This window comes from Globicephala melas, chromosome 10 (assembly GCF_963455315.2).
Source record: "Globicephala melas chromosome 10, mGloMel1.2, whole genome shotgun sequence".
Taxonomy (NCBI): Eukaryota; Metazoa; Chordata; class Mammalia; order Artiodactyla; family Delphinidae; genus Globicephala; species Globicephala melas.
In genome coordinates this window covers 95,058,141-95,312,975 of record NC_083323.1, presented here as the reverse complement: position 1 = coordinate 95,312,975, position 254,835 = coordinate 95,058,141, and the positions used below count along the sequence as shown (strand labels likewise).

The 254,835-nt window shown below is 39.9% G+C and overlaps 4 protein-coding genes, 1 long non-coding RNA gene and 2 pseudogenes across 12 annotated transcripts; 3 read left to right on the top strand and 4 right to left on the bottom strand.

Annotated features, from left to right (window-relative positions):
* The first annotated feature begins 35,851 nt into the window (after positions 1-35,851).
* A2ML1 (alpha-2-macroglobulin like 1) lies at positions 35,852-77,103 on the top strand. Its single transcript, XM_060306279.1, has 33 exons — positions 35,852-35,999; positions 44,144-44,164; positions 44,885-45,044; positions 45,683-45,767; positions 46,261-46,387; positions 46,870-46,975; positions 47,303-47,412; positions 48,419-48,586; positions 50,131-50,358; positions 52,730-52,790; positions 53,019-53,164; positions 53,624-53,773; positions 54,358-54,549; positions 55,828-55,915; positions 56,547-56,655; positions 57,271-57,499; positions 57,667-57,793; positions 58,937-59,058; positions 59,627-59,678; positions 60,040-60,123; positions 61,746-61,922; positions 62,085-62,166; positions 62,548-62,704; positions 65,327-65,401; positions 65,579-65,735; positions 67,648-67,862; positions 70,453-70,668; positions 71,051-71,178; positions 71,335-71,425; positions 71,732-71,800; positions 75,871-75,973; positions 76,406-76,447; positions 76,969-77,103. Exons 1-32 carry the CDS (start codon positions 35,949-35,951, stop codon positions 76,444-76,446), a joined length of 3,927 nt encoding a protein of 1,308 aa, XP_060162262.1. The 5' UTR covers positions 35,852-35,948; the 3' UTR covers position 76,447; positions 76,969-77,103.
* A 35,427-nt stretch (positions 77,104-112,530) lies between these two features.
* Positions 112,531-134,736, top strand: PHC1 (polyhomeotic homolog 1). 6 transcript variants are annotated; one of them, XM_060306281.2, is made up of 16 exons: positions 112,815-112,833; positions 113,955-114,072; positions 115,617-115,774; positions 116,878-116,988; positions 117,795-117,875; positions 118,366-118,515; positions 119,250-119,405; positions 125,099-125,588; positions 126,981-127,762; positions 128,332-128,479; positions 128,715-128,926; positions 129,528-129,642; positions 130,483-130,591; positions 130,799-130,949; positions 131,413-131,644; positions 133,108-134,736. In XM_060306281.2, the coding sequence occupies exons 2-16, from the start codon at positions 114,069-114,071 to the stop codon at positions 133,260-133,262; spliced, it is 3,054 nt and encodes a 1,017-aa protein (XP_060162264.1). In that variant the 5' UTR covers positions 112,815-112,833; positions 113,955-114,068; the 3' UTR covers positions 133,263-134,736. The 6 variants fall into 6 exon arrangements, with proteins under 6 accessions (XP_030690353.2, XP_060162264.1, XP_069902657.1 ...); XM_070046556.1 differs by lacking the exon at positions 112,815-112,833 and having other exon boundaries at positions 112,850-114,072; positions 125,099-125,354; positions 125,436-125,588; XM_030834493.2 differs by lacking the exon at positions 113,955-114,072 and having other exon boundaries at positions 112,531-112,833.
* M6PR (mannose-6-phosphate receptor, cation dependent) lies at positions 134,179-145,130 on the bottom strand. Of its 2 annotated transcripts, XM_060306285.2 has the most exons (8): positions 144,734-145,130; positions 139,472-139,645; positions 138,520-138,686; positions 137,364-137,473; positions 136,957-137,087; positions 136,275-136,401; positions 135,697-135,815; positions 134,179-134,701 (listed from the first exon to the last, which is right to left on the bottom strand). In XM_060306285.2, exons 1-8 carry the CDS (start codon positions 144,907-144,909, stop codon positions 134,542-134,544), a joined length of 1,164 nt encoding a protein of 387 aa, XP_060162268.1. In that variant the 5' UTR covers positions 144,910-145,130; the 3' UTR covers positions 134,179-134,541. The 2 variants fall into 2 exon arrangements, with proteins under 2 accessions (XP_060162268.1, XP_060162269.1); XM_060306286.2 differs by lacking the exon at positions 134,179-134,701 and having other exon boundaries at positions 135,289-135,815; positions 144,734-145,127.
* LOC132597985 (small ribosomal subunit protein eS6-like) lies at positions 141,479-142,210 on the bottom strand (annotated as a pseudogene).
* A 60-nt stretch (positions 145,131-145,190) lies between the features above and the next one.
* On the top strand, positions 145,191-235,108 carry LOC115840984 (uncharacterized). Of its 2 annotated transcripts, none has more exons than XR_011377792.1 (5): positions 145,191-145,886; positions 147,713-147,780; positions 150,015-150,175; positions 182,635-182,790; positions 235,034-235,108. It is a non-coding gene; the product is annotated as an uncharacterized lncRNA (long non-coding RNA). The 2 variants fall into 2 exon arrangements; XR_009565481.1 differs by lacking the exon at positions 235,034-235,108 and adding an exon at positions 206,538-208,765.
* On the bottom strand, positions 185,829-226,664 carry LOC115840979 (alpha-2-macroglobulin). Its single transcript, XM_030834489.2, has 36 exons — positions 226,302-226,664; positions 223,905-224,088; positions 221,167-221,326; positions 220,953-221,005; positions 219,263-219,283; positions 218,840-219,008; positions 218,310-218,394; positions 216,859-216,979; positions 215,980-216,094; positions 215,724-215,833; positions 213,505-213,666; positions 211,898-212,125; positions 211,592-211,655; positions 210,324-210,466; positions 209,140-209,289; positions 207,072-207,239; positions 205,787-205,895; positions 204,099-204,219; positions 200,800-201,028; positions 199,941-200,067; positions 199,467-199,588; positions 199,020-199,071; positions 196,999-197,082; positions 196,551-196,727; positions 196,139-196,226; positions 195,011-195,167; positions 194,173-194,247; positions 193,546-193,726; positions 192,029-192,252; positions 190,190-190,408; positions 189,903-190,030; positions 188,920-189,010; positions 187,750-187,818; positions 186,779-186,881; positions 186,304-186,345; positions 185,829-185,963 (listed from the first exon to the last, which is right to left on the bottom strand). The coding sequence occupies exons 1-36, from the start codon at positions 226,391-226,393 to the stop codon at positions 185,947-185,949; spliced, it is 4,440 nt and encodes a 1,479-aa protein (XP_030690349.1). The 5' UTR covers positions 226,394-226,664; the 3' UTR covers positions 185,829-185,946.
* On the bottom strand, positions 222,624-223,452 carry LOC132597945 (non-histone chromosomal protein HMG-14 pseudogene; annotated as a pseudogene).
* Positions 235,109-254,835: the final 19,727 nt, after the last annotated feature.

Below are 254,835 nucleotides of genomic sequence, written 5' to 3'. Positions count from 1 at the left end.
ATGCATACCATGTGCCATAAGGAATAGTTTAGGATAGTATGACTTATTTTCCCAAAAATGATTTGAGGAGACTTAATATAAATGTATTAAAACAGAAGATTGGGCTGAAACCAAAATACAGAAAAAAATAAGGTGAAAAGAAGGGTTAAAATGCATATGCATGCTATCAGATCCTGTACATTTGCTCTGATAGAGGTGGACAGAATTGACAAAGAGTTGAATAAAGTTAGAAAATTCATGGTAACCTTAAGATAGAAGCAGATATATTGTACAGGAATAGCGATGTTTCCTGATCATGAGATGTCCCACAGTGCAAATTAATATGACACTAAAATTTAGTCCACTAAAGTCAGTCCAGTAAGAAGTCTTTTTGATGGTCTGAGCTGATCCTGTGATGAAATTTTCTCGAAGTGTCCTTAGAACCACCTATATCATGATCACATGGATTATTTGTTAGGTTCCAGGGTCCTAAACCTGAATTTTTGGGTTGCCAGGAGTCTGCTTTTTGACAAACTGCTCAAGTGACTTATTCATAATAATGTTTGAGAATCACTGCCCTAAATCTTTTGTCAGTGACGGTGACTTTAAGAAGCACTGCTCTTTGGAACCAGGGATTTTACTCTCTGAAAGGACAAATTGTAAGTATTTTAGGCTTTGCCGTCCACATACAGTCTCTTGCCTAAAAAAAAAATAACCCTTTAAAAATGTAAAACCATTCTTAGCTCAGTTTGTACAAAACAGGCTGATCCTTACTCTAGAGGAATGGGTGGATTGAATATACCTTAGGCAATGATTCGTGAATTTTACTTCTCTAAATTGAGGCTTTGTTAGCAGTAGAGTTTGAGGTTATTTGCTGTGATAGGAAAACAGATGTATTGAAATTCTTTGTAATGAACCAAGAATGGTGCTTTGGTAGTTACAAAAGGTGGAAACGTTGATATTCTCGTTAAAGTTAGCGTAAGTAGCAATATCAGAACAGAAGGGTGTACGTTTCTAAAAATGTTAAGACACTGAATCCTTCAAAGTTTTTCAGACTTAAAAGCTCAGTAAATAAGGACTTCAGTACTACAAACAGATGGCCTTAGTGGGTTGTTTAATTTTTTAGTTCTGTACTCAGCTACTAGTTACACAGGAAGAATCCTTTAAAGGTGAGGGCTTCGTGAAGCAGGCTTCTAGAGGTTGCCTGAGTACTCAGCTATTCCATGATCTCTAAAATGGTACATAGTATAAATTTGAGAGATTAAGCCATTGAAATCTATGTTACTGAACGTTGTGTAGAGTCAAGAGATGTGGACGGTTTGGGATAATCTCCCCCTCTTGTTTAATGATTGTTGTAATTTTAAAAGTTTATTGTTAGAGCTGGAGGCTGTTTGCTTCAGGTTTTCTTTTTTCCTAGCCTAATTGAGATATAATTGGCAAATCACATTGTATTAAAGTGTATAACAATGATTTGATGTGTGTAAGTATTGCAAGATATTTACCACAAGTTTAACATCCATCACCTCACATAGTTATAATTTTTTTTCTTGTAATAAGAACTTTTAACATCTACTCTCTCAGTAAATTTCAAATATACAATACAGTATTGTTAAGTATAGTCACCATGTTGTACGTTACATCCCCAGGACTTTTTCATCTTATAACTGGAGGTTTATACCTTTTGACCACTTTCACCCATTTCCCCCCTAACCCCCAGTCTCTGGCAACCACAAATCTGATCTCTTCCTATGAGGTGTTTTGTTTTTGTTTTTTTTCCTTGGAGATAGTCATTTTGTTTCCTTCAGGTGTATACCCAGAAGTGGAATTGCTGGATCATATGGCAGTTCTATTTTTTAACTTTTTGGGGAACCTCCATACCATTTTCCATAGTGGCTGCACCAGCTTACATTCCTACCAGCAGGCACAAAGCTTCCCTTTTCTCCACATCCTCACTAGCATTCATCTACCTGTTTTTTTTTGTTTTTTTTTTTATGAGCATAGCTGTTCTAACAAGTGTGAGATGACCTTCACTGGAGTTTTGATTTGCATTTTCCTGATGATTAGTGATGTTGAACACCTTTTCACATATCTGTTGGCCGCTTGTATGTCTTTGGAAGAATGTCTAATCAATTCCTCTGATCATTTTTTATGTTGGATTGTTTTTGCTATTGAGTTGTATTTATATTTTTTCAATATTAACCCCTTGTCAGATATTTGATTTGCACATACTCTGTTCAGTATGTTACCTTTTCATTTTGTTCATGGTTTCCTTTGCTCTGCAGAACCTTTTTAGTTGGATGTAGTCCCACTTGTTTATTTTTGCTTTTGGTGTCTAATCCGAAAAATTATTGCCAAGACCAATGGCAAGGAGCTTACTACCTATTAGTTAACACCTAGAAAACTCTTCTAGGAGTTTTATGTTTTCAACTCTTAAGTCTTTAATCCATTTTGAGTTAATATTTCTGTATGGTATATGTGTATAGTTTAAGGTAGGGGTTCAGTTTCAGTCTTTTTGCCTGTGGCTGTCTAGTTTTCCCAACACCATTTATTGAAGAGACTGTCCTTTTCCCATTGTCTGTTCTTGTATCCTGCATTGTAAATTAATTGACTATATATGTACGGGTTTGTTTCTAGGCTCTCTGTTCCATTGGTTTAAGTGTCTGTTGTTATGCCAACACCATACGGTTGTTTACTAAGCCTTTGTGACATGGTTAGAAATCAGGAGGTGTGCCTCCGGCTTTTTTTTTTTCACATCAGGTTTTCTTTTCTTTTTCTTTTTTTTTTTTTTTTGCGGTACGTGGGCCCCTCACTGTCATGGCCTCTCCTGTTGCAGAGCACAGGCTCCAGACGCACAGGCTCAGCGGCCATGGCTCACGGGCCCAGCCGCTCCACAGCATGTGGGATCTTCCCGGACCGGGGCACGAACCCGTGTCCCCTGCATCGGCAGGCGGACTCTCAACCACTGCGCCACCAGGGAAGCCCCCACATCAGGTTTTCTTGAAGAGATCTGAGTGGCACACCTGTGGCAACCACATTCCACCTCTAATATATGCTGCATAGGTCTCTTCGCACATGCGTTTGGGGAACAGCTCCTCCACAGTTCCATGAGCCTCTTTGACAAAAATGGCTGCATTGCATAATTTTCTACCAATGGTACCTAGAATACCATAAGGTCCACCAGATTATATGGCCCAACTTGCAGGGCTACTTGCATCACAGCCTGAATCTTCTACAGAGCCCTTTCTTGCTCCAGACCCTAGTCAAACTAAGTTACTTTTCACACCATCCAGTATATAGGCTGGGATAGTGTTTCTAGGCAAAATGTGTTGCCTCCATAATCTAGAGAGATCCACCAGGCATTGTGCGTGTTTCCATGTAGCAGGTGATGTAAATGTAACAAGTTGTGTTTTACTTTGTAGGGGATGTTCCAGATGCCTCTTAGTACAGGTCATCTAAAAACTATAGGAATGGCAGATCTCCAGATCTCTGTAGAGTTTATTTCCCACCCTCTGGAACACGTATCTCAGCAAGGCCTCTGGTATGCTAAGCTTCCTTTTGCTCATTTGTCTGCTAAGCATGATGTCATTGATGTAATGCATTTATGTGATGTTCTGTGGAATGTCCAGATGGCCTATAATTTAGATTATATCATATCCTTGGAGCAAAACTAAATGAATATTATCCATTCCATGTGGATGCAAACTATTTCTAGTCTTCTTTCCTGATGGAAATAGTGGGGGAAATTCACTTACCATACCAGTGGTTGTATATTATGTCCCTGAGCCCTAGTATCCCTGCTGTGTGCAGTCATTGGCTAGGAAGAGTTTGGCCTTGGAGCAGAATACGGAGGTGGATCTAAAAGAATGTCAGCTGGCGGCTGGCAAGCCAACTACATTTTTCACAGCGAGTTATAGGAGAGGTCTGATTGGCAAACTTGTATGACTGCCACAGTGCTCTTGATACATAAATAGTTCTCAAGAAGAGAATAAACTGAAAAGAAAAATCTACTGGCACCTCTCCCACTCCTCCTGACCTTATTCCCTAGAGGGAATCACTGTTAATATTTTCTTGCATATCCTCCCAGAATTTCTGAATTTATTTTATAAGTGTGTCTCTTTTTCTTAGCCCAATAGGATTATGATATAACCGTGTTCCATAACTTTACAATATATTACATTTAATACCTTGCCATACAAGTGTGTATACTACTACCTCAATTTTTTTAAACAGCTATATAAAATGCTATTATTTGCTCCTACCATAATTTAATTCCTTGGCTTAGTTACCTGAAATATCCCAGTATTCTTCCAATACATATTTGCTCTTTGTTTAAATTGTTACATGCAACCAAAGAGTTCTAATACAGGAAAGGAGACTGAGAACACGAAAATAAACTTTGACAAATTTCTCTTAGGATGACGTTGAAAATAATTTGAACACAAATTGAGTGTTGCTAGAACACCTAATCTTTGGGGGGGAAATATATGTATACTAATGGTAAAAAATAGTACCTGGGAAAACAACAGCGAAGTTTTCCATGGTTATATTCAAACTGAATCCCACAATTTGGTCATGTGCTTAATTACCAAAGGATGGGAAAAAAAGACGTGAGTTGATTTTTAAAAAGTAATGGCTTGGTTCCAGAAACCAGGCAGAGTCTTGGATTGGCCTGAGTGACACTAGATTTAATGGAGGACAGCTGGCCCGTAATAGGGATGTGGTAGGATTAAAGAATTGCCAAGTCTAATTAACATCCAGGGACTATAAAGTGCCGGCAAGAATAGTGAAGTCATTTGTACCAGTTCAATAAAATCAATTGAGTATTTAAACATACACTCGGGGAATGTTTTCAAAATCCATATTTGGCATAATTAGGGTATCATAATAAAAGCAGAAAAAAAGGCTGCCAACCAATTCAATATTTTGAAAACAGTTTTATAATTTTACTTCAGTATATACTCCACTCCATCTCCAGGAAAACACATTTGAGTGAAAACACATGCCAACATTAGTCAGAAACATTTAATATATTTGCTGACATAGGTAATAGATATTTTATAAGTTCAATTTATGTGTAAGATGAATTAGCATAATTCCAGACCACTTTATGTAAGGCATCTCTGCCAAAGAGCCTGAAATATACTGGGTCTAGTATACATTGGACCAGTCCTGACTTTGGATAACATGAATATATTATACTTGGAGTAGATCTATACAGATTGCCCAGTTCAAGGAATTTGCAATGAAGTAACTAATGAGACCAGTCAAGCCTATGATTTGTCCAATAGTCTAATAACGCTAGCCTAATCACTTGACAAGTATTGTCAAAGTCAAGTTAGAACTGAGTCTAAATTTCAGCTTTGCCACATGCTAGTTCTGTGATTGTGTGGAAGTTAAGTTCTCTTTGCACCAATTTTTCTATGGCAAAAATTATCAATGATAGGTTTTTTTTTTTTCTTTTTTTCTTTTTTTTTTTTTTTATGTATTTATTTTTGTCTGCGTTGGGTCTTTGTTTCTGTGCGAGGGCTTTCTCCAGTTGTGGCGAGCGGAGGCCACTCTTCATCATGGTGCGCGGGCCTCTCACTGTCACGGCCTCTCCCGTTATGGAGCACAGGCTCCAGACGCGCAGGCTCAGTAGTTGTGGCTCACGGGCTTAGTTGCTCCGCGGCATGTGGGATCTTCCCAGACCAGGGCTCGAACCCGTGTCCCCTGCATTGGCAGGCAGATTCTTAACCACTGCGCCACCAGGGAAGCCCAATGATAGGTTTTAATTTGATTTAAAAGTAAACGGAATAGCATTTGGAACATAATTGATGTTAAATAAATAGCTCACCTAGAATTTCTCCCCTTTGCACTGAAGGATAATGAAAGAACTATAAAAGATAATCTCTGTCTTCCACTAGCCTGTAATTCAGCAGGGAGATGGAGAGAAGAAAAAATACTTGTGAACAATTAAAAACAAATTTGCATAATATCAACAGTAAAACAGTAATCCATAGAATGGGGGAAAATATTTACAAACCTATGTCTGATAAGGGATTAATATCTAGAATTGAGAATTTCTAAATTGCAACAACAGAAAAATAACTTAATTCAAAAATGGACAAAGGACTTGAAAAGACATTCTTCGAAGAACATGGAGAAGTGGCCAGTAAACACATTGAAAGATGCTAGCTAACATCACTAATCATGAGGGAAGTGCAAAACAAAACTACACTGAGATATCACTTCACATCCATTAGGATGGCTGATAAGTTCTGGCGAGCTAGATCAGCCCCTCCTAATACATAATAGAGCGAGTTTTTCACAAGAATAAGAGGGAGGGGAGGGCAGTTTTCTTCCCTAAAAAGAAGAGACAATGAATGGAATGAAAATGGGGAGTATTAATATAGAGACTGTTATCTTGTTTTACTGGAGACAGTATTTGAAAGATTAAGACATAGCTTTAGAGGGTTTAAGTGACCTTCCAATGGTTACATAGTAGCGAAGCCAAAATGTTAAAAAAGGTACCCTTAGGTTAACTCTTAGTCTCTGTTCTCAGAGTGGGGATTTCAAGCACTTTGGTCTGTTTTATGGTGATCTGGTAAAGGGAAATTAATGGCAATAGCTCTGGATGCTCAGGAAGTGAGAAGAATGATATATCTTCTATTAAACCCCCGAGATTCCTATCCTCTGGTATACATGCTCTATATCCCTTTAAATGGGACCTCTGAGTATGATGAACTGTCATCTTGTGATTAGGTTATGTTATATGACAAAGGTACAGGGATTTTGCAACTCTTAAAACCTCTGATCAGTTGGCTTTAAATTAATCAAATGGGAGATTGTCCTTGGTGGGCTCAACCCAATCAGTTGGGCTGGTTAAAAGAAGCTCTAGATGACAGAGAGGAGAAATTGGATTTGAAACAGCAGAGACACCCCTGGTGGCCTTGAAACAAACTGCCATGTGGAGGGGAGAAGAGAGGGCGAGGAGCAGAGTCACAAGGAACTGAATTCTACCAAGAATTTGCAAGAGGAGCCTGAGACTCAGATGAGATTGCAGCCTCCTGACACCCTGAGAAGACCTGTGCCCAGACTCCCTACCCGTGACAATTGTGAGATAATAAATGTGAGTTGTTTTAAATTCCTAAATTTAAATCCCTAAAGTGAGTTATACAGCAATAGAAACCTAATACAAGTATCTTTATAGTAAAAATATGTATGTAAAATAAATACATACTTACTATAAGTATATATTTATATGTATTATATTTTTAATATAAATAATGTTTTAATCTAATGTATAAATATACTTTTCTATATAAATATTTATAGTATATAGGTGCTGTGGCAGATTTGTGCTGCCTTGTCTGATGGTGGGATAACATGTACTGGGCATAGCTTATAGCTTCACAGGCACAGGGGTCTAGTACATTGAATGATTTAGGGCAGTAGCATTGTGTAATGGAAAGAGCAGTGGATTGAGAGACAGGAAATAGTATTCCGTGCTGCCATGGACTAATTGAGTAACCCTAGATAAATCACTTACTTTTGAGACGCTTCAGTTTCCTCATCTGGAAAGGGAAGGAATTAGACTGGGTTAATTCTGATGTCCCTTCTAGCTCTAACTTATATTAAATGTGTCAGTTATATTGTATGTAGGATGTAGTTAAACCTGAAAGGGAGGATAAGCTTTCCAAAGTGGTGACACAAAAATGTTCAAGAACAAAAATGTCCTGTGTGCGTACAAAGACCAGGTCTGAAAAGAGAAGCAGCAGGGACAAATTTATGAGAATGATGAGGGATGAGGACGGGTAGATTTGGGGGTGGGGGGAGGGATGGAAAGGGAGAATCTATAGGAGGTGAGTGTGAAAATCGAGGAAGAAGTGAGTTTCTCCACGCAGCTGAGATGTGAGTTGTGAGAAATTGAACTTGCCAATTTATGGCCACTCAAAGGATGACAGGCAATAAATATTGTGTACCTTCTATAATTCTGTGGCCTAAATGGGAACACCAAGATAATTACTACCTTGGAAAGCAAAAAACATGTTTTAGCACTGCTATGGGTACTACGTGCTGCTCTATCTTGGGCAGACGGAGACCTCAGCCCACAAACTGCTTCCAGCTTCAAATGAGGTGGCCCACTGTGTAGAACTCCACCCTTGTCAAGGCCAGGAGAATTGGTATTGGCAGATATCACAGAATGAAAGAATGGAGGAACCGCCAAGCAGTCTTCCTAGTAAGGTGTATTTGAAAGAAAGATGAGATCTGACGTTATGAAAGGATTGAGTCTAGGACACATGTTTTTCTTCTTAGACAAAGAGACCTGTAAGTCTTTCTGCTTCAAAGACAGAACACAAGATGTGGTTGAATGTACACACAAGGAATTAGGAGGTCCTCTGGGCTTTATTCATGTTTTCTCCTGCTTTTACTTATACTGTATAACTAATCTCTTCAGGATATTGAAGGAAGAAGTTTCTTTTTAAGTCAACAATTATATAGGTGGATAAACACTTTTAGAAAAAAATTTTTGTTGCACTTTTTTTTTTGTTTTCATTTAAGAATGGTGGTATTGAGGGAGTTTCCTGGCACTCCACTGGTTAGGACTCAGTGCTTTCACTGCCGAGGGCCCGGGTTCAATTCCTGGTCAGGGAAACTAAGATCCCACTAGCCCGGTGATGCAGCCAAAAAATTTAAAAAAAAAAAATGGTTGTATTGAAACAGTTCTGGAGACGGATGGTGGTGATGGTTGCACAGCAACGTGAATGCACTTAATACCACTGAACCCTACCCTTTAAAATGGTTAGAAGGGTAAATTTTACGTTACATACAATTTACCACAATTTTTTAAAAATTGAAAAGTTTGCAACACAGTTCTACCGTTAGTTTCTAAGGTCCCATTTCACATCTTCATCAGCATTAAAAATCTTGACAAATCGGTTTTTAAAGAAGAATGATGGTCTTATATAACAAGTCTTCAAATAATTCTAGTAGGAATAATATTTTCCAAGTACACATCCAAGCTCCTCCTGAAGTCCTGCTATTAGACATTTTTGCCCTTTGAAATCATGTTTTTGAGGTATTTCAGACTGAACTTAATATCAGGTCCTGCTTCCCACAGTTTGCGTCACTGTATCCCCATCTCAGCCCAATCTCTAGGTTAAATTCTGCTCTTTGGTAAAACATTAAATATCTCTCATCCAACAATAACACTTTGCATCAAATGATCTTTGTTACTGGCAAGACTCTGATATTATACTCCATTTTTGATAACTGGATTTCTGTTTTGTCTCCTGTGGCTGAGTGCCTGTTTTGTAACTTTCCTACTACCCTAAATGCTCTATGATTGGTCTCAGAGTTTCATCCAACAAACATTTAAGGGATCTACTATGTGCCACACACTATTTTAGATGTTTGGGTTAAATCCTTGCCATCACTTGCTTTATGGTACAGTAGGGGAAACAGATAGTAAATAGTAAATGTTCTTAAGCTGGAAGTGTGCCTGGAATGTTTGAGGAACTGCAATGAGGTCAGTATGGATGGAGCACAGAGAGCAATAGTAGAAGAAAGGTATTTAAGGACCAGATTAAACGGGCCTTAAGATAACTGCAGAGACATTGTTTTATTTTGAGAGAAATTGAGAAGCATTGGACAGTTTTGAGCAGAGAAGTAATATGATCTAACTTACATATTTAAAGGATCATTGTAACTCCATTGTTGATAATAGACTCTGGACAGGTAGAAACAGGAAGACTACTGCAGTAATACTGGCAAGAGGACTTCAGCTTCTGGCCAAGGTGAAGTACCAGAGACTGAATTTACCCTGCCATCTGAAACAACTAAAAAATAGGACATAGTGTATATAACAATGGTTTTCAAGCACTGGACATCAGTTAGCCCATGGTAATGATCCCTTAGAGATGGAAAACTACTCAGGTGAGCCCTGTGATTGCTCCATCTTACTACATGGCGAGTTTTCAGGTCACAGTGCAGGGCAAGGCAATCTTAAAGGTTAGTGGTCCCACTGAGTTGAAGAAATGGAGTTGAGGGTTAGAGGGCCAGCCTGCTGGAATTCTCAGGGCAGAGTACCAGAGAGGAAAGATGACCACAGAGAGAGAATGTAGAGATTTGCAGAGGGTCTTGCTGAGTTTTTCAGATGAGTCTTACCAGCATATGCATGTGAAGAAACTACCCAAGGGCAGCAAAAGAACCACCTGAAATTATTAGTAGGAATGGTCCCTGGGGCTCACAAAAGGACTGGAATAGTTTGTATTCCCACCAGCCACAGTGGAAAACCCAAATATATCATGGGACAAAAAGTAGAGAACTCAGAAGGGTATTGCATCAGGAGTGGGAAAAAATTGCCACAGACTAAAAGCCATTCAGGAACTTCCCTGATGGTCCAGTGGGTAAGACTCCACGCTCCCAGTGCAAGGGGGCCTGGGTTCGATCCTTGGTTGGGGAACTAGATCCTGCATGCATGCTGCAACTAAGAAGTCTGCATGCTACAACTAAAAGATCCCGCATGCCACAACAAAGATCCCTTGTGCTGCAGCTAAGACTCAGCCAAATACATACATACATAAATAAACAAACAAAAGCCATTCAATCACACTTAACAAAGCTTAAAACCAAGCCTTACCAACAAGGACCTACTGTATAGCAAAGGGAACTCTACTCAATATTCTGTGATAACCTATATGAGAAAGGAATCTAAAAAAGAATGAATATATGTATATGTATAATTGAATCACTTTGCTGTACACCTGAAACTAACACAACATTGTAAATCAACTATACTTCAATAAAATTCAAATATTAAAAAGACAAAAAAAGCAAGCCTTGATCACAGCTGGGGCAAACAACAGACTAACCAAACAGCTTAAAAGGGAAAAGCTGAAGAATGAATTGACCATAGGGGCTTTGAAAGCTTCAACATACTCCTGGAATCTAGGAGGCCATGTGCATGAGTCAGGCTGGGCACATGCTCAGGAAAGACCATAAGGAAAAAAACAAAAGAAAAAAGAAAGGGAATCCCCTGGTGGTCCAGTGGTTAGGACTTGGCACTTTCACTGTTGTGGTCCTGGATTCAATCCCTGGTCAGGGAACTAAGATTTTGCAAGCCACACCCCATGACAAAAAAAAAAAAAAAAAAAAAGGAAAGACCTGAGAAGGCCCTAAGCTCTCACCTCTGACTGCCCTTGAGACTCTGCACAAGCAGGACGTGAAGACTAAGATACTGTTGCAAACTGCGTGGCTAAATCTGAAGATGTGCTCCAATATAACCACAGAGCTCCTCAGCAAGACTGAGAGATTTATTGGTTTAAGGACATTTTTTGCCTTAAAGAAATCTCTCTCCAGTTATTAGTTGACCACTAAGCTAACTGAGTAAGGACTTTGGTGGCTGCACACAAAAAAGAATATAGACTTTACAGAATCAGTACAGAAGAGTCACTAAACCATCAACAATTACAAGAAGAAGAAACAACAATGAACTGGGAATAGGAGAGACTCTGACTGCCAGAGTTGCTACATTATATTACTTGAAATGCCCAGTTTCTGACAAAATGTTAAGACACATTAAATCAGCTATTTAAAATACGTTCAAAGAACTAAATGAAAACTTCGTCTAAAGAACTAAAGTTTAAGAACAATATCTCATCAAATAGAGAATACCAATAAAGAAATAAAAATTATAAAAGGAGCCAAACAGGAACTCTGGAGTTGAAAAATATAACACCTGAAAGGAAACAAGCACTAAAGGAAATTTGAGCAGGAATAAGAATCAGCAAACTTGAAGATAGGTTAATTGAGATTATACAGCATAAACTTAGGAGGGAGTGGAGCTACATAAGAGCAAAGTTTTTGTAAACTGTTGAAATTTATATTAATCCAAGTTAGATTGCTACCATTTAAGGTGTTAATAGTAATCCACAGAGCAACCACTAAAGACATAATTTAAACATATACTGGGACGTAGTGAGAGAGTAGCATTGACATATATACACTACCAAATGTAAAATAGATAGCTAGTGGGAAGCAGCTGCATAGCACAGGGAGATCAGCTCGGTGCTCTGTGACCACCTAGAGGGGTGGGATAGGGAGGGTGGGAGGGAGACGCAAGAGGGAGGGGATATGGGGATATATGTATATGTATAGCTGATTCACTTTGTTATAAAGCAGAAACTAACACACCATTGTAAAGCAATTATACTCCAATAAAGAAAAAAGAAACATGTAGTAAAGAAACAAGGAAATTTAAGTGATATCTACAACAAAAAGGAATGCAGTAATGGAGGAACTGAGGAACAAAAAGATGTATAATAAGCAAATGGCAAAATGGCAGACATAAGTCCTAACATCCTTTTTTTTTCCTTTTAGCTTGTTTATCTTTTTCTTTTTTTGAATTTTATTTTATTTATTTTTTTATACAGCAGGTTATTAGTTATCCATTTTATACATATTTGTGTATATATGTCAATACCAATCTCCCAATGCATCACACAACACCCCTCCACCCCCCACGCCCGCTGCTTTCCCCCCTTGGTGTCCATATATTTGTTCTCTACATCTGTGTCTCAATTTCTGCCCTGCAAACTGGCTCATCTGTACCATTTTTCTAGGTTCCACATATATGTGTTAATATATGATATTTGTTTTCCTCTTTCTGACTTACTTCACTCTGTATGACAGTCTCTAGATTCATCCACGTCTCTACAAATGACCCAAATTCGTTGTTTTTATGGCTGAGTAATATTCCATTGTATGTATGTACCACATCTTCTTTATCCATTTGTCTGTCAATGGGCATTTAGGTTGCTTCCATGATATGGCTATTGTAAATAGTGCTGCAGTGAACATTGGGGTGCATGTGTCTTTCTGAATTATGGTTTTCTCTGGGTATATGCCCAGTAGTGGGATTGCTGAGGCAGATGGTAATTCTATTTTTAGTTTTTTTAAGGAACCTCCATACTGTTCTCCACAGTGGCTGTATCAATTTACATTCCCACCAACAGTGCAAGAAGGTTCCCTTTTCTCCACACCCTCTCCAGCATTTGTTGTTTGTAGATTTTCTGATGATGCCCATTCTAAATGGTGTGAGGTGATACCTCATTGTAGTTTTGATTTACATTTCTCTAATAATTAGTGATGTTGAGCAGCTTTTCATGTGCCTCTTGGCCATCTGTATGTCTTCTTTGGAGAAATGTCTATTTAGGTCTTCTGCCCATTTTTGGATTGGGTTGTTTGTTTTTTTAATATTGAGCTGCATGAGCTGTTTATATATTTTGGAGATTAATCCTTTGCCCGTTGATTCTTTTGCAAATATTTTCTCCCATTCTGAGAGTTGTCTTTTTGTCTTGTTTGTAGTTTCCTTTGCTTTGCAAAAGCTTTGAAGTTTCATTAGGTCCCATTGTTTATTTTTGTTTTTATTTCCATTACTCTAGGAGGTGGATCCAAAAAGATCTTGCTGTGATTTATGTCAAAGAGTGTTCTTCCTATGTTTTCCTCTAAAAGTTTTATACTGTCCAGTCTTACATTTAGGTCTCTAATCCATTTTGAGTTTATTTTTGTGTATGGTGTTAGGGAGTGTTCTAATTTCATTTTTACCTGTAGCTGTCCAGTTTTCCCAGCACCACTTATTGAAGAGACTGTCTTTTTCCCATTGTATATCCTTGCCTCCTTTGTCATAGATTAGTTGACCATAGGTGCATGGGTTTATCTCTGGGCTTTCTATGCTGTTCCATTGATCTATGTTTCTGTTTTTGTGCCAGAACCACATTGTCTTGATTATTGTAGCTTTGTAGTATAGTCTGAAGTGAGGGAGTCTGATTCCTCCAGCTCCATTTTTTTTCCCTTAAGACTGCTTTTGCTATTTGGGGTCTTTTGTGTCTCCATACAAATTTTAAGATTTTTTTTTTCTAGTTCTGTAAAAAATGCCATTGGTAATTTAATAGGGATTGCATTGAATCTGTATATCTCTCCATCTGTTTGTATCATCTTTAATTTCTTTCATCAGTGTCTTTGAGTTTCCAGCATACAGGTCTTTTGTCTCCCTACGTAGTTTTATTCCTAGGTATTTTATTCTTTTTGTTGCAATGGTAAATGAGAGTGTTTCCTTAATTTCTCTTTCAGATTTTTCATCCTTAGTGTATAGGAATGCAAGAGATTTCTGTGCATTAATTTTGCATCCTGCCACTTTACCAAATTCATTGATTGGCTCTAGTAGTTTTCTGGTGGCACCTTTAGGATTCTCTATGTATAGTATCATGTCACCTGCAAACAGTGACAGTTTTACTTCTTTTTTTCCGATTTGTATTTCTTTTTCTTCTCTGATTGCCATTGCTAGGACTTCCTAAACTATGTTGAATAATAGTGGTGAGAGTGGACATCCTTGTCTTGTTCCTGATCTTAGAGGAAATGCTTTCAGTTTTTCACCATTGAGAATGATGCTTGCTATGGGTTTGTCATATATGGCCTTTATTATGTTGAGCCAGGTTCCCTCTTTGCCCACTTTCTGGTGAGTTTTTATCATAAATGGGTGTTGAATTTTGTCAAAAGCTTTTTCTGCATCTGTTGAGTCGATCATGGTGTATGATCCTTTTAATGTGTTGTTGGATTCTGTTTGCTGGTACTTTGTTGAGGATTTTTGCATCTATATTCATCAATGATGTTAGTCTGTAATTTTCTTTTTTTGGTAGTATCTTTGTCTGGTTTTGGTATCAGGGTGATGGTGGCCTCATAGAATGAGTTTGGGAGTGTTCCTGCCTCTGCAATTTTTTGGAAGAGTTTGAGAAGGATGGGTGTAAGCTCTTTTCTAAATGTTTGATAGAATTCACCTGTGAAGCCATCAGGTCTTGGACTTTTGTTTGTTGAAAGATTTTTAATCACAGTTTCAATTTCATTACTTGTGATTGGTCTGTTCATATTTTCTATTTCTTCCTGGTTCAGTCTTGGAAGGTTATACCTTTCTAAGAATTTGTCCATTTCTTCCAGGTTGTCCATTTTATTGGCATAGAGTTGCTTGTAGTAGTCTCTTAGGATGCTTTGTATTTCTGTGGTGTCTGTTGTAACTTCTCCTTTTACATTTCTAATTTTATTGATTTGAGTCCTCTCTCTCTTTTTCTTGATGAGTCTGGCTAAAGATTTATCAATTTTGTTTATCTTCTCAAAAAACTAGCTTTTACTTTTATTGATCTTTGTTATTGTTTTCCTTGTTACTATTTCATTTATTTCTGCTCTGATCTTTATGATTTCTTTCCTTCTGCTAACTTTGGGTTTTGTTTATTCTTCTTTCTCTAGTTCCTTCAGGTGTAAGGTTAGATTGTTTATTTGAGATTTTTCTTGTTTCTGGAGGTAGGCTTGTATTGCTATAAACTTCCCTCTTAGAACTGCTTTTGCTGCATCCCATAGGTTTTGGATTGTTGTGTTTTCATTGTCATTTGTCTCTAGGTATTTTCTGATTTCCTCTTTGATTTCTTCAGTGATCTCGTGGTTATTTAGTAACATATTGTTTAGCCTCCATGTGGTTGTGTTTTTTATGTTTTTTTCCCTGTAATTGTTTTCCAATCTCATAGCGTTGTGGTCAGAAAAGATGCTTGATATGATTTCAATTTTCTTAAATTCACTGAGGCTTGATTTGTGACCCAAGATGTGATCTATCCTGGAGAACGTTTCTTTTTTTCTTTTTTTCTTTTTTTTTTTTTTTTTGCGGTATGCGGGCCTCTCACTGCTGTGGCCTCGCCCGCCGCGGAGCACAGGCTCTGGACACGCAGTCTTAGCGGCCATAGCTCACGGGCCCAGCCACTCCGCGGCATGTGGGATCCTCCCGCACCAGGGCATGAACCCGTGTCCTCCACATCGGCAGGTGGACTCCCAACCACTGTGCCACCAGGGAAGCCCCTGGAGAACGTTTCTTGAGAAGAAAGTGTAATCTGCTGTTTTTGGATGGAATGTCCTACAAATATCAATTAAATCTATCTGGCCTATTGTGTCATTTAAAGCTTATGTTTTCTTATTAATTTTCTGTCTGGATGATCTGTCCATTCGTGTAAGTGAGGTGTTAAAGTCCCCCACTATTATTGTGTTACTGTCGATTTCCTCTTTTATAGCTGTTAGCAGTTGCCTTATGTATTGAAGTGCTCCTGTGTTGGGTACATATATATTTATAATTGTTATACCTTCTTCTTGGATTGATCCCTTGATCATTATGTAGTGTCCTTCCTTGTCTCTTGTAACGTTCTTTATTTTAAAGTCTATTTTATCTGAAATGAGTATTGCTACTCCAGCTTTCTTTTGACTTCCATTTGCATGGAATATCTTTTTCCATCCCCTCACTTTCAGTCTGTATGTGTCCCTAGGTCTGAAGTGGGTCTCTTGTAGACAGCATATATATGGGCCTTGTTTTGGTATCCATTCAGCGAGCCTGTATCTTTTGGCTGGAGCATTTAATCCATTCATGTTTAAGGTAATTATTGATATGTATGTTCCTATTACCATGTTCTTAATTGTTTTGTGTTTGTTTTTGTTGGTCCTTTTCTTCTCTTGTGTTTCCCACTTAGAGAAGTTCCTTTAGCATTTGTTGTAGAGCTGGTTTGGTGGTGCTGAATTCTCTTAGCTTTTGCTTATCTGTAAAGCTTTTGATTTCTCCATCGAATCTGAATGAGATTCTTGCCGGGGTAGAGTAATCTTGGTTGTAGTTTCTTCCCTTTCATCACTTTAAATATGTCATGCCACTCCCTTCTGGCTTGTAGAGTTTCTGCTGAGGAATCAGCTGTTAACCTTATGGGAGTTCCCTTGTATGTTATTCGTCGTTTTTCCCTTGCTGCTTTCAATAATTTTTCTTTGTCTTTAATTTTTGCCAATTTGATTACTATGTGTCTTGGCGTGTTTCTCCTTGGGTTTATCCTGTATGAGACTCTCTGTGCTTCCTAGAGTTGGGTGGCTATTTCCTCTCCCATGTTAGGGAAGTTTTCAACTATAATCTATTCAAATATTTTCTCAAGTCCTTTCTCTCTCTCTTCTCCTTCTGGGACCCCTGTAATGTGAATGTTGTTGTGTTTAATGTTGTCCCAGAGGTCTCTTAGGCTGTCTTCATTTCTTTTCATTCTTTTTTCTTTGTTCTGTTCCACAGTAGTGAATTCCACCATTCTATCTTCCAGGTCACTTATCCCTTCTTCTGCCTCAGTTATTCTGCTATTGATTCCTTCTAGTGTAGTTTTCATTTCAGTTATTGTATTGTTCATCTCTGTTTGTTTGTTCTTTAATTCTTCTAGGTCTTTGTTAAACATTTCTTGCATCTTCTCAATCTTTGCCTCCATTCTTTTTCCGAGGTCCTGGATCATCTTCACTATCATTATTCTGAATTCTTTTTCTGGAAGGTTGCCTATCTCCACTTCATTTAGTTGTTTTTCTGGGGTTTTATCTTGTTCCTTCATCTGGTACATAGCCCTCTGCCTTTTCATTTTGTCTGTCTTTCTGTGAATGTGGTTTTTGTTCCACAGGTTGCAGGATTGTAGTTCTTCTTGCTTCTGCTGTCTGCCCTCTGGTGGATGAGGCTATCTAAGAGGCTTGTGGAAGTTTCCTGATGGGAGGAACTGGTGGTGTGTAGAGCGGGGTGTTGCCCTGGTGGGCAGAGCTCAGTAAAACTTTAATCCCCTTGTCTGCTGATGGGTGGGGCTGGGTTCCCTCCCTGTTGGTTGTTTGGTCTGAGGTGACCCAACACTGGGGCCTATCTGGGCTCTTTGTTGGGGCTAATGGTGGACTCTGGGAGGACTCACGCCAAGGAGCACTTCCCAAAACTTCTGCTGCCAGTGTCCTTGTCCTCATGGTGAGACACAGCCACCCCCCATCTCTGCAGGAGACCCTCCAACATTAGCAGGCACGTCTGGTTCAGTCTCCTATGGGGTCACTGCTCCTTCCCCTGGGTCCCGATGCGCACACTACTCTGTGTGTGCCCTGCAAGAGTGGAGTCTCTGTTTCCCCCAGACCTGTCGAAGTCCTGCAATCAAATCCCGCTAGCCTTCAAAGTCTGATTCTCTAGGAATTCCTCCTCCTGTTGCTGGACCCCCAGGTTGGGAAGCCTGACGTGGGGCTCAGAACCTTCACTCCAGTGGGTGGACTTCTGTGGTATAATTGTTCTCCACTTTGTGAGTCACCCACCCAGCAGTTATGGGATTTGATTTTATTGTGATTGCGCCCCTCCTACTGTCTCATTGTGGCTTCTCCTTTGTTTTTGGATTGGGGTATCTTTTTTGGTGAGTTCCAGTGTCTTCCTGTCCATGATTGTTCAGCAGTTAGTTGTGATTCTGGTGTTCTCACAACAGGGAGTGACCTAACTTATCCTTTAATACATTAAATGTAAGTAGATTAAATTATCAAAAGGCTGAAATTGGCATACAGCTATATAAAAGGAAAAAAGTGATCCAATGATACATTGTCATTTTTGATTCAAAGACACAAGTAGCCTCGAAGTGAAAGGCCAGAAAAAGATATGCCATGAAACAGTAACCAAAAGAGAGCTAGAGGGCTTCCCTGGTGGCACAGTGGTTGAGAGTCCACCTGCCGATACAGGGGACACGGGTTTGTGCCCCGGTCCGGGAAGATCCCATATGTCATGGAGCGACTAGGCCCATGAGCCATGGCCGCTGAGCCTGCGCGTCCGGAGCCTGTGCTCCACAACGGGAGAGGCCACAACAGTGAGAGGCCCGCATACCACAAAAAAAAAAAAGAAGTAAAAAGAGAGCTAGAATTACTATACTAATATGAGACAATACAGACTTTCAGACAAAAATTGTTACTAGAGACCAAAAAAAAGGACATAATGACAAAAGGTCAATCTATGAAGAAGAAATAACGATTATAAATATATGCACCTAATAACAGGTCTGAAAAACAAGCAAAAAACGCACAATATTGAAGGAAGAAATAGACAATTCAACAATAATAGCTGTGGAATTTAACATCCCACTTTCAATAATGGATAGAACAACCACAAGGAAAATCAACAAGGAAATAGACTTGAACAACAGTACATCTAACAGACATCCATGGAACACTTCAACACCCAACAGCAGCAAAATACATTTTCTCTAGTGCATATAAAACATTTTTCAGGGTAGAATATATGATTTTCAACTTCAGAATCTCTATTTAGGCCCTTTAAAAACTTTCTATCTCTTTATTGATATTCTCTATTTGATGAGACATCATTCCCACACATTCTTCAGCTCTTTAGACATGATTTCTGTTAGCTCTTTGATCGTATTTAAAATAATTGACCCAAAGTCTTTATCTAGTAAGTACAACATCTGGGCTTCTTCAGGGACTCCTTCCTTTCTTTCTTTCTTTCTTTCTTTCTTTCTTTCTTTCTTTCTTTCTTTCTTTCTTCCTTCCTTCCTTCCTTCCTTCCTTCCTTCCTTCCTTCCTTTATCTTTCTTTCTGGCTGTGTTGGGTCTTCGTTGCTGCATGCGGGCTTTCTCTAGTTGCAGTGAGCCAGGGGCTACTCTTTGTTGCAGTGAGTGGGCTTCTCATTTCTCATTGCGGTGGCTTCTCTTGTTGCGGAGCATGGGCTCTAGCCACACGGGCTTCAGTAGTTGTGGCACACGGGCTCAGTAGTTGTGGCTCGAGGGCTCTAGAGTGCAGGCTCAGTAGTTGTGGCACACGGGCTTAGTTGCTCCATGGCATGTGGGATCTTCCCGGACCAGGGCTCGAACCCATGTCCTCTGCACTGACAGATAGATTCTTAACCACTGCGCCACTAGGGAAATCCCAGAGACTATTTCTATTGATTGCTTTTTTTTTCCCCTGTGTATAGGTGATACTTTCTTGTTTCTCATAATTTTTTTTATTAAACATCTCAAATAATAATATGTGGCAGCTCGGGAAAGCAAATTCTCCTGCCTCCTCAGGGTTTATCATTTTGCAACTTCTTAGACTAGTTATTTGTTTGTTCAGTGACTTTTTCAAATAATTCCAAAGAATTTTTCAGTGTCAGAGTTTTTCAAAGTCCCTATAGATATCTCACGCCTCAGCTTTTCTTGTTAAGCTTTCTGGTTAGTCTACTGTGGGTGTCAGCATCTCAGGCAGCTGTGATGTTGAAACATTCCGGAAAAGCTCTTCCCTCCCTCCCTAAGGTGGTTAGTACCAGGCAAGTTCGTGTGAAGTTGAATAAAGAGCCTTTCCAGTGGTCTTACAGGGAACCCCTAGCAGATAGATCAAATAATGACATTTCTTTGGGAATGAGATCCTTTCTGTTCCCTGCCAGTATTAGAAGTGCAGACTGTTATTTTAAGGCTGCCATGGAACTGGGGGGATGGGACTAAGGTAAGTTAAAATGCCACAAAACTCATTGCTGTTACCAGGGTTCAGCTCTTTTTCTTAACTAAATGTTCCTTGGATTGCTGAATGCCTTAGGTTAATTTTGAATTCTAGAGCTGATTCTGACCATTCTTGCCAGGCTTTTTTGGTTGCTTTTATGGAGGGACAAACTTTTGGAGGTTCTTACTGTATGATTTTTGCTGAAATCACCTTAATTAGATTAGGCCTTTTTGCTCTCATTATTTCTTTCATTCATTCCTATTTATTAAATGCCTACCACAGCCAGACACTGTTCTAAGAGGCCTGAGGATACAGTGTGTTCTTCCCTGGGGCTCACATGTTATATAACCACAGTAATAAAATAGTGGCTGGTGGTATAATGTAATTTTATCCAGTATCTTGCTATGAAGAATTTGTGTCCTGTTGGTTAAGTAGTCAACAAAAACGTATTGAACGATTACTATGTGCCCAGCATTGCTGACTTTCCAGGAAAACTTTTGTTCTACTCTCACATAAATCCCTTATAGTCTACTTCTCCAGAAGGAAGATTATACTTCACAGGAAGCACTTACATCTGTTCTGCTACCTCTCCCCCTCCTCCCCCTCCCCCAAATAGTCCAGTCAGATTCAAAAAGAGTGGCTTAATATGGATAAGACAGTGCCTCATAGTCAAAATAATATGGTTAGGCCTGAGGAGGAAGGTCCTGACTTTCAAAAAAGAAGATTTTCTTTTGTTGAGGTGGGGAGGGGGGTGGGGGGGGCGGTAAAGGATTTAAAGTTAAAAAGTAAGAGCGATAAAGGCATAATGAAAACCTGTATGAAAGAGGTTCCCTGAAACTTCTCAATTACACACTGTACTCCTTTGAACTTTTCCTTATAACTCTAACCCAGCCCACAGTTCTGTCTTCTAAATGAGTAATACCTGTAGCCGTGCTTTAGGTACTAAATCATGCTATTCAAGGCATTTCTTTAGTATTTTTGTTATTAGACTTTTTGTGTGTATCTTATTTTATGAAATATTTTCTTTGAAGTCAAAGAAAAGGTCTTCAAATATTTCCCCTATTGTCTGACATGCTGAAGGTGTTTTATATATATAAATCAAATACACACACACACACACACACACACACACACACACACACCACACCATTTATAATTGGCTCTGCAGGGTCAGCTGGCAGACTGGACACTAGCTACAAACACAGTCACACTCTGAGGCACTGATTGAGGTTAGGGCTTCAACATATAAATTTTGAGGGGACAGAATCCATTCTATAACATTGATCAATAGATATTTGTTGAAAAAAAGTCCTTTTCCCAAGTATAATCTGAGCACGTGATCTCTCTGTTTCTCCTTTGCCTCTTTTATTAGGAACTTTCTGTTTTCTTTCACTTCTTGCTTAGGAAACTAACTGCTGGTTCAGGTACTGTCAAAGCTTGGGTGGGGTTGGGTGGCAACTGCATTTGCCCTGATGCATTCATATTTGAACGTTGACATATTGCATAGTTCACTTGATGAATGGGTTTAGAAAAGAAAGAATTGAGTCTATAATTAGTAGGGAAGGATGGAGGAGACCCAGAGGTAAGCAAGGAGTGGCCCCAGCTCCAGGCGTGTTTTCCCTTTCCTTTTCCTCAATAGTATGACTTGCTTTGGTTACTTCCTGCTCTCCAGAGGTGGAGTCAGTTAGGCTTCTACAGAAGAGCTGGTATTACTGGAGCTGGACGATTCTCCTTACACAGATCAGCAGACCTACAGTGGGACAGAAACAGGCCTTTCTCTGCTGGCTTCCTCTGGAATGAGGAGAGCAGAAAGCTGGCTTGCTGAGAATATCATAGTACTAATGTGTATCCTAGGAGACTACCAAGTAAAGAGAGCTACTCTCATTTTGGACAGCAAAGTATTCAAAGAAAATGTTAGCAGATGGAAGACCAAAGAATATGTGTGAAAAAGTGGAAATAATCTGGAAATGAGAAAATAACATCCTGGAGCAGAAGGGTGTGGGACAAAATATAAAATATATAGAAAAGGATCAGGAAAGCTGGGATGAAATAAAGAAAAAAAATTCCAAACACACCAGGACAAATTTTTTCCTTAGTTGTACTGAGTACTTATTACCACTATTTTTTTTTTTTTTTTGAGGATGAATAGGAAATTTTTATGAGTACCCCTTAGTTATGCCTAAGATAATACATAGAACACTATAATAAGCTATTAGGATAAGATAATAAGATAATCTATAATTATATGATATACTATTGATATAATTCTTACTCCAGAAATACTTTTACTGTTTACAGTAAAAGGTCCGTGGACAAGAACTCTTTCAGATAATATGTTATGACATCTATTTAGGCTAACACCCTCAAGTCAGGATTCTAATACCCAAACAAAACCAAGTGAGCTAACTCTTTACAAAATACCCTTTAACACAGCTGCTTTTTCTGTTTGTACCACATGACATGCCAACCATAAGACTTTATGCAGCCTAACTTTTGGAGATTTTTACACCCTCAATATTTTCCCCCGCCAAATTCCAGGCATATTATCAGGCTGTTAACTACATTTACATAGATTTTAAAATGGATCAGAAAAGAAAAAAATAATTGGTGGGCCAATTTGACTGACAAGAATGGTAAAGGAAAATAAACAACTTCCAATGGAAGATCAGTTAGGCTTCTACAGAGGAGTTGGTATTACTGGAGTTGGGCGATTCTTCTTACACAGAAAGCAGAGACAGAGTGATGGACAAAGGAGAGACAGAACTTGCCAAAATCAAGCTTCAATCATGTTCCTATCACATGCCAGTGTTACGGGCAAACCACATTTATGGGGACTTCAGGGAGTGTTTATGCTCTGGAGTTTATTCAAATTCAGCTGTAGTTTGATTGAAATTGAGAGCAGAAATGTAGAGGTTTCCTGATTTTAACTCAAAGTAGTGTATTTGGGCTGTATTAGTATTAATATAATACTTAACTAGTGAAGCATGTTTGAAATTTCTTTTTCTCCCCAACCTTACTGAGATATAATGGATAAATAACAATGTGTATGATGAAGGCATATAATGTGACGATTTGATAAATGTATATGTTGGTAAATGATTACCACAATAATTATCATTTTGTGTGTATACGGTGAGAATATTTAAGATCTGTTCTCTTTGCAAATTTCAAAATACTGTATTGCTAACTATAGTCATCATGCTGTACATTACATCCCCAGAACTTATTCTTCTTATAACTGAAAATTTGTACCCTTTGACCAACATCTCCCCATTTCTCCTACTCCCCAGCACCTGGCAACCACCATTTTACTGTGTCTATGAGTTTGAGTTTTTCAGATTCCACACATAATTGAGATAACACAGTATTTGTCTCTCTCCGTGTGACATTTCACTTAGCATAATGCCCTCAAGGTACATCCATGACATCTCAAATGGCAGGTTTTCCTTCTTTTTATGGCTGAAAGTATTCCACTGTGTGTGTGTGTGTGTGTGTGTGTGTGTGTGTGTGTGTGTGTGTATATATATATATATATATATATACACCACATTTTCTACATCCATTCATCCACTGATGGGCACTTAGGTTGCTTCCATGTCTTGGCTGTTGTGAGTAATGCTGTGCTGAGCATAGGGGTCCAGATGAACTTTAGCGATAATAATTTCATTTCCTTTTGATATATGTGATATATATAAGTGGGATTGCTGGATCATATGGTAGTTCTACTTTTAATTTTTTGAGGAACCTCCTTACTGTTTTCCATAGTGGCTGCACCAATTTACATTCCCATCAACAGTGAACAAGGGTTCCCATTTTTCCACATTTTTGCCAACACTTGTTATGTCTTTTTGATAATAGCCATCCTAACAGGTGTGAGACAATATCTCATTGCGGTTTTGATTTGCATTTCGCTGAAGATTTGTGATGTTGAACACCTTTTCATGTACCTGTTGGCCATTTCTATGTCTTTGGGAAAATGTCTATTCAGGTCCTTTGCCCATTTTTTTTTGGCTGTACTGCACAGCTTGTGGGATCTTAGTTCCCTGACCAGGGATCAAACCCGTGCCCCATGCAGTGGAAGCGTGGAGTCCTAACCACTGGACCACCAGGGAATTCCCTCTTTTGCCCATTTTTTAAATTGAATTGTTTTTGCTATTTTGCTAGTTGTATAAGTTCCTATATATAGTGGATATTCATTCCTTATCAGTTTGCAGATATTTTCTCCCATTCCATAGGTTGCCTTTTTATGTTGTTGATTATTTCTTTTGCTGTGAAGAAACTATTTCATTGGATGTATTGTTTATTTTTGCTTTTGTTACTTATGCTTTGGGTGTCATATCCAAAAAATTATTGCTAAGACCAAAGTCAATGAGATTTTCCCCTATGTTTTCTTATAGGAATCTATGGCTTCAGATCTTACATTTAAGTCTTTAATTAATTTTAATTTTTGTGAGTGTCGTAAGACAGTATTCCAATTTCATTCTTTTGCATGTGAATATCCAGTTTTCCCAACACCATTTGAAAAGACTATATCTTTCCCAGTGAGTATTCTTGGATCCCTTGCCAAATATTAGTTGACTGTATATGCATGGGCTTATTTCTGGGCTCTCAATTCAGTTTCATTGGTCTATGTGTCTGTTTTTATGTTAGTACTATACTGTTTTGTTTACTATAGCTTTGTAATGTAGTTTAAAAATCAGAAAGTGTGATGCCTCCAGCTTCATTCTTCTTTCTCAAGATTGCTTTGGCTATTTGGGGTCTTCTGTGGTTTCATATGAATTTTAGGAGTGTTTGTTTTATTGCTATAAAAGTGCCATTGGAACTTTGCTAAAGATCACATTGAATCTACAGATTGCTTTGGATAGTGTGGGCATTTTGATAATATTAATAATTCTGATTCATGTATTGAGCTATCTTTCCCTTTATTTGTGTCTTCTTCAATTTCTTTCATTAATGTCTTATAGTTTTCAGTGTACAGATCTTTCACCTCCTTAGTTAAATTTATTGCTATGTATTTTATTGTTTTAGATGCTGTTATAAATGGGATTGTTTCATTTTTTTTTTAGATAATTTGTTTTTTGAAATTTATAAAGTCACGACTGGCCCTATCAGCAGTTAAAAAGCTATCTGATACAACCCTTCATGGTCACCTCAGGGACGGGTAGATAGAAAAGGAAAGGGTTGGTTTAGGATAGAAGCATATACTTAAAAGGAAGTAGTTATTAATAATAGAAAGAAGATGAAATATAGTTCAGGATATCTCAGAATTCTGATTTCATGTTTCTCTAAATTGGTATTCATTTTCATATAAACTTTCTGTAGACTATGATTGTATTTGTAATAAAACTGATTATTTACTTAAGAACTTATTGAATGTAGAATAAAACGTAAATTGGATGTACTGGTTTCCCCTTCTGTCCACATCAGTCAGGGCCTGCAAGAAGCAACCACAAAATGTTCCATACCTAACAAAAAGCTTCGGTATGTGCATGTGTGTGTGTGCCTATTGTGTGTATTTGTCCTAGGATCCCACAAGCCACGCAGTGGCACGGCCCAGGGAAAAAAAGCAAAAAACAAAAACCAGCAACAAATACAAAATTGCAACTGAGAAAAGTGTTACAAAAAACTTGTAAGAGATTTTATTAAAGGAATTTGCACAAGTAAATGGATGTCAGAGGAGGTCTTTGTGAGCAGAACTTCCCTCAGACCCTGGGAAGTGGGCTCCTGCCCAGGTTCTGTGCCTCACTGGACCCAAATTTTGGAATGCTTTCCTCAAAAATTTACAAGTCCCATTCTGATGCCTGGGACAAGCTGAGGCTGTAGGAATGAGGGGAACATGGACGGATTATTTTAAACTGTAGATAGGAGTTCCCTAGTGCATTCCTAACAAGGATCTGATGGGATATTTATGGACGATCCAATCATGATCTCATCAATAACCACCAGTATTGACTGATTAACTGAAGGTTCCTAGGTGCCAGGTACTATATTAAATGTGGGAGTTACAATAATTAGCAAAACAGAGTCCCTGCCCTCACAGCTTATATAGTCTGACTGTGCATACTGGAGAGGTTTCCAAATGAATTTAGATGTGACTCTTACATTCTGGGCCTTCAAATGCTAACTACTCCAGGGTGTAGGTTTAAGTTAATGTTCATTGTTTTCCTTATGCATCATTGCTTATATGGATAGATCTTAAAGAAAATTGTAGACAATAAAGCACAGAGGCAGCCCTTCGTATTTTTCTGCGCAATTCTCCTTTCCCATCAAGGGAGAATTCATTTGGATTCATTTCACAAAGACCTCATTAATGTTGGCATCTTATTTCTTCTCTCCCATATGGTTACTATTTTCCTTTTATTCCAGGTAGCAGAGTACCAAACTAAAGAAGTCCTGGGAGGACCAAACTACAAGACAGAGGATGAAGAGAGAAGGAAGACAGTTTCATGGCGTCTTTCTTTTTTAAAAAAAATTTTATTTTTTAATTTTTTATTGAGGTATAGTTGATTTGCAATGTCGAGTTCATTTATGCTGTACAGCAAAGTGATTCAGATATCTATCTATCTATCTATCTATATATTTATACTTTTAAAAAATATTCTTTTCCGTTATGGTTTATCATAGGATATTGAATATGGTTGTCTGTGCTATACAGTAAGACCTTGTTTATCCATTCTATATATAATAGCTTACATCTGCTAATCTCAGCCTCCCACTCCATCCCTCCATCCCTCCCCCAACCCCCTCCCTCTGGAGTCTCTTGGCCTCTTTCTATTGGGCTTTGGTAGGAGCAATGCAGAAGAGAGGTTGACATTCTGTGCCTTTATTATCAGAGCCTTGCTCTAAACTCCAGGAAGCCCTTCTGACTAAAATACTCTTAGAGCCAACATTACAGCGCAGTTCTCAAAGTGTGGTCCCTGGCCCAGCAGCATCAGCATCACCTGAGAACTTGTTCAAAATGCAAATTCTCAAGCCCAGCTACAGACCAATGAATCAAAAACTCTGGGACTGGGGCCCAGCAAGATGTATTTCAACAAACATTTTTCTGTGTCTCCCTTATTAATAAATCAATTAAGACAAAAGATGGGCTCTTCTCCCTATAGTATGTGAAGTATGTGAAGTTACCTATAAGAAAGAATAATTAGTTAATAATGCCACAAATCATAAAGTCATACCAGATAAGAGCCCCAAAGAGGGAAGGACCATTGAAAGGGTTTGGGAGATCAGGAGCCAAGTGAATTATTTTGAAGGTAATGAAGAGATGGATAGGATGAGGGATAACTTTTGCCCTTTACTCCTCATTTATATGTTTATACTGAGTACCCAGGCTAGGAGAAGGAAGACAGATAAGCTTTAATTCTCACTCAAAAGAGTTTGACAGTATAGGTGGGGAAAAGAGGCATGTAAGTAAGTGACAAGACAAGGTAGATAGTGCTGTGGTCAATTCACTAGGTACTGAAGTTTGGGGCAGAGAAGAAAGGAATTAGTTCTATCTGGAGCAGTGGAGTATATGAGGTGGATTAGAAATGCCTTCATAGAGGTATTAGTTGAATCTGGAAGGACAATGAGAAATTCTCCCTGTAGAGAAGAAAAGGCAATTCAGGCAAAGGGAATGGCATGGACAAAAGCATATGTATGAAGAAGCAGTCTTTCAGGTTTTTTCCATCTGCTTTGCTGTGTCACTCTGTGCCTTCTGCTGATCATGTGGAACTCTCAATGCCCCAAACAGAAGTAAACATCTTTCTACAAATCTTTTTCTTTTTAATGAAAGTTGCAAGTTTTTTTTTTTTTAAATGAGACTTTTTTTTTAACAAGTTTATTTTCTTTTTCTTTTTTTTTTATATTTTATTTATTTATTTTTGGCTGTGTTGGGTCTTCATTTCTGTGCAAGGGCTTTCTCTAGTTGCAGCGAGCAGGGGCCACTCTTCATTGTGGTGCGCGGGCCTCTCACTGTCGCGGCCTGTCTTGTTGTGGAGCACAAGCTCCAGACGCGCAGGCTCAGTAGTGTGGCTCAAGGGCCTAGCCGCTCCGTGGCATGTGGGACCTTCCCAGACCAGGGCTCGAACCCGTGTCCTCTGCGTTGGCAGGCAGATTCTCAACCACTGCGCCACCAGGGAAGCCCGCAAGTTTTTTAATTTAAGAAATACTAGAACTAATTTAATTTGTCCTATTTTTTCCAACCTCCAGATCTTTATTGATTATCAATTATTATATTTTAATTTTTAATTGCATTAAAACACATAATATAAAATGTACCCTTGGGCTTCCCTGGTGGCGCAGTGGTTGAGAGTCCGCCTGCCGATGCAGGGGATGCGAGTTCGTGCCCCAGTCCAGGAAGATCCCACATGCCACAGAGCGACTGGGCCCGTGAGCCATGGCCGCTGAGCCTGCGCGTCCGAAGCCTGTGCTCCGCAACGGGAGACGCCACAACGGGTGAGAGGCCCGCGTACCGCAAAAAAAAAAAAAAAAGTATCCTCTTCACCATTTCTAAGTGTACAGAGTTCGGTGTATTCACATTGTTATGTCACAAGTCCACAGATCTTGCCTTATTTTACCCTTCAAAATGTTAATTGCTTGAAAGTTGCTAACCCTACAAAAGGGTGCTCCATCATAATTTTTAATAATACTAAAGCAAAATTTGCAGAAAGCTTACTGTGTGCCAGACACTGTGCTAGGCACTTCCCATTCAGCAAGTCATTTGATTTTTATACCAACTCTATAATATAGGTGCTATTATTGTTCTCATTTTATAGATGAATAAACAAAAGCACAGAGAGGTTAACAACTTGTCATGGGTCACACAACTAATAAATGGCATCCTCTGTACAGATTCTTTGTACAATTATCTTTCTTCTGCAAGATTGGTGTCTTATGGTTGCTGGAGCAGTAAATAGATGTTTTAAATCTCCCTTAGCAGTGAAGTTAACTTCCTAGGTATCCAAGTTAAATACATGTCATGTAAATAAGCACTCCTCCCTAACTTAGGTATTACTATTTTTTCATTGCATAGCTAATATATTATTGGACGTGCATAGCTGGAACCATACTTGTCTCCATTCTCACTTCTCTTTTAGATCCACATGGTTGGAAAATGTTCAGCAGAATCCCAAAGTTAAAAAATCTTATAAACTAAAATCAAAGGGCCAGGGTAAAAGAAGATTCTTGGCTGAAGAGAATGAAGGTGTATTTCTGTGATTTTAGAAAAGCTGTGAGAAGTAGACATGTGTAGTGGTGGGCCCTGAACATGTTACAAAGGGAAGAAGAGAGGAAAAATTTAGAATCAGAAAATTCAAAGTAGGAGGAGAGAAGGAAAAGGTGCCAAAGGAAGTATGCTAAGCAGGTTCTACAAACTTTCTTTCTTCATTTTTCAGTTCCTTTGTTTTGACATGTAAAACACTACCTCTACATTGCAGCTCAGAATGAATTATATTTTTGCTTTAGGCAGTCATTTATCTTTTAGAGTGATTGAAAATTGATTTAAATGCCTTTTATATTTTATTTGATATAATTTCCAGAGATCTTCATTTATTTGTGCAGTTTCTTTATGGTGTGTTATTCCAGGGGTCGGCATTTACTTTTTTCTGTAGATAATCAGATAGTAAATAATGCAGGCTTTGCATACCACATAGTTTCTAATAATCCTGCAAATCTACTATAGCACAAAATAGACACTGATAATATGTAAACAAATGAATATTACCGTGCTCCAATAAAACTTTATTTACAAAACCCGTGAAAGGCTGGATATGACCAACAGGCCATAGTTTGTCAACCCCTGTTTTATCTTCTAACTTAATTAAGAACTACCTTTAATATTGCTTGTAGCATAGATCTGCTGGCAATAAATTCTCTCAGCTTTTGTTTGTCTGAAAAACTCTTTATCCCTTTCATTATTGAAAGATATTTTTGCTGGGTACAGAATGCTGATTTCCATTTTTTTCCCCCTCCTTTTAGTACTTTAAAGATGTCAATCTACTGTCTTCTGGATAATATTGTTTTTCATGAGGAGTTTACTGTAATTCTTTTTTATATATATATATATATAAAATGTGTCTTTTATTCTCTGGCCACCTCCAAGACTCCCTATTTATCTCTGGTTTAGAGAAGTTTGAACATGATGGATTAGGTGTGTTTTATTTTAGCATTTATCCTGCTTGGACTTCTCTATGATTCCTGGATCTATTGTTTGATGTTTTGCATTACTTTTGGAAAACTCTCATGTGTTATCTCTTCAGACATTTCTTCTGCTTGTTCTTTCTCTCTTCTAGGATTCTAATAACTTGTACATTAAACCATTTGATATTGTCCCACAGCTCTTGGATACTCTGTTCTATTTCTTTCTCCTCTTTTCTCTTGATGTTTCAGTTTGGGTAATCCTAATGACCTATCTTCAAGGTAGATATTGGTTTATTATTTCCTTAGCTGTGTCAGGTTTAGTAATGCGCCTTTAGGAGGAGCTGCTCATCTCTGATACCATAGTTTTTATTTTCAGCATTTTTTTTTTTTTTTTTTTTGCGATACGTGGACCTCTCACTGTTGTGGCCTCTCCCGTTGCGGAGCACAGTCTCCAGATGCGCAGGCCCAGCAGCCGTGGCTCACGGGCCCAGCTGCTCCGTGGCATGTGGGATCTTCCCGGACCAGGGCACGAACCCGTGTCCCCTGCATCGGCAGGCGGACTCTCAACCACTGTGCCACCAGGGAAGCCCTATTTTCAGCATTTTTATCTGACTTTATCACTTATGTCTTTATTCTCAAATTCCCTATCTGTTCATGGTTGTTGTCCACTTTTTTCATTAGATCTTTTATAAGATTGCTCCCAGCCATTTTAAAGTCCTTCTTTGATACTACTAACATGTAGATCATCTCTGAACCTGGTTCTGTTAATTGCTTTGTACTTTGAAGACAGGTGGTTGTCTTCTTTGTTATTTTTCTTTTGGTAGATTATATAATTTTTGATTGAATGCCAGACATCTTGTGTAGAATAGGAGGGATTTAGGTAAACACTATTTGTGCCTCTTCTCAGGCAGTTTAGCATGGTGGATAGAGTCAATCTAGTTAAAAGGTGAGGTGGAGTTAGGTTTTGCTATTGCCAAGATTACTTCCAGTGCACCATAAGCTGCAAATTCGGTATCTTAGGCTTAGGGTGGGGTCTGGAATGCTGGAAAGATCTCTCAGTGTTTGTTCTCCACCCTCAACTCTCAACCTTCTTTATATACCTTGTAGGAGTATACAGAGGTAGTTTCTCTCCAAGTTCTTGCTCCTCTGCCAGTGGCAGACTGCTACTACTAGTTACTTGGTGTTTGCTAGGGTAGTGCTGAGGGGTAGGGTGGTTCTCTATGGTCCTCTTCCTTTTCAGCCTTAGGTAGTTTGTATATACCTGGACATTGGAGAATGAGATTTCTCAGGATTCCTGCCTCTACTCCCTGCCTGCCTCTGCTGTGTATCTGTGGCAGGTCTTGTGTGGGAAAGATTTTCCTGCCCCTCCTTCAGTTTCAGGAGACCTCTGAAAATACTGGCCTAGAACTCTTGACTGAGGACTGTTTCTTTTCCCTCCCCCAGGGTAGAATTTTTTTCCTTCTTTTCTTGGCAACAATGGGTTTTTACCTGTGCAACAATGGGGGCAACAGTATTTGCTGCTCCCCCCCAGAAGCTTAAGACTTTTGAGAGAAGAGTATGGGCATCTGGGCCCTTTCCTGCAGTGATAGAGAATATTGTCCACTCTGCCTGTAATACTAGGAGAGGCTTAATTTAGTCTGTCATCCTCTCCTAGTCTTTCTTGTGAGCACCTGGTCAAGGTCTTGGAAAAGAACCCGTGAGTAACAACAAACTTCCCTTGCTTCTGTGGCATACAGAGGTTTTGTTGGTAGTTGCTCAAGCCCACACAGGCCTTTAGTAGTTCATTAAAACTTTAGCTGTATTCTTCTTATTTGCTTCTATGATGGCCCAAATACTTCCCATGTTCTGGCACAGATGAGACAGTCCACACATCCAGTCTCTGCTCTGGAGGAACTGTGTCTCCTTAGATTTCAGGCTACTTAGTTGAGCTGCAGCCTTGACTCAGCTCTCAGATTCAACTTTTTGGTTCAAGAAAAGTTGTGATTTTGCAGTTTATCTGGCTTTTCCTCACTGCCAGGGAGAGAGCAATGCTCTCTCCAGTTTTTTACATCTATAAAGGAAGTGGAAATTCCTAAAAATTGTTTTGTATCATATTTCCTCCCCCCACCCCTTCAGTTAGTATTGCAAACAATTCCTTTTGTCCTGAAAACATTACTTTAAATGCCTGAATAGAATTGCTTTGTATTAATACGGCAGTTTATTCAACCAAGCTCATATTATGGGGCATTGTAATAGACTTAATGTTTTATTTTCCCAGCATCTTTACCCCAACTCACTTCTTTCTTCCTTTATTTATTTATTTTTTAAATTTTTTATTGTTTAATTCAACTTTTATTCACATAATCAACCCTTGGCTCTGACTCTCATTAGCTCTTATTAAACATCTCTGAGCCTTAGTTTCTTTTTTTTTTTTTTTTTTTTTTTTTTTTGCGGTACGCGAGCCTCTCACTGCCGTGGCCTCTCCCGTTGCGGAGCACAGGCTCCGGACGCGCAGGCTCAGCGGCCATGGCTCACGGGCCCAGCCGCTCCGCGGCATGTGGGATCCTCCCGGACCGGGGCACGAACCCCTGTCCCCTGCATCGGCAGGCGGACTCTCAACCACTGCGCCACCAGGGAAGCCCCGCTTCCTTTTTTTCAAACTGTGATTTTCTTCCTTCCTCCCTTCCTTTCTCCCTCCCTCCCTCCCTGCCTCTCTCTCTCCTTCCTTCCTTCCTTCCGGCTGCACCGGGTCTTAGTTGTGGTACACAGGATCTTTTAGTTGAAGCATTCGAACTCTTAGTTGTGGCATGCATGTGGGATCTAGTTCCCCGACCAGGGATTGAACCCGGGCCCTCTGCAATGGGAGCGTGGAGTCTTACCCACCAGACCACCAGGGAAGTCCACAACACTTCTTTCTTTTGAGAATTTTTCCTCCCCAATTCCATGTGGCTCTATGGGGCTATCAATCACAGTAGCCTATCACTAAGGCCTCAGAATGACCCAGGAACTCCCAGTCATAGTAGCCTGGCTACAATGATTGATTCAGAAGTGAGCATGTGAAAGGAGGAACAAAATCTTCAGAAATTTCTATAACTTAGATGAAAACTTTTATCTACTGGGATCCTAGAGCTGGAGATTCTGGATTGAGGACTCACAGCTGCCATCTTTCCCACCACTTGAAGGAAATCCTATGTGCGGCAGGAGATGAACAAATAAGACAGAAAGATTGGGGGGGAAAATGAGTCCTGGCAGGATCAAGTCTCTTAATTCCAGGTCATAAAGTTTTCAGAGTTTCTCTGGTTCAGTTCTTTCTTTATGTCTGATCCTCTCCAGTTATTCAAAACTCTTTTTTGTTTAAGTTGGCTTGATTTGGGTTGGTCATTGGTCCTAGAAAGTATCCTCACTAATTTGTACTTTAGGTGGCTTTCAGGAATTGCCATTATAAAGAACAATGGGAAGAAACTCAGAGTGGACACGTTTTCTGTGTACGTGCCTGCTGTCATTCCCCATAAAAATACATTCCCAGAATAGGAGTCAGAGAATATGCAAATCTGAAAGGCTTTTGATGTGTATTGTGAAACTGCCCTTAAAGATTGTCCACTTTGTATTTCTTCTATGAGTTTATATGTTCCTATTTCCATACAGTCACAATAATACTTATTATTAATTTTAAAAATTCCCAGTTAGATAAATGTATACTTTTGTATTGATACTGCTCCCATTCCTGTGCTCCCAAATATGTCTTTTTTTTTTTTTAAGTGAGTGAGTTTTTTGTTTTTTTTAAAAATTTATTTGTTTTTGGCTGTGTTGGGTCTTCGTTTCTGTGCGAGGGCTTTCTCTAGTTGCGGCGAGCGGGGGCCACTCTTCATCGCGGTGCGTGGGCCTCTCACTGTCGCGGCCTCTCGTTGCGGAGCACAGGCTCCAGACGCGCAGGCTCAGTAGTTGTGGCTCACGGGCCCAGTTGCTCCGTGGCATGTGGGATCGTCCCAGACCAGGGCTCGAACCCGTGTCCCCCGCATTGGCAGGCGGACTCCTAATCACTGTACCACCAGCGAAGTCCCCCAAATAAATCTTAATAGAATAATAAAAAGAGAAAAAAAGATCCAATGGGGATGGGAATTTGGAATAAAGCCAGAAAAAAGGGAAGGATCTAAAACTTGTTCTTAGAGTTTTCCCGCTATGAATACTCAGCATGTTTTTTTTCCCCCCAAACAGGTTTTATAGACTGGCTGAGCCAGTGTGAATGTTTCAGGGAGAAATAAATTTGAGGAAGTGAATAGAAGCCCTACCCTGGTATACCACCTCTGCCTGAGGCCCCAAAAGGTGATTGGCTGCGGCATCAGCCATAGCTCCATATATATGCCACAGTGGGTGAGCAGACCTCTGGTTCCTGGTCCTGGGGAATCTGTCCCACCCGCAAAGATGTGGGCTCAACTCCTTTTAGGAATATTGGCCTTATTGCCAGCCATGGCAGAAAGACGCCCCCTGTAAGTGGCTGGTGTCAGCGTTGATTTAGGGCAGGCGGCTTCTTTGTCTATCCTTCTCAAATATAACTATGGGGAACAGGAGATAACCTCTGGTTTATTTTAATTTCCTTCTCATCTTTTCCTTTCTTTGGTTTCACTTTTCCTTTACCCAGAGAGAAAAGGTAAGATGACAGGAAGAAACTTAAAAAAAAAATGATATTAAAATATAGTAGCCTCCTAGTACCCTGTTCTCTGTAAGAGAACTAATTTCCTCCGTGGTACCCTAGGTCCAGGTTCTCAATGATGGTCTACTGGTGGGAGGTTTAAGGCTGTAAACTGAGTTATTTGTTACTTTTCTGCTTCTCCCTTATAGAAAATAAGGCTCATAAAGACAGGGGCTTGGTCTGTTTAATTCATTGCTATATGCTGAGTGCTCAGGAGAGGGATTAATTTTATATTAAATAGATATATCATTACTGCCCTGAAATCCTTTTGCTTCTTCAACAGAAACTACCTGGTGACATTACCAGCTCTTCTTAAGTTCCCTTCTACTCAGAAGGTTTGTTTGGATCTGAGCCCTGGGTACGATGATGTAAAATTTACTATCAGTCTGGAGACCAAGGGCAAGACCCACACATTGCTAACACATTCTGGATCGGAGACGAAGCTCTTGCATTGCAAGTCCTTTTCAGTAAGTACAGGCTTAGCCCAACTGTAGTCCTCAACTTTCCTATTCTCCTTCCTGGGTATTCACTATAATTTCTCTTTAAGTATGTTTTCTGTAATTTTACTCTTGCCATGGGCTTTAAACCTATCTCTCCTAAACTTCAATTCCTGGACATAACTTCTGATATTATCCTCTGGCAACTTTTTAATGGCTCTACCCTTGCTACCCCTATCTAACTCATTTCTTTCCTTTGATTCTCCCTCTTGGGTTGAGACGGGTTGATTCTGTTCCCCCAGTCTCCTACTCCTTCCCAGAGCTCCCTTGTCTTGGCCAGGTACCACTTCCTTCTGGTGGCACAGAAGAAGTAGCCACGGTCCGGGTGAGAGGAACTGGAAATAAAATCAACTTTGAGGAGAAGAAAAGGGTTCTAATTCAGAGGCAGCAGAATGGCATCTTTATACAAACGGACAAACCTGTCTATAACCCAGGGCAGCAAGGTAAGAGGCACACAGATGGGATGAGACAAAAGCCTGGGAACAGCTGCACCCATCGGTAGAGGGGCTTTGTGGGTTGGTGGCAGGCCGGTGGACCAAGGAAGGGAGGGGGGTCTGGAGGGATGAAGGGTTATGGGTGTTGAATACATGCAGTACTACAAACGCAAAAGACTAGTTGGTGGAGTTGCTACTGTGTGTGTGTATCTAAAACAAAATACAGGGAAGTCCCCCGGTGGTCCAGTGATTAGGACCCGGTGCTTTCACTGCTGTGGGCCTGGGTTTGATCTCTGGTCGGGGGACTAAGATTCCACAAGCCGAGTGGTGCAGCCAAAACCACAAATAAGTCAATAAATAAAATAAAACAAAATACACATTTCTCTTGGAATGGAATTTGGCAGGTGTAACTGGATCCTTGGTTCTCACAGCAAGCTGCTTGTGTACAAATCAGAGAGCATCATCAAGGGCATTTGGCCGGAGCCCTGTGATTCGTATTTGTTCCTTCTGCCTTAGAAGGGGATTCCATTCTGAGGTTTCACAGTCAGGAGCCAGGAAGAAAAACCGTTTGGGGTGTGAGCTCTCTGTCAGACTAGGTTTTATTACAAAAGTAAAACCTGATGGGATTTTGCTGACTAAGAAGTATGTGTGAGGAAGCAGAAAGGGTAGAAGAAAGAAAGATTCTGAGAGGGGAAAAAAATCTCCTTTGCTAATGATGCCTGTTTCCTTCTAGTGCATTTTCGCATCGTCACCCTCACCAGCAACTTTGTTCCAGTGAATGACCGGGTGAGAAATTAGTTGGGAAGAGGGACAGGGAAAGGGAAAGGGGTAGGGCTGACTGAGAGAGAAGAGAGAAGAGAAGAGATTCTTTCCGGGGTGGGGAGGCCCTCTAGGTGCAGAATGCTTGTGGGAACTGGAGTTCTAGACTCTGGGCACACATCCAAATCGTCCCCGCCCTTGTCTGCCTGAAAACATGCAGAGGCATCTAGCTGACATGTTTGATAGCTGAGAACATCAATTAGGTTAACATTCCTGAGAGATGGTTCCATTTGCTGCTGTTTTTAAAAGAGTTTCTTGCAAACTTCAAGACTTTCCTTCCAGGAGTGACACCTAGTGGCTTTGCAGTTCAAATACTAAGAAATAATTCAGGAGTGTATTTAACAGAAGGAAGAAATAAGAATATCCACCCCCACCATCTTTTTTTTTTTTTTTTTTTTTTTTTTTGCTATGAGGCAAGGTAATTTATAGAGCAGACAATTCTTTTAAGGTAAAGTTCTGTTGCCAAAGGTAAAAATGTGGTAACATTTGGTGAATACTTAAATTTTCCTTGAACTACCTGATCGCTAGAATCATTAGCCTTATGATAGGTTTGCTCTCAATTTTTTTTTTCTTGTGTCATTTCTAAGTGCTTTTGAAAGACCTCTCAGACACTCCTGGCTGTCTTCTTTTTCCTTCAGTTACAGCCCATGTATTCAAATGAAAATTTAAAAGATAATTTTGGAGAAAGCATTACTTATATTTCCATCTCCATGTTTTCAGAACTGCTGTTTCCTTTCCCAGTGCACAGGGAAGCTATAAGCTTATTATTAATTGGTAGCCTCCTCCAACCACTACTTTCTTTCCCGATTTAGAATTCTTTTCAGTTTCTTCTTCGTATCAGCTGTATTCTTTATCAGTTGGGTGTAATATTAAGTACTTACGTCTTAAACAGAGTGTTGATTCCAGAGCTGAAAAGAGGGTATGCAAGGGTTAAAGTGTAGCCACAGCCAGTTATTTTAGACTCTACTGCCCCCTGGAGGTTGATCTCATTAGCTACCCCTCTTACATTATCTTTCCTATGCTCAAATTGAGCCGAATTGCTGAGGGGTGCTCTGATTTCCATAGCTATGCTCTATTTCTGTTGTCAAATTACTCCTTCCTCCTCACACCATTTCTTTAGTCAGCCCCTGCTCCAAGTTCCAACTTGAAATACTGAAAATTTGAAACACTGAATTTGAAACTCCAAATGAAACACTGAAATTAACTAAACATTTTTTTACTCGGTAACAGAGTGACAAAAATTGTGAGTTTACAAAGTTCAGGATTTTATCCTCAAGCAACTGAAGCATACATGATACTAACTGATTCTATCTAACTTGGTTGCTACACCCATTAATTCAGAAACCTCAGGCAGCTTCCAGTGCAAATGCTATCTTCCTAGTTGAACACTTGTTTCCTTCCAGAGACTGCTTCTGCCTGACTGGTGTCCAAATCTGCTTCTTGACTCCCTGTGTGAGAAAAGTACTTTGCTATCTGAGGAACTGGTTTCTTTTGTTTGTTGTGTTTTTTTGTAGAATTTATAGCAGTCCACAGTAATCTCAGTGATACTTGCCTCCTTATTGTATAAAGAGCCCGGTTTGTACATGTCCTATTCTTCCCTTAAGGAAGGAGGGCAGAATATTCTCCCCACCCCTTAACTGCCACCCTAAATGTGCCACTTTGGCATGTGGATTATTTTGAGCTGAAGGCAATCAAGGTCCCAGAGAGTCAGGAGAAACTTTTACTTCTTTCTTAAATGCCTAAAAGAATGTAAATGGGGGTGGGGGGGGTGTGTATGTGTGGGATTGGGCCAGAAAGAGAGCTATTACCTGAGATAACTGTTTTTTACTTTCCAGTTTTATTGAGATATAATTGGCATACAGTACTGTATGATACAGTACTGTATCACAATAAGGTTAGTGAACATCTATCATCTCATATAGATACAAAATTAAGGAAGTAGAAAAAAATTTTCCTTGTGATGAGAACTCTTAGGATTTAATCTCTTAGCAACTTCTATATATAACATGCAGCAGTGTGAATTATATTTATCAGGTTATATATTATACCCCTAGTACTTATGTCTCCTGTAACTGGAAGTTTGTACCTTTTTTTTTTTTTGTGGTACGCGGGCCTCTCACTGTTGTGGCCTCTCCCGTTGCGGGGCACAGGCTCCAGACGTGCAGGCTCAGCGGCCATGGCTCACAGGCCCAGCCGCTCCGCGGCATGTGGGATAGTCCTGGACCGGGACACGAACCCGTGTCCCCTGCATCGGCAGGCGGACTCTCAACCACTGCGCCACCAGGGAAGCCCGGGAGTTTGTACCTTTTGACCGTCTTCATCCAATTCCCCATCCCCCCATCCCCTGACTTGGTAGCAAAAAATCTGATCTTTTTCTTTGCCAGGCCGCATGGCTTGCAGGATCTTAGTTCCCTGACCAAGGATTGAACCTGGGCCTTCGGCAGTGAAAGCGCCAAGTCCTAATCATGTACCGCAGGGAATTCCCAAATCTGATCTTTTTCTATGAGTTTGTTTGTTTTTTAAGTATAATTGACCTACAACACTATGTTAGTACCTGTTACATCACATAATGATTTGATATTGCTAAACATTTCAAACTGATCTCCATAAGTCCAGTTGTCATCTGTCACCCTACAAAAATATTACATAGATTTGGACTATACTCCCCACACTGTGCATTTCATACCCATGACTCATTTATTTTGCAGCTGGAAATTTGCACCTCTTAATCACCTTCAACTATTTCTTTCCTTTCTGCACCCCACACCCCTCTGACAACCACCAGTTTGTTCTCTGTATCTATGACTCTGTTTCTGTTTTGTTATGCTTGTTCATTTGTTTTGTTTTTTAGATTTCACATATATGTGAAATCATACAGTATTTGTCTTTCTCTGTCTGGCTTATTTCACTTAGTATAATGCCCTCTAGGTCCATCCATGTTGTTGCAAATGGCAAGATTTCATTTTTTTTATGGCTGAGTAATATTCCATTATATATATATATATATATATAACATCTTCTTTTTAAAATTTTTTGGTTGCATTGGGTCTTCATTGCTGCGTGGGCTTTCTCTAGTTGTGGCGAACGGGCTACTCTTTGTTGCACTGCATGGGCTTCTCATTGCGGTGGCTTCTCTTGTTGTGGAGCACGGGCTCTAGGCATGCAGGCTTCAGTAGTTGCAGTGCGTGGACTCAGTAGTTGTGGCTCGCGGGCTCTAGGGCACAGGTTCAGTAGTTGTGGCACATGGGCTTAGTTGATCTGTGGCATGTTGGATCTTCCCAGACCAGGGCTTGAATCCGTGTCCCCTGCATTGGCAGGTGGATTCTTAACCACTGCGCCACCAGGGAAGTCCTGCCCTTTTTTTTTTTTTATTAGGTTGCTTTTTTTGATGTTGAGTTGTATGAAATCTTTGTATATTTTGGATATTATCCCTTTATCAGATATATCATTTGTAAATATCTTCTCCCATTCAGTAGGCAGCCTTTTCATTTTGTTGATAGTTTCCTTCACTGTGAAAAAGCTTTTTAGTTTGATGTAGTGCCATTAAACATTTTTTGCTTTTTCTTCCCCTACCTGAGGAGACATATCCAAAAAATAATTACTAAGACCAATGTCAAAGAGTTTACTGCCTATGTTTTCTTCTAAAATTTTTATGGTTTCAGGTTTAACATTTAAGTCTTTAATCCATTTTGAATTTATTTTTGTGTATGGTGTGAGAGAGTAGACCACTTTGATTCTTTTGCATGTAGCTGTCCAGCTTTCCCAGCGCCATTTCTTGAAGAGGATGTCTTTTCCCCATTATATATTCTTACCTCCTTTGTTGTAGATTAATTGCCCATATATGTGTGGGCTCATTTCTGGGCTCTCTATTCTATTCCATTGATCTATGTATCTGGTTTTGTGCCAGTACCATACCATTTTGATTACTATAGGTTTGTAGTATAGTTTGAAATCAGGGAGCATGATGACTGCAGCTTTGTTCTTCTTTCTCAAGATTGTTTTGGCTATTTGGCCTCTATTGTGTTTCCATACAAAGTTTAGAATTATTTATTCTAGTTCTGTGAAAAATGCCATTGGTATTTTGATAGGGATTGCATTGAGTCTGTAGATTGCCTTGGGTAGTATGGTCATTTTAACAATATTAATTCTTCCAATCCATGAACATGTTATATCTTTCCATTGTTTGTATCATCTTCAATTTCTTTCATCAGTGTCTTATAGTTTTCTGAGTACTGGTCTTTTACTTCCTCAGATTTACTCCTAGGTATTTTATTCTTTTTGATGTGATTGTAATTGGGATCATTTTCTTAATTTCTCTTTCTGATAGTGTGTAGAAATGAAACAGATTTCTGTATATTAATTTTGTATCTGTAACCTCACCAAATTTATTGGTGAGTTTTAGTTATTTTTTTGGTGGCATCTTTAGGATTTTCTATGTATAGTATCAGGCTGTCTATAAACAATGACAGTTTTACTTCTTTGGGAATCAATGTCTTGCTCCTGATCTTAGAGGAAGTGCTTTCAGCTTTTCACTGTTGAGTATGATGTTAGCTGTGGGCTCGTCATATATGGCCTTTATTATGTTGAGGTATGTTCCCTGTATACCCACTTTGTTGAGAGTTTTTTTTTTAAATTATAAATGGATGTTTAATCTTGTCAAAAGCTTTTTATGTATCTGTTGAGATGGTCACATGATTTTTATTCTTCAATTTGTTTGGTGTTTCACATTGATTGATTTGTGGGTATTGAACCACCCTTGCATCCTTAAGATAAATTCCACTTGATCATGTTGTATGATCCTTTTAATGCACTGTTGGATTTGGTTTGCTAACATTTTATTGAAGCTTTTTGCATCCATGTTCATCAGTGATATTGGCCTTTAATTTTCTTTTTTTGTGATATCTTTGTCTGGTTTTGCTATCAGGGTGATGCTGACCTCATAGAATAAGTTGTAAAGCATTCCTTCCTCTGCAATTTTTTGGAATAGTTTGAGAACTCTTCTCTAAACGTTTGATAGAAGTCATCTATGAAGCCATCTGGTCCTGAACTTCTGTGTGTTGGGAGTTTTTAAAAAATTACTGATTCAATTTTATTAATGATAATTGGTCTGTTCATATTTTCTGTTTCTTCCAGTTTAGTCTTGGGAGATTGTACATTTCTAGAAATTTGTCCATTTCTTCTAGGTTGTCCATTTTATTGATGGGTGATTATTCATGGTAATCTCTTACAAACCTTTGTATTTCTGAGGTGTTGATTGTCACTTCTCCTTTTTCATTTTTGGTTTTATTAATTTGGGCCCTCTCTTTTTTTTCTTGATGAGTCTGGCTAAAGGCTTATCAATTTGTTTATCTTTTTTGAGGAATCGGCTCTTAGTTTCATTGATCTTTTCTTTTTTTTTTGCCTCTATTTCATTTATTTCTGCTCTGATCTTTATAATTTCCTTCCACTAACTTTGGGTTCTGTTTGTTCTTCTTTTCTAGTTCCTTTAGATATAAGATTAGGTTGTGGGGGTTTTTTGAGATTTTTCTTATTTCCTGAGGTAGGCTTGTATTACTATAAACTTCCCTCTTAGAATTGCTTTTGCTGCATCCCATAGATTTTGTATCATTGTGTTTTTGTTTTTGTTGTCTCCAAGTATTTTATTTTTTGATTTTTTTCAGTGATCCATTGGTTGTCTAATAACATGTTGGTTAACCTCCAGGGGTTTATGTTTTTTGCTGTTTTTATCTTGTAGTTGATTTTTAGTCTCATAGTGTCATGGTTGAAAAAGATACTTGATATGATTTCAGTTTTCTTAAATTTATTGAGATTCTTTTTGTGGCCTGTCATGTGTCTATCATGCTATAATGTTCAATGTACACTTGAAAAGAATGTGCATTTGGCTGCTTTTGGATAGAATGTTCTATATTATATTATATATATATAAATATATCTCTCTATATGTTCATATACATATGAACATATATATGTTCATTTGGTCTAATAAGTCATTTAAAGCAACTGTTTCCCTACTGAGTTTCTTTCCGGATGACCTGTCCATTGATGTACATGGGGTGTTAAAGTCCCCTACTATTATTGTGTTACTGTCAATTCCTCCCTTTATATCTGTTAATATTTGCTTTATTTATTTAGGTGCCTGCATCTTTTAAAAGTGTATCTTAAATAATCGTCGTATTATTATAACACCTTAGAAAATTAACAATAATTATTAATATCATTTAATGTTCAGTTCTAATTTTTCCAAATAACTGAGTTTTTTTTTCCAAACTATGATCTGATCAAATTCATGCATTACATTTGATTGTTACATTTCAAAAATTTCTCTTAATCTAAACAAATCCCCCTTATTTTCTTATTAGATTGATTTTTTTTTTTTTTTTGAGAGAGAGAGGGTGAGAGAGAGATCAGGCTAGATGACTTATAGAATGTCCGCATTCTGGAATATGATATTGACTTTTGAGGAAGCCTAGTTGTCTTATGGAATATTTGATATTCTTGATTTGCCTGATTATTTCCTTACTGTGTAATATAACTTGTTCCTTTATCTTCTGGAAGTAGCTCTGAAGTCTTAATTAGGTTTAAGCTAAACTTTCGGTAAAAAATATTTGGTGAAAGAAAAATAGGTAATGCTGTGAACCTCAAATACATCTCTGGAGGCACATAATGTCAGGTTGTCCCATTATTAGTGATGGTGAGTTTGATTACTTAGTTAAGGTGATGACAGCCTAATTTCTCCAACGATAAGGTGTGTCCTTTTTTTGAAATTAGCAAGTAATTTTGGTGTGACACTTTGACAACTAGCACAATGACTCATTCTCCAATTAAACTTAGTGGTTTTAATATCCATTTGCTTGAGGAAATGGTACATGACCCTTTGATGGAGCTCTTTTAAACATTTTTTTTTTTTTTAAGAAGTTATTTTGCAATGCTTGAAAGGTTCCTGCCCACTGGCATTCAGAAAGTGGAGGAGGAGGCCAGGAGAACGTCAGCTACCAAGAAGAGGTTTAAACACGGTGGAGCCCCCAGATACTAATATTTTCTCTTAGGGCAAAGAGCTCAGTCACAGAGCACTGATGGATGCTGAGGGTCTGAAGTTCCATTTCTTCAAATTTTTTGGAGACTGGCAATCCCTTTAGGAAAGCTCTTCTCTCTCCTCCGGCAGCCAGTAAGCCTTTGCCCCACTGTTACTCTTACCAGGGCACAAAAGAGACATTTAGAAAGGAAGGAGTGGGCAACAGAGGAAGAGAGAGGCCTTCGTGAACTTTTTGCTTTCAGCAAGGCTACCCTTATTGATGGTTCTTCTTTAACCCATATTATCTGGTTTTCCTTTTCAGTACTCCATTGTGGAACTGCAAGTAAGTAGAAGTTTCTTTTTCTTTTCTGTCAGTTGTGGAGAAGGTGGTTGGTGCTAAAGCTTGAAGTCAGCAACGACTCTGGGATCTTGGCCCAGAGCCTGAGACTCTGCACCAGCACAAAGTACCTGCAATCCCGCCTAAGCTGTGCCTGTTCTCTTGCCTCTGCCCACCCTGCCCCTCTCAGTGTTAAACCTCTGTAAATAAGGACACCAACCTCTATAGTGATGAACCTTCCTACTCTGATGCCTGTACCTTCTCTGTACTGTATCAATCCAACGAGGGTTTGTTCTGTACTCTTAGTCTTTGGGTTGGCTATTATCACAGACACTCAACCATTGAACATGACAAGAATACCTGTGAGAAGTATTAAGAAGGCGAAATTCCTCACAGCTTCTCCTCCATTTTTCTGTCAAATTACCTATCATTCAGGTATCTTACAATCAGTCCCCTCAGCATTGCCCCACTTAAGGGACCAAGAATAATCACTCTTTGTAAAGGGCATCCTAAAGCCCACTTTCTGAAACATGATAACATTTTAAAGGACTCAGTCTGATTGTTTGTATCCACAAGGGCCCTTTTCTTCCTGGACACAGACCATGGGGGTCACGAGCGATGGGTGGGATTCTTTAGGTTCTTTTTGCTTCTTTACCTGCTTTCTGCAGTGCAGGGTGGGAATCAAAGAGGCAGGCACGTCATGGGATTTCTTTTTAATGGACACAGGATCCAAACGACAATAGGATTGCACAGTGGCTGAACGTGGTGCCCAGGGAAGGCATTGTAGACCTGTCCTTCCAACTGGCACCAGAGGCGACGCTGGGCACCTACAGTGTGGCTGTGGCAGAGGGCAAGACCTTTGGCACCTTCAGTGTGGAAGAATATGGTAGGTGGGAGAATTAGTAGGTCAAAGTGTTGGACATAATCTTGTGTCAAAATCAGCAAAGGTCAAGTAAAATCTATTAGGAACCAGGTCCAAGATGGTGGAAGATTTGACTTCCAGTGGACCTTGAGCCTCATTATACGCTCATTGTAACACATTAGCATAAGCTAAGTGGCACACCCACCAGAGCCATGACAGTTCCCAGGCCGACCATCAAAGATCAAAACGTGGACAGTGGCCCAATTACTGGAAATCTCTGCCCCGTCCCCAAAATAGTTGGAATAATCCTCCCACCTATTAGCCTTTGAAATTACCCAGCCCATAAAAACTAACTGCCCCATATTCTTGGGCCTCTCGCCTTCTGAAATGGCCCACACTCTATCTGTGGAGTGTGTTTCTCTCTAAATAAATCCACTTCTTATCTAAAAACAACAACAAAAAAACCCCCAGAGGGATTATTTATTCCTTTTAGTGCTAAACCGGCTGATAACTTCAGGAGCATTTTACCTTAATAATGCCCTGTTAATTTAATTAGCTACTTAATTATCACTGCTTTATACCCCTCTACTTTAAACTACCTCTTTTTGACCACTACCTGTATGGTAAAACCTTCTTCCTCTTCGTTTTCCATCTCTCTCCAGTGCTGCCTAAGTTTAAGTTGGAAGTGGTGGAACCCAAACAGTTATCAATGGTCGACGATTCTTTCTTGGTGAAAATTTGCTGTAGGTAAGAATAAAGCTCTGGATCCAGTGAGGATTAAAGCTATATTGAGAGATGTTGTGAGGGAGTGTTATGGAAAGAGGGATTGTGGAGGTAGCAGCTAAACCTTGGGATGCTTTATGTAGTCCAGAGTCAAGAGTTCTGCAAGAACACATGTTCTAATTGTGCTTCTGTCCTTACTTTCCACTGCTGTCTCAGCCAGCATTATTGATTTAGTGTCTCCTTTGTACAGAGCACAATATTGAATCCCATGGGGAAATAGGAGTAAGGAAAAAGAAAGACACTGTTGTTGTCCTTTGGATGGTATTTATTGTGAAATGGCAATACTCTAAGGCTTTGAGCAAAGCAGGGATGTGAATGAGAGCTGGAGAAGGCTAGGACTGTCAGAGTACTTCCAGAGGTGGGAATGTGAGAGAGAAGGAAAAGTGGTGTTTGGAGGAGGAGGGTTGGATCGTAAGTAGAATTGCCCAACTCTGACTCTCATGCTTTTCTGGGTTAGGTACACCTATGGAAAGCCCGTGCCTGGGATAGTGCATGTATCAGTGTGTCAAAAGGCATATATTTACTGGTCTCCAAGGTCAGAAGGGGAATTCCCGTCTGACAGATGCAAGAATATCTCTGGAAAGGTGAGTAAATGGGATGTGGAAAAGGAACCTTAGTTCCTATGTCCTAAAGAGTAAGTAAGCACCAATATAGAAAAGTGGTTAAAAACAAACAAACAAACAAAAACCCAAAGTAGAAAGCATTTCACATGGTTATTATCCCAGTTCCAAAGAACAAGGCAGTCTTTTTTATCCCCACGAAAGATAAAGCCTTTTAGAATCTGCCTTGGAATCAAGAAATTAACCTAAACCCTTGGGAGATAAAATTTTCCTGTCCTGAAGTGGGTTCTTTTCTCCTCATATCTTGGAACTTCCAAGTTGCTTTATAATTATATATGTGTGGGTATATACTTCATGTTATGGGATGGGGTTTCTATCTTAAAATTGGAGAAATGAAAGTATAGAGATGAGAACTTATTTTCTTCTACAGGACATCATGAAATGGAAGTAAAGATTAGGTTATTCATCCTCTCTCTCCCTCTCTGTCTCTCTGATTGTGTCATTAGACTGACAAAGCAGGATGCCTCTCAGCTTCTGTGGCCTTCAACTTCACTGATCATTCTTACAGATGGGACATCAGTATCGTGGCTACTATGGTGGAAGAAGGGACAGGTAAGTGAGATGCTCCTTGGTTCATTAAGAAAAGAGAAGGGAAAAGAGCTGTCCCAGAGCCAGACCTACTCAGAGGAGTCAAGACCCACCCTCATCGCTGTTTGGAAGGGACTCTGTTCCTAGTTCACAGTCAAAGGGAAATGCCAGATTCCCTCTGCCATCCACTCCCTGAAAAGTTTGAGGAGGAGGAGTTGGTTTGGATCTTTGGCCAGAAATATATTCAGCTTCCTACTTCCAGTGGCACCATCCTTTCAGGGATTTTATGTTAAACATGAAGGTGAGGATATCAGGTTTTTAGATCATCATACATCTGGTTTCCCTCTGCAGGAGTGGAGGCCAATACCACTCGGTATATCGACGTTTCTTCACGAAGGGGCTCAATGACCTTTGAAGACACCAATTATTATTATTACCCTAATTTCCCCTTCAGTGGAAAGGTATGTTAAAACTTGTCTCTGCACAGACAAAAAAATGCTTAACCATCCACTGTCACCTCCTTCCGGTACACATATGATAATAGCTAACTTAGCATTGTTCGAAGTACTTTATGTGTATTCACTTGTTTAATCTTTACAACAATCCTGAGTTAGGCACTGTTATTGGCCCCACTTTACAAATAAGGAGGCTGAGGCACAGAGAGGTTAAATGATTTTCCCAAGGTCATAAGCTCGTAAGTGTTAACTATGATCAAAGCCAGGCAGCCTGCCTCAGAGTATGTGCTTAACTCCTTGCACTGTGTGTCCTTAATCTCGTATGACACGTGCCTTGAATATTAATGTGACTTCAGTGCCCTTCCTCATGCCAGGGGTTCACATTCTCATGTTTAAATCTTTGAATTTTAGAGCTGCGAGTTATCTGGAGAGATCATCTAGTCTGAGCTTCTGCATCTAGGCAAGGTTAATATCAAGCTTCCTGTGACAGAGAGCCATTCATAGCTCCTGAAGCATTGTTTTTAGAGATTTAAAAATTGGTAGTGTTTTCTTGCTGATTCCTAGCAATCTACCCCTCTCTCCAGCTTAGCTTTCTTCACTTCCCAAACAACTGCTGAACACAAGAATGTTGTACATATTTAGATCCATTTATTCCTTAGTCATCTTTTCTCTAGACCAAGAGTAGATCCAGACTTTCTTAAAGCCTAAGGATTATACAATTTAGGAGTGGAAGGGGTCTCTCTGTAGGAAAATGAAAGCAAAAAAAATGTACAGAGGCTTGGCAGGGGTGTATGCAAAGGAAGGACCCTGACGCTTCATAACCCATGTGGCAAATCTACTTCTGCTCCCTGCCAAGCTACTTCTGTGTGTTTTTCAATTCCTCATAGATCCTACTTTCCAACCCCTACTTTCCACATTTACCTTTCTCTGGACTCTTTCCTGAAATGTATTCTTACAGTTTCAAACTTACACTAAACCTGACTCTAATGCCCTAATGACCTTCACCCCTCAGATAAGAGTTAGGGGCCATGATGACTCCCCCCTCAAGCGTCATACAGTGTTTCTGATGATTCGTGGCGAAAAAGGAACCATGAAGCAGACCCTAACGACTGACGATGAAGGTCTTGCTGCCTTCGAGCTGGACACGGCTAATTGGGACGGGAAAGGCATTTCTCTGGAGGTAAGCACTGGGAGGTCCAGCTTTCCAGGAAGGAAGGCCTCCCTGAAGGAAAACATCAAAATTTTCCTTTTCCCCCTACTACACCACCACTCACCACCCCTGGGGAATTCCATCTCCCCTATTCATCGGTCCTGCCCTTCAGCTGACAAAAAGTTTTTCTTAGATCCCATTTTTAATAACAATCAAATAAATGACCTTCAGATAAAAATTGCTATTTCTACTAATTCATTTTATAACTTAACTCCATCTCTATCTGATCCTTTATTTGAAATCAGATTAGGGAGGAAAAAGTGGTTCAGAGTCATCTTCTTCCTCCTATTCCCCTTTTCCCTCTTTCTGTTGCTCATTAAAATAACAAAGAAGAGAATTCTAGGTTTTGCATAACTTATAGGGAAGGTTACTTGTATCAGTTATCAGTTGCCACACACTACTGCTTAGCAGACAACTACAGAACTTTAGTGTACACAACAGGAAGTGTTTATTGCTCCTGTAGCTGGTTAGACAGAAGGGCAGCTCTACCGATCTTGGTGGACTTCCTTGTCTGTGGGTCAGCTGACTGTAGGCTGGCGCTCCACACGTCTCACAATCCACCGAGCTAGCCCAGGTATATTCCCATGGCAGTGAAGCGATGCAAGAGCGAAAGCAGACATGCAAGAGCAAAGCAGACGTTCAGGGGCTTTTCTAAGGCTCTACTTATCTTGCGTATGCTAACACCCATTCCCAAGAACAAGTCACATGGTAGGTCCACAGTTAGACTAAAAGGGCACACTTGGTAAAGTGGACTTCCCTGGTGGTGCAGCGGTTCAGACTCTGCGCTCCCAATGCAGGGAGCCTGGGTTCGATCCCTGGTCGTGGAACTAGATCCCACATGCATGCTTCAACTAAGAGTTCGAATGCCACAACTAAGGAGCCCGCCGGCCGCAACTAAGGAGAACGTGTGCTTCAACTAAAGGATCCGGCAAGCCACAACTAAGGAGCCTGCTTGCCCCAGCTAAGACCTGGTGCAACCAAATAAAATAAATAAAATTAAGAAAAAAAAAACTATAAAAAAGGATGTTGCTATGGGGAGGGATGAAGAATTGAAGCCTTTAATGCAATCATCCAGCTACACTACTCAAGCAAATACATATTATTTCTGCTCTGGCTAATTTATGTATTTCTGTACTCTAGGCATCATTCAATCACTCCACTTAGAAATGATTATTATCCTCTATAACTAGTTTTCTTACCTCTGAGATATATCCTTTAATTTCTTAGTCACAGTTATCTCTTCCCTGCTTCAGTCTCTGAAGGTATATCATCCACAATTTCCTGCTTCCTGACAACTATAATTCAGCCCTTATTTTACTCCCCTTTGTACCAACATGCTGCTGCATATAACCACTATTATGGACTCCTCAAATATTCTTGGTTGAACCTCTAGTGAAATACCTACATGCCATTCTTAGGCAGTACAGATTTGAGAATCATAACAAGTCCATGGGGTCAATACGGTTGGGGTACATGAATTTTAAGGCCTTTTTTTCTCTCTCTCTCTTTCTCAGGGCATGTTCGAATTGGAAGAAACGGCATATGATTCAGAAGAAATGCCTCCTTACTACCACAATGCCTACCTGGACTTGGACCCCTTCTACAGCACAACTCGCAGCTTCCTTGCCCTCCACCGGCCAAATGGCATCTTGGAATGTGGCCGGCCCCAGGAAGTGCTGGTGGAGTATTACATCGATCCAGCTGATGCAGAACCTGACCAGGAAGTCATCTTCTCCTACTATGTGAGACTGGGAAATGGGGATGGGTGAGAGTGTGTTGGGAAGGAAAGGGAATAAAGACAGTGAGCTAGACGGGGTGAACAGACAGTCTGGATAGAGATATAATGCAAGCCACGTAGATAATTTCTAAATTTTTAGAAGCCACATTAAAAAAATTAAAAGAACAGAGGAAACTAACTTTTAAAATATATTTTGTCTAACCTAGTATATCCAACATATGATCATTTCCACATGAAGTCAAAATAAAAAATTATTAATAGATATTTTACATTCTGTGTTTCAGCTGCATTGCAAATCTTTGAAACTCAAAGTATGTATTTTATACTTAAAGGAGTTTGGACTAGTTACATTTCATGGGCTCCAGTAGTCACATGTGGCCAGTGGCCACTGTGTTTATATAGGTATAAAAGATGGGGGGAAATGGGGAATAAAGAGATTTTGAACAGGAGTCCAGGGAAATTGTGTGGGGAAATAAAACTAGGAATAAATGAGACAATGTTGCTGACCAGGGCTGAAAGGGAGCCCGGTGGATGGGGTAAGAGGGAGGTTGAGGAGGGGATGGCAACTCAGAATAAATTTCATTCTGTGTTTCATTGGTCAGTATTTTTAAATAGATGACATAGGGTTAAAAATTAACATCGAGGGCTTCCCTGGTGGTGCAGTGGTTGAGAGTCCGCCTGCTGATGCAGGGAACGCGGGTTCGTGCCCCGGTCCTGGAAGATCCCACATGCCGCGGAGCGGCTGGGCCCGTGAGCCATGGCCGCTGAGCCTGCGCGTCCAGAGCCTGTGCTCCGTAACGGGAGAGGCCACAACAATGTGAGGCCCGCGTACCGCAAAAAAAAAATTAACATTGATAGCAGCTCTGCTGGGGAAATAAAGTCACAACTTGTAGACTGAAAGAAATATAAAGGCAAGCAGTTTTACTGGTCATCTTGATGATCGTGAGGAACTTAGACTCATGTGAACCTTGGGTTTGATGGTCCAGAGTCTCTTTATTCCCATATCATCTCCTTAAAGTCTCTGAGAGAATTTCTCCCCCTGAATCATTCCAGTGTCTTCATCAAGTTAAAACAATCATCCTAAATAACAGAATGAGGAGAGGTAGGTGGGAAATAATAAGGCAGAGTGGTAATACATGTACTGTCTTCGGGACAGAAGTGTGGCGAGGCCTATAGGAGAAAAGTGGAGTTGGGGCTGCTCGGTATGGAAGATAGTCTGAGAAACTGGCCAGAGAGCCCTTGACTGGAGCCCGAGATGCCTGCCTGCTTAGAAGGCGTCTCAGTGAATTCAGTTTCAAGGGAGAGTGAAGAGGAAGGGAGAGTTAAAAAGAGATTTCTCCTCCAGAGAGTCAAATGTCAGAAGGACTCAAGACAATTTCAAGGTATACTCATTTCCACTGAATTTTTTTAAAAAATTTTTTATTGATGTATAGTTGATTTACAGTGTTGTGTTAGTTTCAGGTGTACAGCAACATGATTCAGTTATTTATATATATATATATGTATATAATTTGTATATATATAAATTCTGTTTCAGATTCTTTTCCCTTATAGGTTATTACAAAATATTTATAGTTCTCAGTGCTATGCAATATGTCCTTGTTGGTTATTTATTTTATATATAGTAGTGTGTATATGTTAGTCCCAAACTCCTAATTTATCCCCAACCCCTTTACCCTCCACCGAATTTTCAATTGAGTGATAAGTTTTAAAAGGTTGTAAGAAACAGAAACAGACTCACAGACATAGAGATCAGACTTGTGGTTGCCAAGGGGAGGGGGGAGGGAGAGGGATGGACTGGGAGTTTGGGGTTGGTAGATGCAAACTATTACATTTAGAATGGATAAACAATAAGGTCCTACTGTAGAGCACAGGGAACTATGCGATGAACCATAATGGAAAAGAATATAAAAAAAGAATGTCTGTATGTGTACAACTGAGTCACTTTGCTGCACAGCAGAGATTGGCACGACATAGTAAATCCACTACACTTCAATAAAAAAAATTTGTTTTAAATAAAAGGTTGTAAGGATGGATTTTAGTAGACTTTATGTTACAAGGATTATAAAAGAATAAAGCTTAGAGATCTTCAAGAAATGGTGTCAGCTATGTATTCTCTCTGGCTCCGTGGCAGTGGTGGCCTTTGTCTCCTCCCACCCACCCCGTGGTTGTCACAGACCTCCAACTGGAGGAAGAGTCATCAGGGCTCTTGGTACCATCCAACATTTGACAAGCTGAAGTATGCTCCATGAAGTACTGACCTGGGGTCCAGAACTACGAAAGGAGCCTCTCCTTATGGAGAGATGCAGGGATTGGGCCAAGGCTAAGCTCCTCTAACTTCTGTGTTGTTGATGACTTCTTTTTCTCTTCCTTAGTTAATAGGGAAAGGGAATTTGGAGATGGAGGGGCAGAAACGCCTGAAGTCTGAGAGGAAAGGTGAGTGTTCATGCACCTCTTGGAATACTTAAACTTTAAATTTCCAAGAAATAGTTCTTATACTAGAAGCAAGAGTAAGAGCAATGAGAACAGACCATAACAGTAACCACAGAAGACCTGCACCATGAGGCCTGCAGCTGGCTCAGGAAGAAATGCAAACACAGGGTTGGAGGTCATTGGTAGGTGAGTGTGTACTCCCATTCCTGAATATCCCCTCTTCCCTTTCAGGACTGAAAAGCTCCTTCTCTCTCTCATTGACCTTCAACTCCAGACTAGCCCCTGATCCTTCCCTGGTGATGTATGCCATTTTTCCCGGAGGAGGTGTTATAGCAGACAAAATTCAGTTCTCAGTGGAGATGTGCTTTGACAATCAGGTAAAATGGCGTTGAAGAGGGTGAAGGAAATGTCTGGACATAGAGAGAGAGCCTGTGTATGCTGGGGTTGGAGATAAGGCAGGGGTGGGGAAAGAAGGAGTTAATATTGAAGCTGGATATCATGTTCTCTATCTTTCGCATGGTCTGTTGAACTCTCCCGCTCTCCCGCTTCTTTTAAAAGGTCATGCTGGGAAGTCACGTGTTCTGTATAGCTATTCCACAAATTCTCTTTCTTTCTACTTTCTGTCTTTGAAACTTTCTACATTATTCTACCGTGCTGCTTAGTTTTTCCAATTGTTTTACAAGACACTGTTTCTAAAGGGCAATACTTTACAAAGAAAAATCAGTATAAAAATGAGGGAGTGAGCTGGGGACCATACTTAGGGCATATGGGTGATGACTGTTTCTCCTCCTCTCCAGGCTGACCTGATCCCCACATTATCCTTTTCTCTTCCCCAGGTTTCCCTTGGCTTCTCACCTTCCCAGCAGCTTCCAGGAGCAGATGTGGACCTGCAGCTGCAGGCAGCTCCCCAGTCCCTGTGTGCGATCCGGGCCGTGGACGAGAGTGTCTTGCTCCTTAGACCAGAGAGTGAGCTGAGCAACAGCTCTGTGAGTGGCCTGCTGACGTGGTGGCAAGAGGGAGTCAACAGAGAAGACAGACTGACAGTATCAGAATTAAGAGATGGATTCCAGGCAGTGGGAAAGAGAGTCTCAGGGAAATATTGCATCTCCACAAGGTGGTAGCAAAGCTGGTGTGGAAATGAATGTAGAAATGATGATATGGGGACTTCCCTGGCAGTCCAGTGGTTAGGACTCTGTGCTTTCACTGCCGTGGGCCCAGGTTCAATCCCTGGTCAGGGAACTAAGATCCCACAAGCCATGCGTCACGGCCAAAGGAAAAAAAAAAAGAGAAAGAAATGATGATATGAGACGGACACGGTTAATACGGTCACAGCGATCAGTATCAGGAAAGATGAAATAGGAGATGAGGGTGACAGATTATGAAAAAAGATGAACTAGAGGAAGGGGTTATGATGGAAGAAATTCTGGAATAATGAAGAGAAATAATACAAGAGCAGTAAACTGTGCCACCAGAATGAGAATCTGAGAGAAGTTTCTCAACTGATTTCACTATGTCAATATTTTATTTTCTTAAGAAAAAAAAATTTATTTCCTTTTCTGTCTTTTCTCAGGTCTATCATATGTTCCCATTCTGGTATGGTCACTACCCCTATCAGGTGGCTGAATATGACTGTCCAGGGTTTGACCCATGGGAGTTTTCCCAGCCCCGCATTGGTGTACTGCCCGAGGAGCGTTGGGGCAGGCGTACTTATCTATGGAGGCCTTCGTTCCCTCAAAGCATAGCTCTTTTCCAGTTTTTCCAGGTAAATATTCTTACCCATTTTGTTCTCATAGAAACAACTGTGGTGGGAGGGGGAAAGGAAAGCCCACATCTAATAAAGCAGGCAGAGTCATATGGGCACTGGCAGGGGCAAAATCTTGAAAGAAACTCCTGACGGGTAAGGCAGCCTCACTTGGTCCTCATGCTTGTAGAAGTCACCTACTGTCTGAGGCTATACACTAGTCCTCTCTCTGGGGTCTCCAAACATTGACTTCCATGGGATCAGCCAAGAAGGAAAATGAAGAGAGGTAGACCAGAAGTCTCTCTTATGAAAGCTACTGCACCTATTTTATCCACAGAAGTTTGGGATGCTTTAGCCCACATCTGATCAGGAGGTCTCCGAGGTCAGGAAGTGGGTCTTGTTCATCTTTGTATTCTCTATAATGCCTGACCCTTCATAATGCTCAATATATTTTTGTTGAATTGATTGAGCTGATATGGTCTCTGCCCTTAGAAAATTCAGTCCAAGTCAAATAATAAGGATACATTTACTAACGTTTGGAAGAAGTATTAAACATATTGAACGATGAAATAAATGGAATACTACTATTCAGCCAGAAACAGAATGAAATCTTGCCATTTGCAACAACCTGGATGGACCTTGAGGGCATTATGCTAAGTGAAATAAGTCAGACAGAGAAAGACAAATATCGTATGATCTCACTTATATGTGGGATCTAACAACAACAACAACAGCAACGAAACAAGCTCATAGATACAGAGAATAGATTGGTAGTTGCTAGAGGTGGGAGGTGGAGGGGGGTAAAATGGGTGAAGGTAGTCAAAAGGTACAAACTTCCAGTTATAAAATGCATAAGTCTTGGGAATGTAACGTACAGCATAGTGACTATAGTTAGTGATACTGTATAGCATATTTGAAAGTTGCTAGAGAATAGATCTTAAAAGTCCTCATCACAAGAAAAAAATTTTTTGTAATTATATATGGTAATGGATGTTAACTAGACTTGTTGTGGTGATCATTTTGCAAAAACGTATGTATATGTGTGTACATACATATGCATGATACATCTATCTCTCTCTATATATATAAACACAATGAAATAAGTTTAATTGAAAAGCTTTCACACTAGCTGGACTAGAAGTGAACCAATCTTGGTGGCTGAGTATTGGTCTTACAATTAATAGGCAAAGAATGTGTTAGTTTAACCCTTTGAGGGTGAAATTTCAAGGCAGTAGCCCTTGTAGTAAGGGAGAGGACCCCCTTAACTCTTCATTCTCTGGTGCCTTTGGTGCCTCTCAGGATGTGGGCCTGAAAATACTGTCCAACGCCAAAATCAAGAAGACAGACTGCAGTTACCGAATTTCAGAATACAGGGATCCAGGGAGAGGTAAGCTGCCTCTGTGGCTTGCAGATTCACTGAGATATTTAGCATCATGGAACTCTGAAAACTCCCTCTTTGCCTCCTATTCTTGCACTGAGCCAGTAGCCAGAATGATAATGGATTGTGGGTTATAGATGAAGGCAGTTTCCCTAGGATCTCACTCTCTCTCTGTCTCTGGGGAGGGCTTTTGAAGCCTGAAGCCCTTATCTACTCATTCCCTGGCCAGACGTCCATGTCTGTCATTTCCCGATAGCCTCACGACCAGTCAGTTCCTCAGTGGTCCTTCCTCCTCCTCTCTCTCTTTTTTTTTAAAACTAATTAATTTATTTATCTTTTTATTTTTGGCTGTGTTGGGTCTTCATTGCTGCTCATGGGCTTTCTCTATTTGCGGCGAGCGGGGGCTACTCTTCGTTGAGGTGGCTTCTCTTGTTGCGGAGCATGGGCTCTAGGCGTGCGGGCTCCATTAGTTGTGGCACGAGGGCTCAGTAGTCGTGGCTCTCGGGCTCTAGAGCGCAGGCTCACTAGCTGTCCTTATCTCAGACTGTGTTCTCTGCTTCCCTCTGAATTTCTTGCTGGTTTTCTCTCCACCTCAGTTTATCACATGACATAAGTCTTCTGCTTTTTCCCTTGTTCTTAGTCTCCTCAGAACTCTATTCAACTTCCAGGAGACTACCAATTCAGCCAGAGGATTCTCAGGTTCGTCAGTACTTCCCGGAGACTTGGCTCTGGGATCTGTTTCCTGTTGGGTAAGTGATGCCTAAAAGGTATAACAAAATTATACATACAGTGTAGATTCAGCAGAGAACTGACTCAGATAATTTCTAATGAACCTAAGTCTCAAGCCAAGAAGGTTTAATGGGGATATGAGAACGTGTTTCTTTCCCTGGATTCTTAAACAGGTACATACAATCACTCAAAACAAATTCACACATCTTCACATTTGCACAGTGCAGACAGTGCATTCTCACTGCAGGGCCACACAAACGGAAAGGCACATCTTGATATTAGTTTGGTTCTTGCCCACTGCTTACCACCTCATTTTGACAAACCCTAAGAAGGCATATTCTCACCAATTCAGAGGGCACTGGGTTCTCTTACAGGTATGTTTGCACACAGATGCCCACCCACACAGGCTCCCCTCCTCACATCCTCAGACACCCCCCCTTCTCCCATACTTGTACATCCTCACTCGAAGATTCACACTCTGAGATTCATGTGGGCCACCATTGCGGTTGCCTTTTTGCTTTTTCCCCCACGCACAACAGCAACGAAATATTCACTTCTGCAGACAAATTTGTAGCTTAATTCCCAAATGCCTTTCTCCTGCTGTCTGCTTCACCTGGGTTCTTGTATTCTCACAGTAACTCAGGGAAGAAGTCTGTCCGCGTCACAGTTCCTGATACCATCACCACATGGAAGGCCATGACTTTTTGCACTTCCCAGTCCAGAGGCTTTGGTCTTTCACCCACTGTTGGACTGACTGCCTTCAAGCCATTCTTTGTTGATCTGACTCTCCCTTACTCGGTAGTTCGTGGAGAATCCTTTCGTCTGACTGCCACCATATTCAATTATCTGAAGGAGTGCATCTGGGTAAGAGCTGGGGATGCAAGAAGCAGGTGTCAGTCCCTAAACTGGAAGTGTACCAATTTTCCCTGAGAAAGAAATGAGATGTCGGTGTCTCTGCGCCCATATTTTCCTAAACCTCTGTGTATTGTCTCCTTTACTCCGACCCTTTGTCACTCAAATATCCCCTTCAGGTTCAGACTAACCTGGCTAAATCAGAGGAGTACCAGGTGGAACCAGGGACAGACTCTCAGGCCTCCAGCTGTCTCTGTGCTGATGAATCAGAATCCTATCACTGGAATATCACAGCTGTCAAACTGGGTAAGAGAAGGAAGTGGCAGATGGGCAAGGAAAGCACAGAGACTGAGAACTCTACCCTTTCCTCTACTGTATTTGCTTTGTTTTCTCTTTCCTCTTCTTTGTGTTTGCCTCTGTTTTTCTCCCTCCTAAGTCTATGTTATAAAAAAATAAGCGAATATTCTTTGGTAGATGACCAAAACATTATCCACACTGGACTATTTTGAGAGTGAAAGAGGGAGATTTTAATATTTACGCCAGGACAAGAGATATGTTACTAGTCAAATACTTACTATGGGCCAGGCACTGTCCTAAGTGTTTTACATGAATTAACTCATTTAATCATCACAATAATCCTATGAGATGTCATTTGCTCTTGGATTAAGTCCTTGCAACTCAAAGTACCGTCTTTGGGTGTATTAGTTATCTACTGCTGCTTAACAAATTACCCTAAAATTTAGCAGCTTAAAAGAACAAACATTTATTATCACACAGTTTCTGTGGGTCAGTAATTTGTGCAGTTTAGCTGGGTGCCTCTTGCCCAAGGTCTCTCATGAAGTTCAGCCAGGGCTGTATTCTCATCCAAAGACTTGCCCAGGAGAGAACCCACGTCCAAGCTCATTCCGAAGCCTTTGATCCTCATGGACTGTTAGACTGAAGGCTGCAGTTCTTGGCCTCAGGTGTTGGCTAGTGGCCTCCTTCAGTTTCCCATCACATGAATCTCCCCACTGGGCTGCCTCATGACATGACAGCTGGCTTCCTCCAGAGTTCGTGGCTTGAGAGGAAGAGTGCACCTGAGACAGAAGCTGCAGTCTTTTTTATAACCTAAGCTCAGCGTGACATCTCATTGCTTCTGCCCTATCCTCTCCATTAGAAGCGAATCACTAAATCCAGCCCACAGGCAAGGAGAGGGGATTACAAAACAGTGTAAATATCAGGAGGCAGGGATCACTGGGGTCCCTTAGAGGCCACCTACCGCAGAATGTGGGCCCCACCCCGGATATACTGAAATAGAGTTTGTATTGTAACAGACGAGAGCCGCAGGTGATTTGTATGCCGTTAAGTTTTGCCGTTAAGTTTAAGAAGCACTAGTCTAGAGGGGAAGAGACCTCATTGGTACCTCTGCCAATAGGGCTGATGTCTTCCTTTTGCCCTCTTTCTTCTCAGGTCATGTAAACTTCACCATCAGCACTAATATTCTGGACTTAAATGAACTCTGTGGGGACCAGAAGGGGTTTGTTCCAGAAAAGGGCCAGAGTGACACACTCATCAAACCAGTTCTGGTCAAGGTGAGTTTTCTGCAGGCCTAACTTCAGAGGTAGAGGCAGCAACCAAGCCAGGGATGTTCAGTGTGTGTCTAACCATGTCAGTTAGTCTCTTGCAGCAGTCTTACTCCACCTCCAATCAGGTAGCTCATCTTTATCCTTCCCTGACCCCCTTCTGCCCTTAACTACTTGCTTAACCCATACTGATGGTCTATGGAAGTACCTAATACAGTACCTGTTACTTTGTAGACACTCAATGAATGTTAGTTTCTCCTAAGAAAATCCCTAATGTCATCATTCGCTGCTTCCTGTCATCATGAACCCCATTGTCAATCCTGTCTCTTAGAAGTTTCCTAAACTTATCCTTAGCTCTAGCCCAGAAAGAATTTTACTGAGAGACCCCTCCCTGGGTTGAAATGGAGTCCTTCTGAATGTCAAAGAGAAGCTCTGTTCTCTCCAGTTCTGAGTGAAGCCCTGGAGCGCAGGCAGGGCCTCTTCTCCCCGTTTCCCTTCCCCTTCCTATTCCTTCAGTGCCACCTGCCCTGATACTCATCTATGTTTTTTCACCCATCCTTGTCTCTCTCCATGTCAGCCAGAAGGAGTCCTTGTGGAGAAGACACACAGCTCACTGTTGTGCCCCAAAGGTGAGTGAACACAGAGAGGGGTTGGTGTGAGAATTCCCTTAGCAACAGGAGATGTTCTTAGGCAAAAGGAGAAATATACAGGACAAGAAGAAATAGGAGAGTCTAGGGGTGCCATTCCCAATGGGGCCAAGTAGCTGAAAGGCAGGATGAAGAAGAGAAAATGTACAGCACAGTTATATCTCTCGCTGGAATGTATTTTCAGCAAAGACCACTGTGAATAGGGAAAAAAATCTACCTCCAACCCACGGAAAGCACTGGGTATAGAAAACCCTGGATTACGGCAATTTTTTCTGTGGTTTGGGTGTGAGAACCCCCACTATTTCCACCTTTTATTGTTTTACCTTTTCTCTGCCCCTCATAGGAAAAGTGGCTTCAGAATCCATCTCCCTGGAGGTCCCTGTGGATGTTGTTCCTGATTCAGCCAAGGCTTATGTTTCTGTTCACGGTAAGCAACCAGAGATTCTCGGCTCAAAAAGGAAAAATGGGGCCAGAGGCTGCCAAGGTGTGGCATGGGTTGAGGTCTATGGCCCTACCTGGAGGAAGGTATGGTAGATTAGAAGTGGTGAAGGAAGAAGAGCTTATTTTACAAAGTGGGCAAATACAGCCTGTGCAGTGCAGGTGGGATTAGATAGACGTATACTCTGGTTAAAAACAGCAAAGAGTCTGGGCAGGAGGAAGTTAAAGGTCGTTGAAGCTTGATATGTATTTAGGTTTAGGTCTATAAATTGGGTGGAGGGGAGACGAAATGTTTGCAGGAACCATTTAAAAATGAGGACTTCATATATTTGAGTACAGTTTTGGGAAGATTCAACCATATTTACATAGGACATGACACTTCTTTAGGCAAGGAGAGGGAACAAATAGAAAAACATGAGCCTGAAAGTTGTATCAAACTGGCTTAGGATCCCCGTTCTGCCGTTTAATAGCCATGTGAACTTGGATAAGTTAATGAACAATTTCGGGGCTTCCCTGGTGGCGCAGTTGCTGAGAGTCCGTCTGCCGATGCAGGGGACACGGGTTCGTGCCCCGGTCCGGGAAGATCCCACATGCCGCGGAGCGGCTGGGCCCGTGAGCCATGGCCGCTGAGCCTGCGCGTCTGGAGCCTGTGCTCTGCGACGGGAGAGGCCACGACAGTGAGAGGCCCGCGTACCGCAAAAAAAAAAACCCCCCCCAAAATTTCGATCCTTCTTTTCCCTTCTGTAAGACAGTGATAATAACCTACCTTTCAGGATTGGTGTAAAGATTAAATATAATAAATTTCCCAGCACAATATCTTGCACATAGTAGAAGGCCTATACATGTTAGGTTCTTTCTGTACTCTAACCCCCTACCCACATCCCTTCCAGGTTAAAATGTCTCTGTTTTGGCTGTATTTGATTCATACCTCTGGTACAGCACTCACCTCACTGTGTTATAGCTCACTGTCTGTCTTTCTTCCACACTGCATTGAGGGATCCTTGAGGACAAGGGCCATGTCTTTTTCATGTTTGTTTTTAGTACATTTCCTGCAGTTGACTTTCAGTACATATTTGCACATTTGAATTGAACTCAATGACTGAAGTGCAGATGCTCATGAGTCACTTATGTCAGGCTTACTGGCTTGTGAAGTAAATGGAGGGGTCAAGAGACATAACGTGGAAAAGCGTATCAGGAGTGTGTGTGTGTTTGGGAGAGACTTGGTGATTTGGAGGGTGATGTATTTACATGCAGTGGAGGCACTTAGAGATTGAGACTAAGCATTGCAGGTTTTGTTACAAACCTCATCAGCTTCTTAAAAGCCATGAACGCCCTCAGGTGGCCTACATACCTCTCTGTGAACTCCAGCACCTTGTACATACCCGATATTATATATGTTATACTTGCTTATAATAAATTAGCATTGCAGTGTATTGTAATTGTTTGCCCCCCCGACTATGGGCTCTTCGAGGTGGAGACTGTTGCCCCCAAGGTCACAGAGTAGGGACTCACTAAATGATAGTGAATACGTGTTTGTTAAATGTATGATAATAACTCTTAAGGGTTCCTTCTTCTGCCACCACCTTCCTTCCCTCTCCTTTTGGATCCCAGGGGACATCATGGGCACAGCCCTGAAGAACCTAGACAGTCTGGTGCAGATGCCAAAGGGCTGTGGGGAGCAGAACATGCTCTTGTTCGCTCCCATCATTTACGTCTTGCAGTACCTGCAGAAGACAGGGATGCTGACTGAGGAAATCAAGTCTCGAGCAGTGGATTTCCTGAGGCTAGGTGAGTTGGTTCACTCTTTCTTCTTGGACACCTTGTCTAGCGCCTATGATCGGTGATAAGACTCAGGGAAGTTCAGCCCCTGAAGTGCCCCTCATCCTTGAAAGCCATGGGGGTGTTTTTTGAAGTTATCACGGTCATCTAAAACCACATCTGGCTTCCCAGGGTACCAGAGGGAGCTGATGTACAAACACAGGAACGGATCCTACAGTGCCTTTGGGGAGGAGGATGAAAATGGAAACACATGGTAATGTTGCCCACTTCCCCATGAGTTCTGTACCCCAGAGCATAATTCCTGAACCCTCTGGAATTATTCCTGAACCCTCTGGAATTATTCCTCTACCTCTCCCCTTAACCCCATTCCTTCTTGCTTTCTATCCTCTACAACTTTAATACTGTTTATTTCAGCTTCATGTATGGTCAAGCCCCTTACTCTTCTCTCTGACCTTGTACCTCCCAGTTCTTGTCCCCATGAATGCCAATTAATGCCTCCCTTTTCCAAGCTTCCTATGGCATTATGTTTCCTCAACTCCCCTTCTGGAACCATTCAACAGAATAAACTGTGGAACTATTGCACCCTCCCCTGGAAATCCACCCTCATGCCACATTTCCCTCTTCACCCATACAGGCTGACAGCCTTTGTCACCAAATGCTTTGACCAGGCTCAGAGATTCATCTTCATTGATGACAGGAACGTCCAGGATGCTCTCAGGTGGATGGCGGGAAACCAACTCTCCAATGGCTGCTATGCCAATGTGGGAGAGCTCATTCACACAACTATGAAGGTGCGGACCTGCCCAGGGGCCCACAGCCCACTACTGTGTCTGGGAGGAACTTGTACCTCTGAGTAAGAAGAATCAAGAGAGCACTGGCCTGAGAGTCGGTTCTTCAGGTCTCAGGCCTGGCTCTGGGTGACCTTGGTCATTATTCTTAACCAGTCTGAGCATTCAGCTTCCACATCTGTAAAATGAGAATATGTACTAGAATATGGTTCTCAAAGTATGGTCCCCAGATCGGCAGCATTGGCACCACCTGAGAACTTGTTTGAAATGCAAATTCCAGGGACTTCCCTGGTGGTCCAAGTGTTTAAGCCTTTGCCTTCCAATGCAGCGGGTATGGGTTCTAACCCTGGTCCGGGACCTAAGATCCCACATGCCTTGTGGCTAAAAAAACAAAACATAAAACAGAAGCAATATTGTAACAAATTCAATAAAGACTTTAAAAATCTTTAAAAAAAAATCAAAAAAATCTTTAAAAAAAAGAAAAGAAAAGAAATACAAATTCCAGCTCTCACCCCAGACCTACTCTGAGGAACTCTGGGAGTAAGGGCAGCAATTGTGTTTTAACAAGCCCTCTGGGTGACCCTGATACTTGCTAAAGTTTGAGAACCACTGGACTAGAAGATCTCTGAGCCTTTTACTGTTTCCCTAAGTCTGAAGCAAAGCCATTTCTTCTGGTGGGGACTCCTAGACAGCCCAGTGTCTTTTGTAAGGGGTTTACTCTCTGGCAGGTACTAAGTACTCTATCGGATATTCATATTTAATGTTTACAACAAATCAACATGCTAAGCACTGGCATATCATTATAAATTCCATTTTACAGATGAAGAAACTAGGTGCAGGGGTTAAGTAAACTGCCTGAGGTGAATGCTAGTGGGCGGCAGGACTGTAATTTGAACCACAGCACTTGGATTCCAGGGGCACTGTTCCTGCCCATTCACTGCACTGCCTGACCTTTCCCAACACAGCAAGGTGTCCGGGTGCGGGCAGCTTGTTCAATTCAGAGCAGACCGAGTGAGAAAAAGACTGTACCAACTTTCCTAGAGGAATCATTATTGCTATTCCAGGACCTGGATTAAAAATCTTGAGCACTGGGACTTCCCTGGAAGTCCAGTGGTTAGGACTCTGCACTTCCACTGCAGGGGCATGGGTTCAATCCCTGGTCTGGGAACTAAGATCCTGCATGTTGTGCGTTGCAGCCGAAAAAAAAAATTCAATTAAAAGAAAATCTTGAGCATTGAAAACTAAATCTCTATATGATTCATTAGTGTTCCTTATGCAGGATCTTCCCAGTGTCCCCCATATGGGGGAGTAGTACAAGCTAGGACGTGACTAGAACAAGATCCTAGAGGTTTTTCTTCCTCCTATCTTACCAGAGCCAGCCAGTCTCTCAAGAAACCCATCATTTATGTTGTCAAGCTTGGTGGTTCGGTCCTTATGGGGAGCTCCAGAGTTAAACCCACTGGGTTCAAATCCCAGTCCTTCAACTTATTAGTTGTGTATTTTTTTTAATATAAATTTATTTATTTTATTTTATTTCGTTGGCTGCGTTGGGTCTTTGTTGCTGTGCGCAGGCTTTTCTCTAGTTGTGGCGAGCGGGGGCTACTCTTCGTTGTGGTGCACGGGCTTCTCACTGTGGTGGCTTCTCTTGTTGTGGAGCATGGGCTCTAGGCGCGCGGGCTTCAGTAGCTGTGGCTCGCGGGCTCTAGAGTGCAGGCTCAGTAGTTGTGGTACACGGGCTTAGTTGCTCTGCGACATGTGGGATCTTCCCGGACCAGGGCTCGAACCCTTGTCCCCTGCATTGGCAGGCAGATTCTTAACCACTGTGCCACCAGGGAAGCCCACAGTGTGTATTCTTGAACAAACTATTTAACCATTTTAAGTGTTGGTACTCTTATCTATAGAACAAAGATAGTAATTTAGATTACATATATTTTTTAAAAAATTGCTAATATCCTTCTGTGAAAGGCATTAATCAAGGAAGGGGTTACCTATTCTCCCCTGGAGAAGAAGCTGGGCTTTATGCCACTCGAGGGGACCGTCCATTTGGGGGAATCTCAGATTCAGTAAAAAATCTGAGAATAAGAGATTTTCTCCTTATCCCACCTCCTCACCCCCCTTTTTTTAAACCTGTTATCCTTCCTAACACTTTATCTTGGGTTTCCTAAATACCCACTCAGAGCTGAAGACCTCATGTTACTTCTTGCAGGTTACCGTATAAGGCTGTGCAGTTATTGAAGTCCAGCCAGTTCTCCCCTCCACTGTGTGTCCTGGAGGCCTGGGGCTGTGGTCAGCCTGTGGAAAGGAGCGCTTTAAAAAAAAAAAAAAATTATTTATTTATTTGCCTGTGCCAGGTCTTAGTTACAGCACTCAGGATCTTTGTTGCTGCGTGCGGCATCTTTAGTTGAGGCATGAGGGATCCAGTTCCCTGATCAGGGATGGAACGTGGGTCCCCTGCGTTGGGAGCTCGGAGTCTTAACCACTGGACAACCAGGGAAGCCCCAGGAGTGCTTTTTTAAAAAAAGAAAAAATAATTCATCTGTTCAGAGGGGACACCTTTTTGCAATGTGCGTGCAATTCTTCATGTGCTGGCTGCTGCCCTGACTTCCTATCTCCGTTTCCATCCAGGGTGGAGTTGATGACAAGGTCTCCTTGACTGCCTACATCACGGCTGCGTTGCTGGAGATGGGAAAGACCACAGATGTGAGTTCCTCTAGCTCCTCCCCTTGACACTCTCCTGATCATGCCTGTTTCTAGAGAAAGTCACCTATTTTTGTCCCTAGCCAGCCTTTTAAACTCAAAAGAGGATATGATTTCCTTATCATTGCCCGTTTTAAAAGGAATGCCTTATAAATTCAGTTCTTCATCTTCACTTTTTAGGACACGATGGTGAGTCAGGGTCTGCAGTGTCTCAAGGGTTCTGTCTTCACCACCCCCTACACACAGGCCCTACTAGCTTATACTTTCACTCTGGCTGGGGATATGAAGAGCAGAAAGATTCTTCTTGAAAAGCTAGATCAACAGGCTATCATCTCAGGTATGTTGGCCATGTTAGGAATTTTTTGCTTTCTTGTTTTTATTTTATTTTATTTATTTATTTTTGGCCATGCTATGTGGCTTGCGGGATTGAACCTGGGCCCACCGCAGTGAAAACGCTGAGTGCTAACCACTGGACCGCCAGGGAAATCCCAGGAGTGTTTTGAAATTGTGAAAATATGTGAAAAATTTCCCTAGTCTCCGTAGTCCCACATATATTCAATTCTAGGATTCCTTTTAATAAAAGTTAAGTCATAAAATCATTGTTAACAGTTTTGCGGGAAAGCCCCTGAAAGTCCTCAAAGGCATGTTATATTTTTAACGTGAAGAGAAAATAGATGGTAGAAGTTAGTCAGAAAATGTATTGGCATTGGAGAGCCACCCTTCTGCAGATATTTAACAATTCTTTGGTGTAAAATCATGGACTTTGGGCTTCCCTGGTGGCGCAGTGGTTGAGAGTCTGCCTGCCGATGCAGGGGATATGGGTTCGTGCCCCAGTCCGGGAACATCCCATATGCCGCGGAGCGGCTGGGCCCGTGAGCCATGGCCGCTGAGCCTGCGCGTCTGGAGCCTGTGCTCCGCAATGGGAGAGGCCACAACAGTGAGAGGCCCACGTACCGCAAAAAAAAAAAAATCATGGAGTTTGATGGGGTATGACTTGAACTTGGAGATTTCTCAAGGTCCTTTTCAAACTTTTGGATGTATTTAGAATAATATTTGATATTCTGGGAATTCCCTGGCGGTCCAGGGGTTAGGACTCGGCGCTTTCATTGCTGAGGGCAGAGGTTCAATCTCCAGCCGGAGAACTAAGATCCCGCAAGTGACGTGGTGTGGCCAAAAAAAAAAAAAAAAAAAAAAAAAAGTATTCAATATTCTAACAGATCTAGTAAATACATTATTAATGAATTTTATTTACCTAGCTGTTTATTTAAAATTATACTTCCAGGCAGAAATTTAATCTCAGCTTTCATTTATACGGATGTCATTGCCGAGTTGTCCTCTCATATGGGCTCTGGGTAGTTTTTTGGCCTGTGTATAAGCAACTCTAGTCGTGGAATGGGGATCTCAGACAGTGGGTGGAGTTATATCTGCTCAGGTGTATATTAGTTTAATGTGATTAACTCTTCTCCATTACCTTGCATTGCAGGCTCACATGTTTTCTTTTGTTCTTCCACTTAGATGGCCTCCTGTGGGCCATGTATTTATTATCTCTAACCTTATATTTAGTTAGACTTCTAGCTTCCACTCTTCTCATTTCTACTTGCTGTGCTTTGTCTTCAAGTTACCTGCCATTGTGGCTGTCATAGAGTCGGGATTTGGTCTCATATTTTATTTGCTCGCCCTCATTATCATTTCTTCTATGGTTTCTCAGAGTTCTTACGCATGTTCTGCCATTTTTATTCTTCTTAAAATGTTAGACCTTGGATTAAGGAAAATAAATGCTGAAAATTAATAAAATTTTGGATTAAGGAAAATAAATGCTGAAAATTAATAAAATTAAATAAATTTATTAAAATTAATAAAATTTTGTAATTTTTTGGCTTAATTTTGTAAGCCAAAAAAAAAAAAAAAGACCCCAAACACATAAATTCTTAAAAGAAGTTTCTACTTACCTATCTCCATTAACATAAGAATTTATAAATTAACAAGGGAGGTTTTGATATTATTGCTGGATGCATTTATTGATGGTCCCAGCTTTACCCTGGGGAATTATGTGTGGGTGTACACACACACACACATCCTTGCATATACATTGTGGCCAATAAATCGGAAGATTTGAGACATATTTTTTTCTAACTCACGATTAATTTTTGGTTGGTACTTTCTCTGATTTAAGGTGTAGCATTTACAAAGTGAATATAGGAAAGTCATTTCCTTCTAAGAGTTTCCTAATTATGTGTTTTCCTGCATAGGAAAGTCCTTTCACTGGAGCCACAAACCTCCTCCATCATCAGATGCCGGCCCTTGGTCTGAGCCTGAGGCTGTAGATGTGGAACTTACGGCATATGTATTGTTGGCCTGGCTTAGCAAAGCCAACGTGACTCAAGAGGAGATAAACAAGGCCGCTGGCATAGTGGCTTGGTTGATCAAGCAGCAAAATGCATATGGAGGGTTCTCTTCCACTCAGGTAAGTAGCCTGCTCTCCTGCCACTTACCAGGTAGGATTAGATCCCATGTGGAGAGAGAGGAAAAACTATCGCCCTTGCCCTCTAGGTCCAGAGACTAATCATTCTATAGAAAGGGAGAAAATCATGTGAAAAATATATAGAAGGGTTCATAAAATTAGGTCATTTGAGCACATAAATAGTACTATATGCATTTAAGTCTCTTTCTTTGTAGAATATGAAACATCATGAGATCTATGTTCTACATGAAAAGAGGACATGTATTACATAGTCACAAATTAGAAAGCCAATTATGGGGTCTGTAAGCATAAAAGCAAGATTTTACGGGTATACCTCCTATTTCAGGTATTGGAAATCTGGTAAGATATAGTCTTTAAAAAGTTTACAATCTAGAAAGAAAGCTAGGAAAAGTTGTATATATTACATAGCAGGATCTGGTTACAGAACAAAGATACAAAAGGTACAAAATATTGAATTTCAAGAGGGAGAGAGACCTCATATCAGCTTGAGGGATAAGAAAAGTCTTCACAGGGGAATGGCATTTGAGGGAGATCTAAAGGGACATGTAAAAATTTTAGGCAACTATTGAAAGGAAGGGGGAAGAGTCTGAGTAGAGACACCCATTTGCAAAACCGTAGAATGGCTGTTGGGAAAACTGGTTTAGCTGAAGCATAAAGGGACTTAGTTGAAAAGGTAGGGTAGCTGCATATTATGAAGGACCTTGCATGTTAGACTCAGTTTCTGCCTAATTCTGAGGAGCCATTAATTTTTTTAAACTTTGTTTCAGAAAGATTAATTTGTCCCTTGGATATGGGATGATTTAGAGGAGAGAGACACTGGATTTGAAGAGATCAGGAGACTATTTCATTTGTCTAGGTTAGGGGTAAAGAGAAATCGAATTGGTGGGGTGGCAGTAGGGAAAAAAGGAGGTGGAATTGTATGATAAATTCAAATAATGTCATAAAAGTCATCTTTGATGATCACAAAGAGAATAGCCATTAATTCATTTGTTCTGTAAATAGTATTAAATCCCTACTCTTTCCACGTCACTGATGATACAGAGGTAAACAAGAAAACACGTTTTTTGTTCTCATAGCAATCATAGTATCACTTGTTGAAATTAGGGCCAGTTTCACTGAGGATGTAACATGTAAAGTAGACCTGGAAGAATGAACAGATTTTAATAGATGGAGTGTCTGGTGTAGATGTTAATAGATGATGTTAAGACCTTGCATATGGTAATGACTTAATTGGAATTTTAAAAAGTTATATGGTACTATGTTTCCTTATTTCAGGGAAATTCTTGGCCAAAGATCAGGAAGGATTTCCTTCTTCTTGCTGAGCCCTAAATAATTATATAATTTTAGAAAGCAGAGGATGGAATGTTTAGAATTCTCAGTGACAGATACATGCCAGAGTTGCTTTTCAATAAAATCCTTGGCTATTACAAGAAGTCACATATCACCCACTTTGGTTTTTAGGTGATGGTGAGGTCCCATTCCTTGAATTGTCTCCACATGTCCAAGGAATAAAGCCCTCCTGGGCTCCAGGTCACAGAGCATAGACAAAAAGTTGTTTGTAGAGGGCCAAGCTGCACAGATATAACTTGTTCACAGCTTCCCCTGGGGTGATACCTGTCTTCCTATCTTTATATGACAGTGTGATGTCTAAATATGACTGTTCCTTTTTGTTTGGGATAGGGAGAAGTGGGGTTCCTTTATTCTGCAGTAGATATTTGACAAAGTTTCGAGCATACAGAAATTCTCATAACACAGAGTGAGATATGACAGTTTTGCAGAATATCTCATTCTTTTTTTCTTTCCTCCAGTTGTAATTTATATAAATCATGTTTTCAGAAAGGAAAGGCTCACACTTTTTACGTGATGCCATGCTCTCTTAGAAACAGTTTATCTATCTTATTCCCAGATGAAGAAAAGATTGTCACATGTCATAATGGCTAAGAAGCTTTGTCCTTCAAGGAGGGGTTTTCCAAGGATCCCCTGATACCCTGTGCCACAGAAGATCATTATGCAATTAAATAACTTTGAAGAGCATGCAATTTTTAGGGTTATCAAGTTACTGCTGTTTCTTCCCCAAATAAGGAAATTGCAAAATATATATTGAACAGTGATCCACTCACTTCTTTTTTTTTTTTTAGTTTTTTTTTTACCAATTAAAAAACAATTGGAGTATAGTTGCTTTACAATGTTGCATTAGTTTCTGCTGTACAGCAAAGTGAATCAGTTATACATATAGATATGTATACTCTTTTTTGGATTTCCTTCGATCCACTTCTAACAATAGCCAGTTCTGAAGCTAGGTTTCATTGCTGAATATAAATATATGAAATTAGCCTAACGACCCATGAATGTTCAAGAATGACTTGATGGTGATTTTCTATGCAGGTAAGATATTATGATTTCTATGTCAGCTTCCCCAGCATTGGTGAATGTGGTTCTTAGATACTTAGAGGAGGTATCATCCAAGCTAGCGAACAACAATCAGGTGTGTAGGTTACAGGGTTGTTGGAGGTTAGTTCCAATGGCCCACAAAACAGTAAGCATATGCCTGATGCCTGATTGTTTTCCTTAGGATACTGTAGTTGCTCTCCAAGCTCTTGCCAAGTATGCCACTATTGTCTATGCGCCATCTGAGGAAGTCAACCTGGCTGTAAAATCCGCTCAGAATTTCCAGCACACTTTCAACGTTCAAGCTGCCAACCGGTTGGTGTTTCAGCAGGAGACTCTGCCCGATATCCCTGGGGTGTACACCTTGGAGGCCTCAGGCCGGGGCTGTGTCTTTGTGCAGGTAAGCAGGGCTCCAGGAGGACTAGTGTGCGTTGGGAAGGAGAGTCTGAGGGCATCTCTGCCTCTAGTAGAACCTTCTCTCATCTACCTTACTTGCAAGGAAAGTCGTTCGAACCGTACCCTCTTTTTATTTTTTATTTCTTTTTTATTGGAGTAAAGTTGCTTTACAATGTTGTGTTACTTTCTGCTGTACAGCAAAGTGAATCAGCCACATGTATACATCTATCCCCTCTTCTTTGGATTTCCATCCCATTTAGGTCATCACAGTGCACTGAGTAGTGTTTTCTGTGCTGTATAGTCGGTTCTCATTAGTTATCTATCAAACAGAACAAGCTTTAAAATCCTTCCCAACTCTGATCTGGTTATCTGTTTCCTCCAACTAGACGGTGCTGAGATATAATATTCTCCCTACTAAAAGTGTGGAGGCTTTTAGTCTTAGTGTGGACATAGGGAAAGCTCGGTGTGAGCAACATACTTCACCTCGATCCTTGGCTCTGGACATCCATACCAGGTGAGGACAGCGGAGGTGCGGTGGGGGGCACCTAGCCCATGGAAGCTGAGCTGGAGAGAGAGAGAGAGAGAGTGTGTGTGTGTGGGGGGGCAGATGCACAGTGTGCCGAGAGGGAAGATAATGGACTCACACAGGTTTGCTTCTTTCTGCCCTCAGTTATGTGGGGAATCGCAGCTCTTCCAATATGGTTATTGTGGAAGTAAAGATGCTTTCCGGGTTCAGTCCAATGGAAGGCACCCATCAGTTAGTAAGTTGCTTCTGTTTTCTATCTCTGAGGGGGGGCTTATTATTATAGCTTTTAATTATCATTAAAAAGCTGGTGAAATGGGCATCATGGTTTATACATAGAACTCATGATTTTATTATCTAAATGGGCTACAAAGGTGCACCGGATATATGATATGGAACCTGTTACAGTCTTGGTTCCTTTTTCTTACCTTTTCCACAGTATATGTTGTTTCTGCAACCATGGCAGAGCTTTGGAAGATTACTCTAGGGGATAGGGAAGGCTCTGGCTCTCAGTCTCCTTTTTTTTTTCTCCTTTCTTATTCAGCTTCTCCAGCAACCACTGGTGAAGAAGGTTGAATCTGGAGCTGATACACTCAACATCTACTTGGAACAGGTAGGGATTAGGAACTGAACCAAAGAACTTGATCGCTTACGTGTCTTTTCAACTTCCCTTCTAATGTACATGTACTAGTGTCACATACACGAAGACGAGGAACCTGGGAGAGGGAGTTCACAACCACAAGATGTACCATAAAATACCCCCTTGCATCTCCAGGACAGTACTATCTAACAGATACAAAGTGGGAGCCATCTGTGTTATTTAAAAATTTCTAGCAGCCACATTAAAAGAATTAAAGAGAAACAGATAACATTAATTTAATTATATATTTTATTCAATTTTATATACTCAAAATGTTTTTGTATTTCACCATGTAATTAATATACAAAAGTGTGAATGAGGTATCTACCTTTCTTCTTTTTTCTTACTACATCTTTGAAATCCAGTACGTGTTTTACACCGACAGCACATCTCACTTCTGACTGGCCACCTTTCAAGGGCTTAATACCCACATGCAACATGACAGCTCTGGAGAATAACAGAGTGGTTAATAGCTGAGGCTCTGATGCCAGAGTGCTTGGGTTAAAATCCTGCTTCTAACATTGGCTGCAATGGTTGAATGATTGTTTCCTCATCTGTAGAATGAGGGTGGGTAGTGGTAAAAATAGTTACCTATCTCACAGAGTGGTTGAAAGAATTAAGTGATTTAAGACATGAAAAAATATTTGGAATTGTACCTGGTATGGAGTAAACCCTCAATAAACATTAGCAATTATTATTATTATTTTATAATGTAATGTTAATGTTAATTAATTTTCATTAGACATTGTATGTAACTTTTCATTTCAACCAAATAAGGAGTTCTCAAGGACTAGTAGTATTCTAAAAACTGTTACGATGCTTATTTCATCATACTCTATTTAGCAAGGAAGAAAGGTAGCATTATTATATAACTGACAGACAAGACTATCTCCAATTAAAATTTACTGTTGTTAGTAATGTTTTCTGCTCCCACACCAACTAATTCATCTAACTGTGGTTTTCTTATCTGCCAGGGGGTGGTTCTTCAGGGTAAGTCCTGTATAGTTTCTTTTGAGACAACTCTGGTTAGTGTATCAGGAAAACCCCTGAAATCACGATATTGTAGTTGTTTAAACATTTTGCAAAGTTTATGATGCTTTCATACACACCTTCTTTGAGTCTCACACGGCACCCCTCCTTCTATGTAAGGAGGCTGAGGCTGAATTGATAGAGTGAGTATGCTTGTCAAGTCATCCTGTTTGTCAGTGTCCAAGCTGGGAGTAGCATCTGGGGATTCTAATTTCCATGGCATCATTCCTGAGGCTGCAATGGCAGGCCGGTCAGTGTATCCAGCCAGCTTTGTCAGCTTCTAATCTGAGACATCAAGTCTAATGATCTAAAAGCCAATCGTCATGATTATATCTGTGATTATTTCCTTTTTCTATGTATCTTCTCCCCTTTTCTCTTGATCAGCATCACCAGAGGACAATCTGATTCACATTTAACAAGTTATTCTTGGTTTTATTCCTCTTCTCTATTGTTTTTTGTTATTTGCTTGCTTGGTTTGGGGGGTCTGTTTCCTTAATTTCTTCATTATTTCTTTTCTTTATTTTGGGCTGAAGGGAAGGGGAAAGGACATTTTTTGCTATTCTTTGTCTAACTTCTTAAGTTGAATGCCGATTTGTTTATTTTTAGTCTTTCTTATTTTCTGATGAATATGAACTATAAATTTCCCTCTAAGTATACTCTGTCTTTGTCCCACAATTTTTGACAAGCATTGTTTTTATTACCATTTAGTTCTATATCTTAATTTTGGGGGAAATCCATGGGATCTTTAAAGCCATCTTTTTGTTACTAATTTCTAATTGTATTGCATTATGGTCTGAGATCATGATAGTGAGCCTCTGAAATGCATAGAAGTTTCTTTTGTGACCTAATATATGGTCCTTTTTGGAAATGTTCATTGTGTGCTCCAGAAGAATGTCCACTCCCTTTCTCTTGATCTAGATCTAGATCTGAAAGTCCAAGACGATTACTTCTGTTGTTCATGTCTTTGTTATCTCTGCTTATTTTCCTGCTCAATCTATCAGTTTTGGAAAAGGGCTTGTTAAAATTTATAATTACAATTATTGATTTGTCCTTTACCCATTTATCTATGCAATTCTGTCAGTTGTTTCTTGATATATTTTTCAACTATATAATTAGGTATGTATATGTTATGAACATATCTTTTTCAGTTTTCCTTTTATTAGTATACACTGTGCTTCTTTTACACTAATTATATATGTGTGTGTGTGTGTGTATATATATATATATATATATATTTAGATTTCTACGTACACAGGCACTTTTTTTTTTTTTTTGCCTTAGATTCTATCTGGTCAGATATTAAGGCTGCTATCCCAGCTTTCTTTTGGTTTATATTAGTCATTTACTTTAAATCTTTATGGTAACTAAATGACCAACGAGAACAGTGGTTCCAAAGATTTTATTCCAGGACCCCTCTCTACTCTTAAATGACCTCAAAGAGCTTGTGGTGATGTGGGTTACATCTATTGACATTTAACTTATTAGAAATTAAAACTGAGAAAAATATTAAAATATTTATTGTCACTTAAAAACAACAAAAATAAACTCACTGCATTTTAATATAACATTTTGTGAAAAATGTATTTCCCAAAACAAACAAAATGAGAATAGCAGATTGTTTTATGTTTTTGCTTTAATATTTAGCTTAATCAAAGAGAGTAAAATTTTCCCACCTGCTTCTGCAGTCAATCTGTTGCAATATCACACATCAGGTAGCCCCCTTATACTAGTACAGTGAAAGAGAATGAGAATGAAAAAGGCAAATAATGTCTTAGTATTATTCCAAAAAGAATTCTGATCTCACAGGCTGCCAGATACAGTCTTAAGGATCCCTGAGAGTTCCTGGACCATGCTTTTAGAAGCACTATACCTAAAGAAATCTCTTTGGAAATATCTTCCAATTAGGTGTTTCTAACTTCCTATCTAAATTTACAACATAGGGACTTCCCTGGCGGTCCAGTGGTTAGGACTCCACTGCTCCACTGCAGGGGTCACAGGTTTGATCCCTGGTTGGGAAACTAAGATCCTGCAAGCCACACTGTGCAGCAAAAATAAAATAAAAGTAAATAAATACATAAATTTACAGCATAAATCTTATTTTCTTTTTATATTAGATTAATCTATGCAGTTATTTTGAACTCTCCATTTATTCATTTATTCAACAAATATTTATTGAGCCACCAATATATGCCAGATACTCTTCGACATGATAGAGATGCAGCAGTAAAAACAGTAGACATGACCCCTGCCCTCATGGATTTGATATTCTAATGGAGAGACAAGCAATATGCAAATTTTAAAAGTACATATATATGTGCACACACACACACATATTCAGGAATAATTTTAGTAGTAATCAGTACTACGCAGGAGTGTGGTGGGGGTAGGCCAGGATGTGATTGTTTTAAAGTAACAATCAGGGGACTTCCCTGGCGGCCCAGTGGTTAAGACTCTGCCTTCCAATGCAGGGGGTGCGGGTTCCATCCCTGGTCGGGGGAGCTAAGATCCAACATGCCGCGGCCAAAAAACCAAAACAGAAATAAACCCAGAAGCAATATTGTAACAAATTCAATAAAGACTTTAAAACTGGTCCACATCAAAAAAATCTTAAAAACATAAATAGATAAAGTAAGGTGGTCAGGAAAGGCCTCTCTGAGGAGACGTCATTTGATCAGAGACCTGAATGAAGAGAGAAAGGCGATCGGGAGCATACAGGTGTTGGAGTGAAGTGGAAGCCTCCGTTCCTTTGGCCACTTCATTTAATTCAGTGGAGGAGCCACGGGTTAGAGTAGACCAAGAACAGACCCATTTTGCAGAAGGACCAGGAAGCGGTAAGATGCTAAGAAGAAAAAGCCAGGAAGCCAGCAGGAGGCAATATTAGGAGTGGCATAGAGCAGAGGTAGAAGGGCTTCAGAAAATCTGTGTGATGACAGCAAGAGCCTTTTAACCTCCACCTGACAGAGATGTTATTTTCACTTTTGTTTTAATGTGATGTTTGTCTGTCTTCCCCACAGCTTAGTAAGAAGTCTCAGACTTATACCTTCTCCATCAGCCAAAGCCTGTTGGTCACCAACCTCAAACCAGCAACTATCAAAGTCTATGACTACTACCTACCAGGTGATGGCCAAGATTTATCTGCATCTTGCAACATACTGCTACTTCATTCTTCATGATATCTTCCCTAATTTTACAGATACTCCTTTCCAAGCCAAGTGCACATAATTACATTATCTGATCTCCTAAAGCATTTTAATTCAATTATATGCCACTTAAAAAAGTCTTCTGCACTAGACATATTTTATACAACGTGGTCCATAGACTGAAAGAACGATGTTCTCTAAAGACTAACTATTCTTAAATTTTTGCTGCAATGACTAATTTACTACAAGTGTGCAAATATTAGTCATTGGAAACTTGCTGTAATTCTGAATGTGCTCATAACCTGTAGAAATCTTTTGAAGAGGGTTAAAGCAGTAACTTTTATGTAGTATTTTCTCTCTGAATGTATTAGGCCTGCAATATAATAATATATGTCATTTAATTTTACAGATGAACAGGCAACAATTCAATATTCTGATCCCTGTGAATGAGGTAAGCCCAGAAGAAAGAAGGCTGGGCTTTTGGGGTAGGGTGGCAGTATTCAGAAGTTAAGGAGACGTTCTTCTGAGTTAAGGATATTATCTTTTGGAAGCGTATTTTTGATAAAGTGGACTTTCCTTTTTTGTCCTGAACTCTTTTATTAAAAAAAAACTGAGGTATAGTTGTTGTACAATATGTCCTAAACTCTTGAAGAGAGAATAATCATCTCCATAGTTCACATCAGAAAAAGTTAATAGTGGCATTTGTGTGAGGGGTTCTATGTGATTTTTAAAAACAGTATTTTCTTTTTTTAGCTGCAAATTTTCCTAATTATTACATTATATATCTTTTTATATAAAAATACTAAGACAAAAGTAAAGATTACCTGATTCTACTTCCCTTAGATAACACTCAAATAATCCCATCGTGTGTTTTGTGAGATTTTTTTTTTTCTAGTCAGGAAAAAACTCCTCTATAATTGTGAAGACTTTCTGTGTATCATGATGTCTTCTGTCTTTGTTTTTTCCCTCCAGGTTAGAAGATGGAAAGAGACTAAACGAATTCTCCACGACATTACTGGACAGCATTCTTCCGTCTCTTAAAGCAGAACCCGTTCAATCAAACAATTTGGTTTCTCTTGTTAAAAAACAAAATGCAGGACTTCCCCGGCAGTCCAGTGGGTAAGAGTCCGTGCTTCCACTGCAGGGTGTGTGTGTTCAATCCCTGGTCAGGGAACTAAGATCCCACATGCTACGTGGTATGGCCAAAAAATTAAAAAAAAAAAAAGCAACCAAATAAAATTGAAGATTGAATGGGCTCTATTAGGTGATTTATGAATTAAGCAGCATTTCATCTAGCAACCAGAAGGGTGCTCCAAGGGGTTGTACAAAATTGAAGGTTTTTATATAAAGAAGGGTAGGGTAAAGGAGCTATTAGCAAAAGAAAAGAAAGAATTTTTTTTAGGCCACAACATCTTTTCTGGGGGAATGAGCGGGAGGGAATGGCAAGGATTTTATGGCATAGATTGCCTCTTCTTCCTCTGGGGGATGGAGAAGGCCCACGTGGCAGATGACCTTGTTGGTGCTGACTGGAAAACTCCAGACTAGTTGATTAAGATTACATTCCTGGGGAAGGTGGAAATGGCAGTCAGGTCAGGTATTAAATCTAGGTTTGGTATCAGGGGCTTTAGCACAAGTGACACCATTTTGGGCCTGTGGTTTTTCTCTTTAACACTCTGATTGACTAGTGAGTGGGTAACAGATGGGTAGGCCTGAACCTCAGCTACTTTCTACGACTTCACAGATGCACAGGTGCCAGAATACAGGGCTGAGGAGGATGGGCTAGGAATCATCACACAAAGGAGGAATTATATGGGAAAGCTCCTTGGGGTAGGGGTCATTGATATAACCATTCTGTTGGGCCATTTAGGAGACTCTCCAGAGAGGAGATGGTGGTAGAGGGTGCTCCAGGGAAGATAAAAATGTCTTCCTGGAGGTTAAATCTAAGGGAAGATGTAATTTAGGTCTTTGGGAATAGACTAAAAAGATTTTTTTCTTTTCTTTGAAAAGAAAATCTGTGTGCTCGACTCTGTGCATATTTCTGTGGTTACCAAAGGTTCTGTTTAAAGATATGGTTATTCTTTAACAAAAACTCACAATTTGGCTTCTTCCTTAAACCTTTTGACCCAGACTTCGCAAAGAATCTGAGTCAAGTATTCAGAGAGAGGTCCAAAGAGAATCCTAATTAAGGGACTGTGTTCAGCCAGTCTGTCACTTTGGGGCAAGCAGTGATTGATAACAAGAAAAGTGGCTGGCCACAATTCCCTATCATCTCTGCTTTTCTCCGGCCTGATTCCCCCCAGCCTTTTCCCACTTGGGATACTTATCATGGTGTAAACTCTTCCTTGGGGCAATGTTTTCGTTTTGGAAACAAGTTTGGAGGCAATGGGAGGGGGGTTGGGGAGCGAATAGTGATATTTAAACAGAGCCGATTCTCTAGGTAATTACACCCTTTTACCTTGGAAGTCCACACACTGATCAGAAACTCTGACCAAAAGGGTCAGGGAAAAGTAAGTCCATGATGTAGGTATTTCCCTAAACCCAAGGCCACGCTTGCATAAACTATTTGTTCCTTACCTCCTCCACCCTAGACTTTGCCCTGCTCCTCTTAGGAGTTCCCAAAGTGAGAGAAGATGGGGAACATACCCAAAGGAGGTCATCCCTAAGCCTGCCTTACCCTTCGGTATGATGGGAAGAGAACAGAGAACTCTAGAGAAAAGAGAGCAGTCATGAATGCTCCTCCCACACAGTGAAAGCCCCACCCCTCTGTTCTTTTGGGTCTGTAGCTCCTGCCAAAACTTCCCATTTTTTTGCAATGGAAGGAGGTGGTGGTCCTCAAGATTTAAGAAGTTATATCTGGCCAAAAAAACATATCAGATGATTACAAAAACTATTCTTGTGTCTCTGGGGTTGAAGGAATATCTTATGATTTAATATTATCAACTACACTGAAAAAAGGAATGTTCATGAGAAAATTTACATTCTTCAACTTACTGAAATATAAACGTTTGTGCATATTTGAGAAGCAAGGTGATTTTAAGGTTTAAGTAGTGTTTAGCATTAAAACGCCTAAAGCCCGTGCTCCGCAGCAAGAGAAGCCACCGCAGTGAGAAGCCTGCGCACCACAACGAAGAGTAGCCCCCGCTCGCCGCAACTAGAGAAAGCCCGCGCACAGCAACGAAGACCCAATGCAGCCAAAAATAAATAAATAAATTTATTTTAAAAAAAGAGTAAGGTTTCTATCTTCAAGGAGCTCACAGACTATTGGAGTGAGAAAAAGAAAACAAATCGACAGTCATGTTGTAGTGAGACAAAAAATAATGATAGAAAAAAGTACATAAAGCTATGGGAGTACATAGCAGAGGCACCTTCCCAGACTGAGGCGACGGGGTGATCAGGAAAGGCTTCTCCATGTTGGTCCCTGAGCTGGATGAGCGGCAACCAGAAAACAAGGGAGCAAGTTTGGGCAGAGTGAGCTACGTGCGAAAGGCAAGCAGTGGAAGAAGGCTGGTATTTCCCCAGAGTAGTTCAATGTACTCCTGGATGATGTGTGTGTGTGTGTGTGTGCGTCTCTGTGTGTGTGTGTGTGTGTGTGTGTCTGTGAGTAAGTAGAGAGAAGTTAGGTCACGAATTGCTTTTTAGAAAGATTATTCTAGGGACTTCCCTGGTGGTCCCATGGTTAAGACTCTGCACTCCCAATGCGGGGGGCCCAGGCTCGATCCCTGGTCACGGAACTAGATTCCGCATGCTGCAATTAAATGATCCCGTGTGCCGCAACTAAGACCCTGCACAGCCAGATAAATAAATAAATAAATATATTTAAAAAAAAAGAAAAAGAAAGAAAGATCATTCTAGCAACAGAGTGAAGAATGGGGTAGAGAAGAGTAAAGCTGAAGTCCTGAAGTGCAGGAGGCACTGCAACAGTCTAAGTAAGAGCTGGTGGACCGGCAGTGGGGGCGAAGAGGAGGGGGCATGTTCAGAATTACTCACTGAGGAGATAGCCTCAGGAAGACACAGTGATATCAAAGACAAAATGCACCAGATAATTAAGCAGATGGTTTTATTCAGGCTGTTGCAATAGAGAACATGTTCATTAATGAAGAGCGTCTCATGGAAAGGAAAAGGGATCTGAGGTTTTACAGAGGTTGGAAAACTTAAGGAGTCATGACTGGATCTTACTGGAGTCATGAGCAAGGGCGGACATGAGTCTTTTCATGGAATATGCAAGAGCAGTGCGATCCTTTACAGTTAGCTGTTTTCCCTGCCACAAAAGGTATGGGGCTTTGGAAAACAAAAGGATGGAGGGACTTCCTAACCAGCCTATTTTCCAGGAGCACAGGGCTCAGATAAAGCTCACTCCTGTCAATGACTGATTGGATGTAAAACAAGAGAGTCAGGGAAGAGTCTGGGAAACTGTCAGGATTCTAAACTGTGGGCTGTAGACTGTAAGAGAGGAAAATCTTTTCCTCTACCTACTTAGATTCAGTGACTGGGGCCTGAGAGTTAAGTTGGCAAAAGACATTAACAGGAGAAAAGGCTTATTTCCTGTGCACATCACTGCTTCACAGGAAAAAAGGGAAAACCCAAAGAAGAAGTCAAGCCTAATTTGAGAGAGTGGCAAAACAAAGGAGGAGGGGTTTGGGCTTCTAGGGGTTGTCAGTTGTGGGAAGGTAAATATATGGGCAAAAGGAATAGGAGATGAAGGTTATTTTAAGATTTGTTTAGGCAGATACAAGTCATTGCCACTTTCTATCTCCTGTGATATGCTGTTCTCCTCCTGGTGTGGGAGAGGGGAGGAGAGGCAGCTCTGAAAGGGAAATTTATGCCCTGCTTTTAGGCAGAATGAGGGAGGGCAGAGAGTTCCTCCTGAATCTGCAGCTTCTTAATTGCCTTCAGCTCAAAACAATCCTTATGCCAAAGTGGCTTATTTTGGGGTGGCATGTTCTGCATCTCGTCAACTATGTGGGTGGTTCCATCCATTCAGGCAGAGATATAGAAGGACGGAAAATTGTGTGTTCAGTGTCATACATTGAGTTCGAGGATTTGTGAGGCCCGTGGGATATAAAGGCTCAAGTCAGTAACTGAAGAAAAAGACTGGATTAGCCAGGGAACTGAAAAGAGAAGGGGAGAGAAGGAAAGGGAGTGTCAACATTTAACTGACAGAGGAAGAGAAAAGAATTCAGAACCCAGGATTCGCCAACATTTCTTCTCTTAACAATAATTGAGGGGACTTCCCTGGGGGCACAGTCGTTAAGAATCTGCCTGCCAATGCAGGGGACATGGGTTCGAGCCCTGGTCCGGGAAGATCCCACATGCTGCGGAGCAACTAAGCCCGTGCGCCACAACTACTGAGCCTGCACTCTAGAGCCCACACGTCTAGAGTCCGTGCTCCACAACAAGAGAAGCCACCGCAATGAGAAGCCCACGCATCGCAACGAAGAGTAGCCCCCACTCGGCACAACTAGAGAAAGCCCGCACGCAGCAACAAAGACCCAACACAGCCAAAAATAAATTTATTTAAAAAAACAAAAAACAATAGTTAGTTGAGGGTCTTCCCTGGTGGTGCAGTGGTTAAGAATCCCCCTGCCAATGCAGGGGACACGGGTTTGAGCCCTGGTCCAGGAAGATCCCACATGTTACAGAGCAACTAAGCCCGTGCGCCACAACTACTGAGCCTGAGCTCTAGACCCTGTGAGCCACAACTACTGAAGCCCACGTGCCTAGAGCCTGTGTTGCTCAACGAGAGAAACCACTTCTCAATGAGAAATGAGAAGCCCACACACCGCAAGGAAGAGTAGCCCCGGCTCGCTGCAACTAGAGAAAGCCTGCGTGCAGCAACGAAGACCGAACACAGCCAAAAATAAATATAAATTTTAAAAATTAAAAAAAAAAGTTAATTGAGACGGCTTTCCCTTCTCCCTTAAGTCCCATTCTTCATCATGGATTTAGTGGGAAACAGGATTGAGGAAGGGAAGCAGTATCAGGAAAGAGCCCTACCTAATAAACAAAATATACAAGAGGCGAATTTAGAGTACATAGAACTTTTCATTCCTCCTCCTGAAGCCCTGACTCAAATTTGTATCATATCATCCAGACTGTTGGAAAAATCCTGCTCCCCATCTCGAAACATTCCTCCACCACTAAGTGTATTATTACATATTGTATATTCTCTATACACATGGCTGTCCCTGTTCATTCAACTAACACGTCTGAGTGTCTAATTGTTTCAGGTGATGTGCTTCCAGAAATATCTATTTAAAATCCTAATCTGACTATGTCTCTCCCTCACTTAAAATCCTTCAGGGACTCCTAGCGATAAAGTTCTACTTCATTTTTGTGGCACAGGAGACTTTCCCTTTCTGTCCCTCTAGCTCCAATTTTGGCCGTCCAGCTTAATACTTCCTTCTTCAGGAATACCGGACAACTTTTAGTTCCCTAACTATGCTCTCTGATAATTTTGATATGTGCTTTTTTTTTGCGGTACGCGGGCCTCTCACTGTTGTGGCCTCTCTCATTGCGGAGCACAGGCTCCGGATGCCCAGGCTCAGTGGCCATGGCTCACGGGCCCAGCTGCTCCGCGGCATGTGGGCTCCTCCTGGACCGGGACACGAACCCGCGTCCCCTGCATTGGCAGGTGGACTCTCAACCACTGCGCCACCAGGGAAGCCCTGATATGTGCTTTTTATCATGCTGTTGGAAAGCCTTCCTATCTCTTCTGCCTGGAGAACTTCCACTAGTCCTAAAGGTTGTGGCCTTCAAGTTGTGTTTTCTATTCTAATCAGTAAATCGCCCCCAAGGAATCTCTGTTCCTATAGCGCTTGTACCTTCCCCATCTTCTTTATTCATTCATCTATCGATGGACACTTAGGTTGCTTCCATATCTTGGTTATTTTAAATAATGCTGCAATGAACATAGGGGTGCATATATCTTTTCTAGTTAACCATTATTCTACTTTCTGTCTCCATAGATTTTCTTATTCTGAACTTTCATATGGATATAATCACATAATATGTGGACTTTTGTGACTGGCTTTTTTCACTTAGCATAATGTTTTCAAGGTTCATCCAAGTCACAACATCTGTACTGTACCAGGCATCAAGAAGTGGAAATAGTATTTACAAGCGCAGTGGAATTGGATGGCTTTTGATAAGGAGCAAAGATGTTTTGGAGAGAGATAATTACATGTTAAGAGTGATTAATAAGCAATTAAATGCCAAGTATGAAGTCAGAAGGCCTCTTGGCAAGATATAAAAATTTTCAGCCCAAGGGCAGGAAAATCTGAATATTAACTTTGTCATAAGAGGAAGGTTGAATAGCTCCACAGATGGTTGAACTCTCAGCCATTGCAGGTCTGGTATGCCAAGGTCAAAGCACTGTTTGGGAAGGACTGGGACCCTGAGACATTGGGATGGGGATATCACAATTGATGCCCTCAAAAATTTTCAATTTCTAGATGCCCCTGAATTCTCAGGGCCTGAAAATTTCCATCTCCTCTCTGTTAAATGCTATCATTTCTCCCTTGCTTAAAGAGGAGACAGAGGCTTCTACCTTATGAGACAGCATGTGGTCCTCTCAGCCTATGTCCCTTATTTCTCTCCTGCCCAATACCTAGGGTTAAGTCACATAACAGTCTGACTGGGGAAGTGCTGGGCCTGCTAATGGAAGAAAAAGATTATACCCAGAAGAAGCTGTAGGATCTTAAACCAGCAGAAGCCAGGAGAGTGCACATGAGATAAATTCTGAGGTGCTGAATCAAGGGATCTAGAACATAGGTCGAATAAGGGAGAGTCTATCAATATGGGGGGACTTTCTGAGGAAACAGCATTTTATACCCAGGTAAGGATATCAGGAGATGGTACAAAAAATACCACCAGGATGGCTTTTAGGAAACTTGAGGAAAGTGATGCCCACACTAAGAGAAGCAGAAATGACAGAACTGCCATGGTAGATAGTTGAAGAAGGGATCAACTAGTTCAGAGAAGTGGTCCATGGGAAGATACAGAGCACCTTTTGTTTTCCAAAGTAATAGGAATGCTTTGTTGAGTGAGGCACCAGAATCATGGAGAAGCTAAGTGATGGCTGCAGTTGCAGGCGTGGGCTGAAGATTGGAGGTGCTAAAAAAACCTGGATCCTCTGACAGCACTGAGAAAGATAGGTTCCTGAAATGATAGAAGCCAGGTGTTGGCACGTCACACTCAGAAGCAAGGTGAGTACATTTGTCATAAAGAACAGCCAATCAGGGACTTCCCTGGTGGTCCAGTGGGTAAGACTCCACTCTCCCAATGCAGGGGGCCTGGGTTCAATCCCTGGTCAGGGCACTTGATCCTGCATACATGCAACTACATGCCACAACTAAGGAGTCCAAATGCTGCAACTAAAATCCTGCATGCTGCAGCTAAGACCTGGCACAGCCTAAATAAATAAATATAAAAAAAACAAAAAACAAAAAAAGAACAACCAGTCAGCATGGATTCTACTGGAGACTAACCTACAGAGAGATACGGAAAGGATTAATAGGTACAATATCCCTAGGGCCCGATAGATGGTGTGATGGTTTAAAAGATGTCCAAACATTCTTGAGCTCTCCTTTTAAAAAGTGCTCCTTAATTTCCTTCCTCATGAATGTCAGCTGTCTTAGTGACTCACTTCTAATGAATAGATGAAGGCAGAAGTGATGATGTACGACCTCTGAGATCAGGAAATAATCGATAGTATGGTTTCTTGCCATGTTATGAAGACACTCAAACCACCAAATGGAGAGGCCCTCATAGTGAAAAACTGAGGCCTCCATCCCATAAGGAACTCTTACCAACAGTCATCTAGTAAACTCTAAGAGGATAACCCAACTCCAGTCAAGCCTTCAAATGACTGTACCAGCTGACGTGGTTTTTTTTTTTTTTTTGGCTGTGCCGTGTGGCTTGTGGAATCTTAGTTCCCTATCCAGGGATTGAATCGGTCATGGCAGTGAAAGCTCCAAATCCTAACCACTGGACCACCAGGGAATTCCCCCCGCTGACACCTTGATGGTAACTTCATGAGAGACCTTGAGCTAGAGTCAACATCGAAGCTGCTCCTCAATTCCTGATCCACAGAAAACTTGTGAAAAAACAAACATATTTTTTAGTCACTAAGTTTTGCAGGTTATTTGTTATGCAGCAATAGATAATACGAGGAAGTTTTTCCCAATTCCCCTTCAAGATTACATGTGCTATGGGTCCCATAAAATGCTATACTCACCTGTGTCAGAGGGCCAATTATAGTGTGTTGTAAATGTCTCTGTACTTATCTGATCTCATCTTGTGGTAGGTATAATGGCCCCCAAAGATGTTCATTTCCTAATCCCTACTGAATACGGTACCTTAATGGCAAAAGGGATTAGGCAGGTATGATTAAGCTTGCACACCTTAAAAAAAGTAGATTATCCTGGATTACCTGGGTGGTCTCAATCTAATCACATGAACCCTAAAAACAGAACTTTCTGTAGCTGGAGGCAGCAATGATGCAGCAGAAGAGAGACAGAGAGATCCACTGTGAGAGCAGGACGTGATCAGCTATTGCTGGCTTTGAAGAGGGAGGGGGCAAAATGATGATGAAGCAGCAAGGAACCAGGGACCTCCATCTATGGCTACAAGGCACGTAATCTGCCAACAAGCTGAATGAGTTTAGAAGCAGATTGTCCTCCAGAGCTGGCCCATACCTTGATTTTAGTCCTGTGTGATCTGCAACAGTGTCACTAGATGAGCCCAGCTCAGACTTCTGACTTTTACAACTGTGAGAAAATAAATGGGTACTGTTTTAAGCTGACAAATTGGTGATAATCTGTTACAGCAGCAATAGAAAACCAATGTGCATCTATACTGTAAACAGATTGAAATGATGTTGTGTAAACATCATTTCATTCCCAGCCTTTTCCACATTGTCAGACTTGAAATAAATGTCTTCTAAATATTTGTTGAGGGACTTCCCTGGTGGCACAGTGGTTAAGACTCCGTGCTCCCCATGCAGGGGGCTGGGGTTTCATCCCTGGTCAGGGAGCTAGATCCTGCATGCTGCACCTAACAGTTCACATGCCGCAACTAAGGAGCCCACCTGCCACAACTAAGACCTGGCACAACCAAATAAATAAATATTAAAAAAAGTAAATAGATAAATATTTGTTGAATAAACTCAACTGAGACAATCAAGGTCATTCAGCGGTGGAGGTCACCCAACTTTCCTCCACTGCATCTTAAAATTTTGTCTATTGCCTTCTTTTTCCCAAAACCCAACTGAGGAGCCACCTCCTCTGGGGAATCCTTGAGCTTTAGCACTACAAGTATTCCCTTGGGCTACCCTAGCACTTCAGCCACACCTTTGGCATTGCTCATGTCTCTCGTACTTTTGTGTTTGTCTTCATGATGCTTCCTACTAGACTGTAAACCCTTCAGGACAGGAACCATGCCAGATTTATTTATCTTTGACCCCTCAGTGCCTGACAAGTTTCCACCACATAGTACGTGCTCAAGAATATTTACTTAATAAATGAAACGTGTACCACATATTAACCAAGGTTAAATATGAACAACCAGTGCTGGGAACTGTTGTGTTTTTTTAGATGAGAGGTACCAAAATATATGTTCTACAGTAACTATGATATAAATAATAGGAAATGGCCATTAAACACCAACCTAATCTCTCTGGATTTTATCCACTTTTCTGCTCTACCCCTTCACACTTAAATCTGAAGTGGTTATTTGAGGTGTCCATTCAGATAGTCATGATTTAAGAAGACTTTCCATTAAGGAGAAAGTGAATAGAAGGGAAAATAAGTTGAGGTGGGAGGGAAATGAGAAAATAGGGAAGGAAAATGAAGGCCCCCCGCCAGCCACCCCCCAAGAAGCTATGGGACTATTCTAATGTGTATTCAAGGTAGAAGCATGTGACTTAGACTATAAGAGCCTTAGGCAGCTAGTGCAATAAGTCATGGATAAGAATAACGTCAGTCTATGTGTGGAACAGTACTGCCTTCTATCAAAAAACAGCCATGGTTGGTCTATCTTCATATATTCTGCTACTTTGATACTTCTTTGTCTTCTCTTAAGTTCCCTGATGGAATAGGTGAGAAAGGAAAAGTAGGTGGGATAAAGGAAATACAAGAAAAAAGAGAAGTACAAAAAAAAAGAAAAAAGAGGGATGAAAAGCATAAAGGATAAATAAGGAAATACATTAAAGAGTGGAAAAAAAGACATTAGGGAGAGGAGAATTTTCATCAAGATGCTCTCTTTCCTTCTCTACCCCAGACCCCTTTCTTGGTAATGTTGAAGGATTCCTCGATTTCATGAACTTCCTCTCCTCGATAATACTGAAGAGCTCCTTCTCAGTTCCAATGAACTACCACCGTGTAAGCCCATACTTTTCTTTTTTTTTTTTTTTTTTTTGCGGTACACGGGCCTCTCACTGTTGTGGCCTCTCCCATTGCGGAGCACAGGCTCCGGACGCGCAGGCTCAGCGGCCATGGCTCACAGGCCCAGCCGCTCCGTGGCATGTGGGATCTTCCCGGACCAGGGCACGAACCCGTGTCCCCTGCATCGGCAGGCGGACTCTCATCCACTGCGCCACCAGGGAAGCCCAAGACAATACTTTTCTAAGCAGATCCTCAAACTGAGTTTTGAGGCATAAAATTCACGATAACTATAAAAGGAATTTGGGTTTTGCAAATAGTGTTAGGAAAAAGTAACATGAAGTTATATGCAAATTTATCTCTGTGTATCTGTTTATTAGTTTTGGGGCAAGAACCGTGTCACATTTTGTAAATGGAAAAAAAATGCATTCTCATTTTCCTTTAACAGAGAGGTTAAAGCTGTGGGTAGAGAACGAATTGTGGTGATTCTGCTGTCCCTTTGAAATAGAGTTGATGACGCTCAAATCAGGAGATTAAAATCATGAGGTCAAAATATGACTTTGACAGAGATGTTTGCTAATTCAGAACTCTATCCTGTAGTTTGATATTAAAAATAGCTTCTGTGGTCATAAATAATGGGGCTCTCTCTCAGGGCTGTGGTCTCTACCATATACTCTATACTTGAAGCATCCTATATTAGTTTGCTAGGACTGCCATAACAAAATACTACAGAGTGGGTGGACTAAACAACAGAAATTTATTTCTCGTGGTTCTGGAGGGTAGACATCCAGGATCAAGGTCTTGCAGGTTTGGTTTCTTCTGAGGAGTCTCCTCTTGTTTTGCAGTGGGCTGTCTCACTGTGTCCTCACACAGTCTTGCCTTGTCTGGGTGCCTCCCTGGCATCTCTTCCTCCTCTTATAAGGACAACAGTCATACTGAATTAGGGCCCCACCATTATGACCCTATTTAACCTTAATTACCTCTGCAAAGGCTACAACTCCAGATACAATCACACTGGGGGTTAGAGCTTCAACAGATGAATTTTGGAGGAACAGAATACAGTCCATAACACATTGCCAGAGAGATTTCGGATCAACCAATCAGGACCACTAATTTTGTTTTCCATGAAGAAAATTTGGAAGGAAACATAAACTTCAAATATTTCTCATTGCATATGTCCTAAAAGAAATTTTTAAAAGCACATACTCCTTTGAATATATTCAGTCAACATCTAGAATTTTCATCTTAAATTTAAATACTTGAAAAGATATGATTTCTGGATATTATAATATTGGCCAGGATAAAACTTTTGAGGGGGAGGGATAAATTAGGAGTTTGGGATTAACACATACACACTACTATATATATAATAGATAACCAACAAGGACCTACTGTACAGCACAGGGAACTATACTCAATATTTTGTAATAACCTGTAAGGGAAAACAATCTGAAAAAGAATATATATATTTATATATGTATATAACTGATTCACTGTGCTGTACACCTGAAACTAATATAACATTGTAAATCTACTATATTTCAATAAATTTTTTTAAAAGAATAAAACTGTTGCATCACTTAAGAAATATGTGATGTAATCTATACTTCATACCAACTATCCATTAAAAATTTACACAAATAAGTTCAACAGTCAGAATTTTTACATTGTTCCTTTTCCCTCTTTATTAATACTTAATTAATACTTCCATCCACCTTCCTCATAAACTTTTTCCTAATATATTTTTATGCTTAAAAGTTTTATTGATTGTGTTATCAAATTTTCTACCCCCAAAATACATATATAACTTGAAATATCAAAGGGTTTTTATTTTATAAAGTGCAAAGATATTCAAGAATTCTTGTGGATTGAGTTAACATTACAACTATGAATAGATGCAACAGATCAGCATAACTTGAAACAATAAAAAGTTAACCGTATACTAGATATTTTGGGAAATAAATATTAAACATAAAATGTAAAATAATGTTGGAAAAGCAATTCCTAATGGAATAGATATAGTTTGGGATTTTTTTCAATTAGTGTATATACCTGTAGATGATTATTACTTATTTCTAGAATGAGATAGAAATTAGGATTAATTTTACTTCTGTTTTAAATTTCTATAGATGCATTCTTTGAGAAATCTCACTTATATAAACAAGTAACTAGGAATGGAAGGCATTTAACTTTTGCAATGTCACTGAATTTTCTGAACTCTTTCAAGTTATATGCCAAAAACTGTATAACACTCTTTCATCAAAAATGATTCTTAATGATCTATCCGAGCTCAGCTTGATTAGGTACTCCTTAAATTTGGTTGAGTTATAAATCTTGACTTGAAAAATAATTTTGCAGTAATGTAATTTACCTACACAAAGTGACGATATTTCAAAGTGTTTTTGGTGGCCAGGAGTTGTGTTTTTTTTGTTTTTGTTTTTTAACCCCCAGAACAATGCAGCACGGAATGAATGAGTCTTATACCTCTTGTAAAGTGAAAAGGAGAGAAGACAGAGGAGTGATCCCGAAGCTTCCACTAACATCGCCCATTCTCAGTGAAGCGTTCAGATGGAGAACCCATGTGGAAGTTGAAGATCTGGTAATTTCAGCCCTCGTACCTTTTGGAAAGTTTCCATACACTCCCAAAGATACAAATACTACAGCTTGAAAATTACTGGTTTAATGTATATTTGGTGTCGAATCTGCCTGTGTTTATTTTTTGTGTCTCTTTTTTTTTCGCTTTTTCCTTGTGTGTGTTTTTTTTAATTTTATTTTTCATACAGCAGGTTCTTATTTAGTTATCTATTTTATACAAATTAGTGTATACATGTCAATCCCAATCTCCCAGTTTATCTCTCCCCCCACTGCATTGCTTTCCCTGCTTGGTGTTCATATTTGTTCTCTACATCTGTGTCTCTATTTCTGCCTTGCAAACTGGTTCATCTTCACCATTTTTCTAGATTCCACATATATGTGTTAATATACGATATTTGTTTTTCTCTTTCTGACTTACTTCACTCTGTGTGACAGTCTCTAGGTCCATCCACGTCTCTATAAATGACTCAGTTTTGTTCCTTTTTATGGCTGAGTAATATTCCATTGTATATATGTACCACATCTTCTTTATCCATTCGTCTGTTGATGGGCATTTAGTTTGCTTCCATGATCTGGCTATTGTAAATAGTGCTGCAGTGAACATTGGGGTGAATATGTCTTTTTGAATTATGGTTTTCTCTGGGTATATGCCCAGTAGTGGGACTGCTGGGGCAGATGGTAATTCTATTTTTAGTTTTTTAAGGAACCTCCATACTGTTCTCCACAGTGGCTGTATCAATATACACTTCCACCAACAGTGCAAGAGGGCCCCCTTTTCTCCATACCTTCTCCAGCATTTGTTTTTTGTAGATTTTCTGATGATGCCCATTCTAACCAGTGTGAGGTGATACCTCATTGTAGTTTTGATTTGCATTTCTCTAATAATTAGTGATGTTGAGCAGCTTTTCATGTGCCTCTTGGCCATTTGTATGTCTTTTTTGGAGAAATGTCTATATAGGTCTTCTACCCATTTTTGGATTGGGATGTTTGTTTTCTTAAAATTGAGCTGCATGAGCTGTTTATATATTTTTGAGATTAATCCTTTGCCATTGATTTGTTTGCAAATATTTCCTCCCATTCTGAGGGTTGTCTTTTCATTTTGTTTATAGTTTCCTTTGCTGTGCAAAAGCTTTTAAATTTCATTAGGTCCCATTTGTTTATTTTTGTTTTATTTCCATTACTCTAGGAGGTGGGTCAAAAAAGATCTTGCTGTGACTTATGTCAAGGAGTATTCTTCCTATGTTTTCCTCTAAGAGTTTTATACTGTCCAGTCTTACATTTAGTCTTTAATCCATTTTGAGTTTATTTTTGTGTATAGTGTTAGGGAGTGTTCTAATTTCATTCTTTTACATGTAGCTGTCCAGTCTTCCCAGCATCACTTATTAAAGGGACTGTCTTTTCTCCATTGAATATCCTCGCCTTCTTTGTCATAGATTAGTTGACCATAGGTACATGGGTTTATCTCTGGGCTTTCTATCCTGTTCCATTGATCTATATTTCTGTTTTTGTGCCAGTACCATATTGTCTTGATTACTGTAGCTTTGTAGTATAGTCTGAAGTCAGGGATCCTGATTCCTCCAGCTCTGTTTTTTTCCCTCAAGATTGTTTTGGCTATTCGGAGTCTTGTGTCTCCATACAAATTTTTAAGATTTTTTGGTCTACTTCTGTAAAAAATGCCATTGGTAATTTGATAGGGATTGCATTGAATCTGTAGATTGCTTTAGGTAGTATAATCATTTTCACAATATTGATTCTTCCAATCCAAGAACATGGTATATTTCTCTATCTGTTTGTGTCATCTTTGATTTCTTTCATCAGTGTCATATAGTTTTCTGAGTATAGGTCATTTACCTCCTTAGGTAGGTTTATTCCTAGGTATTTTATTCTTTTTGTTGCAATGGTGAATGAGATTGTTGCCTTAATTTCTCTTTCTGATCTTTCTTTGTTAGTGTATAGGAATGTAAGAGATTTCTGTGCATGTATTTTGTATGCTGCAAATTTACCAAATTCATTGATTAGCTCTAGTAGTTTTCTGGTGGTATGTTTAGGATTCTCTATGTATAGTATCATGTCATCTGCAAACAGTGACAGTTTTACTTCTTTTTTTCCAATTTGTATTCCTTTTATTTCTTTTTTCTCTGATTGCCATGGCTAGGACTTCCAAAACTATGTTGAATAATAGTGGTGAGAGTGCCCCCAATGTTCATTGCAGCACTATTTACAATAGCCAGGTCATGGAAGTAACCTAAATGCCCATCAACAGATGAATGGATAAAGAAGATGTGGTACATATATACAATAGAATATTACTCAGCCATAAAAAGGAACGAAATTGGGTCATTTGTTAAGACATGGATGGATCTAGAGACTGTCATACAGAGTGAAGTAAGTCAGAAAGAGAAAAACAAATATCGTATATTAACGCATATATGTGGAACCTAGAAAAATGGTACAGATGAAGCGGCTTGCAGGTCAGAAATTGAGACACAGATGTAGAGAACAAACGTATGGACACCAAGGGGGGAAAGCAGTGGGGGTGTGTGTGTGTGATGAATTGGGCGATTGGGATTGACATGTATACACTGATATGTATGAAATTGATGACTAATAAGAACCTGCTATATAAAAAAATAAATAAAATAAACTTCAAAAAAAAAATAGTGGTGAGAGTGGACATCCTTGTCTTGTTCCTGATCTTAGAGGAAATACTTCCAGTTCTTCACCATTGAGAATGATGCTTGCTGTGAGTTTCTCGTATATGGCTTTTATTATGTTGAGGTAGGTTCCCTCTATGCCCACTTTCTGGAGAGTTTTTATCATAAATGGGTGTTGAATTTTGTCAGAAGCTTTTTCTGCATCTATTGAAATGATCATATGGTTTTTATTCTTCAGTTTGTTAATATGGTGTATCACATTGATTGATTTGCGTATATTGAAGAATCCTTACATTCCTGGGATAAATCCCACTTGATCATGGTGTATGATCCTTTTAATGTGCTGTTGGATGCTGTTTGCTAGTATTTTGTTGAGGATTTTTGCATCTATATTCATCAATGATATTGGTCTGTAATTTTCCTTTTTTGTTGTATCTTTGTCTGGTTTTGGTATTAGGATGATGGTGGCCTCGTAGAATGAGTTTGGGAGTATTCCTTCCTCTGCAATTTTTTGGAAGAGTTTGAGAAGGGTGGGCGTTACCTCTTCTCTAAATGTTTGACAGAATTCACCTGTGAAGCCATCTGGTCCTGGGCTTTTGTTTGTTGGAAGATTTTTAATCACAGTTTCAAGTTCATCACTTGTGATTGGTCTGCTCATATTTTCTATTTCTTCCTGGTTTAGTCTTGGAAGGTTACACCATTCTAAGAATTTGTCCATTTCTTCCAGGTTGTCCATTTTATTGGCATAGGGTTGCTTGTAGTAGTCTCTTCTGATGTTTTGTATTTTTTTTTTTTACATCTTTATTGGAGTATAATTGCTTTACAATGGTGTGTTAGTTTCTGCTTTATAACAAAGTGAATCAGTTATACATATACATATGTTCCCATATCTCCTCCCTCTTGCGTCTCCCTCCCTCCCACTCTCCCTGATGCTTTGTATTTCTGTGGTGTCCATTGTAACTTCTCCTTTTTCATTTCTAATTTTATTGATTTGAGCCCTCTCCCTCTTTTTCTTGATGAGTCTGGCTAAAGGTTTATCAATTTTGTTTATCTTCTCAAAGAACCAGCTTTTACTTTTATTGATGTTTAGTTTTATTGACTTTTCTATTTCATTTATTTCTGCTCTGATCTTTATGATTTCTTTCCTTCTGCTAACTTTGGGTTTTGTTTGTCCTTCTTTCTCTAGTTCCTTTAGGTGTAAGGTTAGATTGTTTATTTGAGATTTTTCTTGTTTCTTGAGGTAGGATTGTATTGCTATAAACTTCTTGGAACTGCTTTTGCTGCATCCCATAGGTTTTGGATTGTCGTGTTTTCACTGTCATTTGTCTCTAGGTATTTTTTGATTTCCTCTTTGATTTCTTCAGTGATCTCTTGGTTATTTAGTAACGTATTGTTTAGCCCCCATGGGTATGTGTTTTTTACTTTTTTTTCCTGTAATTGATTTCTAATCTCATAGTGTTGTGGTCAGAAAAGATGCTTGATATGATTTCAGTTTTCTTAAATTTACTGAGGCTTGATTTGTGACCCAAGATGTGATTTATCCTGGAGAATGTTCCATGGGCACTTGAGAAAAAAGTGTATTCTGCTGTTTTCAGATGGAATGTCCTATAAATATCAATTAAATCTATCTGGTCTACCGTGCCATTTAAAGCTTGTGTTTTCTTATTAATTTTCTGTCTGGATGATCTGTCCATTTGTGTAAGTGAGGTGTTAAAGCCCCCCACTATTATTGTGTTACTGTCGATTTCCTCTTTTATAGCTGTTAGCATTTGCCTTATGTATTGAAGTGCTCCTGTGTTGGGTGCATATATATTTATAATTGTTATATCTTCTTCTTGGATTGATCCCTTTATCATCCTGTAGTGTCCTTCCTTGTCTCTTGTAACATTCTTTATTTTAAAGTCTATTTTATCTGATATGAGTATTGCTACTCCAGCTTTCTTTTGATTTACACTTACATGGAAAACCTTTTTCCATCCCCTCACTTTCAGTCTGTATGTGTCCCTAGGTCTGAAGTGGGTCTCTTGTAGACAGCATATATATGGGTGTTGTTTTCATATCCATTCAGTGAGCCTGTGTCTTTTGGTTGGAGCATTTAATCCATTCACATTTAAGGTAATTATTGATATGTATGTTCCTTTTACCATTTTCTTAATTGTTTTTGGCTTGTTTTTGTCAGTCCCTTTCTTCTCTTGTGTTTCCTACTTAGAGAAGTTCCTTTAGCATTTGTTGTAGAGCTGGTTTGGTGGTGCTGAATTCTCTTAGCTTTTGCTTGTCTGTAAAGCTTTTGATTTCTCCATTGACTCTGAATGAGATCCCTGCTAGGTAATCTTGGTTGTAGGTTCTTCCCTTTCATCACTTTAAATATATCATGCCACTCCCTTCTGGCTTGTAGAGTTTCTGCTGAGAAATCAGCTTAACTTTATGGGAGTTCCCTTGTATGTTATTTGTTGTTTTTCCCTTGTTGCTTTTAATAATTTTTCTTTGCCTTTAATTTTTGTCAATTTGATTACTGTGTCTTAGCATGTTTCTCCTTGGGCTTATCCTGCCTAGGACTCTCTGCACTTCCTGGAGTTGGGTGGCTATTTCCTTTCCCATGTTAGGGAAGTTTTTGACTATAATCTCTTCAAATATTTTCTCAGGTCCTTTCTGTCTCTATTCTCCTTCTGGGACTCCTATAATGCGAATGTTGGTGCATTTAATGTTGTCCCAGAGGTCTCTTTGGCTGTCTTCATTTCTTTTCATTCTTTTTCTTTATTCTGTTCTGTGGCAATGAATTCCACCATTCTGTCTTCCAGGTCACTTATCAGTTCTTCTGCCTCAATTATTCTGCTATTGATTCCTTCTAATGTATTTTTCATTTCAGTTATTGTATTGTTCATCTCTGTTTGTTTGTTCTTTAATTCTTCTAGGTGTTTGTTCTTTAATTCTTCTAGGTCTTTGTTAAACATTTCTTGCATCTTCTTGATCTTTACCTCCATTCTTTTTCCAAGGTCCTGGACCATCTTTACTGCCATTACTCTGAATTCTTTTTCTGGAAGCTTGCCTATCTCCACTTCATTTAGTTGTTTTTCTGGGGTTTTATCTTGTTCCTTCATCTGGTACATAGTCCTCTGCCTTTTCATTTTGTCTGTCTTTCTGTGAATGTGGTTTTTGTTCCACAGGCTGCAGGATTGTAGTTCTTCTTGTTTCTGCTGTCTGCCCTCTGGTGGATAAGGCTATCTAAGAGGCTTGTGCAAGCTTCCTGATGGTAGGGACTGGTGGTGAGTAGAGCTCTTTCCTGTGTTTAAATAACAGCTTGTTAGCTGACTGACACCCGGCAAGTAATTTATCTACAGCTCAGTTTCCTCCTCTGTAAAATGGGAGTAATAGCACATACCTCAGAGTACTTAAAAACTTATCTAGAGGAATGAATTACAAATTAGCATGAGGAAAAGCTTTGGAGGTGATGAATATGTTCAAGATCTTGATTGTGCTGATAGTTCATGGTTGCATAAATCTGTCAAAATTCATCAGATTGCACACTTGAAACGTGTGTAGTTAATTATACACAAGTTTTACCTTAAGAAAACTGTGTTTAAAATACTATTTGGCATTTAGAAAATATTCAATAAATATTAGCTATTACTGTGAGTAGACATCCTGGAACCTTCTTTCCAGGTTTCTAAAATTCCAGTCACATTTGGGGCCTCTGCCATGTACCTGGGCTCTTCTGTCATCCCTTGGCCCACCCCTGAGTAAGGGTGGAGCCTGCACTGACCTAGGCAAGGAAGTGTCACCTTCTGGTCAGAGAGGAGAGTATACAATGGTGTCTTCTGCATTTTCTAAGTGTTTAAATTTTCTGTTTTGTTTCTTTCTTTTTTAAAGAAATCATTTACTTTGGAATAGATAAGACATTCTGATGTAGAAACTTAAGGGCACAAAAAGACACCTTCCACATCTCTTCTCTCAGTTCCCTCCTCAGGAGTAACTGCTATTAGTTTTGTCTAACGCCAGCTCCCTGAAAATATCGCCCAAACACTGACTGATAAGGCAAAGCTGGGTTAATTCAAACTGTGGTAAGAGAACATGTTGCCTTGAAGGCATCTTAGTAGCGTCTGGGAGGGGAGGGCTAAGTCAGGAGATTGATGAGGCTCTGGGGTCTGGGTTAAGGCGGGGGGGGGGGGGTGCGGTCTATCAGTGTAGTGTTTGATTAAGATTGGGTAAAGATCTTGTTTTAGGATTGTGGACACAGCAAGGTGAGGGTTTCAAAAAGTCTTCAAGAATAAAAAATCATTTGATAATTGACTATGGAAAAGCTGATCAGTTTAAAATGGTTTTTCTGGATGTTTCTGAAATGAATAATATGATTATTTGCAACTTTTATTTTCTGGGCAAGAGGTTCCTGGAATACTGAAGTCATGTTAATGAAAATAGTGGAATGGTAAAGTCAAGTTTTATGGACAGCAAATTTTGTGGGTGTAAATGGTTCTCAGTTTCTTTCTTTTGGTTTGTGTTTATTTTTGTTTTGTTTTTTGTTTGTTTGTTTTGGCCACAGAGCATGGCATGCGGGATCTTAGTTCCCTGACCAGGGATCGAACCTGTGCCCCCTGCAGTGGAAGTGTGGCGTCTTAACCATCGGACCGCCAGGGAAGTCTGGTTCTCAGTTTCTTGGATATCTTTTCAGAAATATTCTGTGCATATTCAAACCATACATGTACAAATTAAAGAAATGTCATCTTTTACCCTCTAACAGGTGTTTCAGAAATCCAGAGACTGGGTATGAGATATTCCTTACATAATAGCTATCCAATATCATTTACTTTGTAGTTATACGTGATGTACTTTTTTTCAGAGTGTGAATTTTTTTTTTTTTTTTTTTTTGCGGTGCGCGGGCCTCTCACTGTTGTGGCCTCTCCCGTTGCGGAGCACAGGCTCCGGATGCGCAGGCTCAGCGGCCATGGCTCACGGGCCTAGCTGCTCCGCGGCATGTGGGATCTTCCCGGACCGGGGCACGAACCCGTGTCCCCTGCATCGGCAGGCGGACTCTCAACCACTGCGCCACCAGGGAAGCCCCAGAGTGTGAATATTTTAATCAAAATATGACTGAATGGAATTACCGTTTGAAGTATGTCTTTGAGTAGTTTTTCCCCCTTCAGCAATTTATCTAACAGACAATGGTTTTGGCAAAACCAGTGGGGCACATTTTCTCTCATTCTTGGTTTCCTCTTTTCCATCACATAGCACATTACAGGACTGTGTGGCAGGGGAGAGAAATACTTACTCCATAGCACTGAAATATGAATGCGATTGGAGAGGCCTTCACCTAGAGCCTAGTGAGGGAAGTAAACACTGAACATATAGTTATGAGTGAAATAAATATAACAAAAGATGGGAATTATGGGAGCTCAACCTAATCTTGGGTCCAAAGTAAGATTCCCAGAAGTGATTCTTGTGCTACAAACTGAAGGATAAGCAGGAAAGATATAGCTAAAGGGGTGACAAGTGGGAGGGATGTTCCAGACAGAGGAAGTAGCTTATGCCTTCTCTGGAAACGGAGGTTATTTTTCCCCATTTTCTTGTTTTCTGTGTCCAGCCATTTGTTCTATGCATCTTGTGATCTCCTTTCTAAACACTTTGAATAGGAATGTACACAAAGAATTTTCCAGTTCAAAGTCATCATCCTGAATACATAAGACTCTATCCTGTGATGAGGTCCCTCATCAGCACAGGCCTCTCATGTTAGTGGTCCTAGGGAGAGACAGCTCTGTACTAGTTTTTAGTTTTTAGGAGATACAATGAAGATTATTTTCTGAATCTTGGATAAAGTTCAAAAACTGCCCACAATTGGCAGAAGATAGACATAACTTTTTAGAATGGAAAGTGTCTTTAGAAATCACCTAGTATGATCTCTTCAACTGAAAAATGAGGAAACAGACTCAAAGTACGGAATTCTTTGTGATATCCGAGACGAGCAGCACGGGAGACCTGAGGGCTGTGGAAACCAAACAGGTTGTGATCTCACAGAAAATCTGATGTGCTGATGTGTCTCCCCAACAATTAGACTTCTGCAGTGTGTGGGAGGTGGAGATGATTTCAAATAAAGGCTAAGATAACTAGGATCCTTTTTTTTTTTTAAACCAGAAAAATTGGTTTTCTGGAGAAATTCCAGACAAATGTTCAGAGGGTCTCTTACCCTAGGGATAAGGAATTTCCTTAATTAGGTCTCAATGCTGTTCCCCGGGAAGGACTCAGCAGTTCATGTTCTCTGTGGCTATGGTTCCACCCTCTGGGAGCTCTTTCTTTGCTAATTTCCTCCTTGCCCTCATCTGAAGAGGGCATTGGACCACTGAGCAGGTTTTACATCACCTGAAGAAGTCTGAGTCCAGGAGTAATTATTCAGTCTCAAATATTCACAGATTTTTCTTTTTTTAAATTTAATTTTAATTTTTTATTGGGGTATAGTAGATTTACTCACAGATTTCTTAATCCAGGGTCATGGTTTCAAAATTTAGTCAGCCTCTTATCTTTTTATTCTTGTCAGCAGCCACATCTGTATTTCTTTCTTTCAAGACTTACCTCTTGAGACTTCTCTGGTGGTCCAGTGGTTAAGACTCCATGCTACCAATGCAGGGGGCACAGGTTCGATCCCTGGTCAGGGAACTAAGATCGTGTATGCCACGCAGTGTGGCCAAAAAAAAAAAAAAAAAAAAAGACTTACCTCTTAATTTAATTGTGGGTACTGTAGGCCTGAGGTTTTGGCAACTAATGGGACTACCATAAGGTCTAATTGGCCTTCATTATTCAAAAGCTTTTCCACACAGCTGTCTCTCCCAATCCCATAAGACTCCATTTTTCTGCACTCTTTCCCCTTTCACTCCTGATTGAAAAATGGCCAGTTCTTTGCTATGGCCATTTCTTGCAGTACCTATTCAAATGCTGTCAAATGCAATAACCAATACACACTACTGATATTCTATTTTCCAACTTCTTCTGGAGTTATAATATCATCAAACTCGTTATCTGACTTTATGTTATTATAGACAAAATAATATCATATTTTCCCAGACTTTCAGTCTCCAGCAATTTTCCTCATCACTTGCAGACTTGTCCTTAAGCCACAGTTACATACTTTAGGAATTTAATGAGAAAGCACCTTACTCCTAGAACTAATGAGCCAGCATTGGTTAGGTTAAGTTGTAAAGTAACCTCAAAGATGAGTGATTAAAGTAAAAGCTTCATTCCTCATTCTACATGTCCATGGAAGGGTGGACAGGGCTTCCGCTCCATGCTGTCTTTATTCTAGGACCCAAGGTGACTGAACAGCTGCTGTATTGAATTATTGCTATATGCTGTAGCACAGGAAAGGAGAGAATAAGGTTAGTTGTGTGCACTGGCTCTTGAGGCTTCTGCCCAGAAGGGATGCATATCATATCCACCCACATTTCACTGACCAGAGCAAGTCACACGGCCATACCTAACTTCCAGGGGGTGGGGAAGTACAATCCTATCATTTGCCTAAAAGGAGAATGATCTGGAACATTTGTGACAAATTTTAAGGCTGCCTCAATATGGTAAAAACATAAGAGATTTAGAATTCGACATGAGAGCCTTAGTCCCTCTTCTCGCTAATGTTTATGTTACCACGAACAAGTCATTTAGCATATCAGTTTTGGTAACCTCGTCTATAAAAATGGAGAAAACAGTCATTAATTCAATGAATGCTTGAGAGGAGCCACTAAGACATCACATGTGAAATCACTTAGCCCAATATCAGTTTCCTTCTTTTCCTCCATTCACTGCCCAGCGATAATGTATCATACGGTTTCAGTTACATTCAGTAAAGAAAAATTTGTATGTGTTGGTTGGCTGCTGCAATGTACATGAGTAATTTTCTTCTACCCTACCATACTACAAGCTTTTTGAGAATAGGGACAATGTTTTATAGTTCTTCTGTATCTCTTACATTGCCCAGTACAGTGTTGAAAACATGATTTGGGTCACATACATATTGATTATTTTCTCCTGAAAAGTGTCCTACTTCTAGGGAACTGGGTTAACTTTCAAATGAAGCTTCCAATAAATTTCAGTTTCCTCTCCTAGCACTTGTAGCTTTTGTTTTACAGCCTTTTCCAACTGATTATTTTATTTTATACTTAAAATATCATGGGGACACAAAGGAGATATTATATTCATTTACAGTTAAAGAGTAGAAATTAAGGGAGATTTCATGAGTTCACCCTACAGTTCACCTTTTGACACAAGCAACCTTAGAGGTTTATAATCCAAGAAACCACTGACATGATTTGGGCCGTGGTTGCTGAGGGAGAAGGAGACCAGAAAAATGGATAATGTGCTACTTATTTGCAGTGGTTTTTCTGGATCTGGCTCTCTCTAAGGACTTCCAGGAAGCCAGACCAGGGACAGAGTTTGAGTGCAGGCTCATTAATAACCCCCAGATCTAGACAAGACACTGTTGACCTGAAACAAATAGACTCTCAGATATTTCTCCACCAAAGATGGATATATTCTGGATCAGCCCAGAACTGCAATTCGGGGTCTGCAACCATGGCGAGTCAAGTGCAAGTCCCTGCACAGCAAAGGAAGGAGAACACCTTTATAGAGAGGAAAAGAAAGTTGGGAGGGCTATAGTAAACAGAGTCCATGGGTTTTCATCGGCCAAGTCCTTGCCAGGAACAAAGAGGAGTCTTTCTTCTTCCTGTTGGGCTCTGCTATGGCTGTGGGGTGTGAGATCTCCCCCTCTGGTCTCCCAACTCTATTCATTTGTGGTTTCTGATGATTAATTTTTTTTATAACCCTGTAATGATGATCTCTCAGGATCAATGTGAAGATTAAAGGGATAAAAAGTAAAAATCATCTGGCATAGTTGGTTAATATAAATGACTGTTGAGGTTGTCATTTGGCCAGTTTGATCAAGAGAGAAGATTCTTAAAGATGTTCCCTCTGATTCCTTCATATTCTGACCAAACACTACTCCAAATATTATTTTTCTCTTTTTTGTAGGAAGGGCAACTTCTTTGGAGACCAGATGCGACCTTTGTATCTTTGAGTATGTATAATCTTTTTACACAGTCCTAATCACAATCTGCCTTACACTCCAGTTGATAATTAATAATAAAAATAATAACAGTCAATATTTTTTAATACTTACCAAGGACAATCAATGGGCTAAATGCATTCTATGTATTACTCACTTAATTTTCACAACATGCCTGACAGGTAGGTAGATCCCTCATTTTACAGATAAGGAAAATGAGACTTACAGAGGTTGTATTACAGGCCCAGGACCATGTAAATGGCAGAATTAGTAAGCAGCAGAGTCAGGATCCAAACCCAGGTCTCAAAGTTCATGCTCTTTTTTTTTTTTTTTAAGTTTTTATTGGAATATAGTTGCTTTACAATGTTGTGTTGGTTTCTACTGTACAGCAAAGTGAATCAGCTATACATATACATATATCCCCTCTTTTTTGGATTTCCTTCTCATTTAGGTCACCACAGAGCACTGAGTTCCCTGTGCTATACAGTAGGTTCTCATTAGTTATCTATTTTATACATAGTAGTGTATACATGTCAATTCCAATCTCCCAATTCATGCCCTTAACCACAGACTTAATATATATACCTGACTTTGTTTCCTAATTATTAATTTGCTTGAAATGAATGAATATTCTTGCTCATCTTAGTACATCCATAATGCCTAGCAAAATACCTTGAACAGAGTAAAATAATTAAATCACAGGAAATATTTACTAATTCTCTAAAGGGTGTTATATTTGTGCAAAGAATTATAGATTCAGGTATATGGATTCAGGTTTTATAAGGGATGCATCTGAAAGTTATTAACATATGCCACTACAGGGAATTCCCTGGTGGTTCAGTGGTTAGGACTCAGTGTTTTCACCGTTGTGGTCCAGGTTCAATCCCTGGTCAGGGAACTAAGATCCCGCAAGCCGCATGGCACGGCCAAAAAAAAAAAAAGAATATGTCACTACGAAATATGCCACTTTGATATAAGGATTGTTTTCAGCTGAAGGCAATTGAGAAACCACAGATGTAAGAAAAGCTCTCCACACTCTCCTTATATCTAAAATCAGGGCATAAATGTCCCTTTGTGAAGGCATCCCACTTCCTCTCCCATACCAGGAAGAACAGAAAAACTCTCAATCACTAGAGACAATAAGAGAAAGATGGCATCAAGATGGGTCTACACAAACAAATCTTACTAAAGTAACCCTTATTGGGAATTCCCTGGTGGTCCAGTAGTTAGGACTCTGCACTTTCACTGCAGAGGGACCGGGTTCAATCCCTGGTTGGAGAACTAAGATCTCACAAATTTATTGGCGGCAGGGCCAAACCAATAAATAAATAAAGTAACCCTTATTTTCCATTGGTTTCCTCAATATATATACCTTCTTACAATTTACCGCCCCTAGAAGCCCAAATCTTTTTTTCTTTGTCTTATTTCTCTACAAATCTATTGTCCTTTGTTAAAATGGTATATAAGCTACCAGACCTAACTGCTTTTTGGGATTTTTCACTTCTTTTCTGTGAGCCCTTCCTGTCATGTGCATATGAAATAAACATTTTCTCCTGTTAATCTGTCTTTGTCAGCCTAATTTACAGGTTCCAGTTACAGAACTTAAGAGGGTAGAGAGAAGTTTTTTCTCCCCTACATATTCAAAACTAAGAAATCAGACTACCTATATGACACTCAGACAGTAAAATAATCACCTTTAGCAGGACCACCAAGCCATTAGGCTACAGAAGCCATACCCTGCCTAGGATCAATGTTGTTGCTTTCTCTACTTGGGTCATCGTTACATACTGTTCTCGGTACAAAGATGAGACATACTGACCATTCATGTGATATTACAGTTAGTGCCTTCAAAAATCTAAACTTCTCTTCATCTATATGTCAACTTTGAACTTATTGGGCAAATGGTTGAATCTGTTGTAAAGTATTTATTTTTATGTAGTATTTAGGATTACTAAAGCTGAGCATACCTAGATAGCTCCTGGAAGCAATACTCTCAAATTTCCCGCTAATACTGTTGATGCCAGAATCCATGTGGGCTTGCCTTTTCATTTAGCAGTTTTGATTTATGTGCAGGTTTATGGGCAGAAAACTCACTCATGGTCAAATAATATACTTCTAACCCTAACCAGTATCTTGTAAATGTATCATGTTGGTTCAAGAAAAACAAAAGGCTCAGCATAAATTTATTACTATAAACAAAACTATCAAGGAGGGACTTCTCTGGCGGTCCAGTGGCTAAGACTCCGCGCTCCTAATGCAGGGGGCCCAGCTTCGATCCCTGGTCAGGGAACTAGATGCCACATGCCACAACGGAGATCGGGAGCAGCCAAATAAACAAATAAATATTGGGGGAAAAAAAAAACTATCAAGGAATTCCCCAGCGGTCCAGTGGTTAGGACTCCGTGCTTCCACGGCCAGGGGCCCAGGTTTGATCCCTGGTCGGGGAGCTAAGATCTCATAAGCTGTGTGATGTGGCCAAAAAAGAAAAAAAAAAAAAAAAAACTACCAAAAGTATGTACTCTAAAAAGAAAAAGAAAAGTGTGTATTCTATTGATAACACATCATCCTTTTGTGGGAGGTATAGCTTAACTTTAGTTAACAAGTGTCTACAGGAGACATGTTTTCTGTGTGTGTGTGGAGGTAAGTGGATTGGTGGGAGTGCGCATGGAGGGTTAGAAAGGCAGAGAGAAAGAGAAAAAAGTTAAAAAGATAGAAAAAGACAACTATAAAATTACAAGGCTTAGATAAGAAGTCATCTAAAACTGAGGTTTTTAAATCGTTTTTCTACTATACCATGAATGAGATGACATTTCCACATGCCATCCTTGCCCTGACTCATCTCTATAAGGAGACCCAGGATTATCTCTAATTCTGGCTTCCAGCATTAATTTACCCACTTAAAATATAAGAGTACAACCTCTATGGACAGCAATTTTGCAATAGTTACTGAAATATAAAACATGCACATATTTTGACCTAACAATTACACTTTAAGGAATTCATTTTACAGTTATGCTTGCATCTATGTGTATTGATACATGTTTAAGAATATTGTGGCTGTAAAATATTACAAATAACAAAAATGTTTACCAATGTATCTATATTATATAACAAAGATGCCCATTCAACATAGTTACACAAGGGAATACTACGCAATTGTTAAAGAAGAATATGGCAGCTCTATGCAGCCTCTTATAGAATAACCTCTAAGGTCTATTCTTAGGCAGCAATCCTTGGAGGTACCTTTGTTTTCTTTCTTTTTCTCACCTCCCACATCCATTACGTCAGTAAATCCTATTGGCCCTAGCTTCAAAATATATCCAGTACCTGACCACTTCTCACCTCTTTCACTGTTATCACTCCACTCTACTGCAGATGCTTCCTGACTGGTCGCCATCCCTGTCTCTCATGCCTGTTCTTATCACGGCAGCCAGAGCGATCCTGTTAAAAAATGTAAATCAGATCATATTACTCCTCTACTCAAATCCTCCCAACATTTCTCAGCCGGAGTAAAAGCTGATGTCAGGTTTTACAATCATGATTTGCTTCCTCCCTCCCTCCTCCAGTCCTCCCCTGGCACTCCCACACTTTACACCTCTGACCTCATCTCCCTCTCCTCTCTTCCTGTCTCACTCTGGTCCAGACACACTGCGCTTGCTCTTCCTGTAGGGGAGGGAAAAGTTTCCTTGATCCTTTTGAGATTCCTGGCTGGGTCTGAAATTTAAACTGACAGATTAACAGAAGAAAAGCATACACGTTTATTTAATATAATTTTGATGTGACTAGGGAGCCTTCATACGGAAATGAAAACCTGTAGAAACGGTTAGCCCCACATTTTTTTTTTTTTTTGCGGTACGCGGGCCTCTCACTGTTGTGGCCTCTCGCGCTGCGGAGCACAGGCTCCGGACGCGCAGGCTCAGCGGCCATGGCTCACGGGCCCAGCCACTGCGCGGCATGTGGGATCTTCCCGGACCGGGGCTCGAACCCGCGTCCCCTGCGTCGGCAGGCGCATTCTCAACCACTGAGCCACCAGGGAAGCCAAAACCCACACACTTTTATGCTAGGTTTGATGAAGAGTGGACAGTCTAGGAGAAATCCGACAGGTCAAAGGGTATGAGGGAAATGTCGAAAACTGGGAGGAACTCAGGAAGACCTGTTTGTTCGGCCCCTTCTTGGCATCCCTGGCTTCAGAGGTAAGGATGTTCCTTTCCTCCAGGTACAGTATAGGGAGAGCGCTTCTCAAATGAGGGTTTATAACCTGTTTCAAGGGAGAAGGGCAGGGAGAAGTTCACTCTGACCTTCTTGTTTCTGCTGTTTTCTTCTTGTTTTCTGCTGACCTTCTCGTTTCCGCCTTCAGCTTAAAATATTTAATATGCCAAGATGTCGTATTTTGGAGTATCGTTCCCTGAACCGCATGGTTCCTCTAACGCACTGGCACATGATCCCTCTTCCTGGAGCAAATATACACATGGCTGCCTCTCTTCCCTTCATCTCTCTTCTTAAGTACCGTCTTCTCTGTGAGGTCTTCCCTGACAACCGTATTTAAATTCTAGCCCTATACCCAAATTCCCCCAACCCTTTTCCATTTAAAAATTTTCCTCTATTGCACTTGCCATCATTAACATTCCATAGATTTTAGATTTTATTTGTTTACTGTTCTTCTCCCCCACTAGAATGCAAGCTCCATGAAGGTAAGAATTCTTGCCTGTTCTGTCGACTGATGGACATGCATGAGAGAAAAAAGTGACTGTGTTGTAGTAGGTCCTCAAATTATTTTTTGTTGAATACTTGATATATGGAGGACTTAGATGTAGGGTATAAACTACAGAAAAGAGTTAAGGATGATTCCAACACGTCTTCGTCTTGACATCTGGGATTGCCATTTTCTAAGCTGAGGAAGTCTGAGGGAAGAACAGGTTTGCTGCAATTGTTGGTGGTCTGCCATCTATGTCTCGAGAATGCAGTCAGGAAGGAAAACTCAGGCAGGGAGCTTGGATGGGGAGATCTGTTCTCCCTGACTTTGCCAACTCTGACAGTTTCTTTACTCGGATTTATAGTTGTCAGAAAGATGATTCGAAAATTAGAAATAGAGGGAAGAGGTTCCTAGGTGTTCTTTCAGTTTAGTGCTGGGCTTGGGCCTTGCATTGATTTCCTATTGACTGAGTTATTTTACAACCCTGAAGAGGCAGAGGTTAACTCAAACCTGCAAATAGTTCCTGTCCAGTAGTGGAAAAGATATCCTTATTAAGGTTATGGTTCATGGTCGAATATGACATTAACCAATTTTCTATTCAACTCAGCAATCTTCTCTAACATACCTTTATTAAATTGCCTCTAAACATCCAGCTTCTCGAATGCACTTTTAACTGATTTTAGTACCTCACCGGTTCTTTCATTAATTAACAAGTTACATGAAATCTTTGACACATGTTCATTTTATTTTTGTATGAGAGTTATGATTCTACCTTTTTGAAAATTACACTTGAATGGTGTTTTCACAGAACTGAAAAGCTGCCACTCAAAATGATTCCTGAGCACTTTCTCCTTGATTAGCCCAAGCATGTGATACAATAACTTCTCCAGTTGTTAGCAAACAAAGGAGTAAAGAAGTTGGCAGCTGGCTGGACTTTCGGCAGCAGAAAAGGTGTAAGATTAGTTTCTGTTTTTTGAAATACCGGTTAGCTTCTGTGTTCACTTTCTATTGCTGCTGTAACAATGTGCCACAAGCTTAGTGGTTGAAAACAACACAAATTTATTATCTTACAGTTCTGTAGATCAGAAGTCTGACGTGCATCTCACTGGGTGAAAACCAAGGTGCTATCAGGAGGCTTTTGCGGATGCGCTAGTGAAGAATCCATTTCCTTGTTTGTTCGTTTGTTTCCAGCTTCTAGAGGCTTCCTGCATTGCTCAGCATATGGTCCCCTTTCACCTTCAAAGCCAGCAATGGCAGGATGCGTCCTTCTCCCATCACATCTCTCAACCTGTCTTCTGCCTCTCCATTAACACTTTAAAGGGCTCTTATAATTACATTGGGCTCATCCAGATAATCTTGGATAATCTTCCTATGTTAAGGTCAGGTGATTAGCAACTGTCAACCAATAAAATAATGTAGGAGGCTGCAAATAAAAGTTTATTTGGGATCTTAAGAATTGCAATTCAGGAGACACAGGTTATTCTGGTAGTCCCGAAAGGATGTTCCAAGGAAGAGAAAGAGTCAGGGTTTTTTAAAGACAAAAAGTCATGAGATTGTTAAAAGTTGCCTGGTGAGAATTGTGATTGGCTCTGATGCAAGTCAGAAAATCACTGTCCTTTAGGAATCATGAGTTGTTTTAGGGTGAGGGTCCCATAAGTATCTTGAGTTTCTAGCAGGTGTTTTGGATGACCTCATCAGGTCAAAAGGTCAAATTCCATCCAGGAGGAGATGTGCATAAGTCACACTTCTTTAATGACCTCCCAGTTCCATTTTAGAGAGCTCTCTTAGCAATAGCAACCCCATTTTGATTTTCCTTTCACACAGCATTATACCATCTGCAGCTTTAATTCCCCTTTGTCATACCATAACACAGTCGTAGGCTTCATGGACGAGGACATCTTTGGGGGCCATTACCTGCTTATCATAGTTTATAAGCCGATAAAGGAGAAAACAGAGACTTTAGGAAAGTGATGTATACGTCTCTCTTCTTTATTTTTTGCTTCGACATCTCCCCAGTATCTATGTAGGCTGATCGCCAGTTATTTCCCTTGTTACCAAAGGCAGGTGGGCCTTCCATTAAGGGTATTTATGATGGCAAATGCCAAACATCTTTGTTCCAATGTTTATGTGTGTGCTAAGCATTTTAAATAGATCTTTTGCACTATTCTATTTTTCACACTGAAAGACGTGATGTAGTTGAGCTTTGGAGTCAGACAGACCTGAATTTAAATTCTGACTCAATTGCTTACAACTCCCATGAACTTTGAGCAATTTACCTGAACTTCCTAGCTTCAAATTAAGGATAAACTGTAAATTAAGGATTAACAATAGCTACCAGAAAAGGTTATGGAGAGGGCAGGAGTAGTTCCATCTTGGGCCTAGAAATTTATTTCAAAAGATTTATTTAGTATAATTCTGATGTGAAACGGGAGACTTCATAAAGAGATGAAGACTCAAAGAAACAGACCGGTATATTTTTAGGCCGGGTTTGATGAAGCTGCGACAGGCATGGAGGGATAACTAGGTTAAAGAGTACGAGGTGATTGTAGCGACTGGGCGAAATTTAGCAAGGCCTGTCTGTGAGGATTCTTCTTTGTGTCCTTTTGTCTTCAGAGATAAGGATTCTCCTTCCCTCCCAGGGCACCTCTCACATGAGGGTTTTATGATCTGTTTTAAGGAAGAAGAGAGAGGAAAGAAGGAGATCAGACTGACTTTCCTGCTTCTGTCATTTTCTCAAATTCCTTCAGCTTAAGATACTCAGTATGCCAAGATGCTATATTTTGGGGGTAGTGTGTCCTGAACACCACTATGGGTATTAGTGATGAGAAGTGAGAGGAATTCTTTTTCTTTTCTGCTTAACAACAAACGTTTATTTCTCAAGGTTCTGAAGGCTGGAAGTCCAAGATCAAGATGCCGACATACTCAGTGTCTGGTAAGACCCATCTTCCTGGTTCCTAAGACAGTGTCTTCTCACTGTGTGAGAGGTATTCTTATATCTTTTAATTCCACATATTTTTTTTCAGTTCAGAGAAGGGCAAGCACCTAGAAAATTAATTCAGTTAATCAGTATTTATTGGATATCTTCTATTTGCCAGGGATTATGAAATGCCCCTCTTCTATATTCATCTTTTAGCCTTCAATTTTTTCCACTTAAAATTGAGGGGCTTGCATAATTTTAAAGGTTTTTTTTGCTTTAAAAATATTAGCATCTGTGAATTTTCTTAATCTTCATTTTCTCCCAACTAGACCTAGAAGTGGCATACAGAATTGTGGTGGGATAGGGGTGGGATGTGTATGGAGGTTCACATCCACAATTGGTTAAAGTAAAGTTTGATTTTTTTCCCCTACTTCCTCCCATCCACATTTGCATAAAAATGAGATCACACATGCTTACTTACTTGGTTATTTGTAAATACATGACAGTAACACCTCTCTTCCTTCACAATTCATTGCACATTGCTGGGCTTAGAAGAGAAGCTTGAAGAATGCTTATTCAATGTTCAGTTGATGTGCAAAATTATATTACTTTCTATTTGTTTTATTTGCTGCCAAACAGTTGATTTCCTTCAAGTCCTGATCTTTCTTTATTCAGAAAAGTTTGCAGGGGGAGGGCTTCCATTTCTACACACCAGATAGAATGCATTTCCTTTTCACCTATTTAGGCTAATGGCTTTGCAGTGTTATGCAGAGTAAAGAAATTATTTGGCTTCTATTCAGAAGACAATTTGGTTTGAAAAAGAAAAGGCTAATTCCAGCATAATCATTAAATGAAAATGAGAAAGGTTAGCACAAATAAAAAAAAAAAAAAAAAAGAAAGAAAGAAAGGTCAGTTGAAGATTTTCTAGGAATCACAAATTGTTCTGCTCTATTTAGGTTTAGATAAGGTTTTCAGTATTTCCCAAGCTGATAGAGTCTTTGACAAGGATTTCCTTCTGGGTGGAGGTTTTCCTAATACTTCACTTTGCTGTTAATAAATTTCTTTTTTAAGCTGAATTTGTCTTTGGAAAATTGGTTAGACTTATGACCCTGGAAGTCTGGTCTGCCTTGGAGGGAGAAATGAACTTGAAAAGAATTACTGTGAAGTGAGGGATACAAGCCTTTAACATAGAAAATTAAAATAATGGCCCATAATCAATACAGCATGCTTTGTGACAGAGTATTTGTAGACTAGATTTATATCAGAAATTCAACAAAATTACACATCATCACTACCTTATCCCCTAACATCATCTAAATGTATAACTTTTAGTAGATGTAGGGGTCCATGACCCAGGGGGGAAAAAAAATCTTTAGAGACGGAATGAAATTATATGCAATAGTAGTGATTCTGTTCCACTTCTAATGGGGGCTGAAATGGCCATGTACCCTCCAGGTACGAAATCCCATAGGCTATTGGAAAGATGAGTGCATACCCTCTGGCATCTGGATTCCTTCTCCTTGGGATATGTTTACACACTTCTTTAAATACTTCACAGTGATAATTCTCCCATAGAAACATGAATAATGTTCCTTGACCTGAATGTCATATAATCTAAAAATTGTCTATAGATAGAACTTTTTCACTGGTGCCAGGAAGTCAGCTTAGGCTCACTATATCCATTCTAAGCTTACGAAAGAGAGCTTTAAACTTCTTTGGCATGCCAAAAATCTAGGTTTGAATTAAATGACTAATGCTTTACCTAGTTTTTACCATGACTTCTCTCTGCCAGAATCTTTTCAATTCATCCTCAGCCAAAGCTGTCATCCATCCTGGCAACGTACCTTTTCACCTCCCCACACCTCATGTCTTTGCTTTTCCAGTCCTTTGGCTGCCCTCCTGTTTCTTCCTTCACATACCTGTCTGACTGGTTCCTAGAAGCTTGGCTGAGATTTTTCTCTGCCATAAATCTGGCTACCACAAATTAAGGGCCCGGTGCCCAAACACACCTCTCTCAATGAAAATCTAAATAGATCTAATATATAAACAAAGAGAATACTTCTATTTTCTTTCTAAAAATAAATCATGCCTTGGCTTTTAAAGGAGAGAATGAAGAGCAGGTTGACAGAGAAAATAACTGGTTAGAACAGAAGTTAGGAAAAGACTTGAGGTAAGAATAGTTACTCAACCACGATAATATCAGAAAAAGCAACAACCTTATTTATCCACAAGGCAGTCCCTCGCCCCATCCGTAAAGGCTAATGAGGGCAGTTATCTTTTTTCTGTGCACTGATGTAATCTAAGCCTTCAGAACCGAGGCTGCACATAGTAGGTGCTCTAGAAATATTTGCCGAATGTTCAAAGACTAAGAGAATTAAAAACTGATAAAAAATGACAAAGGCCACAGCTTCACCAAATGTTTAGCCTTCCCAAACACAGCCCCATTGTTCTATTCTCTTTATACCCCTAGCCTTCTCGCTTGTTTCTGTCGTTCTCTTTTACATACATATTTAAATCTAAGAACACACACACACACACACACACACCCAAATCCCTGAAATAACAGACTGAAATGTGTTATTCAAAGCAAGTTATATTGGGCTGTTGCTTTTAAAGGAATGTCAACTCCTAACGGGTTTACTGTTTCTGTACAGCTTTCCCGCCTTCTCCGAGTGGAGGTGAGGGATGAGGAATGAAACAATCAACATTCTCTCTCCTTTTCCTCAATCTTTTTCTGTCCTTTTCTCTCCTTTCCTCGGCTTTATTTCCTTTTCCCGTCTGCTGTTTCTCTAGGGTTGTTGCTTGGTTTTCTCCCGCTCAGCCTGTTGGTCTCTTTGATCCTTTCTTTCTATCCCTTATTCCCAGAAGCTCCAGAAAAATACCTTCTTTTTTCCCCTTTTCCACGTCACTTCCCTCCCTTCTCCCATCTCCCTCTCCCTCTCTGTGAGAGGTGAGTTCCCCGCTAGAGGCCAGCACTTTCTCCGTTTCGTCCCTCCCACCGGCGAGCAGAACTCGGAGAGAAAGAAGGGGAAAAAAGAGGAGAAAGAGCGAGAGAGGGGAAAAAACACACAAAAAACCCCGGGGCCTAAGCGCGGAGGCCTGGCAGCAGCGTCGTCATGGCAACGGGCGCCGGCAGGAAACGAGGGACTCGCGGGAGGGAGGGGGGAGGGCGCCGAGGGGAGGGGGAGGGACGGGGGAGGGGTCCGGCTGCCCCGGAAGCACCTCCCCGCCAGCCCCCTCCTCCAGCCCGGCCCGCAGCCCCCGGCCTGCAGCCCCCACCCTCTCGGCCCGGCAGGAAGTGACAGGCCCCGAGCGAGCCCCGAAGGCCTGGCGGAGCCGCGGCCGGCCCGCACCCGGAGCGGCGGGAGGGGCGGGGAGCCGCTGCCGCGCCGGGCGCCTCCCACCCCGCTCTCGGCGCCCCCGCCCCTCCAGGAAGGGGAGGAGGCGAGGGGAGCCCGCCGCGGAGGCCGAGCGAGCCCCCCGCCCAGCCCGGCGCCGGGGGTCCCCGGCACGTGAGGTGGACGCCCCCCCGAGAGCGCTCGGGTGCAGAGCCAGGCGCGGAGGTAAGCGGGCGGCCGCGGGCCGGGCAGGGGCAGGACCTCCGGGGGCTTGGCTGCGCGGGGATGTTTCTTCCGCCACCTCGGGCTGTGGAACGCCCCAGGTACCTCCCCCGGCGTCTTTCCCTGCCTACCTCTGGCGCTCGCTCTGCGGTCCTTCCCTCTGCCTGTCCAGCCTCCCGCTCTTCTGTTCATTTCGCTGTGCTCACTGCTGTCCGTCCGTCACCCTAGTTGCTTCTGACCGCTCATTCTCTCATTCATTTTCCCGTCTCTGACTTTGGCTTTCCCACCCGAGCATGCTGTCTAGTTATCTCCCTGCTTTTTCTGGTCCGCTGGGTTCCTCAGCTTCCAGTTCCTCGACTTCTGTCTCTCTCCCCGCTCTCAGTAAGCACATTTCTCCGCTCACTTGGGTCGGTTCACTGCTGGCACCGCTCAGTCGACCCCCGTCCCGCGGTGTGATTGATCCCTCTTGCGAACGTCGTTCTCATCCAGGTTCTAGGTACAACAAGGACCCCTGGGGCGTCTCCTCTCCCTCTTCTTCACATGGCTTCCATTTCTTTGGCACAGCTTTCCCCGAACCACCCCCCTCCTCCCGCCCCCCTTGCTATGCCCCATCCTTCCTACGAGACAGTTTCGTGCTTGGGGAAATTGATTTCCTCCAACTCTTGGCTCGGTAGGCCGAGTACCAGGTCCACTTCAATATCCTCTTCCAGCTCCTTGCCAAAGGTCTGCTCCAACCCAACCACACACGCCCAAATGCTGTCTTTCAGGATGACCGTGGTTTAGTTACTTTGGGGACCTCTATGGGTCAGCTTCTCTTCCAGTTAAATTCTGAAAATTTAAATTCACTGTGCTTCCCAAACTTTTTGTTATCTTCACTTTGTGTATTTAATTTTACAGTCCCAACACTGATCATTAATGAATAGATTTATGTGCCTGGGATCCAGGAATCCTGGTTTTGATGACAGTTTCTCCTGATTTTATTAAAAACTTTAAGCTGGTCCCTTTCCACCTCTTTTCTGTTTCTCACTCTGAAAAATTAATAAGACTTCCATTTTGGGGGGAGATGAGGGATCGTACGTTTTATTAGCATTTTCACCCATGAAGGGAATTAATGTCCCCTCCAGGGTCTCCTCCTGTCTCTGAGTCCAGTGAACTAAGTCCGGTGATCTATACAGCTGTGCCGTGCTGCCTCTAACCCTTACCCACTTTTTTTCTTCACATGCTGATAATGAGGATTCATGGGTCTGTATCTGTTTAGTGCTTTAATATTTTGGCAAAAGATGTGGGGAGAAGATAGACTAGACTTGAAGCCAGTATGATTTCTTCTGTGTACTTGGGTTATATCCGTGTTTGCAGTAACATTTGCTATTCCTGTGCAACTGAATTCTTGGGGAATAAAGATGCAATCAGATGATACTGGGAATGGAATCATAAAAAATCTCCCCAACTTTATTTCCAAGCCCAAGCGTTTTGATTTTGTTTACTTTGTTTGTTTTGAATGCAGTCATTAAAATAGATCCACCCTAATAAAACTGTCGACACCCCTTAGCAGAAATTCTGGTTTGATGTTTACATTCCAAAACCAAATTGTGCTGTGCTGATCCGATATTTATAGCGGCTCCACGCCTCAAAAGTAGACAATATAGTATTTAGGTTTAACAGAAAAGGGGAAAAAAAAGAATGAACAAAAAAACCTTATTGTCATTTAGTGCTGCTTCAAAGGCATGTTTCTTCCTACTTCTCATCTGTCTCTTTGCTTGGTTCTTAGCAATGTTTTCATGTCTTTTTGCAAATTTTAGTGTAGACCCCAGAGGGTAAATTCTGACTACTTTAGTGGACTCAAAAGTTGAATCTTATTTTCTTGAAGATTTTCATTGTTGTCTTTACTGTGTTTAATACCTGTAAGTCATTTGTTAAAATGATGTATTATACTTATTTGTGAAGCCTTCCTTGCAAACAGGGAAACTGAGGTTATAAGAAGGGAAAGTGACATGTCCAAGGTGTTACAAGTAGCCTGAGTGGGAACCAGGCAGCTCTTCGGGCGATATGGGCTGTAGGCTAGTTCTTCTGTCTCCTAGTTTTATGCCTTTCTATGATGCATTCAATGTATTGATATCTGTATCTTAAGCCCCTCCTCCATAAAATGATGACAGTGAATACTCAAAGTGAGTGACACTGCCTTAATCATAGATTGTTTTTGGTTTGAAGAAGCATGTCCTAGTGTAAAGATTTGATACTTAACTAGGACAACTTTAACTTCAGAAAACCTCATTTCCACAATTGTAAAGTGGGGATAATTATATTTACTGTAAAGCACTGAGAGATAATGGAGCTGAAGAGCCTAGCCCAGTGAGAGGAGGCACCTAGTGGCTTCTCAGTAAATGGTGACCATTGTTAATAAGATAATGCTGATAATGGTGTTGCACATGCAGAGAGAGATGAGATAACAGTAAATTTCAAATGGGACGATTTTAAACTATTTAAAAGTGTTATGGGGATATAAGGTGGCCTTACTATTAGGAGGAACCGCCTTACATTCTGGCCATTTTATATTTAAGGGCATGAGGGAATAGGTAAAAGTTGTTTATTTTGAGACACTGCTTAGCTTTAAAAGGTGGTGTGGGGAAGTTATGGTTATAAGAGTATATTGAAGATCTGGTAGTTATTAAACTGGAGAAATCATGGTTTATGGAAGAAGAGGAAGGTTCTTAGATAACTTGAATAATGACATGAAATAGTAGTTTGAGATCGGGTGTAAATTTGGATCCTTTGCTGCTTCCATCTAGGTCTCGAGTCGGAGCGCCAGCCTCGGGCTCCCTGGACCTCCATCATGGAGACTGAGAGTGAGCAGAGCTCCAACTCCACCAATGGGAGCTCCGGCTCTGGGGGCAGCTCTCGGCCCCAGATAGCTCAGATGTCACTGTACGAACGGCAAGCAGTGCAGGTGAGGCTTAGCTCTGAGGGGCTGTGATCTGTGAGCATTGGCTTGGGGTGGGCAAGGATGCAGGAAGATAATTGCCCTTGGTTCCTTTCCAGCAAACGCGGGGAGTTGGATTAGGTGACAACTAAGGTCCCTTCCAGTTCTGAGAATCTTAGGAGTTCACACCAGTTTGAGCAAGGAGGCAGAATGAGATTCAGTCTTTAAGGTTTTTATGCCATTCAGTTCATGTTGCTAGATTCTAACTAACCATTTCTCTTTATGGATTGTCAGGTTTTTAATTTTTGGTCTTTCTTGAAAATCATCCTGAGTAATGGAAGTTAAGAACTTTTACTTAAAATATTTTAGCTACTAGAATAACTATGCACATCCTAAGACTGGTCCTAATTATTAAAAAGAATACAGTAGTATCCTGAAGTTAATGTTAAAACTGAATTACCAGTATCATCTTGATAAACACCCATTAGTATTATGCTGTAGGTGTTTGAAAATGCCAGTTACTTGAAAATTTTACCTGATACAGTCTTTCATAAGTGACCGTTTACTCTATTTTTCATTGTATCCAACCCCTTAGGATTCTGTCACCTTTATTGTATCCCTAGAATATGGTCTTTTATTTTCTTCTTCTCTTTACATTAATCAACATCCCATTTATTTTCAAACCAGTTTAGTCCTAATTCTTTGTTATATCGTATATTAACAGATTCCTTTTGGGAAATAAGAGTTCATGTGAGTTACACTGCTTTACTTTTCAAGAATAGAGCACAGCAGAATTAACTGCTTGTCTACTTTTTAAGGACTTACTGGTTCTGATATAAAAATGGACAAATCAGATGTTGACAGTTTAACCAGATACCCATCTTCCTTTGTTTCCCTCCTTCCCACATGTCCCTTTCAGAGGATCACAGTGATTTCCATAGAATAGGAGTTAGGAGTGATTCTTCTTTTTTTCCTGGCCACGCCATGCGGCTTGCGGGATGTTAGTTCCCCGACGAGGGATCGAACCCGTGCCCCTGCATTGGGAGCAAGGAATCTTAACCACTGGACCGCCAGGCAAGTCCCAGGAGTGATTCATTCTAAGTGGATTGATCCCTGCTCTTTCTTCCTAGGCTCTGCAGGCACTGCAGCGTCAGCCCAACGCGGCTCAGTATTTCCACCAGTTCATGCTCCAGCAGCAGCTCAGCAATGCCCAGCTGCACAGCCTGGCTGCCGTCCAGCAGGTGAGAGGTCAGCAGCTAGCTGGCCCAGGAGGGAGGGAACAGGCACTACAGGTGGGTCGGGGCACGCTACCTTCTCCGCTGAGCCAGGCTGGAAACAGTCTCCTCTGCCTCCTGTCCTCCTGCAGGAGGCTGAAGGGACCTTAGTGTCTGGGCTCTCAGTAAGAACTGTGGGGAAACTACCTTTTAGAGGTAGCATGGCTTTGTGCTAGACCTGTACCGTCCAGTATGGTAGCCATTAGCCACAGGTAGCTATTGAGCACTTAAAATACAGCTAGTGCAAACGGAGGTGTGCGAAAAGATTTTGGATTTCAGAGACTTAGTGTGAAAAAAAAATTTCAGTAGTTTGTTTATGTTGGTTACATGTTGAAATGAGATAGATCAGCTTGAATAAAGTAAATTATTAAAGTTTACTTCTCCTGTTTCTCTTCACTTTTCGAGAAATGTTCATACTAGATTATATATGTGGCTCGTATTATATTTGTATTGATTGGGCAGCACTGGGTTGGACTTAGCAGTGACTCATGATGTCACCTGACCAAAGTTTCTTGCAGCTAAAAGAAAGTGGGAGGAAGAGAGTGGGTTGCCTGCCTGCCCCGGCTGGGTATGTGGGAGTTATTGGGTTAGCATATGTGACAACATGAGGGTAATTGGGATTGTGAAGACACTGGTCCTTGCTCCATAGTAGAGGCTCTCAGTTCTTACCTGAGATCTCTATTATATTTTGTGCCTGTGATCTATTACTGGCAGATTCAGAGCCTTTTCCTTCATTGTCTCTGCTCTTTCTTGTCTTCTTTCCCCTCTAACAGGCCACGATTGCTGCCAGTCGGCAGGCCAGCTCCCCAAACACCAGCCCTGCCCAGCAGCAGACCACCACCACCCAGGCCTCCGTGAGTACTGCCCCTCCCCTCCGAGGGGCTTTCCTCTCTGGGTCTTTGTCTCTGGGTTAAACTACTTTGTGCTGCTGGTCTGAGAGTGTTTATTGAGCCGTCAATGGTATTTACTGCCCTTACGTAGAGAATATTAGTAAAATGGAAAGTAACCAGCTTGGATCTGTATAGGAGTCTTAACGAGGAGATCTAAGAAAGGAGGAGGAAAATCCTGCGTAGGCGGTAGCAAAGCCTTGAATGAGAAGTAAGGTCGGTTCCGTTTCGTTCCTTTGCCTTCTCAACTGTTACGCTGGTGGTTAGGGACTGGTTTGGTGATACCCTCCAGTAGCCGGATGACAGTAATGGATAGCAAGGTATTATTCATTTCCTCCTGACTCTGTGAAAGTGAGATACTCTGTTCTTGACCGCATCACTCTGAATTTGTCAGTCGTGTATATTTCCTTTTACCTCTCCCCAATCCTGAGTCCTGGTTCCTTTCTGTACCACACAGATCAATCTGGCCACCACGTCGGCCGCCCAGCTCATCAGCCGATCCCAGAGTGTGAGCTCTCCCAGTGCTACCACTTTGACCCAATCTGTGCTACTGGGGAACACCACCTCCCCACCCCTCAACCAGTCCCAGGCCCAGATGTATCTACGGGTAAGCCAAAGCCACAGTCGCTGTTGCCCCAGGGGCATAAATGTCCTGTGTCTTATTGAGTGAAAGCTATTTTTTATTTTTTTGGCCATACCACGCAGCTTATGGGATCTTAGCTCCTCGACTAGGGATTGAACCCGGGCCCGCAGTAGTAAAAGCGCCGGGTCCTAACCACTGACCACCAGGGAATGCCCAGAGTGAAAGCTGTTTTATTTAATCATGGTTACCCAGATGTTTTAAGACAAGCTGATCTGCTTCTTCTGCTTCTTCTGCCTTACTTAACCTCTAGAAGTGATGCTTAGTGTTTACAGGTAGCCTGCAGATTATTGAGATCCTAAGTTAGAAGATGTTCACCTTAGTATTTGAGAAATTTGCGTCAGATAATAGTCTAATCTTTAAACCTATGACTCAAGTACACGAATCCTAAGTGTTATGTCTTGGCCTGTCTGCTTACTACATATAGACACTTGCTCCACAATCCTCATTGTCTCAACTTCTTTGACGTTTGATTCTTTGTTATCAGTGTATAGTTTTATACACGTTCTAGGTTTTCTTCGGATGCTTCATCGCACGTGGAAAATAAGGGTCTCCTGGGTTGGTGTGGAAAGGGGCAGGGCTTAGCTGTTTCGTATCTTCTGTTTATTTTGTCTTGTGGTCCCTCCCTTCCGTCTCTTCTGTCTCTCTTCTTTTCCTCTTGCTCTCTTCCCTCTGCTCGTCCTCTTCCTCCTCCTTGCCAGCCACAGCTGGGAAACCTGTTGCAGGTAAACCGGACCCTGGGCCGGAATGTGCCTCTAGCCTCCCAGCTCATCCTGATGCCCAACGGGGCGGTGGCCGCGGTCCAGCAGGAGGCGCCATCTGCTCAGCCTCCGGGAGTTCACGCAGATGCCGATCAGGTCAGTGGCGACCACTTGACCTGTGGACTGACGCTGGGGAGGGTGAAGGGAATGGCCTCGGACCAGGGCCCACCCTTCCACCCCATTACCACTTTTCAGAATCCTTTTTAAAAAAAATTTCTGTAGAACTTGAATACCTTACACCTTTTTAGTTCTTTGAGTTAGGAAGGGAAGTAGACTTGACTGAAAACAGCCCTGTGGATGTGGGAAGCCTTATTCTTAATACAGCACATATGTCCTTACCCTTCTTTTAGCCCTCCATGGCTCAGTTTCATTCAGGAAGTCTTAGTTCTCTCTTCTTGCAGTACTGTCTCTGTAAGATAAGGGATGGTTGAGGGAATTCTAGTTAGACACACGTGAAGCTGACCTGGCTGAGTTACTGGCAAAACACTTGATTCCTTGTCTTTATGAGTCACTGTAGCTCTCAACCTTCAGCAGTCTGTTTCCGCTCACTGTGTTCGCAGTAAGGTCTTTCTCACCACTGCTTCCCATGCCTTATCTCCAGTGTGTGTGTGTGTGTGTGTGTGGTGTGTGTGTGTGTGTGTGTGGTGTGTGTGTGTGTGTGTGTGTGTGTGTGTGTGTGTGTACATATATAGAGAGCCTGAATGTTTTAGCTTCTTACGGGTGGGATACAAACTGGGATCTCATAGTACTCGTTTCATTCTTTTAGTTTATCAGTCAGCAAGTAAATATTGCGCTCTCTCTTTTGATGTGCTCAGGTATATACTAGAAACTGGGGGATTGAAAAATGAGTCAAGTCTTCAAAGAGCTTAGAGAAGAAAGAAGTGCAAAAGTAAACAGTACCAACTTTGAGTGATGCAGCAGTTTAGGGAAGAGTTGCCTGCATTTCTTTTCAGTGACTTTTAGGAACATGAACAGATTCTTAAAGGACGGGTAGGATTTGATTTGGGGTAAGAAGAACACTGGAGAGAGAACAGTATGTGTAAAGGCCTATCTCACGTACGTGAAGATGATTTGGGGATGAGTGAATAAAGTGGAGACAGCAGGCCTGTGGCTGGAAAGGTCGTTGTTAGGGAGAAGTCTGAAAGCCAGGTAACTTCACAGGTAGCAGTGGCACTGCTGGCTTGAAAGGCAGATTGATAGGGTCAGGAAAATCCTTGAGAAAGAATCATTTAGGAACACGTGCCTGGAGAAGAAAGAGAAATGAGGGGACCTGCTAAGAAACTGCTGAGGTCATTTAGTTACAAGGTAAGGCCTTTGGTTTAGACTACAGTGATAACTGTGGAATCAGAGGATGAGGTGGAGCCTGCTTCCATAGCAATTCTTCCATTTATCCATCTATTTATTCATCAGATATTTGTGTGTCAGTGTGTGGACGGACAGAGCAGTGGTTGAAAGTGGGAATCTGATGTTTGGGTCAGATTCCAACTCCATGACTTAGTGTGACCCCTGCAAATGGCCTAACATTTTTAGCCACAATTTCTTCATCTATTAAATAGCTGTTATAAAATACTTACCTCAGAGTGTGTTGTGAGGCCCAAGGGAGTTGATGTGTGTAAGCGTTTGAAGAGTGCCTGGACACAGCATAGTGAGTGTTTTTAAGAGTTTAGCCCTCATTACGATCAGATATCAGACGTTCCTTGGCCTTGAATGTCCAAGGTCATGATCACTGGACTGATGGAGATGACACATCATCAAAGCACATTGAACAGATAATCACCTGAATAGTTTAGTGATTGCTTCATTAGAAAGTACAGTGTGCTGGGACTTCCCTGGTGGTGCAGTGGTTAAGAATCCGCCTGCCAATGCAGGGGACACAGGTTCGAGCCCTGGTCCAGGAAGATCCCACATGCCGCGGAGCAACTAAGCCCGTGCGCCACAACTACTGAGCCTGCTCTCTAGAGCCCACGAGCCACGACTACTGAGCCCATGTGCTGCAACTACTGAAGCCCGCCTGCCTAGAGCCCGTGCTCCACAGCAAGAGAAGCCACCGCAACGAGAAGCCCTCGTACCGCAACGAAGAGTAGCCCCCTGTCACCGCAGCTAGAGAAAGCCTGCACGCAGCAACGAAGACCCAATGCAGCCAAAAATAAATAAATAAATTTATATTAAAAAAAAAAGTACAGAGTGCTCTGAAAACATAGAAAGGGACTTAATTTAGCCTTGGGATGGGGGTAGAAGTCAAGAAGGCGTTCCCGAGGAGATGGCAGTTAAATGGGGGCCTGTAGAAGTTAGTCAGGGGAAGACATGGAATGAGAGTGAAGGCAGGGCCCCCCCCATGTCCAGAGACCTGAGGAGGGAAGGGACTTTGTATATTTGAGTCACTAAAAGAAGACCCGTGTTCCTGGAGCCTGGCGCTGGGGGATGGAGATGGCACTGGGGAGGTGGGGGAAACTAATCTTGCAGGGCCTTGGGGACTGTGTGTAGGATTGGGGGCTCTGTGTGAAGGCCAGTGGGAAATGGCAGTGACTTGGAGACTTGAGGGTTTAAAAAATTTTTTTTTTAGTTTAAGGACTATGTTGGCTCCTCTGGAGGATAAACGGAAATGGTGTGAGTGTGAATATAGGGAGGAAAACAGTGTTGTAAGAGTTTAGGGGGAAGACGTTTGGATTAGGTGGTAGCAATGTAGATGGACAGAAATGAGTAGATTGGAGAAAAACTTCGAAGATCATTGGAAAGGGAGGCCTGACCCAGTGGATGGGGGAGTGGGGGGAGGTGCCAGAGCTGGGATCTGACATGGCCTGAGGGGCCAGGAGCGCTGTGAATGCGGTGAAGAATGCCGGGAAGTGGACGCAGGGTGAAGTTCACTTGAGGATGTGCCGACCTAGCAGTGCTTGTGAGCCGCCCACGAGGAGGTCTCGGGTCAGCAGTCTGATGTACACAGTGCTCAGCTCGGAGAAGTCTGACTGAGTTGGAGATGAACAGACAGGAGTAGTGTGCGTGGAGATAATAAGAGAAGTCAAGCACCGGAAACCGCTTGGGGAGCTGGTACGGATCGAGAAGAGAAAATCCTTCAAGCTGGAGCCCCGAGGTTTAGAATGAGCCCTTAGAAAATAGAGCAGCCCCAGGTGGAGTAGAGGGTGGTGGGCTGGCAGAGGGGAGGAGGCAAGAGTGACAGACAAGATCTGGATTGTGCAGGGTCACGAAGACAAGGGAGCCGAATGTTATGAAAGTGGAGGGGGTCCTCTGTCCAGTTCAGTGGAGAGGGCGGGAGAGCTGGACTTAGGTCTGTGGGTGGAGAGCCCTTCCGGGGGAGTCGGGGGCTGAAGCCAGAGGAGTGGTGTGACTTGAGGAATGACTGGGTGGTGGGAGTCGGTGCGGTGGTTGTAAACAATTATTAAGAGATTAGCAAGAACAGGAGAGGAGGGTGAAGCTGGGCTTGGGAATGGGGTTCCGCTTGGTGATGGCAGGGAGCCAGTAGAGGAGAGGTTGAAGCAGGAGGAGGGGATGGGACCCTCAGCCTGGAGAAGGACGGCCCTTGGCGAGGAGGAAGGAGAGGGAGAGGGGGTGGTAAGTGACGGGGGCAGGTGCAGGGGCAGGTTTGGTGGAACTGCTGAAGCATCGCGCACATCTAGTGGTTTTATTGTCTCTGCTGGAGTGAACAGTGACAGGGGAAAGAGGAAGTGGTTCTGAGGTACAAGGAGAGGAGGAAAGTTTTAAATAGCCATTATGGAAAGGAAGCCGGTTAGAAAAGGTAAGAAGTATATAAGCGCCCCAGCACCCAATCCTGATGATTCTTGTAAATCTCTCTCAGAAGCTATTGCCTCTTCTTCTTTATTACTGTTGTCTGAATTCGGGTTCTTTTTGTTTTTCGCCTGAATTACTGTACTAGTTTCCTAATTGGTCTCTTGACTTCAGCCATATCTACTTCTAATCCTCTCCCACATTACTAACAGAATAAGTTTTTTAATAAGGAGATATATGTTGTTACTAACATTATTTTTAATTGTACCTCTGGTGTACAGAATTTGATAAATCATAATCCTTGGCTCATGGCCTCCTCTCATCAATGGTCTACTTTTTAAAAATATTTACTCAGTAAGTTTTAATCATGTAATAAGCCATCCCCAGTTCCATCCACTGCCTCCCCTTACCCATGATTCCTAGGTTCATCCTTCCCTGTGTCCCTTTTTATATAGTTTTATTGCCTTTACGTATATTTCTAAAATGTACTTTTATTATGGAACATTTCAGACATAAACAAAAATATAAAGAAATATGAATCTCCATGTACTTAACCATCCAGCGTCAGCATTTATAAACATGTGGCCAATCTCTCCAGACCCCCTTCCCTTCACCTGTGGATTATTCAGAAGCAAATTCCAGATACCATATCATTCATATATATATATATATATATATATATATACACACACACACACATATATGTCTAATTTATATTTAAATTTATAAGGTACTTGTGTGTAGTCTTTTTGGGAATGATTTCTTAATAGCTTATTGTCAAAATCCGTCTGTATTGTTGTATGTCATTGTACTTTATTCATTTTGATTTCTATGTAATATTCCATCGTGTAAATATACTACACATCTTAATTCATCTTCTCTTCTGATTATGGCCATTCAGTTGGTTTCCAGGCTTTTATTATCATGACTAGTGCTGCTGTGACCATTCTTAACACAAGCCACCCATTGTATACGGCGAGCATTTCTCTTATGGGATTCCTGGGTTATTAGAGTGTGTGTGAATAGTCACCTTTAGGATATGATGCCAAACTGTTTTCCAAAGTGGTTGTACTGATTTATACTTTCATCAGCAGTGTTTAAAAGAATAGTTTCGACTATAGATTTGATCACGATCATTCTGATGCATATTCTTCAGTGGCTTCCTGTAATCCATTAAGTGCTCATCATTCCTTCTCTCTGTTCATACCTTGGAGCACTTACTATCTGTCAGGCACTGTGCTAGGTGCTGGGAATATAACAACAAAGAAGATGGAGAAACTTTGTCTCCAAAGTAAAGTTCAGGCTCTCTTTATTTTAACACACCAGGCCCTTCGAGATCTGTCCTCTTTCTAGCCTCAACCTACCTTCCTAGCTTCATTTCTTGCCATTTCCTCTAGTTCACCCCAAACATAATGAAGTATTTATAATTTCCAAAAATGCTGTGCTCTTTCTTGGCTCAGTGGTCTTGCAGTGTTGTCACCTATGTCTTCAAACCCCTGCCTTCACTATTACCTGTTGGTTCTCAGCTCAGACATCACCTGTTTTAGGACGTCTTCGCTAATCTCCCTAGTCTGAGTTAATCTCCTCTCTGTGCTCGTGTAGCACTGTGTGCCTATCTGTGCATAGTGTAATTTGGTTTTCTTGTCTTTTTTAGTAGAAAGTACTCATTAAAAGCAGGGGCTCGTGTCTTTCATCTCTGCATTCCCAGTATCCAGTGTGGTACCTGAAGCATAGTAGATGTTTTGTAGATGTTGAATGAATGAATGGAGAGGAAAGGGAAAATCGGAGACATTTTGAAGGAATAAAATAACCAAACTAGATGATGGATTTGATAGTGAGTGAAGGAGCCTGAAAAATCAAATATGACTTGAGTCCCTCCCTGGGAAGGCCTTCACTGTGTACGTTTGTATAGGACGGGGTACGAGTTGAGGGGGGCTGTGGAATATCTGTAGCTGTCGTCACTGCTTCGGAATCAGTCACAGAAATCTTTACCCTGAGTGCCCCCTGTTCCCCTTTTCTCAGTCTGTCTTTTGCTTCTTATCTTTCAGGTGCAGAACTTGGCAGTCAGGAACCAACAGGCCTCAGCCCAAGGACCCCAAATGCAAGGCTCTGCTCAGAAGGCCATTCCTCCTGGAGCCTCCCCTGTCTCCAGCCTCTCCCAGGCCTCTAGCCAGGCCCTCGCTGTGGCTCAGGCTTCCTCTGGGGCCTCAGGCCAGTCCCTCAACCTTAGTCAAGCTGGTGGAGGCAGTGGGAACAGCATCCCAGGGTCCATGGGTCCAGGTGGCCAGACACCTGGGGGCTTGGGTCAGTTGCCTTCCTCAGGAATGGGTGGTGGTGGGAGCTGTCCCAGGAAGGGCACAGGAGTGGTGCAGCCCTTGCCTGCAGCCCAGGCAGTGACTGTGAGTCAGGGCAGCCAGACAGAAGCAGAAAGTGCAGCGGCCAAGAAGGCAGAAGCAGATGGGACTGGTCAGCAGAGCGTGGGCATGAACCTGACACGGACAGCCACACCTGCTCCCAGCCAGACCCTTATTAGCTCAGGTAAGCTGTCACCTCTCATAATGTCATTGTTCTCTCGGGACTTGTTTGAAATCGTCAGAGTACATATCTTTGCCATTTTTCCTGCTTGTCTTGGTCCCGGACTAGTGGAAGGAAAGAGAATCTCATCAACCTTGATCATATTAGTCCAGGGAGACAGGACGACAGGTAACAGAGATGGATCTTGTCTGTTTCCACCAGGCAGCAGTCAGTTTACAAGTTGCCTTGTCCTCTCTTTCTTAGGTCCTGAGTTATTCAGTTTACTCACTCGAACCCTTCATTCACTTGGTTCTTTTTGAATTGCCTACTATGTTCTAGGAGGTGCTGGGACACACCTTTGAAAAACAGACTCCTCTGCTCACGGAGCTTACAGTTTAGCATAAGGGATGTGTTTAATGTTGGTTAGTTGGCCCAGTGTAGAGCAGAGGCTGTATAGGTGCCTTAGAGCACTTAGGATGAGCAAATAGAGCCATGGTTTAATACAGTCAACTTGTGATCATCTGTATCAATGATAAGGATAAAAAAGAATAAATAATAACGCCAAATAGTTCTTGATTTCAGACTGTGTATAGAGTTAGATGTGTGCACCTTACTTGGCAATGTTTATTTTTGCCTTCCTTGTTTCTAGTTCTTTAGTTGTTGCTATATTTGAATAATGTATTCACAAAATGTAACAGTTAATTATCAGTTTAATACCTAGTATTTACACACTGTAGCACTTCTGTTACCGAAGTGCTTTCATTTCACATATATCCTCTGGACGCTCTGGTAGAATATGGAGCGGGGAGATCCCAACTCTAGTTTACAGTGGAGGAAACTGGGTAAAGTCCGAGCTCGCAGCTGCTGACTCGTAAGACATCTTCTCATAGGCGGTGACCCAAACTGATAAATGTTGGAGACCGAGGCATTCACGGGAAGATGTTGGTATCTTTACCTCTGTGGACGTTTATTATTTCAGTGACTGCTAAGTGTTTCTCATGTGTCAGGCCCTGGGCTGGGTTCTAGGGATGTAAAAATGAATGAAACATGGCCTCAGTGCTTGAGGAGCTGAGTCTAATCGTGGAGAGGATGGGCCCGCCGTTGTCCTTGCTGAGTGCAAAGTAACAGAATTTAAGTAGAGCAAAAAAGTAAAAGTCAGATAAACGCAAGAAGTTACCGAGGACTCTTAACTGCTCGAGCAAGAGTGGTCTCTCCTGGAAACCTTTAAGACTGGGGTAGTTGGTAACGTCAGACTAGGAAGGAGTGTGAGCCAAGCAGCCGCCCGGGCCCCTCCAGGCTCGCCTTCCATTCGCCGTCTGGGTCCGCCTCGGAAGGGTGCTCTGGCTTCCCATTCCTGGGGCTACTGCTGATTTTCTGCCCCCCTCCCTCTTTGTCGCTTCGGGGCTGTCCCCGCAGCCACCTACACGCAGATCCAGCCCCACTCCCTGATCCAGCAGCAGCAGCAGATCCACCTGCAGCAGAAGCAGGTGGTGATCCAGCAGCAGATCGCCATCCACCACCAGCAGCAGTTCCCGCACCGCCAGGCGCAGCTGCTGCACACGGCCACCCACCTCCAGCTGGCCCAGCAGCAGCAGCAGCAGCAGCAGCAGCAGCAGCAGCAGCAGCAGGCCGCGCCCCTCCCTGCCCCCCCGCCCCCGCAGGGCCCCCCTGCCCAGCAGGCCCCGCCTTCGCAGTCCCAGCAGCCAGCCCAGACTCTGGTTGTCCAGCCCATGCTGCAGTCTTCGCCTTTGTCGCTCCCTCCTGACCCAGCCCCCAAGCCCCCCGTCCCCATCCAGTCCAAGCCACCTGTGGCCCCTGTCAAGCCTCCTCAGCTGGGGGCTGCCAAGATGTCAGCCACCCAGCAACCTCCGCCCCACATCCCCGTGCAAGTCGTAGGCACCCGGCAGCCAGGTACAGCCCAGGCCCAGGCTTTGGGGCTGGCCCAGCTGGCAGCCGCCGTGCCTGCTTCCCGGGGGATGACAGGCACAGTGCAGCCTGGCCAGGCCCACGTGGCCTCTTCGCCACCTTCATCCCAGGCCCCTGGTGCGCTGCAGGAGGGCCCGCCCGTGTTGGCTTCGGGGATGACCCTGGCTCCTGTGCAGGGAACGGCACATGTGGTGAAGGGGGCGGCTACCGCCTCCTCGCCTGTTGTGGCCCAGGTCCCTGCCGCCTTCTACATGCAGTCTGTGCACCTGCCGGTGAGTGATGCCTGATGGCTTTGAGGGCACTATCATCCTTGAGAGGACCTGAGTTTAATTTAGGAGGGGAATAAGGAGTTAGGAAGGTTAAGATACTGGTATTGATCACTGCTTCTTTTGTAAGAGAGAGACATGTTCATGGAAGGTTAAGATCCTGGCACGCACTTCTTCCTTTTGTAAGAGGGAGACATTAGTGTAGATAATACCTGAAGTTCATACTCCTAAATTTGCCACTGAAATTCTGTGTTTTTGGACCTGTACTAAGTTATATCAAGATATAGCCTTAACCACCAAAATTGATTTTTAGAAAAACAACAGTTAGTGGTTGGGCTGTTGATGAACCCAGGGTCTCCAGGTCTACGTGAGGACCTGGAGAAAATGTTGTATTTTTTGTCTTGATGTAGAAGTTACACTTCTTGGGAATGACCAGAAATTTTACTGTACTGTGGGAAGTATACAAATTGGGGAATCTAGAACTAAGAAAATTTTCTCTGACAGTATGGGAATAATTGTGTTTTCTTGTTACCCTTCACTCATAAATCTTTTCTTTCCTGTTCTTCACTTTATAGGGCAAACCCCAGACATTGCCTGTCAAACGCAAGGCTGAGTCAGAGGAGGAGAGAGACGATATCTCCACGTTGAGTTCAATGCTTCCTGCGAAGGCGTCTCCGGTAGTAGAGAGCCCGAAGGCCATGGAGGAGAAGGGCGGTCTTGGAGGTGAGTAACTGGCTTCTGCAGTGCTGCTGGAGTACATAGAAATTAGAGGAAAGTTCTGAGTGAGCTGAAAGATCACTCTGCCTCAGTAGGCTTGGTGGAGTAGATCCAAACACGGGGAATCCAGGGTGATCAAAAGGGAACATGTATTACTGTGGAAGATCAGGCTGACCTGGCTCATAGATGGATCAGCTAGGTCATCCCCTACCTGTCCCTGAATCTTGTGTTTATTTTCCAGACAAAGCTGAACCAGTGACCAGTGTGAATGCTGGTACCCCGAGCAGTGATGTAGTAGCCTTGGCTCCTGCCCCGTCAGCACCGCCTCCCACGCTGGCCATGGTGTCCAGACAGATGGGTGACTCCAAGCCCCCACAGGCCATTGTGAAGCCCCAGATTCTCACCCACATCATCGAAGGCTTCGTTATCCAGGAAGGAGCAGAACCTTTTCCGGTGAGGGCAGGGCCAGAAGGTGGGGCTTGGTCTGATTGTTGTCTTTTCAAACTCCACGAAATCAAAAGGCTCAGAACTATTTAATTATTAGCGAATGGTTCAATTCTGTTGTTTGTATGGTTAGTTGTAAAGAAGGAAGTGAAGAGAAGAAAGAATATGTAGACTAGAAAGTGAAAATGTTGGGAAGAGGAGAAGAAAAGGAAGAAAGTGACCTCTAAAGCTGTCGTGTTTAGTTAGACAAATTAGGTTGTTTTATAGTGAAGAAAATTGTGGTAGAGAAGTTAAGAGAGTTTTCTGGATACCATGAGTTGCAGAACCAGGACTTAGAACACAGGTATCTTGACTCCTAGTATGTTCCCTACAATTTAGGAAGGAAAAGGACAAAATAGGGAGCCCAGGTAGGAACCTGTTCTCCAGTGGCTTATCTGAAAAAAGCCAGTTAGAGGCTTTTGATTGCTATATTGAAAATGGTTTTCTCTGCATCGGACTTGGTCATTAACTCAGAACTCTGGGCAGAGACATGGTGGTGAAAAATGGTGGGGAAAGCTATAGGGAAGCAGAAAGGAATTAGGCTAACTTAACTAACCTTTTTCTGGGACAGGTGGGTTGTTCTCAGTTACTGAAAGAGTCTGAGAAGCCACTGCAGACTGGCCTCGTGACAGGGCTGAATGAGAATCAGTCGGGTGGCCCCTTAGGTGGGGACAGCCCATCTGCTGGTAAGTATTTATTTAGAGACCCATCTGGGGAAGGAGGCTGATGGAGATGTGTTTGAGGACTTAGTGTAAAATAGGAATTATCTATTTAAAGTGGGAATTACGTGAAGTCCATCCACGCTGAGAAACCAGAAGCCACATCATATAACAGAATACGTAGACTCACACAAAAGTTGTTCCATAGGATAGAATTAAGGGGAATTTTATCAAGCTAGTAATCTGTTGAATTATTTACTATGAGGATATATTTTTCAAAAGACGATCTAAAATAGGCTATTTCTGGGAATTCCCTGGCCGTTCAGTGGTTAGGACGCCACGCTTCCACTGCAGGGGGCACGGGTTTGATCCCTGGTTGGGGAACTAAGATCCTGCATGTTGCAGGGTGTGGCCAAAAAAAAAAAAAAAACAGGCTATATCTTAATTTCCAGTTCTCCTTATTCTAGATTCTGTACTACATGTTAAGGAGTCCTGTTCACATTTCCCCCCCTGCTTTTGGAAACTTCTGTGGGAGAGAGGTCTTATGTCTTTCCAGGCATTAAGTAATCCTTTCCTCTCTCCTGTTCAGAAATGCAGTCTTGTCTGAAATCTGAGATTATGAGTCAGGATAATATTAGTCATTTAAAGTGGAAATCGTCTGGCTTAAGGTTAGGAAGACTGTGATGTTCTTGAGGGACAGTTCTTTACGGTTCTGGATCTTGAACTTTGTTTTAGGGAGATTCTCAGTTAGGTTGAGTAGGTCTTTGGGGGGAACCCTGAGAGTAATTAGAGTCCAGCGCTGGGCCTGATGGGGGCCTGAGTGGCAGCAGAAACCGATGCAGCCCTCCCGCGCTGCCTTGTTTTCAGAGCTCGATAAGAAGGCGAACCTCCTGAAGTGCGAGTACTGTGGGAAGTACGCCCCTGCAGAGCAGTTTCGCGGCTCCAAGAGATTCTGCTCCATGACTTGCGCAAAGAGGTACTGTAGGCACCCCGCCTCACCCCCCTCCATCTAACCTTACACCCCTTCCCTAGGATCTGCTCAAGGCTCATAGTTAACGTCTCCTCGGCTTTCATTCCCTTCCCCAAATCGGCCCTTAAAATCCCAGTTCACATTTAGTGCAGGGGAGCAAGGCGGTCCTCTCTGGTAGCACTCATGACCTCCTGTACGTGCCCCGACCTGTAGGTATAATGTGAGCTGTAGCCACCAATTCCGGCTGAAGAGGAAAAAAATGAAAGAGTTTCAAGAAGCCAACTATGCCCGCGTTCGTCGGCGCGGACCCCGCCGCAGCTCCTCCGACATCGCCCGTGCCAAGATCCAGGGCAAGCGTCACCGGGTGAGCTGCCGGTGCGGGGCGCACTACCTCAGAAATGGGCCTTTTTCCTTCCTCTTCCGCACGGGGCAGTTCCTTTGCCCAGCTAAAATGAGTATGAGACCAGAACTCCGGTTTTGCGTTGATTGCCTTACTCCAAATTCCAAGAGATCCTGACCTGTGTCTCTTCTCACCTTACTGGTTGCCTGTCTGTTAATCCTTATGCCGTGTTTGAGGAGGGAAAATCTAGGGCAGTCGTTGGTAGAAGGTGAGAACCGAGAGAGGGATACAGTTCATACTTGAAAGGCACTCGAGAGCGGACTGGTGACTTCGGGCATTTGCACGTGAAGTACAGCTTATTTCACTTGTGCTAAGATTAGTTTTTCCTCTGTGCCCGATAGTAATCCAAACCCAGGGTGGCTGGGGAAAGGAGAGGGAAACCTCATGACACTGTTACTTGTGACCTGTTTTGCGTTTTTTTCTGTAGGGTCAAGAGGACTCTAGCCGGGGTTCAGATAATTCCAGTTACGATGAAGCACTCTCTCCAACATCTCCTGGGCCTTTATCCGTGCGAGCAGGGCATGGAGAACGTGACCTGGGGAACCCCAATACAGCTCCGCCTACACCAGAATTACATGGCATCAACCCTGTGTTCCTGTCCAGTAATCCTAGCCGTTGGAGCGTAGAGGAGGTGTATGAGTTTATTGCTTCTCTACAAGGTATTGCAGGCCTGTCCACCAGGACCCAGGTCACCTATATTGCTTCATTTTCCTACAGTTTTCTTTAGGTCATCCCACAGGGGCTTTTGTAACTGGAAATGTAACGGACTTAAGCAGTAGAGGCTTAAGTATGGTATGACGAAGGCTCTACTCTTGGTATTTATTCCGGTTTTGTCCACAGCCTGGTTTCCCAGTTTTCCTGGGTTGACTGTCCTCTGCTATGTCAGTAATTTTGCAACAGTTGATTTTCATCTATGATTCTTAACCAATAATTTTTAAAGTATTTTTTTATGTGTGATTAATTGGGATACCCACCATGGATAAAAGACTTTTCTCAGCGGAGAAGGGGATTAGGAAATAATGGGCCATTGTTGCCCTGCTCTCTTCAAGGCAGGATTATTTATAAGCTATTCTTTTTTTTAAAAAAATAAATTTATTTATTTAATTTATAATTTTTGGCTGTGTTGGGTCTTCGTTGCTGTGTGCGGGCTTTCTCTAGTTGCGGCGAGCGAGGGCCGCTCCTCACTGTGGTGCACGGGCTTCTCATTGCAGTGGCTTCTCTTGTTGCGGAGCATGGGCTGCTCTAGGTGCGCGGGCTGAGTAGTTGTGGCACACGGGCTCTAGAGCGCAGGCTCAGTAGTTGTGGCGCACAGGCTTAGTTGCTCCGTGACATGTGGGATCTTCCCGGACCAGGGCTCGAACCCGTGTCCCCTGCATTGGCAGATAAGCTATTCTTGACAAAGGGATGGCTTTCTCCAGCAGGAAAACCATCCTACCCTTCTTGGTATTTTGTTTGAATTCTGGGCCCTTAAAGATGTCAAGACGGCTCTTAACTTTGATTTTCTTGCCAGTGTCAAAGAAAACATATATATATTGCTCCCTCCCTTTGCCCCCCTCAGGTTATCTGAATGAAGGTATCTCTCTGGTTGAACAACTTAGGTGTTTTATCTTGGCTCTTTTTTTAAAAAAAAAATAGTTAATACTTCGGCTGCGTTGGGTCTTCATTGCTGCGCGTGGGCTTTCTCTAGTTGTGGCAAGCAGGGGCCGCTCCTCGCTACGGTGCATGGGCTTCTCGTTGTGGTGGCTTCTCGTTGTGGAGCACGGGCTCTAGGTGCGTGGGCCTCAGCGGTTGCAGCATGTGGGCTCAGCGGTTGTGGCTTGCGGGCTCTAGAGCGCAGGCTCAGTAGTTGTGGCACACGGGCTTAGTTGCTTTGCGGCATGTGGGATCTTCCCGGACCAGGGATCGGACCCACGTCCCCTGCATTGGCAGGCGGATTCTTAACCACTGTGCCACCAGGGAAGTCCATGTCTTGGCTCTTTTTGTTTTTATAAATAGCCAGTTGCTCTGATTTCATTTTGCTTCCAAAGCTTGCCATGTCAGGTCACTGTATTACTGAATTTAGGACAAGTACTTTGGTGCTACCGTGTAGTTTCTCATACATATTCCCATCATTTCCTTCTAGGCTGCCAAGAGATTGCAGAGGAGTTTCGTTCCCAGGAGATTGATGGACAGGCCCTTTTATTACTTAAAGAGGAACATCTTATGAGTGCCATGAACATCAAGCTGGGCCCTGCCCTCAAGATCTGCGCCAAGATAAACGTCCTCAAGGAGACCTAAGGTGGCCCTCTTGCACAAACCAGCCTAAGGCAGACACTCCCCACTGTCCAGGTTATAACCTGGTGCCAGCAGAGACTTCACAGGGAAGACAGAGCTGTTCCAATTCTGTATGTCTTCTGTAGAGGGGATTACTGAGACAGGGAAGACAAGTGCAAGAATTGGTCGCTGGTGCTACATGGTGGCAGCTTTGACATTTCTCTGGGTTCTACTTTATTTTTTAAATCTTTACGATTCTCACCTACCCTAATCCAATCTTTATAAAAGAGGCAGTCTAGAGAACTAGGACTGCTTGGCCTTATCCCGGAGCGGAGTGTCTAGCCAGGGTCAGAATTCTCCTAGAGGAGGAATGTACAGTATGGTGAGGCAAGGAAATGGGTGGAATGTAGGTGTGCCTCAGCAGTGGGGGAGCTAGGGTTTTCTAGCTTGTGTGACACAAGTAGCAAAATCTGGCACTCCCTCTTCCCTCTGGATCGTGTGACTGTAGCCGTGGCCCAGAGTTTTGTTGTCACTCCCTTAGTATTGGATATTTTCTCCTGCATCCACGGCAGGGTCACCAGCCAGGGTAGAGACTGGGTTGGCATCATTCTGATTTGCTGCAGGGACTAAAAGTTTTGGGCACACATGTGGCTGTTGTCTTTCTTTCCGCATCCCCCTGCTCCTTTCCAGTTTATCTGTTGTCTCCTACCCCACCTTTCTTTTCCATTCCAACTCTGCTCTGTCCTATAGCTTTATAAAGCAGGAGCGCGTGGGACTGAGGTCAGGAATAGAAGTACCTGCCTTAGGCGCTATACCTTATACAACAAAAATATTAAATATTTTTTTTCCTCCTCAGTAAAAGGATGAAAATTGGTCTCAGTTGTCTGTTACTCCATCATTCCAGTGTATCTACCCTCTTCTTTCACACAGATGACTAGGCCAACGTGTTTTTCTTTTTAATCTTTTAAGTGTTTTTGTACAAAAAAATGTATACATATATTTTTTGCATTTTTAAAACACCAGAGTGTGGGGGAGGGATGCAAACAAATAACAAAAAAGATGCTTTTATAACATTATTTTCCCTGTTTAGAAAGAAGAAAAAAAATCATTCCAATAGTATTTAAAAGTCCAAAGATGAAATCATTTCATTTCCTTCTCTAAAGGCTAAAAGAGGCCCCTGCCTATTGATTCCATCCTCCTGTGTCCAGTGGAGCCATGTTACTCTTCAGTGGCCCAGGCTCACTATCACACAAAGATCAGGCCAGGTTTCTGGGCACACGGCCTGAACAGAAAGGTGGAAGCATCAGAAGATTAAGACCGTCTCCCCACAGAAGTAATGTCGTGGGCAAGAAGACACGTCCCTGAGCCAGAAAAAGGGACAAGTGCTGCAGCCGCCGCAGCCAGGGCGGAAGGTGGCAGAGCCCTGGATGTCCCACTTCTGCCTCCATTCCCTTTCCAGAAGACTGGGGGCAAAAAAAAAAAAAAAAAAAAGTCAAAATGACATGCCTATGAAGGAAAGTGCAACATGTTTAGAAATACTGATACAGGGAACGTTTTAGGAGTAAGAAAAGTTTCGCCAGCTTTGACTGCAAGTGGGAGAAGAAAGTCATCAAGGAGATCCCACTACCAAGGTAAACAGACTTCCCTTTTCTGGAACCCCGGCAGCACAGGAGGTCAATTTCAATGTCCCTTTCCAATGGAGTGGACTTCTGGATTAGGCATTTTGGCTGCAGATGGACCAATAACTTTAGACTACAATCCAGGTCCTAGCTCCAGCTATAAAGTCACTCCAATGCCAGCAAATGATGTATGGTACCTTGTAATCCTCTAATTGGGAAATTTCAAATTTTCCCATCCTAATTCCAGAGGTGGGAGAATTAAGTCTACGACATCACCAGGCTCAAACCAAATGGCAGTACTTGGACTACAACCAAGTAATCACTGCAAAATAGTTTCAAGCAGCAAGAAATTACATCCAGATTCTCATGGAGACTATACTGTAGGGTACAGAGCAACAGCATGAAAGCAATCAAACCTTGTATAAATAATGTTTCTTTGCTTTTTTTTTTTTTAAAATTAAAGAAATCCAGTGTCTCAAAAACTTGTGAAAATGTGTTTAAAAAAGGAAGGGTCAGGGAGCCTGCCATACCCTTTTGCTCATGATAACTCCCCTACTTGTACTTTCTGATACCAAAAGACAGTGCAACAGCCTCTGCTGTCATTGGCCCTATTATATTATCTCTGTCCTACAACTGTACCTCTCAGGAGGGAAGACAAATAGGGAACAAAGGGAAGGCATTTCTACTACTGACAAGTGGATGCAAACCAAAAGCAAACCGGAAAGCAAGAGCAATATTAAGGGTGAGATGAGAGACTGGAGCGGAGGCTGCTTAAGAAACCTGGCTGAGGATGCTTTGGTTTGGGGGCTGAAGAAGCCGGACATTTAAAGTGCAATCACATCGGTAATAAATGATCATCCCTTTCTTCCGACTCCTCCCCCAGCTGGTCATCCCCCACACCACGATACGCAGCAGGCACGTTTCGGGGTTTAGATCGGCACACAAAGTCACAACCATCCTGTAGGGGGAAAGGAAAGGAAGGAAACAATCATTTGAAATCAGCAGCTTTCAGGTGTTATGGTCCAAGAATGTGGCAGGAACTGGTTTTCTCCAGGGATAATGAAGAGAAAACCCCAAAGCTCCAAGGATCAGCTTAAATTGAATGTGGGGAAGAACAGACAGGTTCTAACTTGGCCTCACCCTTTCCTCACCTAGGCCCCTTAAGAGCTGTATCAGGCTCCCAAATCTCAGGAAAAGGACTGCTCTTCCAGCCAAGCCTTAACAAGGCCAGACACTAAGATGCTATGTTGCTTATCTGTACTAGGGCAACCAACTGTCTTGGTTTGCTGGGACTTTTGTGGTTTTAGCACCCAATGTCCGGTGTCTCAGGAAACCCCTCAGTCTGGGCAAACTAGGATGGCTGGTCATTCAACCTTGTCTGTAGGCCACGGACTCAGCCAGCTGCCCTGTTACTTACTGCTACCAGGTTGCCAAGATCCTGCCAGAAGGCCAAGTGGGGAAACTGCTCCATTCCTTTGGCTCCCATCACCAGTCGCTGGTACAGGAACCCCCCGATGATATAGACGGCGATCAGCGATGCAAACCTATTGAGAGAGAAAGACATCTATACTCAAAAACCAAGAAATAGTAAGACTCAGAAACTAAAGATAATCTCTATATTCATTGTTACCTATTTCCTAAGCTGGGTTCCATAAAAATGAAAGGAAAAAAAAAGGGTAGTCAGTTGAATGAACAAGGGGGTTGGTAGGTCCTTAGAAAACCAATTAGAGTGTCAGTCTGAGAAAACCAAAATGATCAGAATAAAATAAGACAGAGTTTGTGACTCTGACTTAGGGCTGAGAACAGTCACCATTAGATACACAACTCCATTTCTTTAAAAGTTCGAATAATCTAATGGCAGCATATTAAAAACTGTCCAGCCCTCCAGTAGGGAAAAAACCCTACATCCAAATGCAAATATTTATTGGGGCCAAAACATTAAGTCATTTTTTAAAACTTGCGCAGAGTTTAAAGAGGATTTTTACAAATTACAGTATAACATATACATGCACACACACTATTTGTACCTATAGACCTCCAAGTAATTGTGGAGTTAAAAAAAAAAAAAGGTTTGGACTGATAAAGGAAAACGTACTCACGTGACAAGTAAGATAGAACCCACGCTGAGGTGGGAGATCTCTGGGGAACAGGCCAGGCTGCTGTCTATCTCAAAGAGGTAGAAACAGTCTTGGACTTTGCCTCGCTCCTCAAACACAGGGTTAAAATTGTCCTGATGACAAGAGGACAGAACACAACATTTATGTTGTGTCTGACACCTGTCTGAAAAAAGCACAAACCCCCAAAACCCCCAAAACATTTGCTTTCTCCTGGTCCAAAACCTCCTCTTCCATGTATCATGGAACACGGGTGCCTATGACTCAGGGAAAAGCTGAACTTCTCGTTTTATCTCCTCGGTCCCAATTATCTTGTTCCCTCTGGACAGTCTCTCCCACCTCAGGCCAGTCCTTTCATTTCCTCTAGGCTCCTAGGCCCCAGGGTGCCTCACCGCTAGGGTGTGTCGATTGCAGGAGATCATCACCACTGCCCGACGCTGCTCCTTGCCACAGTGACTGTCATATTCATCACCCCCTTTATAGATCAGCATGATCCAATTACCTGAGGAGGAACAAGGAAAACGGAGCTTTGGGGTGCGGGAAAAGCAGAGGCAGACCTGGGCACTGTGGTAGAGTGGAAGTGAGTTCAATGAAATTGGCTGTAATTAAAATAACCCTTTCAGGATGAGCTCTGTATACCAGAAACAGCAGCTAAACCTTGCTCCTTTATAACAGCTATGTGTTCCCTTATTAAGACGACTAAGAATCAGACAGTCATACAAGAATAACCTTAATTTTCCACAAAAATTAAGGCAATTGACAGTGCAAATACAATTACGATCCATACCTTAACCATGACTCATTTTCCGAATACCTGCTAACATCAAAAGGAGAGGTTCCATCCAATTACTTGGTGGCAAGGGAAAGCCTAAGATCGTAAAGTCACCACAGATAAATTCAAAGTGGATGATTTTGAAGACTGAGGGGCATTTTTCCTTCTTTAGTATTTACTGTGTTCAAATTTCTTTTGCAAAGTATCATTTGATCAATAATCACATGAGGTGAATCAGGTAAGGACTGTGCTTCCAATTTTGCATATGAGAAAACAAAATCAAAAAGGTGAAATGATTTTTCAAAGTCACAGGACAAATAAATATGAGCTGGATCAAAAATCCAGTCTTCTGACCTCTAGCCCCAAACTCTTGATGTTGTTTTTTATTATGTTATTTATAGGAGCAACAATGTGCAGTGAATAATTTATTTATCTGCTTAAGGGAGGAAAATAGACCACAGTTGCTCACATAGTCCTTTCCAGCAATATGATTTTATGATTTTTGAGAAATATTATCAACATAACTCAAGATGGTGGGGAAATTTTTGTAGACTGACTGGTTTGCAAAAAAGCTTGATCCCACTTTAAAACAAACACATAAATGTCCTGAGCCTTGGCTGTGGAGGAGCTGTGGAACTAGGTATCCTGTGGTTTGGGGGTATCTCAGATGAGCTGAACCACACATACCATATGGTACACTGAAGAGCCTGGGAAGGGCTGAGACATACAGGATTATCAGAGGGATTCAATTAACTGATCAACAGGGAGAATCTTACTTCCATTGAAGATCTGAGTGCTGTTGAGTCTCCCTACTACTGTCTCCTTCCCATTACTTTTGTTGATCTGCACCAGGCCTGCCCCAGAGGTTTGGTTGCCAGCTTCTCGGCACACCCGGAACATGTAGATATACATGTCTGGGCCCTGGCCCACGGTGCTCTCAAAGCTGTGAGGAGAAGTGAGGAGAAGGAAGAGGACAGTTACAGCTGTCAGCCTTAGGAAGAGCAGTTTCCTTTGTAACAACAACAACAATGGTGCACTCAACTTATTTATCTGATGTCACGGCTAAACGTCCTAGTGAATAATATCTGTTGCATCATGAGATATCCATGACCCAGACAGAACACCCTATCTGTTGATGACGACTGATTAAAATACAGCATCCAAGACAGCTAGTATTCTAGATATTTCTAGAATAATTGCTCTAGACTATGCTAAAACATTACTACTTCCCCTTGAGTAAGGGTCTGTGTTCATGAGATACACCCTCCTTCCTTAAAGATTATCTTCAGATTTATATACCAGAAGATTCCTGACACTTATGATGACGCAGCAGGCCTAAATATGTTATTCTGATACTTGTAAATATCGAGGCATCAAATAATGCTTTTTAGTTCCTATGAGCTGGTTTCTTGGATCCAGTCTTGGAAACCGCTACTCTTCTGCATAAGGTACCTGCACATGGCTGCTGAACACTGGGCTGAGCATGTGCTCTATATCATGAAGGAAAGCAAGATAGCACGGCCAAATAAGACTAATATTGCTAAAGTTCACATTAGAACTGTCTCTCAGAGGAGGTTATGATACATGTATCCCCCCTATGTTTGGGGGGGGAAATAAAATCAGTACTAAATACTACTAAATAAAATACTAAAATAAAATCAGTAAGAGGAGGAAGAGATTCTTTAATAAAGTTAGCTCCTCAAGCCCTTTAAGATTCTTCTCATTTACCTTTTGTTAAACAGCGGCGTCAGCCTCTTCAGTAGAGCCAACTCTTTCTCTGACTCTTTATCCTTTTCTCCTACCAGGTCGCATGTTTTTTCTTCGGTCTGCCAGGATTCTCTTACTGCCACGGCCAGCAGCAGCAGCAGGCCAGTCATCCAGGAGCTGTAGAGGGGGAACATCCTTTTGGGAGAGGAAGTGCGTGTGTTAGGGAAAGAGGGAGAGGATCGGGAGAGAAGGGAAAGAAAGAAAGCATATGAATGTGTCATAAATGAATGGTATTTTTTTAACCTTTTAATCTTCCACCCACCACCTATTATTTTACACTAGCCAGTTTTCTTCATTATTATGATGTTGGGCTTTATTTTCTTGTCTCCATTTCAAGTTCTGTTTTCTCCATTATTTAATATTCAGAATTGGAACCTTAAATCTCCAGGTTTCTCTTTTTCTTTTTAAAACTTATTTCAAAAGCTTCTTCCTAGCTGACTCCCTTGCTTGACACCACTGGTCACCTCCTTCTCGTGCCCCTTTCATGTACATTCAACAAAGAGGACAGCATTGGCCTTGGTGAAGAGTTAGTGTCTATAGATTGTTGTTGAGATTTCTGCAAGGTGCGCACAAAAAAAGAATATCTAGACTTCTAAGCTGTATTGGGAGAAAAACACATTTTTGGTCCTAGAAACTGTCAGAAGAACCAATCAACGGCCTAGAGAATACTTAAGTGTGACCAATGAACAGTATTTTGATTATGCAGAAACTATAAGATTCTTTGGCATATGCAACAAATATTACCTTTTAATATCTCTGTGCCAAGAGCACCTGTGTTAGGAAACCCATATACAGATATACATATATATATATACACACACATGCACATATGTATCTATCACCTGTGTCGGGAAACTCTCTCTATATATCAATCACTTTCAGTCTAATTCATAGATAAGTCCTTCAGAACAAACTATGGGGCTGAGAAGAGGGAAAGGAAAGAACAAAAAGAATTAAATTATGACAGCCTGGTGGAGACATCCTTGCCTCTTTACCATTTGGCAAGAAATTAGATTAAGATGTCTCATAATTTAGAGTTCAATACTGGTTCATAAATACTGCTTAAACCAGTGGCCCTCCATAAGATAATTCTCGAATTACAACTGACACTTGATAAGGGCTAGTTGGAAGTTATTAAGAAAGATGTAAAATAGAGAAAAAGACTTGAATACTTTGGGACCTAAGTCCTCATTTTAATATTCAGGAGCATCTAACAGTCTTTGTTCATATTCACCATAAGAATGATAAACAGAGAGAAACACTGCCACAGCACCTAAAACTCGACATCTACCTGTTCTGATGTCTCACCTCTGAAAAATCATTCAATCATTTAAATGATAGGAAGAACAAAATTCACTAGGTCCAAATGAGTGGTTTGAATAAGTATTCCAAAACCCACCTCAGGCTCTACAGTCATGAACCTCAAGAGTTTCTAGCTTCCAATTGCTGATAACTCTAGGAATTCATCACGTCACTTTACAATTTAGCAAATCCAATTCATCTGATGCTTGTACTGCTTTAGGAATGGCAGTGTGCGGCTGTTTCCCAAACTCATTTTCTTTTCTCTAATTCCATCTTTATACCCAGGATACACTGATTTACCCTTTCAAAAGAAATCACTTTGGTATCCATTAATGATCCCTTAGGCCATCACTACTTGTTAATTTTATAACAGTATCACCAATTTTTCTGATACAAAGATTCAATTCTTCCAAATTTTTCTCACTTATGATAAAATGCTTCCATACTACAAGTCTGGACTTTGGTTTGAATACTCTTTTAAAGTCCTCTAATTCTTTGTCATGCTGGTCCACTGACTCCACTGCATTTTTAGCATATAAAACTTAAAACAGGCAGAATTTAATGGGTACTAATAGGTACCTGAATAAATTTTCTCCACTCTCCTAAACAAACTTACATTTTTTTTTTGGATGTCTGATCTCATTTATTTGTTACTCTTAGAACATCTCATTTTTGACTGGACTCAGACTTAGAGGTAGAAGCTCTCAGAGGACAGCCTCCGTCTCTTGGCAATCTGTTCCTGTTGTTTTTCTTTGGCCTCCTTCATTCTCTTGGCCAAGAGTTTAGCATATCCTGCAGCCTCTTCCTTATTTTCTTAGTATGCTGTTTCTTCAGAGCAATATGCTGACGTTTGTGTTGCAGAACACGTGGAGTAACAAGACGCTGAGTCTTGTGTGCTTTGGTCCTAGGTTTCCTACCCTCTTTGTTTAGGGGTTTTCTCTCACAATATACTGGCGGACATAGAGAGAGACTGAAAAGTTTGTGGATTCTGCTAGCTCTTTTGGGCCCCAGCTGACGAGGCGAAGTTGTGAGTCCAGGAATATGCTTCTCCCCTTTTTCCACTATGACCAAATTGAGAACACTCAGATTGGCATCCACAATGCAACCCCGTACAGATCTGTGCTTTCTTTCTCCAGTCCTCCTTGGTCTGTAACAGGAATGCCCCTTATTCAGTAGCGGGTAGACTCTACCATGGGTCCAGACACCTGCTTCATGGGGAAAACCTTGTTTGTTGTTCCCACCGATTCAGACCACATAACCCTTCCATTCTTCACCCAGAGCATTAGCAGCAACTTCTGTGGCCATATGCTTCTTACAAAAGGTATGAAGTTTTTGTTCATCGTCCACTTCAATGAGTTTCTGGCAGCCATTGGCTGGGAAAGAGATGTTCAACTTCATCCTGAAGTGGCCAACTGCCTCTGAGGCACCATGATAAAAAGCTAAATGAACTTACATTTGACATTCTTTTTTAAAAATTTATTTTATTTATTTATTTTTGGCTGTGTTGGGTCTTCGTTACTGAGCGCGGGCTTTCTCTAGTTGTGGTGAGCGGGGGCTACTCTTTGTTGCAGTGCGCGGGCTTCTCATTGTGGTGGCTTCTCTTGTTGTGGAGCACGGGCTCTAGGCGCGTGGACTTCAGTAGTTGTGGTGCACGGGCTTAGTTGCTCTGCGGCATGTGGGATCTTCCCGGACCAGGGATCAAACACGTGTCCCCTGCATTGGCAGGTGGACTCTTAACCACTGCGCCACCTGGGAAGTCCCACATTTGACATTCCGTTTCCCACATTCCACTAGGGCAACCAATACTTGGGAAGTCATCTCCCCGACTTGGTGTACTCCAAACATCAATTCATTGTAGTAATATTAATAAGGTGTTTCCATAGAATAAGTATAGCCAGCCACAAAGTCTGAGGCTCCCATAAACACATACAAAGCATCAACAGGAAACACTTAATAGAGTGCTTGCCTTTTGCTAGGCATTTAATATACATTAACCAGTTAAGCCTTACAAAAACCCTATGCAGTAAATACGACTGTCCTTATTTTACAGAGGAGAAAACTAGACACAGCTAGTGGCGTGAACCAGATAGTGCAGCTCTGAGCTCATGGTCTACACTTAACCATTCCTTTCACATTAAGTTTTCTGGAGATCAGAGTAGGCAGTCAAAGTTTTGCTTTCATTTTGACAAAGCAAGAAGGGGAAGTGACTCCTCACATGGTTCACTAAACAGGAGGCAGAATAAAGAACCCAGACCTCAAACTCCTACCTTCTCTAAATTCACTCACTGATCCACACAACTTGACCAGCTGACTAAAATAAGAGGCTCCTTTTAGTAGATTGATTAAGCATGACATTTCCTTTATATTCTTGCAGGACCCAATTTGAAATTTCAACTTTCTGTGCTTTCAATATTCTTTTATCCAGGACCATTTTCTGGAGGGATGCTCACACACAAGACTGTGTTCTTTGGCTTCAAAGTTAGTTCCTTATCTGTTAACAGTTGATGATTTCTTTTCCCAAATTAGAACAAAGACTCTCACAAAACTGCAAAAGGATGAAGGGCTGAACACCCTGCAGCCAGCATTAGTTGAGTCGAACTAGCTTTCATTTAATTATTGGTTCAAAAAGATAGGAGATAAAAAGAGATATATTCTTCTCTTTCCTGCTTAAGAGTTGGCTACGTTTGAGCTGCTTCTCTTTGATTCAGTGGCATATGCTCTAAGTGCTTTATCTAGATTATGTTCATCAATCTTCACAACCCAGAAAAGTAGATATAATTTCTCCCATTTTACAGATGAGGAAACTGATTCCTACAGAGCTTAAGTTACTTGCCTTAGGTTATACAAGTATTAAACGTGTATGAAGTTATTAGTAAGGCAACTTGAATGAGTCATGGTATAAAGCTATTTTCTGATAAATAAAGGAGTGCAAAAATGTATTCGTAAGAGTATGAAATCCAAGGGCTGGGTAGTCCCCTTTTACATCTAATTGTGCTACAATTAGATTCTCAAGATGCAAGAGTTTGTCCTAGATACTTTGGAAACAAGCGGCAGGACTTAAAGATTTTGAAAAATCCCTTTCAATTTTCTTGTTCTACAACGATAGATCCATACAGGTAAGGCTAAAAAATTCTCCTCCAATGGAATGACCAATGACTAAGTCAGGAATTGGGAAACACTTTACATCACTAGGCCTCTGTACCACTCACTTCCCCCAGACTAGCCATGACCATTTTCTGTTTTTCGGTGGAATTTCTACTTTCTTCTCTCTGGCTCATTTCTGATGGCGACGGCCCTTATCTCCTGTCTCCAGCAGCCCACACTTTCAGAAGAGCAGCCCTAACTAGCTGAACCGCCCAAGGTTGAAAAGACTTAAGAAAGCAGCTCTAGCCCAAGGGCGGAAGCTCTCTCCAAAAAGGAACGCAAATCCCTCTATTGGCGACTCTTCGTACCATACACTCATCTCCCTCAAACTTCTTCCAGGCTTCCAGACATTCGCGTCCCGTCTAGTCTCCCGACTTTGCAAATGCTTAGGGCCATACCTTCTACAAATGATGCCACCTGACCTCCCTCTACGATGCGGGCCAAAATCCCGTCTACGGGTATCCAGTAACACCTCGAACAGACTCCAGACTTAGCGACCTTCCTTTCCCTGCCTTCCAAACTCTGGTCTTGGAGATCCTTTCTCCCTCACTCCCTTGGCGACTCTGTAACTCCCCAACCTTACGCCTCCGCCTTTCTACCCTCGGGCTCCTTAGCTGGATTTTTGGGCTAGAACCCGGGCCAAGGGAGACTCAGCAATCCCGGCCCCCGTCACAGCCACGAGGGGTGAGCGCTCTCCAGCCCACTCCTCCACGCCCCTCATATTCACGTGTCACAGGCAAAGGGAGCAGCCACAGCTCAGAATCCCCGGCCGAGTACCTGCTCGCGGCTGGGAGACAGCACCAGTGAGGGGCCGGCCGCAGACCCCGGTTCCAGAGCTCGCGGCAGAGCCAGCGACCCCACGAGCGCCTCGCTGGGCTCCACTCCGGGAACCGGAAACAGGAAGTGCCGGGCGGCCGCTGGGCAACTGCTCCTCCCACTAGACCCCGCGGCATGTCACGGTAGAACCGTTTCGCTGCTTTCCCCTTCCCGGCCTCTCAGATCATCCCGGACGCTGATTGGCCAGGACCGTGGGCCTTAGGCTCCGCCCCCGCGGCATCAACTCCAATCCCTATCGAGATTTGCAAGTTTAGTTCCACCTTTGCGGGTCGCCTTTCTCCTGACTGGGGTCCCAGACTCCCACCTCCTGGCCTCTCGGCTCGGGCCCCTGTCACGCGGGGTCACGCGGGGGTCACGCGCGGTCAGGCGCCAGGCTCGCTCCCTGGTAGGTCGGACTGGAGGGCGACGGAAGTGGAAATGCGGGGCGGGACCAGATCCCCAGGCCGCGGCGGGAGCTGTAGTTCTCGTGCTGGTTGCTGCTTCAGATCTCTGCCGCCTGAGGGGGACGCCGGTTCGCTGTGTGCTGGCCCCGAGTCGCGTTGTCCCTGGAGGATAGTGGAGAGCGACTGGGTCGTGGTCCTCCTGGCTTTCTTACCGTCACTTTTGTTCTTTACGTCCTGTCTCCGGTTTAGCACCGTGAGGTGCGGCAGGGGTTACTATTACAGTTAGCCTTATCATCCCTCCGGCATTTTGTGTGATAAACACTCTGCAGCCACTTCTGCTGACCGAGACAAGTCAATTTTTGGTCTTTGCGCCTTTGCTAAGATCCTTTGCGGTGTCTCTCACGTGTGGCGTCTTAGCCGTGTGTGGAAGTCCTACCCGTTCATAGAACTCGGTTCAGAGGCTCCTGTGACTCCTGGACTCAACCTTTTCAGCTGGAACCGTTCCGTCCTCCCAGTGCCCGCTGGCTGCTCGCACCTGGCTTTAGTCTGGTTTGTTTCTGCTTTGATTCCTCGTTGCATTTGCGTGTGCCTCCCAACGTCTCCTCGGATGGCGACTGGATTTTGATTCCTCTTTGTGTTCACCAGAGCTAGAACAGCGTTTTGAATCGAATAATAATAGAAGCTGACACTGTGAGAAACCCGGCACTGTTGTACGTGTTTTAAACGAGTATCAGTTCACTTCACCTTCACAACCAGCTTACTGAGGAAGTATCTTATCCCCATTTTACAGATGAGTAAATTAAAGGCGACAGAGGCTAAGTGACTTTTTTTTTTTTTTTACTTACCCTGGGCCCCACAGCTACTAAGTTATGGAGTCAGTATTCTGGCTCCATCATTTAGGGATAAGTTAGTTATATAGGTTGTGTATACAGTCCAGAGTTCATGCTGTCGACACTGCGTTATACTGACTATAAGAAACTGTATTTGTTTATTAACTGGTACATTCAATTCAGGCTAGGTGGTATATCTGGGTTGGGTTTGGATGTGTCTTAAGTAAAAAATACGAAAATTGAAAGATGAGTTGCTTTCTAATAATAAAAGTAATTTGTCTATTGACACATACACACTACTATATATAGATTAGATAACTAATAAGAATCTGCTGAATGGCACGGGGAACTCTATTCAATACTCTGTAATGACCTATATGGGAAAAGAATCTAAAAAAAGAGCGGATATACGTGTGTCTATAACTGACTCAGTTTGCTGTACAGCAGAAGCTAACACATTGTAAATCAACTATACTCCAATAAAAATATTAAGAAAGCGCTTCTAGGAGGTTCCTAAAATCAAATGTTGAGGCTGCCTCCTCTTTAGTATGTGCAGAAAAGGGAAGGGTGCGTGAAAGCGCTAGGTATTCTGATGCTTGCTTCAACTCATGGCTTTGAAAATTGTCCCAGGCCTGCTCTTTTGTCGGCTCTCAGGTGGGAGCTCTGTTGGGAATACCTTTTTTAACCTCTCAAGAGCTTTGTCCTGTGTGAGTTTTTTTTTACAGGTTTTGCTGTGGTTTCACTGTCAAATACACTCTACCTGCTCACGTTTTCTGATCTGCTTAGCAATCTTTTGATATTTGTTTGGTAGTTTCTCAGACCCATTATGCATGTATTCTATTTGCCATCTTGAACCAGATTTCAATTTTGAACTTTTATTGATGCCCTCCTTTAAAAAATGATCATATTTAACATATTTCAAAGGCTAAATATATTTTTGTTTTTGGTAATTTTCAATTTTAATATATCAGTAAATTAAACATTTTAGAAAAATGCAAGAAGAGTACAAAGAACTCTTGCATACACTCTACCTAGATTTGCCAAGTATTTACATGTTGCCCCATTTGCTTTATTGGTCTCTCCCCCCCACATCCTCCCTACACACACACACACACACACACACACACACACTTTTATTCTGAACAATCTGAGGGTAAGTTCCCCGTTACCACTAAGTACATCATTGTGTATTTCCTAATAATAAAGACATTCTTACATTACCACAGTATAATTATCAAAATTAGGAACTATAGCACTTTTTTACCCTTTCCCAACCACAGAAGCAAAGCCAGAGTCACACACTGCAATTAGTTGTCATTTTTCTTTATCTTATTTGACCTTGAAATTTGGAAAAGTACAGGTCACTTATTTTGTAGAATGTCTCTCATTTTGGTTTGGTCTGATGTTGCCTCCTGATTTAGGTATGCATTTCTTGATAGGACTAAGAGGGAAATAATGATCCTGTATCACTCAGCATCCAATCAGAAGACAGATACCACATGAGTCATTTTAAGGAAAAATTTAGTATAAAGAGTCATTTTTTAGTAAAAAATAATTACTAAAAGGGGTAAGAGAGGACTGTAAGTTACACACAAATCTTACAGAAGTAGGAACTACAAAATGCAGCTACTACCTTGAGGGCTGAAGATGGGTTAACAAGGAAGCAACTTAGAAACTTAAACGAAGTGCTACTTTTCCACCCACAGGGGAGAGGTTCAGACCTCTGAAGAAAGGATGTGGTTCCTGCCACAGGAACATGCAGCCCACTGATGAGGTGAGAGGAAAATTGCTGGAGGCTGTGGGTCACTGGGTCACTGTTGAACTGTCAGTGGGAGCCTCTTTATGGTGGCTTCTTTGTCCTTTGGACTTGTCCCCATCATTTTTTGAGCAGTCCTTTACTTTTGGGCACATAGATGTTCCATGTGGATCTTGAACTTTTCTTACCCTAGAATCAATCATATCTCGAAGGCGGCCTGGTTCCTCTTAGTGGAGAAGGGTATTGAGAAACCAAGATCTGATTACAGTGTGTGTTTATTGCTACTTGTGTGTCCTTGCTTTGGTCCTTCTCAGCAGACAGTTAGGAAATCTATATATCTTTCCAAGAGTGGGAAATTAGCTCCCATTATATTCAGCATATTTATATGTTTGTTCACACGTGAGAAAACACAGGAAGTAACTTTATAACTGGTAAACCAAGCCTACTAATTAGAGTTCAATGTTTGTTTAAAGTTTTTTTTTTTGTTATTGAGGTAAAATGTATAAATCATGAAATTCACAACCCTTTTTAAAAATTATTTATTTATTTATGACTGTGTTGGGTCTTCGTTGCTGCACGCAGGCCTTCTCTAGTTGTGGCGAATGGGGGCTACTCTTCCCTGCGGTGCGCGAGTTTCTTATTGCCGTGGCTTCTCTTGTTGTGGAGCACGGGCTCCAGGCACACAGGCCTCAGTAGTTGTGGCACATGGGCTCAGTATTTGTGGCTCGTGGGCTCTAGAGTACAGGCTCAGTAGTTGTGGTGCACAGGCTTAGTTGCCCTGTGGCATGTGGGATCTTCCTGGACCAGGGCTCGAACCCGTGTCCCCTGCATTGGCAGGCAGATTCTTGACCACTGCACCACCAGGGAAGTCCCACAACTTTTAAGTATAGAATTCAGTGAATCTTGACAAATGCATCATAACTGTAACCCCCCTCTAATCAAGACTTAGCAGATTTTCATCACCCAAGAAAATTTCCTCATGCCCTTTTCCAGTCATTCTCCTAGGCCTAGAGGCAACTATTGCTCTGAAATTTTTACCATAGATTAATTTTGTATTTTCCAGAATTTCATATAAAATTGAATCATTAGAAAAAAATGAATCATATACTATGTTTGGTTTCTTTCACTCAATAAAATGTCTGTGAGGTTCTGTTGTTACATATATCAGTAGCAGGGTTTTTCTCTTTTTTTGGCTAGATAGTACTATATTGTATGAATATTTCACAACTTGTTGATCTATTCTCTTGATGGGTATTTAGGTTGTATCTATGTTTTCTTCCAAGAAGCTTTATAGTTTTAGCTTTTATGTTTGTATCTGTAATCAGTTTTTTAAAGTTTTTTAAAAATATTTATTATGTTTATTTATTTGGTTGCGCTGGGTCTTAGTCGTAGCAGCTGGGCTCCTTAGTTGTGGCTCGCGGGCTCCTTAGTTGTGGCATGCGAACTGTTAGTTGCAGCATGGATGTGGGATCTAGTTCCCTGACCAGGGATCAAACCTGGGCCCCCTGCATTGGGAGCACAGAGTCTTAACCTCTGCGCCACCAGGGAAGTCCCTGTGATCAATTTTGAATTAATTTTTTTGTATTGTTGAGGTAGGGTCGAGGTCAGCTTTTTTCCCACATGGATGTATAGGTCTTCCAGTAATGTTTATTCACTTTTCTTTCTCCCTTAAGTTGCTTTGGAACTTTGTTGAAAATCAGTTGACTATATACATGTGATTCTGTTTCTGGACTTAATTTGTTCCATTGATCTCTTTGTTCATTATTTTGCCAACAACACACTGTCTTGATTCTTCTAGCTTTATAAGTCTTGAAGTAAGTTAGTGTAAATCTTCCTGTTTTTTCAAGATTGTTTTGGCATTTCCATAAATATGTTTAGAATCAACCTGTCAATTTCTGTTTAAAAAATCTTGCTGGAATTATAATTGGGATTAATGTGAATCTAAAGGTAAATTTGAGGAAAATTGACATTTTAACAATGTTGAATTTTACAGTCCATGGATAGGATACACTCTCTATTTATTTAGGTCTTATCTAATTTCTTTCAGCTATGTTTTATTGTTTTCAGTGTAGAGGTCTTACATGTCATTTGTTACATTTATTCCCAAGTACTCACATTTTGATGCTTTTATAACTGAAAATATTGTGAAAGTTTTTTTTTACGAATGTTTGCTAGTAGTGTATAAAAATACAGTTGAGTTTTGTATTTTGACCTATATCCTGTAACCTTGCTAAATTTACTTATTTTGGCAGTTGCTTCTTTCTTTTGAACTTCTGGCCATCATGGTGTAACTGGGACTGGATTTATTTTCTCATCTGAAACAACTGGAAAACGAAAATATATGAAACAGCGGTTTTCAGATACTGGACAACAGGCAGTACAGGACAGTGATTCCTGAGAGAAGGAAAATAAGGTGAGCCCCTGCTTATCCCTGCTTACAGTTGCCTCTGCTTACTAATTCTTGTCAAAAAGCAAGCCTCAAAAGGATCAAACTGGTACCAAGTAACTGTGTCCAATAACAAAAGCCAACAATTTTGAAAAGAGCTCAAGACAATTTGGCACCAACAGCATAAAATTCACAGTGTCTGGAATCCAGCAAAAGATTATCAGGCATGCAAAGGAGGCAAATATAACCCATAACCAGGAGAAAAATCAGTCATTAGAAACTGAACCAGAAATGACAAAGATGAAAGAATTTGCAGAAAGGATGTTAGAATAGCTATTATAAATACACTTCATATGTTCAGTAGATAAGACGAACATTGAACATTATAAAGAGAAAAAGGCAAGATATTTTAAAAACAAACCAAATTATGCTTCCACAGATGAGAAATACAATATCTGAAATGATGCAATGAAAATATACTGAATGGAATCAACAGTAGACTAGAAACTACAGAAGGAAAGGTTAAATTTTTTAAAAAAATTATTTATTTATTTTTGCTGCATCGGGTCTTAGTTGCGGCATGCAGGATCTTCTCTGGGTCTTACGGAATCTTTCGTTGCGGCACACGGGCTTCTCTTTAGTTGTGGCGAGTGGGCTCCAGAGTGCGTGGACTCTGTAGTTGCAGCGTGCGGGCTCTCAAGTTTTGGCACATGGGCTTAGTTGCCCCGTGACATGTGGGGTCTTAGTTCCCCGATGAGGGATTGAACCCGTGTCCCCTGCATTGAAAGGCAGATTCTTAACCACTGGACCACCAGGGAAGTCCCAGGAAAGTTAATTAACTTGAAGACATATCATTAGAAAATATCCAAAATAAACACATGAGGAAAAAAGACCCTCCCCCTCCAAAAAAACCCCCCAAAACCCAGAACTTCAGTTACTTATGGTACAATATCAAGCAATCAAATATATTTAAAATTAAAGCTTCAGAAAGAGGACAGAAAATATATTGGCCAAAATTTTTCAGAATTTGCTGAAAACTATAAATTTACAAATCAGAGATATTCAATGAATATCAAGCAGAAGAAACATGAAGACACATTATTATCAAGCTGTTGAAAAGCAGTGATAAATAGAACATACTAAAAGCAGCCAGAGGGGAAAAAACACAGTGGCATAGTTCACATCAGAAACTATGCAAGTCAGACAAAATTAGACACCTGTAAGTACTTTTGTGGGGGAGGAGAACCCTGTCAACATACAAAAATACCTTTAAAAAAATGAAGGCAGGGGCTTCGCTGATGGCACAGTGGTTAAGAATCTGCCTGCCAATGCAGGGGACACAGGTTCAAGCCTTGGTCCGGGAAGATCCCACATGCCGCGGAGCAACTAGGCCTGTGCTCCACAACTACTGAGCCTGTGCTCTAGAGCCCGTGAGCCACAACTACTGAGCCCGTGTGCCACAACTACTGAAGCCTGCGTGCCTAGAGCCAATGCTCTGTAACAAGAGAAGCCACCATAGTGAGAAGCCCATGCACTGCAATGAAGAGTAGCCCCTGCTCACTGCAACTAGAGAAAGCCCACGTGCAGCAATGAAGACCCAATGCAGCCAAAAATAAAAATAAATAAATTAAAAATAAAAATGCAGGCAAATTAAAATTTTTTTCAGATGAACAAAAGATGAGGAATTCATTGCAAACAGACCACTAAAATACATATTAAAGGAAGTTCTTCTTCCAGAAGGAAAATTATACCACATGGGAATTTAGAATTATGTAAGGAAATGAAGAAGTTTAGCAATGATAAATATGAGTATAACTATAAAACACTTTTGTTCTAATTTTAAAAGATACCTTTAAAAGATTAATGCCTGATTAAAAGAAAAATATTAACAATCTATTGTGGAATTTATAACATAGGTAGAAGTAAAATGTTTGACAATGGCCAGGGAGAGGGAGAGAAAATATACTATTGTAAGGTGCATTTGATATACATGAAGTGGTATAATATTATTTGGAGGAAGAATGTGCTTAAAGATATAATGGAGACTCTAGAGCATCCTAAAAAAGAAAAAGAAAAAAGAAAAAAAAGAAAAGGGAGTTCCCTGGTGACCTAGTGGTTAGGATTCTGGGCTTTCACTGCCATGGCCCAAGTTCAGTCCCTGGTCAGGGAACTGAGATCCCGCAAGCCACGTGGAGCAGCCAAAAAAATTAAAAAAGGAAAGAAGGAATGAAGGAAGAAGGAAAAGAGGAAACAAGGAAAGAGAAAGGTATAACTGATATACCAATAAGGGAGATAAAATGGAATCATAAAAGACATTCAATTTTATAAAAAAGATCAGGAAAATAGGGAAAAAATGAACAAAGAATAAATCAAACACATAAATAGCAAGATAGTAGATATAAGGCTACCTATAATGATAATCACATGATCTAAAATGGCCTAAATACTCCAATTAAAAGGCAGAGATTATCAGATTAGATAAAAGAAAAAAGTAAGACCGAAGTATATGCTCTCTGGGAAAATAAACAAACAAAAAATAAAAGGATGGAAATAATTATACCATGCAAACACTAATCCAAAAAAAGCTAGAATGCCTATATTAATTAGACAAAGTAGATTTTAGAGTAAGGAATATTACCATGGATAAAGAGGGACATTTCATAAGGATAAAAGAATTAGATCATCAAGAGGACACGTGTTTGTAGCTAATAACAGCTTTAAAATACGTGAAGCAAAATCTGAGAGAATTTGAGAGAAAAAGACAAATTGACAATTATAGTTGGAGATTTCAATATCCTCTTCTCATAATTAACATAGTCAGAAAATCTGCAGTGATATAGAGGACTTGAACAACACCATCAACTAACCTGACTAATTGACATTAATTCACTTGCCACCTCTTTTGTGAATAAAGTTTTACTGGAACACAGACACACATACTTGTTTATATTTATCTGTGTCTGCTTTTGTACTATAATGGCTGAGTTGAGTAGTTGTGAGAAGACCATATTGCCAGGAAAGCCTGAGATATTTACTGTGTGGCCTTTTACAGAAAGTGTTTGCTCACCCCTGACTTAGATGAAAAGAACAGATTTATTGAAAGACACAAACTACTGAGGTTAACTCAAGAAAAAATACATAACTTGAATATCTCACTATCCATTAAAGAAATTGAATTTATAGTTAAAAGCTTCCCATAAAGAAAACTTTAGGCCCAGATGGCTTCACTGGTAAATTCTACTATCTTTTGATCTTTTATTTATTATTCTTGTCTAGTTCTTTCTCTACAGTGTTGAATAGAAATGGTAAAAATAGACATTCTTGCTTTGTTCTTGGAATAAACCACACTTTGTCATGATGAATTACCTCTTTTATGTTCTTCTGGATTTGATTTGCTGATAGTTTTTTTTTTTTTTTTTAAAGATTTTGATGTCTATATTTATGAGGGTTGGGGTCTGTAATTTACATACTTGTAATTTTTTCTCAGGGTCATCATGGCCTCCTAAAATAAGTTGGAGGGTGTACTTTCATTTTCTGTTTTCTGAAGGGATTGTGTTATTTATTCCTTAAAGTTTGATGTAATATGCTGTTTGAAGTCATCTGAACATGAAGCTTTCTTTTTCTTTCTTTTTGTTTTAATTGAAGTATAGTTGATTTACAATGTTGTGCCAGTCTCTGCTGTACAGCAAAGTGACTACAAAACAGAAGCTTTCTTTTTTTAAAATTAAATTTTTATATTATTTTTTAATTAATTTTTTTTATTGGAGTAGAGTTGATTTACACTGTTAGTTTTTGTTGTACAGCAGAGTGGGTCAGTTATACATATATCCACTCTTTTTTTTAGATTCTGTTCCCATATAGGTCATTACAGAGTATTGAATAGAGTTCCCTGTGCTATACAGTAGGTTCTTTTTAGTTATCTATTTTATATATAGTAGTGTGTATATGTCAATCTCAATATCCCAATTTATACCCCCCCTTCCCCCTTGGTAAACAGAAGCTTTTTTTTTTTTTTTTTTTTTTTTTTGTGGTACGCGGGCCTCTCTCTGCTGTGGCCTCTCCCATTGCGGAGCACAGGCTCCAGACGCGCAGGCCCATGGCCCACGGTCCCAGCCGCTCCGCGGCATGTGGGATCTTCCTGGACCGGGGCACGAACCCGTGTCCCCAGCATCGGCAGGCGGGCTCTCAACCACTGCGCCACCAGGGAAGCCCCAGAAGCTTTCTTAATGGGAAGGTGTGTACTAACAAATTCAATTTTTTGAATGAAAAGAGAGTTATTCAAAAATTTCTTCTTGTGTCAGTTTGGTAAATTCTGTTTTCCAAGGAATTTTTCCATTTTATCTACATTGTTAAATTTATTGGTATATAGACATAATATTCCTTTATTATCCTTTTAATGTCTTTAAAATCTATAGAGTTATACTCTCTTTAGTCTTGATATTCATAATTTGAGCCCTCTCTGTTTCTTGATCAGTCTTGTTAAAAGTTTATCAATCAGTAATCTTATCAAAGAACCAAATTTTGGCTTTGTTAATTTTTCTATTGCTTGGTTTTTAAAAATTTTATTGATTTCAGATTTTAAAATTCTGATCTGCTTACTTTGGTTTTAATTTGCTCTTCTTTTTCTATCTTCTTAAACTTGATTGTTTATTTAAAATCTTTCTACTTTTGTATTCATTTAAAGCTATAACATTCCCTCCAAGCCTCTGTTTTAGCTGTGTTCTACAAATTTTTCTGTTGTGTTTTTATAATAATTTAGTTTGATATATTTTCTAATTTTTACCCATGTATTATTTAGAAATGTGTGTATTTTTTTTAGATGTACAAAAAGTCATCTTAATTCTTCTAAGAGAACTTAATTTTCTTTGGTTTTTTCCCCCTTTTAAATTATTTTTATTATTATATCAATGGAAAAGTCTCAGGTTAAAAATAGTGGATTTTTAACACTTCTCTCTAACATTTTAATATTTTATATTTATTTTTTGAGATATAATTGACATATACCAATTGTATTAGGTTTGGGTGCACAGTATATAATTTGATACATATATACAATTTGAAATGATCACCACAATAAGTTTACTTAACATTCATTACCACACAGTTACAATTTTTTTTTCTTGTAATGAGAACTTTTACAATTTACTCTCTTAACAACTTGTAAGTATATAATACAATATTGTTAACTATAGTCACCATGCTGTATATTACATCTGCAGGACTTCCTTGTAACTGGTAGACTGTACCTTTTGACTACCTTCACTCATTTCCCCCATCTCTACTCCCCACCTCTGGCAATCACCAACCTGTTCTCTATACCTATGAGTTCGGGTTTCTTTTTTCTTTAGATACCACATGTAAGTGAGATCATACAGTATTTGTCTTTCTTTGTCTGACTTGTTTTACTTAGCATAATGCTCTCAAGTTTCATCCATGTTGTCACAAATGGCAGGTTTCCTTTTTTAATGGCTGAATGATATTCCATTATATATATAAAATCACATTTTCTTTATCCATTCATATATCAGTGGACACTTAGGTTGTTTCCATGTGTTGGCTATTATGAATAAAGCTGCAATGAACAGGGGGGTATAGATATTTTTTTCAAGATAGTGATTTTGTCTTTTTCGGATAAATATCTAGAAGTGGAATTGCTGGATCACATGGTAGTTCAATTTTTAATTTTTGAGGTGCCTCCATACTGTTTTCCATAGAGGTTGCTCCAATTTTTGTTCCCACCGACAGTGCACAAGAGTTCCTTTTCTCCACATTCTCTCCAACGCTTCTCATTTCTTGTCTTTTTGATATTGGCCCTTCTAACACATGTGAGGTGATATATCATTGTAGCTTTGATATGTACATCCCTGAAGATTATAATTTCCGAATACTTAGGGATGTTTTAATTTCTAAATATTTAAGAATTTTCTAGACTTTTTGTAATTGATTCCACTGTGGTCATAGAACATATCTGTAGTATTTCAATATATTGAAATTTATCAAAACATTATTACTCAATATATAATTTACTTGATGAACATTCCATTTACACTTGAAAGTCATGGGTATTTTGTAGTTGTTTGATATTATTTTGTTGGGTAAATTTCAATTAGGTCAAGGTGGTTGATAGTATTGTTTAGATCTTTTATATTTTTAACTGATATTTTTTTGTCTAATTATTTTATCAGTTACTGAGAAAGGGATGTTTATATCTACAAATGTGATTATGGATTTGTTTATTTCTCCCTTTAATTCAGTCAGTTTTGCTTCCTATGTTTGGAAGTTTTATTCAGTATTATTAGGTGCATGCATGCTCATTTATAGTTGTGTATGCTTAATGCTGTGATTCATATAATTATGAAATGTACTTCTTCATACTTGTCAGTTTTGTCTTGTAATATAAACAATTGTGGTAGGCTGAATAATGTCCCCCTCTCCCATCCCCCAAAAGATGTCCACGTCTTAATCCCTACAGTCTGTGAATATGTTACCCTATATGGCAAAAGAAACTTTGTAGATATTAAATTAATAATCTTGCAAGAGAGATTATGTTGGATTATCCAGATGGGTCCAGTGTAATCACAGTGATACTTATAAGAGGGAGGTAGTAGTGTTAAAATCAGAAAACGGAGATGAAGCAGTGGAAACAGAGATTGGGATAATGCCCTTTGAAGATGGAGAAAAGGGCCATAAGCTAAGGAATTTGGGCAGCCTCTAGAAGCAGGAAAAATCAAGGAAATGGATTCATTTTACACTTCTGACACACAGAACTGTGAGAGAATAAATATACATCATTTTAAGCCGCAGTATTTGTGGTAATTTATTACAGCAACAATAAGAAACTAATATATCACTCCAGGTTTCTTGTTTACTGTTGCATGGTATATCTTTTCCAATATATTCCGTAAACCTCTTTGTGTCATTATATTTAAACTGTGTGTGTTATATAGAACATATAGTTGGTTCTTGCTATTTCATTCAGTGTTACAGTCTCATTGTCATTTATTTGATGCATTTAGTCTATTTATTCATTTATTTAAAAGAGTAGTTCACTATGCACTTTGTTTGTTTTAATATTTATTTATTTACTTATTTATTTGGTTGCACTGGGTCTTAGTTGTGGCACGTGGGATCTTCGTTGCTGCCTGCAGGATCTTTGTTGCAGCATGTGGGATCTTTGTTGCAGCATGTGGAATCTTTTAGTTGTGGCATGCAGAATCTTTTAGTTGCGGCATGCGGAATCTTTAGTTGTGGCACACGGGGTCTAGTTCCCTGACTAGGGATTGAACGTGGGCCCCCTGCATTGGGAGTGTGGAGTCTTAACCATTGGACCACCAGGGAAGTCCCACTATGCACTTTGTTTATTTATTTACTTTTATTATTATTATTTTTTGGCTGGGCCCTGCGGCTTGCAGGATCCTTGTTCCCTGACCAGGGATCAAACCTGGCGCCCCGGCAGTGAGAGCGCTGAGTTCTAACCACTGGACTGCCAGGGAATTCTCTGTTTAGTCTATTTATGATGAATTCAATTATTGATATGGCAGGCTTTAGGTCTTTCCCTTTGCTATTTGTGTATAATTTATCTTATCTATTTTGCTTTTTTTTTTCTTTCTTTTAAAGAAATTAAGGGGAGGAAACAAACCGCCATCTTTTATATGTATGTAAATATTTACCATTCTTCTTGTCTTCAGTCTTGTAGATTTAAATTTTCATCTTGTGACATTTTCAGTATGAAGAAGTTTCTTTAGTATTTCTAGTAGTGCCGGACTGCTCATGACAAATTATCTGTTTTCTTTACTATGAAAATGTTTTTTTTTTCCTCTTCATTTTGCTGGATGTTTTTACTGGATGTAGAGTTCTGGACTGGGAGTATTATTCTCCTCCTGACCCCTACTCCAGCTTTATTGAGATACAGTTGGCGTATAACATTGTGTAAATTTAAGGTGTACAACCTGATTATTTGATACATGTATATATTGTGAAATGATTACTACAGTAAGGTTAGTTACCACAGCCATCAGCTCACATACTTACCTTTTTTTTGTAGTGATAACATTTAAGATTTACTCTCAGCAAATTTCAAGTATACAATACAGTATTGTTAGGTATAGCCACTATGCTGTACATTAAATTTCTAGAATTTATTCATCTTATAACTGGAAGTTTGTACCGTTTGACCAGCGTCTTTCCATTTCCTCCGTGCCCTGGTCCCCGGCAACCACCGTTCTACTTTCTGTTTCTATGAGTTCAGGGTCTACCAGTGTTGTCACAAATGGCAGAATTTGCTTCTCTTTTATGGCTGAAATATATATATATATTTATCTGTCTCACATTTACTGTATCCATTCATTAATCAGTGGACACTTAGGCTATTTCCATGTCTTGGCTATTGTAAATAATGCTGCAATAAACATGGAGGCACAGATACCTCTTTGAGATTGTGACTTTATTTCCTTCAGATACATGCCCAGAAGTGGAATTGCTGGATAGTATGGTAGTTATATTTTTATTTATTTATTCATTTATTTTAAAGTCTTCTCTATTTTTAAAAATTAATTAACTAATTAATTTTTGGCTGCGTTGGGTCTTTGTTGCCGTGCATGGGCTTTCTCTAGTTGCAGCGAGCGGGGGCTACTCTTTATTGTGGTGCACGGGCTTCTCATTGCGGTGGCTTCTGTTGTTGTGGAGCATGGGCTCTAGGTGCGCAGGCTTCAGTAGTTGCAGCTCCTGGGTTCTAGAGTGCAGGCTCAGTAGTTGTGACACCCGAGCTTAGTTGTTCTGTGGCATGTGGGATCTTCCCGGACCAGGGCTCGATCCCGTGTCCCCTGCATTAACAGGCAGACTCTTAACCACTGAGCCACCAGGGAAGCCCGGTAGTTGTATTTTTAATTCTTTGAGGAACCTCCATACTGTTTCCTATGGTGGCTGCACCAACAGTGTTATTCTTTTACCTTTCTAAAAATGGCATTCCATTGTCTTTCTCCTTTTAGGTTTCTGATGAGAATTCAGCTATCATTCATGTCATTGTTCCCCTCTGTTAATGTGTTATTTTTCTTTGGCTGCTTGCAGTATTTTCTCTTTATCTTTGGTTTTCAGTAGTTTTGCCATGATGTTCTTTAGGTGTGATATTCCTTATATTTATCCTGATTGGGGTTCATTTTCTCATAGCTGCAAGTTTTACACTAAATTTGGGAATTATTTGACCATTAATTCTTCAAATTCTTTTGCTGCTGTATTATATTTCTCCTGTATTTCTGGGACTTCATAAATGTAGCACTTATATTATACTACTTCATATTGTCCTACAGGTCACTGAAGCTCTGTTCACTTTTTCTTCTCTTCTTCATATTAGATAATTCCCAGCAATATATCTTCACATTCTCTGACTTCTTCTTCTGTTCTTTCCAATTTGCTGTTAGTCACATTCTTTAAAAATTTTTTTAAATTAAAAATTATGGATTTATTTTCTGTTTTAGAATATTCACTTTGTTCTTTTTTATAGTTTCTACTTCTCTGCTGAGACTCTTCAAAGTTCAAAGATAGTACAAGGCATTCCTTTATACCCTTCACCCCACTCCCCCTAATGTCAACATCTTATTTATTTTTTAAAATTTATTTAATTTTTTGGATGCGGTGGGTCTTAGTTGCTGTGCATGGGCTTCCTCTAGTTGCAGTGAGAGGGGCCTACTCTTTGTTGCAGTGCGTGGGCTTCTCATTGCAGTGGCTTCCCTTGTTGCAGAGCACAGGCTCTAGGCGTGTAGCCTTCAGTAGTTGTGGCACGTGGGCTCAGTAGTTGTGGCTCACGGGCTCTAGAGCACAGGCTCAGTAGTTGTGGCACATGGGCTTAGCTGCTCCGCGGCATGTGGGATCGTCCCGGACCAGGGCTCGAACCCGTGTCCCCTGCACTGGCAGGCGGATTCTTAACCACTGTGCCACCAGGGAAGTCCCTAATGTCAACATCTTATATAATCACGGTACATTTGTCAAAGCCAAGAAATAAACACTGCTACATTATTATTAAATAACTCCAGGTTTTCTTGAATTTCACCAGTTTTCCATTAATTTTCTTTTTCCTGTTCCAGGATGTAACCCAGGATACCACCGTGCATTTAGTTTTCAAATTTTCTTGGTCTTCTCTGGTCTGTAATAGTTCCTCAGTATTTTCTTACTTTTTATGACCTTGATGAATTTGAAGGTACTGGTCAGATATTTACAGGTCTCAACTTGGAGTTATCTGATTATTTTTCATGTTTAGACTGAGGTTATGGGTTTTGGTGAAATATACTTTAGTGATTAGGTGCCTTTCTCATTGCATCGTGTTGGGGGTGCATGATATCAACAAGACTTATCACTGGTTGTTCACACACTTAACCCTGTTCATGGGTGAGGTTGTGTTTGCCAGGTTTCTCCACTGTAAAATTATTGTTTTCCCCATCAATACATTATTCTTTAGAAGTGAGTTGCTAAGTATTGCCAACACTCAAGGGGAGGAGGATTAAATTGCAAACATGAGGCAGGAGTATCTCCATATATTGTCTGGAATCTGTGTAAGGAAAATTTTAACTTCTCCCCCATTTATTTATTCAGTCATTTATTTATAAATCAGTACAGATTCAGAGGAGTGACATCAATGATGGCAGAGTAGGAGACTCCAGCCTCTGATCCCACAAAGAACAACAATTAGACAGCTATCTACTAACAAAAATAGCTCTGGGAGACCACGGGAGCAAAAGTGGTCTCCAAGCCTCTAGCTGTGAAGTTGCTTTACCGTGGGTCTGTAAGAAGGTCGAACATTGATGAATGGTCAGTCTGTCATGTGGCTCCCTAAAAAGAGGGAGCTGGTCTCTGGGTGTCAGGTTAGTCATGGGTACATATTTAGTGAGTGCTACCCTTCTAGGCTATACATTAGATGTGAGATTAATCCTGCCTCCCTGGGATTGATGGTTTCTTGCTGGACTTTCTGAGAGTATTTAGATATTAACCACTTAAAGACTGGATGTAGGCAAATTTGTGAAATAGATGAGGTGTGCTTTTAGTATTTCGCACTCTAGTGACTAAGATTGCCTCCTTCAACCCCATCATCTCTGTCAAAAATGTACTTTTTCTACGCTATATGTGAGCTCGGCTGATGAAATCTGTGCGAATATGTACTATTGCCAATGTACTAGAGGGTTTGTATGTGTGCCAGTGGGTTGACATGCTACTCCTCGCTGATAATATATTTTTATCCTAACAGTGGTCCTTTGCAGGTAAAGCTTTATTCTAAAGAATGATGCTAATGGTGAGAAAATAAGTTGTGGAAGGTGAATGAGAGCAGGGTGGTGCTTTGATTCTCAGCTCTTCACACTTCCTTAAAGAGCTGGCCTTGACTGAATTTAGTTTTTCTGAGAACGCATAGGTGTGGTTGAATAAACCAATGTGTGACTGTCTTTCCCATGTTTTGAATGCGATTTGCACATGAATTTCACAACAGTGGTCAATCTGGTAAGGCATTTTTACAGAGGAAAATGTACAGAAGCAGTTTATGAGGTTGATCCCCCAATTATTTTTGGCACAAATGCCTCAAAAATGAGAAAAACTTTATTATTTCTCCTTAGTAAGGTTGGGAATAGATAAGGAGGCAAGGTGTTGTTTAAAGATATAGGAGGGAGTGATGAAGGAAACCATAATTCTGTACTGTTGATGACACTGGATTGTGATGTTTACTTGTCTTTCCCTTTTGTAGTATTTTTAGGACATGGACTGTATCTTATCCACCCTTGTATCCCAAACACCTAAAATAGTGTTTGCTTGTATCAGTGAATATTCAATACTTGAATGGATAAATAAAAAAATAAGAATTTAAAAATTCTTATTCTAGTTGTTTCTATTAGCCCACGAGTTAATTAGGGGAAACTGAGCAAAAAACACGGTGTATCTGAATCCTCCCTTAACCCTACTCATGTGAGCATTCAACAGCTGGCTCTAAGAAGGCAGAGGACCAGTTGAATCTAGATATAGTCAACACTATATACATATATGTGTGGGAACAACACCCTTTATTCGGCACTAGAGACACACTGTGTACAGCACTAGTCCTGGAACCCATGCCATGAGGATACGGAGGGACAACTGTGTAATGTTCATAGAAGGAAGTAGTGGAAACAAATTTCTATCTCCTTATAATCTCTTACCTTTGGTTCTGGGGCCGAGGGGTATCTCTTAGTTATGGATATAACGGTAGTGACTCCCACTTGGTTAAGGATGTCATGATTCCGATTCCATTTGGGCCTTGGCTTGGCAACTACCGGGTGCACAGTGCATTTACTTACTCAAAGAGAAGCACAGGAGTACAGCATTCACATAAATTCTCCCCTGAACAGATGGGATGTGGACAGCTTTCCTCTGTGTCTAGGGTTCAGTTCTCTTGTAAGGCTTTTTGCCACCTGTCATCAGAGCTGGGGCTAGTTCCTCACTGTTTGTCCCCCTTAAGGATGTTACATTAGAAATAGCTTGTTTCCTAGTCAACCTGGACTCTTGTCCATTTTGGTTTTTTGCTATATTATTGTACTTTATTAAATAATTTTTGGACCTTAGGTACAGGGATTAGAATTCATCAAACCATCCCTATCAGTTCATATATGCCCCTCCAAGTTCTGTTCACCTTCTCCTTCTTCCTGTATCCCTGCTTCCATTCCTCTTTCCTCCACAGGAATATACTTTGATGTTTGATACATTCCTTGAGCTTATTTGTATCCTTAAAAAATATGTAGTTTTAGTCTTCGTTTCATATTTAATTAAATGTTTTTTCTGTATATCACTGCTTTACTTTTTCCACCAGCATTATGTTTTTGAGATCTATCCACGTTGCACTATGTACTCGTAATTCATCCTTTTAGCTGTTGTACAGTCTCCATTTTATGTACCCATTCCCTTAATACAGACACCTAGTTTGTCCCCTTACTGTCACAAACAAAGGGGATGAATGTCCTCTTACATGTCCCTATTCCCGAGTCTTCCCCATCTCAGGAAACGGCCCTACCATCCATTCAGTTGTTCAGATTGCAAACTGCGGAGCTTTCTGATACCTTTCTCTTTCCATTTACTAGTGCCTCAACACATTTTCTTATCTCTACCACCAAAGTGTATTCTAAATCTCATCACTTCTCTCCATCTCCACTTTTAACACTAGTCCAAGCCACAGTGGTTGTTCACCTAGCTTACTATGACAGCTTCTTTTGTTACTGCCCACCCCCCGAAAAAAACCCCACAGTTTTATGGAGGTACAGTTGACACACAATAAACTGAATTTATTTAAAGAGTAAAATTTGTTAAATTTTGACATAATGGATATGCCCATAAAACTGTCACCACAATCAAGATAGTGAATATATCACTATATAATCCTCATGCTTTTTGTAATTCCTCCCTCTCTTTCCTTCCTGTCCCCCACCCCAGGAAAACCCTGACCTACTTTCTGTCATTAGAGATTAGATTGTATTCTAGAGTTTTACAGGACATAGAGTTTTACAGAGTCATTAAGTATGTACTCTTTTTTTTTTTTCTGGCTTCTTTCACTCAGCATAATTATTTTGAGATTTATCCACGTTGTCATGTGTATCAATAGTTACTCCTATTTATTGCTGATATTCTATTATATGGATGTGACACATTTATTTATCCATTCGCATGTTGATGGATATTTCCAGTGTTTGGCTACTAAAAATAAAGCTGTTGTGCACATTTAGATACAAATCTTTGTATGGAGATAGGTTTTCTTTTCTCTTGAGTAAAAATACTTAGAGGTGGAATGGCTGGATCATCTGGTAGATATATGTTTAACTTTTTAAGAAACTGCCAAGCTCTTTTCCAAAATGGTTGTACCGTTTTCTATTCCAACAGGTATGAGAGTTCCATTTCCTTCACATTCTCAACCATACTTGGTATAGTCAGTCGGTTTTTTTTGGCATTTTGGCAGGTATTTATTTTTCCAGGGTGAACGTGCTTTCAGAAATTGACAGTAGTTGCTAGTCAGACTTCTACAAACACAAAGGATATTACCCAAGCGTCCACCAGGCTGGTTTCTCAATTTAAGCTTTGTGATCCTAGCTCAAAATGTTGTAAATTCTATTACTGTTTGAATTTGGAATACAGAATTTTGCCAGCGATAGCACTGGCATTTGAGTCAGTAGTGAAGTGAGTTTTCTCCCCAGGAGGCCAGGTGACTGACTTGAAGCAAGGGCATGCTGTCCAAGATTGTGGGCAGATCATTTGAACCTCCTCAAAGGTGACGAGAAACGATGTAAAGAAAACAACTTCATCTTGCCAGGAACAGTTGCCTTTTCCTTTGGTTCTCTCCTTTCTGATGACTGGATTTTCCTACTGTCCTTTTGTATCTTTCTCTTTCTTCTGGCAAAGGAACAAAATGTTCACACACTCAGGTACACTCAGTCCTTTACTTAAGTAGCTTTTCTAGATGAATTTGGAGCAGTGCCAGTGAAACTGAAGAAATACATGTTTTTCTGGACTAGTGATTAGATTTACAAAGCTTTTAAAAAATAATTGTTGAAAACATAGGTCTGTTCATTTACTTATTTTTGTTTTGTTTTGCACTGACTCTCTGGGCCAAGAACGGTACTGTGCTACAGTCTTTTTAATTTTAGCTAGTCTAATAGGTACTTAGTAGTATCTCATTGTGGTTTTAATTACCATTACCTTAAATATTAATTATGTTGAACATTTTTCATGTGCTTATTTATCATCCATACATTTTTCTTTGGTAAAGTATCTCTTCAAATATTTTGCCAATTTATTTGTTTTCTTGTTATTGAGTTGTCAGAGTTCTTTATATATTCTGAATACAAGTTCTTATCAGATATATACTTTGCAAATATTTTTTTTCTCAGTCTGTGGCTTGCCTTTTCATTATCTTAACAGTGTTTTTCAAAGAACAGAAGTTGAAAATTTTTATGAAGTCAAGTTTATCAGTGTTTGTATTCTAATTTGTATTTTTTGTGTGTTGTCTAAGAACTCTTTGCCTAGTCCAAGGTCACAAAGATTGCCTTTATGTTTTTTTCTAGAAATTGTGTAGTTTTAGGTTTTGCATTTAGGTGTGTGATCTATTTTGATCTTACCTTTATGTATGGTATAAGGTATGAGTTGAGGTCATTTTTTTTTATTATTCTTAAAGATGTCTAATTATTCTAGCACCATTTATTAACATAACTACCCCTTTTTTCATTGAATTCCCTTGATACCTTTGTTGAAAATCAATTATCACATACATGTAGGTCAATTTCTGCATTTTCTCTTCAGTGCCATTTATTTATTTGTTTCACTTCTACTCTAATGTAGCTTTATACTAAGTCTTGAAATGGGGTCATATAGTTGCCCAATTTCATTTTTCTTTTTCAAAATTCTTTTAGCTTTTCTAGGTCCTATGGTTTTTCCTGTAGATTTTAGATAAATATCCTGTTCATATGTTATTTTGTACATGTATGAATATATCAGAGGGAATTACTGGGTCAATGGGTACTTTCAAATGGGACCACCAGTTTAAAGTCCCCAGCAATGTATGAATTAAAGGGCCTATTTCTCTATACCCTCATCAAGCAAAGGTGAAGTGAACCACAGGATCCTCAAGATCATGATGACTTTTCACTCCCAGCTGTATCCTGGAAAGGTGATGAGTTTTTACTTAGGAGAAGGTCTTTCATCTTCTTCACGTTAGAACATCTATAAGACAGATCTTTTCCTTGCTAGTAATGGTCTTCTCTCATAGCAAAACTTCGATGATAATAAGGTCTTTATTTCACTATTAGTACTGAGATGGGGAAGGAAATGAAGGGGAGGGGAGAAAACTCCTGTGCTGGCATACAGGAAAGAGTGTGAAAGAAATGTGATAAAAGCTAAGGAAGGAGTGATTTTCAAGGTGGAGGGAGCATTCAAAGTATAAAATGGTAAAGAGATGTAAGGTAACATAATGAGAGGAGACTAGTCAATGAAATTGACAGTGTGGAGGTCATTGTTCACATCCTTCATTGGTGTGCTGGTGAAAGATGTGAAATTTCAGTGAACTGACTAATAAGTAGAAGGTAAGGAAGTGGAAACAATGAGTTTAGAAGTCTATTTTAAGAAGTTTTGTGATGGCAGGAAGGAAGGCGATGTTATCTAAAGAAAGGGTTATATGTAAGGCCAATATATTTTTACATATCGATAGGAGAGAGTAGCGCACGTTTACAGCTTGACGTGAAAATTTCAGTTGAATGGGAGAGACTAAAAACACATGCAAGACAAATCCTTGAGGCAGTCGATGAATATGAGACCCAACGCACAACTGGAAGAAATGACCGTGGGTGGAAAGGGTGCCCCCTTTTCTCAGGGAAGTGGGGAGGATGGGTGAGGATGTTGACAGGGTTTGTGTAAGGGGTAGGGAAGAAAATGTAGACTGTTCTTGTCTGGTGAATTCCATCTTCTCAGTGAGATAAAAGACAAGGTCCTAAAGCTAAGAATGAGGGAGGTAGTGAGAAGTCTGGGATCTGTGGAAGGCTGCATTTTAGAATAATCACAAAGGGAAAAGACAGACATCCGCTTAGAGACACAGCATTTGCCGGTCTGCACCAAGCACTCAGGTGAAGCAAGAGGCCACACATTTTCAGGGATTTCAGTCTGCATTATTACATGATTATTGGCAACAGCCCATGTCAGACTAGTTGTGATAACAGAGAAGTCAAATGGTAGGAATGATGAAGGGTGGGGATTTTACAGGGTGGTTTCAGGGGAGAAAAAATGTGTCAGAAAATAGAAGTCGCCAGAAGTAGACAAGAAACTTAAAGAATAGGGACCCCAAAGTAAGGAACATACGGATAGGAAAAGATTTGGGAGTAATAGTATAGAAGAAGAAATAAATAGTACTGTGAACATTTTTGTACATATATCCTATTTCTCTACAATAGATTCATAAAGGTGACATGAATCATGGGCCAAAATGTATAGCAAGTTTAAATTTTTATAGATATTACCAGATTACAAAAAGACTGAAGCAATTTTACTCCCATTAGCAATGGATGAGTTACTGGTCCTCCACCCTTCTCAGCTCCACATATTCTCAATGTCTTAAATTTTGGCTCGTTATTATCATTAGTGTGAATGTGTGGGCTGGGGGAGTGGTGTAGGAATGGTATATCCCTGTTTTAGTTTGTGTTTTCCTAACTGCTAGTGTCTTTGGGAATCTTCTTATATTAATCTGTTATTTGTATTTCCTCTGAATTACCTGTTTATATCCCTTGGCCATTTATGCTATCATTCTTTTTTTTTTGTCTTTTTCTTATCAATCTGTAGGCACTCTTTGTATATTAGGGATAACCTTTTGTCAGTCATATGTCTTGCGATTATTTTCCTTCTATTTGTTATTTGTGTTTTTAAACATTATGGAGATCTTTTTCTTTCTATTGATGCATTTTAAGTTTTAATAAAGTCAAGCCTCTTATTTTTCCCTCATTGTGGATTCTGGTTTTCCATCCAGAATCTCCTACCTGGGATTATACATACATTTTTCCAAAATTTTTTCTAATACATTTATATAATTATTATTATTGTTATTTTGTTTTACATTTTAATCATGAATACATTTTTTTTGTTGTTCTGAGTAGAGGTCTAACTTGGAACTGAGAGGATGACTGAGTTCTGGGCCTAAGTCCTGGATCATTGTGAGGGAGAGAACAGGTTTGAGAACGCTGGTGACAAGGAGTTGAGTATGAGGTGGGCATATGGCATGTGCCTTAAAGGAGCCATTTTAAAAAACTGTAGTAGGGACTTCCCTGGTGGGCCAATGATTAAGAATCCGCCTTCCAGTGCAGGGGACGTGGGTTTTGATCCCTGGTTGCAGAACGAAGATTCCACCTGCCGTGGGGCAACTAAGCCCACGCACTGCACCGAAAGATCCCATGTGCCACAACTAAGACCTGACGCAGCCAAATAAAATAAATAAATAAATAAATAAAATATTAAAAAAATAAAAAATTGTGGTAAAATATGTAAAACATAAAATTTACCATTTTAACTATTTTTAGCTGTACAATTCAGTGGCACTAATTATGTTCACGATGTTGTGCAACCATCTGCCACTATCTATTCAAGGAGGCATTTTTATATGATTAAGAAATAATGGTCTGGAATCAGCAAAGGGAACAATCACACAACAACAGCAAAATGCAGACTTTCCTCTTCTCGCCACTTGTACTCCCCTTCCAACTCTGTGGGAAATTTAGCAGACTCATCATGAGAGGACATGATTTTTTTAAAAAAACAGTTTAAACAGGGTTGCAGTTAAGTCAAAGAAGCGTGGGAATATTCTGCATAAAGGATCATAATACAGGGTAATCTGTTTTCGATGTCCAAGGGTTATAGTGAGCACACCAGATAGGGTTTACGGACAGGGGCAGTGAGAGGATGGTCAAACTGTGTGGAACCCAGATCAGGATGGGGACAAGGGCGTGGGCAAGTACCAAGGACAGGCATGAGCCTTTCCCATAGACTCAGACTAGACACTAATGGTATCTCATACCACGTTACTCTTCCTGCTTTTGGCCTGGTCAGCGTGTAGACGTGTTACACTGCTAACAATAGATTCTAAAAAATTGTTTGTACAAATGCACAAAGATTTATGTACAAAGAAACAATTCAAATATCTATCAATATCAAAATGATTAAATAAATAACCTCCTTTTGCTTTCTTTTTTCTTCTGGAGAACAAACCTTTTAAAATGAGAATGTTTTTATCTTTCAACTGTGCAACTAGAAAACAGTAGTAATCAAGACAAAACGAAACCAGTCTGCACCCTCTAACCCCGCTGTCAAGCTCTTATGTTGGTGAGGTAGCTTGGCCTTGACAATGTGTTAGGCTGTTCTCTGGGGCTTCTCTGAGCTCATCCCAGGCGGAGGACTAGTTTGGTTCTGTTGCTCTGGGGATGGAGGCTTAGACTGTAATTGTGCTCCTCCATTTGTGCTTTGGATTACTGCTTAACGCACCTTCTCCTTTCTCTCCCGCTTTTAAATCTATTCGCAAAAGTTGCATTTTCTTTCTTTGTCCCCTCAGAACAGGTCCTGCCTGTCTTGAAAAGGGCCACATCCTTGGTTACATGGACATAGGGTCAGTGACCTCACTGCACACATTCCAAGTTTTGTCATGGATGCTGGGACTGCTCTTAGGTTTTGGCTTGTCTTAGCTACAGTCATGTCCCAAACTGTTATATATGTGATGTCTCTCCACATATTGGCTAGAATGTGCTCTGTAGATCCCCAGTAAAGAGCTAGCGGGTTTCTTCCCCTTAGTTCTTCCTATTTTTTGCTTAAGTAATGTTCATGACTTGCAAGGTCCTGGCATGACTTGTAACCAACTATTTGCATCTAAATGCTCCTGGCTGTGACAGGTATAGAATGCTCAAATGCTTTCCTGAAAATTGTTAGTTACACTGGTTCTTTGGCCATATATTTTTCCTTAGAAAATGCCTGTCCCCTCTTGAGAGCAGTGGGAACATAGTAGGAAGATCACTGATGCTGGAGTCAATAAGACCAACTTTTACTCAAATCCTTTTTCTAATAATTGCTGTGTGACTTTAGGCAAAATGCTTAATTTCTCTGAGACTACATTGAGCCATACTGTATGATTGTTCTATCCAAAATAGCCTATCTCCTAACTCTCTGCAACATCCACTTGTTTAGTTTCTTCAAAGCTCTTGTCACAGTTTGTGATTCTCTTCTTTATGTGTTACTTCTTTCAAATTATTATTTATCATGTTTTGAAGATGTGCATGCTCACAGTATAAAATTCAAAAGTTACAAGGGATATATAGCCATGAAAAAAGAGTCTCTGTTCCACCTCTGATTACCAGCTCACCAGTTCCTTTCCCTGGAGAAAAATACTGTCGACTTCTTATGTTCTTTACCAGATATAACCTATTCATAAGCATTTATGTACACGAGTGTGCATACACACACACACAAATACACACAAGTTGTAGCATAGTATTCACACTGTTCTGAACTTAACTCCCCATCCCCAATTAACAGTATATCTTGACTCTTTCTATGTTAATACTCATTAGTACTGTCTTATTCTGAATTCTATTTTATGGATTTAGCAATTTATTTAGCTAGTCTCCTATTAATGGAAGTTTAGATCATTTCCTCTCTTTTGCCTTTACAAACAATGCTACAATGACTATATTTCTACAGATGTAGTTTTGTGCTTTTTGAGTGTTTGTAGACAGGCCAAATTGCTCTACATAAATCTGCAGATTTACACTCCCACCAGCAATGATAGTTTCATTTTCCTCTACATCTTCACCAATGCAGTTTTTCATGAAATGTTTTGATATTTGCTAATAATTAAAGAGATGAAAAACGGTTTCTCATTGTGTTTTTAAAAATTAATTAATTTTTGGCTGTGTAGGGTCTTTGTTGCTGCGTGAGGGCTTCTCATTTCTCATTGCGGTGGCTCCTCTTGTTGCGGAGCAAGGCTCTAGCCGTGCAGGCTTCAGTTGTTGTGGCTCGTGGGCTAAGAGTGCAGGCTCAGTAGTTGTGGCACATGGGCTTAGTTGCTCCCCGGCATGTGGAATCTTCCTGGACCAGGGATCAAACCCATGTCCCCTGTGCCGGCAGGCAGATTCTTAACCACTGTGCCACCAGGGAAGTCCCACTTAGTGTGGTTTTAATTTGTATTCCTCTTATTAAGAATTATAGTGAGCATCTTTTCACATGCTTATTAGCCATTTGTATTTCCTTTTCTGTGAACTGACAGTTTATAGCCTTTATCCTTTTTTATAAAGAAATTGGGTGATAGATCTTTTCCTAAATAATTAGTGAGGAAAAAGTTTTTTATATACTAAATAAATGAGCCATCTATGTGTGATACAGGCTGAAAATATTTTGTCCTAGTTTGTAATTTTTCTCTTTATATCATTTGAAATCCTTCATTCTCTGTTCTAAGATTAAATTAGTTAAGGGAAAGTATAAGACAACTGACCTCTAGTGAAGAGCATAATTATAGAAGCACCAGGAACTGACTGGAATTAGCATTGTTGTGTCAAAAAGGATAGAAAATTGGTGCATTTGCTAGTGAAACACTGAAATGAGCACAGTGATTACATTTATGAAGGCTCATCCAGGAGACTTTAAGAGTCTGTAGTGTATAGCATTCACTGACAGACTCGGGGACTCATCAAATATCCCTAGACTCAGAACCGAGCTACTAGTGGAAAATGTTGTTGAGAGACTAGAGCAGCCTGGGAGTATTCTTTAAAGATATAAAATTCCGGATAGGAGCTCACCTATGAATAATCAATTTTTGTGAGAGTGCAAAAACTTCCCCCGTGATGAGAGAGACTTCTTTTCTGTGGTCTCAAAATTTTGGTTGAAATCTAAACCTATGTTCCAAAGAGAGTCTTTAGACACACCCCATAGGACTTTCCAAACTCATCTGGGGACAGTTACCAACAGCCCACATAATGAAAAGTTCAAGACTAATTACAGAGGCAAATTCTTTGAAGGAATTTGTAGATGATGAGATTGCTGGCCTGTTTCCCCTCCTTCTGCCCAGGCCAAGTGGGGGAGGAACTGGAGGGCCCCTGTTTGCTGCAGGTGGACACAGTCTTACTCCCCAGTCTGTGTTGCTCAGCTATGGAAACTTGTAGATCCGGGGCTGACTGGAGAACAAGAGTGCTTGGAAGAATTTGACCTAAGTACCCTGTTGTGGACGGCAGAGAAACTTCTGTCTGAATGTTGCTTGGAGAGGTCTGGTGGTGGGAAGCTAGCTGAAATTGCCCCTAATGTCAGGGTAAGGAGGGGTAGATGCAGTGGATGCACATCGCAATTTCACCATTTGTTCAGTGGGTATAGGAGGAAGCAGAAGAAGGTAATGGGGTTTGAGTTGTCTACAAAGGGCTTTATTCTCAAGGGGACCCCAGAAGAAAGAGGTCCTGTGGAATGTTTCACCGTAAGTTGAGAGTTAAGGTAAAGTTAAGAGGCCTTCCAGAGAGCATATCACCTGTATCAGGAAATGGTGCAGTGCAGAAATTCCTCAAGGGTGTATTTATCTGGGTGGGATCTCCTAAAACCCACAGAAGTGCCCCACAAGAGATAACTAGTATCTGGGTATCGTATCAGTCTGGGTTCAACAAAAGAAGCAGAACCAGTAGGGGATATATTTTTAAAAATTTATTGCATGGAATTGGTTCATGCCACTGTGGAGCCAACTAGGCAAGTCCAAAGCTCAAAGGGCAAGCTGTCAGGAAGGGCAGACTAGAGCTCTCCAGCAGGGGCTGGCACTGCTGTCCACAGGTGGAATTTCTTCTTTGTCAGGGAAGCTTCACCTCTGCTCTTAAGGCCTTTCAACGGATTGAACCCATCCCACCCAGATTATGATAATCTCCCTTGTTTACAGTCAACTTGTTATAGACTTTACTTACATCTAAAAAATACCTTCACAGCAACATTTAGACTAGTGTTTGATTGAATGACTAGGGACTGTTGCCTGGCTGAGATGACACATCAAACGACCATCACAGGTATCCTTCACACAAAGCGAAGCCAGATAACAGAGTACCAGAAAGAGAGACTTTGCCTCTTTCTTCCAATCCCCATCTCCTGAGGCTAGAGGGATGCCTCACTTCCCCACTGTTGGTCTGTGGAAACAAGAATCAGACCTGAGACGGGGGACTTCCCTCATGGTCCAGTGGGTAAGACTCCACACTCCCAATGCAGGGGGCCCGGGTTCCATCCCTGGTAGGGCAACAAGATCCCACATGCATGCTGCAACTAAGAATCCTGCATGCCACAACTAAACATGCTGCAACGAAGATCCTGCACAACCGGGTCTCACAACTAAGACCCGGTGCAGCCAAAATTAATAAATAAATAAATATTAAGAACTGAGAGGAACATAGGCAGAAATTTTGAATTGGTTATAAGATCGACATTTTGTTTTAGACTGTATTAAAGTTTTCAGGTATCAATTTGTATACACAGAAGTTGAGGATTGACAGAATGGTCTTATTTGGTTTTTGCACATGTATAAATTTAGGGTTTTTTTAAAAATTCAAAATTCATTTTCTCCTATCACAGTACCTTGTCCTTCGTTCCTTTTCTTTCCCCAAGTCATCCACTTTAAAAACATGCGTGATAATCTCTTATGATTTTAATTGCCCTCTTGTGGTCAAAGTTGATGATTGCAGTGATCTAAGAGTTGCTAAAGCATTCAGTTCAAGGCCATTTCAGAGGGTACTGAGTTAAAGACCATTATTCCAGGTTTTTGTTTGTTTGTTTGTTTTGTTTTTAAATGGCCAATCATGGGTAGAATCTGTTATATCCAATCACTAGAGGAAGGAACATTTTCTTATTACCTTGATTCTAGAAAAATTCTTGCCTTGACTTCACTCAGATACGAAGAGTTCATTTGTGGCAAATCATTCCCTTTGTCACTGTACATTTTCAAAATAGAAGTCTAGGATCATTTGATTAACAGGATTGCTTGTACACTGTGTTCAGGTCACTGCCAGTTAGAGACACTAGTCCTAGAATGACAGTGAGTGAATAAGAACAAAAAAACATGATTACATTAAGTAGCAAGGAAAGTGGAAGTATCAGTAAAAAGTATCAGTAGTGAAGAAAAGAACAGAAGAGGATAAAACAAAAACACATCATATTTTTAATAAAAAGATGACATTTGATTATAGAAAATGAAGCTTTCTGAAAAGTAGGAGAGAAAGGAGAAGTAGGGTAGAATTAAGTGCTAATCTTGTTATCATTTTGGAATAGTTCATAGTCACATATACATAATTCCAGTATATGGCACAGAATCATCAGAGCCACAGACACAGTGCTAGGTCCCCAGTCCTTTTCTGTCCTTAAGGAATAAAATGTAATTTAACCCCCTACCCCATTTTGAAAGACAAAAGCCATGCTATCCATTTTTCTGTTTGTTTAAGTGCCTTTTGTGTTGGGTTATCCAAATCAGGAAATCTTTCTTTAGTGTTCTGTAGAAAACACTTGGCTGGAAATCAGGAGCTCTTTCACTATTTGGTTGATACATAGCAATGACATATTTGCAATGTCAGCTACCTTTTCTGTTCTGTGCCTCCCTCCCATACCTACATCTGGCATTCAGTGTTCCTAAAACTTATTTTCATTTAGAGTGCATTTCTTCTGAATCACTTTTTTTTTTTTTTTAAATATTGAGTAGAGTTCCCTGTGCTGTACAGTAGGTCCTTGTTGCTTATCTATTTTTATTTTTTTATTTTATTTATTTATTTATTTATTTATTTTTGGCTGTGTTGGGTCTTCGTTTCTGTGCGAGGGCTATCTCTAGTTGCGGTGAGCAGGGGCCACTCTTCATCACAGTGCGCGGGCCTCTCACTGTTGTGGCCTCTCCCGTTGCAGAGCACAGGCTCCAGACGCGCAAGCTCAGTGTCCATGGCTCACGGGCCCAGATGCTCCGCGGCATGTGGGATCTTCCCAGACCAGGACTCGAACCCGTGTCCCCTGCATTGGCAGGCAGATTCTCAACCACTGCGCCACCAGGGAAGCCCCCTGAATCACTTTTATACTCCATGTTCTTATATACAATATTGTGTTCTGTGTCATCATGCGCTGCTGGTAATGCAGCATTTCCTCAAAGAGGACCTCACTATTGTCTCTGAGATTGTTTGCCAAGCTGACAACCATTCAGTAGGTCTTCATGCTAACACTGTTTTGACCTTACTAGAAGATGTCAAGGGAGCGTTTCAAACAACAATCAGAATTCCAGTTCCTTTTTCAAATGACTCATTAACTAAACCATTGAGAGATTAAAGTCATTTAATGGAAAGGTCAATGGGAAAACAACCAAGTTCATACATGAACAAGGAATGACGACCGCCTGACAGCTACTGTGTAAAATACTGTGGCAGACTGTTTCCAAAGGTGGCTGCATGTCTTCCATCAAACATGCTCTTTAAAAACAAAGAAACAAATGCCTTTATTGGGGTATAAATGATGTACCATAAACTACACATATTTGAAGGGTACAAAATAGTGAGCCACAAGCTCTTCTGCACTGTGTCCTTGCCACATCAAGAAGCAGAGCACATTTTCCCTACTCTTCATTCTAGATTGAATATTTGTTGCACTTATCCTTTCTTTGTCTCACTATCATTTACTGAGTTTTCGTGTAGGGCAGATATCTTGTAAGTTCAGATTTCTTCAGGAACTAGGGAATTCCCTGGCCGTCCAGTGGTTAGGACTCCGGTGCTTTCACTGCCAGGGCCCAGGTTTGATCCCTAGTTGGGGAACTAAGATCCCACAAGTCGTGTGGTGAGGCCAAAACAACACAAAAAAACAGATTTCTTCAGGAACTATACTTGAGGAGTACTACCTAAGGAACTTCACCCCCAAACCCCATTCACACCTGATTTAGATGGTGAGATCCTAGAGCATCCATAATCGGATGAGATTTTCTGGGGAGAGGCTAAGTGTATTTTGTATGTGGGGGAGAGATGTGATTTTGTTTTTTTGTTTGTTTGTTTGTTTGTTTTTTTGCGGTATGTGGGCCTGTCACTGTTGTGGCCTCTCCCGTTGCGGAGCTCAGGCTCCGGACACGCAGGCCCAGCGGCCATGGCTCATGGGCCTAGCCGCTCCGTGGCATGTGGGATCTTCCCGGACCGGGGCACGAACCCGTGTCCCGTGCATCGGCAGGCGGACTCTCAACCACTGCGCCACCAGGGAAGCCCTGTTGTTTTTTAACTTATTGAATTTTGGGGTGGTTTGTTATGCAGCAACAGATAAATAAAATAGATGTTATCAACTGTCGGATGTATCCCAGTTTCAGGGAGGTTAAGGTGTGAAGAATATGCAATTTAGAATTGATGAAATACAAAAATAGAAACATATGCAAATTACATGAATAAGTACTTTGGAGAAGAAGAAATGTTAATGGCTCATATGAAGAGATGCTCCACCTCTCTAGTAATCAGAGAAGTAAAAATTAAAGCAATCAAGAAATAAGACTTTTTATTTAAAAATAGTGCAAAAGTTAGAAAGTTGGTTAAATGTTGGCAAGAATATAATGGAAATGGGAATCCTTTATGTACTATTGGAGGGAGTATAGATTGGTTGCAGCCATTTTAGAATACTTTCTTGCTGAATTCTGAAATTAAGTTTGTATATATCATTTCACCCAACAATTTCAATCCTAGCTGTATATTTGAGAGAAATTATCAAACAGCTCAATAAACTGGCATGTATCAGGATATTCAAAACATTTGTCAAGAGAATTGAAAATTTCCCAAACTGAAGGTCAAAGAAAAAAAGATTAAAAAAAATAGAACAGTAAATCAACTGTACTTCAAAAAAAAGAAAATAGAACAGAATATCTGAGAACTGTGGGACAGTTACAAAAGGTGTAACATACAGGTAATGGGAATACCAGAAGGAGAAGAAAAAGAGAAAGGAATAATTGATCTGCTAAGAGATGAGGGAAAATGGAGTCATAAAAAATGCTCACTTGAAATCGGAGAAGGCAAAAAAAGAGTGGATGATAAAAGATAAATAACAAGGGCAATAAATAGAAAAGAGTTTAAATATTTTAGAGATTAACTATATGAAAAATCAACTTAAATGTGAATGGTCTAAATACATAAACTAAAAGACAGATGCTACTACAGAGGATAAAAAAAAACAAGACCCAACTATATGTTGTCTACAGCAAACCCACTTTAAGTATGAAGACACAGATAGATTAAAAGGAAAGATATGCCACGCTAACGTTAATTTTGTAAAAGCCTGAAGCAGCTATATTAATTTCAGATAAAGTACATTTCAGAGCAAGGAAAACAGTCAAGGATAAAGAGGGGCATTCCATAATGCCAAAGGGGCCAGTTCTCCCAGAAGATTGATAATTTGAATAGGTCTATATCTATTAAATAACTTGAATCAATAATTAACAACCTTTTGAAACAGAAACACCAGGCCCAAATGGTTTCACTGGTGAATTCTACCAAACATTTAAAGAAGAAATAATACCAATTCTCTACAATCTCTTCCAGAAAATAGAGGTAGAGGGAAGACTTCCTAACACCCTAACCAGGGCAAGACATTACAGGGAAGGAAAACTACAGACTCTCTCATGAACAAAAATGCAAAAGTCCTCAACAAAATATTAGAAAATTGTATCCAACAGTGTGTAAAGATAATTCTCTACATCATGAAAAGTGAAATTTATTCTAGGTATGCAAGGCTAGTTCAACATTTGAAAATCGCTGAATGTAATCCACCACATTAACAGGCTAAAGAAGAAAAATCATATGCTCATAACAATACATACAGAAAAAGCGTTTGACAAAACCCAACACCCATTTATGATAAAAATTCTCACCAAACTACAAATACAGGGGAACTTCCCCAATTTGATAAAATAAAATCACCCAAACCCCACATCTAATTATATTAATGCTGAGAGACTAGATGCTTTCCCCTAAAATTTGGAACAAGAGAGAGATGTCCCCTCTAACCACTTCTCTTCAACATTGTCCCAAAAGTTCTAGCTAATGCAACAAGAGAAGAAAAGGAAATAAAAGCTATACAGATTAGTAAGGAAGAAATAAAAGTGTCTTTGTTCACAGATTATGTGATTGTCTATGTAGAAAATTTGAAAGAATTGAACCTCAAGGGAGGTTTGGGGCAGGGTTTCCTGTCTTTTGATTTTAAAAGAATAAACAGGGGAATAACAATTTAAGAAGGAAGAAAGCCAATTAAGAGACTAAGGTTTCTAACTAGAATGACTAAATGCTTAAAACATTTCCCCAGACCAAAACAATTCTTCCAGGCTGGGCAGAGAGGTCAGTAATTTCCTTGGGGGAATTAACAGAGAAGGTTTGCATGGAGCACCTGGAAGGCTGGATCCCAGGCCCAGCCACTTGTTCTTTGTCAAATATTCCTATCCCTTTGAACAACAGGGAGGCCACAGGGTGGTGGATCTAAAACAGTCATGTAAACTAAAGACAGATGACTGCCGTGGGGTGGGATGCAATACCTTGACCCTGTATTAGATCACCAGGTAGGAAGAACCCCAGAATATTTGAGATAAATTTCCTGTAGTCTAATGGGGCTGGGGTTTAGAGTCACATTTCATTCACAGAAGACAAAGAAATGTAATATTTCATGTAGAATATACTGATTCTAAGAAAACCAACCAACCTCCCTCCCCGCCTCTCCGCCATACACACATACACACACACACACACACAAACAAAATCACTATTCCCAGAATGCAATTCTGTGGACCAGTAAGGACAATTTGTGTGCTAGTTACCTTATTTTGTTGTCTTCTCACTATAAGTTTCCATGATTATTTTATTCCTTTCCTTCTCTCTTCTCTTTGCCTTTTTTTACAAAGTTTTTTTACAGTTAATAAAGCAGCAGTACTCATATTTTTTAACCTTTGCTGCCACCCTGTGGCTATCTTTCATTACTGTACATGAAAAGAGGGCATCTAAGAACTTCTGCTAAGGTATCAGATTAGGGACAAGCATAAGGGAAGCACATTAAAAAAGAAAAAAAAAATTGGCAGAACATCCGAGATGGTCTTTCACTATAATGCTCAGAATCTGAGGCATGAATCTAGTATATGCTGTATGTGTCTCTTATGTATCAGTATTTGTCCTTTAAAATCCTTTTAGTTTATGTCTAACCTTATCTTAGTAGTCCCCCATTCCTCCTCTTAGTTCAAACTAAGATGCATAATTAATCACATTAATTGTTGATCCTAACTTGCCATTAGTGTCAATTATGGCTTTTAATGGACTCGAAAAAACACTGCATAGGAATCTGAACCTATTTATAGTAGGCCCATATATTAAAATTTCTTTGTAGACTTTCATTTTGGTCTAGAACTTGTTATATTAATGCGAAGCATTCTGGCTTTCTCTAAGTGTTAAAAATGAAAGAATCAGTTTTAAGAAGTAGAACATATTCACAGCCCATTTTCCACACACATTTTCCTGAGAAATAAGGGCTACTGTAATTGTCTCCTTACCACCTGTCCCTACCACTCTAGCCCCTTTCTGCTTCTTGTTACCATCTTAAATCAAATATGATCATGCCACTATCCTGTTTTTAAAAGATTCCATTGGCTTCCTATTACTTACAGGATAAAACATAGACTTCTTTGAACACCCTTGATAAATCAGTCTCAACTGATCTGTCAAGCCTCATTTTTAATCGCTCCGATAAACACTGCGTTTTCTTTTCTTTTCTTTTTTTTTTTTTTTTTTGCGGTACGCAGGCCTCTCACTGTTGTGGCCTCTCCCGTTGCTGAGCACAGGCTTCGGACGCGCAGGCTCAGCGGCCATGGCTCACGGGCCCAGCCGCTCCACGGCATGTGGGATCTTCCCGGACCGGGGCATGAACCCGTGTCCCCTGCATCGGCAGGCAGACTCTCAACCACTGCGCCATAAGGGAAGCCCTTACTAGTTTTAAATTAGAAACTAATCAGAATACACAAAGTGAAAAACATAATAAACACTTTTTAAACTATTGTTATCCATAAAATTATAATTCATTAATTTTTTTAGCTGAACTTGGTAATTAAGGTAATTTCATTCATTTCTAAAAATGACATGAAAAATAAAGTACATCGGTAAGAGTGTCAACTTCTGGAAATTAAAATCTTGTATCTTTAATGTTATACCAAAAAGGACTCAAGCTCATTGTCCAGTGAAAATAATGGCTCATTTATTCCCCTGCTAAAGTTCTTTCTCTGCCACACTGCATTTTTTTTAAGGATACATGAAGGACATCTTTTAATACAGTTAACATTGTAGAGGGATTAAAGAAAACAGAAAAACAAAAAAACTGGAATTCAAATCCAGGCTTTACTATTTTTTTTAAATTGTTTCTTCTGAGTTTTAAGGTAAATTAAGCAAATTTACTCATTGAACATTTCAAGTGAAAATCAATTTTTTTTTTTTTTTTTTTTGCCTAAGGGATTATATAAACTTTCCATTGATTTTGCTGTGATTCTCTCCTTCCTTGATCCATCTGGGTAAAAATTGCCATTTATGTGTAAAGGATTAAGAATTTTATCTAATGGAAGAAGAGTTTCTGAATGTTCTAACTCAGAGCCAGTTCATTCATTTTATCTGCTCTGTAGTATTACAGGGCACAATACTACATTTTATTTAGCCATTTTAATACTCCAACTGTGGTTTCTAGTTTTTCTTAGTAACAGTACTGTAATGAACATTCTTGTGTAGTCTCCTTATTTACATATGGAATATTTCTTTATGGCAGATGCTCAGAAGTGGAATTGTTACCAGTGTATGCATATTTTAGAATACTAACAAATTGCTCTTCGATGTATATAATCCCTTTCTGCAACCTTGCCAAATTTTAAAAAAAAGTATTTATTTATTTATTCTTTATTTTGGCTGTGCTGAGTCTTATTTGCGACACACGGGATCTTCGTTGCGGCATATGGACTCTTAGTTGTGACATGCAGCCTTCTTAGCTGCAGTATTCGGACTTCTTAGTTGGGGCATGCGGACTCTTAGTTGCAGCATGTGGGATCTATTTCCCCAACCAGGGATCGAACCTGGGCCCCCTGCATTGGGAGCGTGGAGTCTTACCCACCAGGTCACCAGGGAAGTCCCAACCTTGCCAAATTTAATATTACCAAGCTTTAAAATTTTTCCTGATGTGATGTGTATAATGTTTTAATTTGCATGTTTCTGATTACTAATGAGGCTAGGTAACTCCTGTGTTTACCAACCACTTATATTTCCTTTAGTTGTGAACTGCTGTTTCATGTCCTTTGTCCATTTTTCTATTGATTTGTCTTATTCATGATGATTTATAGCCTTTAAAAGATATAGTGTAGACAGTAATACTTTTTTTGTTGAGGTATAGTTGATTTACAATGTTGTAAAAAGCAAAGTGATTCAGTTATATATATGTACATTCTTTTTTAGTATTCTTTTCCATTATGGTTTATCATATATTGAATATAGTTCCGTGTGCTATACAGTAGGACCTTGTTGGTTATTCATTCTATATATAATAGCTTACATCTGCTAACCCCAAACTCCCATGCCATCCCTTCCCCGACCCCCTCCCCCTAAACAAGTCTGTTCTCTGTTAGACACTAATACTTTATTGTTTATTTGAATTAAAAATATCTTCTCCCAGTCTGTCTTTTGTTCATCTAAAAAATTTTTTTTGACCCTTGTTTGTAAGTGATGATTTATCTGGGTATATATTTTTAGATTTGCAGTTATTTTCTCTCAATCTTTTGAGTATATTATTTCGCTATCTTCTGGCTTCAATTATTGCTTTTGAGTGGTCTGTTCATTCTAATATATGTTCTCTGTCTTTGTTTTCGAAATTTTCACTCTGATATGCCTAGCACTGGATTTTTTATTTTTGCGTTTTTATTATGGTGAAATATATAGAATAGAAAAGTTGCCATTTCAACCATCATTTAAATACACAGTTCAGTGGCTTTAATCATATATGCAATGTTGTATAACCATCACCACTATTTATCTCCAAAACTTTTCTGTTACTCTTAAGAGCAGCTTTGTACCTGCTAAACAATAGCTCCCCAATCTTCCACCTGCCCCCAGTCTCTGGTCTCCTCTAATCTACTTTCTGTTTCTATGAATTTTTCTATTCTAGATATTTCATGTAAGTGGAATCATACAATATTTGTCCTTTTGTTTCTGGCTTATTTCACTTAGTATAATGTTTTCAAATTTCATCTATGTTGTAGAAATGTCAGAACTTTATCTTTTTTCATAGCTGAATAATTTTCCACTGTAGGTATATACCACATTTTAGTTATCCATTCACCTGTTGATGGACATTTGATTACCACCTTATTGTGACTAATGCTGCAATGAACAATGGTGTACCAGCAACTGGTTGAGTTCCCTTTTCCAATTATTTGGAGGTGTGTCCTTAGGACCAGAATTGTTGAATCATATGATAATTTTATGTTTAACTTTTTGAGGTACCACCAAACTTTTTCACAGTGGCTGCACCATTTTACATTCCCACCAGCTGTGGGAACAAGGGTTACAATTTTCTACATCCTAGGCAACACTCGTTAATTTTTAAAACAATTATGGCCATTTTTTAGGTATGAAGTGGTATCTCATTATGGGTTTGATTTGTGTTTCCCTAATGACTAATAGCATTGAGCATCTTTCATGTACTTATATGCCATTTGTATAACTTCTTTGGAGAAATATCTATTCAAGTGCTTTGACATGTTTTAACAAGTCTTCTAGGTAATTCTGATGCACACTAAACTTTGAAAACCAAATGACTAGAAACTAATGAACTACTACCACAAATAACCTAATAAGATAATTGGAACTGACTGGAGTAAAGGTGTTAGGTTTTTATTGTAAGACTATTTGATGGATCAGGGTGAACGTGTGCTGTTCAATTTTAAAGAACTTGTTTCTTGTCTTCTTAAGTAGACAAAGGCTGAGAAGAAATGGATAAACATTTGGGGAAAGGATGAGGAGAAATCAAATACAAGGAGGAAAAAGGGAAGCAAGAGCAAGAAAATACTTTTCACAAAACAAGATACGAAGAGTATTTGGGATTTAAGACCAAATGAAGATTATGAGGTAAGATATCTTTAATTGTACTTTATAGAGTAAGTATTCTTTCTCGTTGTATAGATTGGCAGGTACTGAATTCAATATTTCTTCTTAGACTTAAGCTTCTTATTCACTGGATTTTAGTTTACTTTTCAGAATAGTAAATATGTTCAAACAGTTCAGTAGTCAAATAATTTTAAATGGTATTCTCTAAGTGGTCTCCTTCCCATCCTTGAAAACTTCCACTTACTTTATACTGTTTCTGTAGGAAGATAAATACTTTTTTAGTAGCTTTTTTTTTTTTTCTGGTGGGTATCATTCTAGTCTTAGTTTATTTAAGTGCAAAAAAAAAAAAAAAAGGACATGTTATTTCCTCTCCCACCCTTTTATTATAATATGAGTCCATAATATGTACCCTGTTCTTAGCTCTACTGTTTTCTCCTAACAGTATAATCCTGGGGATATTTCTTTAATGATACATAGGGTGCTTCCTCATTCTGCTTCCAGCCACATATTTTGCCATCATTTAGATGTTTCCTAACATATTCTGAATTCTTGTGACCTCTTTCATACAGTAAACTGTCATACTCTAATCTTCCAGGATTAACTTTTGATTTATCAGTGGGGTTTAAATAAACATAAAAGTCATTTATTCTTGCAAGGTGGATCAAGTATTCTATTTCTTTCTCTTTGAATTCCTGCCATAACCACCCAATTTCCCTGAGGCACAGGGTTGCCTCTGACCAAGTCACTCAAGGTGGGGAAGGATGAGTTTGGTGATGAGGCAAATGTGAGAAAATGCAAGCATATAGGGCTTCCCTGGTGGTGCAGTGGTTGAGAGTCCGCCTGCTGATGCAGGGGACACGGGTTCGTGCCCCGGTCCGGGAAGATCTTTTTTTTTTTTTTTTTTTTTTTGCGGTACGCGGGCCTCTCACTGTTGTGGCCTCTCTCGTTGCGGAGCACAGGCTCCAGACGCGCAGGCTCAGCGGCCATGGCTCACGGGCGCAGCCGCTCCGCGGCATGTGGGATCTTCCCGGACCGGGGCACGAACCCGTGTCCCCTGCATCGGCAGGCGGACTCTCAACCACTGCTCCACCAGGGAAGACCGGACCTTATTATTTTTAAAAATAAAATATAAAACTCTATATAAACTGACCCCTGAACATCTCTATCTCACTTACTGTCATGTCTCCACATCCTTTTACAGAAAGAGTAAATCTCAATTCACAAAATTCGATGTAGTCAAGATATGTCACTCTTTAAAATTCTACCTATATCAGTAGGCTGGTGGCAAATCCATTTTCAATTATAATTAGACCTTTCCCCAGGGTAAAGAACACAATGTGAAAATTCATGGCTCAAGAGGATGCACGGGTCCAGGTTTTCCTGATCACAAAAATAGTGTCCAAAATCTTACAATACAAATGAAAGAAAAATGAAGCAAATTATAAATGAATTCATAGAGAGTGCTTGATAATTGCAAGAATATCAGACCTTGGATGTGGTACGTCAAAACTTGAGAAGGTCACTGTGCCTGGAGTCCATCTTGGTAATAAATAGTTTGCAGTTCTTATCATGTAGTATTATAATAAGCCAAATATGTATCCTTTTCGTTTACTCTGCAGTATAATTTCTCTAAGGAAGGAATCCCATTTTATTGAATTCTGTATCATAGCATGGAATATAGTGCCTGACACACAGGAAGTAATCAGGAAGTGTTTCTGAAATGAATCTTTTTGGTCCAAGGAGACACAATGATTGATTTGCAACAAGTGTACTCTTCAAGTACATTTGCAGTCATGATTTGCAATGAACAAAGAAAAAAGGACTAGAACTAACAGGTAGAATTTATTTTAATCCTGTTAATTTATTTTCTTTTGTCATACTCCTAATTTTTTAAATATTTCATGCCCTGGATGGATGCTTAATTGATACTAATTATAACATTTATTCAGCTCTGAAATATGTTTTTTTCTTGGCTTTCTTGTCTGAAGTGGGCTGGAGAGACAGCATGGTTTGAGGTTATGAGTGTGGACTTGGAAACCAGACTTCTTGGTATTGAATTCTGGTTCAGCCCTTTACTAGCTGAGTAGCTTAGGGCAAGTTACACCTCTCTTTGCCTCACTCTCCTCATTTGTTATAAGAATACCTATTTCATAGAGTTGATATATTAATACCTCTGAGGTGCTTAGAGTAGAATCTAGCACAAAGGTGATAACATTTATCTTTCAATTTTGCCTAGCCTGGAGACAGAGCTAAGGGTGCTTGAACTTCAAGTCCTTTAGAGTTCTTAGTTTATAGCATCCAGGCTTCTGTCAGACTCAACCAGATGAAGACTAGGACTCTAGGACTTTTCAGGGACCTTCTCTTCAAACTCCAGAAGCTTCTGCCCCTCCATCCATATAATGGATGATTTTAATACTTAATGCCTCTGAATACCTTCTTGAGTTTGTATCCATCCTTTGGTTCTGGCTCAAAGTTGCAGAAAAAACATGTAACAGTCCTATTTGGGCTTTGAATCCTATATATTCTTTCTTCTAGGAAAACTCACTTCTACTTGAATCACCTCTTCAGCATTTTCAATCTGTCATCCTTTCTTGAATCTGAAACCCAAGGTTAACTGACTGATCACTTGTATTGGTCAATGGCAGATTTGGTTCTGAGGTCACGTAACTTCCAATTCAAATCAAGTCCCAATTAATTATGCTGCCTCCCAATGTTGGACATATTCAACTTTCTATTTCATATTTCCCTTTGATGTAGAAAGTCTTTCTTTGTCAAGTCAGCCTTTTATTCTCTCATAAATCCACTCTTCAGCTTTTTATTAGGGTAATCCTATAACCAAACTCACTTTACATGCTCCTAGTACATAATCCAATACTTTCTTCTTTTCCCTGCAACCTCTAAATGAAGCCTACTGTGACCACCACCTCTGTAATGTTTTTCATTTTTTGAAATCCTTTAGCCCTTGATTGCTGTGAATTTTTATCTCAGGAGTCTATTGGGAATCACATGGAAGTGTAATAAGTGTTTATTGAATAAATGAGTAAACAGTAATATGGGCTGGCCAGAGAAAAAGGTTTATTCAACAAGCCTTCAGAGATATAAAAACTCTTTTCTTCCATGGAGATCTGAGTCTGTGGAACAGGGACTCCAGCAAAGCAGTTTTCATTGATGTGGTCTTTAAGCATTTCCAGTGTCTGTGATAGTGGAAAGAATAGAAAATTAAGATGGACTTGGGTTTCCAGAACAGTGAATATTCCTTCCTTTAGATCTGGGTAGCATGGTTCCTGAGGAAATCCAATTAGTATAGTGGGAAATGAGATCCGTTACTTAAAATTATCTAATATGCAATTCTGTGAACTGTCTGAGGTATGACTATCAGGGGCCCTTTCCCAATAAATGTATTTTTCTATAATAAGTTGCACTGTGAACAGTATGATGTCTATGAGAAATATTGAGCTAGAATTTTATGGAGGAGATTTGAGGGACAAGCCAAAGGGGTTCTGACTCCATCTGGAAGGAGTATGAATTGCTTACCTTTGCTGCAAGGAGCACTGTACTCAGCAACGGCAAACTCATCTGAATAAAAACAAAAATAGGAGAAGTGAGAGGGAAAGTGAACATCTATGTTACAGGTCAGTGAAAGAATCTTTATTGTGGGAAGAATTGCATCAGAAACCTCAGCAGAATTCATTTGATGTGCTGCTTTCTGTCTTATATTTTCAAATACTTTATGTTATGCTTTCCTTTACCCTAAACTCCTGAAGGGTAAGAGTACAGATTACACTTATTTAAATTTCATATTGTCCTACAGTTGATTTTATCTGAAGAAAAGGGAACTAAATATCTTACAGGTGCTTTGTATTAGTAATAATATATTTGTATCAGACTTGATAGAGACAAAATGAAGTGATGAGAGTGATTAGTGCAATGAATTGCCCCAACACATCTCTCAAATCTAAATTTCTGTGATCAGGTATTTAATTTCTGTGTGAACTTTGCTTTCACTCACCTGTCTCATAATAATCATAGACTTTCACTATGGCTGGTTTCAGATCCCTTACTGGAATGTCTTGAAGAACCGTGAAGGACAAGCTCAGGGTCTGATTTGTCACCTATAAAGCAAAAGGGAATTAAATGACTCTCCAGGGAGCTTTCCTCTCTCTTCTTTGAGTGAATTTAAGTATTCATCTATTTTGGGGAAAAACTTTTTATCAACTAACAGGGTACTTAACTTGGGCCAAAAGCTCTCAGAGTAGGTGAAAACTTCCCCAAATTGTTTCTTAAATAACTAAAACTATTCATATACTCCCGTCAATGTGAGTGCATAGCTCTGTTCATAGGGGTGAATGGTGCAGGCTTTTTATTGTTTGAATAGCTGTGTTTATTTTTAAGTATCAGAGATTCAGTACAGCTTCACTACTCTATCTTGTAGAAATACTTGTGTCGACTCAAAACGGAATATAAAAGGTGGATCACTGCAGCCTATGTTTCATAAAATTCGTAAACTATAATATCCGTCAATGTAGGAATGAATAAACTATGCAACAACATACAACTGTAAAATCAGATTGGTTTATTGGTGCACTGGTCTTGTTGTTTTATGGTCTAAGTCCTTGCTGAGATTGATAGCATATCGCCCTTTTGTCTTTTTGATGTGCTGTTGATACAATAGTTGACTAATAATGGTTACTTCCTTATATGTGTCTTCAAAATAACTTGTGCACATAATGAGCACCTTTTGTGGAGAATTTCTTGCTTATGGGGTCCTAGAAATATTCATATCCCAATATTATAACAAGTCATTTCTTCCCATAGTCCCAGATGAAATATAAATAGAGAAGGAGAGGAGAATATTCACTGGACCTAGTGTTAGAATTCTCAAATTTTTAGCATGGAGGTGATGTCTCCAAAATGCCTTCATTCACTTCCCAGGTAGCTCATTATCCATATTTTTTTTGGATAGGATGGCAGGGCTCTCACCTTATCCAGGTAAATCAAAACATGGTTGTTGCTGACTTCTGTTCGGCTCACGTGGTTAGATGTTTCAAGCTGAAGAAAATTAAGACATCACAAATGTTAATAAACAGAAGAAAACCCTGGGGAACCAGAGAAAAGAAGAATGTTTATTACCAAATTAAGCCTGAGGGTAAAATTTCTTCAAATACTTTTTGTAAGCAAAGGCAATAATGTGGCAGAATTAAAAATGAAAGATAATTGGGATGCACGGTTTAACTTTAATACGACACAGGACCTATGTGTAAATTGATTTATTTGAAGAAAAGGGAACTAAATGTCCTAAACTTGGAAATTACCTATATTTCAAGGTTCTATTCACATTCCATTCCTTCATGAAGGAGGTTTTTGTTTTTTTACTTTTTTTGCTTATTATAACTTGTAGCAATCTCAGTTTCCTCTGTACTTCTGTAATAGTTCTAGTTTATGTCAATCAATCTTTCTCATATTTTTTTCACTAGTTCATGTGTGTATGCTTTATCTTCTGAAGATTCTAAGCTCCATTAAAGCAGTAGCCTGCTGACAATTTTTTCCTAGTAGATGTGGCTCCTAGCAAAGTGCTGTTCATGACAAGAGATAGACCGTTGCTGTGGGTGTCCCTAAAGCGGTGGACAGGAAGGCTGCTGGAGCTGGCAAGGTCACCAGGTCTGCCCAGATAGTTCAGAAGGCTAAATGAGTATGATCCCTAATACCTGCCACCCCAGTTTGATCAATGGTGGAAGCCCAGTCTCAAAACCGTCTGAGTTGACCATTGAACTTAGTAGTGAAAGACTGGTTAATGATAACAATGTATCGTAAAACTAGAAGAAAAGGAGAATGTTTTATGGATCATTTGTTTTTCTGTGGGCGGCAGTTTTGAGTTATTAGTTTTTAAAATTAGTATTTTTATTAATACCTTAATGGAAACTTGACCAAAAATCCATCATAAAATTTTGAGACCCATTTAAACAAAGTTAAATGAGAAAACAAACAAACAAACCCCCATATAAATGTGCTAAATTATATTTCTCCTTTTGCAGACAGTAATGTCTTTGATAGAAGTTAATTTAATAGTATTTTTATATTAATGTTTTCTTAGTCTAGAGATACATAAAATATTAAATAAAATAGGGTCTCCTGGGCTTATAGTAAACCTACCATTTTCACTGTTGGTTTCAAGGGAATGAAGCCAGATACCATTTTCACGTCAGCAATCACCATGTTGGAGGCTGGACGTCTTCCAGTGTAACTAAAGATCCAGGGAAGAAAGGAATTAGGATTTTCTGTGTTATTAAATATTTTTTTCTATGTCCACAGTAAGCACTCAACAGCCCTGAAAAGTACCAGAAGTCTTCCTAAATTTCCTACCAAGTAGCTCAAAAAACTGGCTGTGCATTAGAATCTTCAGGGGAGCCTGTTAAAGCCACAGAGACCAGGCCTATACTCTAGACCTGATGAATCAGAATTTCATGGGTGTGAACTCTGAGGATCTGCATTTTAAGGAAGCTCTGTAAGTGATGCTTAGCTGGGCATGAGACTGCTAGTCTGTCGCAGTTATTTGTTACATATACTTTGTCTTTTTTCCTGAATAGTATCCCCAACCAGGTTATAATATTCTTGAGGACAGACACAAATAGCCCTGTAGGTATTTGAATATGGCTGCTTATGTATGTATTTTCCCCAAAATTGATTATTTTATATATAATCTGAGATTTAATTATTACCAGTAGGAATTCTAACTAGAGAGTCACTACTTCCTTCTATTCGCGCTTTTCAAGAAGTCTCCACTTCTGTCCCAGATAAAGCAAGAATAATATAGGATTTCATTACAATAGAATGAAATCAGGATGAATAATTACATTAGAATAAAGTCAGGAATTCAGGTTAGAGGTTCTTTATTTATTATTGAGGGGACTTAATAAGCTGTAAATAATGAGACTAGACACTAATAGATCCTGGAGTTGGGGGATGTACAATGTAAGCCCCATCACTGAGAGATTCTGTGTCAACACGAGAACACGTTGCTTTTTCAATAAAGGTAGAACAAACATTCACTGTCACCCTGCTCTGCTTAATGCGGAGTTCCAGTAAGAAGATTGGTTGTTATACCCAGAACTGCGTGATGCAGTCAGAGATCTTACCTGACTCTCAGTGAGATTTGGAAGCTGGTGTGAGCTCTGGATCCATCACAAGTTTGGGGCAGCGTCTGCACCTCCAAAGCAAATGGGAACTCTTCCTTTCTCGGGAGAATATTGTATTTCAAAGATGTCTGTGGAACAGACAAAAATCTGTGATTTTTCCCTTGCCCAGGATTCCTCCCAACTTCCTCAACTCTTTCTTTGATTTGCCCCATCATTTGCTGTGTTAGGCCTTCTCAGTGACAATGTTACTCTGGACCTTTTGTCCCCACCTGCCCCTGGAATCTCACCTGGAGGTAAACACATCCTTCTCCTGTCGTTGTCATACTGTACTCTCCGGGCACCTCTGGCAATGAAACCTGCTGTAGTAACAGGAGGTTGCTGTTGTCCACTTGGAATTTTGTGGAAAATGTCCCTGAAGATTGGATGGTCACCTGTGTAGCCTTCCCAGTTCTGGTGAAAGTGGCTGCTCCATATTTGGACAAAGCATGGAGAGCCACCACGGTGTCCTGGAAGAGACAGGTGAGGGAACCCACTTAGGCATGACAACCCTTTGAAGACCCAAAGGCCCATGTTAGCTGCCACAAAAGGGGCTTTGATTTCCTATTTCCTGTTTCCCTCACTGCTTAAATATTGAGGTTCTCATTTCAAGATTGATTGTAATCCTTAGATAGATGACAGAACCATAACCTTCACATATCTGCCTTGTACTATATGCTTTAGAAATTTATTTCTCAGAAAATCGATTCTTTTCTCTCTATAAATATATGTGAGGTATACAATGTGGAGAATATATATGAATGGGAATTATTTATTAGCATTAGCTGTTTGCCTAAGATGTCTTTCTTGATAACTGTGGTCATATCTGTCACCACCCAACCAAAGTTTAGTTTGGCTCTCACCCCAAGCTACACTCTGCTCTGCTGCTGAGGTCAGTGCCCTGAGAAAACCCAGGGTCCTTTGCAGCCATGATCAGGGTCATGCTTCGGTTTCTCCAGAGGAAATAAAAAATGAATAATTATAATTATATTCTGGATTTGTTGACATTTTTATTTGGTTCTCTCTTTTTCATCAGAAGTTTGGATCCCCCTCCAGCGGGCAGGTCATATTCTCAATTCTCATCCACATTGAACCTGGCATCCTTCAAATAATAATTTTCTAAGAAATGAATGATAACTTTTAACAAAATTATTTTCTCCATTTATATGGAAAAATAAGAGATTAAATACAGTGGAAAAAGGATGGAATGTCTTTCTGTCACATTCTGCTTCTCTTTTAGGGTGCATACGCTAACCTCTGAATTCTCTGGAGATGAAACTCCCTGCTCTGTCTATATTGATGAATTTTTTACATATAAGGTTATATAGTTAGGCTCAGGAGGTTGGATGAATAAAGATAGTTCTTTATGCTCCCAATGAACAAATGTTTGTATATTAAGAGGTGGATAGAGGAAGCATGAAATGTGTCAGCCTTAAAAGAAGCCAGTCAAAGTGGACCTAGAAATGGAGAGCTTTGCAAGGAGAGGTGATTGGTTTCTGAATAGTGTTTCTGGGAACAACTTGAAAGGACTCTTAGAACTTCCAGAAGAATGGTGGATTTTTAAATTCGTTCTGCTGTGGCCATTGTGTGTAGGGTCCTGGTGCCCCACTATTGCTTTAGGGATGTAGAGTTGTTACTGGAAATAGGAGCCTGTGATAAAAATATGGGATGGGGGTGGGGCAGAATTGGCATTTTCTTTTCAGCCCTCTTTTTTTTTTTTTTGCGGTACGCGGGCCTCTCACTGTTGTGGCCTCTCCTGTTGCGGAGCACAGGCTCCAGACACGCAGGCTCAATGGCCATGGCTCACGGGCCCAGCCGCTCCACGGCGTGTGGGACCTTCCCGGACCGGGGCACGAACCCATGTCCCCTGCATCAGCAGGTGGACTCAACCACTGCTCCCCCAGGGAAGCCCCCTCAGCCCTCTTTGACTCTCATTTTTTCTTATTTCTCACCATCCTTGAATACTAATAACATTCTTCTCATTTCAAGTTATTCTTATCTTCATTTCTTTTCTTCTTATATGTGTTTGCATCTTGTTCAAACATTTTTCTACCTGAAGGTAAAGTAAAAGGCTCTCGCTAACCACAGACCTGGGTGGAGGAGAAGCCCCCCTGGGAGTTCTGCTGCCTTGAGATCCACTTCACGATGAGCGTGGCAGGGGTTAGGTCCTCCGAGGTCAGGGCAGGCTGGGCAGTGAGGTAAGCGAGGAGCACATAGGCTGTCATCTCCACTTCAGCAGAGGGAGCCCGGGGTTGGTACAACTGCTCCACTCGTGCCTTGGGTTTCTGAGGTCGTGTCCAGTGGACAGAATTATCTGGAGATGAGAAAAAGATTTGCAAGTGACCACATGTTCATATTTAACTTCAGGTAAAAGGACAAGGGCCAGTGCTGAAGTGCGGGTTGCCTTCCAGTGATAATCTCTTAAATCTTATCTGGCGACTTCCTGCCTACAGACAGCTGAACGAGGCTTGTCTCATCTGGGCTAAGGAGTCAGAAGCTGTGCCACTAGGTTTTCAAATGGTTGCGGTGGTTGCCTTGGTGGAAGAGAGAAATGGCAGAGCAAGTTCTCTTGTTCAACTTGCTCTCTTGCAGAGCAAGTTGTGGTAATTTCCAACATCTGAGGTTATCCAGACCCTGTCTAGGGCTTGTTCAACTTTCTGTAAAGCCTGTCCTCAGAGGTTTCTTATGAGGATCACAGATCACATGAGATAATGGAGTGTACACTCATTAGATTAAAAAAAAAATAGAGTAATCCTCAAAATAGCAAAGGCTGACAGGGTGTGAAATAACGGGAACGGATTTACACTGCTGTGGGAAGAAAACAGCTCTTTGGAGAGTAATCTGATGATATCCAGCAAAGGGAAAGATGTGTTTAGCCCGCTAATCAGCAGTTACGCTTTCTAAGTACAAGTTAGAGAAACTCACACACACCCTCAAGGAGATGGGTATATGAGTATTCATTGCAGCATGGTTTGCAATAGAAGTAAATAAGAAACAAGAAAAGATCCATGAGGAGAGACTCTCTAAATAAATTATGGCCTTTTTAATATATTGTAATGTATCATGCAGCAGTGAAAATGAACATACCCATACAGGAGACTCCTATCAGCCTGCCTAATGTTGAACTTAAAAAGCAAAAGGCAGACAGACAGACAAGGATCAAGCAGAAATACTCAGAAGGATGATACTTCTTATCTAAAGAGGAAAAATGTAAACATTCTGAATATTATTTAGGGATACATATGCAGTAAAAAGATAAAGAAATCCATGGAGTTTGGAATGACAAATTCAGGATAACAATTACTTTTGCAGGTAGGAATGGTACACAAGGGATTTTTCCAGCATTGGTAATATTTTGTTTCTTAAGCTGGAAGGGAAGTATTAAAGGTGTTTGCTTATTATTCTTTATGCCTTTTTGTATATATACAGTACATTGCCTCTTATCTTTGGATGTGTGACTTGAGTAAGAAATCCTTGAGTCCATAATGACATAGACAAAAGAAGAGAGGGGAAAGGGGTCCTGAGAGGTAGTCATGGGGTATTTTTGATATGGAATCCTTGATCCAGAGACTGTGGGATGGGAGAAAGATCCCGGGTGTGCTCTCACCTTCCTTTACGGCTTCCTCATCAAGTGACTTGAGGACTTCTCTCCTCTTTTCCTGGTTACCTGCCAGGGCAAAGGCATAGGCCAGCAGTGCCTTGGTGTAGACGTGGCTGCCTCGGGATCCTTCCTTGGCTGACTTCCAGGCTGACTCCAGGCAGAACAGGGCATTGCGGACGACAGGGTGCTGGGAAGGCAGAGCGAGAAGGGAGCGAGCTGTGTGAATAGGGGGGCTAGTGCTCCCGGATAAACACAGACCACAGCACAGAGGTCAGGAAGTTGTTGGAAAGCACTTGTCTTTCTAGCCTCATTCTTACGGATAGAGAGAATAGTATTTTTTTTTAATCTGTTAGTCTCACATTCATAAGGCAGGAATATAGACCATATCTTTAGAATTCATTCTGCATGTGTGGTGATGGTGGTAGTAGGGTTGCTAGGGGAAAAATAGACTAGGGTCGTCACTGGGGAAGTGTAAATCTTTCTTAATGGACTAACTAAATTCTCTATTGATCTGGGAAGCATTGACATTGCATAGAAGGAATGCTGACAACTGGTTTTTAGTGGGGTGTTGTTTCAGACATCAGGTCAGCAGTTTCATTGCATCTAGAACGAGGCTTCAGCAAGGGCACCTACAGTGACAGGGAGAGGAATCTCCAGAAGGGCAATGGTGATATAGGCAGAGAGGGTCACTTCATCGTCCACTCCACCCTGTAAATATGAGAGAGAGACAGATTTGAATAATTTGAGGGACATTTATAGCGATACAAGCTTACCTCGGGAAACCAGAAAAATCTAAAATAAACAACCTAACCTTATGCCTAAAGCATAAGGTTTAGGAAGGAAAGAAATCATAAAGATCAGAGAAGAAATAAATAAAATAGAAACTTAAAAAAATAGAAAAGATCAGTGAAACTAAAAGCTGGTTCTTTGAAAAGATAAACAAAATTGATAAACCTTTAGCCAGACTCATCAAGAAAAAAAAGGGAGAGGGCTCAAATCAATAAAATCAGAAATGAAAAAAGAAGTTACAACTGACACCACAGAAATACAAAGGGTCATAAGAGACTACTACCAGCAACTATAGGCCAATAAAATGGACAATCTAGAAATGGACAAATTCTTAGAAAGGTATAATCTCCCAAGACTGAACCAGGAAGAAATAGAAAATATGAACAGATCAATTACCGGTACTGAAAATGAATCAGTAATTTAAAAACTCCCAGTAACTTTTGAGAATGCTCTTAATCAGCTCCTTGTATTCTGCTGTCATGGAATTTGTCCTTACCCATATACATCCCCATGAAGCAAAGTATCACAGTCACTCTAAGTTCCATCCCCTCTTTCTTGGTGCTACCCAGGTTTTATTTTCTTCTGATACCTTCCTTAAGGAATTCTTATGTTATCACTTCCTCTCCTCATCCTTGAGAACAGTGTAATGGACAAATCAACACTAGCTCCGAGAACACTTCACCTTAATGGCATTGTTGAGCAGTGACCCAGAACTCCTGAAACAGCCACTGTCCCTCTGCTTTTGGGCAAGCCAGGTGAGAGCTTCGGTAATATGTGCTTCATCAATGAAGATATAGGTTCGAGCCTGGGCAAAACTCTTCAGTACAAAGGCTGTGAGCCTGAAGGGGAGGAAGTGATGATCACATTTACGTTGTTACAGTGGTTTTATAACCACATCACAGCAACAGGCTTCATAGGACACTTCTCACACTGACGTGAGTCATCTAACAGGAATTCTTTACTTAGAGCTCCCATTGCCTTTACTTGATGACTCTGCTAGCTCTCGTACAGCTGACCCTTGAACGACATGGTTTGAACTGCATGGGTTCACTTACACATGGATTTCTTTTTTACTAAATATGTACTACAATACTACATGATCCCCAGTTGGTTGAATCCGTGGATGCACAACTGGGGATACCGAGGGCCGACTGTAAAATGATATGTGAATTTGCTACTGCTGAAGGTCAGTGCCCCTAACCCCCATGTGTTTCAAGGGTCAACTGTACTAATGTTACTTATTTTTTTATTTTATTTGAGTAAGGCTTTAAATCTTTTCTTTAGCGATTTTCTTTGTAGATGGCAGAATCTTCTCATACACAGCTCTTACATGCAGTAACTTCTGACATTGCTTTGCCTTAGGGATTTTAAAATGGTGTTTCATATCACTGGCTCCATCTCATTTCTTTCCTCCTATTATTGAATTTATTAGTGATTAAGATGAATATGATCTAAAAACATAAACTGAAGTGAGCATGGTTTATCTAGAAGTTATATGATATGTTTGCTGGCTATCTCATTAAAAAAATCATGGTTATGGGGGCTATTTTAGAAAAAAAAATAGCTATTTCAGAAAGAATACCTTGGTGTATTATGAACAGGATGAATTCTGGGGACAAATCTAACATACGTGTGTTTGAATCTCAGCTTTTTTGCTTGTTACCTTGCTAGTTTTGGTATATTTATCTAGTATAACCAACTATAGGCTTAATAATACATATCTGATAGGGTTCCTGGGAATATAATTTTGATAATATATGTAAAAGACCTGACACAAAAACAGGAGCTCAAAAAACTGTCTTTCCCTTACCAGGTGTTACCCTCATTGTTGCCATGTTGCTCCCCAAAGGTGCTGTAAGAGCCGTCATAGTGCCTGTAGAGCAGCTGTCTCTGGTAACCTGGAATGGAAGGTTAATGAAGCAACATGACGGGTTGTACATTCTGTAGCCAGAGAAATAAACAAAATGCCTTGGCATCTTGTGATAGTTCCTAAATTTTGCTGCAATGTGTTAGATGGTTCTGAGTCCTAAACATTTTATTGGAGGTTGGACACTGGCTAGGTACCATGAAGTCAACTGTCATAGTATTCTTATTATTGTAACTATCATAGTATGATAAATTTACATATCATAGAATTGATAAGTAACTCAAGCCTATTGGGGATTCCAACCTATTGTTAAAATTGCACTGTGAAATTTTCACTCCCTTATTCAGTGACTCACCAGTGTTGAGGTAGCGAATGGCCTTGGACTTGATCTCTGCAGTCAGCTGCTGTATTTTATTTAGATAATCCAGAACGTAGATGTTAGGAGCAAAGAGGACCATATTTTGTTCTCCACAGCCATAGGGCATTTGGAGGAGATTTTGTGTATTTTGCATGACAGAGCCTAATATGTCTCCTAGGAAATGGGAGAGATGGGAAGTCATAAAGCTTATAGATTATAATCTATCAGAATCATTAAGAAGAAATGAATAATTAGCTAAGGTAAAGAAATGAGGAATTTTAGGAAGGGTGTCTTCAAGGAACAGAAGTATGATTGGAAGCAATAAATAAGTCCAAAGAAGAAAGAAGTTAAAAGTATAGCTGTTATTTTGAGAAAGTATTTATGGAAAAAATATAGTAGACATTGTCTAATATAGTACAGTAGTCCCCTAGGGCTGGAGACTCACCCAAAACTGAGAAGGAGGCTCGGGCAGACTCTTCTACCACATTTGGTGGCAGCTTCAGAGATAATTTTTCAGACACCTCGGCACCTAGAGAAAGAAACAAATCAGCCACAATGAAGATGATTTCTGCTGTATATCTTCCTGAAGAGTTCCAAGACCCAGAAGCCAGAACTATGCCTTGTACCTAAACTTCTTCTGAAAAGTTGTCCCTCTTTTAATATTCCAGTTTTAAAAAATACCTTCAACATATATGAATGGGATTCTGAGATTTCTAGAACTTTCCTTCCCCAACCTCCTTGTATGTGGAGTTGCATTCCAAAAGAAGGCTACAAACTGACAAGTACCTGTGATGTTGTGATTCTGTTGTAATCATCCTATGGCTAACACAAGATTGTTATCACAAGGTGATATATTTCATGTCCATCCCCAGCCTCCTTACACAACAGTTGTATGCAAAAAACCCACTATGTATATATAAGCAAAGGAAAAATCTTCAAAAAGTTCCTGAATTCTACCATAATGCTCCGTCTTTACTTCCATCAAATTTCACCAGATATGAAGACAGTATTTTTAATGGAACTGCTAGACATGGGGCTAGGGGTGAAGATGAACAGTATTTGACTCAGTGAAAATAAATTAACTGCTGCTGATAAGCATACATTTGCTGGCATTTTAATATTAGTGAATTACATGAAGATGAAAAAAGAAAAATGTATTTATCATTATACTGCATCCTGTCTTCATAAGATTAATAATAAAACTTTTGTCAAAGGGTACAAACTATCAGTTATGCAAGATGAATAAATTCAAGAGGTCTATTGTAAAGCATAGTGCCTACAGTTAACAATACTGTATTGTAAACCTAAACATTTGCTAATAGGATAGATCTTATATTATAAAAATATAATAATAAGAGAGTGGGAGGAAACTTTTGGAAGTGATGGATAGGCTTATGGTATAGATCGTGGTGACAGTTTCACAGGTGTATACTTATCTCCAAACTCATTAAGTTGTATACATTAATTATGTGTGTATTATCAATTATATTAATTACTGATAGTTATATAATTAAGTTTAATCATGTAGTTAAATACATAATATAATTATGTGTTAAATACATACATAGTTATATTAATTATGTACGTATTATTTGTATGTCAAAAACTTCTCTTCAAAAAAAGCTTTGTAAGAAAACATGACATATATGGATTTGGTAGTAAGGACTAAATTCACTTAAATGTAGAAATAAGGCTAAATAATAAGGCAATTATGTTTTTAGAATACGTTTTATATATTTTAAGTATTGACATGACAAAAAAGGTAATAAACAGAAATTAGTAGGTACAGAAAGGTAAGGAACACATGATGTTGATTAGACATTGGTTTGAGATGAGAACACATTGTGTTGATAAATTTCGTGTACTAAATTTCTATAAATGTTTCTGTTTAGGAAATTCTCCACAAAGATAAAACTGTATCTTTTACTGTAAGCTTCTTTAGTCCCTTCCCAATGACTGATAGGATACTAGGTATAGGATTGGCACCAAACAAATATTGACATGACAAATGGTAAAGGCTATGGCAACCTTTTCTTCTGGAAATAGCATAGTCTCATTATCCAGTGTGGTTAGCTATGCAAAACTCAGTGTTGAAGGGGCTTGAATTCAGCTACCCATGTGTGGTATTACTAAATATCCAAGGAAATATCCCCTTTGGCAGTATTCATTTTGAATCTACCCACTTTCTACCTATAACCACATCATACACTGGTCAGAAGGACAATTTGATGTTTGCACAGGTGCTTAAGAAATAAAGACTCAGGATTCCTGGGATACGGATATTCAGCTGATCAAATTACTTGGCCTCTCTAAAAACCAGTTTCCTCAGTTACGAAATGGGTTGATGGTTCTTCGGGTCTTGCTTACCTCATAGGGAAAGTGTAGGAATGGTATATATAAAATACTTTGAACTTCAAATATTATATTCTAGTCAATGTTGTTTTAATTATGATGACTGAGTCTTACCTGATGGACAAAGCAGGGAGTTGAATGTTGCTTCCTTCTCTAGTCCTTCAGGCTTTAGGTGGAAAGAAAGAAAAGTTAGAAATGAGAATGGACTGACTTTCAGGACATGTGTGTTAATAGGGGAACTACAGGTTTCTTGATGAAGAGAAGGATTGGAACTGATTTTCAAATATATTATAGAAGCAAATTCTATAAGTAATATGAAGGAGACAGGTTGACAGATGAGAAAGGGAGGAGAAAATTACAAAGTAAAATCAAGAGAGAGAGACAGAGAAGCACACAGAGAGAGAATCATATTGTGAAATATCCCATGAATATATATATATATATTTCTTTTTTCATATATCTATTTTTTAGCCCTTCTTACCTAAAAGTTGGAACCCCAGCTGGATTCACCATTGTTTTTCTTGACTCACTGTGACTTATCAAATGGGCAGGCTTACTTACTTCCACCAACAGGGGCTTGATGACTGTGTCTTTCCTTCCATGTTCAGGGACCACAGCCACCTCGGTCCCACACAGCTCTTGAGACTCCAGTGCCTCTGCACTCACTGTGAAATTCACATTCCCTGGAAAAAGGGGCCAGTAGAGATGAGCACCATCTCTCTCTTCCTCTATGCCTCCAAACCCCAAGATTTATAAATGTTTAATGCTTTGTGACCTTATTTTTTTGTTTTATAAAAATATAGGAGCAGGAATGGAAGCAACATAGACTAGAGGCTAATGATACTGGGAATCCAAGGTGGAGCCGGAGGTGAGGGAAGCGGGTGTATCCTTCTAGACATCCTAGAATGAAAGACAAAGAAAAAACTTCTACCATTTGGTGGGGGGTGGGGGCGTCTTTGCCTGGATATGAGGATCCCATAGACAGACACACACAGTCGTTGAGTAGAGAACTGCCTCTAGGAGGCTGTCTCTCACCTAATGACTTTGGGGTTACTGCCCAGGACACGGTTTGCCGGCCATTCCCACAGATGCATTGAGTCTCTTGTTCCTTCTCTCCTGGGACAGCTAGGAATGCAGGAGAGGCTTCTAGGTGCACACTGACCTGAAACCACGCATGAGACAAAAAGACAAATAGACCAGAGGGAAAGGGGGCCAAAGGAAGAATGGCTTGAAATAAAGCACATTGAGGGATTGGGTAGATTTCAGGTTGCCTAATACTGAAGATAATATAAATGAAGACTGGGCATCTTATAAGTGGATCTGACATCTAAACACTAGTATTTGGGGATAATCTGCTCTTTCACGTGGTAGGAGCAGAGGAGAGGAAAGTCATGATGGTGTATGTTTGTTGCCTGTGGAAGCTCTACTCCTTTGGCTTAGGATCTTGACCATACCCTCAGCCCTCCCAGCAGAGTATACAAGATTTATAAACAATTATGGGGAGATGCACATAAATAACTTTAAAAGTTAAGTTTAATACAGTTAGTCATATAAGAAAAGTTAAATATATGGGAATGTAGAGGTTGAAACCTTGGAGAGTATAAGACATGAGAATCAGCATACTGGTTTTTGTTGTTCATGTCAGAAATCTTCATGTTACACAAACTTCCTAACTTTAAAGGGTTATGATAAGGGTCAGAACCTTGTTTTAAGTTGTCATTTGGTATTTGGACATACCAGCAACCATAGTCATATAACATATGAGTATCTCTGACAGTGTTATCTCCTGGTGAGCCCATCTTACACACAGGAGTTTGTCAGTATTCCCAGGAATGCAGTTTTTAATTTACTTGACTGTTACCTTGTGTTCAAGTTAATAAAGAGAAGTCCTTACCCAGATGCATTTGGGAAGGTAGTTTAACACAGTGGCCTTGAGTGTGAAGGCTTCTCCGCGGATCACAGAGTAGGGCATCGTGAGATCCACAAAGAAGGGCTGGAAGGCTCGGAGAGAGGCAGTCGGAGAGAGACCAAGTCCAGTGTCACTGGACAAGCAGAGGGCCCCTGCCTTCCACTCAGTGATGGTATCAGGGACTATTACTCCTACTTCAGCCACACCTGAGGAGCTGGGGAGGTGGCAATGTGCAGAACAAAAAGTAAGCAGTTAAATACAGGCACGCCTCATTTTCTTGCACTTTGCTTTATCGTGCTTTACAGATACTGTGTTTTTTAAACAAATTAAAGGTTTGTGGCAACACTGCGTCAAGCAAGCCTATTGGTGTCATTTTTCGAACAGCATTTGCTCGCCTTATCTCTCTGTGTCACATTTTGGTAATTCTCTCAATATTTCAGACTTTTAAATTATTATTATATTTGTTACGATGATCTGTGATCAGCAATCTTTGATGTTACTATTGTAATTGTTTTGGGGTGCCATGAACTGCACCCATATAAGATGGCAAACTTAATAGATAAATGTTGTGTGTGTTCTGACTGCTCCACTGACCAACCATTCCCCTGTTCCTCTTCCTCTTCTTGAGCTTCCCTAGTCCCTGAGACACAACAATATTGAAATTAGGCCAGTTAACAACCCTACGATGGCCTCTAAGCACTCAAGTGAAAGGAAGAATTGCACACTTCTCACTTTAAATCAAAAGCTAGAAATTATTAAGCCTTGTGGTAAAGGCATGTTGAAAGCTGAGATAGGCTGGAAGCTAGGCCTCTTGCACCAAACAGTTAGCCAAGTTATGAATACAAAGGAAAGTTCTTGAAGGAAATTAAAAGTGATACTTGAGTAAACACTTGAATGATAAGATAGCATAACAGCCGCATTGCCGATATGGAGAAAATTTGAATGGTCTGGATAGAAGATCAAACCAGCCACAATATCCCCTGAAGCCAAAGCCTAATCCAGAGCAAGGCCATAACTCTCTTCAGTTCTGTGCAGGGTGAGAGAGGTGAGGAAGCTGCAGAAGAAGAGTTTGAAGCTAGCGGAGAATGGTTCATAAGGCTTGAGGAAAGAAGCCATCTCTGTAACGTAAAAGCTCAAGGTGAAGTAGTAAGTGCTGATGCAGAAGCTGCAGCAAATTATCCAGAAGATAATTAGTGAAGGTGACTACACTAAATAACAGATGTTAAATGTAGATGAAACAGCCTTATATTGGAAGAAGATGCCATCTAGGACTTTCATAGCTGGAGAGGAGGAGTTAATGTCTGACTTCAAAGCTTCAAAGGACAGGCAGACTATCTAGTTAGGGGCTAATGCAGCTGGTGACTTGAAGTTGAAGCCAGTGCTCATTTATCATTCCGAAAATCTTGGGGCCCTTCAGAATTATGCTAAATCTCCTCTGCCTGTGCTCTATAAATGGAACAACAAAGCCTGTATGACAGCACATCTGTTTACAACATGGTTTACTGAATATTGTAAGCCCATTGTTGAGAACTACTGCTTAGGAAAAAAGATTCCTTTCAAAATACTGCTGCTCATTGACAATGCACCTGGGCTCCCAAGAGCTCTGATGGAGATGCACAATGAGATTGATGTTGTCTTCATGCCTGCTAACACAATAGCCATTCTGAAGCCCATGGATCAAGAAGTAATCTTGACTTTCAAGTCTTATTCTTTAAGAAATACATTTTGTAAGGCTATAGCTGCCGTATATGGTCATTCCTCTGATGGATCTGGGCAACGTCAATTGAAAACCTTCTGGAAAGGATTCACCATTCTAGATGCCATTAAGAACATTCTTGATTCATAGGAAGAGGTCAGAATATTAACATTAACAGGAGTTTGAAAGAGGTAGATTCCAACCCTCATGGATGACTTTGAGGGGTTAAGACTTCAGTGGAGGAAGTAACCGCAGATGTGGTGGAAACAGCAAGAGAACCAGAATTAGAAATAGAGCCTGAAGATGTGACTGAATTGCTGCAATCTCCTGTTAAAACTTGAATGGATAAGGAGTTGCTTCTTATGGATGAGCAAAGAAAGTGGTTTCTTGAGATGGAAGCAACTCCTGTGGAAGATGCTGTGAAGGTTGTTGAAATGACAACAAAGGATTTGGAATATTACAAAAACTTAGTTGCCAAAGCAGTGGCAGAGTTTGAGAGGATTGCCTCCAATTCTGAAAGAAGTTCTACTGTGGCTAAAATGCTATCAAACACCATTGCATGTTACAGAGAAATTGTTTGTGAAAGGAAGAGTCAATTGACGTGGCACACTTCATTGCTGTCTTGTTTTAAGGAACAGCCCCATCCCAGCCTTCAGCAGCCACCATCCTGATCAGTGAGCAACCATGAACATCACGTCAAGACCTTCCACCAGCAAAAAATTATGACTTGCTGAAGGCTTAGATGAAGGTTAGCATTTCATAGCAATAAAGTATTTTTGATTAAAGTATATACATTTTTAAAGACATAATGCTATTATACACTTAATAGACTACAGTATAGTGTAAACATAACTTTTATACACCCTGGGAAACCAAAAAATTCATGTGACTCACTTTATTGTGATATTCGCTTTATTGGAGTGTCTGGAACGGAACCTGTAATATTTCTGAGGTATACCTGTAAATCCTTTCTAGGAAGAGTACCCCTATATAAATGATTCTATTGTCATGACTTGAATGCACTTAGTAGAAATACCAATAATGGAGAGTATAATCAAGGCTTGAAATGGGAATGTATAAGTCCCTTTTTCCAAATCTGTTTTCAATTCTAGTCTATATCAGTCTCTCCTTAGACATGTAGCTGTAGTATAATCTGTTATAGACAATATAGTGATAAATATGTAGTTTTAGATTGTTATTAAATTTTTTTCTCTAAAATACTGTTCCACTGAGGGAAGGTTTATAATTTTAAATTCTACTACTACTGTGTAGAGCTGGCTTGACTGACCCTGTGCTTAACTCAGGACTGCCGAGCAATGAAGGATCTCTTATAGGTGTTAATCTGTGCAGTGCTTGGTTATATTTAGTCCTTATGCTCATTTTCTGGAAATCTTAGAATGACATTTGTACAAAATTTCTGATACTAAATTAGATTAGTGAGACTTCATGACAGAAGTATTATACTAAACCTCTCCTGAACACAGCAATGTGTCCAAAAGATATACTTGGATATTGAAAAACTAGCTAAAAATTGAAAATTGTGAGGAATCTATATTGTTGCATCTTATATATGAAAGAAGTTACTTACTCTACTGCCACCAAATCCCAGATCCATGTCTCAGGGAAGTACTTTCGCACAGTCTCTGTGGGAGGCTCTGAAATATGTATTATATGCATAAGTTCATGAATTCTTCCCATTTCAGCTACGACTGCGGAGGAGACAGAAACAATAAATATAAAGATAAGGCTTATGAGAGATTGTAGTAAGTGCTACAAAAGAAATAGGGTGATGAAATAGATAGGAACCAGGAGAGGACACTTGGGTATTAAGGGAAAGCTCCTTGGAGGAGGTGGCATTTTTAGATGAATTCTGAAGCATTACAGTAAGCTAGGAGTGAGCTGGGGGAAGAGAATCACAATCAGAGAACAGTGAGACCTAGAGGCAGGACGAGTCTTGGATTGCCTGTGAAAGAAACCTAGAGGCAGAAAGGAGGCTCTGCAGCTTCTGCACCTCTGTGAGAGCAAAGAAAAATCATACCCAGACATTTTGACAGTGGCTTTGAGAAACCGTTTGTAGGAGTGAGAGAATCAAGAATTTAAAAAGCTCTTTATTCCCTAATGTGACCCTTTATTCCCAAATGTGTCAGAAGATAAGACACAAGAGACAAGATTTGTCACTGGGACAAATCTTGTCCATCTATACACTTGTTCATACATAAATTTACTACAAATCTTATTGATAAAGGATTAAAGGATATAATTTATAAATACTAATAAAAATGTACAATGATCTTTATTTAAATTCCGTATAGCCATTTGATTCTCACTGAAAGATTACCTTGATTTTTGACAGACTCTTTTGTTTGTACTCAACCTATATTCAACCATGATTTGACAGTATCAGACCATAAATAAATAAATGATTGATTACTATATGATTCATCAAAGAAGTAGCCCATATCATTGACAAATGAGTGTGATTTCAATATGGATATTAGCTGATGTTTTGGGGAAGTTAAAGAGCTTCTTTTCTTGACTGGTGAGAATATAGTCCCAATTTGTGAATTTCTGTTTCTGTTTACATTATCCTATGCCTGGAAACTTTCCCTTCCCTTTTAAAACTCACACATCTTCATTTACTAGAAGTAAATTCTATATGAATGACTTCTTGATTCCTCAATCAGAATCAATCCTTTCTTTTATTCTTCATATCTGCACCTGTCTTATAACGCTTTTTACAGCCTGCCTTGTGTTCTTTCCAGCTGCATACGTGGGAGCTGGACACAAACAGAATTTTTTGATTTGTATCACTATGTGACCTTGAGCAAGAACTTTAATATATCTAAATCACAAGTTCTTTTTTTTAAATTGAAGTACAGTTTATTTACAATGTTGTGTTAATTTCTGCTGTACAGCAAAGTGACTCAGTTATACACATATATACATTCTTTTTTTTTTTTCTTTTTTTTTTTCGTACATTCTTTTTTATATTCTTTTCCATTATGGTTTATCTCAGGAGATTGGATATAGTTTCCCGTGCTCTACAGTAGGACCTTGTTGTTTATCCATTTTAAATGTAATAGTGTGCATCTACCAACCCCAAACTCTCAGTCCATCCCTCCCCCACTCTTCCCTCCCCCTTGGCAACCACAAATCTGTTCTCTATGTCTGAAATCACAAGTCCTTTTTAATTAATTTCATCACATTTTATCTTTTTTAAAGAATTATTTTATTTGGTTCAATATATTAGGCAATTAATTTTTCTTAATTTCTTACCTGGAGAAGATAACAGTCTTTGAGATGACTGTATTTTATATTGTTGAGGCTGTGGACATATTTTGGGTTTATGAATTTTTGAGTTGGTGAATACCTTTAAGCCCATATCCTGTAAAGGAAATCATCACCTAATCAGTACACAAATATCATAAAATATGTATATACACATACTTCTTTTCATTGAATTTAACAAACAGTCCAACTAGCTTAATATTAATCTTTTTGTGTTTTTGGATTTGGAAGTTGTTTCTTTCAAACAGTGTCCCTGTCTCTTGTCACCCCAGCGTTACCTATAACTGTTACTCTAACACCCGCTCTAACACCCGTCTTTACTGTGCACTGAGGAAGCTCAGTCAGAATCCAACTTTTGAGCCTCACCACTGGCATCCTTAAACATGGGAAGCTAGCGCCATAAGCCCTGGTGCTGAGTATGTGTGGTTTAAGTACATTTCAGAGTAGCTGAGGTCATTCTCTCCTGCAAAGACTTTTTTCTTTGGAATACAAAGGCTTGCATTGTTTCACTTGATGTATAAATATTACAGTTTTTCAGCTGTCTAATGATTCTAATCAGGTAGAACCATATGAAATTACTGATATTTGACCATTTTTAAAAAACTTTAATTGGAGTATGGTTGCTTTACAATGTTGTGTTAGCCTCCACTGCACAACAAAATGAATCAGCCATACACATACAGATATGCCCTCCCTAATATTAAACTTTTTTTTTTTTTTTTTTTTTTGCGGTACACAGGCCTCTCACCGCTGTGGCCTCTCCCATTGCGGAGCGCAGGCTCCGGACGCGCAGGCTCAGCGGCCATGGCTCACGGGCCCAGCCGCTCCACGGCATGCGGGACCCTCCCAGACCGGGGCACGAACCCGCGTCCCCTGCATCGGCAGGCGGACTCTCAACCACTGCGCCACCAGGGAAGCCCTAATATTAAACTTTTAATGTTCACATGAGTAGAAAGGAAATTGATATACTTATAGAGATAATTTCATTCTGTTTTTAAACCTTTTCAACAGTAATTATTTTACATGTGTAATATTTATAAATGAATGAAATGAATGAAGAAAAAAAACTTGCTTAATAATCCCCAAAGTTCCAGTCCTGGCTCTGTTGTTATTAGTAGATCTGCTACTATTAGTGACCTTGGAGAAGTCACTTGACCTCTCTATGTCCCATTATCCTCAACTATAATATGGAAGCATTAAAATAAATATTTTTTTCCATATATAATATTTTGTGAACCTTAAGAACTGACCATCAGCAATATAATGGACTTACCTTTAGGAAGCTATACATATCTTTTTCATTTGTATTTGATACTGGGGAATACATGATCCCACTGATATAGACATTATGGTGACTGATGCAGTCTTCATTGTCTTCCTTCTGTTGATTTAAACGGTCAGGGAAACCATTGAGGTCCTTTACTGGTAGCAGGTTATAAACCTGTACAAATGCAAAGGGAGAAAGGACAAACTTACTTGTGGCTTATTTTTCTTAAGTGCAGGGAGAAAAGAAAAGAATAATCACTACCAGACTTTCTTTGAGTGGCTCCATTGCCTAGATAATTTACAGAGAAGATGATTTTGAAAACGTTTAACAATTTTAGGGAAAAAAACAATTAAAACATTCCTATCTAAGTACTCAGGATCATAATCTTTTGTTATGCAATTCAGAGGCAAACCCTAGACTCTGCTGGAATGAAATAAAACTTAATTAAGAGAAATTGAGGTTTGCTATATTTGAGACATTGTGCAACGCTTCAGGATGACAGAATTAGGTAATAGTTTCGTCTCTATCTGGTGGTTAGCAACTGACTCAGTGTTTAACAAAGTAAATGGACAACATGTTCTAAACAGGCACATGGATAAGCATGTATCCTCTGTATAGGTCAGGACAGTATTTTCTTAGTATTACTCATGGGAACTAAATGCTCCATATCTTTATAAAATACATAAAACTTTGTAGAATACTGAAAATGATACTTTCAAATTCACTTCAACGGGAAGAATAAGACAAACATAAAAATTCTGTAGGTGTTTTATATTTATAGGAGTTCAAAACTGTTTGATAAGAATAGATTAGCAAAGTGAGTAGCACAATGAAATGAAGCACTTTCTCAAAGGCAGCTCCTTCTTAGCATTCTCCATCTCCTCCCTCTGCTTTATTTTTCTCCAAAGCATATCACATAATTATTGTCTGTCTCACCTATTAAGTTCTATGAGTGCATGGATTTTTTTCTTTCTAGTAGTTCACTATGAGATCCCCAGAATTTAGGACACACCCAGAACACAGTAGGCACTAAATAAATGTGTTGAATGAGTGACTTATGCTACTAGGTGCAAGTGTTTCATTAATGAAACATTATCAAAGATTGAGAGGAACCCTTGTTCTAACCCAGGTCTACTACTAGATACATGAAAGCTTCTGCTTTATTATTAACAAACTAATAGAATTTTCTGCCTTATCTATCCACTAGGATTGTTATAATTGAAAACAACTTTGAGAACTATAAAATTATGTTATACAAACATAAAACATTAATGTTAGCGTTCCACATATTCCCTTGCTTCCACTATGCACTTAATATCTCCTTTAGAAGTATTCTAATATTTTTAATTAAATACTATTGGAAGGACCAGAAAGTAAGAGATCTTTTCTTTTAAGTTTCTCTTGTAGGGAAGTAAAAACGTAACTTTCCCTTTATAAAATTTTGGTAGTGAAAAAAAACTTCAGTAAGAGGTTATTCCAATTGCCCTCATTGAAAATTTGAAGTAATGGGCAAACTACTATTAGGACACATTAAGTAGTTTCCCGTTGTTATACTAAGCATACCCTTTGGCTATTTTTCCTGTTAACCCTGTATTTGAAAAGGTTTCATTTATTAATGTCATTTATCACATGGTAATTAATTTTTCCTAATTTTTATTAATCAGAGACAATACAGATCTTCCTTCAGAAACTGTGTTCATCTTGGGCATGCAGTGTTTCAACTGATACAATTCTTATTAAAAGAAGTTTGATATTTCACTTAGCCTGTGCAGTCTAAGTGCAGGTATATGTACCATTTCTGTTAGACTTTTTGAAATATTAAAACTAGTCTGAAAACTCCTACTATTGGTTTCTTAAAGCTCTAGGATTTCAGGGATTTTGGATGGTGCATGATTTATACATTGATATTCATATGTAATATCTTCCTCACCAAGAAAAAGTACACATGAAAGAGCTCAAAACTATTAACTCCTAGATAAATATAACTTTAATGGATGCTATCCCACTCAGGGTTTTTTCTTGCTCTGAGTCCCTGATGTGGCCCTTCCTGACCCCTGGGGCTGACGGAACTCACCGTGGCCACAGAGAGCTCGGCCTCGGGACTCATGAGCAGCACACTTTGGTCCACGGCGCGGAGGGCACAGAGGGACCGAGGGGAAGCGGTGACTTTCAGGCGGGCGTGGGAGGCTGGGAGACTCTGTGCTGGGCTGAAGTTCAAACCCACCTGTGGAATTGGGGACAAAGTCAGAAAAACAAATTTCCTGATTTACCCATGCATTCACCAGCATTTCCTGGGTGCTCCGCAAATTCAATGCATAATCGCTTTGTTTGACTTTGTTGATGTTTGGCACCATGTAAGCCTTGAGGCCTTTGGTTCCCTATTTTGTCACTCTGATTCTCATCAGTTGAGCTATTATAATGATATCTGTTTTTATAAGTTATTAAATTGGATATGCCATTTTTTACCTTTGATACATAGTGAGGTGTTCATTAACTAACTGTGGGCGGAATGCAAATGGTTCTAGATGCTCTTGTATTTTTCTTTTGGCCCTTTTGTAGTCTTATAAACTTGGTTACATGTTTCCCAACATTTCATCATAAGAGAAGGGAACAAGGTACTCTGAACTGTATCATATGGTAAGAGACAATGCATGAGAATTTTGCACTAGGAGTCAAGTGACATGGATAGCTTCTTTTTTTTTTCCTTAAATTGGGGTATAGTTGCTTTACAATGTTGTGTTAGTTTCCGCTGTACAACAAAGTGAATCAACCATATGTATACATATATCTCCTCCCTCTTGAACCTCCCTCCCACGCCCCCCCCCCCACCCCACCCATCTAGGTCACCACAGAGCACCGAGCTGAGCTCCCTGTGCTATACAGCAGGTTCTCACCAGCTATCTGTTTTACACACGGTCGTGTTTATATGTCAATCCCAATCTCCCAGTTCATCCCACCCTCCCTTCCCCCCTCCTTGTCCACATGTTTGTTCTTTATGTCTGTGTCCCTGTTCCTGCCCTCTATTCCCAAATAGGTTTATCTGTACCATTTTTCTAGATTTCACATATATGTGTTAATATATGATATTTATTTTTCTCTTGACATGGCTTCTTAGTGTGATCTGCCATTACCTTGCTGAAAACCTCTGGTGAATTCATTTAACCCTTTTGGCCCCAGTGCTTGCATGTAGAAAATAATTGATAGTGATAGTAACTTCTAGTTTTAAATGTTGAAAAATTTATGATATAAAACACCCACCTTGTTGGCCAGACAGTTTTCGACCTCATATTTTGCAGAGTCACCAACTACTTCCCCATCAGGTAAAATGGTATAGATGAGCAACCTAGCGACGGGAGCAATGTCTGACTCCACAGGGACTGACAGGGGAAAATGGCCTTCCACTGGAGCACAGAGAGAGTGAAAGGAAGTGGTCATGGGTTAGACAGCTCAGGGCTGAAATAACACTTTTCTGCTGTACAATGTCATTTTAGGAGCCTGGTCTGGTTGATGACTCTATTAGTAGATGTAACAGATATAAGAAATAGCAGGTGTAATAAATGGATGACTATCTCTAAGAATCCTGGCTTAAAAAAACAACAACAACCTTATCATAGCCCCCCTCTTCTCTCAAAATCGCATAATGATTTCTCCCCAGTTTTAAGCTTGAGTTCATCTATACAAAGTTCTGATGCTATCTAAGGATGTGGAGACATCCATTTGGCTACCATTTGATCTAGATTTTACACTAGAGAAGGGAAATAGTACTTGAAGTTGTGAGATGTAATAGTAAGAGTTTAACACATTGTATTTACCCCTATATCCTCTTTAACTTTCTATGAACCAGATATTCTATTCTTTCTTCTTAAGAGGAGTACTGAGCTCCTTTGCAACTTATTTTTTGGTGCCTACATAGAACTGTTAGAAGTTGCATCGAACTTCTCTACTATAGTGCTTCTATGTTGCTACAAAGTAGCAACAAAAGAGTAGTTCACTGATAATTTTCTTAAGGGAACTTTTAGACTCCCTTAGGATAGGTGAAACCTTCAGAGGATTATATTGTTCCACATTTGTTCCTGGGGAGAGTCCAGTTTACCTCTTCATAAAATCATAGCTATCTTCAAAAGGGAAATATGATGTAAAGATATAAATGACTCAGCACAAGACCTAACATATAGAAGACACTCCAAAGTTTTACCTTCTCTCCATTGTCTAAAACAATTTTGAAATGTCATTTTGAGAAGGAGGTCCATGACTATTTATGGTTTGAAAATTTGGAATAAGCATAAATTATGAAACAACTAAACACTTTAAATAATCTGAACAGAATAACCTGAAAGAAAAGAAAATAAATATTTGATAAAGGGTTTAAAAAAAGAAAGAAACATTATTGCTTTCCCCTTTCAACTTCTTTATTGGGGTTAGATGAAAATTCTCTCTCTTTATTTGAAGCTATTCCTGGTATTTCTGCAGCGTAAGGTTGCAAGTGACTGAGTATGGCAGAAATGGGGAATTATGGAAATACTCACTGTCTCGCTGGTGCACGGGCAGTACGTGAGTCCCAGATCGGACAATGTCTCCCTTTGCCATTACCTGCAAAAAAGGAAATGAAAAGGGATTTAATTTGCCGGATAGAGATCTGACCCCAAGTCTTGCTCTCTATGTGATATGCTTGTTTTATTGAGCCCCTGCTGGCAATAATTAGCCCTGAGAGAAGTCAGACTTTCAAAAGGAACATGGATAAGAGGTCAAAGTTGTGATGCCTAAAGAGCTTCATAAATCCTTGCTCACACAGGAGTTTACAGATGAGTCAGAGTAGTGGCCTTCCTTCTCACCAGGTAGTAGAACACGAGCTCCTTCAGCTCCTGCAGGGCCTGTCCATTCAGCATATAATGTGCTTGGACTGTCTGAGCTCGGCCGCAGGGCAGTTCACGAGGCAAGGGCTCAAGGTGGACAAAGCTCTTGCTTTGGGAGAATACAAGATTAGCAGTGTGATAAGCTTCTTCATACTCCTCTGTCAGCCACTGGTAGCCATAGCAGGTACTATGATCCTTGTGTCTGACCTAATGAATTAGAAAAACAATATTATCTTATAGATTATATGTCATAGAGAATCAGTGTGCTCCAGAATTGCATGCATTTAGTATCCTACCTTAACTAGTACCTAGAAATCTGGTGCTCCACACTCAAAAGTGAGAGAGGAGGGTCCCTTATTTTGTTTATCGGTATTGCAGGCCTTTACAGGGCGGAGGCTCCTTGAGTTGGTATTGATTTTTACATTTGTGAAGAGCATAAAAGGAGGCATCCTTTGCTCTGATTAGCTTGGCTTACATTTCTTTGGCTACTTTACCTATTCAGACAGAGACATTGGAGCTATGAAACCTCACTGAGGAGACTAATCCTCAGAAACGGAAGAATTGCATATCAGAGAGTAGGTGCCTCATTTATGATGGGTTTCAAATGGGTATTATGAATAAATGTAATATTGCAACCTTAGGGGTCTGAGAACACTTTCTGTAAATAGCATTGGTTCAAGAGTTGAGTTAGTGAAGTAGTTGAAGTCTATACTCAACTCTTAGTTATTTGCTCTTAATATAGAGTTGAGCCAGGATTTTAATCTAATTTATCTGATTCTGGAACCTACACTTAAAAAAATTGTGGTAAAGAACACAACATAAATTACCATCTTAACCATTTTAAAATGTACAGTTTGGTAGTGTTAAGTAATATGCAGCCCATCTCCAGAATCCTTTCATCTTGCAAAACTAAAACACTGTCCCCATTAAATACCAACTCCTCATTTCTCCTTCTTCCCAACCCCTGGCAACCACCATTCTACTTTCTATTTCTATGGCTTTGAGTGCTTTAGATACCTCATGCAAGTGGGGTCATACGCGATTTGTTTTTTGTGACTGGATATTTCACTTAGCATAATGTCTTCAAGGTTCGTCCACACTGTAGCCTGTGACAGCCTTCCTTTTTAAGGCTGAATACTATTCCACTGTACATATATACCACATTCTGTTTATCTGTTCATCTGTTGATGGATATTTGGGTTGCTTCCACCTCTTGGCTACTGTGAATAGTGCTGCTATGAACAGGGCTGTGCAAGTATCCCTTTGAGATTCTGTTTTCAATTCTTTTGAAGGTATACTCAGCAGTTAGAATACTGGATCATATGGTAGTTCTCATTTGGGGGGACTGCCATGCTGCTTCCCACAGCGTTTGCACGATTCATGTGCACACGTGGAGCCCCCACTTTAGCCACAACACTATACTGCCTCCTTTTAACAAACTTTTTCAAAATTGACCTTGAATTGGTTTTTAGTTTCGCATTTTTTTTTCCTAAGACTAAACACAACTTGGAAATGCCATCACTTTTCGGTTGCAACCTTTCTTCCAAGACTTCTTCACATCATTGGTAACTTCCCTCCAAACTTACCCTGACAGTGAGGGAGGTGCCCGTGATGCTGGTGGTGTTGATGGAGAACTGCACCAGGCCGTGCTCATCAGTGGTGGCGTTGGAGTCATAGTGGGCTTCCTCTGCTGTGATGAAGATGAGTTTATTTGGTATAGGGACACCTTTTCCATCCGCTAGGCGCACCTGAAGATTAAAAGCTGCAGATCAGTTATGTGGCTAATATCCAATAGACACCAAACATTCATTTTATTACAAATATTTATTGAGTGTGTCCAATATGTCAGACATGGTTCGAGGCATTGAGGCTACAGCAGTGAACAAAACAAAGTTCCTTCTATCATAGAACATACGGTCCAGTAAAAGAGATAGCTGCTAAATAAATGCGTAATATATACTTATTTAGTGGTAATCAGTCCTAAGACGAAAAATAGTGTAAAAGGGTAGAGAATGATGGAGATAATAGAGGTGACCTGAGAAATGTATTCTGTGGATATTTTGAAAACTCTATATATTATATATAACTTTTGGAAAGTCACAGACCACAAGAGCCATAATGAAAATTTTTAACCCATTAGTCAAATTTAATTGAGCCTCAAATACTTATTTTATGGCAGACCATTCCCTTTCTACAGATTAGTATTCTGAGATTTAATATTAGTAATTGCTAATATATTGTCCTGTGTGCTCCTCTAGTTTTATATATGATATCTGCTTCTTGACCTAGATTTGCAAACTTTTGGAAGGTAGGTAGATTTTATGAGGTACTTCCCATCTGAAAAATGTAAAATTGAAAAGAAGCATAGAATATTAAATAAGGGCCTAAAGTCAAATTACTGCTAATACTGAACCCAGAAGATTAGTAGCTCAGTTCAGATTTTAAAGATGGTGATTTTTTTTCTCAGTATAAACTACTTTTGGTAGAAGGAAGCACAACCAGCAGACTTGGATTAGTATTTGTAATTGATTAACAAGATCTAAGTTTGCTAATGAAATGTCAGCTGTATACCAGGATAGGTACAAAATTCTGATTCTTTCACTTTTGGTGAGAGAGTCTTATGATAATAGGATAGTTATTTAGCAGGAATAAAATCTCAAAAAAGTACAATATACTTCTGAGAAGTTTAAAGAAGTGAACTTTCATTTTAGGAAGTCACCAAAGTTTCTGAACATGTTTGCTGTCATAGCATAATCAAGACATTCTAAAATTTATTCCACTACTCTTTTTGTGGAGCCTGGTCCCTCTGTCTTTTACACTCTCCACAGCTGACATCTTATAATATTTCCATTAAAAACAGGATGCACAGTAATTACGCATGGAGGTACATACAACTCTCATCTCAGACTTCTGGAGTCCGAAAGGTCCATTAGCACATCTGCTTATAACAGTAAGCAGAAAAATAACAGTAGCAGATTTTTTTTGTAGATCTGAGAGAAAAAATTTATATCTTTAAAATCTGGGTATACTTTATTATTATTTTTTTTTTTGCGGTACGCGGGCCTCTCACTGTTGTGGCCTCTCCCGTTGCGGAGCACAGGCTCCGGACGCGCAGGCTCAGCGGCCATGGCTCACGGGCCCAGCCGCTCCGTGGCATGTGGGATCTTTCCAGACCCGGGCACGAACCCGTGTCCCCTGCATCGGCAGGTGGACTCTCAACCACTGCGCCACCAGGGAAGCCCTGGGTATACTTTAAATAGCAGTATTTTACCCCTCTGTGTACTGTTTTTAAAATATACTTGCTAAAATAAAACAAATATATTTGAATAAGTATACTTGAGTAAAATAAAATATACTTGAAAAAGTAATGTATATGTAATATCCATGAAAGAAACACCAGGTACAGCAGAATCTTTTATATTTCAAAATAAAAATGAAAGCCACCTACCCACCCATTTCCATACAAAGTTAATGTTAGAAGGATAATGTGATTGGCTATCAGGAATTTCGAGACACTTTGTGAAAAAATATTATAAAAATCTGAGACTGCCTGGTAAACCCCATGGGAAAGAGATTGAGTGACATCACTCAGTGCTGTTCCCAAAACCTTCTAATTTTGATAGTGCTTTAGAATGGTTTTATAGATTTGATGTACAAATTTAGAGGAACAAATCTATTTTATGTGGGTTTATACCCTTGATTATATTAATCAACAGATAATATTAACCAGGTATAGTTTTAGCAGAATATGTTGTACGTATTAGGTGAGAGTACAGTTTGATTTGTGAATTGAAAAATACCTCACCTGCCCAAAGAAGGGAATCCCTCGTCTAGCGTCTGAGTCTACTTTCACAAATGAGAGTTTGGTTATGGTTCTTGTTATTTCAGTGGTCCCTTTTCCAGTTAATTCCACCTCTGAAAAAGAAGGAAAAAATAAGTTCACTTTTGGAAGGATGCTCTCCCTGAACTTATACTACTTCCTCCCTTTCAGTTCACTGTTTGGCAAAGGAACTAAATCCATGTCCATTGTTCTTCCTCCCATACCCATGAGGTATACACACCTGTTCCTTCTTCTTGAATCTTGGCCTCCACTTCAATTTTCATTTCAAACTCTTGTCTCTTCATTTGGAAGATCTTGGTCTTTACTTGCTGAGAGAAGCAGCCCTGGCTGTTTAGCTAGGAGGGGACGAAATAAAATACAAAAACATAAGACTGGACAAATCAGTGGTCAGTTAATCTGGTGGCATTTTTTTTTTGAGGCAACATAACCTAGGAATTTTGTATGATGAGAACACAATAAATATTCTCTGGGGATTAATTATAATTACATCTCACAACAGTTTCTGGCTTATAACTGACAGGTGTATTCCTTAGTATCTGATATTCCCCAGAGTGAATGAGGTGAAGAAATGAAGAAATGCCTTAAAACTTGGGGGGTGATCTTACTGTAGCAGGCAGCTAACTCTTCACCGAAGCCTGGCTTCCCTTCCATAGTTTACAGCTGTGGCTGGGAAGTGGCTGCCCATCTGGGCACTGTGTTTCCCAGCTCCCTGGCATCTAGGTGGGGCCATGTGACAAGCTCTTGCTCATAGAAAGAGAGAAAAACTGACACCTTTCCCAGCCAAGGTGGTTAAGATTTGTATGCTTTTTTCTCCTTCCTTTACATAATTGGATGGATACTCAAGGCGGCTTTAGGTACCAGGTACTGGAGATGGTTCAACTTCAATCATCCTGGGTGCTTGGTGCACCAAGAATACCCACAATGGACAATTACAAGAAATAATTCCTATTGTGCTAAGTCACTGATTTTTAAAAAACGACTATAGCTAGCATAGAATTCTCTTACAGATTGGTCTCTTCCTGAGTTACCACCATGTTGTAACTCACTGCTCATCAACAGTGCCTGGGCTGTTAATCCCTAGGAGTAGTTTCCCACATACCTGCTGACTGAACTTCTCACAGACAGCATGTGATTCTCCACCAAAGCAGTTAGAAGGGTTACTGTACTTTCTGCACATGTTTATAGTCACATGTCCTGGGACAGGCTTCCCATATGTGTATCTGTCATAAGAACATTGCCAAATGGATCAAATCAGACATTGAACACCCCCATTTTCTACCTGTTTATATTTTCCCTTTAGCTATAGTATATTTTTAGACTCTGTACTTCCCTCTGATTTCTGCAGGGCTTATACAGTGTTGAGGGCAAGTAAACTAAGTAACGAACCTTCTCTTTTAGAAATTTCCAGTGCAACATGCTGGAATTTACTTCAGTCTTCTTTTACCATGTCTTTTTTTTTTTTCTTAATCTCTAATTTTCAGTTTCATCTTTTAAAAAATATTTTTCTTTTGCCAAAGCTACACCAGATCTTAAGAGAAAAAACAATACCAACAAAACAAAACAAAGACAAGAAATAAATGCTCTCAATTCTACCTAGGAATATAAACTATTAATATGATGGTATCTCTCCTTCCATCATCCTCTTCCTATGTGTAGCCATCTCTGTTCATATAGACTTTTACTTGTTTACTTTTTACAAAAATGGGATTGTGCTATAAATGTATCATTGATAATTGCTGTGGTTTTGAGGGTATTTGTTCCTTCCCTATTCAAAATACCCTCTATATCTATATTTGCAAGAGTACTGGTTCACCAGCTCTGTGGGATCAGGAGCTTGGTGACCTTACTCTGAGATAGTGCTGGGGCAGGGACCCAGCTGAAGGTCTTTAGGACTGGTTTCTTCACTCTGGCTGTTCTTTCTGTACTGCTACTGCTGGGCTGCTGGAGATGGGAGCAATAAGATCCTAGAAACATGAATTTTCAAGGTTGGAAAAGACTGACTGTGAGATCATGTCTACTCTCATCAGTGAAAATGGCAGTTCAGAGAAGTATGTGACATGCCTTAGGTAGACAGATGAGTTAGACGACATTTCTGTAATACGCCTATCTCTACAAATTCTGAATCTGAGCTATTTTTCCACTATGTATCCAAGGTCAAGTAAATGATCTGTTGATGATTGAATTTACTTTACAACCTGGTAAAGGGAAAGTCACTACACTTCAACACTATCTCATTTGTGTGTGTACATGTGTACGTGCATGCGCGAGTAGCTTTATTACTTTCAGAATCAATCCTATTAGCATAGCTTAGCTCTAGGAACAGTTGCCTGCCCCATGATAGTTATAATAATGTTGGAAAGGACATGAAAGAAAATAAGAAGGGAAATAGAAAAGCAACAGGAGAGGAAAGTTCTAGAGATGGGGATGCTCCCATGTATTTAAGGTATTTGTGCTGCACTGCTTCTAGACAAGCTAGTTAAAATATCCCAAAGGGTGAGTCTCCTTTAAATAATTCCCCTCGCCAAAGATTTTTTAAAAGTATAAACTCACAGGCCACACACTGACACATTCATCTCTTCTTCCAAGATGGTGATTATCCTTGGCACTCTTACTTGCACTTCAAACTTAGGAAGCACTGTTGATTGGAGGTAAAGGAAGTTGGTGATTGTTTTTCAACTTCTGGGGAATTGGTATTTCCAGGTTCTCATAACAATTCTCTAATCATATTTTAGGGCCCTGAAAAGGTAGCCCACTTCTCCAATATATCCACCTTTCTCTCAAATGGAGATCCTGGTTGAAGGACTATGATGGATCAATGTAACCTTAATGAATTATGGGAGACTCCACTGGACTAAGAATGTTTTACATTTTTTTTGAAGATTAAAAATTGCTACAAAAAATGCTATATGACATCCTATTCACGAATCATTGATGGTCCTCATTGGATTAGAAGTAATTGGTTCCACTCCAAGCCTAATCTCACCCGTGGGAAATAGAAAGTAATTCCAAAGAAACTCAAATTCTAGGCCCTAGAAGTTTAAATATGAAAAAACTGTTCCATGGTTTTGCATAATCCATACCAAATTCCTCCACGGTGAAGGGGTGCTCTGCCATTTCACCTGATTCCTTCTGTACCACCACCTTATAGGAGCCCTGAAAGGGCTCTGATGAGAGGGGAAAGGTCAACTGCTTGAGGCCACTCTCTACCGTGAGGTTCTGCCATTGCATGATGCGATTTCCTTTGGGGTCCTGTGGACACAGTAATTGTAATTTACAAAAGAGCCCAGAGCATGAGAGACAATAAAGGAAATCTATGGGGACTCCTATGTTATCCACAAAGAGGTGGGGAAGGGAGATGACTTGGAACCATCTAGTGTTACATGAGTTTGAAGTCTTCTCCCTTAATGACAAGTTTCTGAAATATTGTAAGAATCTCTCAAATAAGAACATTTTCCCTAAGTTTATTATTTGTGTCTAATTATGGAATGTTTCACATTGCTTACCTCAATATATACTAGTGGAATCTGAAAGACAAAAGAGAGAGAAAGGAGTTTAGAATTGTTCTTAGATATTCGCAGTTCTGATTTATAAGCAAGACAGCCTTATGCAGAATAACTTTATCTGTAGTAAAACACAGAAAAGTTCCAGATTAAGTTTTACAGAACTTTTGATTAATCCATTACAAGCAATTAATAAGTAATGTTAAGTACTTACTGGGTGTGAGCAACAAATGCATACGTGCCATTCATTAGGAATGGTATTTACTGATATGACTTAAATGCTTACAGTATCCCAGTGAAGAACATTCCTTTGCTGTGCTATTTTACAGATTGAGAAATCAACACTAATGGAATTATAAGTAACCATGTTCAGATCCAAATATTAAGGTGGGTCACAGAATTCTTAGGTAGTTCTAAGAATAAGGACGACTGGGAATAGCTCCTCTACTATCAACGCTTATTCATTTTTAAAACTAATATTTATTAAGTGCCTAACATATGCTGTGTATCATTCTAGGTGCTATGAACAGAGCAATGCACAAAAGAACAACAGATCTGCTTTCATGGAGCTTACATTCTAATAGGGATGGATACATGAGAAACACAGTCATATATGAAATATATATTTTTGATATATATAGATATATATTTGAGATATATATGTTTGACATATATATTTGAGATACATATATTTTATATATATATTTGAGATATAGATAGATAGATTTGAGGTAGTGGTAAATGTCAAGAAATAAAAACAAAGCAGAGTTAAGCTGATAGAGTGAAGGGCTAGGTGTTTGATTTTAGATAGAGGAGTGTAAGTGGAAACCAGGAGACCAATTTCAAGGCTATTGTAATAGTCTTGTTTAGAGGTGATACTGGTCAGGACAAGGTCGTAGCAATTCATGTGGTAAAACATGGTCTGGATATATTTAAACTAACATGATTTTCTGATGAAATGGATGTGGGTGAGACGAAGGAATATGCCTTAATCCTTTGCCTGAGGAGCTAGAAGAGAAAAGTTGCTTCTTTCTCTCCCATCCCTTTCTCTTCTTCACCCCCTAGCAAAGATGGGTTTGATCAGAATCAGCAGGGAATTGCAAACTCTATGGCAAGGGAAAGAGAACACTTTTAAGAGGGGAAAAGGAAGTTGGGGGCGGAGGGGCTATAGTCAACAGAGTCCTTGGCTTTTCATTGAAAATTGCCTCTTTCTGAGATAAGAAAATGTGGTTGAGGAGTAGATCTAGGAGAGAAAAATTAAGGCTTTGGTTTCTTGTCTACATTAAAATTGAGAGTGTTAGTCTTGAGGAACAAACATTGATTACACTCTCCTTCCTTTATAGGAGGGGTTTTGTGTTTAGAAAAAGTTTGAATCTTTGAGAAGTCATTTAAACCTAAGTTTTTTGATGGTTTATTTATTATATAGTGTATCTTTCTAGTTTGGCTAATTGAGAATTTTCTAAAGAGTAAGTTTGTGTGACAGCTGACCAAGTATCAGTACCAAGAAAGAATCAGCTACTCTCTTGACCCAGAATACTGTTTTAAATGAGGATCTTGCACTATGGCAATGCCAGAAAGTACTGCTTTCAGTACCAGATTCTTCCTCTCCCTGGTTCTCTCCCAACACCAAAAACAAACTCTCAGCCTGTTTATATAGATAATAATAATTCTAGATGGATATTAGGACACTTACCAACTCATTCAGGGGGTGAAAATTTTCATCCAACAAGACAACACGAAATTTCACTGAAACAGAAATATTTTTCATGAGTCCCGGAAACCTGAAGCCAGGCCTATAGGCTAGTAAGACAGACTATAAGGGAAACAGGATTCCTTTGACTGGGGAATACACAAGGTAGGAAGATCTTTCTTTTTTGAAGTTGTCCTGACCATAGGCCTTCTTGTACCTGTCTGCTCTGGTTTGTAGATGGGTTTGTCTGTCTGGACAAAGACCAGACTCTCTTCATTTTTAACCAACACTGTGGTCCGCTTCTTGAATTCTTGCGTTGGTCCTTTCACTTGGATAGTGAGGAACATTACCTCCTCATTGGATGGAGATCTTGGGATCTGAAATATAGGAGAGATCCTGAGAACCCGTTCATCTGCCAAGTTTCTTCCTCCAGTCCCTGTCCCACTTCTCCCTGGGAATCTTGTCCCTTTTACTTAATTTCACTCTCTCATTCTCATCAGGGAAATTTGGCATGGACAGGAATTCACAGACAGAATGACTTCTGTCATTTACAAATGGGAAGACAGAACACAGGATGGAGGAAATTACATCAGTGAGAGAGGTCATAAATGATACTCACATCTCCTTATAGATCAGCCAATACAGGTTTTTAAAAAATGTTTTTGCTTTATTTATTCATTTTAAAATTTTTATTTTATGTTGGAGTAGAGTTGATTAACAATGTTGTGTTAGTTTCGGGTGTATAGCGAGGTGATTCAGTTATACACATACATGTATCTATTCTTTTTCAAATCCTTTTCCCATTGAGGTTATTACAGGATATTGAGCAGAGTTCCCTGTGCTATACAGTAGGTCCTTGTTGGTTATCTATTTTAAATATAGCCGTGTGTACGTGTTGATCCCAAACTCAATCTATCCTCCTCCCCACCCTTCCCCTGATAACCATGTTTGTCTCCAAGTCTGTGAGTCTGTTTCTGTTTTGTAAATAAGTTCATTTGTATCCATTTGTTTTTAGATTCTGGATATAAGCAATATCATATGATATTTGTCTTTCTCTGTCTGACTTACTTCACTTAGTATGATAATCTCCAGGTCCATCCAGGTTGCTGCAAATCAGCTAATACAGTTTTTTTTTCTTTCATAATTGAGATGTTTTATTGGTTGTTTTGAGGATCAGTACACAGACATTTCAATTTGTACACAATTCTTAACATACATACCAAAAATCTAAAAAATCATGTAGTTGTGATTCTTTTCTGAACAGTTATTCCAGTGACCTTCCAGCTTAAAATTTGGAGGCAAATTTTCCTTGACAGGCTATCAAGTACCAATACCTTCAAATATTGATATGCTGTTACATCGTAAGTCCCACTAATTCACAATTTAATATCATATACACTACATACCCAAACTGTCAATCGTTCATAGCACATTAACAAAGTTACTAGAAGAACTGGACTACCACGACCAAAGATGTTACAGAGTGCACAAAATTCTGACCAGGAGAGCCAAGATCAAGGGGTGAGTGGTTTGCTTTAGGAAATAATTCTACCAAAAACAACATGGGAGGAGAAGTAATTTAAAGTGTTCAAGGCATTAAATGCACAACTGACTCCAAACTGCCATTTAGTATGCTTTGTATTATAGGATATAAAATATCGCCCATCTATGGAATGTTAAGCTGGCACCCAAGACAATGCCTGCCACATTCAATATCCCACTATTTTCTGGTGGTACCAAAAAGTAAACAACCAGCAAATGATTTCACCTCTTAAAAAAAAGCATTTACACTTAAAAAATGGGATGAGGTAGGATTCCCTCCTTTTTAAAAATGTTTCTAAAGCTACTTAAAAATTTGCATTTACAAAATAGTTGATAAAAATATTCCTCTGTATTGTACAAGAAGGGAAACGGGAACCACTGATAGGACCAAGTGTGTGATATTCATTAGACTTGGCTTCTTTCTCTCCTGCTTCATCAGAGGCTGGGCTCTCCTCGTTTTCAGTTTCTCCGTTTTCTGCAGGTGAGTCTTCTTTAGTCTCTTGGTTAGCCACTTCGGCCTGTTTTCCCTTTGCTCCCCTTTTCCTTTTTGTTTTGCACGTTTTTGTCTGAAGATTTATCCTTTCCTGCCGCTTTTTTGGCTTCGTTTCCACTTTTTCAGGAGCCGGTTTCGCTGAAAGCCTTGTCAGCCTCCTCTTGGGCTCCTCCTTCGCCGCCCCATCGGCGGAGCTGACCTTCCTCTTGGCCGTGGTGGCGGTGGGGCTGGCACGTGCCGGGGGCCTGCGAGCCCCGCACACCGAGAGCCTTGGCGAAGCTGGGCTGCCTGGCCTCTGCCGGTCCTCCCGCCGGCCGAGCTCGCTAATACAGTTTTGATTCACTTATACACTGAACTTTACCAAACTGATGTTACGTGGTAAAAGAGCATGGTAGAAGCATCTCTTAAGGCTATGAGAAAGGAAACTGCAACATATTATTGGCTGTACGCTGTAAGGATTCTATACATGGGCAACTCTGAAGAGCTATTGGATAGTCACTCATGGTAATTTCTACAAGTTCACTCTTAGAAAGAGTATGGGGTGGTGTGTTCCTGTCAGCCCACTACTGGGGCTTATGTTAAACACTGGCCTAGTTTTCTTTGTTAGTATTTTTTCCATTTTAATTTTCAGGAGAACTCATATTTTCCCTTTGTCTAGTGCATACTGCTTTTCTTTTTTTTCTGGTTAATAGGTATTTTCTCTAATCATTAAGTTGATTTTAATCTCTATAAATATTGGTCTACTATTATTTATATTGGAAATTCATGCATTGCTTCTTAATTTCTACACTTAGTCGCTACAGTTAGATTCCTTCCTGAAGTCCATGCCAGCCTCTCAAAGTCTTATCTTGACTGAATTCTGGTTGCCTATGTTCCCAACCGATAGAAACAAGTATTTTAAGTCAAACAGCCATACTCACAGTGAAGGAGACACAGTGGAATAAGTCTTTCTTTGCCACCACATCAGTAAAGAGGCTTCTGTTCTCTCTGAGGGACTCCAAGGAGGCGCTTACGGTCACCGTCTCATTCAGGTGCTTCAGAAGGAGGCAGCCCTTCTCAGGGGTCCCAGTGTGGAGCAGGGAGGGGACCAGCACCATGTAGTGCCTGGGGATGGGGGAATCCAGTTAGAGGAGAGTGTAGGAGGCGAGGCATTATTACCAGCAGCACTATCTTCCGCCATAATTCTTGTTACTATCGTTAGTTCTATGCCAAGAGAAGACATGTTGATAAGCATGAAATTGATCTCTGCCGTTGGAGGGCATGCGTGGGAGTTACTCCCCTTTCCATCGTCAGTGCCATGTCAGTGAACATTTTACTTGAAGTGAGGCTTTAAGAGGTTAACATTTGCAGGTGTACCTCACTTTAAGGAACCCAAATATCAATCTGTGAGCATCTGAATTCAAATAAAAATATGCTAATTATATATATTTATGCTGTAAATCTGTTTTACATTAGGGTTGCTGTAAAAAGCAAGCAAGTTCTCATGTGGAACACTACAGAAACCAATCCACTTACAGAACTTTTATTTATTTATATATATATATAAAACAAGCCTGTAAAAATGGAATGGCAAGTTCTTGCTTTCCACTCTGAGGCTTAAGGAGAGTCCTTAAAGTCTCAGCGTGTTAAGCAACTAATGAAATCTTAGTGTGTTACCTAACCCTGGATGTTTGCATATTAAATATTTGCCTTTCAACTCAGGGTAGACAAAAATGGTCTACTCAAGAGTGATCTTCTAGAGATTGGATTTGGGGTCCTCATGAACAGAACAGAAACTTTCTCAATGCTCTCATATATAATTTATTGACACTTGAGTTTTCTAACATTTTTGCTCACAGAATTCCTATTTTTAGACACTACGCCCTCCTTACATGTATTCAAGTAAACATCTATTTTTTATCACAAGTTTAAACAATAGTAAAATATATTATTTTTGATGAAATTTTAAATTAAAACTTACATTACTTTTTTGTACATCTCCCATCGAATCTTAAATATCATAGTGATAAGATATCCAGTATGATCTATTTAAAAAATACATCAAAATGTTCTTTTTGTAATGATCAGAAATTTAGCATCTTTCCCCCTTTTCCTCTGTGAACTTTCATGCCATTTACCACACAGAAGTTTGTCCTAACATTTCTATGCTTCAAAATATTTTATGGATCACTCTTCCTTCTTTGTTTTTATATATATATGTGTGTATATACATATATGTATATACACACATGCATATATATATACACATATATATGAAATATTATATGTGGGTATATAAATTTAACTTCAACTCTTCTTTTAAATTTAATGTGACCTTAAAGCTGTAAATGTTAAACATTTTCTTCTGGATTGAATTGTTTTCAAAAGTCTTACTAGTATACAACTGATCAAAACAAAATAAGTATATTACAAATTATGATTCATATTTATTATATATAAAATCAAAATACTTTTGAAGTACATCTTTAATGAAAATAATGAGTTCTTATATATCCATGGATGGATATTCCTTATTGCAAGAATTAAATAAGGTCTAACATTAACTCTGTTGCTGTTTTTCGTTTGTGTAGATATAAGTACCATGAAAAATTGTTCACTTAAAAGTAAATAAATGACAGATGAAACAACTATATCATTTTTACCAGTTCTTGTAACTCCTTCTGCATTATATGCCAAAGATCACCCAGTGCCCTATTATCAAGAATTGCTTCTAATTGTTTATCAGCTGGTATTTCCCTTAGATCTTCCTTCAATTTTGTTGAAACAAAGAATTCGTCGCCACAAGATCTGCAAAAGGATTTTTTCTCCTGTCATTAGAGTCCTTTGCTTTCTCAACATCAACATCGGTATTTCAAATTGCTCCTTTATTTGGCACCCTAGGGATTTTTATACTCCAGAACAGTGTTCTACAGTAACATCTGATTGAGGGAGGTTTGTCTTTCTCTTTTAAAGTGAAAGATAGGAAATTAAGACAGGGGAGGTAAGAAAGGATAAATAGCATGGTCTCAAGCAGATCAATATGAATGTGAGGATCTGAAAATTGATTCCTTTAAAAGAATCACTTTCCAATGCCCTTTAGAAAGTCTTTGTATATCTCCAGAGAATTTAGAGATTCAGAGATTCAGAGATCCAGAGAGTTGGAGAAAAATGGTTAAGAATAAGTGAAGACTGAATAAACCAGATTTGTAAAATCTCATAATTGGAAGACACCTTAAAGATAAGAAGGTGACAGTTCCATAGGGAAGACGAATGAATGATAAGGAGGATTTGAAATAAAGGAAAGGACTCTTCAAGTTTATGCTCTATGTGAAACTCACGGTATTCCAGAGACTGAGGCATCTGTAGGCAGGAAGACCAGAAGAAGGAGAGTAAGACTTGGATGGAGGAGTTTGTTCTTCTTCTCCCCCATGCTGCAGGGAGAAGGGACCAGAGGAGACCAGACTGTATTGTGCCTTTCTCCCTGCAGTTGGTCTGGTCCCAAACATTCCTCAGAGCAACTAGGCTTTATGCTGTTCTCTGTGTAAACAGGAAGTTCCACCCACACAAGGTGTCTAAACAAAGTAGAGGTCTTTGAACATTCTCTGAAAGGGTCATTGCTCTCAGGGACTTAATTACAGTCAAGGTTAATTCCTGGTGGGCTAAATAGGATTCCTGGAGGGATAAAATCCACATTCCCATTAGTGCTCACTTTCCCTGGGTTTTACCGTAAAGCAGCTAATCGGCTTTTCAACCCCTTCTCTCTCTTACTCCCTCCTTTCCACTTCCCCATAGTGCCTTGTATGGCTTTCCTCACATCTCTTGCATGAATAGCTGGCAGGGGAAGCTATAATTTAAGCAACACAAGACAGGCTCAAAATAGGTATTTCACTACAAGTCAGTCTGCCTGCAAGTCCTCCATCAGATATGTCTACCTCAAATGTTGAAGCAGTTTCAGAATTCAGCAGTCCTCTATGCAAAAGACATTGGGTTAAAAGAATAGCTTTTTGAGCTTGGGGTTTTTACTGGATTGCAGATAAAGAGTTAGGTTGTGGAAGAATGATGATAGAAATATTTTCCTGTATTAAGGAAGTGAAAAGATGAAAGGAGAAGTAGCAGGACCTCAGAAACAAGCTTTGACTTACTGTGCCTAACAAAGATACCAATTGCCTTTATCATCTACTATACAAACACATTTTGTTACTGCCTTCTAAATGTGCAACTCCCCTTCAATCTTTAATCGTGTTAACTGTTTTATTCATCCATCCATCTGTCCATCCATCCACCCATCCATTCATCCATTCATTCATCCAACTGTTTGATTGTTTTGTGTTTATTGAGCCTAGTTGGTCTAGGAATCATACAAAATCATGGAGATGGATGATCAAATATGAAGAAACAGATTGCACATTCTTGCAGGTGTAAAAGCAGACAAATAAGCAATAAAAATACAGTAGCCAGACATCATTATTGGAGAAGTTCAGGATGCTCTGGGAGCACTGAACAGGGACACACAATGCAAACCTGGGCCTTGGAAAGGAAATCTAAGGTAAAGCAAAATGTAAATCAAGTTCTAGAGTGTGGATGGTGGTTAGCCAGAGGGAAGTAGGAGATAAAAAGTGCATTCTAAGCACATAAGGAATGACATAAACAAAGGCACAGGAGGTAAAAACCATCATGAAATGTTTGGTAAAATGAAAAGTGTTTGGTATGAAGAAAATGCCTGTATACTTAGAAAAGTGGTGAAGCAAGCTTGCTTCAAATTAAAAAGGAACCTGTTGGTACTACTAGGGTATTTGGGGAGTAATCAGTGAAGTGACTTCCCCAGATTTGTTTCTTGGAAAGATCACATTTACTGAAATTTGGAAGACTGATTGGAAGGAGGCAATCCAGGAGGCAGGGTAGGAGTTGCACAATTATATGGGTGAGAAATGATGATATTTTGAGCTAGGGTGTTCATAATGAGATTGGATAGAGGTTGACAGATTTATATCATATTTAAGAGGTAAAATTATAGTACACAGTGAATACATGAATGTGATGGGTAAAGGAGAATGTGCTTTTCAGTTTTCCTGGTTGGTCACTGAGTGAGTGACTTGCATTGCCTTTAACTGGTTGAGTGAAACACAGGAAACAGGGTGGGAAGGAGAACAGAGGGCTGAGGGTTGGGAAGAGAAAGAGTCTAGTTTTAGAAAGCGCTTGTGGGATAGTCCAGTAATAATATTCGTAGGGAGTTTAACATTTGCATCTAGAGCTTAAGGCAGTGTGATCTAATAAAAATATAAGGTGAGCCTCCTATGTAATTTTACATTTTCCAGTAGCCACATTGAAAAACAAAAAGAAACAGATTAAATTAATTTTAATGATATAATTTACTTACCTCAGTATTGCCAAAACATTATCATTTCAACATTTAATCAATATAAAAATTGTTAATGAGATACTTTAAATTCTTTTTTCATACTAAGTCTTTGAAATCTGGTATGAATTCTACACTTACAACACATATTAATTTAGACTAGCCACATTTCAAAAGCTCAATAGCCCATGTGGCTACTGGTTATCAGATTAGACATAGCAGGTTTAAAGCAATGTTTTTCAAATTATGGGTCACCATCTATAGTGAGTTGTAATGTCATGATCAGTGAGTCATGACCAAGAGTTTTAAAAATGTAATAGAGGGCTTCCCTGGTGGCGCAGTGGTTGAGAGTCCACCTGCCGATGCAGGGGACGCGGGTTTGTGCCCCGGTCCGGGAAGATCCCACTTGCCGGGGAGCGGCTGGGCCCGTGAGCCATGGCCGCTGAGCCTGCGTGTCCGGAGCCTGTGCTCCGCAACGGGAGAGGCCACGGCAGTGAGAGGCCCACGTACCGCAAAAAAAAAAAAAAAAAAAAAAAAGTAATAGAACACAATAAAATAGAAAACACAGTGTACCAAACAGAATAAGTGAAACTATTGATTTTGGAAATATTCGTTTCAATGTTGTGCAGCAGAAACTTTGGTTGTGTCCTATTACCCCTTCTCCAATTCTGTCTTTAATACTAGAACACCTGAGTTTTCTCTGGGCACAAACTGCCTCACTGAAAACTTTCATTTCCTAGCCTTCTCCTTTAAGGCTGGGCATGGTATACAGCTAAATTCTGGTGATTGACATGTGAGTGCAAGTGATGTATGCAACTTTCAGTTCATGATTTAAAAAGGAAGGGCTAGGTTCTGTGCCTCCCTTTGCTTCCTACCACTGGCTGGAATGTGGACATGTGGGCGGTTGTCCCATCTTCCATTGTAGGTAATAAGATGGAAGCCATGTGTCAAGGGAGGCAGAACAACAAGCAGGACAGACTGAAGAGGGAGGAGATATGGGGATGTATGTATACGTAGAGCTGATTCACTTTGTTATACAGCAGCACCTAACACACCATTGTAAATCAACTATACTCCAACAATGATGTTAAAAAAAAAAAAAGAAAAAAGGAGGCATAGACTGAATCCCTGAATCATCCAAAGGCCATTTTAGCTTGGACTTTCATGTAAGAGAAAAACACTTTCTCTTATTTAAAAGCCTTTGCATTTTGAGATATCTTTGTTCGAGCAGTAAAACTTGTATCCTAACTAATATAATTTCTCTTTCTTTATTACTATCTCTATCATCTCTATCTTTAACTATGAGTGTCCTGAGTCACAATGTAAAGGTTACATTGTGAAAATGTGATTTCAGTGTTACATTGCAAACTGTCTCATGAAAATATACAAAATTCTTATTGTAGGTTAAAGTTAAAGCAATCTGAACACCACCAGTTTACTGAGATCTGGCCTATTTGTACAGATTAGAGATTTATCAGCTTATAGGGAGAGCTGATGCCATGGAAATAGATAATATGGGATGAAAATAGAAAATAGTCCAGGACAGAGCTAGGCAAGGGCACCCAAATGTAACCTGAATGGCTAGACAGAGAGAGAGAAACACAGGAGACTGTGGGATCTCTGAGTCCCAAAGAAGGGACATTTTAAGAAAATGGTCAAGAGAAGGTTTTTACTAGTCAGAGTAAAACCTTACTGTACCTGTCAGAATTAATATTTATATTTTGAATCTTAATGACTGAGAAAGAGGTCTAGTTCACCTGTCTGCTGTGGGCTTTGATGTAGGGCAGCATCCAAATAAAGAAAGTTAGGCTACCTGAATACCAAGTCCTTGACAGAAATGACGGCACACAACTTGGACAAGTTCTGCACAGTTTCGAGGCATTTAGCAAAGAGGTAAAGGGTTAAGAGAAAAAAGAAGGTAAGGGAAAGAAGGAAGGCAGTTTATGGTAAAGAAGGTAAGGGAGCAAAATGCAGGAAAAAGCCATTAAAATAGAACAAGGAGAATCATTTGGGAATTGAGAAAAAAGATTAGGAGGTATTGGGCCTTAACAAAAATAAACAGAAAAAAATGTTTCCCCTGTATTGCTGTAGTGCTTGCTGGGGACTGAATGTAGTTTCTCTAATGGCACCACTGGTTACACATACGCTACCCGTAGTTCCTAATAAGTGATAATGAAGGACATTTCAGCTGGTTACATATTAACCACTTTCAAAAATCAGAAAGCTCAGTTACTGGAATACCACATTCGCTCTCTCAGACAGTATACTTGCTTTACCTTTCCGTAAATATCTAGGGCAAACTTGGAGTTAGGGCAATGTGTATCTACAGAGATGTTCTCAAAGATCAGAGTGTTTCTCATTTATGCCATCTCAATGCTCCTTTCTAATTTTTAATGAGAAAAAATATTTGAATGTACAAAGATAAAAAGCATAACAAATCCTCAGATCGTTTCTAAACAATGTACTTGCCATAGTTTCTCAAAATTATCAAAATTTTAGTGTGTTATCTTTTAAATTGTTCTTTATCTTGTTTTGTTTTTTTAAATTTATTTTAATTTATTATTTTTTAAGATTGATCTGATGACTCTCAAGCTTTATTTATCTATTTTGGCCATGCTGTGCAGCATGCAGGATCTTAGTTCCCTTAGTTCCCCTGAGCAGGGATTGAACCTGTGCTCCCTACAATGGAAGTGTGGTCTTAACCACTGGACCGCCAGGGAAGTCCCTAGCACGTTATCTTTTAAATTAAACTCCACTTGTTCCTTTAAGTTTCTAAAGAGTACTGATATTCACAAATCTAATCTTTTTTACTAGACGCTACATTGTGATGCAGAGGAATTAGTGCCCGAATTAAAACAATTTATTACAAACAATAGAGTTCAATGTCTGTCCTTACATATACATACTTTGGGGCATGTAGAAGTATTTTCGTATGATGAACCTGTGCTGTAAATTTGCTATGTAAAAGAGTATACACATTTAAAACTTTTATAGTACTGTTACATCCCCTTTCTGAAATGAATCTGCCAGAAATAGAGACACAGACATAGAGAACAAACATATGGGCACCAAGGGGGGAAAGGGGGAGTGGGATGAATTGGGAGCTTGAGATTGACATATCTACACTAATATGTATAAAATAGGTAACTAATGAAAACCTGCTGTATAGCACAGGGAACTCTACTTAATGCTCTGTGGTGACTTAAATGAGAAGGAAATCCAAAAAGGAGGGGATATATGTATACATAGAGCTGATTCACTTTGCAGTACAGCAGAAACTACCACAACATTGTAAAGCAACTATACCCCAATAAACAAATAACTCTGCCAATTATCTTCTACCAGCAATGTCTACAACTGCATTTTTCCCATGCCTTTAAAAAATTTCCCAATCTGATAGGGAGGGGTGCGTGACATATATTTTTCTTTTTCAAGTTTATGATTACTAGTGATGTATTATATCACTGTTACTTGTAGGAACTCTGTTGCTTGTATTTTAACTTTGTCTTGGGGTTTTATTTTCTGATTAGGAAGGCCTTTTGTACCCCCAAATTGTAAAACTATGCTACATGTTTTTCCTAATTTAAATATTTGTGCTTCATATTTTTATCTCTAACCCTATACAGTTTATTTTTGAATATGAGACTAGGTAGGGAATATGTTTCAGAGTGAGTTTTCCTTTGGTGAATGGAAAATGTGTGTGTGAGTGTGTGTGTGCATGCACACACGCATAGGGTTGTTTCATGACTCTTTACTTTATGAACCCACTTTGTTCTCTGTGACTCTCATGTTCACTCTGGAACTTTTCAGTGTCAGAACTTTTGTTTTAGAGAGTTATATTTAGTCTGGGAGCGAACAATAGAATCAGATTTTAATAGGAAAAGATAAAATTATTTGTCAAGTTTTATTTAATTACTTAGATGATAATGATGATATGGACAACAACAGTAATGATAGCTCGTAATTACATAGTGCTTACTATTTATATGACTGTGCTGAGTAATGTTCTAAGAGCTTTAGATGCTCTAATTTATTTGATTTTTGTTATGCCCAAATGTTATTGAATCACAGGTTCTTAAAATAACACACAATTTCTAGTAATATAAAATTTTGTAAGAAAAATTATGGAATATATTTTGTAAGATACTATTAAAGCTGTTAAGTTTTAAATGGTATTGCTTTTTAAATTTATGTGTTTTCATAGCAAGTTATAAACACACAATCTCCTATTACTTCATTTGAAATAATCAAATATAATATGAGGTAAAATTGTTATTTATGAAGCAAAGTGTATGAAATCAGGGAGTGTGATACCTCTAGCTTTGTTCTTTTTTCTCGGGATTGCTCTAGCTAGTCTGGGTCTTTTGTGGTTCCATATAAATTTTAGAATTTTTTTTGTTCTATTTCTGTGAAAAATGTTCTTGTGATTTTGATAAGGATTGCACTGGATCTGCAGGTTGCTTTAGATAATATTGACATTTTAACAATATTAATTCTTCCAATCCACGAACATGGAATATCTTTGCATTTCTTTGTGTCTTCTTTAATTTCTTTTATCAAAGTCATATAATTTTCAGTTTACAGGTCTTTCACCTCCTTGATTTAATTTATTACTAGGTATTTTATTCTTTTTGTTGCAGTTGTAAATGGGATTGTTTTCTTAGCTTTCTGGCTCATTTCTGCTAGCTCATTGTTATCATGTAGATATGCAACAAATTTTTGTATGTTGATTTTATACTCTGCAACTTTACTGTATTTATTATTTCTAATAGCTTTTTTTGGTGGAATCTTCAGGATTTTCTGTATATAAAATCATGTCATCCTTAAATAGTGATAGTTTTATTCTTCCTTTCCAATTTGGATGCCTTTATTTCTTTTTCTTGCCTAATTGCTCTGGCTAGGACTTCCAGTACTATGTTCCATAAGAGTGGCAAGGAGTCTTACAGTGTTCAAGGAGCAGGGTGTGATCAGCTGGTGGGCATTCTTCTGATTGGCTGGTGGTGATGTAATTGGGAGTCAACATCATCAACCTTCTGGTTCCAATCAGTCTAGAGTCTACCTGCTTTGTGGGCAGCACACAGTTAACTTCTTTCACCTGGTGGGGGTTTCAGTATCTGCAAAACAGCTCAAAGGACATGGCTCAGAATATCATCTATAGTCCTTGAGGAAGAACTGAAAGTTCTTGACTTTGTTTAATGGCTAAAGTATTATTATTTTGTCTTGCTTGACTGTTTTCCTTTCTGCATTTTCTTATTTCTCTGATTAGATTTCTTCTTTTTTTTTTTTTTTTCTGCGGTACGTGGGCGTCTCACTGTTGTGGCCTCTCCCATTGCGGAGCATAGGCTCCGGACGCGCAGGCTCAACGGCCATGGCTCACGGGCCCAGCCGCTCCCCGGCAAGTGGGATCTTCCCAGACCGGGACACGAACCCGTGTCCCCTGCATCAGCAGGCGGACTCTCAACCACTGTGCCACCAGGGAAGCCCCTAGATTTATTCTTTGACTAAAGTTTTTCTACAGACAAAAGGCAGGTAGAAGACATGGGTGTGGGTCTATTCTGGGAAGGCCTCATAGGGTCCTGCTCAGTTACATGAATTGAATGAGTTAAAGAATGTGCAAGTTCTTGGTAAACTTAAAGCACTACATAATGTTGATGTGAACTCCTTTTGTTGTAGATGGCAATTTACAGAGAAGGCAGACTTTCCATAGAAGTGGGTGCCTAAAAGTCATGACTGTACCTTGATCATGTCTATCTGACCACAGTGTATCAGAGCAGGGGTGGATGCCTGACCCAAACAGGGCTATATGGATTCTCCATCTTGAAATTTGAATTTGGACCAAAAGATGACTGTTCTGGCCTTGCTGATCTAATGTAAGGATATTAGAAACCTAGGAAGCTTTAGGGCAGCTGTCTTCTATTGGGTTGGCCAAAGAGTTCATTTCTTTTTTTTCTGTAAGATGGCTCTAGTAGTGCTTAGTTATCTTTAACTTCATTCGAAACAATTTTGTTAGATTGTATTGTGACAGCTGTCATATCAGCGTGCATTTAAACAAAAACATCAAAATTGGTGAATTTTTGTGTAGCCATTTTAATATTGAAGATGGAAAAAAAGCAACATTTTTGGCATATTATGCTTTATTATTTCAAGAAAGGTAAAAATGCAACTGAAACACAAAAAAAGATTTGTGCAGTGTTTCATGATTCAGTCTTGTTAGGTTTTATGTCTAGAAATTTCTCTGTTCTAGATTGTCCAATTTTTTGGTTTATAATTGCTCATAATGTCTTATAATCTTTTTTATTTGTGAGAATAATTGTAATATCTTCTCTTTGATTTCTGATTGTGTGAATACTCTTTTTTTCTTAGACTAGTTAAGGGTTTGTCAATTTTATCTTTTCAAAAACACAACTCTTAGTTTCATTGATTTTTAAAATTGTTTTTCTTTTCTCTATTTCGGTTATTCCTTCTCTAATTTTTATGATATTCTTCTGCTAATTATGGGTTCAGTTTGTTCTTCATTTTCTGGTTCCTTGAAGTGTAAAGCTAGATTGTTTATTTGATGACTTTCTTCTTTTATATCATAGGCATTTATTCCCATAAATTTCTCTCTTAGTATGGCTATTGCGGCATCCCTTAAGTTTTGGTATGTTGCATTTCATTTTTGTTTGTCTTGAGATAGTTTTTAATTTCCCTTGGATTTCTTTTTTGACCCAATAGTTGTTAAAAAGTGTGTAGTTGGGACTTCCCTGGTGGCACAGTGGTTAAGAATCCACCTGCTAATGCAGGGGACACAGGTTCGAGCCCTGGTCCGGGAAGATGCCACATGCTGCGGAGCAACTAAGCCCGTGTGCCACAACTGCTGAGCCTGCGTGCTCTAACTACTGAAGCCCGCAAGCCTAGAGCTCATGCTCTGCAACAAGAGAAGCCACTGCAGTGAGAAGCCTGCAAGCCTAGAGCCCATGCTCTGCAACAAGAGAAGCCACTGCAGTGAGAAGCCTGCTCACCATAACAAAGAGTAGCCCCTGCTCGCTACAACCAGAGAAAGCCCGTACGCAGCAACACAGACCCAACGCAGCCAAAAAATAAATAAATAAATAAAATTTATTTTAAAAAGTGTGTTGTTTTATTTCCATGTATTTGTGAATTTTCCCACTTGCTTTCTATTATTGATTTTTTGTTTCATTCCATTGTGATTGGAAAAGGTACTTCTTAAATTTGTTGAGTTGTTTTGCAACCTAGTAAGAGATCTATCCTCTATCTTTGAGAATGTGCCATGTGCACCTGAGAGGAATGAGTTGCACAGTATTTTTTTTTTTGCCCCGAGCACCCATGGCAGTTTTATATATTTATTTAAATTTTTATTTTATATTGGAGTATAGTTGATTAACATGTTGTGTTAGTTTCAGGTGTACAGCAAAGAGATTCAGTTATACATATGCATTTATCTTCTGCATGTGTCTTTTAGGCCCAATTAGTCTATGGCCTTGCTCAATTCTGCTGTTTCCCTGTTGATTTTCTATCTGGATGATCTGTCCATTGTAGGGGGTGGAGTATTGAATTATCCTGTTATTATTGTATTGCTGTCTGTTTCTCTGTTTAGTTTTCTCAATGTTTGCTTTATGTACTTAGGTTCTCTGATGTTGGGTGCACATATATTTTAATCATTATATCTTACTGTGAATTGACGATCATCATTTTATAATGACCTTCTTTGTCTTTTAAGACAGTTTTTAGCTTAAAATCTATTTTGTCTGATATATAACCACCTCTGCGGTTGTTTTTGTTGTTTTTTTTTTTGCGGTATGCGGGCCTCTCACTGTTGTGGCCTCTCCCGTTGTGGAGCACAGGCTCCGGACGCGCAGGCTCAGCGGCCATGGCTCATGGGCCCAGCCGCTCAGCGGCATGTGGGATCCTCCCGGACCGGGGCACGAACCCGTGTCCCCTGCATCGGCAGGCAGACTCTCAACCACTGCGCCACCAGGGAAGCCCCATGAATTTCCATTTTTTAAGGATTGGTTACTGGACCTTTATTTGTTTCCTTTAGTAGTGTCATGTTTGTCTGATTCTTTGTGATCCTTGAAGACTTGAATTTGTGTCTCTGCATTTGAATGAGCAGTCACCTCTTCCAGTCTTTACAGACTAGTTTTAGCAGGTGAAGACCTTCTCCTACCTGGTTCCTGGACTGATGGGACTATCACTGAGGTCATGGTCAAGTGGGCTGGAGGCAGGTCTCAGGGATGCTTTGGATCTTCAGTTGACTCCAGGGTCACCAGACCTGTTACCATGGGGCACAGACAGATGTTGCTCCTCCAGAGTCCCTGGATGGACAGGAGTGCCTTCGGGGCTCTGGTTGAGTGGGGCTGAATCTGGATCACAGGGATGCTACCAGTTTCAGTCAGGTCCATGGTAGGTAGGCCTGCTACTGGCGTCACAGTTGGGCATAGTTCATTCTGGGACACATGGGTCTGGTAGCAGGACCATGGACAAGCAAGACTGGAGCTGAATCCACAGGGAGATAGGGCTACTACCAGATTACAGCCAGGGCCATGGTCAATGGGTCTGCTCCCAGGGTATGAGCCTGCCTTCTCAAGGCAGCTTTCCTCAGTCTTTGGCTCCACTGGGGTGCTACAACTTTCTACCTGGATTCCAAAGCTCCCCCAAAGACATTTTTATTTGTGCACGGTTTTCAGATTGGTATTTCTGTGGGAGGATAAGGGCTGGGGACTTCTGTTCTGCCATCTTACTAATGCACTCACATATTTTATTTTTTATTAGAAAGTTAAAAAATGTTAATTTTTATTGGATGAAATAAGTTGATGATTTTTTGTTATTGGTATAAATATTTTATGATATAATTTTATAAATGGAGCTTAAATGACCTGATTAAATCTGCTGCACTATCATGCATAAAGCACATCTTAATACATTGACTACATTTCTAGTTTCAGGTTCTCTCTTGTTTGTGAATTAATTGGAGTTAAGAATCTTCCTAAATTCTTTACACTTCTCTTTAAAATTTATAGTTATTTCCTCTAGGTCCAATTAATGGTATTTTAAAATATTAATTTCCTTTGATTATTTCCAACAACTTCAACCCAATTTTTATGTAAAAACTGAGATTTTTTTCATATTTATACTCTATCAGTTTGTGTAATTTATCACTAAAATTTGTAATTGTAGTAATGCAGATTTGGCAATAAACCACAATGATTCTGAGTAAGCATGTAAACTTGACTGTTAAGAGCAAAACTGTGAGGTTTTGAGAGATTATTATTTGCCACAAGCCTTTAACATTTCACTGGTTTTGTTTTCTGAAATGAAGAATGTTATTTCATCTGGTGAGTCTCTTAAGTGAAGACTAAAGTTTTTACTATAATTCATTTAAATGTTATGTAAACATGATATTCCATTGAAACTTTATTTCAGAGGAGTAACAAGTGTTAAGATTTTATGTTTAGAACAAAATTTACTCTATGAAGCAGCTTTTCATGTGACATAGGACCTTTTGAGGGGAAAATTTGAGTTTTGTCTGCTGTTTCTCCTGTGGCTCATCTTTGTATTAACCTGGTCTTAACATAGACTCCTTAATTTTTACAGAAGAATGCATAATTTACCACAAAAATTCTTATAATTCGTTAAGAATGCAATTAATTTCTAAGTCAAGAGACAGTTATTCTTCCACCGGTTTTCTTTGGCAGAAGCTGGGGTGGAGTGTTTGGAGTCAGAAGATATTTCATCCTTTCAGTTACACTTTTAAAGGATGTTGAATCTATTCACTTCCCTGTATATTTATGCTCTAACTTTTGTGAAACCAAACCACTGGAAAACTACACACCTGGACTATATTATCTTGTCTTGTTAACAGAATTTCACTAGGTGGCTTGCTATTTAATGTTATCAACTAGTCATAACCTCTTTTTTCTCTCTCTTTTTTTCCTCTCTTATTTCAGCAGAAGATGGTTACAAAAAACAATAATATTTAGTTACTTAAAACCTACACAGTCTGACTCATCATAGACATTTAATAACAAATATTTATTAAATGAAGAACCATATTAAATTTAATTCTTAAATTGATGCTAAATATAGATTGTTGTTGAAGGCATTATTCATCATCACTAGTTGATGATAAGTTTATGAATTCATTCAGCAAACATTAGATTGATAAATTCTGTTGGTGATAATGTAAGCGCAAATAAACAGTCACTATTTAAGAAAAGAATTGGAGAGAAGAAAGTAACTTTTCATTTTTCAAGTTTTTCAAATATTTCTCTGATTATAAAAATAATGCACATGTAAAAATATAGGCATGAAGAAAATAGAAAACAACACATGATCTTCCACTCCATATATTTCCAGTCTTTAGGTATTATTGTATATAATAATATATATGAAGAGGCAGTTGTAAATTTTCCTTTTCCTTTTTTTTACCATTTTGACCTTTTTAAAATGTACACTTCATTAGTATTAAATACATTCAGTTGCTGTGAAACGGATTTCCAGAACTTTTTATCTTGAAATTTAGAGTCTATACTCATTAAACAACCACTCCCCTTTTCCCCTTTGTCCTAGCTCCTGATAACCACATTCTACTTTCTGTTTCTTTGGCTTTGATTACCTTAGATACCAAGTGAACTCATACAGTATTTATCTTTTTGTGGCCTGCTTATTTCATTTAGCATAATGTCCTCAAGATTCATCCAGGTTGTAAATGTGACAGGATTTCCTTTTTAAGACTGAATAATATTCCATGGTGTGTTTATACCACATTTTGTTTATCCATTCATCCATCAGTGGACATTTACATTGCCTCTACCTTTTGGCTATTGTGAATAATGCTACCATGAACATAGGTGTACAAACATCCCTTTGAGACCTCACTTTTAGTTTTTCTGGATATATTCCCAGAAGTGAGTTTGCCCCATCATATGGTAGTTCTAGTTTTAATTTTTTGAGTTCTCATAGTATTTTTCATAGTGGTTGCACTGTTTTACAATCCCACTTACAGTGCACAGAGTTCTGATTTCTCCATATCCTGGTTTTTTTTTTTTTTTATTGTAACCATCCTAATGGATATAACCACAATAATAATAATATCTTATTGTGGTTTTAATTTAGATTTATTTGATGATTAGTGATGCTAAATATCTTTTCATATGCTTATTGGCTGTCTGTATATCATCTTTGGAAAAATGCCTATTCATGTCTTTTGCTCATTTTTAAAAAATCCAGGTATTTGATTTTTTGTTGTTGAGTTGTAGAAGTTCTTTATATACTATGGATATTAACCCCTTATCAAATATATGATTTGCAAATATTTTCTCTCATTCCATAGGTTGCCTTTTCACTCTGTCTATTGTGTTTTTTGATCTATGGAAGTTTTTAAGTTTGATGTAGCTTCCAGTTATCTCTTTTTGCTTTTGCTGCCTGTGCTTTTGGTGTCATAGTCAAGAAATCATTGCCACATCCAATGTCATGAAGATTTTCCCTTGTGTTTTCTTCTGGGAGTTTTATAGGTTTAGGTCCTACATGTATTTCTTTAATCGTTTTGAGTTAATTTTTGTATGTGGTGTAAGATAAGGGTCCATCTTCATTCTTTTGCATATGGATATCCACTTTTCCCAACACCATTTATTGAAGAGACTGTCCTTTTGCCATTGAGTGGTCTTAGCACTCTTGTTGAAGATCATTTCATCATATACATGAGGGTTTGTTTCTGGGCTCTCTGTTCTCTTCCATTGATCTATTTGTCTGTCTTTATGCCAGTACCACACTGTTTTGGTTACTGTAGCTTTGTAATGTTTTGAAACCAAGAAGGGAAAACCCTCCAGCTTTATTCTTTTTCTATTCAGGGTCCCTCAAGATTCCACATGAATTTTAGGATGAATTTTCTTTCAAAAGTGTGATTTTACTACACCATACATTTTGCTCTGCAATTTTTCCATTAAAACATATATTGGAGATACTTCCCATGTCAGCATAAATATCTATATTAAGAGAGGTATATTCTTTTGAATAATTACCTTATATATACATATTATAATAAATCAATATCATATAGATAACCTGTCAGTCTTCTGTTTTCTAGTTATTGCATCAATGAGCATGCTTGTCATTGCAGAGTAGTCTGTATGGTAAATTACTAAAAGTAGAAATATTGGATCAAAAGGTCAAGGCTGGACTATTTACAATAGCCAGGACATGGAAGCCACCTAAATGTCCATCAACAGAGGAATGGATAAAGCAGATGTGGTACATATATACAATGGAATATTACTCAGCCATAAAAAGGAATGAAACTGGGTCATTTGTAGAGACATGGATGGACCTAGAGACTGTCATACAGAGTGAAATAAGTCAGAAAGAAAAAAATATCATATATTAATGCATATATGTGGAATCTGAAAAGATTGGTGTAGACAATCTTATTTACAAAGCAGAAATTACAGACACAGACTTAGAGAACAAACGTATGGATACCAAGGGGAAAGGGAGGGTGGGATGAATTGGGAGATTGGGATTGACATATATATACTATTGATACTATGTATAAAATAGATAACTTATGAGAACATACTGTATAGCACAGGGAACTCTACTCAATGCTCTGTGGTGAGCTAAATGAGAAGGAAATCTTGGTGCTCTGTGATGACCTAGATGGGTGGGATGGGGGTGGGGTGGGAGGGAGGTCCAAGAGGGAGGGGACAGGCATACATATGGCTGATTCACTTCGTTGTACAGCAGAAACTAACACAACATTGTGAGGCAACTATACTCCAATAAAATTTTTTTTAAAAAGGTCAAGGCTGGGATGGAAGTTCGACAAGGGAAGGGATTTTGCTCATCGTTGTATCCCCAGTGCCTATAACAGTACCTGGTATGTACTAGATGCTAGGTGCTAAATAAATAGTAAATGAATAATAAACCCCAACAACCAAACAAATAAGTAAACAAATAAGTAAATAGATAAGATATAACTCTTGAGCTAAGTCTCAAAAATTGAGAAGATATTTGCCAAAATATGGCAGACAATGCTCATTGGCTTAACTACTCACACAGCATCTTTCTCCCTAGCCATCTTCAAACCATGGGTAGCTCTTTGATTTAGTCTGGCCAGTGACATATAAATAGAAAACTTCTGGGTGGGGTTTATGGAAAACTTTTGCTCTCTTAATAAAAAGAGCAAGTTTCAGTAGGCACACCAATGAACATTTTTATTTATTCTTCCTGCATGGAAAATGGATGTAATGCTTGAAGTTTCAATGGCCATCTTGAGCTGACAAAGCAACAAGCAGGAGGATCAAGGTCTGCATGCTAAAGCAAGTCCAAAAGATAGAAAGGGCCTTGGTCTCTGCCAGTATTATTGGGTAATTTTGTCAACCTTGGAATGTCAACCTATGGACTTCTTCCCTATTTGTTTAGCAATTGCTAGTTGCTTTTCTGTTATTTATTGCCAGAGGGATTCCTAGCTGATACACAGACAGATGAAAAATTCATTCTAAATGGATAGAGAAAGCAAGGACTTAAAGTAAGTTTACAACAATAGGGAGAGGGAGAAAAATATGGATTTGAAGTATACTGGACATGACTCAATTACTAGTTTAATATTGGTGAGCATATTGCAGAGAAAAGTTACAGTACTGCATTTTGTCTTGCCTGATACACTATTGATATAAATGACACCATTATCTAATATGCTACTTAAACAAACCTCATCTGATTAAATTATGATACACTACTGATTGTAAAATATGTCATGATTAAAAAGATGTGAAAAGATGTGTATCTTAGAATCATTAAAAGCTGGTAATAGCTAATATTTGTAGGTACTATATGCTTGGCATTGTGCTAAGCACTGTATTTCACTTATTTTGCTCAGAAATTTATAAAACAGTTATGGACTTATCCATTTCAGAGATGATAAATAGAGAATGACTATAGGTTTCTCACTAGGGCTCTAGTGGATGATCTTGCTAGTAACAGATGTAGAGAAACTATCAGGTAGAGTCTTAGATATGTTGGATTTGAGGTTCTCGTGAAATTCAGCGAAGCTATTCAGTAGGGAGTTGGGTGTAAAGTTCAGAAGTGAAGGAAAAAAAAGAGATTGATTAATTGGGTCATTCATCCATTCAGTCAATATTTAAGCCTGTTATGAAACAGACTCTGTATTAAGTACTGGGATGTGGTGAAGCAAAGCAGTCAAGTGGAGAAGATGGATATTATTTAATCAGTCCACATATATTTTAATGCATGCTTTGTACCAGACACTGTTCTGTGGTTAACAGAGACCATATGTTTCTGCCATTGGGAAGTTTACATTCACTTGCATCAAAATTAAGAATGTGGCTTGTGAAAAGCATGTGAGCATGCTGACAGATCTCACTTTAAATTCACAACTATAGACTTTGGTACAAACACAGCCTCCATGCAGTGCTATTATATTGCTCAAGTAATTTTATCCTCTCACTCTCCCATGTCATTGTTTTTGTAAACAATGCCTTCTTTTCTCTCAGCTGATGACATCGCTTCTTAATTTACTGAGAGAATAGAAGCGATCAGAAGTAAAACTTCTGATCAGCTCACCAATACTGAAACTACCAAGCTCATCTGCATGTGTACTTATGTACTCTGTCTTCTCTTGTATTGCACTGGGTGAACTGTATATGCATCTAAATCCAAACCATCATTTTACTTTTTTTACTGGAACTTGTTCCTTTTTGCATACTCAAAAACTTCGTTACTAGATTGATTTACCTCTCTCTACTACACCATAACTTTATTATTTTCATTAGCATATAAATATATATTTCATCTGTGAGAAAACAAATTCTCGACTATACATATCCCTCTATCTACTTCCCCATTTTTTGTTCCCTTTTCCACAAATCTCCTCTCAATATTTGTCCAAACTTACTACTTCCACTTCTTTTCCCATTATTTCATGAACTGACTCTCATCAGGCTTTATCTCCACCCATCAGTCACCTGTGATCTCCATGTTGCCAATTTCAGTGGTCAATTCTCAGTTCTCATTTTATTCTATCTTTCAGAAGCAACTGACATAGTTGCTCACTCTGTTCTTGAAATCCTTCCTGAAGCAATATCTTCACTTGAATTTCAACATCCTGCACTTTGATTCTGTCAATCATTTTTAGAGTCTTTTACTATTTGTTTTCCTGACACTTAAACGTTGTCGTGTCTCAAAGTTCAGTCTTCTAATTTCATCCCTTCTCAAGTCACATTCTCTCCAAAGGGATCTCTCCTTGTCCTAGGGCTTTAAATGCTGTATTTAGAGATTATTTAAACTCTCATTCTCAAACAATTTCTCATTGCAAAGTATCTATCCCTGATTGCTCCCTTCTGATTCAGAATTGTATTTAGAACTGCTTACTCTGACTCTCCACTGAAGTCTTATAGGCACCTGATACAACAAGCTCAGAATTAAACATCGCACTCTTCTTCTCTTCCCAGTCGTTTTCCTCTCAGTAAGTGGTATCTCCATTAAACCAGTTGCTCGGGCCAAAAATATGTGGATTCATCCTTGGTTTCTCCTTTCTACTACTTCCAACCTAAAGTTTAACAGCAAGTCAGAATATATCTTTAGTATGCTCACTTTTCTTTATTTCATCTATGCCATTCTAGTCCAAACAACCATCATCCTTTGCCTCTACTAGTGCAAGGGTCTCCTAACTCTCACAAAAGCCAAAATAAATCCTTTAAAATAAAAATCTAATTACATCATGCCCTGGGAAACTCCTCTAACAGTGCTCCATGATCCTGAAAATAAAGTCCAAAATTTTTATCAAAGCCTACAAGACCCTACAGGATTTGGCTATTTCCCTCCCATGGTCAGATCTCATTTTTATGGCTTGACCCTGTCTTCTTTTTTTTTAAGTTTATTATTTATTTAACATCTTTATTGGAGTATAATTGCTTTACAATGGTGTGTTAGTTTCTGCTGTATAACAAAGTGAATCAGTTATACATATACATATGTTCTCATATCTCCTCCCTCTTGCGTCTCCCTCCCACCCTCCCTATCCCACCCCTCTAGATTCTCACAAAGCACCGAGCTGATCTCCCTGTGCTATGCGGCTGCTTCCCACTAGCTATCTATTTTACGTTTGGTAGTGCATATATGTCCATGCCTCTCTCTCACTTCTTGACCCTATCTTATTCACTCTGCCGCACTCACGCTGGTCCCTTTCCTGTTTCTAGAATACATAAATCCTGCTTTTTCTCAGGACCTTTGCACTCCCTGTTTTCTCTTCCTGGGGCACTTGGAATATGCATAACGTTTTCTCCTCTACTTCATTCATTTCTCTGTACCAGTGCCTCCACACAGAGGCCTTTCCTGACCACTCTACTAGAATAGCAGTCCTCTGCACGTTGTCCTCTATTTCCTTACCCTCTTTTTTATTCTTCATAGCATATTTCATTACACATATATATGTGACCATATAACACCGTATATAAATATAAGTGACTATATGACATAAAATATATTACATGTAACTATATGATACTATGTGTGTATATATGTGCACATATATATTTACTATTATACTATACTATTATATAGTATATATATGTATTAATACCCAGAACAGTGCCCAGTTATTATATTAGGTGCCCAATAAATAATTCTTGAAGGAAAAAAGGACTAAAATTAATATATAAAAGAATACTGTTTTGGCAAATGTTGGTCTTTATATTCAGTTTTTCAAATGTGATTCCAATGTCCACAGAGTTGTCTTTCCCAGCACAGTTATTTGCAAAACTGATAAGCATTCCTTTTGTGCATTTAGTCACTGATAGAACATGTAGAGCTGAAAAAGCTAAGAATTGAGGACTTGATGTCTCCTATTAGAGAACATTTTCCAAGTTAAAATGTATTTATTAACATTCTAGGGACAGTAATTTGATTGTGAATTAAGCTATGAATTTACTAACAGCTATGTAATTCACATTTCTCTGTTTTTTATAAAGACATCATGGTTTCTTTAGATTCCTTGCCAATATTACATTAGACAATGGCAACTTCATCATCCTATGCTATCAGTAATTTATTCCTTTCCTTTATTTCCGTCTATCCATCCATAACATTAATTGCACACACACTGAGTTCAAGGTGAATAACTCTTCCTGAAAATGCAATGAGGTTCTTTCTTTGTGAACTCATGTGGGTGTAAAATGTTGACATAAAGAAAGCACTGACAACTGGGGCCTGGATATTACTTGAACAAACATGACAGTCAGTGTGACACTGCTGGAGCAATTTCTTAGAGCAAAGTACCAATGACACATCCAATAATATCAAAATTGTTTGAGGACAGAAAAACAAGGAACTCAAAATTCTTTTTATGAACTGAGGATAGCATTGATTTCCAAACCTGGCAAAGATAACACAAAGAGACTAATTTCACTTATGTATACCAATTAAATGTCTTAACTGAAAATTTAGTAAACATAATCCAGCAGCACATTAAAGAATTACTGATTTTATGCCATGACGAAGTTCATTTTATTTCCATAGATGTAGAAAGGCATTTGACAAAGTTAAATATCCACTGAAAGTCAGTACCATGCTTAATAAGAAAACATTAAAGTATTTACAGTAAGTCAGAAGTAAGACAAAAAGTGTTCAGAAGTAAGACAAAAAGTGTATCTCCACTACTCTTTAAGTTTGTTCTACAGGTTTCATTCAGTACAAATAAAACTAAACAAAACAAAACAAAATAAAATAAATAGGTAATAAGTATAAAGGAAAAGGTAAAGTTAGCATTATTTAAATACAAGATAATTTTATACTTGCAAAATATAAAAGCACTAGAGTTGGATAGTTCTCCTAGAATTTCTTCATTTTTTAAAGATCTTCTCTCTCCTCTTCCACCTGTATCATTTCTAGATTTCCATCTTTGAGCTCACTAATTCTCTCTTCCATATGGTCTGCTCTATTTCCAGTGCTTTCTAATGCATTCTTCATCTTATTTATTGAGTTCTTCAGCTCTAGTTTCTGTTTGGTTCCTTTTTAGAGTTTCAACCTCCTTGATAAAGTATTTCTTCTGTTCATTAATGTTATTCCAGGGCTCATTGAACTGCCTTTCTGAGTTTTCTTGTAGCTCCTTGAGTTTCTTCATAACAGCTATTTTGAATTCTTTATCAGTTAGACTGCAATATTCCATGACTTTAAGTTTGGTTCTGGAGCATCGTCATTTCCCTTTTCTGATATCATGTTACCATGGCTCCTCATGGTACTTGATGAGTTGTTCCTCTGCCAGGACACGTGAAGTAGCAAACACCTTTCTTCTTTAAGTAAAACTTTTTTCTTTTTAACTTAATTAGAAAGATTCAATTGGTTAATAATTCGAGGACTTTCTTTTGTTTTCCAGTGGGTGGCGCTATAGCACAAGTTTTTTGGGTTTTCTTACCTGAACTACTGCCTCCAGTTGTATCTGAGAATGGGCACTTTCCACCCTCCACTGCCTTTGTCAGAGGTGTTGCCTGGTGCCCTCATTGTCGCCGCTCTTGCCTCCAGGATCATGGGTGCCTTGCTGCTCCAGTGTCACTGGCATCACCACCTGGAGCACCAGGATGGCAGGTGCTTCTGACACATCCAGGGCCTCCTGGGTTGTAAGCTCTGGTGCTGTGAGGGGAGGAGAGGTGGGGATCCAGGGTCATGGGTGTCTCTGCCATGGCTGGGATTCTTGGGTCATGGGTGCTGCCACTGTGTGTGTGTGGGAGTCGAGTTGCAGGCACCTCTGTGGCTGGAGGAACAGAGTCACCGTCCCTGCTGCCACTGTTGTCCAATACCCTGTGACTGCGGGTGCCTCTGCAGCCAGGAGGCCAGTGCGCTTCTTCCCCTGATGCTACCAGGTTGTCTGGGGCTGCGGGCTCAGCCATTAAGGCTGACGGTCCAAGACTGCAGGCACTGCTTCCAGTGTTGCCCTGGCTCTGCCTCCTGTATGTGTCCCAGTCCACCCACCTTTAGATGTATAGATGTTTGAAATTCTCTGATGTCCTGGTGTGTTGGACAGAAGCACCTTTGTTTAGCTGTGGATGTTTTACTGGTTGTAGACTGAAGGGGAGAGATAAAGAGAGCATCTCACACCACCACGATGCTGATGTCACACCAAAAAGATTGTTCTTGCACTGGTGGGAGATAATGGTGCTTCAGATTAAGATTTAGAATGGAGATAGGGAGAGCAAATTTAGCTGAGTTAGTGATGATAATGCCATTGCCAAGATAGTTCATACAGGAGGAAAGGAAAAGTGAGAAGAGGGCAATGTGGTTATAAGACATCCAGGTAGAAGATGTCCAGAAGGCGTCCTACCTCTTCAGCAGGGATATCCCAGGGTGATGCTGTGTTCTTCTTATTGTAACTATCAGGTGGCACATGTTTCCATTTCTCCCATTTTGGGTGATAGTAAATTCAATCACTTGATTAAGGTGATATGTGCCAGACTTCTTGTCTATAAAGTTATTTTTTTCCTTTGTAATTAATAAATATTTTATGGGGAGGTACTATCAGACTATGTAAATGTATTTATTTATTTGTTTATGCCAGTATAGTCATGTTTTCCTAATTTATTTAATGGGTTATCATCTGTTATTTCATTATTTTGATGCTCAAATAGTCTCAGATTTGGCCAGTAAAAGTCCATTTAAGCTGGCTTCTGGGTCCTTTTGACATGTCCTCATCCTTCTTGAGCAATTATCTTCTGTCCCAAGATATTTCAGGCTCATCTTATAATTTTCCTCCTCTTTTTTTTTAGCAAATGACATTAGAAATCAAGAACTGGGCTGCAGGCATGCCCATTATTTTTATGGTGTCCCTACTAGGCTTTCTCAGCAAATAGAGCTGCAGAGTTTATGTATGTTTAAACACATAAACATGTACATACATTCATACATCCTCTGTTTGGCTTCTGATGTCCCACACATACACTACCCCTCCATAAGGACACCTTCCTCCTCTTGCTCTGGCTCTGACAGCTTGAGCCAGGCTACCCTCCTTTGAGAACCTTCTTCTCACCATTGTCCAAGTTGTACACCCCACCATCTACTGTCTTAATTCTCTTCAACCCCATGTGATATCTATCTTATCTAGCCCCATCTAGTGGTGTTGGGCTGGATTATTCAGAAAATGAAGGGAAGAGGCAGAGCTGACTTTTAACTTCTTTTGTGGCTTGCTACATTTTTCAAATTTACTTTAGTAGCCATGTGCTGTTTATAAAATAAACAAAATGAAAGAAAAATAAACAAACAGACAAGCCTAGACAGATAAACAGGATTATCTTGGTAAATGCTATTTATTCTGTGAGGAAATTAAGTTAAATTCCTTCAGGGGTTGCTTAATTAGTATTTAGTTAAAATAAATAGAAAAGCCACTTTGTGGCTTGTCTTCTCATTTTCTTGATAGAGTCTTTCACAGAGCAGATTTTTAATTGTAATGAAGTTCAGCTTATCAATTATTTCTTTCATGGATAGTGCCTTTGGTGGTGTAGCTAAAAAAGTCATCCCCATAACAAACGTCACCTAGATTTTCTTTTATGTTGCCTTCCAGGGTTTTATAGCTTTGTATTTTACATTTAGGTCTATGATACATTTTGAGTTAATTTTCATGAAGAGTGTAAGGTCTGTGTCTAGATTCCTTATTTTTCTTTTCTTTTCTTTCTTTTTTTGCATATGGATGTCCAATTGTTCTAGCATCATTTGTTGAAAAGGCTATCTTTGTTCCATTGTATTGCCCTTACTTCTTTCTCAAAGATCAGTTGACAGTACTTATATGGGTCAATTTTGGGGTTCTCTATTTTGTTCCACTGATCTGTTTGTTTCTTCTTTCACCAGTACCACCCTCTCTTGATTACTGTAGCTTTACAGTAAGTCTCAAAGTTGGGTAGTGTCAGCCCTTTAACTCTGTTCTTTTCTTTAGATGTTGTGTTCGGTCTTTTGCCTTTCCATATAAACGTTAGAATAAGTTTATTGATATCCAAAAACTAACTTTCTGGGATTTTGATTGGGACTACATCGAGTGTATAGATCAAATTGGAAAGCACTGTCATCTTGATAATATTGAGTCTTCCTAGCCATGATCATGGAATATCTCTCCGTTAATTTAATTCTTCTTTGATTTCTTTCATCAGAGTTTGATAAGTTTTCCTCTTATAGGTTTTGTATACATTTTGTTAGATTTATACCTAAGTATTTCATTTTTGGGGGTAGATAATGTAAATGATACTGTGTTTTTAATTTCAAAGTTTACTTGTTCATTGCTGGTATATAGGAGAGCAACTGACTTTTTATATTAACCTTATATCCTGCAACCTTATTATTACCACTCTATGTAGCTATCTGATATTAGTCACAGGAGGGTTTTTTTTTTTTTTACTTTTCTTTTTTTTTTTTTTGCGGTACATGGGCCTCTCACTGTTGTGGCCTCTCCCGTTGCGGAGCACAGGCTCCAGACACGCAGGCTCAGCGGCCATGGCTCATGGGCCCAGCTGCTCCGCGGCATGTGGGATCTTCCCAGACCAGGGCACGAACCCGTGTCCCCTGCATCGGCAGGCAGACTCTCAACCACTGCGCCACCAGGGAAGGCCAGGAGGGTTTTTTTTGTTGTTGATTCTTTCAGATAGCTACACAGGCAATCATGTCATCTTTGAACAGAGCTTTGTTTATTCTTTCTCAATCTGTGAAACTTTTAGTTCTTTTTATTGTATTATTGCATTAGTTAGGACTTCTAGTATGATGTTGGAAAGAAGTGATGAGAGGGGATATATTTCTCTTGTTCATGTTCTTAGTGGGAAAGCTCTAGTTTCTTGCCATTAAGTGTGATATTAGTTGTAAGTTTTTAGTAAATGTTTTTTATCATGTTGAAGAAATTCCCCTCTATTTCTGTTTTGCTGAGAGTGGGTTGGATGCATGGGTGTTGGATTTTGTCAGCTGCTTTTTCTGCATCTATTGATATCATGTAATATCAATTTCTTCTTTAGCCTGTTGATGTGATAGGTTACATTAATTGATTTTCAAATATTGAACCAGACTTGCATACCTGGGATAAATACCACTTGGTCATTGTGTATAATTCTTTTATACATTGTTGGATTTGATTTACTAATTTTTTCTGAAGATTTTTGCACCTATATTCATGAGGGATATTAGTCTGTTGTTTTATTTTCTTGTATATTTTGGTACAGTTTTAGTATTATGTTAATGTTGGCCTTATAGAATGAGTTAGAGAGTATTTCCTCTTCTTCTATCTTCTGGAAGAAATTGTAGAGAATTGGTGTAACTCTTTCCATAAATGTTTGATAAAATTCACCAGTGAACCCCTGGTGGTTTTTGTTTTGCAAGGTTATTAATCACTGATTCAATCTCTTCAGTAGATATAGGTCCATTTGAATTGTCTATTTATTCTTGTGGGAGTTTTGGCAGAACTGTCTTTCAAGGAATTAGTCCATTTCATCTAGGTTATTAAATTTGTGGGCATAGCATTGTTCCTAGTGTTCCTTTATTATCCTTTTAATGTCTGTGAGATCTCTAGTGATGTCCCCTCTTTCATTTCTTATATTAGCAATTCATGTCACCTCTCTTTTTTTCTTAGGTGGCCTGCTAGAAGCTTATCATTTTATTGATTTTTTCAAAGAATCAGTTTTTTGTTTCATTGATTCTCTCTATTGATTTCCTCTTTTCAGTTTCATTGATTTCTGCTCTAATTTTTAAATATTTCTTTTCTTATGCTTGCTTTGGATTTAATCTGCTCTTCTTTTTCTAGTTTCCTAAGATGAAAGCTTAGATTACTGATTTTAGATGCTTATTTTTTTCTAAAGAATATATGCATTCAATGCTATAAATTTTCCTCTAAACACTGTGTTTGCTGTGTCCTACAAATTTATATTTTACTTGTTCATTGCTGGTATTTTAGGAAAGAAACATTATATTAATTTTTTTCTCCTTCAGAAACTCCTTTATGTTCTCTAAAAGATGCAAAGACTACTAATGCCATATAGAAAATTTATAAAAGTCTTTTCATTTATCAACTTTCTGACAATATATTTCTAAAGTAGGAATTCTAGGACTAGCTGAGCGACAAGATATTAGAATTGGCCACTTAAAATCCTAAGATTCACATGGAGTCATAAGAGATCCTGAATAGCCAAAGCAATCTTAAGCATGAAGAACAGAGCAGGAGTCATCATATTTCTTGATTTCAAACTATATTACAAAGCTATAGTTATCAAAAGAAGATGGTACTGGCATAAAAACAGACACATTGACCAATGGAACAGAATAGAGAGCCCAGAAATAACCCCCCACATTTACAGTATATTGATCTTTGACAAGGGAGGCAAGAATACACAATGGGGAAAGGATAGTCTCTTCAGTAAACGGTTTTGGGAAAACTGGATATCCATATACAAATCTTACACCATACAAAAAAATCAACACAAAATGTATTACAGACTTTAACATTAGACCTGAAACTGTAAAGCTCATAGAAGAAAAGATAGAGAAAAAGCTTCTTGACATTGGCCTTGACAATGATATTTTAGATATGACATTAAAGACACAGGCCACAAAAGCAAAAATAGCTAAATGGGACTACATCAAACTAAAAAGCTTCTGCACAGCAGAGGAAACCATCAGCAAAATGAAAAGGCAATCTATGGAATGGGAGAACATATTTGCAAATCAGGTATCTGATAAAGGGTTTATAATCCAAAATATATTAGGAAGTCATAGAACTCAATAGCAAAAAAACAAATCATCTGATTAAAAAATGGACAAAAGACTATTTCTTCAAATAGACTTTTCTCCAAAAAAGATGTGCAAGTGGCCAACAGGTATATGAAAAAGTGCTCAACATCACTAATCATCAGGGAAATGCAAATCAAATCACAGTGAGATGTTACCTCACATCTGTCAAAATGGCAGTTATCAAAAAGAAAATAACAAGTCTTGGTGAGGATGTGGAGAAGAGGGAACCCTTGTGCACTGTTGATGGGAATGTAAATTGGTGCAGCCACTATGGAAAATAGTATGGATATTCCTCAAAAAATTAAAAATAGAACTACCATATGATCCAGCAATTCCATTCCTATTTATCCAAAGAAAACAAAAATACTAATTTGAAAAGATGTATGCACCCCATGTTCATTGCAGCATTATTTACAGTAGCCAAGATATGGAAGCAACCCAAGTGTCCATCAACAGATGAATGCATAAAGAAGATATGGCATATAAATACAATGGAATATTACTCAGCCATAAAAAGAATGAAATACTACCATTTGTGACAACATGGATGAACTTGGAGGATATTACGCTAAGTGAAATAAGTCAGGCAGAGAAAGACAAATACCATATGATTTCACTTACCTGTGGAATTTGGAAAAAAATGAACAAACAAAACTGAAATAGACTCATAGATACAGAGAACAAACAGGTGGTTGCCATAGGGAAGGGGTGTAGGGGGATTAGTGAAATAAGTGTGGGAGATTAAGAGGCACAAACTTCTAGTTAGAAAATAAATGAATCATGAGGATGAAATGTACAACATGGGGAATATTGTCAATAATATTGTAAGAATGTTTTATGGTGACAGATGGTAAGTAGACTTATCATGGTGATCATTTTGTAGTGTATAGAAGTATCAAATCAGATGTGTTGTGCATCTAAAACTAACATAGTGTTGTAGGTCAACTAAACTTCAATTTAAAAAAGAGAAATATACTACTGCAGAAATTGCTTTAGTCTTTGCTTGAAACTGGTTACTCCTCATATGACCATGCCATTGTCCAACCCCTCAGCCACTTTGAAGCCTGGCTGCTTGGCTGCTTCTATGCTATATTTGGACACAGGAATATTTTCTGAGACTGGGAGCTCTGTGGTCGAGAGTTGGCCTCACACAGCCATTTAACTCAGAGCTTTTACCCTGGGTACAATGATGGAGGGGCCCCAGGTGCCCACTATCCTGGGTCCCATAAACCTCCACCCACCTCCTGGTTTTGAATTCTTCCTACCATTGGGGCTTCTCCTCTAACCTCCCTGCAAAAGACTTCTTTTTCCTCTTCCTCAGGAGCACTTAGAGTAATTTGTCCAAGTAGCCAGGGTTTTCACAAAGTTATCTTTAAGCAACCTCTGCTTCTAACCTTGAAAGTTCTTTAGGCAAAAGACACAAGGATTAGGCTACACTTTTGAAACAGGGAAGGGAAAAATACCAGAGGATAAGAATCAGCACAGATCACATTCTTTCCAAATCCTTTTCAGCAGTGAAACCAAAACGCTGGTTAATACGTTAGTAAATTATTCTTCCACATTAGGAAGGGGAAAATGCTGGGAAAACTGAGAGATGTTTTGTTTATTTTGGGAAAAGAAAAGTGGGCTTGTATACTTTCAGTTAAGGTTTGTTTGTGTAACTTTTTTTTTGAAAAAAAAAAGAAAAAAAGATAAAGGGACAGGGAAGAGCAGGCGGGTCTTGTTATTATTTGGAAAATTCCTGTTTTCATATGTATATATCTCCATAACCTCATATTATTGAATAAAAACATGTAGAGACTTATGTTGTTCTGTATAAATTTTTTATACAATAGTGAATAAAATGACCCTTCTCCCAGTTTCTTCTTTGGTCCTTGTATGATAATGCCATCACTGCCTCACACATATATATTCTTTCTGCTTCTGCCAGCAAAAATATGGTTCTGGGGGCTTACCTGGTGGCGCAGTGGTTGAGAGTCCGCCTGCCGATGCGGGGGACACGGGTTCGTGCCCCGGTCCGGGAAGATCCCACATGCCGCAGAGCGGCTGGGCCCGTGAGCCATGGCCGCTGAGTCTGCGCGTCCGGAGCCTGTGCTCCGCAACGGGAGAGGCCACAAGAGTGAGAGGCCTGCGTACCGCTTAAAAAAAATATATATATATATATATATATACGGTTCTGGAAATCTGGAATTTTAATCCCAGGATTCAGTAAAGAGCACTAGCATTGAAACTTAACTGTTTTTTCTGGGAGCAGCAAGATGTTGGGAAAAGGTGTTTATCTTTGTTGCCTATTTCTACCATTCTTTATGAAAAAATGCATCAGCAATATTTGACCTTATGAAAAAGGGATCAAAATACATAGTAATAAGTGGTACTCTATGCGTCATTTGAGAGAAGGGACTAGTACACAGTTTCTTCTTCTCTCTTTGGAAAATATGAAGATGAAATTTAAAAAGTGGTCTGAACTGGGGAGAGAATTCTTAGACTTCTGGCTGACCTGCCCTTCTACCCTCCCTCCTGTTGGCCTATGTAATCCCTGTGATTGAGAATCCGTTGTTTTATACAAAATTCTTTCTCACATTCTAAATCAGATCTTTTGGATCATCTTCAAAGATTTCTTCCAAGTTTTCCATTGTGAAACCTGTGCCTTGTGATTATGGTCTACAGTAAGGCCAAGGAGAATAGTTTCTTACATTGCTTCTGGCTCTTTCTCTGGAACAGTTTAGATAAAATGAGATGTATAGAAAAGTCTCTGAGAT

Excerpts from the sequence above, each read along its gene's own strand:
- A2ML1 (XM_060306279.1), top strand. The coding sequence starts at position 35,949 with ATGGCATCTTTATACAAACGGACAAACCTGTCTATAACCCAGGGCAGC. Across the intron at positions 45,768-46,260 it reads TTGGTGAAAATTTGCTGTAG|GTACACCTATGGAAAGCCCG; the intron begins GTAAGAATAAAG and ends TTTCTGGGTTAG. Across the intron at positions 52,791-53,018 it reads CCTGAAGTCTGAGAGGAAAG|GACTGAAAAGCTCCTTCTCT; the intron begins GTGAGTGTTCAT and ends CTTCCCTTTCAG.
- PHC1 (XM_060306281.2), top strand. Across the intron at positions 115,775-116,877 it reads ACGAACGGCAAGCAGTGCAG|GCTCTGCAGGCACTGCAGCG; the intron begins GTGAGGCTTAGC and ends CTTTCTTCCTAG. Across the intron at positions 117,876-118,365 it reads CCACCACCACCCAGGCCTCC|ATCAATCTGGCCACCACGTC; the intron begins GTGAGTACTGCC and ends TGTACCACACAG.
- M6PR (XM_060306285.2), bottom strand. The coding sequence starts at position 144,909 with ATGCCGCGGGGTCTAGTGGGAGGAGCAGTTGCCCAGCGGCCGCCCGGC. Across the intron at positions 138,687-139,471 it reads ACGCCGCTGTTTAACAAAAG|CTTTGAGAGCACCGTGGGCC; the intron begins GTAAATGAGAAG and ends TTCTCCTCACAG. Across the intron at positions 137,088-137,363 it reads GCAATCGACACACCCTAGCG|GACAATTTTAACCCTGTGTT; the intron begins GTGAGGCACCCT and ends TCTTGTCATCAG.
- LOC115840979 (XM_030834489.2), bottom strand. The coding sequence starts at position 226,393 with ATGGGGGAGAAGAAGAACAAACTCCTCCATCCAAGTCTTACTCTCCTT. Across the intron at positions 219,284-220,952 it reads TTCACCCCCTGAATGAGTTG|ATTCCACTAGTATATATTGA; the intron begins GTAAGTGTCCTA and ends TTTGTCTTTCAG. Across the intron at positions 213,667-215,723 it reads GGATTCCCTTCTTTGGGCAG|GTGCGCCTAGCGGATGGAAA; the intron begins GTGAGGTATTTT and ends TTTAATCTTCAG.